Genomic DNA, 288358 nt, shown 5'->3' with positions numbered 1-288358 from the left:
TATAAATTTCATTTAAAAAATTTGAAGATTTCATGCGTAAATTGATGGTCAAACTTAAAATGTTTGACTTTCAAAAAATATAAAGTGTCACATAAATTGGGATAGATGAAGTATATAAGATATGAGCAAAAAGTAAAATTTATAAATATACAATAATTTTCTTAATATTTATATAAGATATGAGCAAAAAGTACTAAATTTTGAGTGAATCTATATATATATATATATACACAATTAAACTTGAACTATTTCTAATAGGTTAAAAGCATTTTTAATCCAATAGATGGAAGATGAGTTAATCTGATCCAATACGCAAAAAGAGGATATTTTGAATCATTTATAATATCGAGGACATTTAAATATACCACGTTGCAAAAGAATGATTCAAAATTCGAAGTTTTGTAATGCTAACTTAATATACAATGAAATTTTTTATAACAATCAGTATCTTTTAAAAATATTTATATAAGATCAGCAAGTATACATACTTAGATTTTAAAAGTTCGTAATTTTTTCCGTCTCAATTTATGTAAAAGTGTCTGATTGAGTACGAAGTTTAAGAGAAAATGAAATGTTTTTATATTTATGATTTAAATTAATTCATAGAACTTTATGTGTCAATACATCGAGCCCTGATTATGGAGAAAATCCTGTTGAGAGCGCTACCCCCGAATGAGCCCTGCAGAGCGCAATCCGGATTTAGTCAGAGCTCCAATGTGGGCTCCGGACACTGGATGGAAAACCAAAAAAAAATGCATTATTCCATGGTTAAACGAAAAGTTTAAAGTCAAAATGTTACTAAATATGAAAAGATGTCATTCTTTGTTAATTGATCAAAAAAAGAATATTACATAAATGGTGACAGATCAGAATACTAAAGATAAAACATGATTATTTTGTTTGCAAACAGACTAAGAAAAAGACACATAAATTGAACAAAATACAAACATAAATATTGAAAAAAAAGACACATAAAATGATTATTTTAAATTTTGTTCATATTATGTACTATCATTTTTATTATTATTTGTACAACTTTTAATTAAAAATAGGAACAAAATTTATAATGTGACCTAAAAAGAGAACATTTCCATAAATCAGACATTATTTTTGCACTAAAGTCAACTGACTATGAACAAGATACTCACTAGCTAGTCACTTCATTCAATCTTCAAAGCAAAAAACTACATATGCACAAATGCCAACCAGTTAAAAGTCATTACCATATGGTGAGGATTTCAATATTTTTTCAAACTTTTGGGCTGCACTTGTTTCCCACCTGGTGGTCGATATCATATTAGAGCTCGATTAAATTTGGATTTGAGCTGGAAAGTCCCTCATTGAGGAGTAAAGCGCTTCTTAACAAATGTGACTCTGTACCAGAAGAACTCGAACTTGAAACATCTAGTTAAGGATGAAAGAGTACTTATTATTCCAAGCAAAACTATTTGCCTACTTTTTCTAGTGATTGCGATTTGCCACTATAATTTGAAGATATGACTTTGGTGGGAAGACTAGTCCACTAGAGAAAACCACTAATCTCATCCATTTATATTGTCAAAATTGAAGTTGTTGACTTTGTGTTTTGAATTCTGGTGGATTTGAATCGCGGTCCGACCTTTAAAAGATCGCGATGGGACCTATATGAAAAAATAAAAAAAGATAGCATGATTTGAGCGCGATCATAGAAGAGCTTCTAAGGGTTAACGCGATCATAATGTGATCAGAGCACGCTAGCTCTGATCACATTGACCTAAATTCGAATCATGTTATGTTCTCATCTATGTAAAGCAAATTATTGATCATGCAAGATTGGGAAAAACACTTGGGAGTAAAGGGATTATAATTAGGGATCTAACATATGTTGTATTCTTTGTTTTATGCTTTTGACCCGAGGACGTAGGCTTGACTGAATCTCGTTAAATTTTTATTTTATTTCTTCTTCTCTATTTATTTTGTATGTGTTTGTGTGCTAGTTAATCATATGCATTCCCCAATAGAAGTTGAAAATTCAGTAAATTTCAGAAACAAAACAGTTACTCCCTCCGTTTCAATTAGTTTAATTTATCCTACTTTCCTTTTTAGTCTGTTTAAAAAAAATGTCTCACTTTCCGTTTCTTGCAACTCTTTCTCATTCTAACTTTCTATCTGACATGTTTAAGACCAGAAGATAATCGAAGAAAATCATCAACAACAAGTCTTCACTATTGTTCATATTATCTTATATGATCATGTCAACAATATGCATGAAATTACAAGAAGTATGGGTATATATACAATCTCGACGTTGATATACATCCATTTTTTGGTTTTTGGTTTTTCATATACACCAAAATACAGATACGTGAAACAATATTCAATGGTTCCTCAACTGTTTACGAATTACGAGTAGTCAATGTACAGGGGAAAGAGCAGTCTACCGCGTTCCTGCAAATCAATTGAAGTTCTTGATTCAGGGAAACGTCATCTGAAACGCCAAAAACATTTGAATGAATCATGTCCTGTTCTTACTGTGATAAGAAAATAAGGAATTCAGAAGGAACTTAGGACATATGAAGGTTAAGTGAGAAAAGAAATCGACATTTTTACACTATCAGGTCAGCTAAAACATAACTACTGACTAAAACAAGTTAAATTAGAGTGATTGTTTAAAGAACGACAGGTCAAAAACACATCTAAAGCATCCTGATCTTTTGAGTTTCATGCCTGAACTATTAGATGTGCGAGTTTTCTAAACTATCACCAAATGTTTATTGAAAGATACCTCAACTATCAGTTGTTCACTTTTTCTACCTGAACGACAATTATATTTCAGGTAGGAAGGGAACAACTGATAGTTGAGGTGTGTTTTGATAAATAGTTCAGATAGGAAAAGTGAACACCTAATAGTTTAGGTGGGAAACTCGCAAAAATGTGATACTTCAAATGTGTTTTTGACTATAAACTCTTGTGTTCAAGATGGTCTTCTAACCTCATAATCAAAAGCTGAAGTGACCGATATCCTCTGCTATAACGTCGAAACAATAAAATGCACCTCCATTTTTCATTATGATGTTCCGCAATCCCCATCTCTATATATCTAGTTTTAAAATGTAATAGCCATGTTGTCATAGCTTCGATTTCGTGAACTGACAGTAAACTCTTCTGTTGATGGAGGCGGTATGTGCTTGCCAGATTGTGAACCACCTCTATGTGTACCTGAGTGTTGTGCTTGAAGTAGAAGATAGTCAAGCGCGGTAACAATATCAGTAATGCTGGGGCGAAAACTGGCTTGTTCTTGAAGACACATTGCAGTAACAGCAACTGCATGGTGCAAACAACGAGAAGAGAACTGACCATCCAACATCGGGTCTACCAAATGAATGTATTTCCTCCGGTCCTTGAGGAAAGGATTAGACTGCAACCAAGTCGAAGAGTTTCTCAGATAAAAAGAAATTCTAGACATAGTACATAAACAGAAACCATGTCTTGTATTCAGGTCGGGTTCAGGATATAAGTTGCACTACTTCATAGTTTTTTTGGATAAAAAACTATTACCAAGGGTCCGGGGAAGGGACAAACCACAAGGATCTATTTTACGCAGTCTTACCCTGCATTTCTGCAAGAGGCTGTTTCCACAACTCTAACCTATGACGTCCTAGTCACATGACAACAACTTTATCAGTTACGTCAAGGCTGCTTCCCACTCCCCTTCATTATCTGTTCTTTACTAGCAGCAAATAATGGGCAAAATTTTGCAATAATATGACTAGTAATAGTTTCTTTTTCAGTATGTGTTCTTATAGAATTGGTTCAAAACACTGAGTGGACTTCAGTTTCGTATTGGAACCAGGTAATGATCCAATTGACTGAAAGACTATGTTGCCCGACTCTTCAAAAATATCCATGGGTGTATGTCAGATCCTCCAAAAGCAGTGCATTTTTGGAGCATCTTGTGAATTGAATAACTCTCTAAATCTGAGGTTGCATTAGAGGTTATCGGTTGTATAATATCAGAATCGAACAGAAATGGAGAATTGAGCTGGTCCGGAAACGAGACCAGTAGTTAGTATTCAGATTTAAGATAGTATAAGTTATAACTCACCCAAACAACAAGGTTCTGTTCTCCTTGTTTTTTAGAGGTGTCATAAGCTTTTCGTCCCGTTATTAGCTCCAATAGAACAACACCGAAGCTATAGATATCAGATTTCAGAGTCAACTTCCCTGTCATGGCATACTCGGGGGCACAATATCCGTAGGTGCCCATCACTCTTGTCGAAACATGAGTGTTGTCACCTACAGGTCCCAGCTTTGCGAGTCCAAAATCCGACAGCTTTGGATTGAAATCATTGTCCAATAATATATTTGAAGATTTCAAATCACGGTAAATGACGGGTGGATTTGCTTTGTGTAGATACTCGAGTCCATGAGCTGCGCCTGCAGCTACCTGTAGCCTTGTCTTCCAACTCAGTGGCATCGTTCCTGGTTCTAAATCTTTCAACATCAACGATAACAGAAAGTTAGTATACATCCCAACAAATCGAAAATAAGGATAACTATAGTGATAGTACAAAAGCGAGTTGATTTCTCAAACGGTCACTCAACTAACACTCACTATCTCAGAAAGTCACATTTCTTCTTGATTCCAATTTCTTTCTACAAAAAAGTAACTTTCCGAAATAACAACTACACTATCAGTTGAGTAACCATCAGAGAAATCAACCTTACAAAAGCTAAAGGGCGGCTAGGAGGACATCAAACAATTACTCTCACTGTTTCAATATACGTGTCCTAATTCGTAGTACGAGGGTCAAACTAACTAATTTTCAATGTGAATCTGGAAATAAATCTTAAAATTCTTTCTTTTTTTAAACAAAACTTCCTCATTTTGAAACTACATAGAATGTACTATTAAGTCACAATAGTTAACAATTCAAAATATTCAAAAAGTATTTGAAAAAATCCTGGCATCCTCTAACTCTCCAAATAGTAATTACAACATATAAATTAAAACAGATGAAGTATGTGTTATCCTTAACAGCGCGTAACAACAGAGAAACGCTAATGAGACATGAGCTTAACTTGTCTATGCAATTACTAAAGCCATTAAAGGCAACTCAGAAGTTAGAGAACAGTCTCTTGTTTTCACTTATATTGCTCGGACTCTACCAAAATATTGTCACAGAGGTGACAGATCATCCAAAAATGCACTACTTTCAAAGGATCGGCACTAGGTAAGTTTGCATATCTAACTTACAAAACGTGTAAAGTTTAAAGGACTATCTAGGTATTTAGCCTTCAATATACGAGCAAGAAGAGTTCGAGGAGATGTAACAAAAATTACCGAAAAGATGGTTTTCCAGGCTGCCTAGTGGCATGAACTCGTAAACCAACAACCTCTGTTCTCCGTGAGTGCAGTATCCGATCAGGTTGACAAGATTGTTATGATGCATTAAACTCAACATCAGTACCTCCACAACAAATTCTTGGTTCCCTTGAAGGCCTTCGAGATTAAGTTGTTTGATCGCGACTATCTGCTCGTAACATCAAAACACAACTAATCATCAACTGTCACACACACTAAAAATTAAAAGACAAGTTCTGTTCCAACATTCCCCTGTTTTCAATCATTTAGGCTAGTCGCAGAGCTACATAGACCAAAGGGTAGTCAGTTGAACACCTTTCGTTAGACAATTATAATACATAATATAATGAGAATCAAACCATCAAAATTTCGAAAACAAAAAACTTGCCTGGCCTGAATCTATACGGCCTTTATAGACGCTTCCAAAGCCGCCTTCTCCAATAAGATTCGTTTCCCTAAAACTCTGAGTTGCGATGGCTAGTTCCTTGAACGCGAAACTGCGGGCTACATTATTGTTCTTATTGTTACTTTCCCCACTTCTTTTACTTTTCAAAAAGCCCTCCTTTCTCCCATTTCCTATACATGAATAACATCGAAAATTCCACAAAAATGAAAAAAAAATAAAAATCCGTCTCTCCCAAATGCAATTTGAATCTCATACTCAACTTATGTTGCTCAAACTCTTCAAAAATACTGTCACGTGTGTGTCTAGTCCTTCAAAAGATAAACAATTTTGGAGGATCCGACATAGATGCAACAACATTTCGAAGGGTCAAAGCATCATACTAGTTCTTAAACAATACGATTTAATAAAATCCTTACCACTTCCAGAATCACTAGAATTCCCCCTTGCGTGCACTGCAAAAAAACTCAAAACATTTACATATTGTAACAAATACATAAGCACATTGTATATATAACATCTAACACATCATAATTTCACAATTGATAGTAATTATAACCACATTACATCATATATTACATTCTAAGATTGCTTGAATCCTTCAAAATGTCATTGCGGGTGTACCTAATTCCTTCAAAAAGTTATTCCATTTTGGAGGATCTAACATACGTGCAACAACATTTTTTCAGGACACGAGCAACATAGTGCATAAAGCATCCCGCATTCAAACAGGAAACAGGGGAAGGGCCACACTCCAAGAGGTGCAACGAACATGTGATAACACGGAGACAACTATACCGTTGCTCCAAAGCTATAAAACTTAATAACATTTAAAGGAAAAAATAATGTAAAATTAAATAAAATAAAAATAAAACCTGCAGAATTGTTGGATCTTGAGATCATGTCTTCATCATAATCTTCAATATTCTTAGGACGAGAGCTCATGCAAGAAAAGCAACTCATTTTATTATTTTTTTTCGACATTGAAATCTTTGACCAATTATTTCCAAAACAAATGCAAAATTTTCAAGAAATTAGAATAATAACACCTCAAATTTCAGCTAGAAAATCATTTGTTGATTACATAATTACAAAAAATAAAAATAAAAATAGCACAATAATGATATATATGGGAGGAATCAATAAAAAAAAACAAATGCAAGATATAAATGGAGCTAAGGAGAGAGAGAGAGAGATAGTTTATTATTCCCTCTCCCTTTTGAAATGTGTAGAAAAAGATTGAAACTTTCACATTCATAGATCTTCAAATACCAAAAATATATATATATATATATATATATAAGTAAAGGACAAATGTAAAATTAAAAAAAAAGTACAGGTAATTATTTTTTTGTAATTGTGACAAAAAATTCCAAAATTAGACAAAGTGGGGGGGGGGAGGGGGGGAGGAGGGGGGTATTGAACCAAAAATGGGTCCTAATTATTGGGGTCTAATAGTTATAATTAGTAATGTGACAAAAATTGACCCAAAAAATAAAATAAAATACCCGAGTTAGTTGAACAGGTGATCTTCCGAGTGAGGAGTCTCAGGTTTGAGAATCCTAGCATATTTTATTGGTCGAGTTTGTCGCATGAGGTTTGTCCAGTGGCGTTGACTCATGCAGTGAAGGGTGGTTAGTTGAACATAATTCATGGAAAAATTATATTATGTATATAGAAAATTGTATGAAGTAGGTTAAAAATTACTTTTCACATGTACTACGTATATTATTAAATCTTGAATACTTTTAACAAAATTTCTTACTTTGTCACTGAGCTTGTCTAATATGATTTACTTTTCATGTGTGATTTGCGGACTATTTTAGTGAGGCGAAATTACAGAAAGTGAGGAAAAAATTGAACCAAAAATGGGTCCTATATATTATTTTTTTTGGTCTGATATGACCATATGAACAAAAAAAAGAAATAATACGTTGAATGTCCCATGATTTCTACGTTTAGCAAAATTGTTCCAGCTCCTCATTTAGCGGCAGCTCTTATTTCAAGAATTTTTTTAAAAAATAAAGTTTGGTTATACATTGAATTGTTTTTTAAAAACACAAAAAAATTGAAGATAAGTTTCAAATTTGAAAAGGTAATTTTGATTAATTTTTAAAAAATACTTATAATGTATTTTCTTCAAAGTTAAATTGATGTTCAGACATAATTTTAACTTCTGAATATCATTTTTAACTTTTATTAAAATATTCAATAAAACTATACGCAAGGTACTATAAGTAACAATTCTTATTATATCAAAATATATATGATAGAAAAAATATATGTTAAAAAGTTGATAAAAATTCATACAAATATTTGATTTTCGAAAAGTGAAACATGACAAGTATTTTGCCATATTTACCTTGAAATATATTCCTCTTCATTATTTATTCTCATTAATTAGTTTGCATTCAATTCTTTGTTTATTAATCATTGGCAATAATTAATTTTTAAAGAATTTAACAATAGTCTAGAGAGTGTAATTTTTATCGAGTCAGAAAAAAAATGAGTAATAGATCGGAGAATTAGGTGTCAAATCTCTCCTGGATCTAGTAGGAGCGAAAGTAGGTAACTTAGATAAAGAATAGTTGATAGAGACGTTAGATCTGAAAAACACATGGTCAAATATCCTATCCTCTATTCCATTTGATGGTGATGTTAATTCAATATTACCTAAAAAACTAATGTCATTTTCTTATTTTTACTTTTAATGGTATAGTATGCTTTTCTAATCACATAAATTTCATTAATTGTGCATTTTTTTAAACTACAAACTATAGAAGTATTTTTGTAAGCCACCATGCAAACTACAGCAGAACAATTCCAAAAGAAATAAGATTAGCTACTTGAGTTTGGGGAGGATTAATTAGCACAAAACAAGAACTAATAATGAAACCTCAGTTTTCATTTGTTTGTCTGATTTCAATTTGATACGAAGCTTAAGAGTAAAACAAAAACTTTTGAATCTTTTTGTCTTAAACTAAAAACATAATTAATGTATCAGAATATCTTTTAATCATATGGTTTTAATCATGTCACTTGAAAAGTTGAAATCAAAGAGTTGTTAGAAAAAGGAAAGAGTCATCATTCCTTTTTAAACAAAATAAAAATGAAAGTAAAACAAACAAATTAAAACGACAGAGTAATGAACATTGAATGAACCAAAACAAAGAGTTCAATGAGGAAATCAAATTAATTATTAATAAAACAACAATCAAATGCCTATACAAAAAAAAAAGGTTTCCTCTAAGTTTCTTAGTGATCACAATTTAGGCTGTAAATTTGCAGCTGGTGCTCAATCAATACTAGCAAAAAATCAATATGTCATAATATACATGAGTAATATATAACTCTTAAAGAAAAATTTCGACCTATATGTTGCTCGAATCCTTCAAAATGATCTTCAAAATTATGTATTCTTGAAGGACCTGACACGAGTGTCATACCATCTTTTAAGGGTCTGAGCAACATAGACGCTAACTAGTCATCTTTGCCATTCCATACGGTAATCATGTAACGGAGTTGGAGACTTTAGTGCAAACCATCTCCGTGTTAAATCTTTTAAACCATTATCATATACCTCGCAAAACTTCAATGGCCAACCTTTAGGCTCAACCGGACTAAATCCTAGTCCTGGGGTTCGATCCTTTGAACGTGGGTTCAATTCTTTAGTCCAATCAATAACATAAGTCGATACCCTTCTCCTAAATTTAGCCTTAAATTCAGGCCAAGCTTGAAACTTGTAGTGATTCACCGCCATAGCATGAACACTCATTTTCTTTCCCCTATACCTTTTATTCAATATGAAATGATGAATCATATTGAGCAAAGAGTGATGAACCGCGTCCAAGAATACAATAGACTTGTGTCTATTCTCAAACTTTCTTCTGCAGTTGTATCCTTGTGTCACTCCTGTTATAGGATGAGTGTTCATATTCGATGGTCCAAATTCATAACATGGGATACTAATTTCCCCGACTTGTCTCTTGTCGAGCAATGGATCTTGTATATTCTTAGGATTTGGTAACAAAGAATGCAATAGAGATTCAGATGGACGCGATAGATTAGCCCATAAAGGTGAATACACAAATTCGTCCACATCAATGTACATCATCCAAGAACAAGAATCCTTAGCATAAATTGTACTATGCGAAAAACCGGCTTCTTGAGTTTTAGGCCATATCCAAAAATAAGTTTTCACATCATAGCCATCATGAACAAGCTCGTCGACAACTTTGTCTAAATCATCATCACTAGCATTGTCGTATAACATGAATTTTTCAACACCTATTTTTGAATGATACAATACCCATTCTTTTAAGAATTTACCAACATTGTACACCATGGTACATGCACAAAGACGAGATTTCTCTGACTTCTTGTTAGTTGCCAATTTTCGTGGTGCATTGTAATAAGCCACAGAAGGTACAACCATTGGAACAGGAAGTAAAATTTCAAGAGAGATTGATACTCCCTCTCCTTCCAAAACAGTTGGATCAGGGCGATTACATCGAAAAACTTCTTGTATTGAACTCGTTACGTTGGTTCTAATTACCTTATTGCCCTCGTACCCAAAAATACAGTTAAATTCATTGGATTCTCTGTTAATTCCTTGACGATTATTCACTCCTTTAACAAACAAAACAATGTCCTCATCTGTTGTTAGAGAATCGTAAACGAGAAACGTCCACCTTAACAGCTCCGGCATTGTTGATATCATGGTAACATTTTGATTTTCGGTTGATTTCATCAATACGGGTGGTTTAAATGGCAATCTCCGGCGAGCTCTCTTTGGAAACTCGCACTTGAACATAGACCGAATCGGAAAATGGAGCTCCCCTGCAGGAAAAGCAGGGGAAATCTCCCCTGTTCCGTATAAACAAATGTAAGGATCGTGATGAGAAATTACATGAGTATAATCCGGAGAAACAATAACGAAAATTTCCCAATCAGGCATTAGAATCGATACAGATGAAATTTGACCATGTAACGGAGAAATTTGAAATGGAGTTATAGGTGAAGAGATATTTTCATGAATAACGAGGTTATCAGGTTTTTTTGAGGATATAGTAATGGCGATTTTCGGGGGTGGGGGTGGGGGTGGGGGTGGGGAGGAGATAGTAATGGTGGTGATTTTCGGTGGTGGTGGTGGTGATGGTGGAGGATCAGAAAGTCGGAGATAATTGTTATCAACGGAGGAGGAGGAGACGGAGGAGATAGAATCACGAAGGTAAAGGTGATACAGAGTAGCAAAGAAGAAAATCGAAGTGGTAATGAAAAAGAAAATCGTAAGGATTTTTCCGGCCATAATAACTCAAAAGATGAGAATTTGGAAGATGATAATACTGGAAGATCCAGTAGGAGCAAAAGTAGGTAAAGTTAGGTAAAGAAAAGATAATTTTGCTGATACAAACATAGATGAGGATAGAAGGGCGTAATAATAATAAGAGGCCTTAAATATATACACATACACATCATCATAATAGTGTAAAGTATTGTATTCTTAAAAGATAGTAGAAGTTTAACTTTACATATTAATTGATATTAATAACATTTATAAAAGAAAGAAAATGCATTGTAGATAGTAAAATGTTATTCATTTGCTTACCTAGATTTAGTTTGGATGTTGTTGTAAGAATTTCATTTATTAGTACGAAGATTTGAATTATTTAATTCAGAGTTACAAAATATTTCTAATAAAAGTAGATAGATTTTTTCTTTCTTTTTCTATTTAAAATATGTTCCTTTCTTTTAATTCGTTATTAAAATTTTTTGGTGGCTCAAATTTTAGGGGCCTAAATCAAACATTTTACTTGCCTCACCCTAAGTCACACATGTTCGTAGAAAGCACATGTTCGAATATTATTTGATGTGTTACTAACCTTCCTTATTAGTCAATATATAAAAAAAATTAATGTCTTTTGTTTTTAATATCTAATAACGATTATACTTAAAAATCAAATGTTTAGATTGTTATATATAGGAAGATGCATACGGGAGGGGGCTTGGCCTTGCCACCGAATATAACACAAGGATAAAGTAATAATGAACCCTCTATTTAAATTTATTTGCTTGACTTTGATCTAACACAAAAAGTTAAAAAATAAAAAGACTTTCGAATCATTGATCTTAAACTAAAAACTTGTTGAAATGTACAAATATATTTTTTCATATTGTATTCTATACATAATCAATTCTAACTCGTCATCTTTGCCATACCATACGGTAATGTATCCGATTTGGAGACTTTAGTCCGAACCATCTCCGTGTCAAATCTTTTAGACCATTAACATATACCTCGCAAAACTTCGATGGCCAATCTTTAGGCTCAATCGCACTAAATCCTAGTCCTGGGGTTCGATCATTTGAACGTGGATTCAATTCTTTAGTCCAATCGACAACATAAGCTGATACCCTTCTCCTAAATTTAGCCTTAAATTCAGACCAAGCTTGGAACTTGTAATGATTCAATACCATATCACGGACATTCACTTTCTTTATCTTGTATCCTTGTTTCAGTATGAAATGATGAATAACATTGCGCAAAGAGTGATCAATAGCATCCAATAATACTATAGACTTATGTCTGTTCTCTACCTTTCTTCTACAGTTATATCCTTGGGTCACTCCCATTATAGGATGAGACTTCTTATTTGATGGTCCAAATTCATAACACGAGATGGTAATTTCCCCAATTTGTCTCTTATCAAGTGACGAATCTTGTACATTCTTGAGATTTGGTAACAGAGAAGGTAATAGAGATTTCAATGGACGCGATAATTTAGACCATAGAGGTGAATACACAAATTCATCCACATCAATGTACGTCATCCAAGAACAAGAATCCTTAGCATAAATTGCACTATGAGAAAAACCAGCTTCTTGAGTTTTAGGCCATACCCAAGAATAAGTTTTAACATCATATCCATCTCGAACAAGTTCATCGACAACATTGTTTAAATCATCATCACTAGCATTGTCGTATAATACGAATTTTTCAACACCAATTTTCGAATGATGTAATACCCATTATTTTAAGAACTTACCAACATTATACACCATGGTACATGCACAAATACGAGCTTTCTCTGACTTCTCGTTACTTTCCAATTTCCTTGGTCTAGTGTAATACGCTACAGAAGGTACAACCACTGGAACATTTAGTATAATTTCGAGAGAGACTGATATCCTCTCTCCCTCAAAAACAGTTGGATCAGGACGATTACATCGAAAAACTTCTTGTATCGAACTCGTTACGTTGGTTCTAATTACCTTATTACCCCCATACCCAAAAATACAGTTAAATTCACTACATTCTCTATTAATCCCTTGACGATTATTCAATCCTTTAACAAACAAAACGACGTCGTCGTCCGTCGTCAATGAATCATAAATGAGAAAAGTCCACTGTACATCTCCGGCGATGTCGCCGGCGCCTGCGTAATATTCCTATTTTCTGACGATTTCATCAATTTAGGTTGTTTAAACGGAAATTACCGGCGAGCTCTCTTCGGAACCTCACGCTTGAACAAAGACCGGACCGAAAATTGAAGCTCAATCGCCGATGAAATCTCCCCTGTTTCGAATACGCAAATATAAGGATCGTGAGGAGAAATTAGATGAGTATAATCGGGAGAGACAATAACAAATACTTCCCAATCTGGCATTAGAATCGATACAGATGAAATTGAATCGGGTAATAGTGAATTCACCGGAGATACAGGTGAATAGATATTTTCATGAACTGCAAAATTTTTGATATTTTTCGAAGACATAGTAATGGTGATTTTCGGTTCATCGTTAATGCCGGAGATAAAATCATAACGGTAAAGATGATACTGAGTAGCGAAGAAGAAAATTGAAGTGATAATGAAAAGTGAAGTGATCATACGAACTTTTTGAGTCATATCGAAACGTTACTCAACTTTATTTTATAATTCAGAAGTAGTTAAACTATGAGTATGCGACGGAATGATAGGTTTAAAGTATGTGTATATATAAGAAAGAGAAAGATTCCTAATTAGAATTTAAGTTGGAAATTGAAATCCTTGAGGGAAATGGAATTGGAATTATTGTTGATTAATGATTTGTTTATTATTTTCTAATCATTGTTTGAGACTAATTATGATTTTGACTGGACATTTGGTGAGAAATAATAGAGCTGGGAACCTAAATAAGCCACAAAAACATAAAAGTGATCAAAATAAGCCACTATTTTAGTAAGTAACTAAAATAGGCTTAGTGGAAGAAAAAATTTCACTTTATCTAATATTCTAAACGTTTTCCGTTAGTCTCATAACGTGTATATTTTAATATATAACCGGAATTATTTTTTACACTTTATAAAATGGAACTATTTCTTACACTTTATAAAGTGGAACTTTATCTTACACTTTATAAAGTGGAAGAAAATCTTACACTTTACAAAGTGGAAGAGAAAATTCCACTTTACAAAGAGGAATATTTTCACGTTTTTATCTCTTTTGCAGTGTTTGTCATACAATTATATTGATTTGACATATCATAAAAACGGAAAAAATTATTACACTATGTATTTTTATTTTTTTATTCTGAAAAATCCTCCAATCTCTATTTAAGGAGGACGTTCAAACATTAATTGATAGCACCTACAACATACTTTCTATATTTGTTCATTTCAATCTCAGAAAAAAAATGTCTTCTAAATCAAAAGTTAGAGTTTCGATTTATTGGGATGGCGAAATTATACATGATGGAAATACCATTTATTATAATTGTCCTCCCAAACACAATGTTAAATATTCAATTAATGTCCGATATCATAAATTTCTTTCATCAATTTATAAAAGAATGGGTATAAACAGTACTGTTTATAATTTGATTATAGTCAGAAAATACCCTACTTCATTTTTATCCCAAGGACAAGTAAATTTTGGAGAGTGGATTATCTATAATGACGAATCGTTGACCGACTTTTTGAGGGTTCCAGATGACTACATAGATCAAATCAAGTTAACAATACTTGAAATCTATGTTAGGAAGGAGCCTAAGACTAGTCAACAACGTTCTCCTTTATTGGTCGATGTCCATCCCCGATTAGAAAATCATAATAGCGTTGATGGATTTCCGATAACTCAATCTACTGATTTTCCTAACATGACTCATTATCAAAATATTCTTATCGGTCGATATGATTTTGATTTGAACGAAACTATCAATGAAAGTGATTGGTAGTGCTCAATAATTATATTTCGATTATTATTTGTTGATTTTGTCAATTATTTATTAATTTATATGATTTATTATTATTATTATATATTTTGTAGCGGTTTACCTCAGCAAGATAGGAATATTGCTCCAAGTTATGGACTAGATAATTATTTTGGTCAGTCCTCACACTTTGAAATTACGAAAAATGTTGGAACATCCTCAAATTTTCATGTCTCGCCTACTTTTGATGCAGATGATTATCGGTATGTCCAACACTTGATTTTTTATTTAAGTAAGTTAATTGCATGAGATAAATATTTATAATTTTTTACATATATAGGGAAAATATCACACAAGATGAGCCCATTGATCCTGTGAATATCGATGATCGTGACCTTCCAAATTACGGCTCACCTTCAGCTAGTGATAGTGATGATTTGCCTAATGTCGAGGAATCAGGAGATAATGTTCCATTTGAGGCATTATCTAGTGATGATGATTTTTTAATGCCCAATCGGTCGTCAAGACCAATGTCCATGAGTCCGTTTCGTAATCATGAAATTCCTTATCTTGATCATCTCCCAGATGGTCCAAATATCTTTGGCGATACACATGATGAATATTCATCACAATGTACGTGGCGTGAACCGAAAGATTTCATGAATAGTGCTATTTATATTGAAAAAAGCATGTTATTCAATTCAAAGAAGTTGTTGCAAAGAGCAGTTAAGCTTCTACATTTAAAGATAGCGAGGGAGTACTTTGTTATTAAATCGACAAAGAAATCATGGCGACTTGTTTGCAGGCATGTTGAACAAGGATGTCGATTTAGGCTAACTTCTTTTAATGAAAAACATACTAACATGTGGAAAGTTGGAAGATACATTAAAGAACATACATGTGATATGGGTACGTGCCGCGATGGACATTTCAACTTGGATGTTGAGATGATTGCTAACATCCTTCGTGTTGATATAGAAAAAATGCCAAGGTATTATTTTATCCTTAGATGATTTTTCTTTAGTAAGAAAATATTCATTTTTTATTTGATAATTAATATTATTTTTACTTTTCAGGTTTCCCATCAAAAATTGTCAAACAGCCGTTCTTAAAGCATATGGCATTTCGATAAGCAAAAGAAAAGTCTATCTTGGTCGCAAGCGTGCTTTTGAAAAAGTCTATGGTACTTGGGAGGGTTCTTTTGCCGAGTTGCCGAGGTTCATGGAAGCTTTGAAACACTTCAATCCCGGAACAATAGTTGAATGGAAAACAGAGCGGCATGTCGATGTCATTGAAGATGTATTCAATTATGTGTTCTGGACTTTTAAACCATGCATTGATGGGTTTGTGTTTTGTCGTCCTGTTATATCGATTGACGGAACACATGTCTATGGAAAATATGATATCAAGTTATTGATTGCGATTCCAACGGATGGTAACGGCTCAATATTACCTTTGTCATTTGCAATAGTTGCGAATGAGAGCATGAAGACATGGAGTTTATTTTTGGATCATTTGCACTTGCACGTTGTCAAGGGTCATAGAGATGTAGCATTGATTTTAGATAGGCATCACGGAATACTCTCATCCGTGTATAATTCTCCCAATTGGCAGGCCCCATTTGGGTTCCATCGTTTTTGTTTAAGACATTTGAAGGCCAATTTTTTTTTAAAAAATCAAAAATGTCACTTTGAACAACCTTTTATGGGTAGCTGCAAATCATTGTCAAGAGAAAAAGTTTTTGGAAAAAATGGAGATGATCAAGGAGATTAACCCGGAAACGTATGTGTGGTTAATGAAGAACGATCTTGACAAATGGACATTGCACAGGGATGGAGGTAAGAGATAGGGAATGCTGACAACAAATAGTTCTGAGTCATTCAATGGTCTTCTTAAGTCAGCCAGGGGCCTGCCAGTTACTGCAATGGTAAGTCTCACTTACAATCAGATTGTGAATCGATTTGTTACAAAATCAAAATTTGTCAATCAGCTAGTACAACAAAAGCAACAATGGATGCCTAAACCATTCAAGATTTTTGAGGATAATCGAAAAAAGTCACAGCGTCACATATTTATCAACTATCACCAACAAAGGAAAAACATATTTGAGGTACAAGTAGGCCAACACTGCACTGCCCCAACTGTACTTACCTACGTCGTGGATGGGATCTAGGAATGCCCAGTATTGTAAGCTAATAAGGTTCCCCGACGTGTTCGAAAATAATATGCCCCCCAATATAACAAGCATGTAAAGTCTAGAAATTTTCTCAACCCGCTCCATTGGATTAGCGTCTCCTATCGGATCTACTTGTAACTGATCTCGCAAGTAGCCGGTAATGCTATGTATCCTCACCCGGCTGGCACCATCCATATCAGCAGGTGCTATGACGCATCCTGTGAGTGTCTCTAATAAAGTGCGCCATGGATGAATCCTCTGTGCAGCATCCTGCATGTACACAAGATCACCATCGATGCGCAAACCAAACAAAACCTGCACATCCTGTAATGTAATCGTGACCTCACCAAAAGGTAAGTGGAAGCAATAAGTCTCTGTCCTCCAACACTCAACCATAGGTGTAACAAGGACACGGTCATACTGCATCCTGCCCACACAAACTACATCATACAGTCCTGACCTACGTAAGATCTCCTCAACACGTTCATGAGGTCGATGCAAACGAAATAAACTTCAAGCATCATTCATGTGCACCGTCCTCATAAGGCTACTAAATGATATCTCACCTTTCCATAACAATTCTGATTTATGCTCATGCTGAGAGAGAAGAAGTGTACGATCAATCGGTCCAGGATTCACAACACGCTCCATTATATTCTGTAAGAAAAATTCTATTAATTCGTTTAATATAATTATCTATTGACAAATTAAAAAGTGAACTGTCTTCAAACGAATAATTGTACGAGAACTAAAGAATCTCTAACTTCAGCAAGTCAATTCAATGTGTTATTTGTCGAGTCAACCACAAGAAAATAAAATAGAAAAAAAAAAACCAAAAGGAACATATACCGGAAGAGAAACTGATGGAACCATCTATTACATATTTAGCGGATTTTTTAACACACCTACAGAGTCTGAGCCAAATCAATTGTGTCAAAATGGACCATACATCCTGAACTACATCCACAGCTGTTATCCTCAATCATTAAACTAATGAAATAGATCTTAGTAACATTTCCAATGTAGCATGACATATCCATTGAACAATCCTAATTTACATACGTCATAACTCATCTGAGAGGTGTATTTATGCACATTGACAATTTTACACAGCACATAGTCTCTACAGTCTACATATATTTAAGCTTTAACTCTTTCTGTGAACACCTATGCACTTATATGAGTTATACAAGTATATATGCTACAATCGAAAAAGCGTTTTATCATGGCAAAGATCATAAGCATGACCAGCCCAAAGACCTCCAGGAGTATCAGATGGCTAAGTAACCACATACGCAGACATGGACTCAAAAAAGTGACAACAAACTGAAAAGGTCATCAACATAAAAGGCTTCTAGCATTTGAGTATCATTATGTTTGTTCCATATTAAGGAAAATAGTGCAGAAGGAATTAGTACGTTTCAACGATTGACTTTTATCTTTCCCTTGCAAACAAGATCAAATGGGCACTTACTAGTTATAAGTAAAATTAAACAATTTGTGTTTAAGGAAACCAGCAAATGAAATCTTCTCCACCAAACCTTATTTTGCAATACCAATTCAACAGTGTAATTCCTTTTGTTTATTTCGAATTAAAGACTTTTTTTCTAACACAATATTTAGTAATTGAATGCACATTGTATAAGACTAGCTGAAATTTTGAACAAATTACAACATCATTTTAAAATAATGAAAATATGAGATGAAAAAAATACCTAATTTATATAATTTGTAGGGTCGGATTGTTATGTTGTCGGGTTGTGCTATTCCAATCTTTCAAGATTTTTATTTTTTAGTGGAGGACCGCTTCAATTTTCGAATTGGGATCATCAACATTTAATCTTCAAAGTGAAAAGTTTGGAAGCCATGAAAGTGAAAGGGGAGAAGAAGAAAGTGAAAAGGTAAAGTAATTTTTTATGAAGTGTAATATTTTCTTCCACTTTAGTAAGAAATAGTTCAATTTTATAAAGTGTAGAAAATAATTCCGTTATATATTAAAATATACACGTTATGAGACTAACGGAAAACGTTTAAAATATTAGATAAAGTGAAATTTTTTCTTCCACTAAACCTATTTTAGTTACTTTCTAAAGCAGTGGCTTATTTTAGTTACTTTTATATTTTTGTGACTTATTTAGGTTCCCAGCTCGAAATAATACTAGTATGTAATATGTTTATCAATTTCAATTTTAAAATGAGTAGTTAATTGTGTCATTCAACTAAATGATAGACATGAAGAATTTATTTTAATTTGTTATTAAAATAAACAAATAATCAGAGACAGAGTTATGATTTTAATTTTATGAGTTCTGAATTTTAAAATAATGACTTCAAGTAGTACTAAATGAGTTCTAACTTTAATATTTGTTCATATTAAGTAAATTTCTTAAAATAAATCTATGATTTAAATAAAAGCCATCAAATTCAAAACTAATATTTGGTTATAAATTTCCAAATTGAACTTGAAGGTGGATTTAAAATTTGGAGAAGTACTCAGAACTTATTTTCCAACCATCTTCATAAATAGAAAATAAAAAACTGAAGGTGGATTTAAAATTTGGAAAAGTACTCAAAACTTATTTTCCAGCCATCTTTATAAATAGAAAATAAAAAACTATCTTCTATTTTTTATAAAAGGATATAATTAAACGTAACTTTATCTTCATAAATTTTAAATAAATAAAATATATCTAAAATATATGAACAAACGCATACCAAGAATAATTCTTCAAAAAAGAATTATTAATCCTAGTTTTGTTTGTATTTATAGCAGCCTTTTACGAAGGATTTGGTCAAGTATGCTGTCTGCTAGAGGCGGACTTTATGGTGGCGTTGGAAAAAAAAATATAATTTTCAAAATTAAAAAATATATATTTTGGAAAATTATTAAAAAAATAATATTTGAAAATTAACCTCATGTTTAAACCTAAATACAATTAGTAAATATTTTTTTTTTTTAGAGTGGAGTGAAAATACAATTCAAGCACACATTGAAGCTTCGACTAAATTTGAATTCCTCACTGTAGGACCATTTGAAGGTGACGCTCTCAACATAATTTTTTTCATATTCAGGGCTCGAATCTGATACATCTGATTAAGGGTAAAGCAGTGTCATAATTGTACAAAAATATTAGTGAAACAAAAAATATAAAGATAAAAGTCAAAATAGATATCCTACTAAGAGAAGGAAAATCATTTTTTTTTTATTTTTGAGAAAAATAACTTTCGTTGTTATATTTATTATTTTTATAGTTAAATGCCAAAATATCATGGAATAAAAACATTTTTCTTAAAAGTCATTTTCCTTCTTAGAACACAAACTTTTCTACGTCTCTTTTCTTGGAAAGTTGGTTGGTGGAAACTTCTTAATTTGTGGTTATTAAATTTGTTATTTTAGAAAATTAAGATATGAATTCATTTTAATAATTTTAATCTATCGTGTTTTCATATTTTATCATTCATCAATTTTTGATATTCAGGTCAATTTATGCACACTTTGATCACATTTTTAAATGTGCGCTAAATACAATATTATGTTATTAATATTATATTTTATGCATAGAAGGAAAACTAAAATCAAACATTGTATAGCTTATCACATGACTTTTAAGGAAAAAAAAAAATTATGCGGTTAAACAAATTTATATTATTTAATTAGTCATCATAGTTATAGTTTATAATAATTATTACGAGCGACTTACATTAACCATTAATTACGTGGGCTGACTTCGAGTTTGTATAATTAGTTACGTTTATATAATTTACCATATTTGTATAATTCGCAACTAACAATTCTTCATTTGATTTGTATTTGTATACGATGGTTTGTATTTGTATATGAAGATAATTTCCTTTGGTTTTTCAGTTTTATTACAAATATACCTTCAATCTTTTTTTGTATAACTTTTTAAAGTTTATATAAACGTGTAATTTTCGAATTTTGTATAATATAACTTATATAATGTAATTTTTATAATATAATTTGTACAACTGTTTAAAGTTCATATGTTTGTGTTTGTATCAATTCGTTATTTGAGTTTTATCATATTTGTATAATTCCAAACTTTGTATTACTCAATTATACAAATACACGTGAATTATACAAATGTACTGCTAATTATACAAATTATTGTCTTCTCTCGTTCGCCTCTCTCCTCCCTCTCCCAATCTCGCTCATCAGATATACAAATACATATGTATATCAATTACATATATACAATTATTTTGACAGATATACATATACAATTCGTCTCTCTCCACTTTCTGCCTCTCTCCTCCATCTCCCAATATCGCTCGTCAAATATACAAATACATATGTATATCAGTTACATATATACAATTATTTTGACAAATAATACATATACAATTCGCATCTTTGTCCTCTTTCCTCCCTCTCTCAATCTCGCTCGTCACTTTTCTCTCTAGAACATGTAACTACGAATTATATTAAGTAAGCTATAACTATAAAACATAATTAATTTATTTTTGAGTGGATATATGCGAAAGTTATCCTTTACAAAAGTCATTGCTTTCTGGATCTCTTTCAATGAATCTAAAGGACAGGTTCTTTTTTCGATAAAGCTGTCTTTCAAGTAAATCCAAAAAAAAATATTAAAGTTAAGCTTTTAACTACATTCATAAATTTTAGAAGAAATTAAAAAGATTTAATATTGTCCACTATTATACTTTAGATTAAAGGCATCTTTGACCAAGTCAATCCAAATATCACTTTTTGAATAAGTATTACTGTCATTTCTTAGTAAGTACTAATTTAGGAGTGTGTTTAATATTCAAATTTGTCCTAATGTGAACTGGGGACCAAATATAAGTTAGGATTTTATTGAGCTTTTGAAAAGTTAAAAGTGCTTATTTTAAAAAAAATGAAGACCTTAGTATATATATATTCAAAAATATATCAGAACAAAACATGATAAATAAAAAGTGTTATAGTTAAAATTTAAACTCAAACTCATAAATCTTGTGTATTTACACAACTACTTCATTGCAAGGGCGAAATCAGCCTTAAAGTTACAAATTCGACTCAAATCATGAATTTATATTTAAAAAATTATTTTAATATGTATAAATAATCAATCCATAATTTAACTAAACAGTAAAATGGTAATACACAAGTGATAAACTAATTAATTGTCATCTAGGTTGATGTGTTCGATACAGAGGAAATTAAATATTTTTAATTTTTTCATGTTCAACTGGATAAAAAAAATTGAAAAATTATTTTTCACCCCTACCCCACAACCTCCATCCCCACCCATGCCTCTTGTAATATTAATCTAAATTATATACAAATATTATTTTAAAAAAATACTTTTTATTACTTAAAAGAACATTTTAAAAAAAAACTCAATTATTTGCATGGAATTCCAATAAAACTTGTACAGAACACTTGCACCTAATCTGCTTGACTTTTGACTTCATTTTCGTGGCGAAATTACTATTACAATTTCCCATAATCTTCGTAACGAGTTCATTATCCATCGAATTTCGAATAATGTATTATTACTAGTCTTTGGAAAATTATTGCTACTATTCTTTTGAATTGTGTGTCACTGGCCCTCGAAATTTCTCGATTATAAAAAAAAAAGATTGGTAGTCTTTGTGGTCCACTTCTCTTTAGACAATTCTCAAAGAGTGTTTTCTTGCAGAGCTCTTTTTCAGGTATTTTTTTTTCTCAAAAAATTATAATGTTGATTTGTTCATAATTTTTTTTCTTATTTTGCTACTATATTGTTAGAGGTAAATTTAGAATTTAAGTTTTATGAGTTTAATTTTTAAAGAATTTTTAGTATTCAACTCATTGGAATTTTAAAAGTTATGGGTTCGGATCTACTATTTGTTACAATTTTTTTTGAATTTTTACACGTAAATTTATAGTACTGTGCTCATATAAAACTTTGGCTCTTTGACGAAAATGATACCGTTTATATATGGTTAAAATTATTGTAGATTGCTGATTTACATTGTTTATGGGTACTGATTCCATAATTATAGCCAAATTTTTGCTGATATGGTGAAGGGCTTAGGGTATTGACTTGTTGTCCATTCTAGTAGTTGTAGTATTACTCTTGTTTCTTCTTCTTTGATTTCTGTTTATAATATGTTGTTTCGTGTAGTTTGATTATAGTATTATTTTGTTGTAGTATTGTTCTGCTACTATATGTTGCTTTATTACTGTCTGTTGTTTTCTTTATTTCCATTACTTTTTTTTTCTAGACTAATTTTGTCTTGAGCCGAGGGTCTATCGGAAATAACTATTTTACCTAGAGGTCAGATCAGCGTATACTCTACCCTTTTCAGATCCCACTTTCTGAGACTATATTGGGTATGTTGTTGTTGTTGTTGTTGTTGTTGTTGTATGGTGAAGGGATTAGTATTGAATTCTGAGTTTCATGATGCAAATGTGACTTAATCTGTAGATGGGTTTGGTTAATGTTTTAGATTTGCTTAGATCTATGTCTTGGATAATTGGCATTTAGAGCAGCACGATGCGTAAAACATCCCATGTTTACAAAGGGTCCCCGGAAGGGCCACGTACCAAGGGGTGTGATGTAGACCTATATGTTGCTTGGACTCTTCAAAATATCGACGGATTCGTGTTGGATCCTCTAAAAGTAGTGCATTTTTGAAGGATCTGACATGGGTGCAACAATATTTTTGGAGTGTCCAAGGAACATATGTAGATGTAGACAACCTACCCTAATGCAAGCATTAGTGGCTGCTTCCATGGCTCGTACCTCCGACTTATAGGCCACACGGAGACAACTTTATTGGGATTTAAAGTTATGGATTTAGTTGCTGCTATGAGTTCAAATATGCAACTGGAAATGAACTAGTAGTAGCCAAAAGAGATTTGAACTAGATTATCGTTATCCCGTGTATAACTCCCAGCCTTGGTAAAGGGAAATTTGCTCATATTGTGTCGAATATTTACACTTATTTTTGGTGAATTCCATCCTCTTGATCCGACTAAACCCATTTAACCTTCAATTAATACAATGCACTATTAAATTGTTTGATATTTGTAGGTACTAGGTAGTATTTTTTAACATTTCATCCTTAATTTGTTTATATCTGAGTGTGAGTTCAACACGACAATCGTGGTTACAATAACACGAGAAGAAGAAGAACAGAAAAAATGTCTATTTTAGCTCACTGCTTTAATTAAACTAGTCTTAAGTGAATTTCAGGTCCCTTGTCTTATAACAATTTTGACTGTTTTTCTTGAGCCGAGGGTTAGGTCTGTGTACACTCTACCTTCGCCAGTTGTTGTGGTTTTTTAAAAAATTTCACCGGATCAACTTGTAGGTTTGGATCTTCTAATATTCGCTGTTGCTCTTGCCAATTGCATCCTTGTGGACAAATGGAGCTGGCGGCAGTAGCTTCTGTGGTGATAGAGAAACTCAAGGATATGCTGTCTGAAGAGATAACGGACAAAACGGTGATAGAGGAAGCCTTAAAAAAAATGCAAGGTGTCATTGCTGAAACAAACGAGGAGCAAAGAAATAGTAAAGAATTCCAGGAGTGGGCTGAAAAGTGTCTGCATAGTCTGTACCATGTTGAGGACACTGTTGAGTCTTTTGCCCTTGGCATCGCCCGTCAGAACAAGAAACGGAGCTTCCTTATGAATCACTCTGTGGCTCTCAAGAACTTCATGGCTTGCCAAAAGCTGAGAAGGAAGATGAAGAGAATCCCTTCAGACATTAAACGGGTGATCAATAAAAATCACAAAGGTACTGGTGAACAGAACGCGTGTAGCAATGGGACAACTACCTATATGGGTGATCAGAATGGTGGGGAAGCTGAAGATGGAGATGTTGAAGATCACAACGATGAGGATTCTGCAAAAGTCAGACCAACAAGTCCAGTGGCACGATGTAGTTATCTTGCGATCCCAGAGAGTGATGAAGAGGAACTAGTACGGGAGGTAGATGCAAAACCTCAGAGGTGCACCAGCGACATGTCTTTGACGTTCGACCATGAAAAACAAGCAAAGCTCATGTCTACAAAAAAACCTCTGAGGTGCAGCAGTGAAAGGTCTTTGTTGTTAGACCGTGAATCACAAGCCAGACTCATGTATACAAATTCTTATGATGACGAAGAACTGGAGATGTTTGGCATACCTCAGAGGTGTATCAGCGACATGTCTTTGACGTTAGACCATGAAAAACAAGCAAAACTCATGTCTACAAATATACCTCTGAGGTGCATCAGCGACAAGTCTTTGTGGTTAGACCGTGAAACACAAGCCAGACTCATGTACACAAATTCTTATGATGACGAAGAACTGGAGATGTTTGGCATTAGACAAGAAGTGTATGACTTAGTGAAAAGACTAACCATGACAGCTGATGATGGAAGGGCCCCGATCTTTCAAATTGCTGGTGAGATGGGTTCAGGCAAGACTACTTTGGCTCGTGCTGTATACAGAAGTAGGAAAATAAAAAATCATTTTGAGTCTCGATGTGCATGGGTCACCATTTCAAAAGAGTTTAATAAATCAGATGTATTGCAGAACTTGCTAAAACAGGTGGGGGATTCCAAGGACTCTGTGGATCTAACTACCAATGAGCTGGAAACTAGACTTTTGGAGTGCTTAAATGGAAAAAACTACTTGATTGTGTTGGATGACGTACAGAGTGAGCAGATGTGGGAAGGGCTGAGATCTGTTTTCTTAGACAGTCGAAATGGAACTACACTACTTCTCATCACCACCAGTGTTAGTCCGATGTGGTATGTATCTCCTCCGAATTGTATCCATAAGGTGAAAAAGCTGAGTGATAAATATAGCTGGAACTTGTTCATGAAGAAAGCTGGTTGGGATACTTGGGAGGAAGGAAAGGAACATCAAGATTTGAAGCAGCGAGTTCTTAAGGTCTGCTGTGGTCTCCCCTTGAATACTGTCCTTCTTGGCAGCATGTTGTCGACCGAGGGAGATACCAATCGCTTTGATTATCTTCAAAAGATACTGCGCAGAAACTGGAAAACGAAGGACATTGTATCCGTTAGCTATACGAATCTGCCTGACCATTTGAAACTGTGTGTACTCTACCTGGTGCTATTCCCTAAAGAGTACGACATTCCGGTAAGGAGGCTGTTTCGTTTGTGGCTTTCAGAGGGTTTTGTAAACCACAAACCAGGTAAATTCCCGGAGGATGTGGTACAAGAAAACTTTGATTATCTAGTCAAGCGGAGCTTGATTCAGATATCCAAATTTAGGTCTGATGGCAGTCCCAGAAGATGTCGGTTACTAGGCGTTCTCCATGATTATCTGTTGCCTAAGGCCCAGAACATCAGGCTTTTCCATGTTCACTGCAGTACATGTAGCACAGAAGATTCATTTCCCTTGAATGTTAGAAGGCTTGTTGAGCATGCAAGCAGTAAGAATATTTATAGTGATGCTTCCCGGTTTAAACATCTTCGCTCTTACTTATCATTCAATTTCCAGAGGAAAGACACCCCAGCCAAGGAAGTAGGCATCCTTCTAAGCCGTGTAATTACTAAGGGTTTCGGATTGCTGAGGGTGCTTGATCTGGAAGGAGTGTATAAGCCAAGTTTACCTGAGAATCTTGGTGATTTATTTCACTTGAGATACTTAGGATTAAGATGGACTTTCTTGGATGCTCTTCCCTCGTCCGTTGGTGACTTGCCATATCTTGAGACATTAGATGTGAAGCACACTAACATAAATAACTTACCCACCTCCATCTGGAAATCAAAGAAATTGCGGCATCTCAATCTCAGTCACATCCGTCTTGACATGCCAAAGCATTCAGATACCGATTCTTTGCCTACACTCCTTACACTGTGGGGATTGTCCGTAGATGATGATAGCCCAGTGAAGAATGGACTGGATCGGTTGTGTAATCTTAGAGAGGCAGGCATTACTTTCTGTTTGAACAATTGTGAACACCTTCTCAATTGGATTTCAAATTTAACTTCTCTTCAATCTTTGAGGTTACGATCCATAAATGATATAGGATTTGGTAACGAGCCGTTGTATCTGTCAAGTCTGAACAATCTTTCCCACCTAAACTTGTTAGGTGTATTACCAAATCTGCCTGAAAAGTTACCTCAAGGGCTTAAAGTAGTCACATTATCTCTTTCAAAGCTGACAGAGGATCCTATGCCGATTCTTGGGATGCTTGAACATCTTAATGTCCTCAGGCTTCTAGCTGATTCCTATATGGGGAAGGAAATGGTGTGCCCTCACGGAGGATTCAAAGAGCTTCGGGTTCTAAAGCTTTGGAAACTTAAGAGCTTGGAAAAGTGGAATGTGGAGGAAGCGGCAATGGCGAAGCTCAAAGAGATAAATATCCGATGCTGTAATAAACTGATGAGCATTCCCGAAAGACTGAGGAAAAAACAAAGTCTCAGGGAATTGATCATAACCAACATGCCAAAAGAGTTCAAACAGAATGTCAATAAGTTCATGAGGCGTCGAGATTTGATTCTCACTTTCAAAGATTATGATTTTACCCCCTGACCGGTAAGTTTCTCCCTTAAACTCTCTATGTTATTGTCGAGACAAATAACTAGTTTACGAGCACCATTCCTTCCATAATATACAAGGTTTGAATATTTATGCTTCTTGCTCGAGATTTTGTTGATCAATGGACTTACTAAAACACATTTTTCTTCGTGGCAGTAGGAGCATGCTGATCATACTTCTGATGAAAGTCACACCAACGAGTAGCTTGCTAAGATTCTGAACAGTGTATCTCCAAGGCTTCTTCAATCAGAGCTGTGTTACCATTCATCATCGGTTATCAGATTCAAACTTTTGATGCTAACCAGTAGTTAGCTACTGGGTAAGCAATGCTTCAATAATTTGCACTTCAGTTTCACCTGATGCATTAGTTATGTATTTTAAGTCCACTCAGTGAGGCCCTTATTATCCTCTGTAACAATTTTAAATTTTGCAATGATTACGTGTGATTCGCCGGTAATTTCTAATATATACAGAACTTTCTCGTGCTTGATATCCATGAACAACAACATACCCAGTGAAATCCCACAAAGTGGGGTCTGGAGAGGGTAGAGTGTACACAAACCTTACCACTGCCTCGTGGAGGTAGAGGGATTGTTTCCAAAAGATCCTTGGCTCATATCCATGAAACATTGTATTCGTTTGCTTAAATGTCTTTCTTTAGAGAGAAAAAGCAATTTGCTTCTCCTACTAATATTGATTAGTTCACTCGTTGTGCAATGCCTCTAGGAAAGACATTATACAACAACATATCCAGTGTAGTCCCACAAAGTGGGGTTTGGAGAAGGTAGAACGTACGCATCCCTTACCCCTATTTTAGAGGTAGAGAGGCTGTTTCAATAGACCCTTGGCTCAAGAAATTTTCACCTATTATACATGGAAAAATAATAATTTCACTGGTTAATACTTGAAAAAAATATGTAAATGATATGTGTTACTGAACCAATTCAACATAACATTTTATTGCTTCACTTAGGTTAGTAATATAAGGGGCGGTTTGGTTACTGTATAAGTTGCATTTTATTCATGTATAAATAGTTGCATTAGTTTTTACTATGTTTGGTAGAAGTTTTGTATTAGGTGGAAAAGTCAATATAACTTATATCATGTTTGGTTGGTAGGATTTCAAATATTATATAAAAGTTATTCATGTATTAATTTTATGCAGTGTTTGGTTGTGTTTTTTGTAGTCCTACATAATTAATACCAACATAACTTATGAGGGAATCTATGTATAAGTTATGCAGGGTATAAGGTGAAATAAGTTATGCAGGTATTAGCTATACATGTATTAAAATAGTTAATTACACATTTACCCCTATTGATTTATTTTTACTCTTTTTTATTGAAAACTTTACCTAACTATACTTTTTTTTTAATTCACGATCAACCATTTTTTTTCCTGTTTTCATTTGAAATCCAAATGTAATATTTTATTAATATTACAAATTGAATTGTATATATTTTGCTGACACATATGTTAATCATATATTAAGGTTATATATTATTAAATATATTCCACTTATGCATCCAAGTGCTCCGGTGTTGTCTTTTCGAACTGCACCATAAAATTGTGAAGAGTTCTAGATGCGATAAGTGTTCCCTTACGCGTAACTGGTTCCAAAGGTATAGTATCATCTTCAACTTCATCATTAACATTGCTTTTTCCGATGGTGTCCACAATTTCTTCTAAGCTCTGGACCTCTAAACATGCATCACTTTCACCCGCATAATCCAACAGGTTATTGACATCCATTTTATTGTGGTAACCAAGATCATTAATTATGACCTCAAGTTCAAGAATGACGTTTCCACAAGTAGGTTCATTCAAATTCTCTGAGATTGCATCCCGCGAATGAATTTTACAATGTCGAAAACAATTTGTTATTGCCTCTTCCTGAACATTTATTGTCCAAACAGGGATTGCAAAATTTATAGCATCCAAAACATTGATCTTTGTTGGATTTGTTTGTCCCACTTCATAGCCTTCTAATATCCTACGATAAAATTTGTTCGATAATACATTTTGAAAGCTCTTATTATCACAACATCACAAGGTTGAAATTACTAAGATACAATGATTTTGATGTATTCGTTGTACTTTATGTAAAATATTTTTTTTATGTGAAATCAATAACTATGATACATAAATTAGTAAGATACAATGATTTTGATATAATTAAAATTATCCTTCATCAAATCTCAAACCATTCTTTAAATTAATAAATTTTAATTTATCGATTAAATAATATCTCTATAAAATAATAAATCTTCATGGTCCTACCTATATTAATTTATAGAGGTTTTACTGTATATATATAAAAAAAATTACAATAAATTCAATATTTAATAGTTAATAATTTATGTATTGTGATCTCTACATAACTAAATAATACCTGCATAACTAATACGCATAACTAAAACCTACATAACTAAACCCTGCATAACTAATACTTGCATAACTAAACTCTACATAATTAATACCTGCATAACTAAACCCTGCATAATTAATACATGCATAACTAAATTTTGCATAACTAATACCTACATAACTAAACCCTGCATAACTAATACATATATAACTCTAATCAGTAATCAAACGGCCCCTAAATGTATTAGTTAGTATCTTAAATATTACAAGAAGATACTTCAAAATGCAAGGTAAATATTCATGGTCAAAAATTATTATTTTTTAAATGCAATGAGCTATTAATCAATATCATGTAAAAAGGAATGTCAAACCATAAATAATTTGAACTTTATAGGTTATGGATTCTAGGATAACAAACTCAACTGCTCGTTTAGGTTTCTAAATTCAGCTTTTGTACATATTTAATAAATTTCTTCGCGCATATACATGATTTTCACCCAAGCTAATGGGTTCTACCGAACCCATATCCTGAAGACTACCTCCTTCCCCTGTGTGAGTCCGAGTCAACTTTATATAATAGTCAAGTCTTGTTATGTTCCTAGCTTGTGGTCCCCCCACCCACACACTCACACTAAGTTGACTCAATAAGTCTTCTAATGGTACTTCCAAGTTGTTTCCTTTTTCTTTCTTTTCCAAATACCTGTGATTTTAAGTAGTAGTAACATTTTCATCCATTGCTGTAACTAGCTGCCGGGAAGCAATTTATCGATAAGCCATGCTTTTACTAGGTACTGTTTATTTCTGCTTATTGCTCTTGCTTCATCTAATTTTGTTTCAAAGTCAGTGTTGGAAATGTGAACTTAAAGTTTTAAGTGTCTGCTACTCAATCTAGGTGTGTTGTTAGAGTCATTCGAGAATGTTTAGTAATTATGGTTCGTGAAATTGAACGTTTAATGGTTAATATTGTAGCTTTATATATATGGGAGGATAGTGTGTTGTTTTGTAAGAGTGGAGTTTTTCTAATGATATAGGTTTGCTTTACATTTATTTCCCTTTTCCATACTCATTGTGCCTTATATTATGAAGATCCCACCTTATATTTGTTAGAGCGGATTAGAGTCTCATATTGATTGGGGAATAAACTGATTTTTTGTTTATATGGACTTGGGCAATTCTCCCCTCATGAGCTAGTTTTTTTGGTTGAGTTAGGCTCGGATGTCATATCTTTACATGATATATCAGAGCCAGATCTATTTCCTTCCGATTGGGCTCATGCTCCATGGTCTAGTTGGGTCTGGGCGTGAAGGGGTTGGGGGGGGGGGGTGTTAAAGTGGGTTAGAGTCCCATGTAGATTGGGAAATGGGCTGATGGTTTGTTTATATGGATTTGGGAAATGTTCCCCTCATGAGCTAGCTTTTGGGGTTGAGTTAGGCTCGGGTGTCATATTCTTACAATATTCCGACTTAGTTTTCTAATTTTTATCTTTGTTTTGGCAGCTGCAAGTGTAATATTTGTTAATCATGTAGATTGGGAAATGGGCTGATGGTTTGTTTATATGAATTTGGGAAATGTTCCCCTCATGAGCTAGCTTTTGGGGTTGAGTTAGGCTCGGGTGTCATATTCTTACAATATTCCGACTTAGTTTTCTAATTTTTATCTTTGTTTTGGCAGCTGCAAGTGTAATATTTGTTAATGCTGAGAGGAGAAGGCTAATTGAAGTTATTCCAGACAGCTTGAAGAAAGCATGGAAAGATTGGGAAGTAGAAGTGCTGATTCTAGGAAGCCTCATCTTTCAGATTGTGCTTATTCTTTTTGGCAAACGCAGGCAGTGTGTGGCGAAATTATGGATCAGAATGACTCTATGGACATCTTACTTACTAGCAGATTGGATTGCTATTGTTGCATTAGGTATCATCTCTCAGAATACGTTGGATAAATGCAAACAAACAAGTGTTGATGACAACTTAAAGGATGAATTGATGTCGTTCTGGGCGCCATTTATGCTGCTGCATCTTGGCGGTCCTGATACTATCACGGCTTATTCATTGGAGGATAACGAGCTGTGGTTAAGGCATTTAGTCGGTCTGATAATCCAGAGTGGACTAACATTCTATATCTTGCTTGTGTCCTTGCCAGGCTCTTCTTGGCTTCCATTTCTAAGCTTATTCATCTTCATATCTGGTCTTATCAAGTTCTCTGAGCGGACATGTGCTCTCCGATCAGCAAAAATCGAGAATCTCAGGGACTCAATGCTGACATCCCCTGATCCTGGACCAAATTATGCTAAATTCATGGAGGAATATACTTTGAAGAAAGCTGAGGGCTTCTACGTGATGGCGGATGAGGTTAAAGAAATCTCACTTCCAATTGATCATTCTTACCATACTGGTAGAGATAAATTGCTGCTGATATCTGAAGCTTTTGATCAGTTCCAGACTTTTAAACGTCTATTTGTGGATCTCATCCTTAGCTTCCAGGACAGAGACAACAGTCGATTTTACTTCAAGGAACTTCCTCCAAAAGAAGCTTTTGATGTGATTGAGGCAGAGTTAGGATTTGCATATGATACCTTCTATACCAAAGCACCCGTTATTTTTACTCCTCTAGGCTGCATTCTTCGTGTGGTTACTTTTTCTTGCATTTTTTTTAGCTTGATTTCATTTTCTTTATGTAAGGAAAGATTGAAATACCACAAACTTGACTTGATTCTCACTTACCTTCTGCTGGTGGTGGCCTTACTCCTGGAAATATATGCATTGATCGTTTTGCTGAACTCAGACTGGACAAAGAATTTGCTGAGCAAAGGGAAACAGGACGGAAAGTTTTACCAGTCGTTCCTCCTCAACAAGCTGTGTCTGCGAAGATCAAATAAAATGAGGTGGTCCAATTGCACACCCCAATACAATTTGTTGAGCTACTGTGTTGACTTCAAGCCCCCCCGGTGCTACAGGTTCCAAAAACTCTTTCAAATCAATGAGCTCTTGGAAAAACACATGTACAAGAAGTATGAACTAGTCTCCCCGGAGTTAAAAGAGCTGATCTTTAACCATTTCCAAAAGTTTGCTGGAGAAAGTAATAACGAGCCTGATCATCCAGTCTTATGCACAAGTAGAGGCACTACAGCACTTACCAAAAATGACTGTTCTTCCCTAGTTTGGTCTACCGAGGTAGAATTTGATCAAAGCTTCCTTATTTGGCACATTGCTACTGATCTATGCTATTACACTGACGATGGAAGTACTCCTTGTTCCATCAAATCCAAGCAAATTAGCAAGCAGTTATCAGATTATATGTTGTATCTTTTAGTAGTATGCCCCTTTATGCTGCCAATAGGACTTGGGATGATCAGATTTAGAGACACATGTGCTGAAGCCAAAGAGTTTTTTACAGAGAGGAAACTAGGAAAAGACTTAACTATAGCTAGTCGCAAGTTGCTAACAGTGAATACTGAAGTTAGACCTGCAAAAGTGAAAGGGGATAGGAGCAAGAGCGTGTTGTTTGATGCGTGCATACTTGCCAAATCATTGAAAGAAAAGGGAAATCAGAGAAAATGGGAAATCATCAGTGAAGTATGGGTGGAAATGCTTGCTTATGCTGCTACACATTGCAGAGGGAACCATCACGCTCAACAACTTCGTAAAGGAGGAGAGCTTCTTACTCATGTCTGGCTTCTCATGGCACATCTTGGCATCACAGAGCAATTCCAGATAAACAGAGGTCATGCTAGGGCCAAGCTCATTGTCAAGTAATAAACTCGGATTCTCGTGCTGATCAAGACTTAGTTAGGTAAATAAATGTGTGTTCTCTCTAATCGTTTAAGTTTTTTAGCGTGATATTATAGTACAGACAGGCTCAGAAAACAAAGTTAACTTTTAGCATGTACCTGTACTTGTTGTAACTAGTTTCTGGTAACTTACATTGCATGCTTGTTCTTTATTATTATGATAATAAATTTTTTATCTATAATAGTTTTGAGTTATAAAATGGAAATATTGATGGAGTCAGGAGTGATTTTTTATTTTTTTTTGAGAATTGGTAACATGTTAGGAGTGAAAATTGTTAATCACTAACTAATAATCTCGTTTACAGCTTATATGTTATATTCAAATTCAATTTCTATTATATGTATTTCTCTTTAAGATTGTTATTCCTTTTTCATATTTAGAAGGGATAAGGGTCTGAAAAATACCCCAACTTTGGTCGAATTTATTGTTGCGATACTAAACTTTCATGAGGACCTATTACCTCCCTAGACTATTTAATACCGTATTTTAAACATATATATATTTGTCCACGTGGACATAAAAAATAATGCAAAATTATAAATAGTAATGTATCCACGTGGGCACATATATACCTTTAAAATACACTATTAAATAGTTCAGGGGGTAAAAAATACACTATTAAATAGTCTAGAGAGGTAATAAGTCCTCATGAAAGTTTAGTATCGCAACAACAAATTCGACCAAAGTTGGGGTATTTTTCAGACCCTTATCCCTTCTAATTCGAACATGTGCTTTCTACGAACATGTGTGACTTAGGGTGAGGCTAGTAAAACGTTTGGTTTAGGCCCCTAAAATTCTGAGCCACCAAAAAAATTTAATAATGAAATAAAAGAAAGGTAAATATTTTAAATTTTAAATATAAAAAGAAAGAAAACAAATCCATCTACTTTTTATTAGAAATATTTTGTAACTCTCAACTAAACCATTCAAATCTTCGTATTAATAAATGAAGTTCTTACAACAACATCCGAGCTAAATATATGTAAGCAAATGAATAACATTTTATTATCTATAATGTATTCTTTCATTCATAAATATTAATATCAATTATTATGTAAAGTTAAACTTTTAATATCTTTTAAGAATACAATACTTTACACTATAATGATGATGTGTATGTGTATATATTTAAGGGCCTCTTATTATTTTTACGCCCTTCTATCCTCATCTGTCATATGTATCAGCAAAATTCTCTTTTCTTCACCTAACTTACCTACATTTGCTCCTACTGGATCCTCCCGTATTATCATCTTCCAAATTCTCATCTTTTGAGTTATTATGGCCGGAAAAATCCTTACGATTTTCTTTTTCAGTAACACTTCGATTTTCTTCTTTGCTACTCTGTATCACCTTTACCTTCGTGATTCTATCTCCTCCGTCTCCTCCTCCTCCGTTGATAACAATTATCTCCGACTTTCTGATCCCCCACCATCACCACTACCACCACCGAAAATCACCACCATTACTATCTCCTCCCCACCCCCACCCCCGAAAATCGCCATTACTATATCCTCAAAAAAAAACCTGATAACCTCGTTATTCATGAAAATATCTATTCACCTATAACTCCATTTCAAATTTCTCCGTTACGTGGTCAAATTTCATCTGTATCGATTCTAATGCCTGAGTGGGAAATTTTCGTTATTGTTTCTCCGGATTATACTCATGTAATTTCTCATCACGATCCTTACATTTGTGTATTCGGAACAGGGGAGATTTCCCCTGCTATTCCTGCAGGGGAGCTCCATTTTCCGGTCCGGTCTATGTTCAAGTGTGAGTTTCCAAAGAGAGCTCGCCGGAGATTGCCGTTTAAACCACCCATATTGATGAAATCAACCGAAAATCGAAATGTTACCATGATATCAACAATGCCCGAGCTGTTAAGGTGGACATTTCTCGTTTACGATTCTCTAACAACAGATGAGGACATTGTTTTGTTTGTTAAAGGGGTGAATAATCGTCAAGGAATTAACAGAGAACCCAATGAATTTAACTGTATTTTCGGTTACGAGGGCAATAAGGTAATTAGAACTAACGTAACGAGTTCAATACAAGAGGTTTTTCGATGTAATCGCCCTGATCCAACTGTTATGGAAGGAGAGGGAGTATCAATCTCTCTCGAAATTTTACTTCTTGTTCCAATGGTTGTACCTTTTGTGGCTTATTACAATGCACCACGAAAACTGACAACTAACAAGAAGTCAAAGAAAGCTCGTCTTTGTGCATGTACCATGGTGTACAATGTTGGTAAATTCTTAAAAGAATGGGTATTGTATCATTTCCAACACTGACTTTGAAACAAAATTAGATGAAGCAAGAACAATAAGCAGAAACAAACGGTACCTAGTAAAAGCATGACTTATCGATAAATTGCTTCCCGGCAGCTGGTTACAGCAATGGATGAAAATGTTACTACCACTTATAATCACAGGTATTTGGAAAAAAAAGAAAAAGGAAACAACTTGGAAGTACCATTAGAAGACTTGTTGAGTCAACTTAGTGTCGGGAGGGGGGGGGGGGGGGGGGACCACAAACTAGGAACATAACAAGACTTGACTATTATATAAAGTTGACTCGGACTTACGCAGGGACGGAGGTAGACTTCAGGATATGTGAAATTATGTATATGCGCGAAGAAATTTATTAAATATGTACAAAAGTTGAATTTAGAAACCTAAACGAGCAGTTGAGTTTGTTATACTAGAATCCATAACCTATAAAGTTCAAATTATTTATGGTTTGACATTCCTTTTAACAGGATATTGATTAATAGCTCATTGATTTTTATTTTATTTTTAAATCTTGACCATGAATATTTACCTTGCATTTTGAAGTATCTTCTTGTAATATTTAAGATACTAACTAATACATTTATATTACTAACCTAAGTGAAGCAATAAAATGTTATGTTGAATTGGTTGAGTAACACATATCATTTACATATTTTTTTCAAGTATCAACCGGTGAAATTATTATTTTTACAATGTATTATAGGTGAAAATTTCTTGAGACGAGGGTCTATCGAAACAACATCTCTACCTTTTGAGATAGGGTAAGGTATACATACGTTCTACCCTCCCCAGACCCCACTTTGTGGGACTACATGTTGTGTTTTATTAGGAAAATATAATTTTAGACTGGTTTTAAGAGTCGCCACTTAATTTTAAGAAAAATCAAGAAAACTGAGTTTTAATAGATTAAAACAGGAAATCAATCGAAAATACTTAAAGAGGGTTCGGGGTTCCTATTAATATTCTAGGAAGGTTTTTAAAGCACCTAAAATATCCGCTAATGCAGTTATCCGACAACTAATTTATTGGCTAAAAATACTTTAACTTAATTTGAATAGAACGATTGAACTATTTTATAGTTGAGACGGTTTTAAAAGGAGAAATGGGAAATATTATAGGGGCATTTACTTAAGTGAAATATACTAAATATTTCGAAGGTCAATTTAAAAATGAGTTTGTTTAATTTCAACTCAAAATGGCTTTCTTTTTGGGGAGTTGAATTAAGAACCTTAAAATTAATTAGCAAATAAGTATGTACTAACTGTAAAATTAACACGAAACATATAGTAAGGAGAGAGGGGAATTTGGGCCCAAGTCTGGTTTTCTGTCCGCCTGAGCCAACACTTGGGCCTAATTTCATCTTGGACCGAAGGGTCCAATTTTTGCCACCTGTCCTAAATTCTAACAAGAGTAATAATAAATAAAATGACGAGGGCTTAGGCCCAAAATAACAAAATACATCTCTTTGGAATTAAAAGTGGGCCTTTGGCCCAATCATTTTAACTTCTTGATCTATTTCGTATTTTTTTCTTTTTTTGACTCCGAGACCTGTACGTCATTTTTTACAGCTGGCCGACTCGAGATGAAATAGAATTGGGCCTCCATGGCCTCTTTCCGGGTACCTGAACTAAGACAACACGAGCAGAGGAGGCAGCGACTTCTTCCACACGAGTTCCGGTTTGAGCCCTCCAAACAAAACCCAGACCAAGAGCTTTTCGAAAATTTAGAAGTAGAGAGTTTTTTCGAGAATCTTTCGACTGTAAAAGCGATTAACCACAAGAAAATCTCTTTGTAAACTATTTCTTTTTGTGTCTTAGTTCCCTCCTATACTTTCTGATATTCTCTCCAATAATTTCTCTAACACCAAATTTTCAACTAAAAAAAAAATCCCCCCCACACCAGTGGAAGAACATGGTATTTATGGTGAAAATCCGGGTTCGAATTGGGGGGAAACTGATAAAAATTTCCATAGGGCCAGGGACCATTTCAAAATTTGAAATCCAAATCCTTTCACCATTTAGGGGATACAACTTTTTCTCCAAAAAAACGTCTCATTCCGGAAGAGGAAAAAGGGGACAAGCGCGTGCTGGCTGCTCACACCGTCTATGCTGATGTACTTCCGTCATTTGGTTGCTGTGGTGTTTAACATTATGAAAGCTGGAATTGTTGTCGTTTACTGGGAATGGTACGTTGTCTCTGGGTTCCTCTTTGGAATAAGGGAAAAGGAGTATTGGAGTGGGCTGGGTCGGGTTGATGTTGTTGTAATATGCTGATGGGGACAATTGAGGTGGGCTGGGAATTGGACTGGGCTGCTGAAACGCTACTGAAAGAGGGCCCAAAATTTGGCATAAATTGATCTAAAAAAACAAAAAAAAGAGGTTTAAGGTGAGGAGAGAAAATTGGTAAGATTTGTAATGGCCACATAAATTGCAATAATGGCCAAGGGAAATTAAGAAGTTAGCCGACTTGAGTTAATTTAGTGAATTCGACTAGAGTTTAAATAGGATGAATTAATATAATTAATTCACGAGTTTCTTGATCTTAACGAGATAAAATAATTAACTTAATTACAAATTAATCGATTTTCATATAAACTAATTAATTAAATTAAAACTACGATTCGAACTAACACTAAATTAATGAAATATTTATTTCAACAAAGCAAAAAATCTTTTGATATGATTTTCAAACATTTATAAAATATACTAATTACGTATACAATTATATAAAACATATATGTTACTTAAAAATTATAAAAATGATTGCATTAATTTAAAAGTAACTTAAAAAATATTTTTGAATTTTTTGTAAAAACTAAATATGTCAAATCGTTTGGAATTTAAGAAACTCGAAAACTAATTATTGTCGGGGAGGGTCAAAATTGGGTGTCAACATGTTGTTGTACAATCTCTTTCCAAGAGGCATTGCACAACGAGCAAACTAATCAATATTAGTAGGAGAAGCAAATTACTGCTTTCTCTCTAAAGACATACATTTAAGCAAATGAATACAATGTTTCATGGATATGAGCCGAGGATATTTTGGAAACAATCTCTCTACCTCCACGAGGCAATGGTAAGGTTTATGTACACTCTACCCTTCCCAAACCCCACTTGTGGGATTTCACTGGGTATGTTGTTGTTGTTTCATGGATATCAAGCACGAGAAAGTTCTGTTTATATTAGAAATTACAGGAGAATCACACGTAATCATTGCAAAATTTAAAATTGTTACAGAGGATAATAAGGGCCTCACTGAGTAGACTTAAAATACATAACTAATGCATCAGGTGAAACTGAAGTGCAAATTATTGAAGCATTGCTTACCCAGTAACTAACTACTGGTTAGCATCAAAAGTTTGAATCTGATAACCAATGATGAATGTAACGCAGCATTGATTGAAGTAGCCTTGGAGATTCACTGTTCAGAATCTTAGCAAGCTACTCGTTGGTGTGACTTTCATCAGAAGTATGATCAGCATGCTCCCACTGCCACGAAGAAAAATGTGTTTTTGTAAGTCCATTGATCAACAAAATCTCGAGCAAGAAGCATAAATATTCAAACCTTGTATATTATGGAAGGAATGGTGCTCGTAAACTAGTTATTTGTCTCGACATTAACATAGAGAGTTGAAGGGAGAAACTTACCGACAAGGGGGTTAAATCATAATCTTTGAAAGTGAGAATCAAATCCCGACCCCTCATGAACTGATGGACATTCTGTTTGAACTCCTCTGGCATGTTGGTTATGATCAATTCCCTGAGACTTTGTTTTTTCCTCAGTCTTTCGGGAATGCTCATCAGTTTATTACAGCATCGGATATTTATCTCGTTGAGCTTCTCCATTGCCGCTTCCTCCACATTCCACTTTTCCAAGTTCTTCAGTTTCCAAAGCTTTAGAACCCGAAGCTCTTTGAATCCTCCGTGAGGGCACACCAATTCCTTCCCCATATAGGAATCTGATAGAAGCCTGAGGACATTAAGATGTTCAAGCATCCCAAGAATCGGCATAGGATCCTCTGTCAGCTTTGAAAGAGATAATGTGACTACTTTAAGCCCTTGAGGTAACTTTTCAGGCAGATTTGGTAATACACCTAACAAGTTTAGGTGGGAAAGATTGTTCAGACTTGACAGAGACAACGGCTCGTTACCAAATCCTACATCATTTATGGATCGTAACCTCAAAGATTGAAGAGAAGTTAAATTTGAAATCCAATTGAGAAGGTGTTCACAATTGTTCAAACAGAAAGTAATGCCTGCCTCTCTAAGATTACACAACCGATCCAGTCCATTCTTCACTGGGCTATCATCATCTACGGACAATCCCCACAGTGTAAGGAGTGTAGGCAAAGAATCGGTATCTGAATGCTTTGGCATGTCAAGACGAATGTGACTGAGATTGAGATGCCGCAATTTCTTTGATTTCCACATGGAGGTGGGTAAGTTATTTATGTTAGTGTGCTTCACATCTAATGTCTCAAGATATGGCAAGTCACCAACGGACGAGGGAAGAGCATCCAAGAAAGTCCATCTTAATCCTAAGTATCTCAAGTGAAATAAATCACCAAGATTCTCAGGTAAACTTGGCTTATACACTCCTTCCAGATCAAGCACCCTCAGCAATCCGAAACCCTTAGTAATTACGCGACTTAGAAGGATGCCTACTTCCTTGGCTGGGATGTCTTTCATCTGGAAATTGAATGATAAGTAAGAGCGAAGATGTTCAAACCGGGAAGCATCACTATAAATATTCTTACTGCTTGCATGCTCAACAAGCCTTCTAACATTCAAGGGAAATGAATCTTCTGTGCTTGTACTGCTGTGAACATGGAAAAGCCTGATGTTCTGGGCCTTAGCAACAGATAGTCATGGAGAATGCCTAGTAACCGACATCTTCTGGGACTGCCATCAGACCTAAATTTGGATATCTGAATCAAGCTCCGCTTGACTAGATCATCAAAGTTTTCTTGTACCACATCCTCTGGGAATTTATCTGGTTTGGGGTTTACAAAACCCTCTGAAAGCCACAAACGAAACAGCCTCCTTACCGGAATGTCGTACTCTTTAGGGAATAGCACCAGGTAGAGTACACACAGTTTCAAATGGTCAGGCAGATTCATATAGATAACGGATACAATGTCCTTCGTTTTCCAGTTTATGCGCAGTATGTTTTGAAGATAATCAAAGCGATTTGTATCTCCCTCGGTCGACAACATGCTGCCAAGAAGGACAGTATTCAGGGGGAGACCACAGCAGACCTTAAGAACTCGCTCCTTCAAAACTTGATGTTCCTTTCCTTCCTCCCAAGTATCCCAACCAGCTTTCTTCAGGAACAAGTTCCAGCTATATTCTTCACTTAGCGTTTTCTTTTGGATATAATTCGGAGGAGAGACACAATACATCGGATTAAAAGTGGTGGTGATGAGAAGTAGTATACTTCCATTTCGATTGTCTAAGAAAACAGATTTCAGTCCTTCCCACATTTGATCACTCTGTATATCATCCAACACAATCAAGTAGTTTTTTCCAATTAACCACTTCAAAAGTCTAGTTTCCAGCTCATTGGTAGCTAGATCCAGAGCGTCCTTGGATTCCCCCAGCTGTTTTAGCAAGTTCTGCAATACATCTGATTTATTAGACTCTTTTGAAATGGTGACCCATGCACATCCAGACTTAAAATGTTTTTTGATTTCCCTCCTTCCATATACTGCACGAGCCAAGGTAGTCTTGCCTGAACCCAACTCACCAGCAATTTCAACGATCCGGGCCCTTCCTTTATCAGCTGTCTTGATTAGTCTTTTCACTAAGTCATGCACTTCTTGTCTAATGTCAAACATCTCCAGTTCTTCATCAGCATAAGAATTTGTATACATGAGTCTGGCTTCTGTTTCACGGTCTAACCTCACAGACCTGTCGCTGCTGCACCTCAGAGGTTTATTTGTAGACATGAGTTTTGCTTGTTTTTCACGGTCTGACCTCAGAGGTTTTCTATCTACCTCCAGTACTAGTTCCTCTTCATCACTCTCTGGGATCGTAGCATAACTACATTGTGCCATTGCACGATTCTGATCATCCATATAGGTAGTTGTCCCATAGCTACACGCATGCTGTTTGCCAGTACCTTTGGGCTTTTCATCGATCACCCGTTTAATGTCTGAAGGGATTCTTTTAATCTTCCTTCTCAGCTTTTGACAAGCCATTAAGTTCTTGGGAACCAGAGAGTGATTCATAAGGAAGCCCCATTTCCTGTTCTGACGGGCGATACCAAGGGTAAAAGACTCAACAGTGTCCTCAACATAGTACAGACTATGCAGACACTTTTCAGCCCAACTCTTAAATGCATCACTATTTCTTTCCTCCTCAGTTGTGTCAGCAATGACGCGTTGCATTTTTATTAAGGCTTCCTCTATCACCGTTTTGTCTGTTATCTCGTCAGACATCTTTAGTTTCTCTACCACCACAGAAGCTACTGCTGCCAGCTCCATTTGTCCACAAGGATGCAATAGGCAAGAACAACAGCGAATATTATGAAGATCCAAACCTACAAGTTGATCCGGAGAAAATTGTCAAAAAACCACAACAACAACTGGTGAAGGTACAGTATACACATGCCTTACCCCTACCTCAGAGAGCTAGAGAGGCTGTTTCCGATAGACCCTTGCCTCAAGAAAAACAGCCAAAATTGTTACAAGATCAAGGACCTGATATTCACTTAAGACTAGTTTAATTAAAACAGTGAACTAAAATAGACACTTCTTCTCCTCATGTTATTGTAACCAGGATTGTCGTGTTGAACTCACACTCAGATATAAACAAATTAAGGATGAACCGTTAAAAAATACTAGCTAGCATCAAACAATTTATCAATATATTGTATTAATTTATCAAAAATTCACTACTTTTTGAAGGATCCAACACGAACCCATCGATATTTTTGAAGAGTCTAAGAGCCCGTTTGGATTGGCTTAAAAGTTGATCAAATCTACTTTTAAGTCAGTTTTTTACTTCTGGAAGTGTTTGACAAATATAAAAAATAACTTAAAATAAGTCAAAAATGACTCAAAATAATATATATGAAGTGTTTGACAAGGTAAAAAATGACTTAAAATAAGTTAGAAATCAAAAGTAGATCTCCCCCTACTTTTTATATTTTGACTTAAAAGTCATTTCTGTTTGACTTTGTATTTTTTATTTAAAAACTATTTTTTTTAAGCTAATCCAAACGGGCTCTAAGCAACATAGGTCTACATCACACCCCTTGGTATGCGGACCTCCCCGTGACCCTTTGTAAACATGGGATGTTTTACGCATCGTGCTTCCCTAAATGCCAATTATCCAAGACATAGATCTAAGCAACTCTAGAACATTAACCAAACCCATCTACAGATTAAGTCACATTTACATCAAATTTTATCATGAAACTCAGAATTCAAAACTAAGCCCTTCACCATACAACAACATACCCAGTCCCAGAAAATGGGATCTTGAAAGGATAGACTGTATGCAGATCTGATCTCTAGGTAGAACAGTTGTTTCTGATAGACCCTCAACTCAAGATAAAAATTGTCTAGGAAAAAAAAGTAATGGAAATAAAGGAAACAACAAATAATAAACAGCGCAATACTACTCCGTACAATAAAATAGTACTATAATCAAACTATACGAAACAACATATAATAAACAGAAATCAAAGAATAAGAAACAAGAGTAATACTACCCCTACTCGAATGGACAACAAGTCAATACCCTAAACCCTTCACCACATATTAACAGAAAATTGACTATAATTATGAAATAAGTACCCATAAACAGTAAATCAACATCTACGCAACATATACATCAAAAATAATTTTAACCATATATAAATAAAAAATGAGTACAGTACTTTTGAGGCAAAACATACTCTTTTAAAAATCCAATGAATTGAATACTAAAAATATTTAAAAAATTAAACTCATAAAACTTAAATTCTGAATTTACCTTTAACAATATAGTAGCAAAACAAGAAACAATTTTATGAACAAACCAACATTAGATTTTTTTGAGAAAAAAAAAATACCTGAAAAAAGAGCTCTGGTAAAAACACTCTTTGAGAATGTCTATTGAAATGTGTACCACAAAGACTACCAATTTTTTTTTATGATTCAGAAATCTCTAAGGATTAGTGACGCACAATTCGAAAAATAGTAGTAATATTTTAAAATGAAAAAAATACTGAAGACAGTAATACATTATTTGTAACTCGATGAATAATGAACTCGTAACGAAGAATATGGGAAGTTGCAATAGAATGTCTCTCACCTCTCATTGAATGCTGTCATGAAAATAGTCAAAAGTCTAGCAGATAAGGTGTAAGTGTTCCGTACAAATTTTATTGGAAAATATCTTTCATGCAAATAATTGAGTTTTTTTTTTTTTTTTTTTTTTTATGTTAGTTAAGTAAGTAAAAGAAATCTTTTAAATAAATATTACGACAGGTATAGGTGGAGATGAAAGTTGTGGGGATAAAGGTGAATTTATATTGGGTTTAATTCTTTTTCTATACTCAAATAATATATTTTTTTTAGGGAAAATGCATAAGTACCCCCAGCCTATGCCCAAAATCCCTGAGACACACCTAACCTTTACTAAGGTCCTATTACCCCCCTGAACTTATTTTTTTAATTAATTTTCTACCTCTTTTCGGCCTACGTGGCACTATCCTTGAAAAAATTGTCAACACGCGCTGGACCCACAATATAGTGTCATGTAGGCCCAAAAGGGGTAAAAATTATATATAAAATAAGTTTGGGGGTAATAAGACATTAGTAAAGGTTAGGTGTGTCTCATTTTGGGCATAGGCTGGGAGGTACTTATGCATTTTCCCATTTATTTTATACAAGAATTTATATTGGGTTTAATTCTTTTTCTATACTCAAATCAAACGACTCCTAAGAAGGGAGGAAGAAACAATCTCCACATAACATTTAGCATATCATTCAAGTAAGAAAATGGCGGATTCAAGTTTTTTATTGGGGTTCAAAAAATAAAATATAAACGTGTGAATAAGTCAATAAAATCCAATTCCAAGGAAGTAATATATAGTACATAGTTTATAGATACAAAAAGTTAGTTCCATTACAAGAGACTTCTTATCTTAGCATGTTTGAATTTTTTTAGGTTTAAATCCACTCTTATAACCCCTTTTTTTTAAAAAAAAAAAACAAAAAAAAAAAGTGAAAGATTTATCTTGAAACTAAATGAAGAGAAGCTAAAAAAATAAAATGTTCACAATGGTTTTGAACCACAAAAGCAAGAGTCAATTTAAAAGGAGATCTACCACTACACTACAACTTGCTTCTTATTCATAAAAAAGTTCAAAATTAATATATCTACATAAATTTTACTATACAATATAATTTTTACAGAAGAAACTCAGGTAAACCCCCTCCTGAAACCCACGTGGATCCACCCCTCGCAGACGGAAAGAAAGAGAATTGTTAGAACTCTCACTTGCCCCTCTCTTTAGGTCAAGAGGCTTTAGCTTGAACAATAAAGTTAAAGGCTTGACTTTAATGCTTTTTGGACTTACTTAAAAGACTCAGCTTTACTAAAAAAAAGAGTTTATTTCATTGTTTTTCGGGGAAAACCAAACTCAAGTGTTCGATTTGCATGTGTTAAGCATATAGCTAGCGTTTCTTCGTAGATTCTCCGTTGCAGCCTTAGATTCATGGAAAAAAATTCAGAAAGCAATAACTTTTCTAAAAGGCCCCACGATAAGTTATACAATATTTGATTTTAGTTCTCCTTCTCTGCATAAAATATATATAACATTGTTAAAATAATATCTGATTTAGAACACATATAAAGATATGATCAAAGCGCATAAATTGACCTGGACATCAAAGTTTAATGAATGATAAGAATATGAAAACACAATAGACTAAAATAATTAAGATGAATTTATATCTTTATTTATTTTTAAAGTACAAATTTAATAACCATATATTATGAAGTTGACAGGACATATAACGACTTTTGAATCTAAATTTCCACCTACCAACTTTCCAACAAAAGAGACGTAGAAAAAGTTTGTGTTCTAAGAGGGAAAATGGCTTTTAGAAAAATGTTTGATTCTTATTTCATATTTTTTCGTCTCAATTTATGTGACACTTTTTAGATTTCAAGATTTAAATAGTATATTCTTGTAATTTTTCCTTAAAAGGGTGAAAATATTGATTCATGTACTTATTTAAAATTCTAGAAATCCTAATTGACTCTTGTTCTTCCACAATCCCTTTCTAATAAAAAACTTACAATTCAAAAAATAATTAAAATAATATCATTTAATTAATTAGATGTTTAATTTAGTCTAGGCTGGGTAAATTAAAAGGTGGGAAATCTTGGTTCATGTACTTATTTAAAATTCTAGAAATCCTAATTGACTCTTGTTCTTTCACATTCCCTTTCTAATAAATAACTTACAATTCAAAAAATAATTAAAATAATATTATTTAATTAATTAGATGTTTAATTTAGTTCAGGGGTAAAATGGTAAGCCAACTTTTCATCTTTGGAGCTTCCCACTTATAATAATATATATGATATGATATGATGATTCACGATCCGTAAGGGTGATCAAGTTGAACACTCTACATTGAAAAATTATAACTTTTGATTGTTTCCAGGGAATAACATCCACAACGTAGTAATTAAACAATCTTGATCTCTCCATAGTTTATTGATTTATTGTCATTCAAGGTTTGCAGTTGTTAGCTTTCGCATGACACCATGTTGTTTTGATCTCAACATTGCAAGTTGCAACCTAACATAAATAAATATTTTCTCTCTAGCAGTTTATAACTTTTTACATAAAGTGATCATACAATTAGGTGCTTATCCATGTAAAAGAATCAAAAGTAACTGTAAGGGTGTGTTCAGTATGAAGAAAAAATGCAGATGCTTGCCAAAAACTTTATGAGCATGCATAGAACACACAAGTTCTTCTATGGTCATGGTGTCCATATACTTCGACTCTTCAATAGAGACGATAGCATAACTAAATATTGAATCAATGGATCATAGAAGTTTTATTTCCGCGTTCATCCTTCAAGTTTTCACCATATTTCCTCCTCTATGTTACCCCCGGCTTCATGACCGATGCATTGAGGCAAAATATCCTAATCGAATGTCATTAGTTTAGCTAACGAGGTGAAATTAAGCAGAGATCTTGAAATGTAAAACAGAATTCCTTGTTGAAATATATCCTGGTTAGTGGTGAAACTAGTCTATATGACTGTACACATGATTTCGAAACTGTGTGATTTTACTGTCATTCGTTCATTTATAAATTTTTGAACAAGGGAAACAATTTAGCTTCAAAAATCATCCATGCGGAATTTCAAAAAGGAAAAGAAAGCAGAGAGATTATTCGTAGACTTTGCATTCCTTGTCTGCAGGATTTGTCTTGCAGTAGTCCTCTAAGGCGTCTCCGCTCCCTTCTGCAGCTGAACCAGGCCATTTGCTTGCTACCAGATGAGCTAAGTCGACCACACGTTGGCTGCAATTTTACCAAGTATGATCACAAGTGAATCAACGGTATATGTGTGCTTATGCATGTGTATTTTTAATGTAAATGAGTTTTCAGGTTGGTTGTATAAGTAGGTGAAATGATTGTGTTCAGTTTACCTGTATCCCCATTCGTTGTCATACCAAGCGACAATCTTGACCATGTCGTCTCCCATAACCATGGTTAAAGAGGAGTCAATGGTGGTGGAAACATCACTGCATCGGAAGTCAACTGACACAAGAGGCTCATCACAAACAGCCAATATGCCATTCAACGGACCGTCAGCTGCCTTTCTGAAAGCTGCATTGACATCTTCAGCTGAAAGTCCTTTCTTTTCAACATTGATAACAAGGTCAACAACTGAAACATTAGGTGTTGGCACTCGGAGAGCAATTCCATTGAGCTTTCCCTTGAGCTGAGGTAGCACTAGAGACACAGCCTTTGCTGCACCAGTGCTGGTCGGGACTATGTTCAATGCTGCAGCTCTCGCTCTCCTCAAGTCACGGTGTGATGCATCCAGAAGCCTCTGCATACAACATAATCAAATCTATTCAGTGTCATTATAAGGTGCACGTTTCACAAATTCCCCTTTTGTATCGTATATCATGATTACCTGATCTCCGGTGTAAGAGTGAGTTGTTGTCATGGTTCCCTTAACAATACCTTCAAAGTGAATGGAAATAGTCAAACAACATACTCAGCGTAATCCTACAAGTGAGGTCTGGGAGGGTGGTGTGTACACAGTCTTACCCCTACCTTGTGAAGGTAGAGAGTCTGTTTCCAATGATATAAATAGTCGAACACTTAAAACCACATAAATTTGAACAATGTTTTCAACAGTATTGATCTGCTGCTTACCAAATTCTTCATCCAGGATTTTTGCAAAAGGGGCCAAGCAGTTGGTGGTGCACGAGGCATTGCTGCATTTATAAAGGTAGAACATTAATTCGATGTCTTCTTGAACATTAAATATACTCCCTCCGTCCAAATTTATATGACACTCTTTCATTTTTAGTCAGTCCCAAAAAGAATGATCCTTTTCTCAAAAGTCTCACTTTATTTCTTGAACTATGTGTTCAGTCAAACACGTTCACATAAATTGCACTGACCTTACGATATTGGCAACCTCATGAGAGTAGTCTTGTTCATTCACTCCAACAACATAGGTAGGAATATCAGCACCTTTTGCTGGAGCAGTGATGATAACTTTCTTGGCACCAGCTTGGATGTGCTTCCCAGCACCCGGACCATCAACGAACACACCGGTTCCCTGTGAGTTTTCAAACAACATTATTAGGTATCTTTTCTCAGGATTCATCATGTTGAAGTGCTGGACCTGTTATCGATCAATCTCAACAAGTTTAATCTTGGTTGATTTTATCTCGTTAAGCAAATAATGAGTAACTTTTGGAGGATCAGGCACACATCTGACAACATTTTTGAAGGGTTCAAGCAACATATGTATGCATCAGTCAAATGTTATGATGGGATGAATTATGACATTCGCTACATTAATTATGTATATTAGCATGAAATCGAGAGCTATTAGATGTGTTAATGATTCCTAAACTAGCATAAAATCCGACTAGTTGAGTAATCGTACAAGTTTAGCTTAACACATCGGTAATAGGAATGGTTAATAATTCTGCTATAACTTGTGTGTCTGATCAGATATTACAACAAGACAACAAAAACTTGTGAAGGTAGAGAGACTATTTCTGATAGACCCTCGGCTCAGATACTACAAGTACTAAAAGTAGAATCTACCAATAACCGAGGGATCAAAAATGCTATTAACGTGTCGTTTATCAGAATTTGGTACAAGTAGTTTACCTCAATAACAATGTCAATACCAAGTTCAGCCCATGGAAGCTTAAGAGGATCCCTGCTAGAGACAACCTTAATGTTCTTTCCATCAACACTAATGGTTTCATTATCCACTATTTTCACATCAGCCTTGAATGTTCCCAACATGGAATCATACTTAAGCAAGTGAGATGCCTGCATTAACATAATATTTGCAATACATTTAGCATTGGACCGCGAAAAATTTGATAGTAAAACCAACAATTGCTATAAATGTGCTGATCTTTTGTAGGTAAAGCTCACATTCTTGACACCACCACTGTCATTGACGACAACGACATCCAATGGTGAGTCCTTGCGTCCATGCCAACAACGGAGGAAGTTCCTGCCAATTCGTCCGAAACCATTGATGGCAACCTTCAATTTGGCAACAGTTTCTCCTTTCACAGGTCCTGCTGATCCTGTGGTCTAATTTGGGATAAAAGTAAATGAGTTTCAGGAAAAAAGGTACAAAACACTACTATTTTTCCGTTAAATTTTTCTATGATAGATGGTCAGAACTTCATTTAGGCCCTAAATTGATGAATGATGATCCTACATTTATTTCGTACCCTTGTGAATTGACTTAAGTCATTGGTTTGGTTCTGGCTGTTTTAACTACATCTTTTAACGTAACTGGTTATTCCTTGCCTCGAGACCAAATTGGTTATTAGCAGTGAAAACAGTACACACCTTGAATTGGAGACTACTATTTGATATCTTAGTGATGAAACACTGGATTTCTCATCTCATGTTTCACTCTATATGACAATGTTTGAGTATGTACTAAGTGTAGGTGAAAAAATAAAAAACTTAATAGAGCTTGTTACGTTTAAACATGACATGATATTTCTACGGCTATAAGAACATGCCAATAACAGTAAAACGAGACGTTATGGTGAAAAAGTTCCAACTATAGAAATATGTCATTCTTCTCAGAATAGACTAATGAGGAAAGAGTGTATAGTCATAAGTATTGAAAAGATCAATATTCTGTTATGTTTAGTGTTTTGATTCGCGGTCTAAAGCAGATGTTTTACTGAGTAGAGTAAAGATGCTTACCTTGGGAGTGAGTTGGGCAGACACAACATCAAAGAAGGAAGACTCCTTGTTACAAAATGTCACACATCCACTCGATCGAAGACCAGAGAACTCTGCTACTTCAAATTTCTACAAAAAAAAACAACAGATAAATTAACAACAACACATTTACTAGAAGAAAGAATCTTCTTTCTTTTCGAATTTTATTTGGAGAAAAAGTAAAGACCTTAGAGAAGCATTGAGTAGGGAAAGAGTAAGAGTTCTTAGATAGAAGCCTTGTGCTTGTAGGAATTCTTGAAGGAGCCAAAGCTGCATGAGAAGCCATGGTTTTGTATATTTGACAAAAACTACTTGAATCCTTTGATATATATATATACTTTTCAAGTTTACTTTTTTTTAAAATTGTTGAAATTAAGTTTTGGTTACAAATTGAGGTTCAAATGAGTGGTGCATCATCAAGATTTGATAAGAGATAAGATGATCTATGTCCTCATGTATATATGTATGTATTTTTTTTTCCACCTTGATCATCATCAACAATCTCAACCACAAATTATTGGAAAATTTCATGTTATCCTTATTTACTTACCATAATTGTGGAAACAAATTAAAACATCCTTCCCATCATTTTACATTAAGAAAATGCATCACAAAGAGCAAAGTGATAGCAACGCATGTGACACTCTTTCTTTTTTAGTTTACTTCAACCAGAACGACTTCACCTTATATTGACATGTTTGTTACCACAAATATCTATCACGAAGTCGTCTCAGGTTCAAATCTTCAGAGATTAAAAAAACTAGATGATTTCGTTTCATTTGTTCAAAACCTTGATAGATAGAGTTACCTAATACTTATATTGATGAAAGATAGCAAGAACCTGGTGGAGTTAGCCAACTTGCGAACAAATTGACTCAAACACCACAATTATAATTCTTTTTAAAAGAATCACAAATTTCAAAAACAAAAATCCTTTTTAATTTTATTTTTTTACATGTTTAGTGAAAAACCATCACCAAAAATGAAAAGGAGGGAATATTTAATTATTTTGTTTGGCATTATTCTGGGCAACTGGAGAAGTAGTACAAGAATAATACCACTATCCATTCATTAGAGGACAGGACAATTTAGAGATGGTCTTGCAGAAGGATAATATTTTTTTTGGTATAGAAAAGAACTCTATCCACAAAACACCAGTGGTCCTCTGTGATTCAATAACCAATCACTTGCAAGTTACTCGATACTTGTGCTCGTGGAAGGTAACAGATACTTGGTAAACCAATGGAATTTGCTGGTGAATGATAGCAAATTCACCAAACGTTTCGACTGTTCTCCCACTTAATTATCCGTGTGTTATGTTAAACTTGTATTTTCACTTCATATTTAATGGTAATGTAGTTTTCAAATAGTCCAGATACAATGCTCTTGGAATTTGATCAATGTCTTCAGAAAGTTTATCCATTTACATGAAAACCAATTGAAGTGTTGTTTATACAACACTTTCAACTTCATCTAGGTTCACTGCAGCTCCATTTTCTGCATCCCCGGACCTCAACTGGTTGGAGATGTCGTCAATAGCATCATTCAATTGGACAATCTTCTCCGTTAGTATCTTGCGTTGTTTCTGCAGACGAAACAGCATGCATACATTAGAAAAACGTAAAACAGGAATAAGAATATTGTTCTCAAACTTAGTTCTTTAGTCCTTCGGCAGCTTTTTTTGTAACCTCCGGAAGCTATATGATTCAAGCAAAGTAACAAACTCAGATAAAGGTGATAGGTTTGATGCAACAAGCCTGCTCCTCTTTCTTGCAATAGACAAAGAGAGAGAAACTGTGGAGAAGAAAGCACGACATACTAGTATAGATCACCTAACTAGGTTCATTTAAAGACCAAGAAAAACATCGTCTTTTGGTTAGCTCCCCGAGATTGAATAGAGTCACATTATAATGGAGCTAACATTTGCTACTGTTGTATGTTTTGCATCTCCTAGATGCCAGTAATGAAACATCTTACTTAACAAAAATAAAAAATAAGAAGACCAATTGAGTAGCATCTATGTATAGATAAACGAAAGCTTTCTAAAAAGGGAGTGTCAAAGCATCGTTTAAGTAGTAATCAAATAACACTTTAGTTCTAAAACCGTAGAACATCTTCACCCAAAGGTGTGGCCCAATAGTCAATGAAGTGGGGTAAGAACCACGAGGTCTCAAGTTCAAATCCAAGGGAGACAAAAAACACAAGGTGATTTCTTCTCATTTATCCTAACTTTAGTGGACAAAGTTACATGGTACTTGCTAGTGGGAAGTGAAAAGTATCCCGTGGACTTAATCGAGGTGCGTGTAAGCTAGACGGGACACCAAGGTTATCAAAAACTTAGCAGTGACTGGTCCCAGAGTATTTTCTCTAGCCTTTGTCTTTACATCTCTTGCAAGGTACTTCGTCTCATAAGTTCATGACTACATAACGGAACTCACATAAACTAACAAATAACTCTATCATCACCCTTTTGTCCAACTAAAATACTACTTAGGAGAACCAATTGAAGCGGATAGCGGTAGCTAGTTATACAGAAGTAGCGAAGCACCAAATCTCAGCAATCAGGATTCAGGACCATTGCCCATCACCTTAAATCTTTATAGGTGAAGATCGAGGAAGGAAGACTCAAAAGCAACAGATAGCTACAACTAAGAGTATTACACTTAAAAGGAGAGATTTATTCAGCCAGAATGGAGGATTCTGATATATAATATGTGGGTTGTTGTGTGTGTCTACACTCACACGAAGTGCGTGCATGCACCACAAAATAAAAGACACTATTTCTCTCTCTTACTGCTTCCTAATAAAAGACGTACATAATATTAACTTACCTCCAATGCTTTTTCTTCATCATATATAAACTTGGGCAATTTTCTCATGAGGTCCTTCCTATCTGTTTCGGCTAATGCCTTGCTTATCTGTAGAAGAGAAATTAAAAGGCAGTCAGATTACTGCTCCCAGGTACACCGCAAGAGAAGAAATGCAGAGAAGGCATTTATCAATGAGTGATGTCGCAAATTCACAAGTATTTAACGAGCAAAGACGACCAAAGGCAGTGACTAATACAAGTGCTACTGCACTTTACCCGAAAATAAGCTAGTTTTAACTTAGAATGATTACCTCTGGTGCGAAGATACAACCAAGTGCACCAACGATTACTCCTCCTAAAAGAAAGCCACCTACAAAGATGCTTGAATTGCTTGGCCTTCCACCATCACTGCCAATTGACAAGAAAGACAAACAACCCATAAAGTATGTTCTCCTATCGGTGGATCACCAATGTATGAAAGAAACAAAACTACAACAATCTTTTTCCTATTTAATGGAAAGAGCCAGGTTTGTTTCTGTCACTCAGGAATCAATTGGATTTATAGTTTTGCAGAACAACGGTCAGACCAAACTAAATAATTGAAGGACCAGGAAGGTTCTTTTGAGTTGATTTGGTTTAATTATAGCTCACATTAACTTATTCAGATGAAAATATCATCTACCTGAAAGACAAGTGAGTGTGACAACCAAACAAAAAGAAGTGTGATATATCATCAATGTATAAGTTGCATACGAGTAGAGAACGTAAGAAGAGGAGAAGCAATACCTATATTCTGCTTGCACGGTTAATGATCTTCTAGATGAGGATGATTTTCCTCCATGCCTACGACTGAAGGCCAATTTGGTGGTGCCCCTGACACTTTTATCTGCCGACTTCAAACTAGATCCTAGCACATTGATAAAGTTACTGGACTTATACCACATCACTCATGTAGGTTTGGGTGAAAGAGGGAGCCATCAATGCAACATATGATCATGTACTACTAAAACCAATCATATTCATGTGTTAGTTCAACCAGACACAAAATTTAAGAATGTTTGGAAAACTGTTGAATCTTGTGGACTTAAATTAGAGATGTTAACATACTAAAACTATCCTTTGGATCTTGTATCTTAAACTTGTCATTCCTATAAGAGTGTCATTAAGGATAAAATAAGAATGTTGAAACGAAGGTAGTGCAATCTAAGGATAGTGTTTCTCTATTTCTTAAATTTCGTATCCAGCAAAACACTACCATATAATATGGAGGACATGAATATTTTTTTCATGATAGTGACAACTTGTGCACCTTGACTAATTCCACCTAATACCTGCTATCTCCCACCAACTCAGGTACCTAGAGTTGTACCCAACAACTCTGACTACAAGACTATCAAAAGAAATCACCTAGTTTTTAAAGCAAATTGGTGTTCCTTAAAACTGGATGTTCCATATATGTCACACTTATCACATACAAGTCTCTGATCAGAGCGAAAAAACAACTTAACGGAGGTATAACAACAACAGAGATCCTCTATCCCAACTAACCTATAGCTATTGAGGCAATTTCACTTTGTTCTTAGCTAAGTTCTCAAGTTCTTTCGAGACACAAAATACTCTATGCAGCAGTTAGGTTACTACTTTAACAGTTAATATCAGTAAACAACAACAAAAACATACACAACGTAATCCCGCAAGTGGGGTTTGGGAAGGGTGGTGTGTACGCAGACATTACCCTACCAATGCTAAAATCAGTAGGTAACAACATACCTAGTGTAATCACAGAAGTGGTGTCCGGGGAGGATGATGTGTACACATACCTTACACGTACCTTATGCTTGTGAAGGTAGAGAGGCTAGACTCTCGGCTCAAGTAAAGCATTTCAAACCTAAAATCAGTAGAGAACAACAACAACACAGTGTAATCCCACAAGTAAGGTCAGAGTAGGGTGGTGCGTAGGCCTACGGCCTACCTTACCCCTACTTTGTACTCGTGAAGGTAGAGAGACAGACTTTGAAAGACCCTCGACTCAAGTAAAGCATATCAAAACTAAAATCAGTAGAGAACAAAACACAAATCTTGAAATAATCATTCAATTATGCTATTACGAAGCTCGATTAGTGAATACACAGGGTAAATTAAGCTCAAATACCAACTAATCAACACACCATATTCTAAATTACCATAAAGGGTGCATCAAAAACAGCAAATTACAACAAATAATCCAAACCCCATGAATAAAAATGTAAAATTTACAAGATTTAAAGAATTACCAGAAGTGAAATGCAGAGAAGGGGTTGTTGATAAAAGCAAAGAATTCGAAATAGCTATCATCCTGTAAGATTAGGGGAAGTGGGTAAAAATGAGGTGGAAGACTGTCACCGGAAAATGAATTAACGGCGGAGGATGGTGGCCGGCCGGCGCAGGGAAGAGTGACAGTTGGAGAGCAGAGAAGAAAAGATAATAATATCAAGAATAGTGATAATTTGTTTCTTCAGTTTGGAAGATGATGATCAACATAGTTAACAACTGACACGTGGATATTTGGAAAGCAAAGTCTCGTAATAATCCATAAAAATCAACAAATCGTGACATCTGGTTAAAGATGGAAAAATACTTATCACTCTAGCATAACTCTCGTTAGTGTTGCATCGTGTTATTTATGTTAAGAAAAAGACTCAAATATATCATAGAACTTTGATAAAAAGGTTATTTACGTCACTGTTAAAAGTTTGGGTCATTTATGTCATTTGTGTGGATGAGTGTTTTTTCAAACAGAAATGACATAAATGAGTCAAGCTTTTAATGGATAGTGTAGATAAACCTTTTATCAAAATCCAATGGTATATTAAAGCTTCTTGCTAGACTTCACTCGATTGAGAATATCATTAATTAATAAAAATGTGTTCTCTCTAACCGCTTAAATTTTTAAATGAGATGATTACACACTTCAACATGTTATCAGAGCAGGTAAAGGTCCTACAATCGGATCTCATCGCCACCCAAAATAAAAAGAATTTAATTTAAGCTTTTAAATGAAATGGTCACACACTTGGTGATAGTATTTGCTTTTTTAAGTAAATCACTCAGGTGAATGTTCCAAGTGATTCTCATGAAAAAAAAATTGTGTGCGTAAAATCTTAATGGTTAATCTAATAATCGTATCAATAACTATCAACAATCGATAAATGGATATCTTAATGAGTCTGCAACGATTTAACATGTCTACAAACTGATAATCAAGTAACAGTAATCACTTTGTATTGCTGGAGATTGGTATGGGCCTCCGGGTACGTCATTGGAGCGGCCCAATGAGGAACAAAATATAGTGGACTGGGCCAAACTGTTACTACCTAACAAGAAGAAGCAAAGGAAACTAATGGACCCAAGCCTTGAGGGATAATGAACTTTTAAATGGAGAAACTACGTAATTAGCCATACTCCATTATCATATATACTATTATTATTTATATTTTTAAAATATTGTCTATGTTATCATTAATTAAGAGTTTTCTATCATATATTGAGGAAGATACACCTAGATACATGTAATTTTGCTACCAGATACATTAAAATAGGGAAAGAGACGAGTGATATAGGGGAGAGAGGAAAGCGAGATACTCACGTATCCCAAATACATGTGAGTCACACTAGATACATGTATTTGTATGGATCTGGTGGGATTCACATGTATCTGGGATACCAGATATAGAGAAAAGTGGCAAGCGAGATGGGAGGGAGACTAGCGAGATTTGTTATGTATCACATATATGCGAATTCACTTGTATACAATGTATCTAAAATAAATTACACCTAATTTTGACGTCGTGTATCTCGAGATATATGTATTTGGACGCACCAAAATATGGCAAGATTCGTAATATTGCAAACTAGAGTGTATCTAAGTAATTAGCTCATAAACTAGTAGGATATATGTAAGTTTCCCAACTTAAAACTGCATTTCAAACCGCACACAACTCATACTACAACAACATCTCTCACAAGTGGTCTAAAGGAATGGCATATACGAACTCTTACCCCAAACTTGTGAAGATAGAGATGTCTGAAGAATGGCATATACTAACTCTTACCCCAAACTTGTGAAGATAGAGATGTTATTTCAGATAGATTCTCTACCCAAGCAAAACAACAGAACTCATACTCTGCACCATCAAAGCTTATAGTCTAGTCGTATCAGTGAAATTCTCCCGTACAATAGGTGTCAATTACATTCTTAATGACCTATTTCACCTTCCTTGATCTTCTTATGTAATGAAAAAGGGAAAAAGAACAAAAATTGCTCAAACATAATCAATCAAGCTGAGATATATACTGAAATGAAAGTGATATTACTGAAATTGAGAGTGTGTTCTTCAAGCACCAAAGTGAACAAGAACTCAACATAATTACATAACTTTAGAAAGTGAAACATTGAACATACAACTGTGAACTTATTCAGGTTCTACATCATCATAGTAAAAACAGAAGACAACGAAATTTGATACAAATACAACATTACGATTGAAAAAGAAGTACAGTTTATAGCACAACGCAGACATTTTCTTGTATTAGTCCTTCAACATTTGCAGCTTGAAACCATTCCAATTACTTTCATCATCTTCACATTGTAGGCTTCACAGTGAGACGAGAAGCGACCTTCTGACCACAAGACTTGTCTGCCTGCAATGTATCCACGCGAAGAAAAGATTGGTTTTGTTTAATTACCGCGTTTTATTAGGCTAAATTGAATCATGGAAATGAAGAAAAGAACTCAAACCTGAGACAAGTATGATATCCATATGCTGCGAATCTCATGAGTGACTCGTGGATCGGATAGAGACTCAACCCATTTGGTGATGTATCTGTCTTGCCTGAAATAACAAGGATAATCAGTTATCATCGTGTGTTTACAAGGGGGGAAATTGGCGATAAATTATATGATAGATGAACCAAATTAGTACCTGTCAGAATCCCAGGATCTGTACCTCTCCCCTGCCTGTTTGAAGTTGTTCTCTTTCGGAATGACACACTAAAAAAAAAACAATGTATATATGTAAGTGAAAGTTAAACTCATTCATAGATCGAACAATAACAAAGATTTGCCTCACATTTGTACGCCTTCCATTCAAGACACAAGCAGGAATTGGGTACTGCTCAGCAGGACGACAAGGATCAAACCTCGAGGGCAAATAATCCACCTGAAACATTTAGTTATACATCAGAAAAATGAAATGTTTCAACAAAGCAACATAAGGAGCACCAATTGTCGAGTGCATAGTACCTCTTCATCGCGATGTGTCATGTTCATGGCACCATCGCGATGATTGTTGTGATGACCACACTTGGGAGCATTAACTGGGAGCTGCATATAGTTTGGTCCAATACGGTGTCTCTGAGTATCAGCATACGCGAATATCCTAGTCTGGAGAAGCTTATCCTCGGAATAGTAAATACCAGGGACGATATGTCCAGGGTTAAACGCGAGCTGCTCATTCTCAGCAAAGAAGTTATCAATGTTCCTGTTCAATACCAATCGACCAACTGGGATCAACGGCAAGAGATCCTCAGGCCATGTCTTGGTTACATCCAGAGGATCAAAATCGAACTTGTCTACATCCTCAGGGTCCATTGTTTGGATGAAAAGTTTCCACTCAGGATAGTTTCCAGCAGCAATTGAATCGTAAAGATCCTTGGTCGCGTGGCTATGATTAGTACCTCCGACTCTAATAGCTTCTTCCTCAGACATACATTTCACACCACAAGTTGGCTTCCAGTGGAACTTCACATAATGTGCTTTCCCCTCTTTGTTGATCAATTGATACGCGTGAACGCCAAAACCTTCCATGTGTCTGTAATCAGTCGGGAGACAAACATCATCGTAGAAGAAGGCGAATGTATGCAAACTCTCAGGAAGGAACGAGAAGAAATCAAGGATCCTCCAGTTCTCCTGAATGTGTGACTTTGGATTTGGTTTCAATGCACGAATCGTGTCAGGGAACGACTTAGCATCACGATTAAAGAACACAGGGACATTGTTTCCAACAAGATCAAAGTTACCCTGAAGCAATTAATAATTCAATACATTACAATAGAACAAAACACAATCCAAGATTCCAGTACCTAAGTTCATGTTTCAAGTAACACGAAATTACCTCTCTGGTGTAAAACTTGACAGCAAAACCGCGAATGTCCCTGATTGACTCGGGGCTTCCACGTTCATGGACAACAGTAGAGAATCGACAAATAACAGGCGTTTGAGCACCAGGAGCTCGGAGAAAATCAGCACAAGAAAGATGAGAAATGTCATGAGTAACTTCAAAGAATCCCTTAGCACTAGCACCTCTAGCATGAACAACACGCTCAGGTATCTTCTCGCGATCAAAGGTCGCAAGCTTCTCAATTAGATAATAATCCTCAAGCAGAACAGGCCCTGCCAAAAACATAACGATCCATAAAAATTGATCACTTGAACTAATACTGAAAAATGTTCGAAATCTTATACAAAAAGTGCTATTCAGACTTAAAAACACTTAAAATAAATCGATCCAAACAAGCTCAAAGTTTAATATCAAAATACCTCTAGGTCCAACAGTCAAGGAGGAAACATTGTTGTACACAGGACCACCAGCATTTGTTGTCAAGAAAGGGGTGTCGTATGCGCTTGATGGGCGATACTGCGTCACAATCAAATCCAACAAAAATAAATATACATTGCATATGCAATAAATTGAGCCTATGAAGTTTATGAGTTCTTACAACGATCTCAAGCTAGTATATATATATATATAACTGAGTTCACAGTTAAATATGCAAATACAGGATTTGGGCAAAAACTACTGAAATCACGTGAACCCATAGCTTTAAGGCTAGATCTGCCTCCTAATGCACAACCAAATATAATAAAAAGAGTGATCTCAACTATAGCTTTGTCAATTCTCAATAAAATCCACTTGATATTCAACGGATCTGAAGATTATAGGTTCCTATGGCGATGTCAAGTTAATATACAATAATAACTGAGTTCACTGTTTATAAATATTTAGTAGATTTCTTAATACGAAGGCAAAAACTACTGAGATCACGTGAACCCAAAGCTTAAAAGCTAGATCCGTCTCGTAATAAACAATTACGCAAGGAGTGCTCACAATTTGTGTTCGATCGCCGGCGATGCCGATCAGATGTCGGAGAATATTCCGGCATCTACAGGACAGTTTTTTTAGTAGTTATTTTTAAAAAAAATATTTTCTATTTTTAGAAGGGCGTTAGAACACGTGACAATTTTTTTGTTGAGAAAATAATTTTTGATATGCTAGTTTTGTTTGCTTATGAAAAGCTTTTTTTGAATCTTCCTAAATTGTTTGGAAGGAATTTGAGGGTATTTTTTCATTTAAAATCTTTTTAAAATATGCATAATTTTTTTATTCTTTTTTACAATTACAAAATATTTATTTTGCAGATTTTTTTTTGAGAGTTTTAAGTTCGTAATTTGGTGAAAATGATACATAAATAATTTGTGTGCAAAATTATCCGTATATATAACTTAACTCACTATTCAGATGACTTAACTTTTTCCAAGGTTGGCCACTTGTGATCTGAAGCTATTATTCGTAAGTTGAAGCTTGATCTTCATTCGATCACTTGATTTTCACTCATAAAACTTAAACATGAAATTCATGTTCAAACACAATTTCATATGACTAGTGCCTTATTTTTCTTTACTTGAAACTCGAAGGATCGTTCATTATATGCATGAGAGACTATTTTAAACGTATCAATAAAGACAAAAGACACCTTAATAAGGCGATTTCAAAAAAAATAAAATTATAACTATATCGAGGATACTTCTGATATAATAAATAAGATCTCTTTATCCTTAACAAAAAAAATTAATTCGAACTTTAAGTGAGAATTTTTTCTGACAAAAATGTGTTTTTACTTTATCAGTGTTATACGATACGAATCTTAATTGACGTACCTGAATATTACCAATTATATAGCACAAGAACTAAGAAAAAAAGAGATCACAAAGCTTTGTATTCAAAAAAAAATATTGATATACCTTAGAGGGATCCATAGTGATGGAAATGAAAGGAGAATTGAAGAGAGAGCCTTTTGATCAATAAACAGTTTATGTTTGGTGCGTTGAGAGTGAGAAAGAGCAACTTATTTATAACCTGTGGAGGGCACTTATGTAAAATTATAATACACATAAAAATCTCATAATGTTGAGGATGAAATTCTATCTTATATTATTTTAAGTTATATATATATATTGTTAATATACTAATAATTATCAGTGGCGGATTCAGAATTTCATTAAGGGGTTCAAAATGTGAAAAAATACAACTTCTACTATATATACATAAAAAAAAATAAGTTTAACCATGTATTAACAATGTTATTTTCTGTTAAATAGGGCTCTGCCCCTCATAATAATATATTCAGTGTGTTTTCACAAGTGAGATTTGAAGAAGGTGGAGAGCATTTACGCAGATTTAACCCCTATCATTGAGGATTAAATTAAAGAGTTTATTTCAGATACTCTCGATTCGGGAAAAATGTTTTACAGATCGAGTAGGTTTGAAAAAGATAAAAGAATAAAGAAACTAAGCTAAAAATATCAAGGAAAAGAAAAATATTGACAAAAAAAAAAATAGAAATAACCAAATGTAAGAGAAAACAAAAGTAATACGAGTGCTATATTAAAGAATAAGGTAATGGTAAAATAGTACTCTTATAATACCGAAAGGGGAACATAATTTTCTACCTTAATTCTCGACATTTAAAAATGAGAAATATTTAACTTTTTATCATAATCTTCGACGTTTATCACAAATTGTTAATGTAAGAACAATTACATTATCTAGTCCCCCAAGCAATGGCAAAGTCGAACATTTTTACTGAAATCTTAAAATATAAAGAAGTAAATACATAAATAAGTCAAACATATTCAATATTAAATAAAAGATATTATATATTAAACTTGTATGAAAAATATAACTTTTTGATAAAAGATGTTTAATTGAACCCTTTGTGTCTCTAGTTCATCCTTGTGCCAAAGTATATTGTAAAAAAAATTAAAATGTGAAATTCATAATCATGAGAAATAAAATTGATTTTTTTAGTATATAAGTAATAATTTTAGAATAAATAAGTTATGCTGTTCAAATGGATAAGATTTAGTGCATAATAGCTGTAAGATGATAAAAATGAAAGCACTATATATGTTGCATTTTTTTCATATATATTCATTGTATTTCTTGATCCAAATATAATACTTAAATAAAGAAACTTTAGTCAATTATGGCGACCAGCATCAACATCTATCTAATTAAATATTATAATAATGTTTTTAGTTACTTGATTATTATTTTTTATAATGCCTTTATATTCCTCTCACAAATCATCAACTTGCATAATTATTATTTTTTGGGTTAAAAAATTTCTTATCTTTAAAGAAATTCACAAAAAAATAAAATTGACTTCAACATTTCAATTTTGAAAATTGTCCACACATGAACACCATCTTTGATTTTTCTAGAAAGTATATAATTCATAGTAATAAAAGTGCTAACATGTCTAGAAGATAGGTTAACAGATAAGTATCGTGTTATATAGATCTTTTTATCGTTATATATAAAAATAGATTTTTTTCTTTCATTATATCATATTTTCGCTAAGTTTGTATGAGGGTCTTTCGTTAGAGACACACAAACTTGCATGTGATTCAGGTCTCTTATCTCTTTTTTTTTTAACACCTGAACTATCTAGAGATCGATACAGGGCATAATTAAACCATCTCAAATGACATTTTCGTATTTTATCTTCAATGTGTGATACGTTGTAGCTTGTATCTTCTCACAAATGTAATCATTTCTACCCTGATCTAATTTTATATGATCGCACATTTATTTTATCATTATACATTTGTATACGACATTCATCTCGTGAATATGTTGAACTTGGATATTGGATAATTTTTTATTTAAAAAAAATGTTTAAGGATATATTTACGGATTTTCCGAACTATTTGACGTATATTGGTGATAATATATTTTATTACTATGTATTATTGTAACGACCATACTATATATAGCACTAATAATTCACATAGGACCTTATGACTCTTGTGTGTAAGAAAATATCTGATTTATGAAGGGGCCCTTTGCCATTGCCCTTTCTTGTTTCATTAGGATATAGCTCGACTCGATCATCGATGAAAGAACGTTATGAAATGTGATATTTGACATAAATTATAAAATTTAGTGAATTATTAAGTCTTTTTATGTAAGTTGTGTCTAAAGTTATTAGGTTGAGTGCATATCTATTTGAGTGTTACGGATCACGTTAAGCGAATGGTAGGCACTCCACATTTTCAATTTTCAATTACCAAAAGGACTTTACAAATTCATTGTTCAACTTTATACGAATATTTTTGCCCTTCTAATTTTATTAACAAGGCGCATGAATTCAAAATTTTAAATTTATTATAATATAAATATATAATTTTAATTAAAATTATTGAATTTCGTCAAATCCACGAGACTATAAGTTAAAAAAAAAAAAGTTAGCCTCCATGGATGTTTTTGGAGTTTTTTGTTTTAAGTTAGAAAATGAAATTTCCCTGATTCAATTACACAATAGGATATTCTAAACCCACAACTCTTCGATGTGATTTGGCAGTACTGTTTGCCTTCCCAAATCTACGGGCGTATCGGTAAGATTTTAAATTTATGAATTTTAATTTTTTATTAAAAAAAAAATCTTATTAGATTTTAAATGAATTGTTTATATGCATCAATAAATTTTTAATCGAATTTAAATATAATCGACTTTTGATATCGAGCGAAAAATTAATAAAAGAAGGTCATTTGTCCCCTTTGCTTTATGCCTTTATCCTTGACGTTAAGAGTAAAAAGGAAAAGAGAAAATTGCTTTTTTTCCCTTCTTTTTTCTTTAACCATTAAAAGTACCAATTATATTTTCTTTAGTTATTATCATTATAGGCGCGGTTAAAATTCAATTTTATAAATTTTAATTTTATAATAATAATTTTAAATAATAATAATTAAATTTTAAATTTGATATTTATATATATTTAATAAATATATTATTATAATAAAATTTATTAAATTTAACTGAATTCACGTACGGATTACTAGCTCCGCCCATAATTAATACCCTAATCATGTTAATTTGCAATAGGAGAATCCTTAAAGAAATGAAAGATAACTATAACTGAAAATATGACATTTTTTCCTTTCTTGGAGTCTAAACTTTGACTCTTTCAAAATAACGTACCTTATTATATTACTAATATAAATGGACCTAGAATATCAATTATGAATTTGGAAAAATGATTATAATTTTTATTTAAATCATATATTTATATTTTAAAATTATTAAAATATATAAATATTAAATTATGAATTCAATAGCGAAGACAACCGAATTACAAATTCATCAATGATAAATTTAAAAATTTATAAACTTCAAATTCAGAAATATACATGCATATGCACTTAATAATAATAATAAATAATAAAGGATGTAGCTACGTATGGTGAATTTCATACAACTCACCGCATTTATATCAGGTCCACTCTGACGGTGGATCGGACAATTTTTCGTCTTTTTTTATAATAGTGGTATTTGAGCTAAATTATTCGTATCTCAACTAGTTTCGAATAATATATGTCACCTCCAATCAGTATATATATCGAATAATTTTATTCACCAAAATTAGAATACATAGCAAAAAATCATTTAATATTTTGTTTCTGCGGAAGATTGAATTTGAGATTTCATGATGCCAACGTACTTCATAGATCACTAGACGATACACTTGGATGCTAATCAAGTGAATTTAAAATTTATGTTTTATGAATTTAATACTTACACATTTTCATATAAAATTTTTGTAGGAATTTTCATGAATTTTCTTTTATAAATTTATTTTTTATGTTAAAATTATTGAATTCAAATAAACATGATTTTTATACTTTTCATTCGCCTCATACAAGTATGGAGACCCATCACTTTTCTTGATAGAAACTTATGACATTTATTTGTATTAAAAACTCAATAAATATATGACATGTGTATGTATAAACACTCCAATTCCTAAATTACAACTAATTACTACGATTAAAATATTATCACTTTAAGTTATGACTTAATCATGATAAATTAATATACAAATTGAATATGAATTTTTATTTATTTTTTATTGTCAAGTTGCTTAAGATTTTTTATATAATATATTATTTTATTTTAGCAACCATTTGTGACTCCATAAACTGTTGACCCACCAAAAGAAACATGGCGTGTGGTAGTAGCAAGTTCTTCGTCCCAACTCCCAACAAGTTGTAATTGTCCAAAAATAAAAGAATCTTAATTGAAAAACGACAAAGAAAAGAATACATTATACTTTTTTTATATTGAATTAATTATATTATTATAATAACACTCAGATATAGGTGGACAGAAAAATCTGTCGTTATTTTATTAATATAAAAATAATAATAATTAATGATAATAATAGTGTTATGAAAACTCACAAAGAAAATGATAGAGAGGAAAATGGAAATAAGTATTAAGTATTTGTGTATAACATGGAAAAATAATATGGGAAGTGGGTCGAAGAAATTTAGTTAAGGATATTCAAAATTTAATTTTTTATATATATATATCTAAAAAAATTAATTCTTGACCTATATATATTTTGTACAATATTTATATATAGTATAATTTTTCGATGAATGATGTGTGATTGGCCACCCTAAACTATATGAGGCTACTCCACTCAGAGGCGAAGAGTTTGAAATTCTAAATTTTAGGACAGATGAGAAAAATATTGCATAATAGTGGGGTTCGAACTCACAACACTAGTGTGAAAAACATTTTCACCTTTCTTTTTTACTATCGAGCTATCAATCAATTTTTTTAAGGAGTTCACAAGCTAATATATATATATATATATATATTTTATTTTATTTTCTAATACAAATATAAGATCTACGGAAAATCTAGCTAGTGGGTTCGTCCGAACCCATGAACCCCACCTAGCTGCGCCTGTGAAGCCACTGGTGGGGTGGGAGTAGGAGCAAAACCGCTTGGTCTAGGGGTTTTATTTGAATCTCTTTTTTTTTAAAGTATATTATTTACATATGATTAAAATTATTTATATATATAGTAGATGTTAAACTCCTTTGATTAGTCGTGTGTTTCTTTTAATATTTTGAATTTCCTTAATGAAAATTATGACTCTACCGCGAAATAAAGAATAGGGAATAGGGAGTATGGGTTGGTGGAGACGAGGGCCACTAGGTGAAGGTAAATATAAGGCATGTTGATGGATGAAAAAGACGCAATTAATATGAAATATCACTCGTAATCGTATAATTTTTTTATTTTTTTTTAAAGAACTTGTTTCTCAGAAAAATATTTTTGTAAAAAAATCTTATATACTCCTAATATGAATTGTTGACTATTAAAATATGTTTCATTGTCATGTCACTTCAAATAAATTTCCTCTCGTGTACGACACTGCGAATGAAATAATTTTATTTTTTGTCATACTATAAAAGTGAAAATACTTAAATTTATCTGATACAATAATAAAATCATAAAATTATTTTATCGTATTAAAATAATTACAGTTTACCCTCTATAAGTTACTAAACATTATTAACCATTACACTAAACATATTCACCAAGATGATTTTATTTGTAATTTTGATCGTGAAATATTATCTTTTAAAAAGTACTATATATTATAATAATCTGAGTAATAATTTAAAATCATAAAAAGTAGCAATCATAAAATAACTTATGACTCTCAAAATTTAAATATTATCACATAAATTGAGCCGAAAAAAAGGTAATAAAATTTAATTTTGACCATCCATAACAAGATCTAAAGGAATTAATTTTTTTAATATTTCTTTCGTTTTGTTTTATCTTAGGACTCATCTATGTCCTACATATTATATATATATAATAAAGATACAAGGCAAAACACAATCTTTTCATTCCGTTTCCACTATATGTTTGTCGATTTAACTATCTTTATTCGAAATTTACTCATCTGAGTAATTTATATTCATATTATATTCATATAGTATCTATTTTTTAAAAGAAAATTTAGATTTTAATTTGAGATTTCTAATTAAAATTTCATTGTATTCTTCCTTCCTTCATTTTTTAAAATCAAATTACAAATAATAGAATTTAAAATTTACATACCATCAACATTATTTGTTATATTATTAAATCATTTAAATAATATCTATAAAATACGCCTTCTTAAAATAATGCTTTAAAATTTTAGAAATAAAATATATTACCTATTATAAGATAAAATTAACCTAATAGTACAATTTTCTTTTTATTTAATTCAAAAGGATATCCTTTTGTTTATCCCTCATAATAATAATTGAAGGTACAAATGTTAAAAGCATATGTAATTGACTGTCTACATCACTATGTCCCAATATTTTTGAAACAATAAAACAAGAAAAAACAGACAAATCAAAAGTGGAAAATAACTTTAATAACTCTAAAGGGTAAAAATGTAAAAAAATAATAATTTTTTTAAATAAAACTTTATGTTAAAACTAGCCGACAAGGTCCATTATTAGTTGAAGCTATTATCACGTGAAAATTGACTACTCAAAAAAGAGGTCCTTATTATATTAGTGCCCACAAATTATTGTCATTAATCTTATCTTTATTTAACATTCTTATAATGCTATGAGTTTATAGGTTCCTTGGATTTCCACAAGCTAATTTTTGAAAATCATGATAAGGATTTAAGGTTTTTTTCTAGTGCTCGAAAATAATATTCTAAAGTTTTCGTACGTTTTTTAATATTTATATTTATATGCAAATCCTATATTATATATAGAGTATATAACTTTTATCACTACTGTGATTAATTTTTAATTGTATAGCTTCATCATCTATTACGATCATTATTCAATTTGAAGATTTCTCCCTTACGTGCATAATGTGAATAGTACATAAAATCAAACAAACTTCAATGATGAAAATATTATCATTATGAACTTATTAAGACTACTAATTTTACAAGAAATCTCTAGTCAATCTTCTTAAGAAGATTTTTTCTTAGCATCAAACCTATTAAAATTAGATAAAAATGATAAAATTAATAACTCTAATAATTATTTTTTAAATTGCTTGATTATACAATTATCCCAAGTTGAACGAGATAAATATTTATTGTCCATTCTTTTAGTCCCTAACCCTCTTTATATATTGGTAGGTTGTCTTACATTTGTTATATGGTATATAGAATAATTGATTTCCTTACATAATTGTGAACAATCATCATATTTCGAGCTAATTTTGGAATTGAAACTAGATTAAAAATTTATTTGCCCTATTTGATATTTATATCAAGTCAACAGACACCTAACATGTTTGTTAAAAAAGCTTTTAGCCCTTGACAATGATTAGTTGACAACATATATTACCTAACTAAATTATTTAACTATAATAAATTTACATTATTAATTTGGTGTAAATATCAAATACGGATAAACATGTATCATTGAATTGAGAACTAAGGTTCATCTAATTTAATCTCAACAATTAAATTATGTGAAATTTTCTTTAAAATTAATTTTATCTTTATTAGTTTGGTATAAATACATAATCTTTTACTCAACCTTGTTTCAATGACATTTTTCTTATACATCTATAAATCTTTAAATTCATTAGTAAATTTTATTTAGATAATCAATTTATGATCTGTTTCGATTGAGCATCTAAACACATTATTATAATAATGTGTTTATATTAGAGACTTCTGACTCATATTTTGAAAAAGATCTTGAGTGTGTTCACAAGCTGGCGTTCATTATGTAAATAAATTAATCACATTTTATAAAAATAAAAGTATAATAAATTAATCACATAAAATATGTTTCATCTTTTAACTATACATATTAGCATTAATTGAAAGGCATAATACATAAACATGACCCTTAACTAATTGGCTTCAACGGACAACTATGCCCTCCAACTTTGAGTGTACACAAATAAGCCCTTAAACTTGTATAAAATTGAACAAGTAGACACACATGTCCTACATGGCATAATTACACGTAGGACGCCACGTAGGACACAAAAGTTCCATGTAGGGTGCCATGTAGGACGAATGTGTTTATTTGTTCAACTTTATGCAAGTTTAAGTGTCTACTTGTGCACAACTAAAGTTAAAGGTCATAGTTGCCAACTGACGTCAAGTTAAGGGTCATGTTTATGTATTATGCCTAATTGAAACATGTATGTATGCTATTTTGCCATTTATCGAGGCTAATACATATAATTAAAGAATATAACATATTTTAAGTGGTTAACTTCTACATAATCAGTAATTGAGAATACACACATATTTTTTTTTAAAAAAAAATTGAGTTTGAAAAATTTAATAAAAACACTTTATCATATGCTTAAATACACAATTTAAATAAATTCTATAATTTAAGTGTATAAATAAAATTTAATGAAAAATTTAACTTTTTCCATGACAAGGTGGGCACATGTTGCATCGTTCAGCCTACAAAATAATTATACATCCCTACCTTACCCCATATTTAACAATTCTATTATAATCTTTATCCATAAGTTTTACTAATTTAATTTAAGGATAAGTCTTTAATTCTTGTGGATTTTGGTATTGCGTTTTACATCCTCATCAGTATTGACATGACTTATAGTGGAAAATTCAAAGTTCAAATTGACCATTCAATCAACTTGGGACATGCAATCATTTTTGGAAAAATTACTGAAATACACATCTTATGTTTTTCTTATTTCTAATATTTCCTTCTATTTCTAAAAATTTCTAAAATTCCTTATTTCTCTCCTAATTCTAAATTATTTTATAATGTATCCGAGCTACATATTATGTATCCGATTTATTGTATAATATATCCGAGCTACATATTATGTGTCCGGTTTGTTTTACTTTTTCAGGGATTAATGTAATTACAAACTAAATAGGGATAGATTGTAATTTCATATTAAAACGATGTGATTCCTAAAATTTATACATTATTTTTTACGCGCAAATAAATTCAAAATTTAAATTTTATGAGTTTAATATATTCGAGTATTGTTTATTACAAAGTTCAATGAATTTTTACACATAAATATGTGTTTCGAGTTGAAATTATTAAGTTAAGATGAATGATTATGATCGTCATATTGTATTTATTTCAATTTGTTTGACCTACTTATTTTTAGTATGTTTCAAAAAAAAAATGATTCATATCTTTTTTAGAAACTCTTTGATTTTAGTTTTCCAAATAACATGTTTAAAACTTCAAGATTAAAGGACATTTTAGTACATTTGACATAACTTTATTTTTTTTAGAACCCCAGAATAACCCGCAGCCGCTACTACCTTTGTCCTTCCGGTGAACACTTTGTGTACACTGCATAAACTCTCCACTGTGTAATAACTTGCAAAATACATCGAAGATGTAAACCGTACTAGGCAAGCCCTAGTTATGCAACAAGTTTGACTCAGAAGACATTGATGAAGGGATCGATCTTGGATTATCCGTGTGGATGACCATCCTCCAAACCAACATAACTTTACTTTTAGACTACTGAATTCAAAAGTCTTCTTTAATTTATTAAACTTCGTATTAAATTAAAATAAGTCAAACAAATTAAAAGAGAAGAAGTAACGCACAAACGTGACATGTAAAAATATCTTTTGTGTATTATTTCGTGGTGGAATTAAATAGCAACCTAACATGTCTCAATCACAAGAAAAAAAAGTGTGGTGATGAATAAATTCAACTTGATACTTGTTTTTTAATTAAAATTTTCAAGCACATGTATGAGAAGTCATTGGATGATATAGAGGGTGGACCAATTAATTCCATTACTAAATTGGTCGAAATATGTACGTTGGAGTTGTGATATGTTTCATTCAATTCATACATTTATCTCTTTCAATATGTTTTCATGGTATGGTTAGGGCAAGACAGGGCAAAATCTACGAAGAAATCAGTTTAATAGAACTTTTTTCATCGAAAAAAATATATGTGAAAGCAAATAATAATAACCTAACTAGGAATTTATAAGTGCAAAGAATGTCATACTTAATAATTTGAATCTATGATCCATTTAATTAGAATGTTGCCTTTTTTGACAAGTGGATTCAAAGTGTCAGAGTAATTTTCCAATGGAAGATTACTGGTGTTTAACTTTCAAATGCGGTATTTTTATAGTTTCTTGAATTAAAAATTAAAATATCTGGCTCTGTCACTGCCTCAAGGGTTTGCACTTTTGCTAATTATAACAAATTTCAAAGAAGAGTTATCAACATTTTTCAAAAACATTTAAAGAACTTATTTGCCTAGTTGATTAGTTAGCTGTAACAACTTTAGTGATTAATTAAATTGATTAATTATTGATGACCAACAAAGAACATATCATGTTGCATGGTAGAAGGTCACTTCTCCCTTTTCTTTGTTTTTTTGTCATTTTATTTTAGAATCATTACTTTTTTTTCTATTTCAATTTATGTAACGATATTTGATTTTTTTCGTTGTAAAACTTTCAAGCACATGTAACATTCCAATACAACTATATTGGGTCTCAAATAAGGATTTAGAGCTATGGTTGTTTCCTTACTTAATTCGTACATCTGTCTCCTTCATCCTATTGATGCCACGTGTCAATTAGAGAATAAATATAAATTTTGAATTAATCGTACCAATGAATATTAAATATGGGATATGTGTTATGATAAACCAAAGAAAAAGGTATTCGAGGCAGGCTAATTAGACGGATTACCTAAGCTTCACAAGGAGAAAAGAATTTTTTTTTTCAATCCAGTGTGAGATCACACACCACACATGCACTCATGTTCGGATCAGGATATTCTTTATCTGATATTTCATTATTTGATACAGAGCGTGACATTCAAAGATTGCAAGTATATTCATAACCCTTTATGGTTTGGGAGCGGACATTAGATCCAATGATCCTAGCTCTGATGTCATATTAGATTAGGTTATGAGTTTAACTCACATATCAAAAGTACATTTAACTCAAATAAAGGAGAATTATCTAAATCTTATAAAATGTGAGATTATTCTCATCAACACCCCTCGGTCCTCTCACGCTCGATACAAATATTCTTTATTCGAGGTTATACTGTTGGATTAAAAATGCGTGAAATTCAAAGACTGTGTATTCACACCCCGCATAGCATGGGGCAAACATTTTATATATATATATATATAATAAGCTGTTGGATCTTTTACTTTTAAAATTATTGTTGGTTGGTTAAAAAGGGAGAAAAGTTCAAATATGTCATCGAACTTTGAGAAAAGACTCATCTATGTTATTCGGTAAAAGTTTGATTTATCTATGTCATTTTCATTCAAGAAAAAACTCATTCATGTCATTATTTGTTAACTGAAAATAGTTCCAATTTTGTAAAGCTACTTTTTACACGTGACCAATCATGATTCGACCACTTCATTAGTTAAATCATTTTCTTAAAAGGGAAAAGACTCAAATATGACATTGAACTTTGAGAAAAGGTTCATCTATATCATTCGTTAAAAATATTAATTGGTTCATGTAAGCCATTTCAATTAACAAATAATGGCATGGATATTGAGCCTTTCTCAAACAGAAATAGCATAGATAAACCAAACTTTTAACCAATAACATAAATAAGTCTTTTCTCAAAATTTGATAAGCATATTTAAGTCTTTTCCCATTAAAAAAAACTCAAAAGGAAAATTGCAAAACCTTTTTGAGGTTTGCCTTTAATCTAGCAATTCATGTTGTGTTTGTACTTTCTTGGTCGTGGATCCAGTTGGTTTGTTTATTGTAAAGTCATGCTCCTACTCTTCTTCTTTGGAATTACTAATTCGATCTATCTATTTTTAATTTATGTGATAATATTTGATTTAACATAAAATTAAAAATAATATTTTTGAGACTTATAAAAATACGCATAGAAATTTTTATGTTTATCGAAACATATCATAAAGATAAAATATGATCTTTAAAATTCAATTATTTTTAAATATCGAAAAATATCATTCTTATTGAAACAGATAAAAAAGGTATTAATAGTAAAATGTGCCAGAAACCAGAGGGAGTACTAATAAACAAAGGATAATTTACAGAAATTTCACTAGTTTAGGAGTTCATTAAGATATACGTTAGTTTGTAATATTACGAATCTTACCATATTTTGGTGCATCCAGATATGTCCTGAAACATGTATCTCAAGATATATATATATGGTCAAAATTATGTGTAATTTATTCTAGATATACTATATCCAAGTGGATTTACATGTATTTGAATACATAAACAAATCTTGTTTGTCTTGCTTGCCTCCCTCTCATCTCGCTCGCCACTCTCATATCTCGCTTGCGTATCTGATATGTCAGATACATGCGAATAACACCAGATACATATATACACACATATGCATATATTTAATGAGTATCTAATGTGATTCATATGTATTTGGGATACACGCAGACAATATAATAATTAAATAAAATATAATTATTTCAAACTATAAAAAAAATATATAATAAAAATATTTATTTAATTGAATAGTTTCTGCATAAGCAAATGGTCACCGAAGCTCACAAACCATAGAATTTCCATGGTATATGTTAGGGATATAGATTTCTTTTCTTAAAATTTATATATATATCTAAAATTGAGTGGTATTTTACATGTGTTTAATGATAATTTTATGATATATCTCAAAGAAAATGGTGGAGAGAATAAAAGAAATAATTAATGGTGAATGAGAGATAAATAAATCAATTTTAATTTGGAGATCAAGGTCCAACAATCTGTTTCTTGTAGCTGCATAATTATTTTTAATTTATCACAAAATATTTGATATCTGTCTTGAGATTCTATTAAATTTGAATTCGTTATTACAAAATTTATTTCTAAGAACAATACTTTCAAAAAGACTTTTTCTATAATTAATAATAAAAGTTACATATAAATTAATACTCAATCCATCTTAAATTATCAAATATATTTTTATTTTCCACGTCTCTTAAAAAATATATTAATTAGAAGAAGTTTTAACTTTTTTTGTCTTTATTTGCGTCCTAAGATGTAATTTTTCTTCATTTAATATTTACTTTATTTATGTGTCATCAATATGTAATTAAGGTGTTCGTAGTCTTCAAAAATACATATTACTAAGGATAAAATGGGGATAAAATAATTAATTTTACGTTGAATTTTTATAATATCAAATACTTTCTACATCCATTTTTTACTTTTCAAGTATTGATTTAGCATATTAATAGCAATAAATAGGATGGCAATTTTACTATATCACCTTTTTGAATATAATAAATTCAATATTTTTTAAAAAAGTATTGTGAAATGACAATAACTAATAAAAAATTAATTATAAACTAAGTGATCAATTATTTCTTAATTTTTAAAATTAAATAAATAAAATAAATATTTTGAAAGCAGACATTCTAGGAACTATTTTTAGTAGGAAAACTAAACGTATGTAATATTAATAATACAGGTCATTTCGAAACGATTCACCTTTGCCATGTTAGTTTGATATAATATATAGAGAATGGAAGGTAAATTTAAAATTTATGTATTCTTATTAAAAACGTTTGTAGCTTTGAGGTTTGAATGCTAATATAATTTTATGTATAAACGTTGATCAAAATTGCAATTGATTATAGATATGATCAATCCAAAATTTTGATAATGTAATAATTCAAACCTAACAAATTTAAAGTTTGAACCATATAAAGTTTAATATGAATTTGCTTATGATTTTTACAATTACTATTTCAAGTTAATTTAAAATAATTAAATAACTAAATATTTAATATATTTTTTATGATACATACAAGGTCGAATCAAGTAAAAACTACGGAATTTCAACTCATATATTTCGTATTTTAATTTATCACTGAATTCATACGTAGAAAAGAATTGAAAATTGATGTCTACTTAATAAAAATCTAATTTGATTAGTTTGAATTTGCACCGTATAAAGTATATATAAAGCAAGTTATTACGAAAGAATTTTTTATTTACACGACTCAAATTCAAGATATATAATTAGAAGCTATTTTTTTTACTCTCCCACCACAATTATTAATGTAAACTGGACCATGTTAAATCAATTGGAGGTTGATATCATACCTTTAGGAAGACTTTGTGGAAGGATGAAGTGGAAAGTGATGTTACATTTTTGGAATCTTATCATTATTTTCAAAAATGGTGGACCAAGGAAACAAACAAATTAACACCATGAGTCCATGACAAATCATGAATAATTAGTTGGATTTTGGTGATCATGCTTGATGGTCAATTAGTTTCTATGCTAAAATTGGATTTTTTGCAATAATAATAATAATAATAATAATAATAATAATAATAATAATAATAATATATCTTTACACTATACAATAGCTCAGCAAAATCTAGAATAAATAATAATTTTAGTGGGTATACAATACAACAATCGCTGTAAAGATAGAGGTAAAGATTGCCTATAATTTATCCATTTATGATCGAATATATTGAGTATGTTATAATAATAACATATTTATTAGAAAAAATTACCTAAATACACAACTTATTTACTATTTTCTCTAAAATTACCTACCATTTGAAAAAATTACAAAAATCCTACTTTATGCGATGTATTAATCGGATACATCACTTTAAGTGATGTATCGGTCGGATACATCACTTTACACAATGTATCGATCAGATACATTACTTTAAGTTGTATCGGGACATACCCGATGTATAGAGACGTTACTTTACGCGATGTATCAGTCGGATACATCACTTTATGCGATGTATCGGTGGAATACATCACTTTACGCGATGTATTAGTCGAATATATACATCACTTTACGTAATGTATCGGGACGTACGCGATGTATTAGAGCATTGAGTGATGTATTCGAAACTGAGACACGATGTATCAGGAAGTTTAGGGATGTATCTGAAACTGAGACGCAATGTATCAGGACATTTTGGGATAAATTCGAATTTCACCAAATTTAAGGAATTTTTGTAATTTAGAAAGAGTAGGAATATGATGTAATTAGCTCTTAACACTATGAAATTTATGCAAAATCTACTATTTATTATCCAAGTATAATCTTACAAGTAAAGTTTGAGGAGGGTGGAGTGTACACACAAACCATACCCTACCTTTGTGAGATAAATATAAGTACTATTTTTGATAGACCTCAACATTTTTTTTGAAATATGGTTTAAAAAATGTAAGAGTAAAAACCTATGATGATGCAAGTATTGAAGAAAAATATATGGACGATAAAAATATTAGAGACAACCTATCTATATAGATATATACATTAATCATCACTTTTTATATAATTAATTTTCTGTTGTTTTCATTTTTTCTTTTTTCAATTACGTGCAAGAAATAACCTTTGGAAAGACGATGACACTTAACTAGCCAAATTGAAAAACGAAATAAAAAGATTACACTTTTAATATTATTTAATATATGAATAATAAAATATTAATTATCCTAAGAGCTAACATATAATAAGATAAGAGGGAAATATCTTTTTAACAAAGTTATTCGGCGCATACCTACGTTGATGGAGAAGACATATATCTTATAAAATTAGACGATTAGTCAAGACACATCTAAATACAAATTGACTCGAATATCATAATTCAAGCAGGATGAAAATATTACTAACTATTGAAAAAAGAGCAAACGTGAAAACTTAAACTTGATAATTAGACTTGCTATCTAAATCACATTCTTAAAAACATTAATTAGGATAAAGTTTTCAAACTTTCCTAAAGTGTAGACTGCAATACTCCTTCCGTCTCATATTAGTGGTCCATTTTTTTCGACTTTTAAGAAATTATAAAAAAAAGAAGAAGATAATTTTACTAATTTACATCTGTATTTGGTTCACCCAACATGAAATGTTAGGGGTGAAAGGCGAATGACCATACATAATATTGCCTAAGCATTAGGTATGCAACACAGGAAATCGCGTTGAGTACCTTTACGCTTTAAATTATATATCCTATACTATACTTTAAGGCATTTTAACTTTTTATTAATTTTATGTTTAAGTATTTCATTCTAACTTATATATATCATTAGAATTCCTTGATTACTTACCTTCATGATTAAAAATTTCCATCCAAGTTCTATGTGGCAAGTCATGATAAAGAGACTCCATTGATGCACATACCAAAATTGCATAATATATCTCTTCATCTCCATGATATCCATATTAACTCTTTTTTCTACTTGCTTGGTATCTCGTTCGTACAAATCTTCTTTTTATTTATTGGATGGCTCTATTGAGGGGTCGTTTGATAGCTGGTTTGGAGGTAAGGTAAGTCACGCAAATATTTAGTTCTGCATGGTTATGAGGTAAGTTATTCATATATATATATATAAAATTAATACATGTGTTACTAATACCTGCATAGCTCTAACTAGTCACCAAACGAGAAACATCTTTTTTCCTAGTGAAATCCCTTAAACCTATGAATTAAAGAGTACAAAAAAATGTTGTCAATGTTGTGTATAAGATGATTATTTAAGCTTCATTCTCTTCTGGTAATTTTGATTTTTCTCTGTTTTTCCTAATCAACATGCAATTAATTAAGCTAATTCCTTCTTCTACTACTTGAGTGGAACTCGTACCTAACCTTCTAGCTCCGCCCCTGTAATCTGTACACACCTACTTATGAGTAAAACAAAGCAGATATTCTAATTAGTACATATTAGATGTATACTAATTGCATACTTTTGGAAGAACATAATTCATATTTGCGTCCAACTAATTAATCATATGGACTTACATCAACATACAATTTTCTACCAGTCAACGCAACAAAGGGCATTGACCGGGCTAAATTCCTCGAAGAAGATGTGATTTTCCAACATGAACTAAGATTTTTCGTGTTGAGTTTGAGCAAATTCCTTGTGTTTTTTTCCATCATATGTCCGTTTTTCTGAAAAATTAGTACCACCAACGTTGTAGATAATATTCACCACCAATCGTCCAAAGGGAGTAGGTACCGCCAACATAGAATGCTGACACATGAGTTTATTTGTTGAACTTTATACAACACTAGTATTATTACTTCAATAGTCCCCTGCTAACTCTTTGCTTTTCCACTGGCATACCCTCTAAACAAATTCTTAAAGATTGTGTAAAAGCAAGACGTGTAGGTGGATCAACACCTATACAAAGGGCATCAAAGCTCCTTGTTGGTTGAATTGGAATTAATATATGAAATTTCATTTTTGCTTGGTAAAGATCATAGTATTCAAGAGCAAATGAATACATTGAAATTAGAGAAAATGAATACATGAATTATTCCGTGTTTTTTTTTCCTGTGTTATTTGTATTTTTTTTATAAATGTGCCCTTTAATTTTGCCTCATTTCACATTTATATGCTTCAACTTTGGTTGCGCACAAATAGACACTTAAACTTGTATAGAGTTGAACAAGTAGACACATAAGTACTACGTGACATAATACATGTAGGACACAAATTGACACATGTAGGATGCCGCATAGGGCATGTGTGCCTATTTGGTCAATTTTTTACAAGTTTAAGTGCCTACTTGTGCACATGCACCCTAAGTTGAAGGACATAAATATGACGTAAAACCAAGTTAAAAGACATATTTATGTATTATGCCCACAAATTATATTTGATATATATGGATACAACAAATAGAATCGCCTTATAGAGAGGCGAGCCAAATTTTTTTTTCTGGCCTTACATCTCAAACAATTGTTATGAATGTTAAATATCCAAACTACATTTATAAATTGTTACTCCCTCTATCCCAATTTATGTGACACTTTTCGTTTTTCGATAGTCAAACCGTTTATCTTTGACTGGGAATTTGTGTATGGAATCTTCAAATTTTTTTGAACTGAAATTTATATATTTGTAAACTACGTAAAAAGTACTATAAGTCATAATAATTGATAATTCAAAATGTTTAAAAGATCTATGAAAAACATACAGTCAAAGATAAACTTGTTTGAATTTCAAAATCCGAAAAATGTCACATTAAATGGAACGTACGGAGTACTAGTTTTATACTACAAAAATAATAAAAAACACACATAATGAGTAATGACTTATATAAACATTGAAACCCTAAAAACTTTTTAGTCATGGTATTATATTTCTTGGCACCCACGTTTCACTACCTATTTAAACTTAATTACACAAAATTATTAATTCCAATCAACCCTAAACCTAAAAACATATTATTAGATCTCTAATTTCAATGGACAAAAATTCAACCTCCACCAAAAAAATCTCCAATTGTTTAATTATTTGCGAGGTGAAGGTTCTGAAAAACAAGTGTGGTATCGCATTGACATTGAATCGTTACATTTACGTTCCGTTATCGATACCGCTAAACCAAAAACCGAATGCCACCATGTGTTACGCTATGACAATACTGCCCCACCCGGAGCCCATGAAACTTTCTCCTTTCACTCACTTGGGAAATCCATCTCGAGATCAGATATGGATGTGGGAAGAAAGTTGAACTATTGATGGTGAAAATATTTACTACATTGGGAAAACCACAAATTCTCGTCATAATAATGATTCAAATTCCGATTTAGACAATCCACCACCACGAATTTCTAGGGATTTGCTTACTCTCAATTTGAAAAATCCGAGTTCTGGCTGGAAAATCGCATCTTCCTCCAGCAATTTTTTACTGCTAGGGAATTTTTGTCGATCATCGCACTTTGTTGCTATGATTAGTAGAGAATTGTTTGTTCTCGGATGGGATTACGATATAGAGAATTACAATATAGAGAGGCAATTCGATAATAATAATTACAGGGTATTCGAGGATGATACTTACAATAGAAAGAGGGAATCGGAGAATTACTGGGGCGAAAGTTTTGACCTGGATTCGAAAAAATGGGAAGTGATTGAATTGGATATGAAGAGTAGTTTTGGTGATCATTCTATTAGATTCAGTTACTCTGTTTTGGAAAAAAGAAGGTGAAGATTCGCGAATTGTATTGTTTCCTCGACATAATAAGGGTTTTGTGCATGCGTGAATTTGTTAACGAGGATCATCCCTGTTTGGATTTAAACGGGGCTGCTGAGTCTCACCCAAAAGGGCTAGAGGATTGTGAAGATATTCGGTATATACAAAGAGAATTTGCTAGGAAAGTAGAACTAGTTGTGAATGACTCTATGTTTTATTGGTTTACGGATGATCTGTATTTGTATGGATATGATTTTGTTGAAAAAAGATGGTACCAATCGAAATGTCTGAAGACGGAACTATGGACATTTCCATGGAGTAGAAGGTGGGTTGATGAAAATTATAATTGGAATGAAAATTTTGTACATTTTACTCAACTGGTTGATCTCGGTAAGGGAAAGTTTCTTCTGATCTTTCGTAGAGACGGTGTAGAATTTGCATTGGCAATCGTTGACGTTGTGAAAGAGAGAGATTCGTTAAATGTGTCTGTAGAGTCACTTCATACTTTACTTGTTGACGATACTTGTTTTTTACCCATAGATGTGATGGTCGTGAGGTAAGTTTTAACATTAGAACTTATTGCAGTGTTTGGTTGGTTGAATTGGAATTAATATATGAAATTTCATTTTTACTTTGTGGTACCTCTCATTCACATTCATTTTGTTTTGTGGATATGGTGTTTATCATTGATATAGTTCACTCTTTTTGCATATAGCTTATCACACTAAGAAGTCGACATTTTCTCCAGGATTTGAAGTTTATGAGTTCCATCAAGGATCTCAAAGTTAATATATAGGAAACTTGAATTCTAACGAATAACTCACATTGTATTGGTTTACCTACTACTTGTATTTGACGGATATGATTTTGTTAAAAAAAGATGGTTCCAATCGAGATAGTCTCAAAGGGAACTATATATGTAGAATTTCAGCAAGAGTTGATGGGACTAACGACTGATTGTTCGTAGTGGAGAATGAGAGGACGAATAAAATCAAGCAGTGAAATATTCGCGTCCAACTAATTAATCATATGGACTTACATGAACATACAATTTTCTACCAATCAACGTCCTCGAAGATGTGATTTTCCAACCTGAACTAGGATTTTTCGCGTTGAGTTTAAGCAAATTCCTTGTGTTTCTTTCATCATATGTCCGATTTTCTGAAAAATTGGTACCACCAACGTAGTAGATAGTATTCACCACCAATCGTTCAAAGGGAGTTAGTACTGCCAACATAGAATGCAACGTATGACGCATGAGTTTATTTGTTCAACTTTATACGATGCCAGTATTATTACTTCAATAGTCCCCTGCTAACTCTTTGTTGTTCCACTGGCATTCACCTCTAGTTTACCCTCTAAACAAGTTCTTAAAGATTGTGTAAAAGCAAGACGTGTAGGTGGATCGACACCTATATAAAGGGCATCAAAGCTCCCTTGTTGGTTGAATTGGAATTAATATATGAAATTTCATTTTTGCTTGGCAATGATCAAATGAATACATTGAAATTAGAGTGAATGAATAAATGAATCCCTTGCCTTTTCCCCCCTTTTTTGTGTTATTTGTATTTTTATACACACAAATTATATTCGATATATATGGATACAACAAATAGATTATAAAGAGGCGAGCCAATTTCTTTTTTGGCCTAACATCTCAAACAATTGCTATGATGTTAAATATCCAAACTACATCTATACAATACATAAACATAATCCTTAACTTGCCTTCAGCTAGCAATTATGACCTTTAACTTTGGGTGTGCACAAGTAGACACTTAAATTTGTATGAAATTGAACAAGTAGACACACATGTCATATGTAACATAATATACGTAGAACGCCACGTAGCACACAAAATTGACATGTAGGATGAATGTGTCTATTTGTTCAATTTTACACAAGTTTAAGTGTCTACTTGTCCACAACAAAAGTTAAAGATCATAGTTGTCAACCGAAGTCAAGTTAACGGTCATGTTTATATATTATGTCAATTGCTAATAAGGCCTAAACTATAGTCATTTTTGAAAAGGATAAACTACATAAATCCCACTAGTTTAAGATTCCAGATAGTTTCAAATATTACTTTCTCTACCATATTTTGTGCTTAGGATACAAGAGTCTGAATACGTGAGATACATGTATCTGCTGACTTTTAAAATCGAGATACGTATTTCATTATTTAGATTAATTAGTTGTACCTAATTTCCTTAATTAGAGAAGTAATTGAGATACATATATCATTACTCGCGAGATACATGTATCCATCGATTTTAAAAGTCCAGATACACGATTTATAACTTTGAATTAAAGAGGTATAACTTATTTCCTTGATTAAAGGATTAATGGATTAATAATTAACAATCAAAACTGATTTACATGATCCTTGCTTAACAACTTTAACAAGTTTTCCTAAAATAATGAAATCATAAATTATACTAGTAATTTTGTAATTGTAAACTTAATCTTCTTTATTAATTCCTTCTTTTGTATCTTAAATTTTCGAACATTCCTCAAATTTATACTACAAAAATATAAAAACACACATAAATCATACTCCCTCTGTCCCAATTTATATGACTCACTTTCCTTTTTAGTCAGTCCCAAAAAGAATGACACATTTCTATATAAAGTAACAATCTAACTATAAAATATCTATTTTATCCTTAATGAAATGATTTATAGCCACACAAATTTCTATCATTCATTTTGGACCACAAATTTTAAAAGTCTTCCTTTCTTTCTTAAACTTCGTGCCGAGTCAAAGTACCTCAAATAAAATGGGACGGAGGGAGTAACAACTTATTGAAACCCTAAAAACTCTCAACTACTCTATTTAGTCATGATATCATATTTCTTGCCACCCACGTATCACTATCTATTTAAACTCAATTATTATACTTAATTACTAAATTATTCCAATCAACCCTAAACCTAAACCTAAACCTAAACCTAAAAACATATTATTAGAGCTCTAATTCCAATGGAGAAGAATTCAACAAAATCTCCAATTGTTTATTTGCGAGGTGTAGGTTCTGAAAATCAAGCGTGGTATCGCATTGACATTGAATCGTTACGTTTATGTTCCGTTATCGATACCGCTAAACCAAAAACCGAATGCACCAAGTGTTACGCTATGACAATACGGCCCCACCCGGAGCCCATGAAACTTTCTCCTTTCACTCACTTGGAAAATCCATCTCGAGATCAGATATGGATGTGGGAAGAAAGTTGGACTATTGATGGTGAAGATATTTACTACATTGGGAATAAAATTCGTCAAATGATTCAAACAAATTCCGATTTAGATAATCCACCACGAAGAATTTCTAGGGATTTGCTTAAACTCAATTTGAAAAATCCGAGTTCTGGCTGGAAAATCATATCTTCCTCCAGCAATTTTTTACTGCCAGGACATTTTTCTCGATCATCGCACTTTGTTGCTTTGATTGGTAGAAAATTGTATGTTCTCGGATGGAATTACGATAGAGTGAATTACCCGAGGGAATTCAAGGAGGATGATAATTACAATGAAGAGAGGGAATTCGAGGATGATAACAATGGGGAGAATTACTGGGGTGAAATTTTTGACCTGGATTTGAAAAAATGGGAAGTGATTGAATTGGATATGAAGAGTAGTTTTGGTGATCATCCTATTAGATTCAGTTACTCTGTTTTGGAAAAAGAAGGTGAAGATTCGCGAATTGTATTGTTTCCTCGACATAATAAGGGTCGATTGATGTTTTACAATGTGTGCACGCGTGAATTTGTTATCGAGGATCATCCCTGTTTGGATTTAAACGGGGCTGCTGAGTCTCACCCAAAAGGGCTAGAGGATTGTGAAGATATTCGGTATATACAAAGTGAATTTGACAGAAAAGTAGAACTAGTTGTGAATGACTCTACGTTTTATTGGTTTACGGATGATTTATATTTGTATGGATATGATTTTGTTGAAAAAAGATGGTACCAATCGAAATGTCTGAAGACAGAACTATGGACAATTCCACAGAGTAGATGGTGGGTTAATGAAAGTTATAATTGGAATGGAAGTTTTGTACATTTTACTCAACTGGTTGATCTCGGTAAGGGAAAGTTTCTTCTGATCTTTCGTAGAGACGGTGTAGAATTTGCATTGGCAATCGTTGACGTTGTGAAAGAGAGAGATTCGTTAAATGTGTCTGTAGAGTCACTTCATACTTTACTTGTTGACGATACTTGTTTTTTCCCCATAGATGTGATGGTCATGAAGTAAGTTTTAACATAAAAACTTATTGCAGTGTTTGGTTGGTTGAATTGGAATCAATATATGAAAATTTTAACTTTGTGGTACCTCTCATTCACATTCATTTTGTTTTGTGGATATGGTGTTTATCATTGATATAGTTCACTCTTTTTGCATATAACTTATCACACTAACAAGTTGACATTTTCTCCAGGATTTGAAGTTTATGGTTCCGTCAAGGATCTTTAAGTTAATATACAGGAAACTTGAATTCTAACGTTGATATTTCCTACGGCTAGAGGTGAATAACTCACATTGTATTGGTTTACCTACGACTTGTATTTGACCGATATGATCTTGTTGAAAAAAGATGGTTCCAATTGAGATAGTCTCAAAGGAAACTATATATGTAGAATTTCACCAACTCACTATAAATAACGGACTGATTGTTCGTAGAGGTGGTGTAGAATGAGAGAACGTAGAAAATCAAACAGTGAAATTCTCGTTGTCACCACTTTCATGTCTGTGAATATCATAATGCAAATTAACAGAATCGAAATAGACAACAAGACGAGATGAAATGGAAAAAGCTATGTTCTTACGTCATTCTTCTGTTCTGTTGTTTTACAAACTAAACATAATGCACTATCCTAAACTATCCAAGAAGGTGAAAAGAAAAAAAACTCGAATTCTTACATGAATATACAAGTACAGCTAATTCGACTTGCGTTATAGACAAGGAATCTGTTCTGTTTTACTCATATGCTGCAATATAGATTTAGCTTTTCGTTGTCCCCTATCAGTCCCACTCTCACCAATCTCTACTAAATACTCATACACACCATACTGAAGTGCCGCGAGCATATGATTTGAATTGTGTATGCTTAACCTATGAAGCACCGCCACTGAACATTCCTTGTTCTTTGGAGTGCCATCTCTCATCAGATTAACGAGTGTTTCAATGAATGTAAGTTTTCCCATTTCTTGCCTTCCGTCTTGATGTGTTGCAAGAAGTAACAATAGAGATAACGCCTCATCAACCATCTCTAAGTTTTTCTTCTCGAGTAACTGAAACAACTGTGCTACAATCCCAGCTTCATTTGCCAAACGAACGTTCTGCTCATTTAAACAAAGGTTGAATAATGCAGTTATTGCATCCTTCTTACCTCGGATTGTACCATTTTTTAACAATTCTATCAATGGTGGGATACCGTTTAACAAACCTATAGCTTCTTTGTTTTCATCCAGCATAGATAAGCTAAACAATGCTGCTGCAGAGTTCTCTTTAGCACCAACATTTCCATTCTGCAATATCTCAATTATGGCTAAAATAGGTTCTTCTTTCGATATAAGTTTTTTATTTGTTTCATCAATCGATAGGTTCAAAAGAGCCGTCACAGCATGTTCCTGAATTATTGAATCTGGATAGGATAGTAGATGCACGAGTGGTGGGATTCCTCCGCGATTCACTACTAATGTCCTATTTTCAGGATTTTCTTTCGAAAGCATCCTGATCTCTTTCACAGCCTTTCTCTGCACTTCTAAATGACTAGAGGATAAATCTTGAATCAAGGACAAAACTTGTTCACCACTTTCATCCGAGAGGCTCTCGGGTTTTGGAGGTTCTTGCTTTTGAGGAAGCTGAAAATTGTTCTTCTCACACCATTGTTGGATCAAATTCTTCAGAGCAAAGTTTGGGGCTAAGGACAAGTGCTCCAAATTTTTCCCGGTTTTCGGACATGTATGGCAACCGGAATCCAACAAATGTTGTGTGTTCTCTCTTTCATATGTCTACAATAGATGCAATATGGAAAGGAAATCAGTCATACAAAGCAAATCTATTGCTACTACACATGTCTAACAAATGAGTGTGATAAAAAAACACCTAAAGTATTCCGTTTTTTTTCGAGTTTTCATACCTGAACTATCATGTGTTCACTATTCCTACCTAAGCTATCATCACCTATTTATCGCAAAACACACCTCAACTTATAGTTGAAGTGTGTTATTCGATAAATATTTAGTGATAGTTCAGGTAAGAAACTCACGCATGTAATAGTTCAGGTAAGAAACTCGAAAAAACAAAATACTTACCCTTCACTCTTTGAGAATCGATCATTCTTCATATAAAGTAGGAAAATGCATCATCATGGAGCATCATAGCAACTAAAAATGACTACATGAAAGCAATTTCTTATCACATCTTATCTTTTTTCGCCTTTTTTTTATGGTATGGTAGCTCGAAGAGAAAAATCTTATCGTAGAAGTAGTGAACGCACCTGACCGGTTGAGACAGTAACAGGATCCACCATAATCTCTAATGTGATCGGACAGAGAAATTCATTTGGAATTGCTAAAGAAGTGGATTTCTCATGAACTTTAATCATCAACGGTTCAATTTCTTCAAGTCCTGCAAAACTTCTGAATTTGTTTAGAAGACCTACTATTTTTTGCGTCTCTTCTGCATGACGACCTTTTCTTTCTTTAACTACTCTTCGTACTGATATTGTTTCTACCTTTAGGTCCTCGAGAGTACGCAAACCTAGCTTGTTTCCTAGTCTATCTATGCTAGCACTATCTGCATTCCTATCATCATTTGTAGATAGTGCAACCATCAAATCCATGGTGAGTTCCATGTCTTGACTATCATTTCGCTTCTTAGCTCTTCGAAATTGCCCTCTCAGTAACTCCACCTGAAAACGGTAAACGATCAACATCAACAACAAACACAGTGTAATCCCACAAGTGGGGTTTGAGGAGGATAAAATGTACGCAGACCTTACCCCTACCTTTGAGAAGGTAGAAAGTTTGTTTCCGAAAGACCCTTAGCTGAACAAACAGTGAAAAAGACGCAGATTGGACTAACATCATAAATCTATACTTAAGCATTAGTTGATGTATTCCAAAGGTAACAAAAAATGTTAAATTGGATAAACCTTTCGGAACATTTGAGCACGCTATATAGACAGAGAAATACAACGATCTCTGAGAATTGGCTAAAACAATTAAAATTAAACCTCAACAATTTGGGCGACAAACGTCAACTTGTAGCTTTCTTACTATACCAAGAAGATATACGCGTGTAATACAACAACTATGACTCAATCCCAAAGTACTCAAGAAGTTGGAGTCTACTATATGAATCCGCCATGACCATGTAGCTCCATTTAAGCTTATTTCATGCCAATATTACATCTTCATCGTGTGTCACGTTACACACAATTTGCTTACCAATTTTGGTGCAAAAAAGGTGTTCGGAAAATCTAATGAGAGAGGACAAAACTCTAGTCCTCCATCAACACTCTTTTAACAACAATACCTCAGTTGTGATCCCATTAGCTCGAGTATCTATCAGCAACATCGAAAAAAAATGATAAATGAAATAAATCGTACCTGTTCTTTCTCTTCATCTGAAATTCCAAAATCATCATAAGGTATGTTTTCCAGAGCTTGACTTAATCTTTCATACACAGAATAGAATCTTCCCATAACAGCCTCACTTTCTATGGCCTGCATATTCGTAAGTAAAATAAACATATTCAACCAACCCAAAATCGATGAAAATGTACATTTATTAACAATATTTAGGTGACAAAAGAGTGTGAAGAACACACACGTCATACTATCATTGGTTTGGTGTAAACAACAGGTGCAGATAAGTATAATGATGACATAATCAACAACAACAACATAACCAGTGTAATCTCACAAGTGCGGTCTGAGGAGGGTAGAGTGTATGCAGACCTTAATCTTACCTCGTAGAGATAGAGAGGTTGTTTACACGTCAAATAGTTTGAAAAAGGGATATAGATACGGGAGCAATAACAACAACGAAATAAAGCAAAATGGAGAGCATTACATAAGAGTAATGACAACGAAATAATGCAATATTTCGAGCACAAAAAACACCATACGATAGACGAAATGATGATATACTCAATCAATTAAAAAAGAGAAGGTTACTAACCAGATAAATTTTACTTCCACAATGACAAGTTTTTAACAATTTCTTCGCAGACGAAAATGCCTTTTTCAATTTCATCAAACATTCGATACTCGATTCAGGGATCTGTCCTTCGAAATCTCTAATCTCTTCGAAAAGAGGTAATAAAAGCTTCAATCTTTCAGAGAGATTATGACATTCCTCTCTCTGTGATCTCCTATACTCTTCATACGATCCAACGGTGTGAATCACACCAATAAGTTCGCGTATCACTTCTCGTTTGTCTTGTGGACTCGTTTGACAGCTTGATCCAAATTCCTCCTCTACAGTTACCCCTTCTTCAAGCTCGTGATCTCGATCCATCGCCATTTGATTTCCTCGAAAATGAAATAGAGGATTCTCTGTTTGAATGTTGAAAAAAAATGAAACGAAATCAAAACCATAACCTAATCTTTTTTAAGAAAAAGTTAAGGCTTTGATTTCGATTGCGATTTCGATAAACTAATTGGAAAAAAAAGGGAAAAAATAGTTACAGTGGAAAATTCTGTTGAAAGTTGGAGGAGAAGAAAGACACTAAACGCTTTTTGCGGGTTTCGAAGTGTTGAGATTTTGAAAGTTAGTTAATTCGGTACTTTTCACAAGTTCCCCCCTTTTTCGTTTTCGTAAAACAAAAGTTACTAAGTTCACGTGATCTGTGTGATCCAAAATTATAATTTTTTGATAATCTATTTGATTTGGTGGGTTCAAAATTTATTATTCTAACACATAATACATAAATGTGTCATTTAATTTATCTTTGTCTTATATTGATGTTCAATTAAGAGTGTGTACAAATAGACACTTAAACTTATATAAAATTGAATAAACAGACATAGACGTCCTAAGTGACATAATACACGTAGAACACTATGTAGGTTGAAATTTTCACATAGGATACCACGCAGGACGTATGTGTTTACTTGTTCAACTTTATATGAGTTTAAGTGACTATTTGTACTCACTTAGAGTTGAAAGACATATATATCAGTTGAGATAAAATTAAAAGACAAGTTTATATATTAGGCATAATATATAAATATGCCTTTCACTTGGTCTGAGATCACATTTATGCCCTCCAACTTTGATTGTGCACAAGTAGACACTTAAACTTGTATAAAATTGAACAAATAGACACACACGTCCTACGTGATATCCTACATGACAATGTGTGTCCTACGTGGCGTCCTACATGTGTTATACCACGTAGGACTCATGTGTCTACTTATTCAACTTTATACAAGTTTAAGTGTCTACATGTGTACACCCAAAGTTGGAGGATATAAATATAAAATGAGGTCAAGTTAAATGCCACATTTATGTATTATGCTCTTTAACTTGACTTCAAATGATATCTAGGACGCCACGTATGACACATATGCCTGTTTATTTAATTTTATACAAATTTAACTATCTATTATCATACCAAAAAATGAAGGACATAAATATCAAATAAAATCAAATTAAAATATATATTTATATATTATGCTAAAAAGAATTAACATCTCAATTCAATAAATTGCATACAAACAAACATTTTTTACCATTGACTGTACTAGTATGGAAACAAGGTAATGATACAGCTGTAGCAAATCCAAAAAAATTATAAGAAAATTTAAAATAATATAAAAATATCATGCCTAAAATGTGAATCGATATCAAGGGATTTGAACAAATATCACTTCCTCCATTACAATTTGTTTATTTTATTTTTTAGTCCATTTTAATTTTTTTCAATAACTCTTATAACATGTTTAATATAACAAAATCAAATGTTACATATTTAATTTAAAATCACAAAATTCAAAAAAAAAAATTAATTTTCTTAAAGACATAATACATAAATATGCTATTTAACTTGGTCTCAATTTATATTTATGCGCTCCAACTTTTGATTTGCACAAATATGCACTTAAACTTTTATAAAGAACAAATAGACACACACGTCCTACGTGACATCCTACATGACAATTTGGGTCTTATGTGGTGTCCTATGTGTATTATGTCACATACGACTCATGTGTCTACATGTTCAACTTTATATAAGTTAAAGTGTTTATTGGTGCATACCCAATATTGGAGGACATAAATGTGAAATGAAGTCAAGTTAAATGACATATTTATGTATTATACCTTTCTTAAATTTAGTATAGAGAGCTCTGCCATTCATGTTTTGTACCTATATTAAAATTCGACTAAATTCGATTTTGCATTGAAAAGTTCTACGTTAAGGAGTAAAACGCTTCCTAACTAAGATGACTATGTACTAAGGAAACTCAAATCCAATACCTCCGATTAAGTGAAATCATGTCATATTAAACTTACTCCCTCTGTCCAACAATAGTTGCCTACTATTGACTTGACACACCCCTTAAGAAACTATAAATAGAAGGATAATTTTACTATATCACCCTTTATATATAATAAATATAATGTCTTGAAAAATGTAATAGGAAAATTATTACAATTAATGATAAGGGTAAATTACGAACTAAGTGTAAAATTATCCATGAATTTCATAAAGTGGACAAGTATTGTTGAACATCTATTTTTAGTATAGCGCACAATATTGTTGGATGGAGGGAGTAGTATAGAGAGCTCCGCTTTTGACTTTCTGTACCTATATTGAAATCCGACTAAATACACGAATTTATTGGAAAGATGTCTAGACTGATTTCTTTAAAAGTGAAAAAAGGGAAAAAAAAGCCAAGGCAACACATCATTAAATGCCTTTAATAAGAAATTTTGAATGAGTAATTGGGAAAATACAAGACTTTTCATCTTAAGCCCATATATATACTAGCCGTTGTTTTCAAAATAATGAAGAAAAAAATACAAACAAAAACAAAAAAAAAAACACAATTATTTTGCCTTTAGATTCTCTTTATATTCAATGAAACAATCTCAAAATTAATTTGTAGATAAAGAAATAGAGAGAGTGAGACATTTTTTTTTATTAAATAGTTGAATTGTTTTATGGGGTTCTGTTCATAGTTTCTGTGTTTTCATTTTTTGAATCATTTTGGGTAATTTTTACTGAAAGATTGGATCTTTTTGAGAATCTGTGTAAAGGGTTCTTGATTTTTGAAGGTTGATGTTTGTCGTCTTTCGATTTAATTTTTGAATTGTTGATTCATTTAGGTTAGTTTCACTGAAAGATTAGATCTTTTTGATAATCTATATAAAGAGTTCTTGTCTTAGAAACAGCCTCTTGTAGAAATGCAGGATAAAACTGCGTATAATTGATTGGGCTTCCCGTTTAGTAGAAAGGGTTCTTGATTTTGCAGGTTTATGTTCATTGTTTGTATTTTTTTGAATTATTTTGGGGATTTCAATGAAAGATTAGATCTTTTTGAGAATCAGTATAAAAGGGTTCTTGCCGTGGAAACAGTCTCTTGTAGAAATGCAGGGTAAGACTGTACAATAGACTGGCCCCGTGCATAGCAAAAACTTAGTGCACCAGGCTGCCTTTTTAGTATAAATGGTTCTTAATTTTGCAGGTTTCTGTTCATTGTCTGTTTTTTGCTTTTTGAATCATTTTTGGACTAAAAGATTAGATCTTTTTGAGAATTAGTATAAAGAGTTCTTGATTTTGCAGGTTGATGTTTTCGGTTTGTGATCTGGGATTTTTTTTAGCTTGATTCTTGATTGTCCCTATAAAGATTGACCCTTTTTAAAAAAAAATAAAGTTTGTGTGTTTAATATTGTTTGTTGTTCAATCTTTAATTAGGTTCAAGATGGTTGGATCAGATGAGAATTGCCAAGGTGTTGCAAGGCCTTCAATTCTTCGAGGTATAATTTGAATTTTGAATTGTTAAAATCATGTATAGACTATTGTATCTAATTTGTATTAAGGTCTATTATAAACATGAAATTTATGAGATGGAAAATCTTTCGTTTTTTCGCTACTAGGGGTAATGGGGAATAATAGAAGGGCTCTAAGCACAATAAATGGGAACATAGTTGAAGCTCCACAGTACCCTTGCAAGCTACGCAAGAAAAATGGCGTCACCGAGTAAGAAATGATCAAATTCTTTAATTTATTGAGTCCCAAGATGTCTTATTAATCGCAATTTCAATGATCTTTCCAATTCTTTGTAGCAAGAATGTGGATGGTGATACGAATCCAATTCATCGACCAATCATGAGGTCTGACTCTAATTCTTGGTTGAGATAGTTCTTATTGTTAAATACTTTTATCATTTGGTCTGCTTTTCTTTTAATAGTATGGTGGATTCTTGCTGCCTCAGGAAGTATGCTGCACAAGTGGTTGGCAAGCCTCAACAACCAACACTCGAGGTACATTTTTCAACGAGTACCATCTTGGATTATACTAGTTATGTTGGAGGTGTTGATGGTGTTATCTTCCACAGGTAACAAAGCCAGTGGTCGAAACAGCGCCTAACAGAAATGAACTAGAAGGTGCCATCATTATCGATGTAAAAGATTACAAGGCCACAAGTGACTATGTTGTGCCAATGTCTGTCCAACACACAGAAGCAATGATGGAGGAAATTGATCGGATGGTATAATTGATTTGATCTGTACTTTTATTCAGGGTGATCTATGGATCATTTATTTTGTGTGTTTTTTTCATGTAGGATGAAGAGATAGAGATGGAAGAAATAGAAAAGACGTTAATTGTGGACATAGATAGTGCTGATAAAAAGAACATACTAGCTGCTGTGGAGTACATTGATGATATTCAGGCTTACTACAAGAAGATTGAGGTGAGAAACTATTTCAACACGACTGTAGCTTTTGTAGAAGCTCAATAGATTTTTTAAAACTTATGTATGGAGATGGTATTTAAATATAGTTTGCATTTGCGTACATCCTACCTTTCCCAGACCCCACTTGTGGGACTACACTGGATATGTTGCTGTTGTTAAGTTTTTATATAGGTTCTCTACCTGACCACCGTATTTAAGATGATTGGTTCTTAGAAGTATGTTTGAGCATTTACATAAACAGGATTAGGCTTTAAATATAAAACTGACTGATCTATAGTGAAACAAAAAGCTATCATTAGACGTTCACTTATGCTTGTCATCTGCTCGTGAATACCCTTAAGTCTAGTCTTTGTTCTTTCATTCTTAAATATGGATGCTAACTAGATTCCCCGTATTATATGCGAGTAATAAGATTCTCGAGAGTGAGTTCTTGATCATAATGACCAACTTGTAGTTTTTGTACCAATAGTAGCATAGTTGGTTACTTGTCCTTCTCTTTACGTATTACAATATAGGCGGCAGGTGCTATTCATGTTGCCTTTAGCGGAAAATGAAGTTATAATGCAAAGCCTTGAACGGGGACCTACTTAAGTTAACTTTCTCCTTGAATGAGGACCTACTTTAGTTAACCTTCCAGTAGTAGTTTTTGTGCCAATAGTAGCATCGTTGCTTATTTTACTTGTTCAAGTTCTCTCTGTCGTTCACTCTGTACACCCCAAGAATAACCGGATGAGATGAAATTTGTACAACTTTCTGGATATCTGTTTGACGGAGTCACTTTTATAAATTTACTTTTCATTTCAGAGTTCTGCTTGTGCCCCTCCAAACTATATGGAACACCAATTTGATATCAATGATAGGATGAGAGCTATTCTCATTGACTGGCTGATTGAGGTATAAAAACAATGACTCGCAGCCTCTCCGAATTCCATGAAGCAACAACAATGACTTCTGGCCTCACTAATGTTCAATCAAATATGTGTAGGTACATTACAAGTTTGAACTGATGGAGGAGACTTTGTACTTGACCGTTAATCTTATCGATAGATTCTTGGCAGTCCAGCCAGTGGTTAGGAAAAAACTCCAGCTTGTTGGGGTAACAGCTTTGTTTCTCGCCTGCAAGTACGAAGAAGTTTCTATTCCTGTCGTTCAGGATCTAATTTTGATCTCTGACAAGGCTTACACTGGGATAGAAGTGCTTGAAATGGTAACTAAAATTTCATTATATTTTGCTAAAGTCCTCCTAGCCTGCCATATGACTTTGATTGAGTACTTTCTGCAGGAGAAGTTGATGATCAATACCTTACAGTTCAAACTATCTGTGCCTACGACATATGTGTTTATGAAGCGATTTCTTAAAGCTGCTCAGTCCGATAAGAAGGTTACTATAAACTTACTAGTACTAAATTAGCTTAGAGAAATGACAACATTTGTGAATCATGACTAAGTACTGACAATTTTCGGGTATTTCTTGAATCAGGTGGAGCTTCTGTCTTTCTTCATGACCGAACTATGCCTTGTTGAGTATGAGACACTTAAGTTTCCACCTTCAATGCTAGCAGCTGCAGCGATATTTACTGCTCAATGTACTCTAGGTGTGGCTAAGGAGTGGACTAAAACTTGCGAGAAATATAGCAATTATACTCGAGATCAGCTTTTGTAAGTATCTTATCTATCTATCTGTCTACTTTTCTTCCTTTGCAAAGATGGTTTATTCTTACCGAATGCACGAAGAAAAAACCCCTCTGAGTGTTTTGTTTTCTATATATAACAGGGAGTGCTCAAAACTGATGGTTACTTTCCATCAGAAGGCTGCAACTGGGAGGCTTAATGCTGTACACAGGAAGTATAGCATCTCTAAATATGGCTTCGTTGCAAAGTTGTTCCCACCGGCTTCTTTTCTTTTAGAGGAAAGCTTTATTTAGCACATGATGTTACTTGCAGCTTCTTGACGAAACGTTATAGTTGGAGTACTGGAGAGCAACTGATCAACATAAGTTGCCTCAGACAAAATGTGTGTGTTTGCCTTTTTGTTTTGGTTACATGGCTCTATGTACCAAGATCCAAGTACTTTTTACAAATTGTTGCTACTATTTTGTGAATCTAAAATCTGTTTAGATCCTTTTCTATGCTATCCTTTGGTTTACATGATGCTCCTTAGTCAGATATCATCATCATATCATATATCATATATTACTAAAAGGGAAAAACTCTGAAGTGTAAAGTTGAATTACCATTTTATCCAAACACTAAATAATAATGTTATAAAAATATTAAATATTATCATATCACTATTATTAAATTTATATTACTTAATGTCAGCATACTATTAAATGTAAAAGAATTTTTCACTTTCTGCAATCTCATTTTATAAGACGGAAAGGGAATGTGAAAAGTATTGATGATCGTGGTTCAATACTTCAATTATGGACGTCTTAAATGTAGGATATACACTAATATTCATTTTTTCTCAATGATCTGTATATAATAAATATTAGAAGAGGTATATGATTTCATAGACAAATATTAAATGATTTCATAGAAGTTGGAAAGAACATTTTATCGTAGTTTAAGGCTTTTCGTCTCCAACACTAGAACTTTTGATTTTCTTTAGTTACCTAACTTAATTGATAATGAATGATTTATTCTACCATTGCTTTGTCTACCCAAACCACTATATAGGATACCAATCCAGCCTCTCCATTTTCATGCTCAATTTCGATTTCATCCCCCCTCTAATATGAACTTCTTGTACAATCTTAAGAATTAGAGTGGCACAACTTCTAGTCTTCTTCTAAAAGATCCTATGGTCCCTCTCCTGCCAGATATAATAAACACTGGCTGCAAGTGTGGTTCGAAATATTCCAGCTTCTGGTGAATGAAACTACTCTAACCGTTGAAATCGGTAATCAAAACAATAAAGTGGAATACGCATTAAGAACATTACTTATGGAAGAGTATCATGTAATATATGAATACATTAAATGTTGCTCAAAATATAATTCATTATACATTATACCTACCTAGCTAAATTTAGATGTTGAATTTTGTAGTTTCAAATAATATTTAATCATCTATTGTTCAACGAAGAAGTCATTCGAATATAAGTTTACTATTCATCTATTTCAGCTTGTACTTTTTTACTTTATTCTATTGTTCATTACAATGTATTTTTAACATGATTTATTTTGTATGAACTACTTGTATGGGACACACGTGCAACACAAGTGTCTAGAGACTAGTATTATAAAAAGTAGGAAGCTTTAAAATGCAAAATTGGATTACCATTTTTCCCCTATACTAAATTATAATATTATAAATCATTTAATTAATCATTAAATAATAAATAATTTAATTAATCATTAAATAATAAATCATGTATCATATTACAAGTGGAAAGACCTTAAATGACAAGTTACATTACAATGAATCATAATATCATATTTTTACATTTTTTTCACCATTTTTATAAATTTTTACTGCTTTAATGACTTAATAAAATCTTCACACCATAAATGTTGAAGTAAATTCCACGTAGCAATATCTCTTGAATAACCACTTATTACCACATATAATACTAATTAAATGGGTTTACAATTAGGAGTTTTATTATCTTTTTCAGGTGGAGAAACATGTTAATTATTATAGGTAGACAAATATATCTCAAATCTAATATAAAAATTGTGTGGAATGTTCTATAAAAAAACATATTTTAAAGAAATATTGTATTCTTTTACATCATAGAGTAACATGTTGCATGTTTAATATAAAATAACTATTATAAATAGTATCAAAATTACCTTAATTTATATTTCAACTTTGTAAATATTAAATTCATTTTGTATGCAAGTGTAAGGAGATTAAAATATAAGATTAATATTCATTATCCTTAGAAACTTGTATTTTTCGATATACTTTAATATCTATTTTTATCATCTAACATATCATTTGAAATTGTATAGAAAATTTTGATACCAACTAATAGCAATATACGTGCAACGTACGTAACCAAAACTAGTAGAGTAAATAGTGCCTATAACCACATGAAAACCACGAAAAGTTGTCAGGAAAAAGGTAGAACATAAATACTATCCGATATAGTGAAGGGTGTTTGATAGTAATATTCCATTCCTTGAAAGCCTGTGAATACTAGAGCTAGTAGATATGCCATGTTTAGCTAGTAATGACATGTTCTTTGAGCTTCAAAATGCCTTCAGAGCTAACATGATGATATCTTGGTCAGATAACCAAGATAATCGATGAATATCACATGTGATCGAGAAAATAATACCTACAATCACATAAAAACCACGAAAGCTAGTTGTTAAGTAATAGGTAGAAAGAGTAGTTACTAAACTGTAAACTGATTGTTTTTCAGTCCCTATAGCAAGTTCACTAGTTTACCTTGTATGAAGAAGATAGTTTCTTTGTCTAAACCTACTAGATAATTCAAATCTCTCTATAATGGCGTCTCTCCTTTGCACCGCATTAGCTCCCTTGTATGTCACTCGTGTAAAAAAAATAAGCTTTCATTCAATTTCCTCGTGAGCACTGTCTCTTTGACATTGGCTCGCAGCTCTAAAGGTACAATATTGATATTCTAGCATAGTATATTCAGTACAATCTAGAGGGCACCGCGGACATCAGCAGTTTTGCTTAGTATCACGTAGGAATTGATAAAGTTCCGTAGAGTTCATAAATGCATACGTAGTCGGTACAATGAGATCTTGAATTTGTTAGAAAATGACTTCAAAGTAGTGGAGCTAGTAAACTTTCATTAGTTTAATCACAAGTCCAATCTACAAATTGCAATTAAATTTATTAGAAAGTGACTTTAAGTGGGAAACTATAGTTGATGAGCTTTCAATAATTTAATCATAGATCCAATCTACAAATAACAAAACAATGAATTACTAGCTATTACACTTTGACATCCGAAATTTACTAGCTCGATTTATCTGATTCACATCAAATAAGCTCATTATAGGAAAAAAACGTTTTCTACCAAGAAATTCTTCATTCATACTACTCGAATACGAGACCTTCTCCGCACACCCCTTGATGTTATATGACATGTTAATACAAAAACATTATGTGATTCTTTCCATCAATTCTAGCCTTAGTGAACAAGGTTCTGTGTCACCTGTTATTAATGGCATGTGACAACTATCTCATGAAATTAGTCGCGGACACGATGGTCATTAAAAATGTACATCTAATGGTCAGTTAAACCTACTTTTCTAGTCAAACATTTTTTCAACCCCAAATCTTACCTAATCCTCAAGTAACCAACAATTCAAAGATCTAAATCACAAACACACTCCCCTTTTTGCTTTTTTTTTTGTTCCTTCCCTTTTCTTTAATTACTCCTAATATATTAATTTACATAAACTAATATTTCTTCTTTTGTTGTCTTTTTGTCATTTTCAATAATTTATTACAACTTGCCTGGTAAATAATTGATCTATCATCCGATGATCATGGTAAAATGAATAAGATTTCTTCGTTTAGAATACAAATATGAAAAAATTCTTATAATCATCCCTTTACTTAACATTAACAATACGAATTCGAATTAATCATTAATTCAAAATTTAATAATTAATTTCTTACAAATTTGTGTGGTAAATAATTGATTTGTTATCCGAAGATCATGATGATATGAATAAGATTTCTTCATTTAGAAACGTAAATATGATTTTTTAAAATAATGAGCCATTCACCTTAATGACACATACGAATTCAAATTAATCATTCATTCAAAATTCAATCATTTCCAATAATTTATTACTACTTGTATGGTAATAATTGATCTGTGTCATCTGAAAATTATGGTGAGATGAATAAGATCTGTTGTCGAGAAGGGAAGATAAATATGAAAAAAAATGTGTAATGAGTCCCTCACTTTAACATTCGAAATCTAATGTGAGAATCGAACACCAAACGGATCGAACAAAATTTGATCTTTCCAAAAGCTAAAAACAGAAAAGGAGTTTCCTACAATGCAAATCGTTGTCGTTATGGGGCCTAAAACCCCAAAATCTTCTCTCCTTGAAGAAGAAAGAATAACAAATCTGTATTTCCAATAATACCCCTAAACCCTCTCCTCCGCGACACCACCGGAGGAGGAGTCAAAACCAGCAAAAACGCTTCCGACCACCAATCATCGCCGCCGTATGGCTATTCCACGGCGGCGCCACCAGCATCATCACAGCCGTGTGCGGTTTCTGTTCCCGGCAATTTTTGCTGTTTCCGGCATTATCCTCTTCCTATTCCTCTTCCTATCAATCCTCGCGCCGTCTCCTAATGATGATAATCACCTCCGCCACCTCCGTCGTGATGATTCATCGGTACATTATATTAATCAATCACGCTCACGAGAAAATGCTAAAATGTTTAATTTAATTATGATGTGTTAATTGATTGATTAATAATATGATAAAGTATTAATTTAATTACATAATTTGTTATTTGTAGGGAGGAAAAGGCGGTGGTAATGAGATTAAAGTTCCTTCATCTCGTGTTAAGGTTAGGATTTAATCTGAATCTTATTGGTTTTATTTGTGATTTGATTTGGATCTAAGGTTGCTAAATGTGGTGTGGTTGATTGTTGAGTTCTAGATCAGTGCAGGAGTTCATAATCGTGATCTCTGGAGTTCGAAAAATTCGAAGTTTTTCTATGGATGCAGTAATGCCAGCAGTAAATTTGCAAGTGCGTAAGCTCGAAAATGAGCTCAATAGCTCAGCTTCTTTTATACTATTTGTATTTGAAAAAAAAGTAATCATTTTGTTTTAGTATGTTTATGTAGCAGCAATGATGGAGTTATTATTCAGGTTGAATTTGATCATTGAAATCTGATTGCGTATTTGTACTGTTTCAAATTGCAGAAGCCAAAACTATCACACATCCGAATCGATACTTGTTGATTGTGACCAGTGGAGGTCTTAACCAACAGAGAACTGGGGTAAGAAAATATTACCAGATTGTAGAGGGACGGGCCCATTATCCACCGAGTTTAGAAGGCTATGATTGGTCCAAAGGGCGGGTCACAGTCGGATTTCTCGGTTATAAAAAAAAATTAAAAAATACTACCAGATTGGTTTTTTAGAATTGAATATGATTTCTGTTTTAATTTGTTGACTAACTAGAAATGAGATTCTGATCGAGAAACTGTTTTTTCCAACACTTAAATAAGGTAGTTGATTCAGTGATTGTCATATTTTGTAGGGTAGTTCAAATGACCTTGTCTTTTCTAATTTTAGATAGTTAATGCACAAACAAGCCCGAATAAAGGTATCAGGTTGCTTTTGGTTCACAATTGTTAAAGCTAGTCTATTTATGAGGAATATCATTATAAAAATGTCTTGGGATGTGCTTTTCTAGATACGGCTACATCAGAACATGGATTGAAAAATCGGCACCCTTAATGTCTTAAAAGACAAATTACTGTGTATTGTAACAAAGAGGTCCAAATGAAGCTGAACGGATGTAGAAAACTGTTTTAGGCTTTTAGCCAACTCAACTAGTTTGGTATTGAGACAGTTGTTGGTATTGTTGTAAGCACATGCACATAGTGAAAATTAAGGCATTAGATTTCACAGTGAACAATGCCCATTAATTAAGAGGTTCTCTATACCAGCAAGTGGAGAAGCTTTATGCAACTGGTGGGACACAACATCTAATGGGTGTTCAAGTGTTGCAGAATTGTGTGTTCAGTTTGTGGCGTTCTATCATATCAATGTTGTTGATTTTTGCGAGATATTCTTGATCGGTAAACGAGTGCAACTAAATGGGGACTGAGTTATAGTTGATTGATTGATCATTGATTCATTAGCACCTCAAGATGCACCTAATTTGATTGGACAGAGAAGTAATGATTACAAAATCTCCAGAACAAATTTCATATCTAGTGATAGCCAATATGTCTGCATAATCATGCTCTTGGATTTGATGATTGCACTATAGTTATTTGCACTTTTAAGTTAAATTGGCCTATAGTTAACAGTGTAAGCTGGCCCATCTTTATGGCAGATAACTGATGCTGTTGTTGCTGCTCGCATTTTAAATGCTACTCTTGTTGTTCCAAAGTTGGACAAGACGTCTTTCTGGAAAGATTCTAGGTGAGTGAGTAGTATCAGAAGAATGATTTAGTATTTTCTTGCATGTTGGTTTCTCCAACCATCACCGAACTTATTGTATAGGTACATTTAAAATGCTAATAATCCTGCTTGTAACTGTGAAAGTGAAATGATCTCCTTTTCTCTTGCAGTGACTTCTCTGATATATTTGATGTTGATTGGTTTATAAAACATCTAACAACAGATGTTACAATTATAAAAGACCTTCCGCTTAGAAGAGGGCAGTTATGGACGCCACATAGAATGCGTGTTCCTAGAAAGTGCAGTGACAGATGTTATATAAATCGTGTATTGCCTGTACTCATGAAAAGACATGTGAGTTTTCAAGACACTTGTATTTCTTAGCAATTTGTGAATGAATGGAAACATATCTGAGAATCACACTTTTATTAATTATTTACTGCACTGCGAGTTACTTTTTTTGGAGTATTTACATTCAATCTCAGGGGTCTGGGCTATGGAACCTATAAGATTCTGTAAATTTTGCATCCTTTTCAGTTGTTGTAACTGAACTTCCTAAACTTACTAGATTAAGGAGTCGAGGCACTAATACTTGGGTACTTCCTGGAACGTCTTGCCAACTTTAGATTTTTGTTGATGCTTCGGGAAAGTGATCACTGATTCAAATGGAAGCAAACTGCTATAAGTTTTTGAAGAATCATGAATTAGCTTTGTTATGAGTAGTAAAATCTCATTTATTTTCAACGCTCAAAGGAAGGATTTCTTTTATAAGATAATGATATTCCATCAGAAAACATCTTTAAGTATCCTTGTTCTAACTCTTTTAGGTTGGAGGTTGAGGAGATTATTGTTGTCTCATTGCCTCAAGTTTATCAGTCTTAAATGTTTGAAAATTGGTTTTCAAGAGAACTAGGCCCTGAGGCTTCACTAACTCTAATATGTTACTTTTGGGAACTCTTTTTTTTGAGATTTATTTTTTTGGGAACTCTTAACCCAAAAAAAATACAATTGCCTGGTACAGTAAGTGGAAAACCAGTTCTCTGTTTCAATTAACAGAAAGTATCTAGCTTATTCCTGGTTGCAGGGAACAGGGGATTGTTCCTTTCTGTATGCTGTCTATTAGTATTGTGTATTATTGATATCTCAGACCTGTATTAGCAGTCTACTTCTTGTGACAGGCTGTACAGATCAGCAAGTTTGACTATCGACTTGCAAATAAGCTGGATACAGATTTGCAAAAGCTTAGATGCAGAGTTAATTATCATGCCCTGAAGTTTGCGGACCCTATACTCAAAATGGGTGAGAAATTGGTCCAGCGAATGAGAATGAGTAGCAAGCATTATATTGCCCTTCACCTAAGGTTAGTCATAAGATCTGACTTGATTTTATGATTTCTATTTCTTATTTTATTTCTTTGTCTTTTCCTTCTGTCTTCCATTTCCTTATGACTGCTGCTAGTTATGTCCTTCAAGTGCAGAACCAAATGTCATGTGCTGGATATTTTTCTTAGTGTGTTTATTGCATGTTTCCCTTCAGTAAGCTGAAGAGTTTGTCTACTACAATCACTGTTCACGGATGCTTCTATTCTGAAATGAAATGTCATGTTTCATTTGTAACATATGATGATTTTGTAGGACTTTGGTCCTTGAACAAATTGCATATGAGATGACTGGTTCAGAATTCATGATAATCTACTTGATGTATTCTTTTTTTTAGATGACATGTTCACTTTGGATGGGGAGAAATGCTTTGCTGCAGTTTTGGGAATTCTAGAGAAGAATAAGTTTGCTTATAGTGTATTGTTTACAGGTTTGAACCTGATATGCTTGCATTCTCTGGATGCTATTATGGTGGAGGGGATAAGGAGAGGACAGAACTGGGAAAGATACGGCGGAGGTGGAAAACTTTACATGTGAGATCCCGAAAATTTCAGATTTTGGTCATTTCCTAATGTATCATCAGGACAATGTAGTTTAAAGATTTGACTGTTTGCTCCACTTAAGCATTTTTTCTCTATTTATATCTCTCACTTCTGTTCAGATTTTCAATTTTTTACAATACAATGTAAAAGATCTATCGAAAAAGAGAAGTAGTGTGACACTGGATAATCTGGGAAATAAACTGGATTTCTGTCATCCTTGTGAGGCCCAGGTCTCTCTCTCAGCAGTATTAGGAGAAAGAAGTGTGTGTGTGAGAGAGAGAGAGAGAGAAAATTGTTTTTATGAGATATTTTTAGGTTAATGGAGGCAATTTCCCTGTCTTCCACACCATATGATAGAATAGTCCAAGGACTGAAGTGTGTGTAAACTCTTTTTTAATACATGTGCAGAACAGCAACCCGGAAAAGGCGAGGAGGCAAGGAAGATGCCCTCTTACTCCTGAAGAAGTTGGCTTGATGCTAAGAGCACTTGGATATGGAGAAGACGTTCATATTTACGTAGCATCTGGTGAAGTGTATGGAGGTGAAGAGACATTGGCTCCATTAAAGGCCCTCTTTCCAAACTTTTACTCGAAGGACACTATTGCCAGCAAGGAAGAGTTAGAACCATTTTCTACATATTCTTCTAGAATGGCTGCTCTTGACTTCATAGTTTGTGATGAAAGTGATGTATTTGTCACTAATAACAACGGAAACATGGCAAAAATTTTAGCAGGACGAAGGTATACTGCTTCCCTTTCCGGCCTTTCGAATTGTTCTGCAAATTTTATTTAGATTCTGGCTAATATATCTTTTCTTTTGATGTAGGAGATATTTCGGTCATAAACCTACCATTCGCCCAAATGCTAAGAAACTGAATCGTGTGTTCCTAAATAGAAATAACATGACAACGGAGGAATTTTCTTCTAGAGTTCATACGTTTCAAAGAGGATTCATGGGGGATCCCAAGGAGGTGAGGCCAGGGAGGGGTGAGTTTCACGAAAATCCATCAACATGCATCTGTGAGGATGCCGAGGCTGAAAAAAAAATGGATTGGGATCATCGAAAAAGTGGTAAAGACAATGTAGCTAAGAAGAAAGATGGTGATGATAGGAAGAAAGATATTGAGGCAGTTGTTCATGATGAAAATGTAGACTATGAGCCAGAAATGACTGATCCTGAGGATGAAGAAGAAGATGAAGATAACCCTCTGGGCGAAGTTTCACTTGGTAGCTCCAAATCTGAAGCTTTGTCCAATGGAACAAGTACCGATTATGACTCTTCCATGTCTGAGGATACTGAGTTGGACGAGTTGCTTTCAGATTGAGAAAGGATCAAAGATTACCTTTCGAGAGGTTTTGCCTGTATATAAACCAGCCTTCCTTAAAAGAGTTCTTCCGGCATTAACCTATTTTCAACGTGTTCAATTGTGAATGCCCGTGGCTGAAGCCTTGACCACACAGTAACGCGGATCCACTTCTCCTTGAGATATTCAGTTAAGAGTTATCGGGCACGAGCTTGAACTCATAGTAGCTTGGAGGCCTATGATCCACAATGCTTGAACTCGTGAAGTGTAGCCGCTTAGATGGAGCTCCCCGAGGGAAATTTTTTACTGGTATAGTGTTCAAACATTGTTGTATACATAGACGAGAATGTTAATTGCTAATTTACTTGCTAACTTTGTTGGGTAAACATTTGTTGAGAGTTTAAATATAACCTGCTTTAGTTGTTCTTTGAATGTTTCTGGATTTGTATTTTTGTAGATACTTAGGTTTGACGATGACATGAGTTGAGCTCGGAGTAGTGATGATTTATGTAGCGGATTTAACTTGTTGAGGATTGAGGCATAGTTATCGATGTCGTAGATACATGAGTTTGAACCAAATTGTGTTTAGTCTTAGAGAGGCATCAAGAAAAGGTTCAAACATCAAAATATGACATACTTGGTAAAAAGTTATTTAGATATTACGCCAAATAAATAAATATAAGATGCTATTATTTTTTATAAACATATTTATCATTTAATCATTGTTAGGTGTTATTATTCTTATTTTAATTGTTAAAATTACATTATTTTGTCCAAAATAAACAACACGTGTGAGTTTTCTACCTAATGTACTTGTAGGCATAGGCAGAGCTAGGGATTTGGAAGGGGTTCATCCGGACCCTTTATAGAAAATTTAAAATATATATCGAATTTCTTTTAACATCTTCCTATATTTATTTATTACAATAGTTTAAATCTTTCTTGTTCTTCGATTTTGGTTATTGCTTGTATTTTTTGTGCTTCTACCATTATATTATTTCGTTGTTACTACTATTTTTTCTCCTATATGTTCTGTAATACTCTCCATTTTTGTATTTATTGCATAGTTGTTACTGCTCTCATAATTGTATTTTTTTTCAAACAGTCTGACATGCTTTATTTAAGATGAGCGTCTAAACAATTCTTTTTTTTATTTCTACAAGGTAGGAGTAAGATTTACTTCCGCTCTATTCTTCCCAAACCCCTATAAAATTACATTGAATATATTATTGTTATATATATTTTAAATTTTTATAGTAAAAATTTTGACTCCGCTACCCGTTATTTGTGGGGTAAGGCTATGGTTGGTTGTGACTTGTGAGTAAGTTTAGTATAGGCCAATTGTTAGATTTCCCCAACCACATGATTTTGTGCCCCCTACTTGTGTGGGGTTTGAAATTTTGTTCACCCCTTAACTCAGCCTAATATTTTGTAAACAAAGCCTTTTTTTTCTCTTCTTGTTGAGCTTATCCAAATAGACACGACATATATAATACTTCTTCCGTCTCAATTTATGTGACATTTTTTATTTTTTGAGAGTCAAACAGTTTAAGTTTGAATGAAAATTTTGCGCGTGAAATCTTCAAATTTTTTAAAATGAAATTTATATATTTGTAAACTACGTAAAAAGTACTATAAGTCACAATAATTGCCAATTCAAAATAATTAAAAGCTATACGAAAATATTTACGATAAAAATAGACTTGTTTAAATTTTGAAATTCAAAAAATACCACATAAATTGAGACGGAGAGAGTACTATATTTGATTATCCACTTCTTGTACTTCAAACAACATTTTACTCTTTGTCCTATTCTCTTATGTTACAAAAATCATGTGGCCTTGCTTTCACCATGAAAAATGTGTGTCCCAGAGTCATGTGGGAGAGTTAGGAGTTTCTAACGTCAACATGTACCTTATGCCATATCACCATAACACTTTTTGTTGATGTTTCATGTCACACGTGTGTATTGACCACTAATAAAGCGGTAACGGTAGCTTAGTTACCGATTAGAGTTATGTAGTTATTAATAAGGTAAAAATTAGAAACGTAGAAATTAGTTGTGTACTAGATAGTAATCATATGAGTATTTAGTTATCTATGTATTAGTTATAATACGTAAATACAATTCTTTTCTAACTAGCAACCAAACGATCCCTTTGTTTTGGAAATATTTTATCCAAAACGGGCTATGCTGAGCCATGACTACCTGGCAAATCTTGTGTGGCAAAATGATTTACAAAGCCCATTGAACCACTCTTATAAATTCCTTAAATTAAAAATATTTCATTTTACATAATTTTACAAATCATATAATTTTTTAATTTTTTTTTTTTGCTGATTTTTTGAGTCCTCAGTTCAGTGTAATTCTTGCTCGATTTTCCACTTCCCATTTTCAATTAAACTTCGAACTCTTCAATCCCATAAAATTCAATTTTCAGTGGCATTTTCGTAAATAATTGCAATGGCGGCGGCAGCGACGGGTTCTAATGGGTTAACGGGTCCATTGGGAGGTAAGCTCAAAAGGGTCGATGTAGGAATTGGATTTGTGGAGTTACAGAGGAAGAGAAGAAGGGTTTTTGGTGTGAAGTGTTGTTGTTCGGGTTCTGTGGTACCAATTAGAGGGATTAATGGGTGTGTTGAGAAATGCGAGAACTGTAGATTTGATAGTAAGAAGAGTAGTCATAGTTATCGGGTTAAAGTGCAGGCTTCTTCTTCTTCTACTATGCCGTTTGCATCTCCAAAGTGAGCTATTTCTCCCTTCAAAGTTTCCTCTTTTGCTTTTGCTTTTGCTTTTAGTATTTATATGATAAGGGTAACTTAGTAAGTGAATTCATGTAAAAAATTGTTGATCTTTCATTATGAGATAATTCGTGATGATTACTCGACTAATATTAATGATGATAGTTCGACTAATAGTTTTTATCTCAGAAAGTCACTTTCTTTGTTGGAGAAAATTTAAATCAAGAAGAAAGGTGACTTTCTTATATATGAGTTGACTGACCAACTGAGAAATCAATTTAATTTATGTCAAGTCACCTCATTATAGGAGTAGATGACAATCCATGTTGAAGGAGGTAGCTTTACCATGTATATACTCTATATGTTAGAGAAACTTTGTCATAGAAAATGAATACACGATAACGAGCAACAAAGCAATTACTCCATCTGGTTTAATTTGTTTGTATGGTTTTGACTTGGCATGGAGTTTAGAAAATTAAAGAAGACTTTTGAATTGAACTAAGGATTGTACCAAAATGTTGTTTAATCTTGTGGACATAAACATGTTAGGTGGAAAGTTGAAATTAAAGAGTTGAAAATAATAAGGAAAGATGCATTCTTTCTTAAACGGACGTAAAAAGAAAGTAAGACAATCAAATTAAAATGGAGGGAGAACTACCTAAGGTGCGACTAGCCTTGGCATAAAATCTGTAGACTCGTATGTGCTTTGGATACTTACAAAATCTCATTGTCGTCCGAAGTTGAAGAAGGGTGTTATTTATTTAAATACAAGAAGAGAAAGTAAGTTGAGCAAAGGTGTTATCTTTTGTTAAAGGTCTTTCTTTTCTTTCTTTGCTTTCCAAATGCACCACATTGTAGCTTTACAAACATTTATTTAATGATTTAGCATTTGATTCATGTTCTCTTAGCTTCTAGCTGTCTTTGACTGTCTTATGCGTGAATATTTTCAGAACTTATGTAGCATGTCATTCCTTGAATTCTCCATTTTGTGATGGACAAGAGATGATTCATATCCTCTACTAAAGCTCCTTGTAATACGTTTTGCTAAAACCTCAATAGCAGGTGATTTGGGGGGTTTTCCATTTATATTTTATAACTTTGCCATGTCTTCAACCCCATTGTGAACATCCTAATTGATTCACTGTGAACGATACATCTGTTATCAAAATCGACATTGATAATCTGTGAAATTTTCGCACGATTCATCTTTTGTACACTATATTCATCTTACCGGTGCACTTTTCTATCTGTGATCACCAAATAAACAATTAGTAGAAGTATCCTAACACCTCACACTTCTTTTGGATTGTAAAACAAAATAAAATGCTTGTTTGTTGCCTATAAAGGAATATATTTGTGTTGCTTGGTATCACTATTGGGTTTGAACTATTGAAATGGTCGCACTTAGCAACGTCTGAGAATGGTAAAGGTCCATAACCTGTCTTGAAGGCCAATCACCAACCTATTTATTGTATGCTTGGTAGCCTTGATATGAAATCTTAAAAGAGTCTTTGAGTTTCTGGGATACTAGAAGATGTTCACCTCAACTTTTCTCTTTCCCTCCTTTGCTATGATTGGTTGGAAAGGGATGTTTGTTTGTTTGTTTGCTTGTAATAGTTTTTTATTTTGTAGATCCCGATTTGCTTCAAAGCAAGAACAGTTCTTCCCACGCTGCACTCCAAGAAATTCAGGCCCTCAATCTCATGACTCTCCACCAAAACGAGGTACTATAATGGTTCCAGCCTCCTTGGCTATCAGAAACTTTTCCTTCACTCTAGATTTAATCAATATCCTCTAATATTTTAAGGGCCTTAGTGGTACTTGATGATAAATTTTCTGCTTTCTTTTTAGACACTGGTATTGCTAACGAGAAAGAGTGGGGTATCGATATGCTAAACGAGAATGTCAATGAATCTGGGACTAACGAAGATGGTAGTACTTGGTATCGAAAGAGCGGAGAAAACAGTGGTGAAAATGGATACCGATGCCGATGGACCAAAATGGGTGGGAAGAGCCATGATGGTGCTTCAGAATGGAAAGAAATGGTACACATGTTATTAAGGTTGTATTGCTATGGATGTCAAAAGATTGTATGTAAGAAACATAGACAACCAGCATGCTATGTTTAGAACACTCATGCATATTATTGAGCTTCCTCTCAAGCTAAAGTTTGCGCTGGTTTTCACTTTCTAAGGAACTAACATGTAGTTGGAAAAAAGTTAGTGGTTCGCATCTAGGAATATCCGTTGTGGATTTTCCAGTTAGTCCTAGTTACAAGTTAGTAAGCCAGATTGATCAATCTTTTGCTTATAAATTATGTGCATACTATATTAGCCTGAGATCAAATATGCAACTAGATAAGCATACACTGGGAGGTTCTTGTTAATTGCTGATCTGCAATATTAATTTGTTGGCATTTCTTTATAACCTTATCAAGTATCATCCCAGGTGGATTCATTTAATTGGATTTCTTGATCTCCTTGACAGTGGTGGGAAAAAAGTGACTGGACTGGTTACAAAGAATTAGGTAATACTAATTTTTGTCTTACAGTTATATGTTGTAGCCATGTTACTCATTGATCGGAGTATTGCTTTTAGTCAAGCAATGTTACTTGTACTTCTGGGATTCATAATTTATTCACATTTTTGTTTGTTTAATGATTGTAGGCGTAGAAAAATCCGGGAGAAATGCTGAAGGAGACTCATGGTTGGAAACGTGGCAGGAAGTTCTTCATCAAGATGAGTGGAGGTTGTATCCAACTTTTTTTGATATTATATGCTGCTGAATCCTCCTGCTTACTTTGGTGTTTTAATATCACTGTATTTAATGCTTTGACAAAACCATTACACATATATAACACTGCATTTTCTTACTGCAGCAATTTAGCTAGGATAGAGAGGAGTGCACAAAAACAAGCAAAATCGGGTACAGAAAATGCTGGGTGGTATGAGAATTGGTAAGACTTGTGAAATGGAAGATTCATAATCATGTTGTCATGAACAATGAAATAAACTGCAAATATGGTGTTAAATCGCATTATTTTGATGCAGGTCAGAAAAGTATGATGCAAAGGGTTGGACAGAGAAAGGAGCCCACAAGTACGGTAGACTGAATGAACAGTCGTGGTGGGAAAAATGGGGAGAGGAATATGATGGAAGAGGATCTGTCCTTAAATGGTATGTTGTTTTTCCGTTATCCAAAATAAAAAGGTACCTTATTTAACTTGTTTTCTTAAAGACGAAAAGGAGTTGCTTCAAGTTGTCAGATACGCTGGACTTGTTGGAAATTTTTAATATGGAAGTTGGAATATTAAACCTTTTGTACTTGTTGCAGTGCCTCCTTGTTACTGATTTTCAACAAAAACCTTTACTTCATAAAAAGAAATATTTGAATGAGAAAGCTAAGATATATGCCTTCACTAATAGTATAATTGAGGTCGATAATTTGCTTTATAAGATAATAGAGTGCTTAACTTCTTATGTATGACCTATTTGTGGCTAACAAAACGATTCACCTCCGCATTTTGTTGCTTATAGAATTATATACTCTCTTTCTCAGGACAGATAAGTGGGCAGAAAGTGAATTGGGAACAAAATGGGGAGATAAATGGGAGGAGAAATTTTTCGCTGGCATTGGTTCACGGCAAGGGGAGACTTGGCATGCATCACTCAGCAGCGAAAGTAAGTCCTATCTTGTTTTTCCCATTGTTGTCAACAGTTGCATAATATATTTTATGCATACTAACCTTTTATGAAATGTCTTACACATTTTAATTCCTATAAAATAAGTGATTATTCAAGCTAGAACGGAATCCATCAAACATGTATCACTTGCTATGCTCGTAAGATCTGAGTTTATAATTTTAAAAGTAATACATTCAAGTTTAGGGGAAAGTTAACTGTTCTTTTCTTGAACATTGATGTGATATTAATCCCGAATTTTTTCGTTGTAATTATCCAGGGTGGTCAAGGACATGGGGAGAGGAGCACTTTGGAAATGGGTAATTTTATGACTATACATTCAATGTTTCATCGCGTTCTATGATATCTTGCAAGTTGCATATTGATTTCCTCGATACATTTTCCTCTTTGAAACCCAAATGATAATATAAAAAAGACTCAAGGTATGCCCCTTTAATCTCAATCAGCAAGGTACACAAATATGGCAAAAGCACAACTGGTGAAAGCTGGGACATGGTTGTGGATGAAAAAACGTACTACGAGTAAGTGAGAGTCATCTATATTTGCATGTTTTCCTTTATGTTCTGGTGGTATACATTGAAGTAAAACGTCTTACTTGTGATTTAAGGGCTGAGCCTCACTACGGGTGGGCAGACGTGGTAGGTGATTCAAGTCAGTTATTCTCTATACAACCTCGAGAACAACCTCCTGGTGTGTATCCAAACATTGATTTTGGGTCATCTGTGCCTCCAGACGATGAATCCCCTCCAACTAGATGATTTCTTCCCAGCAATACTGGAGAGAGATAGTAGGTATGTTGGTATAGTCGTGACATATGTGCAATTTGGCATGAACACCATCGTAAGTCTCCTCCAACTTCTTCACAGTGACAACGCGTCATCTCATTCATCAAGATTGATTCTCAAGATAGCTAGCTAGTTTACATTTTTTTTCGAAATTTAGTTGTAATCTTTAGCTAGTTGCTACTGTTAGTTTATTTCATTCTTTCAGCATTGTGGTATTTGCATTGTTTTTTTGTATGTTTGACATGTTCTAGAGGTCCTTTTGGATCTCTCAAGTCAAAATTTTGACACTTCTTCGTTCAACTCTCTCAGTGGCTTTTCCATTCTCAAAGAATCTTGCATTATCGATTTCAATAATTCTCGAATTATGATTTGAATAGTAAAACCTATATTCTTTAAATTTCTTTGGATAATGAATTAATCACTTACTATTCGAATTTTACGTTTAAGATTGTCTTTCTTATAATATCCTTTCCTTTATTAAATAAAATATACCTATCTTAAATTCATTCACAAACATATTATTTGATGCTTTCTTCCTCTTATACTTGTTGATTTAGCTTTAAATATTTAATTACCAACTACTTCAACTTATAAGGTTGATCAAATTAACTATTCAGAATTTCGAAAAAAAAAAGGTGGATCTAAGATATAACCTAAATTTAACCTACTAACTTTTATCATTGAAACCGTTTAACTTTTAAAACTATAGGTCCAACTATAGATACACTTTGAGACATCTATATTTAAGTATCTTTTTAAAGAATATATAACACTAATATATACGATTCAGGAAGAAAAACTTAGATTTATGCGAACTCCGTGAACTCCATCTAGATACACCCTGATCAAATAACTCTTTTAAGTGTAGAGAAACAAGTGTGAGATGAAATACATGAAGAACGAACCATGCATAATCATTCTTAATGAATTTGAATAACTAATCATCATTACAATATATCATAGTTTTTCTTTGAGTAGATAGTATATTATTATTATTATTATTCCTTTTAATCTTCAATAGACAATTAAAAGTTCTCAATCAAATATATTTTTTAACATACAAATATATACGTTTGACGACAAATTATTTTAAAAAAAAATAACTTGCTCATTATGTTCACTATTTATGAAGTAATTGATTCACTTTAGACAATAAGCTCTAACAATTATGACAGTCAATTATTCATTTATTTTCATGTAATATGTACTTATCTCATTATATCAAATACAAATAACAAAATTTAATGATGTATACTATTCATAAATACATTAATTTGACCACTTTGATGACAAATTACATCACTTTATGCATTTGTATTCTTTTTCAACAAACTAGTTTAATCACTTTAATAACTAATAAATGTTTCTCATTAAGATAAACTCATCATTAAATTTAATTACCCCAAAAACAACTTACAAAAAGAAAAAATTAGACCATTAATTTTATGGGAAAATCTAATAAATAACATTTTGACTATTTGAGAAAAATCTAAGAAATAAGACTTTATTCACAATTTGTTATCTATAGATTTATTATCTTTTGACCAATTTCTCATTTTTTTCCTATAAAGAGATTGCTTAAGTTTTAAACTAAGCCACACCACCATTTTCATTACAGCTTTTCACTTCACTTTTCTGATATGATTAACAGTGATAACAACTGCGGTATCACTGGAAAACGAAAGAGAACTGATCAAACTCCGATTCAGTTCTTCGTTCGTTCTTTATCCAAAACAGAAACCTTAGTTATTCGAGGTTATTCTAATGACTCCATAGAAGTAACTAAAAATAAAATCAGAATGATCACTGGTATACCCGAAGATCACCAGCGACTAATCTATAACGGAAAACAACTCTCCTGTCAATCGGAGACATTGGCATTTTACAACGTGCAGAATGATACCACTATTCATTTAGTTGGTAAAATGCCAAGAACATATCATCTGCAGACATGGAAAATCACTAATGAGATAATTTCAAAAATCTCCATGATTTTGAAAAGTGATTATATTTGTCATTCCTCGGATTTGAAGAATATGGCAATGTTGATGAAAGAGTTCACATTTATGATTCTAAACAAAAATGCTGAAGAAGCATGTAACAACATACAGTTCTTTATTTCGTCGTCTGCTCCTGCAGATTTGGTAATACTCTATATGTCTCGGGATAATACTAAAAAATCAATTGCTGATAAATTTATTCATAGATTCATCAATTCGATGATGAGTACTGATTTGCCTAAGAAGAGATACAGTGGATGTGCTCGATTGATATTGGAGTTTTGTAAGCTACTGAGAAGAGTTGTTGGGCTTGAGGATCCCTTGTATAGATTTTGTCGGAGTATTATAATGGATATAGTAGAGGCCATTGAAATTGCAAGGTGCAAGAAGAATGTTGCTGATGAATTGTTAGAATTGAATGATGTTTTTATGATTGTTCGTGAGGTTGTAGTTGCTGATTTATCCCGTGAGTTAGAACTGAGTATGGGATCAATTGAGTCTACGGGGTTATCACTGATAAGCATTGTGCGTGATTTCACTGAGTACATGTGCTTGGTGAGGGCATTGTTGCAACAACCTTTCGACTCTTTAAATGGTGAAGCAGTGTATAACAGAGAGTACATTGAGAGCTTGCATCGTATTTTATCTGACTTGCATATTATGTTATATGATTTGCTAGATAAAATAGAGCGGTGTTTAAGGAAATTGGAAGATCAGCTGAGATCTATCAATGAAGCTGGCATGCTTATCGTATCGTGGTGGTCTCACTATCTTGTAATATTGAAAGAGTTAAACAACATTAATTCTGAGTTGTTTAACAACTCAGAGGTTTTTTGGCAGAAGTTGAATCAACAAAAAAATTCACTGTGCTTTCTAATCGCGATGTTTGCAAACAGTTTTGATGATTATCGGTGGATCATTGAGCACAAGGAGGTAACAAATTTCGAAGTACGTAGACATCTCACAATGATGATGCTTGAAGAAGCTAGATTCGGAAACAAGGAGAAGTCATATGAGATGCTCATCGATAGGTCTGTGCTGTTGGATGAAACTTTCGAATATATTGTAGATCAGGATCCTGCATTGCTGCGAGGAGATCTGTTAATTCAATTCAAACATGAAGAAGCTGCTGGGCCTGGAGTGTTGAGAGAGTGCTTTTTCTTGGTATTTCGAGAGATGTTCAATCCTCACAAGGCCCTCTTTGTTGCTTGTCCCAATGATCGAAGAAGGTTTTTTCCAAATTCAGGTAAGCTTTTATCGCCTTTATGCACAAATTTGCATCAAACTAGAATTAACTTTAGTCATTAATATATATTTTTGGTCGCAGCATCTAAGGTGGATCCATTACACCTCGAGTATTTCACCTTCTGTGGTAGAATGATTGCATTGGCATTAATGCATAAAATACAAATCGGAGTTGTATTTGACCGTGTATTCTTCTTGCAATTGGCTGGAGAGGATATTTCATTGGAGGATATTCGGGATGCAGATCCCACCTTATACAGTAGCTGCAAGCAGATACTCGAGATGGATCCTGAGACGGTGGATCAAGATATACTTAGCTTGACCTTCGCTTATGATGTTGAAGAATTGGGGCCCAGAACAACAATCGAGCTTTGTCCCGATGGGAAAGATATTGTCGTGAACAGTAAGAATAGAAAGGAGTATGTTAATCTCCTTATTCAACATCGTTTTGTCACATCAATTGCTTCGCAGATAGCTCATTTTTCTCAAGGTTTTTCAGATATAACTACCTCAAATATCAAAACTTCCTTGTTTCGGAGTTTATATCTTGAAGATCTTGACAAAATGCTTGATGGGAGTGGAACTGCTATTTCTGTTGAAGATTGGAAAGCACATACAGATTACAATGGATACGAAGAAAATGATCAACAAATATCCTGGTTCTGGAAGGTAATCATATATCATCACATTATTTACAACTTCACACTTTAACCCGCTCTTTCTAACACATATTTATTTATTTTCTTTCCTTGCGTGCAGATAGTTAAGTGTATGTCTGTTGAGCAAAGAAGAGTGCTTCTTTTCTTCTGGACTTCTATAAGGTATCTACCTCTAGAGGGTTTTCGAGGTTTAGATTCTAGACTTTGCATCTCTAGAACCTCAGAGTCTTGTGAACAATTGCCTTCTACACAAACATGTCTCTACCTGTTGCGTGTTCCTCCTTATTTTAACAGGGTTATGATGCAAAATCGACTCGAAATGATTACCAAAGAACATATTGGTTGCAGCTTTGGTAACCTGTGATTGAACTTGCACACTTAGTCAGTTTATACTGTTGTACTCAAGTGTAGAATATGCTTACCTGTATAAAACTCTGACTTTTTTAATATAGAAGCAATGAATGTCATTCAATTTTAATTTCACCAAGCTTCAATATGTTTAACTTTTTTTCGTAACACAACTTTCTATGTAATAAAAGATTGATAACTGCATTTCCTTGTAATCATTCAAAAGTCAAATTAAACATGAGAAATCATGGGGGGTAAATTAATTTCTAGAGTTTCACTTTTAATGATAGAAAAATTTAATAATATGAATATACTTCAATTATACTATGGTCAAAGCTTTCATAAAGTTACACAATTGAAAATAGCCTAAAATCGCAATTGTTAGCAATCTGCAACATTTACATTACGTTGTTTGATTTAAATTAAGATATTTTCTTATTACCATATAGTGTATATATATATAAGAACAAGAGGAGGGTTCTGTCTTACCTCAAAATACAACACAACGATAAAAATTTATCCTTCGCAAAATTTACCATATAGGAGATTACTCATCATACACACCTAATCATATTCATAGGCATCCGATTAAATCTTTTTGCGATATTTTAGCTAAATTTGATTTGAAACATACAAAAATATTAATATACATTTTTTTTTAAATCAAATTTTACGCTTTAGACAATCTTTCTGATAATATTCTTTCCTTTACATAATAAAACATATCTACCTTAAATTCTTTTCTTTTAAAATAAAAATCGAAGTTGTACAGTTACACTGTGAAGAGGGATTGACATTAGAACCTGCAGCCTCGACACCCCTAGCCATCTCATCACCCTGCAGTTTAAATCCTATTGGAATTTGGAACAGTTTGATACAACATTCACTTGCCCTGCTGGGAGATGAGAAGGCCGGGGTGTCGAGGTTGCGGTCCTAATGTCAACCATGTCTTTGAAAAGGGGGTGTCGAGGCTAGTTTGGTCTTTTTTATTCTTTTTTCTTTTTAATAAATTATAAATATTATCATTAAACAAATAAATACACGCATTCTAGGGATTCAGACCACCTTCCATAAAGGGAGCCCAATCCCTAAGGCCTTAAAAAAAAACTTATTACAATTTTCTGTTGTCAGTAATTAATCTTGTTTTAATTATAAAATTGTTGGATCATGGTACCCCAAATAGCAATTGAAACTCTTCTTTTACTTGTTTCTAGTGTCTCTCATTGATCAAGAATAAGTACTATTGTTCAACATTACCTCTTTTAATTTGTAGAATAATTCTTTTGATAAATTTTCAATATCATTTTTATATTTGTTCATATTATGTGAACGAGCAGTAATATAAAATAATGTTAAGTATTAAATTGTCAAATTATCAATTATGAAAACAAAAAACTGTGATATTATGTTTGTAGTCACTATTCACGCATTATGACCGTAGAATTTTATCTGATGACTTAAATTGTCGACGCCAATATCAAGTTACTACATATAATTCATGATGGTTATTCTATAGTAGTATTATTTTTCTAAAAATGATAAATACTTTAAAGGTATCAAAATTATGAAATAAAAGTATTTTGTCATTAAAGAGGAGATTTAGAGACAATAGGTGTCAATTAAAATGATCTCAAATTGTAGATCTATTAATGAAAGTTTAATTACAATCGTAGACATACATTTAAAGAATATGTACATATAATGAGTCTTAATTATATTTATGATTGATTTGTTTATGATGTTTTGACACTTTAAACTTAATTATGATTTTCTGATATACATTAATAGTTTTCTATTTTTCACATAGATATACGCATTTTTGTTTTGAGCTATTATAGAATAAGTCTTAATGAAATATTATCGTGGACTATAATATTAAATGTCCTATAGCTTATGAGCATGGTTGCTAGGTTGCTGATGTTGTAGTATATAGAAGTAATTATGTAGCACAAAATTATGTATAACCGTCATAATTCACATTATAATTTGTCATATTATGGTATGTATGATGGACATAATAGAAAATGAATGTGTCATCAAATATTGGTGTTATGTGGTCATTATGTCAAGTGAGGAAATGTTAAAAGACTTTTTATTAATCTGTGTGTAGCCTAAATAATAGAAAACACATTACTAATATTTAATGAAGAATAAATTGTGTATGTTAGATCGATTATTTGATAGACGTACTTAAATAATAAATTTTAACTTTTATATATTGGTCCTCCCTCCACTAATTAAGGTTACCATATGCTTTATATGTTTTCAATCACAGATCGTTGTGGTAAGTAAGACTAATACAATAACGTAGAAATCAATTTTATTACGCTTTCACTTTGTGGATAATGTATTTCACTTCAGATAAACACTTTATAGCGTTTTTGTATAAAATTATCATAATCAATTAAAAAAATCCTGATGTGGATTAAATTTAAGTTTACATATTCAATCAAAGAAATAAGCGGTCATATTAAAAGACGTTTTGACTAAGATCAATCAATTTTAAAATGTTCTTCTTATCATTTAATTAAATCCATTTTTTCCAACATCCTAAATTGAAAATCTAGATATTAATCTTGAAAGATTAAGAGGCATTTATATATATTAACACAATTTGTAGATTATAAATATCCTTATGTTGGGAAAATGATGACTAATTAAGTAGCCTCTTTTAAATAATCATGAGTTTGCTGTATATTAACACCCTCATGTTGGAAAAAATGATGATTAATTTTTTAATTCCTTTCATCTCAAGCATACATGTGATTTCAGCAATTTATTATTTTTGGTAATCATGTGATTTCAACTAACATTAAAGTAATTTGCATTTTTGTAAATGTAATAGCGTAACATTAAATCAGAACTTTTTTTGGATATAATTTACAACTTTTGTTTTACCCTTTTTTTTTCCGGATATTTCATTCACGTTGATAATTCTATTTAAATACATATTTTATCAGAAAATTGTAATATTGTTTTAGAGGGAGTTTTGAGGTCTATACACTGACAACGTAATCAATATTTTTAAATTTTTTATAATATACTCAATTTCTTAGTATAATGTATACAATCAATATATCTTATTTTTTGTGAAAAAGAAACCCCCAAGAGAAATCGAGTTCATCATTAATGAGTCTCGAATTTGACTTTTGAATATTAAAAATATTATGGCGGAAAGTGTTCTCCTTTAATTGAGCTTTGCGTGATGCACATTCAAATTAGTTAAATCATCAAATATCGTATGAAAATCGTCTCTATTAGAAATAAAGATTTTCTCTAATAGAGACGATTTTCTATTGTTAATGAAAGATTTATTTTATAAAACATAATTCTTTTTTTTTATTAACTTTTCGTCAAATCGCCTCATTAAAAAAACACATGGTGGAAATGAAATATTGAAAGCTTTTGAATTTATCTGTGTGACAAAACTATTACTGTTATTTTTCTAATGAAATTTTTTTGAATGAAAAATAGTAATTTTTTAGTAGCGCGTAAATGGTTCCTTTTTGGGGAAAAAAATCATCAAATATCTAACGTTCACGTAGGAGCTCGACTAATCCGATACGCAAATGATAATACTTGATTTAATGCAAGCTCTTCAATAATTTAGTGTCCATAATTGAAACGTCTAACAATTAGCATCCCTATTAGGGAAATAGTGTGTAATTATAATAATGTAGACGTGGCAATATTCCTATACCATATTTATTATTTTATAATTTTTTGGTCAAATAATTAATTGTTGTAGTCCTACATTATATGATTAATTAGTACATACTTGCCTTGGAAAATTAATTAATTTTAAGTCATAGGTGAGCAGTGCACCACTGTCGTATTATTATAAAAATAAAAATAGCAACTATATACTATATTAGATTACTGTAAAATATTAGTTGTTCACGTGATTTCATATTTTTCTCCCCTATATTCACTGAAACAGTAATTGTAATTAGTGCAATTAAAAATTCTTTAAGAAAGTATTTATTTTATTCGTAAATTATTGATATACTTGAGTTGGAGATTTTTCGAAAAGAATATTTCTACTTTCACAATATAATAGTAAGGTATGCTTACATTGTATCATCTTCAGATTCTACTTAGTAAAATTTCACTGTATATGTTGTTATTATTGTTGTCCAAGTGGTCGAGTTTATCGAAGATAATTTCTCTACTTTATATAAGGTAAAGATAAGATTTGTGAATATCTATGTTTTTTTATATCTATTAATAAAATTATACCGATATATTATTGTTATTGTTGCGGTAAGTATCTAGGAATATTTGCTAAATTGATTTTTTATTTATTCTATAGTCTACATTGAAGAAAAAATCAAAGTGGACAATAGGCTATGAGATCACTAGATTGAAATTGTTCTAGTCTATTGGCCATTGATGAGACATTAATTGGTTATTTGGTTGGTGAAATAATAATTAATAATTTTAAATATATATATATATATATATTTTAATTTCGTGTTTTTGGTTATATGTATTAGTTAATTTAAAATAATTATATTTCATTTCACTATTTATTATTTTATTTATTTATAAAAATAGGATAATTAATCACAATCATAATATATACTTTGTTTATTCTATTCTGCATATCAAACGAATAATATTTTTTATTGATTTGAACTAAAAATAATTATTTTTAATATTAAAAGGTCTTATGGTAGATGTTAAAAGTATGAATTTTTTTTTATGCGATCATATTATTTATCAAGATAACATGTGGAAGAAAATACTCTTATAAAAAGTTTTTTGGATCATCTCTTTAAAATACTTTCCCAATTAATCGATGTCGACAAAAAAATTCCACGAGACAAAATTCAAAGATTTTGAATATTTTGAGTTTTTAGGTAACTTATCAATATTTCAAACTTTTGTTACAATAATTGTATTTTTAAAATAAAAAGTCATTTTTTTTCATTCACCCTTTTATACTTGTATTAGATTAATGAAGAGCTCTCGAGTTTCGACTTTTGGGTATGAAGTCATCTTTGTTAGAAAATGTTTTATTTTTTAATGTGAGATTTTCTAGTGCGAATTTAAATTTAGTTAGGCTTCAATGTGGGTATCGGATGGGAAACAAAAAATAAAGTAGAGTTTTGATTGTTGGAATAATAATACAAAGTCCGAATAGAAATTCTAAGTTGTTTAAGATTTGTTATTTGATACTTATTTATTTAATTTATGTCTAGAGTTTATATTCATTTGTTCTAGTTTATATTATAATATACATTTTCTAGTTCTGGCTATTTTCAATAGAGAAAAACAGAAAAAAACTTACAGTGAGATTCAAAGAGTTTCGCGCTCTTATCTAAACGATAAAAATATCTTATTCATCCTGCTACGACTCTTCCGATAAAAATGCTTCATCAACAAGTTATATATTTTTGCATTAACTAAAATTAAAAGAGAGATAGATTGATATTTACTATATTTATACTTTCCTAATTGCTTTGTGGAACACATTTTATATTTGAATTTAACTTCTCAAAAAATATCCTACACACAATTTACTAAAAAAAAAATTATAAATATTTTATTTTTTTGCTATAATTATTATCACCATCCTTATCATATTCACATTTTATTTAAAACCAGTCAGAAAAAAAAAAGTTAGAAGCATTCAACGTTTACTTCATGATTCAACAATATGGAAAAAGCAAAGGAAATATCTTTCATCAATAGTAGTTGAAAAGTCACCATTATTTCGTTGTTAAATTCAATTTTCTGCGAAGAAATTTCTGGTTAAAGATGAACGAAACTCGAAATATGACGAATATTTGGAGAAATCCTTCAAAATTTCTTCATCGGTGTAGTAAATGGATTTCAGATCTCAATTTGAAGAAGTTATTGTTGATATTACCACCAATTTTGTTCATTGTTTATGTGTTTTACTCTTCTGCTGGTGGAGGAACTGTTGCTGTATTCAATCCTTTCTCAAATTCAAAATCAACTATCAGTTACGTTCCCGGAGGAGAATATGATTATCCGGCGAGATTTGCAGATGAATCGGAGAAGAAACGGAAGAAGGAGGAGCTGGATCGATCGAGAATAGCTGTGTGTTTAGTAGGTGGGGCCCGTAGGTTTGAACTTACTGGGCCTTCAATTATCCAGAAAATTTTGAAAGTTTATCCGAATTCTGATCTGTTTCTTCATAGTCCATTGGATTCTAAAGCTTATAAGCTTTCATTGTTGAAATCTGTTCGGAGAATCGCCGGCGTTAGGATTTTCCGGCCACAGAATATACCGGAAACTGAGTCACAACTCCGAGTTCTTACAGCTCAAAACTCACCTAATGGAATACAGGTATTTGTTCTTCGTTTTTTTTTTAATTTATTAATTTTTTAAAAAATAATTAACAAAATATTTTGAATTAGAAAAAGAGTATTTGTTTGTTAGGATGGAAACAAAGAGATAATGGTGGAGTTTTCGTTGCTTCTAACGCAATTCTAAAAAAAGCTTTTTAATGGAAGTTGAGAGGTGGTTTTAGCTGGCTGCTGTCATGTTATTAGTTGGTACTCGACAATTTTTTTTAGGTGATTATCGAGGCGAAAACTTCTCTCTCGATTGATGAGTTCACGTGAATTTGTAATCAACGTCATAGATTATAGCTCATGCTTTTGAAAGTCGCTTCAGATAAATCATCGACTCAAAAGTACGAATTTTTCGATTCTCTTTTTTAGGGGATAATCGTTCTAAGACTAGTTTTCATGTAGATTTATGACTTTGCATTAAAGGTTTGACCTATGGATTAATGATTTTGGTGGAAATTTTAGTGGTAGAGTACGAAAAAGCTAGGTGATTTTTCTTTATTTATTTAAGTTTTGATGGGGGGAAATTATTTTAATATTATGAAGGGGAAAGTTGAAAAGTGTTTATAAGTTTGATTGGAACATTGCTATTATAAAACAAAGATGACTTTTCAAAGGGAGGTTTTGGGGTTAGTTGAGAATCAATGTATCTAATGTTTAATTATGTGAATTAAAACATTAATAATTATATTAAATTATTAAAGTAGCTTTTTATGGCTTAAAAAAAACATTTGCTTTTTTCATACTAAAAGTTAGGTTGGAAATATTTTTGTATGATTTCACTATAAAGATGAAAGATTCTAGAGTTAGGTTGAAGATAAATGCATAAATATGTAACTTTTAAAATAATATTGATGTTGCTACTTAGGGAGAAGCATGAAGTATTTGCTTGTAAAATTTGGTTTGGTGTAAATTTGGCAACCAATAGAAGTACAACACCAAAGACCAAATGGTCTTTGACAAATTAAATATACAATAGGTGGGTCTAGATTAGGTAAAAGTGACACTTTCAACTAAAATATTTTCTTAGGATTAGGTGATATTGATGATGAAGAAAATAACTTTTTCACGATTTCGGTACTTGTATTAGGATTCTGATTAACCAGGATTCGTTATGGGTGTTGCCTATTAAAGCGGAAAACGCTCCATACTAAGATCTTTTCCGTGTGTCATATCTCTCATATTGTTGTCTTAACATGTATTAATTTGATTTGACGTAAACTACCAGTGATTTGAATCCAACATGTTACCAATTGCAGGGGTTGCTGCAATATTTCAATTTGGTAGAGGGTTGTTTGACAATGATCCAAGACTATCAAAAGCAGAACAACTTCACATACGACTGGATAGTCCGAGCTCGAGTTGATGGCTACTGGTCAGCACCACTAGGCCCCGAAAACTTCATCCCCAGGCACTACCTCGTCCCTCCAGGTTCCTCCTACGGAGGCCTGAACGATCGTTTTGGCATTGGTGACTACAACACGTCGGTGATCGCTCTTTCGAGGCTCTCCATGATACCCCAGCTTGATTTAGCAGGGCGTATTCAGCTCAACTCAGAAAGTGCATTCAAAGCCCAACTAACAACTCAACAAGTTCCTTACCTAACTATGCGCCTTCCATTTTGTGTGGTAACGGATCGTCAGTACGAATTTCCACCATCCCATTATGGTGTACCGGTTGCAGCGCTTTCTAGTCGAGGTCCCTTGAGTGGGGCCAAATGCCGGCCGTGCACGACCGCGTGCACCGGGTCGTGCGTTGAGGTTGCCATGAATAGACTAGATAAAGGATGGAGTTGGACGGATTGGACTAATAACTCGCTCGAGCTATGTGATGCTCGCGCTGAATGGGAGAGCGGGTGGGAGAGAGTTTTCGACAGAGTGGCGGGGAAAAAACTTGCTGCAGCTAGAAGAAGAATTGATGGAATGAAATTGGATCAATGTGTGAGGGAATTTGCTGAGATGAAGAATAAAACTTCACATTGGGAGGCTCCATCAGGGACAGAAATTTGTAGTTTAGGTTTGTTGGATTCTCCCTGAAGGTAAAAAAAGGAACCGGTCCATTCGAGCTTGTAGTTCTTCTGGATTGCAGCCCACGAGGGCACTCTGAAGGTAAAAGAAATAACCGGTCTTCGAGCTTCTAGTTCTTCTGAATTGCAGCCCACGAGGGCACTCTGAAGGTAAAAGAAGGAATCGGTCTTCGAGCTTTTAGTTCTTCTGGGTTGCAGCCCACGAGGGCACTCTGGATCAACCTTTAAACGCGCTCGGCCTTAGTATATTAGTATTAAGTTACTATATATTGTTTGATTTCTTGAAAAAAGTCCTTTTACACGTAGTAGGATTTTGAATAGTTCTTATAACTGATAGAAGTGTTAGATCAACTTAATGAAATATATAGTAAATGGGAGAAAGCTGATGTCCTTAATTTGGTACTTGTATTTATTTTGATATTTGATTTTTGATATGTCTACTTAAGTCGAGAGTCTATCAAACAACATACTACATACACACATAACCTCTTCAAATTCTACTAGGTATGTTGTTGTAAACTACTATAGTATTATAAAAGTATAGATCACATTTATTTATTATTTAATAATCTTATTTTATTACTATCTTTATATATATATATATATATATATATATATATATATATATATCCATTTATCCTTCAAATAAGTTTATACGTGACATTAATATCATACCTTGAAAAATAAAATACGCAACAATTCTAAAATAAGGTGTAAATAAGTACGCTTTAAATCCATTTAACAACATTAGACTAAAACTTCACTCATGTTTTTTCCCTCTCTACTATCCAATAACCAGAAATTCGAAATAGACGGATTCTAATATCTTCGTAAGAAGAACCCAGAAGAAAGTTTTAGGACCCAGAAGCAGCAGCAGCACCAGCAGCACCAACATTCAAGTGCCTAGCAATTTCAGAAGAAACAAAAGCATCAAGACAAGCATACTGAATTTGATTCAAACTCAACCATTCACTATCCCATCTACCCATAGTAACAGATTTAGGCTTAACAATCTCCTTCCCCAGAACAACATTGCACAGTTTCTTCAATCCAGCATTCTTCAAATTCTCCATACCATAAGCATCAGCAGCAATTCCTCTCAAATCCACCGCATTCTTCACATTCAGCTCATAATCCTCCAACAATTTCTCCACATCGCTATCAATTCCAATTCCAACGAAATCATACTCCCGATTCCCGAGGAAATTGAACAGAGATTCCGGGATTGATCCACAGTAGAGGAGTTGGATGATGAGGCAACGCCGATCAACGCAGATCTGGAGAACGGCGACCGGGTTTTGCTGGTTGCGGTTGAAGTTAGGACGCCATTCCACGTCAAGTCCGGCGATGAGACGGCGATTGCCGGAGTGAGAAGATTCAGTTTCGGAGATCCATTGAGTGATGATATCGGGATCGGGAGTTACCATCGTTTTGATTACATCGCTGTGGAAGTGAACGTCGAAGAGGTCATAGCGATTGTCTTGCACCTCTTTGTCTACGATACGGAGATTCATGGCGGAGATTCACCGGAACAGAGCTGAGAGAAATCGCCGGCGAGGGTTTTGACTAAAGAGAAATTGAGTGGACTTGATGTGAAAGTATTGTTAACCGTAGGGATTAAATACTAATTTTCATACTTTAGCTAAAATTGTCCCTCATTTATGATTGCAAATCTATTTTGATCTTTTAAATATAACTATGAGTCTCTTTAATCCCTAAAGTTTTTTAAAACTCATAATTTTACCATCATGTTTTAGAGATGTTTATTTTGCGAACAAACAAGTTTGAAGATATGAGTTTTGACTCATTATTTTCAATCTTGATGAAGATATAATAAAATGTTAACCACATTTTGTATTTATATTTATCAATGAATATATAATATATGTTTTATTGTATAAAGTAATATTAATAGTGTTATAAAAAAATTATTATCATTTGACTTCACCAGTTAAACATTAATATGAGTATATAAATGAAGAATACATATAATATTATATAAAGCTGTCACGATAAGTTGGATTGCGCTAATCAAAGGCAGAGCTATAATAATACCAGGTTGGTTCGTTGAATACCCTTCGTTAATAAATTACATTATATATATAGCTGATCAAATTTTTGTTATGCAGCCACTGGCCCCAACCCACAAAGGCTTTCGAGTTTGACAAGTCAGATTGGGCATATGTACCCCAATTGAGTGAGCCTTAAATAATTAACTCAATCCAACCCTAAGAAGGTTGAGGTCAGGTCTCACCGAATCACATGCATGTAGAGATACTGATAACACACATACAGGGTCGAACCTAGAGGTTGCCGAGGGGGTCCTGAACCTCCTCGGTAAAAAATTAAGTTGTATATTTAAGATATTTTAAAGAATTTGTATGTCTATATATTGATTTTGAACCTTCTGAACGTAAGATTAGAGATTGACTTAGTGGTTGAGGGGTTCAAAACTTACCTTGAGATTCCAAGATAAAATCTTAGGTACGACTCTTTTTTAAAACCCCCTTACTGAAATCATGAATCCGTCACTGCATACACATAGCTAAAGGTATTTCATAACTGATTGATTCAGCATTTGTCCATAGATGTGACAAGTTGATTAGAATGTGTCCATTATTTTTTAAAATTGTTCTTTCAATCCAAATTCTAACATGCACGCACTTGCACAACATAATTTTTTGAAAGATAACACTACATTATATTGATAATCTAGTCTCAAGTTCGCAACTAAATTATTCAAATAATTTTTACAAAGTAACAAATTCAAATTGAACACACAAAAAATATAAAATTTCATTTCTTAAAAGTCAAAATAAGATCCTCAAAATAACTTCAACTACACTAATTATACCATATATATCAACACCAATACTTCATCTTCGTCAAGCACACTTAGATTTAACTATGGTAAAGTTAAGAAATAATTCAAATATGGCATTGGTTATGTCTTATGTGGAATAAGATTATTTTTGGCTCAATAAAATAACGATAGAAACATATGTTTTTATTTTGTTTATCGTATCGGAGGTTATGTTCGTTTTTGCTCTTTTTCGGGCTTCTTCTCATTCTTCTTTGGCACCTACGATAGAGATCGGAAGTATTTGGCCCCCAAAAGAGATTGCGATTTTAGATCCTTGGGAAATCCCTTTTCTTAATACCCTAATTCCCCTTTGAACCAAATTCAGAGCTTGTCTCTGTATGGCAGGAAGCTCTCAATTTATTTCATACATTACTTCTTCTCAAGGTTTGGTGCGACTCCGTATGAGGACCTCCTTCTCTTCTGCCCACTCTACGTTCACATGATTCTCAAAGCAGAGGAGGAAGGGTGGGCAGCAGGTACCACAAGCCCTCTGTCCCACACATCTATCCAGAAGCAAGTGTGGTTCACCGATTCTACCGAGCACATCTTGACTATGAAAAACAGAGAGATAGATCACGCTACTAACAAAGAATAAATATGATTAATTTCTCATACTTAATGACATTTTCTACACTTATTCATCTTTCCTTTTAAGCAAACATTGAATTTTTTAAGGAAAAAAAACATGAATAATAAATCTTGGGAGATTTTTTTTTCTTTTTTAAATTTTCATGAAATTATTTATTTGGGTTGCTTTGCTTGAAGAAACAAGATAACGTGCTATTATTAAAATTGTTTGCATCATCTTCATTTTTAAATCTTTTTTTCGGAGCACCCACCACATGGTTAAGAACACATGGGTTCATAATTATGTACAATTTTTAATCATCAAAGAAATTAGATGAAAAATAAGAGTACATTCAAGTACTTATCCTCAATTTTCATTAAATAAAAAAATTCTTTGTTTCAAGAATTTTCTTGGAAGTTTTCTACACGCTTTGTCGATCCAATTTTAATTAACTGTCTCTTTAACTCAAAAAATATATTTTAAAATAACTTTTGTTTCAAAATTTTAAGACCAAAATTGATTGTTGTTTACCAAGTAAACTATACACGTCTTATATTTAATATTTTTCTTAATCACCATGAAAAAAAAGCTAAAACAATAATTAGAATGTTGATTACTGACTTAATGCTCCTCAATTAGCAAACATTTTGTCTGCATGGCGACAAATTAAATATCGGCTATGGCATCTTTTTCTCTACATGCATGTATTTGCATGCTACCAACTATTATATTGTGTATTTTAATTTTATACATAAAAATAATATAAAAATATTACTTCCTAAACTAAAACATTAGTACTATACCATAACAATATATTCAGTATAGTCATACAAATATAATCTTGGGGGCTAGAATATGTAAAATGTATGCAGATCTAAATAACTCTATCTTTGTAGGATAGAGAAGTTGTTTCTAATAAATCCTCAACGCGAAATTAAAATAATCAAAACATGACAGAAAGAAAAATTCAACAACAAAATGTCACGATTAAACAGAAGAAATAAAACAACAAGTACTAATGAAAATTAGAAGAATATGATACTACTCATATACTAACTAATTGTATATATAGTATAATATAATTAAATGAAATCCTACAAATAAACTAACACTAATCCACAAACAAGAATATCTTAACAGCTAGTCAACTATCAATTATTAGGGTTGTGGTGAAGTAGTAAGTACTTATTTATTCTTAATTATAAGTCTCACATTCAAGTTTCTTCAGCTGTGAAGTCGCCCTTGTTAGGGAGCGATTTACGATCAATGTGTGACTTTTCAGCGGAATTCAAATTTAATCAAACTCTAATATAGATATCAAACACTGAATGAATTTTTTTTAAAAACTAGTCAACTACTATACTATATCAACTAATCAATCAATGTATCAATTACTCATATTTTTCACCATTTCTCATTTCCAATGAAGTTTCCTAAGGGAACAAATTTTGGTACCTTAGCTATTGCCAATTATAGGACAACAAATCCGTACAAAAAAAGGATCCTTCTGTCCTTTTTCCTAAGAGATCTCAGATCTCAATTAATAATAATAATCCATCTTTAATTATTTTTGTCTATTTAACTTTAAATACATTACAACATTTTAGATGTAACAAAGTGTATTAATCTCAAATCTCAACAATATTTTCAACAATCCTTAATTTTCTCCAAGAAAAACTTCCATGGCACTCCCAAATTTTGATGCTCTAAGAGACTTGCACGAATCGGCTAACGACATGCTTCACTCCCCGGTAATCAAACGCGAAATCGCTCATCAGGGTCAGGAGAAATGGACACACGAGGTTTCAGAAACATCGTTAAGGATGTTGGACGTTTGTGGTACCACCAAAGATGTTCTTTTGCTTGTTAAGGATCATGTTCATGATCTTAAGTGCACGTTCAGAAGAATCAGTGTTGGGGAAAACGCGATAACAGAGAACAAGTTCGCTCCTTTTCATTGCCATAGGAAGAAGTTGAAGAAAGAGATGTTAAAGCGCTTGCATTCCTTGAAAGGAATGAAAAATAACACTAAGTGTATCGATTTATCGTCATCGTCGATAGATAATGAAAATAATCTTATGGTGGTTGTTAATGTATTAAGAGAAGTTAGAGTGGCAACAATGTCAATATTGGAATCTTTGATGGCACTTATGTCAATGCCAAGTCCAAATGCGACACGGAAAACGAGTAAAGGGTATTTTGGTTCGAAATTATTGATGAGAGTAAATAGCTTAAGTTCGTGGGAAAAATGTGATGCGATGACATTACAATGTGCTAATAAAAGATTGGAAGCCGTGGAATTAGCCATTGAAAATCTTGAAGGAGAACTTGAATGTATTATTCGAAGATTGATTCGAACAAGAGTTTCACTTTTAAATTTACTTACTTACTAGTAAATTAAAAAAGAAATAATTTTGTAGGAGCTAATTAATTAACTACGTACACCTACTAATTATTTGAAGGGCTTTAATCAGTGGCCTAATATTTTTTTAGTTCAGTGCACAACTAGATATTCATATCTCAGATTAATAATTTCTATGTGTTAATTTACCATTATATTCTTTCATTAATTATTGTTCGATGTAAAATCAAGGGAGATCTCCTTTTAATTTATGTCAACTACATCTAAGGTTACTCGCAAAAAAAAAGTTCACAAATCTCTATGATGATTAGGCTCCGTTATTCTTACATGTGTAATATATGAATCAAAGTATTTAATGAAATTATTTTATCATATATTCAAATACTTAATTAAAATAAATCATAATTCATGTGATTGTCTAAATGAAATTTAATACAAATTTAAGACGTTATCGATATATTAAGACAAAAAAGAAGAAGGAAAAGATATCTATTCACCCTCCACTTTCACTAACAAACAAAGAGACAATATAAACTCTAAATAGTACCACTTAGGGGTCGTTTGGTGTGAAGGATAATACCAAATAGTCTTGAGATTAAATTATAGTACCACTTAATTTGTTGTTTGGTTGGCAAATCCGGGGTAACTTATCCCGAAATTAATAATTAGTACCGGGATAAATTATCCGTCCCTTTGGATGGTATAGTAATCCCGGAATAACTTATCCCGGGATAAAATAAGTAAATGACAAAAATGTCTCTTTCAACTCTTTTGTTACATCACTTTTTACATTCATGAAGGGTATTTTTGTAAACAAATAAATTATTCTTAAAATTTATTATTTTGAATACAACAAGCCAAACACTCAATAAAAAATAATTCAATCATAACTTATCTCATCATAACTAATCTCATCATAATTTATCCCATCATAATTAATCTCATCATAACTTGAATTCAAACCAAACGACAAAGAATTATGGTAGAGTAATAAATAATTCTTCATTTGTAATCAGAGGTGTCTCGAATTTAAATTTTTCTAATTAGTACTAAATTTCTTTAGTCAGGGAGCGAGTTGTACCCTCAATCCCAATATTAGATTGCTCGATGTAAATTTTAAAAAAAATCATCGAATTTTAATATGAATATCGATTTTATTTTATTTTTTGAGATTTTCTAGGACTCAACCGACCACCAGCTAGCATAGTGTGAACATTATGAACATTTATAAGTTTTTTTTTTTAAAAAAAAAAATCTGCTGATTATACTGACTCAATTTAATGCTTCTTTTTTAGTCATCAACAATTAATAATGTCCGCATGGCAACAAATTTTGATATTTGTCCTTCTAATTAACCTAATTTTCAAACAACGACATCTTAACAACTAATGTTAGTATTACTTCCGTCTACTTTTAATTATCATAATTTTTTTTTAGAATCAAACGGTAGTAACTTTGACTAATATTTTACGATTATTTTTTATCATATTGATATGTAAAGAATTGGAATTTATAGTACTTAATTTCGTATAGTTTTTGAATATCTAATTTTTTTTGTTTAAAATATCGAATTAATGTAATCTAATTAATTTTAAAAATTAGTCAAATTAATTTTTGAAAAACGCAACATAACAATTAAAAATGGACAAAAAAAATACTGAAAAATATCAACTAATTATCAATCAATGTATTTATAATTCTTTTTGTATTTTCCATTGGGAGGAAGTTTCCTTAGAGACAAAATTTGATGTCATACACAAAAAATAAATCATTTCTCTTCTCTCTTCTTCCCCACTTTTATTTTATTCGAGTTTGATATCTTTATTAATGTTCGATTAATCTGAATTCGCATCGCATAGAGCTCCATTCGAGAGAAAGCAAAAAAAGTGTTTTCATGTTTTGTTTGAATGGTCAACTATTCTTGGAAGTTTCTTACTGCTATGTCTTTTTCTTATAATTATTATGAGTCTAGTTTTAATATCACTTTAACGAATATAATTATCTCATCTAAGAATTTAAACATATTTTTATTAATTAATTATATTTAACTCAACTATCACAAGTTATAAGTAGTTTCTTGTTTATTGACTAGATATAGGACCCCGTGCCAGCACGGGGCCCAATATATATATATTTTTATTTTAATTTATGTCATATTATGGAATTTGAGAAGTTATTGAAAATTTTATATGATTTTAAAAATATTTTAAATTTTTAGCTATTGTGATTTGTAGTACTTTTTTTTAACATAATTTTGGAAAAAAATTTATTACTCTGTTTGTTGTAATTTATGTGGCACACGCAGAATTTCAAATATTAAGCATTTTTTATATGTCTCTTTAATATATTAAGTTGTTAATTATTGTATTTTATTGTATATTTTGAACCTAATTTTTTAATAATATATGTTATTTGCCATGTCCCAATTTATGTGGCATTAATTGATAGATTTGTTGGAGTCGAGAGATTTATTTTGTTAATTATTGTAATTTATAAAAAAAAATTCCGTCAATTTCAAACAATATATGTTGTTAATTGATAGAATACTTTTAATGTAATTTTTTTTTTAAAATATGTGTGACTCTCCATGTCCCAATTTATGTGGCACATGTAAAGTTTTGACAATTAACCAAATTTTAATACATTTAAAAAAATATTTTTAAGTCGTTAAATTTTAAGTAATAAGTAATTTAAATTGTTGTATTATTTATTACAATTTATAATACTTTTAAAGTAGTTAAAATATTGTACTATTTATTATGATTTATAACACTTTTTTTTTAAATTTATGTCATATTATGGAATTTGAGAAGTTATTGAATTTTTTATATGATTTTAAAAATATTTTAAATTGTTAGCTATTGTGATTTGTAGTACTTTTTTTAACATATTTTTGAAAATAATATTTATTAATCTATTTGTTCTAATTTATGTGGCAGATGCAGAATTTCAAATATTAACCCTTTTTTATATGTCTCTTTAATATATTAAGTTGTTAATTATTGTATTTTATAGTACATTTTGAACCTAATTTTTTAATAATATATATTTGCCATGTCCCAATTTATGTGGCATTAATTGATAGATTTGTTGGAGTCGAGAGATTTATTTTGTTAATTATTGTAATTTATAATTTGTTTTTCGTCAATTTTGTGGACTATTTTTTTTATTAATTATTGTAATTTATTGTTTCTTTTTCGTCAATTTTAAACAATATATGTTTATCATATAATCCATTTTATGTGGTACCAATAGAATTTAGAGAGTCAATTAAATTTTGTATATAAGTTTTAAATAATTAAGCTGTTAATTATTGTAATGTATAGTATTACTTATAGTATTTTTAAATATATTTAAATATTATATGTTAGGTTTTTTATCCTAATTTATATGGCATTGATAGAATTTAAAGTGTCAAATAATTGTTAATTATTGTAATAGATAATATGGAGTGTTTAAGTCATTTATAGTATAGTATAATTAATATATAATATGTAGTATTTAAGTGTTATATTATGGAATTTGAGAAGTTATTAAAATTTTTATATGATTTTAAAAATATTTTAAATTGTTAGCTATTGTGATTTGTAATACTTTTTTTTACATAATTTTGAAAATAATATTTATTACTCTATTTGTTCTAATTTATGTGGGACATGCAGAATTTCAAATATTAACCATTTTTTATATGTCTCTTTAATATATTAAGTTGTTAATTATTGTATTTTATAGTACATTTTGAACCTAATTTTTTAATAATATCTGTTATTTGCCATGTCCCAATTTATGTGGCATTAATTGATAGATTTTTTGGAGTCGAGAGATTTATTTTGTTAATTATTGTAATTTATAGTTTCTTTTTCGTCAATTTCAAACATATATGTTGTTAATTGATAGAATACTTTTAATGTAAATTTTAAAAAAAAATATGTGTGACTGTCCATGTCCCAATTTATGTGGCACATGTAAAGTTTTGACAATTGACCAAAATTTTAATACATTTAAAAAAATATTTTTAAGTCGTTAAATTTTAAGTAATTTAAATTGTTGTATTATTTATTACAATTTATAATGCTTTTAAAGTAGTTTAAATATTGTACTATTTATTATGATTTATAACACTTTTTTTTAAAATTTATGTAATATTATGGAATTTGAGAAGTTATTGAAATTTTTATATGATTTTAAAAATATTTTAAATTGTTAGCTATTGTGATTTGTAGTACTTTTTTTTAACATAATTTTGAAAGTAATATTTATTACTCTATTTGTTCTAATTTATGTGGCACATGCAGAATTTTAAATATTAACCCTTTTTTATGTCTCTTTAATATATTAAGTTGTTAATTATTGTATTTTTTAGTACATTTTGAACCTAATTTTTTAATACTATATGTTATTTGCCATGTCCCAATTTATGTGGCATTAATTGATAGATTTGTTGGAGTCGAGAGATTTATTTTGTTAATTATTGTAATTTATAGTTTCTTTTTCGTCAATTTCAAACAATATATATTGTTAATTGATAGATTTTTTGGAGTGGACTATTTTTTTATTAATTATTGTAATTTATTGTTTCTTTTTCGTCAATTTCAAACAATATATGTTTATTATATAATCTATTTTATGTGGTACCAATAGAATTTAGAGAGTCAATTAAATTTTTTATATAAGTTTTAAATAATTAAGCTGTTAATTATTGTAATGTATAGTATTACTTATATTATTTTTAAATATATTTAAATATTATATGTTAGGTTTTTTATCCTAATTTATATGGCATTGATAGAATTTAAAGTGTCAAATAATTGTTAATTATTGTAATAGATAATATGGAGTATTTAAGTCATTTATAGTATAGTAATTAATATATAATATGTAGTATTTAAGTGTTATATTCTAGAATTTGAGAAGTTATTGAAATTTTTATATGATTTTAAAAATATTTTAAATTCATAACTATATATTTCAATGTACAAGATTTTGATAAAATAAAATCTTTAAAGTTAAATTATAATGTTTTTGAAATTTAAATTATTAAAACATATATAATGATTTTATAGAAAAATAATATCATATAAAATTAAATGAAAAGGATAATAAATTCAACTTTTACCATGATAAGGTTGAAAAATATTATTTAAGTGGAAGGAGGTGGGGCCCATTTATATATTTTATATAGTAAGTATTGGACATTTGTAATGATTTAATTGGAACAATGATAGTAAATCTTAGACTCTTCTAATATATAGTAATATACGAATCATTTTTGTACCTACCATATAACATATTAATTAAATATTAAATTGTCATTTATAGTATAATAAAGTTAATTTACTTTATCAATGTAAATAAGGTAAATTAAAATAGAGTGATTTAGCCCTCGCCGTCCAAATTGCCTACCTCCTAAACAGTATCTAAGGGTCCTATATATATCATGATTGACCAATTATAATATGTAACTTTTCATAACAAATTCAATAAAATTAATATAAGAAATAGTATAAAAACATATTATAATCAATTAAATTGCATTAATACCATAAAATTGATTTACGTTATCTGTGTATATACATAAAATCACAACTAATTAATCTTATGGTTTTCCAATAATACTGGTCTTAGGTTCGACTTTCAAGTCCTGGATATGAATAAAATAATATTAAGTTGTTGGGGAACAATTAAAATTTCACAATAATAAAATATAATATAAGTTATTATTTAACAAAATAGTAATCCTGAAAATTAGATATTCCCTTTGTCTCAATTTATGTGACACATTTCACTTTTCGAGAGTCAAATAGTTTAAGCTTGATCGAGAATTTGCTCATTGAATCTTCAAATTATTTAAACTGAAATTTATATATTTGTAAACTACATAAAAAGTACTATAAGTCCCAATAATTTATATTCAAAATATTTAAAAGATATATGAAAAATTTACGATCGAAAATAGATTTATTTGAATCTCAAAATTCAAAATGTATCACATAAATTAGAACAGAGGAACTAAATATTACTACGCTAATATTTTAAATAGTTGACAATTAATACTTGAATTGTGTTGGGCATGGTCATAAGAAACTATCTCAGGGAATGAGAATGATAGTTTTTGTTACTGCCTCATCATTTCATAAATGCAAGATGCCAATTTATAGGCCAATAAGAAACCATGCAAAAAACCATTATAAGACAAGTGTCAAGATTTGGACAAGTGGCAAGGAGGGTGAAAAAAGAATGGTATACACAGCCAAGTTTACCATTTCTCCAAGTTTTTTTTTTCAATACAGTTTAATTATTTTGGCTTTATAATTACACTTTTAAATAACTTTATTTGAAATAAATACTTACTTACAAGTGCCACCTCCAAATAACCTTTACGTGATTCAAATTTAGTGAAGCTTTAATACGGTTGGCAGACACAAAAACCAAAAAATAATAATACTATTCTCATTATCCACGTTTTGGTCGTGTTGAAATTGGTCTAAGTAAACAAAAGTAGGCATATGGTTCCAAAAGTTTTAGAGTGGTCGATATTTGGTCCCAAATGATTAATTAATTGTACCAATTATATATATATATATATATATATATATATATAAAATCCCTATTTACCCTAACATTTTATTTGAGTTATCTCTATATTTTGTTTAGCTGTAAAAATGTTTATACTTGGGTAAATAATATTTTCAGTTTATTTGACCAAAAATAAAAATAAAAATGTGATGAACCTAAGCAGAAAAAAATTGAAAAAGAGAGTTTATAAACCAATAAAAAGAAAAGAATGACATAAGTATCAATTGCCTACCAAAAATGAAGAGTTTTTTCTCTCTCTTTGTGATTCAAGAGATAGCAATAGTCAATGATAGACGGAACATGCACATTCAGCTTATCGAGGACATGAATAAGGATGTGAAGGATATAAATTACGATAGAAGATTCATAAATAGCAGTATGTTTAAAATGTTGCTCGTTTGTAATAAACTATTAATAGTCGTAGTATTGCTTTTGTAATTTTTTGTATATCAATTTTTGCTACTATATATTGTTTCTAATACTTTGACTATTATATTGTTTTGTTGAGTTAATGCATTATGTTATTATTTGTTATTGCTTGTTTTAATATGGAGTACATTATTACCTATTTATCTTTTTAAATAAACCATTTTTAGAAGTTGAACAAAGAAAATGATCTTAAATCTCCAAAAAAAAATGGGTCGGATCAATTCAGATTCAAACTAGACCAACCCAAGTAAAAGGGATCGGACTAGCTAATGTTCCGCTAGGAGGCTACGTTGGATCGATCTTACACACTTCAAATTTCCCAATCAATGGCTTTAAATCGATAATGTCACGTCAATTATGAATCGATCCCGTCAAATTTTTCATGACCCAAATAGTCCGACCCGAATAGCAAATTCTAGAAGTTAGAACTTTATTCATCTTTGGAAATGAACACAATTCCTGGCACAATTAAAGTGACAATTGGGAACTGATCCACAATTTTCTTTATCCTATAATTAATGAACACGTAATCTGCATGCAAAACATTACTCCAAAAAAAATAATCAATAAAGCAACAGTCAACTTTGGTGATCTACAAATATTCTACACACTATATATTATAGTTTCTCAGATCCAAAATCTGTTATAAAATTCCTATTTTTTCAGTTCAAAAGCATATTTCTAACTACTTTTCTAGCGTGGTGTAATAGATAGACGTTCAATTGTGCGGCCATAATGGCACAGTATACCAATAATTTAACCGTCGATCCAAAATCCGGCTATTCTCCGGCGAACTCAACTTTCTACAGCAAACGTAAACCGATTCCGTTTCCGGCGAATGAATCTCTTGATGTAACCACTTTCATTTCTTCACGAGCACATAGTGGGAAAATCGCTTTCATCGACGCTACGACTGGTCGGAAACTCACTTTCTCCGACGTCTGGAACGCCGTTGAATCCTTAGCTACCAGTCTATCCGTTGATATGAGTATTCGTAAAGGTGACGTTGTTCTTCTCCTTTCTCCTAATTCCATCTTCTTCCCCATTATTTGCCTCGCCGTAATGTCACTCGGAGCTATAATCACTACAACAAATCCACTCAACACGAACAACGAAATCGCTAAACAGATCAAGGATTCAAACCCTGTTCTCGCCTTAACAATTCCTCAACTCCTCCCGAAACTCACCGGATCTAATCTCCCGGTGATTCTAATCGACGGAGTGAATGATTCAAATTCAAATCTCAAAATCGTTGGGGATTTACAAAAATTGATTCAGAGAAAACCCAGTGAAAGCAGATTGAAAGAGCGAGTTACACAAAACGACATAGCTACTCTGCTTTACTCATCTGGTACTACCGGAGCAAGCAAAGGAGTTATTTCGTCTCACAAAAACCTAATCGCCATGGTTCAAACTATAGTCGGTCGATTCAATCTAGACGAAGGTGTACGAACCTTCATTTGTACTGTACCTATGTTTCACATTTACGGATTAGCAGCGTTTGCAGCTGGGTTATTAGCATCTGGATCTACTGTTGTTGTACTATCAAAATTCGAAATGGATGAAATGCTCTCATCGATTCACAAATACAAAGCAACTTCTCTACCATTAGTGCCTCCAATTCTCGTTGCGCTTGTTAACAACGCTGATTTGATTAAGAAAAAATATGATTTGAGCAGCTTGGAGAGTGTTCTCTCCGGCGGTGCGCCGTTGAGTAAGGAAGTAATTGAAGGATTTGTAGAGAAGTATCCATCTGTGAGGATTTTGCAAGGGTATGGGTTGACGGAGTCGACTGGAATTGGGGCGTCGACGGATTCTTTGGAGGAGAGCCGGAGATATGGAACGGCGGGAATGTTGTCGCCGAGCATGGAAGGGAAAATTGTTGATCCGGAGAGTGGGAAGGCTTTGCCGGTGAATAAGACCGGTGAGCTTTGGCTAAGAGGGCCTACCATTATGAAAGGTATGAATCTTTACTATCATAATATATAAATGTGTCATTTAAGTTACGTATTTTAACTGGTAGATACACATATTTTATGTGAAGTAATAATATCGTGTAGGAGGCAAATTACTATATAAAATGTGTATATCTAATTGTTTAACTTTATACTATCCTTGTATATATCCAAAGTTAGAGTTAAATAACATGTTTAAATATTATGTTTTTGCTTATAGATGATTTTTTTTTTTTTGGACTTATATGTTTGTTGTTAGCAATAATTCAGTTATATATGGTAGGGGTGTACACATATCGGTTTGGTTTGGTTTGGTTTTTCATTAAATAAAATCTAAACCAATTATGTCGATTTATTAAATCTAAAAACCAAATCAAACCACATAAAGTTGGTTTTTTTGATTTTGGGTTTAGTCGGTTCTTTTGTTTTTTTTGGTTTTTTTGGTTTTTCGGTTTTTTACAACTATACGATTTTTGAAAAAGAGATCAAATATATTTTCACTTACCTGTGTGATAAGCTAAACTTAAAAAATATTGAATGAATAGAAATTTTTGAAAAGACGGTAAAATTCACATGAGTACAAAATATTTTTTTTGAAATATCAACGCTCATTATGTTAAATTAATAAGATTAAAGGCTACATGCAAACTGAATACAAAACAAATATTTACAAAGTAAATTGTTAACTTTGAATTTGAAAAACTATAACAATATAATTGTAACTTCGAATTTTAATACAAAATAAAGTATTTACAAATTTTATAAGCCCAAATTTGAAATAAAATATGTAAACATTGAAAACTATAAACTAACTAAAAATATATTAACAAAGTAGATTATAAATAATATTTTTTTATCTATAATTATATATATATAATATTTACAAAATTTTCCAAGCTCAAATTTGAAATAAAATATATAAACATTGAAAACTATAAACTAACTAAAAATATATATTAACAAAGTAGATTATAAATAATATTTTTTATCTCAATATATATATATATATTATGTCGGTTTGGTTTGGGTTCGATTTGACTTTTTTTTCTTTTAATACCAAACCAAATCAAGAGTGGTCGTTTTTTTTTTCAACCGCCAAACCAACCAAACCAAATCACAAATTGATTTTTTTTTCTGATTTAATTTGGTTCATTGATTCGGTTTGACTTTACAGTTTGACTTATACACCCCTAATATATGGTACATGTTTGGACTAGACGGGAATACTAAAGAAATAATTGAAAGAGATGGTCAAATTTTTTATTTTATTTTTATAACAATGACGTCAGGGCTAGTTTGCATACATATAACTAATTTTATGGGTTAGTTGTTAATTTCCGCACCACTCGGCTAACTCCATTCACCAAAACATGGATAAATTAAAAGAAAACATCTTATATTTTTTGTTTTAGAGTTTGAATTTGAGATATCATAGTTCTCTATTCACTTGAGAAACTCTTTCCTTTTTGATGTGTCAAAAATGGTTTAACTTGAACTTCAACATGCATGCTTTTATTGCCATAAAGATAATCATGCTATGTGTAAGCTAAATAAAAAAGGAAATTATGCTAAGTTTATGTTACAAGTTTCAAAACACTTTTTTTTTTTTGAATTTTATGGTCAATTATGCACTATCATATACTCTCTTTGTCCCTAATTACTTGTCCACTTTTCCATTTTTGGTTCCTAATTACTTGTCCATTTTAACAAATCAAGAAATGATAATCTTTTTTTACCTATTATACCCTCAATTAATGACTTGAAAAAGATAGAACTTTTTGAAAATCTTAATATTTTAATTCATTCACTTCATAATTAATAGAGCTAAATGATAATCTCACTATAACATTAATTGTTTTATATTAATGTGTCAATTCAAAAGTGGATAAGTAATTAGGGACAAAGGGAGTAAATGAGAACTGTTGGGGTATTTTTCTTCTTTTAAAAATATTTTTAATTTACATAACATTTAATTTGATAAAAATGCCTCGGCACTTATTGCTTTGAAAAAATCTTCTTCTCTGGCTAGTGAGCTTTTGTTCCAGTCCATACATTATGAAAGTGTAATTATTTATATCAACTTTGCATTATGTTTTGTCTGTCCCACTGCTTTTTCATAGTGCTTTGATGGTCCCATAAACTAATGGGGGACTGAAGAAATATTCAGCACTTCCTCCATTTCTTGTTTTTTTACACCAATTGCGGTAGGTCCTTCAGAAATAGTTTCTCTATCTTCACGAGATAGGGATAACGACTATGGTATATTATACATCAACTGAATAGTCACTTGCACAACATAGGATCAAATTAGAAGTAAGTTCAATATCACCTTAAAAGATTTATTTTCACATGTTAGAAATTGTTTGTCATATTTAGGTATTTGGAAATTGGTTTGATGTTTTGATCCAAGCGAGCCTTGGAGCAATGATTAAGTTATCCCCGTATGATCTTATAGATCACAGGTTCTTGCAAAGGAAGCAGCCAATAATGCTTGCATTATGGTAGATTGTCTACATCACACACCTAGGGGTGCGGCCCTTCCCCAAACCCTGCTAAGCTAGATGCTTTGTGCACCTGGTTGCCCTTTTCTTTTCGTATCTATGCTTAGTTCATTGATAATTCACAAGTTTGTGAGAGTGATATCCATTGACCTATTGTTATAGCCTTCATTCATGATTATGTTGCTGCGAAAAACAGGTTATTTCAGTAATGAAGAAGCTACTGCTTCCACTCTAGACTCTGATGGATGGTTAAGAACTGGAGATCTATGCTATATAGATGAAGATGGTTTCATTTTTGTGGTTGATAGATTAAAGGAGCTCATCAAATATAAAGGATATCAGGTAAATGAAAACAAACTCTCTCATTCTTCCAATATATAGTTGGCTTTTCGCCAAATGCCCTAAAACGTATTTTGCATATAGTGTTATCTAAAGTGAAAAATGAAAAAAAGCTCTTAGGTCTGTTGGGGCTAAAAGCGTAAAGCACAAAAAAATTTATTGAAAGGTGCAAAGGGAGAACATAATACAAATATGTATGTGTAGTCCAAAAGTAATTTGAATAGCATATAAAGAGAAATATCAACTGTTTAGTGTTGCATTTCACTTTTGGTAAGGAAAAATATGTGTTTAGAGTCTTGATGACTACATTGAAGTGGATAAGTGAGGCGAAAGATTCAACATGTCTTGCTCCTTGCTTCAGAGCTTAAGTGCGCTTTATACATGATCTGACACTTTTCTTTATAGTTAAAACTTACAACAGTACTCTCTTAACAACTTTTCATATCATCTTCTAGGTTCCTCCAGCAGAGTTAGAGGCTTTGTTGCTCACTCATCCAGACATTTCTGATGCTGCTGTTATACCGTGAGTATTACTTCAAATCGCGCTTCCTCTTATGCTTTACTTTTTCAGTATGAATCTCTGATGATCGTTTCATCAATCTCGTTGTGTTCAAGGTTTCCGGATAAGGAGGTTGGACAGTTTCCTATGGCATATGTAGTACGAAAAACTGGAAGTACCATATCAGAGAGTGCAGTCATGGATTTCATTGCGAAACAGGTAATTTTTGAAGTCACATTTACTAGATCAATTTGTATGATAAGAACTCAGACTTGAAACTGGTTTTCGATTTCTGGAAATAGAATCTGTAGTGATGCTCAAATTTATCGCGTTTGTTTGTGTAGGTTGCTCCATACAAGAGAATTCGGAGAGTTGCATTTGTGGCTTCCATACCGAAGAATCCTTCTGGCAAGATACTTAGGAAGGATTTGATAAAGCTAGCAACATCAAAACTCTGAGAACAAAAATTATGATTTTTGCATTTTAGCAAGTGTAGCAGCCATAGTGTTGTTCTTGTGCTAAATAATGAGTGTATACTGAAACTTATTCTTGTTGATTATAAGTAATTTGAAGAGTTCTATCTTCTCAATGAATGTGTGAGCTTCTGTTAACTTGGTATGATTGTGAAGGAGTATGAAGGGAATGATTCGCAATTACGCATTTATTAACTCAACTCATTTTGAACTGTCTAAATTTAACTCCACCGCCCATTGGACACCCCAAATGTTATGCAACAAGTAAACAAATGAAACAGTTATTAACAGTAGCAAATTGCAAGTGGAAAACATTTCTCATCAACGTATGAAAATGTGGCTTTTGGTAACAGCTAAAGTTGTTGTCATGTGATCATGAGGTCACAGGTTTGAGCTATGGAAACAACCTCTAGTAGATTCCTAAAATGCAGGGTAAAGCTATAAACAATAGACCCATATGGTACGACCCTTCCCTGGACCTTGCACATAGCAAGAGCTTAGTGCACAAGACTACCCTTCAAACGAAAATGTGGCTTCTATGATCTCCATTTTTATCATTCTACAACTTCAACTAGATCACTGCACAACAGGTTGCAGCCATTTTTATTTTGCTTGCTAAGCATTATTTTAGGGTCATTCTATTCCTGTAAGCATCTAACGAAAGATAATCGGTGAGCAAATAGATTGCACATAAGCAAAAAGAAAGAGATTACTCGATCTATTTCCATATCGCTCATGATATATATCAAAACTCTGACATCCATTGCAACTGTATATTGCACTATTGCCCAGCAGGATAATGAAAATCCACAAAATAAAAGCAAGGTATATGAAATTTCATAATATGATGAAGGATAAAACCAACAAGACCAAATATCACCAGCAGAAACATCTGCTGTAATAGGAGTGGGAGAGATAGCTCTATTGTTAAATTATATCCCAAAACATTTGATCAGCTTGCCTCTAATTCCATTGCGTATTAAGGAAACAAAAAAAGCACCAAAGGAACATCAAACTAGCAGTAAGATATTTCTCTTAATTTACAGGAAAAAGAGTTTGTCCCCCGTTGTAAAATAGTTCTTGCATCCTACACCTCTCTACATGGATAATGGGAGAAGCATCCTTCGCTTCTTTTTCCGCGCTGATCTTACTTGCTTTGCTATTTTCATGCATAAAAGCAATAGCAAGGTCACACATACTAAAATAAAAGCAAGCTTTAGATGCCTGAAGTACAGTGATACGGCAGAGAAAACCAGGAAAGCTAAAATAACTAGTTCCCATATCACAAAGATGACAACATCCACCCTGCATCAACGAAGAGAAGAAATAAGAGAAGGCACAGGAGAAAGTATATTCTAAGTTACAGCATGAAGTGGTAATGACACATAGACAATGATAATCCTCCACAGCAGGAATTTGCAAAAGGTTTTATTTAAGAGACCTATACAGCTCTAGGACCAAGCAGCAAGGATCCACTCACTGAAGTCTTCATCCGGTCCATTATTAAAGGTCCGGCCTAAACATTTTCACTCGATCCAGCATTTGCTGCATCCACATGTACTAGCATATTCAATGTTTTTGAATAAATCTCTCAAAACAAATGACTAATAAATCATCTCTGCCTTTGAGATTTTAATTTGCTAATTTCTTGTTATTACCAATAACTCATCTGACTCTCAACACTATCGAATAAAGAGGAAGAACATGCACATCAACCTATGCCATAGCTCATATCAACTCCTAAAATGTGTTAAACATACCAAATTTTTCTTTCTGAAGGTTTAGCTAATAGTAGATAATTATTTGGTAAAAGTAAGAAGAGGTGACTTATCAACAATATAAAAATACAAAAAGAGGTAGAGAAGCCTCAAAATGTTAGGAGCCGCTTTTAATAATCCATGGAAATATGACATTTCAAAAGAACTTAGATATGATTGTATAGTATATAATGATTAGACTCAACAAGAGTGGGATGACACCTACCATGTAGTACGTAATATTCGTAAGTAAATATTCTGTCATTTGAAGTGGAGAAAGTCCCTTATACCGTAGTCTACTTCTCAATGCATCTAGTGGAAAGGTTTTGAGGAAAGACTAGCAAGGTGGAAGATGCATTGTTTAGAAACAGGGGCAAGTTTAACCGAATAATACATATATTGCCTTTTCTTATTTCATATTAGAAAAACATCCTCATACTAGAAAGCACCAATGCAATGTAAACGGTATAAAAGTATTCCAGCTTACATTCCATACAGATTCAGTAACCATTGAATGTAATTATTTTTTCTTATTCACTATTGCAGCTTTAGTAGCCAAAATAGTCTAGCAAATCTAGAAGAACTTATGAGGATGAAATAAGGGGCAAAAGAAGGCATGTAATAACAGATGCAAAGGCTTTTGATGTGGTTATATTTCACCACAGGTCATCTATCCTGAGTTTGCAGAAATTCAATAAATTAAGGTGGGGATCATGTCAAAAGGTTTGTGGGTGGAAGACAATACTAACAAAAGTGGGCAAACCTAGACTGCTGAGTGAGATATCCTCCTAGGTTGAGCATTATTGATGAAATTATAACTAGAAAGAGGGAAATAGGAGAAGTTCAAAAGCTGTATAGCAGTCACTCCTTAAAGTTTTATGGATACTCCAGAATTATCGAATAAATATCGGCTGCTGAGTGAGATGATATCTATAATAATGAGGGATTTATGTGAGAGGGTTTTCAACATTTAGGATTTAGGAGAGAAGTGAAGGAACGGAAGCTTGTTAGTTCCAAGGAGCTGTTGAAGGACTTGACAAACTACAACAAGGAGGATGATAAATGTTCATTGAGAACTGAGCATCAAATGAACAGCACATTCAGTCTCAAATGCTTCTGCGTGTTATTATTGCAACAAGGACAAACTCAAGCGACTCCATGGAGAAAGAGGAACCCGATGAAGATGATTCAAAGAAGGGTAGGAAATGGCCAACTGCACTTAAGAGCAGTTTAGTGACCTTTGTGTATAAATAACCCATTGTAATCAGTTTACCCTTGTCTAATACAAAACTACTGCTGTTACCTTTGTCAAAAAAAAATACAAAACTACTTCATCTTCTGTATTTTTCTTCTTTTAGAGCCATTCTATCAGAATTCCTTGGTACCCTGAATTGTGAAACTTCGAATTCTTCTTGAAGTCCTAGCTTTTCATGTAACACATTCATTGCATAAATGGCCTAATCTCTTTAGACTAATTAGTGAAACAGGATTGTCAATCAATCGAGCCACATCAGAAAAACTTTTCTGGCAAACAAATACTTGGAGTATATCTAATATCTTCACAATGTTCCTCTATTCAAAAGACCCAATCTTTAACCATCCAAAGAACTTTGACGAGGCAAAATCATCAACTAACAACAACATACCAAATGTAATCCTACAAAGTGCGGTCTGGGGAAGGTAGGTGTATCCAGACCTTACCCCTACCCTGAAGGTAGAGACATTGTTCCCTATAGACCCTCGGCTTGATGAAAACAACAGCAACAGCAATATACCCAGTCTAATCCCACACGTGAGATCTGGGGAAGGTAGTGTATACCCCCTACCTTGGGAGGTAGAGAGGTTGTTTCCCCTCTGCTCACAGGGGTCAATAAACAAAGGCAAAATACTACACAAGCAAAACAAAGGAGTCCGAAAAAAGAACACTATACGATAATCGAAGTATCCTATATTATAATCCCGAGTATAATCACAAAAATTAACCTCCAAATGCTGGAATTTACCAAATCAAATCCAATTCTCACAAGTATCAATTCAACAACAATTTCATAGAACATAAATATGCTTTAAGGAGTGCAATTCCATAGGATAAGCAAAAACATGAGAGATATCAATTTAAAAGGTAAAACAAAAAAAAACCTAATCGGAAATGAATGATACCTTGAGGATGTTAAGTTAGAGGTAGAAGAGAAGAAAGAGACGGATGCCCAATCGTGCTTCGATCTAATCTGATACTCTCTCAGCTGCTCTGCTAGCTTCGATCTCGTAATCATCGTTCCGTTCCACCTTCCGATTCCTCCCCCGCGCTTCCTCTCTCTCTCTATAGCTCTCAATCGATTCAAATGTTGATTCTGTGCGTAAACCTACAGCTCTCCTATGCGCGCATCGATAGAGAGGAGATCCCGGAGAGACGAACGTGCCGGCGGCAATGCGGCGACCCGGCGGCCGGCGATCGGAAGGGATTTTGAATTATTTTATTACTAACAGAAAAACTTATGTTCGTTTGTGTTGTTTTCCTATTTCTCTGTACAATATTGTGACTCTTTTCTAATATTTCAACTAAATCTTTTTATTTTTATATATTAGACGTAAATAAAAAAAAAAAAAAACTTTTTTATTTTCTTCTATAGTATATATATGTCCCTAGTTATCAATTTCTAGCAATCGTAGCCAATTTTAATTTTTATAGCAATTCATCGTAATGTCGAGATTTAGTAGCTAAATTCTTTCAACTCGTCTTTAACTTCAAAAACGAAGGTTGTAATAACAAAAACGATATATGATAATTTGGTATTAGCTAGTAAAAACAAAAAAGACATGGCTCTGTATTTAATACGATATACGATCAACGAATTTCTCCCTTAAAAGGAAAAGAATTAACCTCGTTTTCTTTTCGTATCGACACTCGTTGCTCGAGGAGCGGATACCATAAAAAAAAAAAAAAATCTTAGAGTAAGTTATTATTTAAATTGTGCCCTTAAAATGTGAATGCTTGCGAGTGCATTAAGTAATATTCACTCCTTTTAACTTCTGATTATGCTTCAAATGAAAGCAGAAAACAGAAAAATTCAACAAAAATATGCAAAAGAGTAATAACATTACTCTGAAATATTCTTGATCTTGTATAATCCTAGTTACATATCGAATTAACGTCACGATTCATATGGATTATGAAGCAATCCTTTTTCAAGAACACGAGACAAGTATAACAGGGATCGATCACTTATCCATCCAAATAACACATCGTAGACTCTTTCCTTCAACGAGTAAATCAAAAGCCTTGTTGATGTCTTGAAAACTCACTTCGTGTGTTACAAACTTGTCTAGTTCCAATTCCTAAAGCAACACGAAAAAGTAATGACTAGTAAAGATGCAAATGATAAACGACACACACAAGAATCAGACCAAAATTGCATTTACCTTGTCAAGGTAACGTTTGACAAGAAGAGGAATGTCAGATTTGGGTTTGAGACCTCCAAACAGTGATCCCATGATGGTTTTCCCCATATGTAGAATGTCGAAAGATTTAAATGTCAGAATTGCTCCCGGTTTATCAACTCCTACGACAATTGTCTTTCCCCAACCCTGATATAACAGCCAAAGTTGGAACTATAACGAAATATATACGTATGAAGAGTAGTTCTAAGGAAGTTATTTTGATGGTTATGAATGGAAATGCTATGTGGGAAAACCTTTCGACAGCAGGCATATGCTTCCTGCACGAGTGTTCCCATACCAACACACTCGAAGCAGTAGTCAGCACCTCCGTTAGTCATCTCATTTATCACCTGGTCAAAAAATGGCCAAAAGGAAATGTGATCATCATCGGCATGAGAGGATCTAATATTACGTACATTTGTCATCTCATTTATCATCAGCACAAGAAGGATAGGTGATAGCTTAGTGATTTGTCTAATGCACTCATTTCATCAAACGATAACAATAATCTTCTTTTATTATGCATCCACAAAATCGGATCAATGAAGAAGGTAAATCAGTGGTTGGCTTTATAAACTTTGGAGCATCGAATATCAAGCTGAGCAATAAAAAACCGACCTGGCTAATAGGTTTATCCTCATGGCTATTTGAATTGACAAAATCAGTCACTCCAAATTGCTTTCCTGAGTCAAATGAGAAAAGTAAAGAGCATGGAGGACACGAGAAACGCGGAAGAGTATTATTATTCAATCTTCTCCTCGGATAAATAGCTCAAGTTTCTAGTAGCAAACAAACAGAGAACGAAACAAATTGGGAAGAATGAAGAAGAAAGTTCACCTATTTCGAACTTGTCAGTGTTTATATCTACGCCAATAATTCTTGAAGCACCACATATCCTTGATCCCTCTGCGACCTATAAGACGTACCGTAAGCATATAAATCCACCAACACCAACTCGACTACCAATATGAGCAAGAAGAAGCAGAAGAGAAACATACTGCTAATCCAATTCCGCCCAAACCAAATATTACAACAGTTGATCCTTGTTCCACATTTGCAGTTTTCAGGGCAGCACCTACTCCTGAGCTCATCTTACATAATATCAGACTTGAACTTATTCAAAATTTTAAAGAGAGTTAGATAAATTTGTATTCGTCTATAGATTTCCTTTTAGACATCTGATGAATAAGATTACAGAAAACAATTTCGTATGATGATTTAAGCACGGTGGCTATTAAGAAGTTGAAACTGAAATGACATTAAGTCTAAGAAATGATCATGCTGGAAAAGGAAATTTAGATGGGGTCAGAAACTAACCTGTTGATACTCCACAACTAAAGAGGCATGCCCTGTTAGGTGGAACACGAGGATCAATCTTTGTTACATTAGCAATGTCTACAACAGTGTACTCGGCGAAACTTGATACAAACAGACAATGGTATAAAGTTTCTCCATCAACGGTAGTGAATCTACTTGTACCATCTCTAAGAATCCATGGAGATACCTTAAATTGGAATTTTGAACAATTGTTGCTCTTCTTGGATGTGCAATCTATACATTCAGTACAGTCGGGCAAAAATATCGGGATAACTGAATCTCCTTCTTTTAAATCCTGGACATTTTCTCCAACACTCTCCACAATCCTTCAGTGAATAACATGCAATAAGGAAAGAGTGTTTTCACGCACTGGTCAATTGACGGTAAAGGTCTTAAGGATAACAAAAGGAACGCCTTTACATATTACACTAAAAGTACCAGAGGAAAATGAACTTTCAGAGAGAAAAATCTTAATCTCACAAGAACACAAGCTTAAGAATAACCACGCCATCATCAATGCACAGTTGTCTCTTTAAAGCATGCATGTTTGACTTAAAGACATAGCCTAGTGGCTTTACGATAAGTGGCTAGCGCTAAATGAAATTCGTAAGGAGTTACATACTAAAGCCCAATTATTCAAAACATGAGCTAAAATAAAATCTGCGTTGAAATTACAGACTGGTGAAAAGGGGTCTGCAGTGACTTCCAACAATAGAACAAATATTGAGCTGACCCTCCATTTCAATTTAGGTGTCTTAGTTTGACTAGGCACGGAGTTTCAGAATACAAAGGAGACTTTTGAATCCCATGGTCTTAAACTAAAGGTGTGTCAAGTACTAAATGTGCTTTTGAATCTTTGTCTTAGACATGCTATGCGGAATATAGCATAAAAAATCTACCAAATATAGATAGATACATCCTTTTTTTTAGCAGATGGAAAGTATGATACTTGAATTGAAACAAAGGGAATAACATTTACAAACACTCAAGTATTCTTTAAAACCCTTACAACAGATAATAAACGAATTTGATAGGAGAATATACTAAAAGTACCCGAAAGCTTCATGGCCCAATATTCTTGGAAAGCATCCAGGAAAGTCCTAAAGGAAAACCAAGAATCAGATGATTCAAAAACAAGTTAAGCAAACACTTTCTACAGTAAAAAGATTAAATTTTTGCAACTTTAATTAGCACAAAATTACATACTTTCAACTTCCAGAAGGTAACATCACTGTGACAGAGAGAGGTACAAATGATCTTTATACGAACTTCACAGGATTTAGGAGGAGCCACAATCACCTCCTCTATCACCAGAGGTTCTCCTGCTTTTCTTGCCACTGCAGCTGCAAATGTCACTCACAATTAAGCGATTTTTTTCACTAAATAAAACAAAACTGACAAAATTCCTCCTACCCCTTTTCAAGATTCCTCAAAAGATTCAACCTTTGATCCATATAAAGAACACAGAACTTTTCCATAGGCTGACACCAACTAAAATTACTCAAATTTACTCATATTCCTTCGCCTTTTAAGTGGACCTAACTTAACCCCACAAGCTAACTCGAGAGAGACGCTTACCAAAGGCACCAATGTGGGACTCAACAACAATTACCTCTTACTATACTTCATATTAGAGCCAATGGGCATGTTAGGGGGCACAAGGGGTTCATTCGTAACCACTTCGTCATAAAATTACATTATATATATAAGGTCATTATTTAGGAGGCACAAGGGGTTCATTCGTAACCACTTCGTAATAAAATTACACTGTCTATATAAGCTCATTATTTTAAGTATATATCTCAACTTCTTTACCCCCATTTCAAGATTCCTTAAAGATTCAACCTTTGCTTGCAAAACATAGGCAATCCTTAGATCCACATAAAGAAACAAGATTGTTTCCATAGCTAACAACATCAACTAAAATTATAATCAAAGATTCTTTAAAGATTTGATTTTGAAAAGATGGGGACAAAACTTGTGGTGGTGGTGGGGGGGGGGGGGGGGGTTGAAGGGAGTTTCTGAAGAGTACCTCTGCAATGAATTGGCTTTCCAGCAGTTTTGCTCAATTTAGCTTGTGTGGCAGCCATTGTTAAAAGCTTAAAAAAAAAAAAACTAAACACTCTTGGAGGGTGTGTGGTGTGTTTGTATTTTCAATTTTTAGTGTTGGTCAATTTTTATGGTGTCATTATCATCTATCTTTGTCATAATAGGAATACAAAATTTATGATACAAGTAGATTTTAACTTATGTGTTTATAAATGGATAGTGGTAGTGTGTTAGGTGTGGAGGAAAAGAAAATGTTTTTTTTTAAAAAAATAAAAATTATAATGTTTGGTTATTAAGATATTTTAGAAAATATATTTTTAGAAAAATGAGTTCTTTAAAAATTATGAAAATGGTATTTATGTCCTCTAACTTTAGGTGTATAGAAGTAGACACACACTTAAACTTGTACAAATAGACACATTCGTCCTATATGACTTCTTAAATCTTACATGACAATTTTTTGTTCTATGTGACGTCCTATGCGTATTATGTCACATAAGACATGTGTGTCTACTTGTTTAATTTTATACAATTTAAAATGTCTACTTATACAAATCAAAAATTAAAAGACATAGATATCAGCTGAAACCAAATTAAATAACATATTTATGTATTATGTCTATTTTTAAAGTATATCGATAATATAATTTAAGGGAAGGAAACATCGTGACACACATTTTGACCAACTATGCAAGGATATATAGCGTTTTCCACTAACTTACCTATTATTAATAGGTAAGTTTGAGAATATATATTAGTATCCCAAATGTAATAGTTTTTTTTTTGTAGAAAAGGATATATATTATATATAGTTAAAACAGTACATGAAATATAAAATTTCCTTTCTCTAAAAATAATAATAAGTTTTTCAAGAACATGTGTCCTATTATTTTCTTATTTTTAGGCTGATATATTTATTTGAAAATACATATATTTTTCTGAAAATAAAATTTGCTATGAAAAGAACTAACCCGTTGTGTTTCAATTGCTATAGCCTATATCTATAGATGGCCCCCAATCCTTTTTCACTCAATCTGAGGTAGAATTTTAAAATCTTCAAGATTTTTTTTGAAAAAAAAAAGTATTTCCACTTTAAATTATTTATAAAAAGTTAAAAACAACTTCAACTTATATTCATAACCAATTTTCTGAATGAAACATAGTGAAATATCCGCTAAAAATATAACAACAAAATAATTGATTTAACTAGATTAAAAGTGTCGAATTCGAACCCTGGGTATAGAAAAGTCCTCGGTAGAGAGCACTTCCCCCGAATGGAGCCCTACAATGCGAATTTGAAATAGTTAGACTCCAATGCGGATACCAAACATCAGATCGGATGGATATTTAAAAATAAAATAAAATAAAATAAATAAGATTTAACTTTTTTTGATTGAATTTTCTATTGCTTATTTTGCAGGGTATATATTAGGGGTGTGCATCCGGTTTTTCGGTTTGATTTGCATTATTTGGTTTGGATTTTTTTGATTTTTGGTTTTGTAAAAGTGTAACCCAATCCGATTCAAAATAAATTTGGTTTGATTTTCCTCTATTCGGTTCATCTTTTTTCGATTGGGTTATTTGGTTATGTCAATAATTAATAACATAACGAAAGTAATAATATTGAATATCTTAAATATACTTTCTAATATAACTCATAAATAAACTTAAAACACAATATTTATAGATATATCTATTATAGATGTTCAAACATAAAATATAAACTTAATCATAATGAAAAACACTAACAAAAAGGGACAAAAGTGGTTAACTCCAACTTAATTCTAACCCTAAACATTTTATTTATAAATGTATATGTATATATATATAAAATAATTCGATTTTTCCAATTTTTATATTTTAAAATTCAAAATCAACCAAAAAATCAAACAAAGTAAATTATTAATCCAAAATCAATCAAAAAACCAAACAAGTAAATTATTAAATCCAAATAAAATTTTGATTTGATTTGATTATTCTATTTAATCCAAATAGCGCACCTACAGAGAGAGAAATAAAGCATAGATACTTGTAAAAGAAGTTATTGTCAATCGTTCCAACGAAGAAATGGCTGATACCAAATCGAACCCAAATTCCGACGAACAACTCCTTGTTTGGCAGAGGGAACTGCCCCGCCGGTTCTTGGCCGGTGAGGTTCTCTGGGACGACGACGTATTCATCCCTGCAGGCGTTTCGAAGGAGCATAGCGCTATATTACAGAAAGTTTACACGAAATACTTCTCTCAGATTTGTGAAACTGATGTCAGTGTTCTTCCCCTGCTTTATCTATCGAGTATCTGTATTCATACATTGTTTACTACCTGTAAATCTGTTCATAATCTGATTTGTGAAAAAATTGTTTTGAGGAATTGTTGTTTCAGTTAGTTGCGATCAGTTTTATGATCAATGAGAGTACCAATTATTAAGAGAAGCTTTCGTTGGCTGAGGGTGATCTTAATATTAGTAGTATATTTCTAGATGTTGATTAGGTATTTAGCCTGTTTATCTAGAGTATTCTCAATCCTAGGATTTTTAGATGTTGATTAGTATCCCCTGCTTTATCTATCGAATATCTGTATTCATACATTGTTTACTACCTGTAAATCTGTTCATAAACTTATATTGTCAATTTGCAAGCCAATGCAAAAGTGTTTTGAGGAATCGTTGTTTCAGTTAGTTGTGATCAGTTTTAAGATCAATTAGAGTACCAATTATTAAGAGAATATTTCCTTGGATCAGTAGTATATTTTTTTAGATGTTGAAGTTGTTTAGCCTGTTTTTTTTTTATCACATAAGTTGTTTAGCCTGTTTATCCAGAGTATTCTCAACACTAGGGTTTTTAGATGTTGATTAGTTGTTTAGCCTGTTTATCTTAATACAATTCCTGCTGCGATCACCTCCCTCTAATTTGAGCCTAGCTAACCTGTAATGTCCCAAGCTCTGCCCAGAGGCGTATCTAGAGGGGGTGCCATGGGTTCACGTGAACCCATGCTCCCCTCTCTAGATCATATATAGCAGTGTTATATTTTTTTTTAAATATTTAAATATAGATGTGTGAACCCATGTTCAAAGTATCATATAATAATGCGATGATGATTGGGTGCACTTCCCTAAGTGAGAGATAGAAATTTAAATCTTATATCTATCTTGTCTCTTTGAGTAACACTTTTCCAAGTGGTCATCAGTTACACTTTTGTCGTTTCAACTAATTTTTCTTTTGTTTTTTTTCTTTATTCTTTCAAAATTTTCAAGTGTGTTACATTGAGAATTCCTAAAAAATTTAGCATTGTAAATTTTTTATATAATTAAATCAAATGTGTATATTAAAATTTAAAACTAGTAGTATTATATATTTTGGACCTACAATTTTTAAACTTTAATGGTTCATATTACAAACTAAAAGTCAAATTGATCAAATTTATATTTAAGATACATTTTTTTTGTAATCGTGCACCCATCTAGCCGAAATCCTGGATACGCCTCTGGGCCTCTGCCCAGTCTGATCTCCCCATGCTTTTAGAGGCTCAAGTGTGGCAGATAAGATTGTGTAACTTACTTACAAGTTACAAGTCATTATTGTTTTGGTGTTACATGTTAATATATATATATATATATATATATAAGAGAATTCATGGTGCTGTTAGCGGTGGTGTTCAAGTGATTTGATTAGCACTACTTAATAGAACAAATACTGAAAGAGCATGTTAGCTCCAAAAACTTATATTGTCAATTTGCATGCCAATGAAAAAGTATTTTTGAGGAATCATTATTTCAGTTAGTTGCAATCAGTTTTAAGATCAATGAGAGTATCAATTATTAAGAGAAACTTTGGTGAGGGTGTTCTTAATATTAGTAGTATATGTTTAGATGTTGATAAGTTGTTTAGCCTGTTTATCTAGAGTATTCTCAACTCTAGGATTTTTTTTTAAATTATTATTCCGGATATTAAATCTACTCTGATCACCTCCCATGCATGTACGATTCCTGCCGCGATCACATCCTCTTATTTGAGCCTAGCTAACCTGTAATATCCCAAGCTCTGCCCAGTCTGATCTCCCAAAATTTTTAGAGGCTCAAGTGTAGCAGATAAGATTATGGGGCTTACTTATAAGTTACAAGTCATTTTTTTTTTTTGTGTTACATGTTAAAATAAATACATAAGAGAATTCATGGTTCTGTTGGCTGAGGGTGTTCTTAATATTAGTAGTATATTTGTAGATGTTGATTAGATGTTTGGCCTGTTTATCTAGAGTATACTCAACACGAGGAGTTTTCTTTCTCTTCTTCCGGATATTAAATCTACTTTGAGACGTGCTTGAGGAGGTTGTGCAATCTAATTGATCAAATAAAATAGACAGAACAAATTGACTGATTGTATTTATACTCCAATTCGTCATAGTCTCCGTTGTGTATCTTTTTCTTTTTTGGATGATACATATGACATGCTTCTTGTTCATCTATATTATCTGTAACATGTCAGACTCTCATGAGCCGAAGTTCTGCAAAAAAGATAACTGATACTTAAGACTTACATCCACATGTTCTCAATTCTTCCCAATTCCTGCCACGATCACCTCACTCTTATTTGAGCCTAGCTAACCTGTAATATCCCAAGCTCTGCCCGGTCTGATCTCCCGAAGTTTTTAGAGGCTCAAGTGTGGCAGATAAGATTATGGGCTTACTTAAAAGTTACAAGTCACTATTGTTTTGGTGTTACATGTTAAAAGAAAATGCATGGTGCTGTTAGCCGTGGTGTTCAAGTGATTTGATTAGCACTGCTTCTCTTTATTAAACAAAAAGACCAAATACTGAAAGAGCATGTTAACTACAAATATTAAATTTATGTACTTGATTGAATATCTGCTTCTTTGACTTTCACTTCCTTTAACTTTGTCTCTGCATGACTAAAATTCTGAACCGATCTGTGCAATAGAACTTGAAAATGAAATCATGTCTGATTGGCTAATATGACAGGGTTTCGACATTGACATCTATCCGGGTAAATCCCAGGCAGCTATGTATATTCCTTATCTGGATTTTGAGAACGAGAATGACTTGTTGATGGATCTGGCTAACCATGCTATTCAGGACTATAATGATAACAAAATTGATGTATGCCTCTATTCATCTAATCGTTCTCTGTTTGAACAATCACCCTGAATGTTCTTACAGTATTTTCTTCATGTCCTTGCAGGGTTTTGAGTATAAGGCCGAGTATGTTGAAAAAGTGAACTTTATTATGGCTGAATGCCGTGAATTCTTTATCACTGTTAAAGTCATAAATCTCACTCTGCGTACACCTTTAGTAACTTTTCAAATCCATGCATATAAGGGGCCAAATGAGGAGAATGTTGTTCGTCTTTGCCGGAGAAAATGAGGTGAGGTATACAGATTCCCTCCCCTTTTTAGGGGTTGGGAAAGAAATGTGTCATTTTGAGTGAATCTTAGTGCTATATATCTTTTGTTGTTTCTTTGGCTTTGGTTACTCTTTTGGGATGGAGGCGTAGTTTTTCTTGTTCGCTTTGGTTACTCAAATCTATGTGGATATGGGTATTATAAGATGATAGATAACCCATGAAAAATAATATATGTGCAACGTCTTTTGGGGTAAGCTTTGAAAAATATTTTTACCGAGACAATTTTATTGCCACTGCATAACAAAGGACATACATTTTGTAGGAGCGCCAGACTAACCTTCTTGTACATGGTGAGAACTAGTTGAACCAAGTTGATGAAACTCAAAATGTTATCTTAACTATCACCAATTCGAAATGTTATCTTAACTATCTTAACTTTTCTTTATCTCATTTACAGTACCTTCAAGCTTATATGCCTGCACATTCCCTATCTCATTCACCTTGTTTTTGGATTTGTTTCACTTCCTTCAGCAGTAGATGCATCATTGGAAATGCTAATGCTATTACCTTTACCCTTCCTTCTCTTAACTGTTTGTCATGCTTCCCCCTTTGCTGCCTCTCCCATTTTCCCCTCAGTAATCACATCATTAGTATTCTGATTTGTCGCATATGTTGTCCTGAACTTCATCTTGAGACACATATTCTCAGGGAGTTGAGAATTCGATAGGACACACAGATATGAAAGTATGTGTTGCTGGACCTTCTTGTCTTTAGGGAAAAGACAAATATGATTAACATGATGACTTGCACTGGATTAGTGGTAGTTTAGTTGTCAGTTCAATATTGACCTATACTTAATAGTTAATTTGCCTTGGTTTTCATCTATACTTAAGGGCTAATTTAGTTTAGTTTTTTTTTTTTTTTGGTGCAGTTCAGATGAATTGAGAAGAAGCTTGACTGGAGGCAGTTGAACTATTGTTTTCTAAATCTTTTTGTAACAGTCAGATGCTGTGGAGGAAGGGTCAAATGGATACATAAATAGTTTCTCTGGCTTTGGTTACTCTTTTGGGACGGAGATGTAGTTTTGTTATAGGCTTAGATCTTACTAGACATCGTTGGCAAAAGAGATTGGCCTTCAATGGAAGTTTTTGAAGTGAGACATTGAATCATTGTTGCAGGGTTATAGTGTATTGATGTTTGATTTTGTGTTTAGTGTTTAGTTTAACATGATTGACGCTTTCAACAGCATATTTTGGTTAATCTCCAATGTTGCTTTAGAATGATTTGTCTGTTAACCCCATTCCTTTGTTAGTGATTTGCTAAGTTTAGCTGTCTAGTTGGAAGGACTCATCCAATTTCTTGATTTGAATTGTCTGGAGAGTATCTTATATTGTATTATAGATGGAAAAGCAAGCCTGTTTTTCGATGGTTGAGCTCAGATGCTAAATCTGGAATCAACAATGAGGGCATCTAGTTTAGAAGTTCCGGTCCCTGAGCAAAAAGGCAAATGGCTTGGAAGCTCACAGTGGTAATGTAGGCAGCAGGTCTAATGTATCTGTAGCAACAGCAACAACGTGGGGAAGAAGGGAATCGAAATATGTATGGGTGGTAAATGCAAGCAATCAGGTAGTGGAGCTAGCGATATCAATTAGAATTCCAACGCGTTAGAAGAAGAAGAACAACAACAAGAAGCTCAACCTTTGTACCCTACCCTGGTGAGTTCCATCAATAGGGAAAATTAGCATGTCTAATCATATCTTCTTTGGTAATTCATCATTAATATTGTTGTTCAACCATACTCGATCGCCTATTTATGACCAATAAGAAGTGATTGCATCATTACCATTCTGAAAATGAGAGGTTTACCGTCACATTATTATTTGCGAATTAAAGAGAGCTTGCTCAGTTCGTAGATTGGTCGATTTGTAATTCACTTCATCATGTGATCGATAGCCCAATTATAATGATGTTAATGGTTTACCTTCGTATTAACTAGTAGTAGTATTTTCCTTGGGTTCCTCCCAGATCTACGTAATGTAAAACACATGACATTTTTCTTTGTCTAGTATTGACTTTGCACATCCTTTAAGAAGTAATGTAAAATAAAGTGTTGTTTGTTATTATTAGCACTACGTTTTTACGATTTTACTGATTCACAAAGTACTTATCACTCTTTGTATGGAAGAATTGAAACCTTAAATAGAAATGTTTGGCTAATCATCTATATTTGGGGACATTGCTCAAACATGTCCTTAAGCAATGGTGGTGCACTACCTCTTGTTCCGACGGAAGGGGTGTCGGTCGACACCCCTCAATTGTATGTGGCTCTGCCACTTGTAGATGAACATGTCCTTACGATATGTGAAAGAGTGAAACAAAGAGGGTTAGAATTAGGTTGAGCGGAGTCAACAACACATGATAAGGAATGAAATAATATAAGTGTAGCTGATAAGTACATCTTCGTACCGAGCTACAAAAATCTCCTAGACAATATTTTTGTACTCAAGAGACTGGTGGTGAACATGTTTTGATATTAAATTATCACAACCCAAAAATTCTTAGTCGTAATGAAACCTACCCAAACCCCGTAGGCAAACCAATAGCACAACTAAATCCAGTTTGAAAGCAGAAGTAAGATAACACCAACTGTAAAGTAAAAACATGGAACTCTCCATGTGGAGTTGGGGGAGCAGTATGAGAAGCCTCACCATTTTTTGCACATATTTTGGGCATTTAAGAGCTATTTTACAGAAATTAAGTGTTTTTCTAAGTTTTTCGTGTGTGTTAGCCCATGAATATTTTGGTGGTATTTCATGATTGTTTTGCAAAACCTTTACAAAACCCTCTATAGGGAGTTGGGGGAGCAGTACACGAAGACTCGTCATCTTTTTACACATATTTTAGCTATTTAGGAGTAATTTTACGAGAATTAGTGATTTTTTCAGTTTTTTGTTTGTGTTAGTTAGCCCACAAATATTTTTGTGTGATATGACTTCTCAATGGTGTTTTTGCAAAATCTTTACGGAACCCTCCGTAGGGAGTTGGGGGAGCAGTACATAAAGTCTCACCATTTTTTGCACATATATTGGGCAATTCAGAGCCATTTCAGAGGAATTAGGCGATTTTCTCAGTTTTTTTTTTTTGTGTGTTAGTTAACCCATGAATATTTTGGTGATATGACTCCTAGACTTTTTTTGCAAAACCTTTACGGAACCCACCGTAGGAAGTTGGGGGAGCAATATGTGAAGCCTCACCATTTTTTGCACATATTTTAGGCATTTAGGAGACATTTTACAGTAATTAGGAAATTTTCTCTGTTTTTTCGTGTGTTTTAGTCAATGGATATTTTGTGATATGACTTCCGAATGATTGTTTTTGCAAAACCTTTACAGAACACTCTGTAGGTAGTTGTGGAGCAGTACATGAAGCCTCACAATTTTTTTTGCACATATTTTGGACATTTAGGAGCCATTTTTCACGAGTTAGGCTATTTTCTCAATTTTACGATTGTGTTAACCCATAAATATTTTGGTGATATGGCTTTCAGACGATTTTCTAGCAAAAACCTTTACAGAACCCTCCTTAGGGGTTGGGGAAGCAGTATGTGAAGCCTCACCATTTTTTGCGTATATTTGGGCATTTATGAGCAATTTTACAGGAATTCTATGATTTTCTCAGTATTTTGTGTGTTACCCAATTAATATTTAGGTGATATGACTTCCACATGATATTCTTGCAAAATGTTTACGGAACCTTCCGTAGGGAGTTAGGGGAGCAGTATGTGAAGGCTCACCATGTTTGCACATATTTTGGACATTTAACAGTCTTATTACAAGAATTAAGTGGTTTTCTTAATTTTTTGTGTGTGTTAACCCATGAATATTTTGCTGATATGGCTTACAAATAAATTTTTTTGCAAAACCTTTATGAAAACCTCCGTAGAGTGTTTGGGAGCAGTACGTGAAGTCTCGCCATTTTTTACATATATTTTGGGCATTTAGGAGTCATTTTAAAGGAATTAGACATTTTTCTTAGTTTTTCGTGTGTGTTAGCCAATAAATCTGGTGCCTTAGGGCACTTGTAAATCTTTTATGAAAAAACTGTATTAGGACCTTTGTAATGAGTTGAGAAACCATCATTATGAAAAAACTTTATTAGTATATCCACGTATACTCACACCATTTTTAACGCCTATTTCCACATTTATGGTCCTTTTTTAGGAATTATGCAAATTTCTCAATTTTTTGTGTGTATTAGTCCATGGATCTGCCGCCTCAGAGCACCCCAAAAAATATTTGCAAAATTTTTTATGAGGATCTCTGTAATGATTTGGAGAACCATCACGTATATGCGAACCATTTTTTCAATGCTCATTTCCACATTTACATGCCTTTTTAGGAATCGCGCAAATTCCTCAATCTTCATGTGTATTAGCCCATGGATCTGGCGCCTTGGAGTATTTAATTTTTTTTTCTCAAAAGACTTTATAAGGACCTCCATAATGAGTTGGAGAACCATCATGTATACTCGCACCGTTTTTAACTCCTATTTCCGCATTTACAACCTTATTTTAGGAATCACGCAAATTCCTCAATTTTGCGTGTGTATTAGCCCATTGATCTGACGCCTCAGAGCACCAATTTTTTTCTCTAAAAAAACTTTATGAGGACCTCCATAATGAGTTGGGGAACCATCACATATACTCAAACCATTTTTTTAACGTCTATTTCCGCATTTACATGCATTTTTTTTAAGGAATAATGCAAATTCCTCAATTTTTCTTGTGTATTAGCCCATGGATCTGATGGTTCGGAGCACCCAATTTTTTTTCTCAAAAAACTTTATGAAGACCTGCGTAATGAATTAGAGAACCATCAAGTATACTCATACCATTTTTATAACCCCTATTTCCGCATTTACATGTCTTTTTTAGTAATCGCACAAATTTCTCAATTTTTCGTGTGTATTAGCCCATGGATCTGGGACCTCGGAGCACCCAAAAAAAAATTCAAGAAAAAATTTATGAGGACCTCCTTAATGAGTTGGGTAACCATCATGTATACTCGAACAATTTTTTAGCGTCCATTTAAGCATTTTCAAGCCTTTTTTTAGGAGTCGCGCAAATTTCTCAATTTTTCATTTGCATTAATCCATGGATATGGTGCCTCGAAGCACCCAATTTTTTTTCTCAAAAAATTTAATGATGACATTCGTAATGAGTTAGGGAACCATTACGTATATTTTTAATGCCTATTTTCATATTTAAAGGCCTTTTTTTTATAAATCGCGTAAATTTCTCAATTTTTCATGTATATTATCCCATGGATATGGCGCTTCAGAGCATCCAAAATATTTTTCTCAAAAAACATTATGAGGACCTCCGTAATGAGTCAGAGAACCATCACGTATACTCAAACTATTTTCTAAACACCCATTTTCGCATTTATAGGTCTTATTTAGGAATCACGCAAACTCCTTAATTTTTCGTGATTATTATCGTATAGATCTGGCGCCTCAGAGCACCCAATTTTTTTTCTCAAAGAACATTATGAGGACCTCCGTAATAAGTTGGGGAACCATCACGCATACTCACACCATTTTTTGAATACTTATTTCCGCATTTACATGCCTTTTTTTAGGAATTGCGCAAATTTCTCAATTTTTCATGTGTATTAGCACATGGATCTGGCGCCTTAGAGCACCTAAAATATTTATCTAAAAAAACTTTATGAGGACCTCTGTAATTACTTGAGGACCATCATGTATACTTGAACCATTTTTAACGTCCATTTCCGTATTTACAAGCATTTTTTTAGGAATTGCGCAAATTTCTTAATTTTTCGTCTGTATTAGCCCATGGATCTGACGCATCGGAGCAACCAATTTTTTTTCTCAAAAACCTTTATGAGAACCTATGTAATGAGTTAGGGAACCATCTCGTATACTCTAACCATTTTTTAACTCCCATTTCAGCATTTACATGCCATTTTTTAGGAATTGCACAAATTACTTAATCTTTCATGTGTATTAGTCATGGATCTGACGCTTCGATGCACCCAATTTTTGTTTTAGTACAAAATTTTATGAGGACTTTCATAATACGTTTGGGAACCATCACATATACTCGCACCATTTTTAATGCCTATTTCCACATTTAGTGGCCTTTTTTAGGTATCACTCAAATTCTTCATTTTTTTTGTGTATTATTCCATGGATTTGGAGCCTCGGAGAACCTCCGTAATGAGTTGGGGACCTTTCACGTATACTCACACCTTTTTTTTAACGCTCATTTCCGCATATACAAGCCATTTTTAAAGAATTGGCCAAATTCTCTGATTTTTCGTGTGTATTAGCCCATTGATCTGGCATCCGGAGCACCCAAATTTTTTTTCTCAAATAAATTTATGAGGACCTCCGTAATGAGTTGGAGAACCTTCACGTATACTCACACTATTTTTTAACACTCATTTCAATATTTACAAGCTCTTTTTTAAGAATCACCCAAATCTCAATTTTTCATATGTATTAGTCCACAGATCTGGCATCAGGATCACTTGAACAAATTTTCTCAAAAAACTTTATGAGATCTCCACAATGAGTTGGGGAACCTTTACGTATACTCACACCATTTTTAACGTCTATTTTCGCATTTACAAGCCTTTTCTTAATAAATCGCTCAAATTCCTGATTTTTCGTATGTATTAACCATGGATATAGCACCAAGAGCACCAAAAAAAAATTTCTGAAAAAACTTTATGAGGACCTCCGTAATGAGTTAGGGAACCTTCACGTATACTCACACCATTTTCTTAACGTCCATTTATGCATTTAAAAGAATTTTTAAAAAAATCACTCAAATTCTCCGATTTAGTATGTATTAGCCCATAGATCTGGCACCTAGAGCACTTAAATTTTTTTCTCAAAAAACTTAATGAGGGCCTCCGTAATGAGTTGGGGAACCTTCACGTATACTCAGACCATTTTTTTAATACCCATGTCTGCATTTACAAGCCTTTTTTTGAGCAAGCCCAAATTCATTGATTTTTTGTGTGTAAATGCCCATGGATCTGACGCCCAGAGCACCAAAAAATATTTTTCTCAAAAATCTTTATTAGAACCTCTATAATGAGTTGGGGAACTCTCTCGTATACTCACACAATTTTTTTAATGCTCATTTTCGCATTTACACTCCCTTTTTAAGAATCACCCAAATTTCCCAATTTTTAGTGTATATTAGCCCATGGACCTAGCGCCCGGAGCACCCAAAAAAAATTTCTCAAAAAGTTTTACGAGGACTTTCGTAATGATTTGGGGAACCTTCACGTATACTCACACCATTTTTAACGCCCATTTTGCATTTACAATCCTTTTTTTTAAGAATCGCCCAAATTCAAGATTTTTCGTGTGTATTATTAGCCTATGGATAAGGCGCCCAGAGCCATCCAAATTGTTTTTCAAAAAAACTTTATGAGGATCTCCATAATGAGTTGGGGAACCTTTACGTATACTCACATCATTTTTAATGCCCATTTCTGCATTTACAAACCCTTTTTAAGAATCACCCAAATTCCTCAATTTTTCTTGTGTATTAGCCCATAGATCTGGTGCCTTGAGCAACCAAATTTTTTTTCTCAAAAAACTTTATGAGGACATTCGTAATGAGTTGGAGAACCTTCACGTACACTAACACCAAACAATTTTTCTCAAAAAACTTAATGAGGACCTTCGTAATGAGTTGGGTAACTTCACGTATACTAACAATATTTTTTTAACGCTCATTTCTGCATATACAAGCCCTCTTTTAAGAATCATCCAAATTCTTTGATTTTTTGTGTTTATTAGCACATGGATCTGACGCCCACAGAACCCAAATTGTTTTCCTCAAAAAAATTTATGAGGACATCCGAAAAGAGTTGGGAATCTTCACGTATACTCACACCATTTTTTAACGCTCATATCCATTTACAAGCCCTTTTTTAAGAACGCCCAAATCCATAATTTTTTATGTGAATTAGCTCATAGATCTGGCGCCCGGAGCACCCAATTTTTTTTTCTCAAAAAACTTTATTTGGCCTTCTGTAATGAGTTGGGGTACTTTCACGTATACTCACACCACATTTTTAACCCCTATTTTTGAATTTACAAGCACTTTTTTAAGAATCGCCAAAAATTTCTAATTTTTCGTGTGTATTAGCCCATGGTTTTGGAACCCGAAACACCCAATTTTTTTTCTCAAAAAACTTATAAGGACCTCCGTAATGAGTTGGGAAACCTTCACGTATACTCACACCATTTTTTAACACCCATTTTCGTATTTACAATACATTTTTAAGAATCGCCCAAATTTCTCAATTTTCGTGTGTATTAGCCCATTGATCTGGTGCCCGGAGAACCCAAAAGTATTTTTCTCAAAAAACTTCATGGGGACTTTCGTAATGAGTTAGGGAACCTTCACGTATACTCACACCACATTTTTAACCCCTATTTTTGAATTTACAAGCACTTTTTTAAGAATCGCCAAAAATTTCTAATTTTTCGTGTGTATTAGCCCATGGATTTGGCGCCCGGAGCACCCAAAGTCTTTTTCTCAAAAAACTATAAGGAACTCTGTAATGTGTTGGAGAACCTTCACGTATACTCCTACCATTTTTTTAATTCTCATTTTCGTATTTACGATCCCCTTTTTAATAATTGCTCAAATTCCCAATTTTTCATGTGTATTAACCCATGGATGTGGTGCCCGGAGCACCCAATTTTTCTTTATCAGAAAACTTTATGAGGACTTCCGTAATGAGTTGGGGAACCTTCACATATACTCACACCATTTTTTAATGCTCATTTCCACATTTACAAGCCTTTTTCAGAATTGCCCAAAATCCCAATTTTTAATATGTATTAACCCATTGATGTTGCGCCCGGAGCAGCCAAATGTTTTTTATCAAAAAGCTTTATGAGGACCTCCATAATGAGTTGGGAACTTTCACGTATACTTACACCCTCTTTTTAACGCCTATTACCATTTTACAAGCCCTTATTTAAAAAATCACACAAATTTCCTGATTTTTCGTTTGTATTAGCCCATAGATATGGCTCCTGGAGCACCCTAATTTTTTTTTTCTCAAAAAACTTTATAAGGACCTCGATAATGAGTTATGGAACCTTCACGTATACTGACACCATTTTTTTAACGTCCATTTCCGCATTTAAAAGTTTTTTTTAAAAAATCACTCAAATTCTCTAATTTTTCGTGTGTATTTCCCCATGGATCTAGCGCCCAAAGCACCTAAAAATTTTTCACAAAAAACTTTATGAGGGCCTACGCAATGAGCTAAGGAACCTTCACGTATACTCAGACCATTTTTTTAACACCAATTTCCGCATTTACAAGCCCTTTTTTACAATAGCCCAAATTCCTTGATTTTTCGTGTGTATTAACCCATGGATTTGAAACTTAGAGGATAAAAAATTATTTTTCTCTAAAACCTTTATTAGAACCTCTGTAATGAGTTAGGGAACCTTCACATATACTCACACCATTTTTTAACGCTCATTTCCACATTTACACCCCGTTTTTAAGAATCTCCCAAATTTCTCAATTTTTCGTGTTGTATTAGCTCATGGATCTAGCGCCCAGAGCATCAATTTTTTTTTCTCAAAAAGTTTTATAAGGACCTCCGTAATGAATTGGGAACCTTCATGCATACTCAGATAATTTTTTAGCGCCCATTTCTGCATTTACAACCCCTTTTTTAATAATCGCCTAAATTTCTAATTTTTCGTGTGTATTAGCCCATATATATGACGCCCAGTTCCCCAAAATTGTTTTTCTCAAAAAAACTTTTTGAGGACCTCCGTAATGAGTTGGGAAACCTTCACGTATACTCACACCATTTTTAACTCCCATTTCCATATTTACAAGTTCTTTTCAAGAATTGCACAAATTTTCCAATTTTTCGTGTTTATTAGCCCATAGATCTAGTGCCCGGAGAACCAAAAAAAAATTTTCAAAAAATTTTTTAACGTCCATTTTCGCATTTACAAGCCCTTTTTAAGAATCGCTAAATTCTCCGATTTTTCGTGTGTATTAGCCCATAGATCTGGTTCTCGGAGCACCCTAACTTTTTTTCTCAAAATATTTTATGATGACCTCCGTAATGAGTTGAGAAACCTTCACATATACTCACACCAATTTTTTTACGTCCATTTCCACATTTACAAGCTTTTTTTAAGAATCACCCAAATTTTCCAATTTTTCTTGTGTTAATGCCCATGGATTTGGCTCCCGAAGCACCCAATTTTTTTTCTCAAAAACTTTATTAGGACCTCCGTAATTAGTTGGGGAACCTTCAAGTATACTTACACCATTTTTTTAACGTTCATTTCTGCATTTGTAAGCCCTTTTCTAAGAATCTCCCAAATTTCTTGATTTTTCGTGTGTATTATTTAGTCTATAGATCTGCCGTCCGGGGCACCCAAAATTTCATTCTCAAAAAACATTATGAGGACCTCTGTGATGAGTTGGGGAACCTTCACATATATTCACATCTTTTTTAACGTCCATTTTCGCATTTACAAGCCCTTTTTAAGAATCGCTAAATTCCCCGATTTTTCGTGTGTATTAGCCCATAGATCTGGTTCTCGGAGCACCGTAACTTTTTTTCTCAAAATCTTTTATGATGACCTCCGTAATGAGTTTAGGTACCTTCACGTATACTCACACCATTTTTTAACGCTCATTTCTGTATTTACAAGCCTTTTTTAAGAATTGTCCAAATTTTCCAATTTTTCATTTGTATTAGCCTATTGATCTAACGCCCGGAGCACCCAATTTTTACCTCTAAAAACATTGTAAGGACCTCCGTAATGAGTTGAGGAACCTTGACGTGTACTAACATTATTTTTAATGCCATTTCCCTATTTACAAGCCCTTTTTTAAGAATCGCGTGAATTTCTCAATTTTTTGTGTGTATTGGCCCATGGATCTGGCATCGGGAGCATCCAAAAAAAATTTCTCAAAAAACTTTACGAGGACCGCCATAATGAGTTGGAGAACTTACACGTATAGTCACACCATTTTTAAATACCCATTTTCGTATTTACAAGCCGTTTTTTTAAGAATCGCCTAGAATCCCTGATTTTTCATGTGTTAATGGATCTGACGCTCGGACAACCCAAAAAAAAATTCTCTAAAAACTTTATGAGGACCTCCGTAATGAGTTGGGGAACCTTCATGTATACACTACAAAAAAAGTGTAAATTACATGAGGATTTTCCTCGAGATTAGTATCAAAATCCGTAGGAAACTTATTTTCCTGCAAATTTTCATACTAATCCTCAGAAAAATCCCCATGTTATTCACATTTTTCTTGTAGTGATACTCACACCATTTTTTAACGTCCATTTCCGCATTTACAAGATTTTTTTAAGAATTGCCCAAATTCTCAATTTTTTGTGTGTATTAGCTCATGGGTCTGGCATCCGAAGCACCTAAAACTTGTTTCTTAAAATACTTTATGAGGACCTCCGTAATGAGTTGGAGAACCTTCACGTATACTCACACCATTTTATTAATGCCCATTTCCGCATTTACAAGTTTTTTTTTAAGAATCGTCCAAATTTCCCAATTTTTCATACGTCTTAGCCCATGATCTGGCGCACGGAGTACCCAATTATTTTTTTCAAAAACTTTATAAGGACATCTGTAATGAGTTGGGGAACCTTCACGTATACTCACGCCATTTTTTGAACGCTCATTTTCGCATCTACAAACCTTTTTTTATGAATCGCCCAAATTTTCCAATTTTTCCTGTGTATTAGCACATGGATCTGGTAGCTGAAGCACCCAAATTTTGTTTTTCAAAAAACATTATAAAGATCTCCGTAATGAGTTGAGGAACCTTCAGATATACTCACACCACTGTTTTACGCCCATTTCTGCATTTACATGCCCTATTTTAAGAATCGCCTAATTTCCCCAATTTTTCGTGTGTATTAACCCATGGATCTGGCTCTCGGAGCACCATAATATTTTTTCTCAAAAAAACATTATGAGGATCTTCATAATGAGTTGGGGAAACTTCATGTATACTCACCATTTTTAATGCTCATTTCCGTATTTACAAGCCCTTTTTAAGAATCGCCCAAATTCTCTGATTTTTCGTTTGTATTGGCCCATGGATCTGACGTCCGGAGCATCCAAAATTGTTTTTTCTCTAAAAACATTATGAGGACCTCCATTTTGAGTTGGGAAACGTTCATGTATACTCACACCATTTTTTTGACTTCCATTTCCGCATTTACAAGCATTTTTCTAAGAATCACCCAAATTTCTCGATTTTTCGTGTGTATTAGCCAATGGATCTGGCTCCCGGAACCCCCTAAATATTTTTCTAAAAAATCTTTTTGAGGACTTCTGTAATGATTTGGAGAACCTTCACATATACTCGCATCATTTTTTTAACGCTCAGTTCCATATTTACAAGCGCTTATTTAAGAATCACCCAAAGTTCCCGATTTTTCGTTTGTATAATCCCATGGAATGGCTCCCGGAGCACCCAATTTTTTTTCTCTAAAAACATTATAAGGACCTCCGTAATGAATTTTGAACCTTCACTTAAACTCACACCATTTTTTAACGCTCACCCGAATTTCTCAATTTTTCTTGTGTATTAGTCCTTGGATCTGGTGCCCGGAGCACCCAACATTTTTTTTCTTCAAAAACTTTATGAGGACCGCCATAATAAGTTGGAAAACCTTCACGTATACTCACACTATTTTTTTAACCCTCATTTCCGCATATACAAGCCATTTTTTAAGAATTGCCAAATTCCCTAATTTTTCGTGTATATTAGCCCATGGATCTGGCTCCCGGAGAACCTAAACATTTTTTCTCATAAAACTCTATGAGGACCTTTGTAATGAGTTGGGTAACCTTCACATATACTCACACCATTTTTTTACGTCCATTTGCGCATATACATGCCTTTGTTTAAGAATTGCTCAAATTCTCCAATTTTTCGTGTATGAATGCCCATGGATCTGACGCCCGGAGCACCCAATTTTTTTTCTTAAAAACTTTATTAGGACCTGTGTAATGAGTTTGGGAACCTCCAAGTATACTCACACTATTTTTTTAAAGGTCATTTTCGTATTTATATGCCTTTTTTTAAGAATCGCTCAAATTCCTGATTTTTCGTATGTATTAGCCCATAGATATGGCTCCAGGAGAACCCTAAATTTTTTTCTCAAAAAATATTATGAGGACCTCCGTAATGACTTCGAGAACCTTCACGTATACTCACACCATTGTTAATGGCCATTTCTGTATTTACAATCCCTTTTTTAAGAATCGCCCAAATTTCTCAATTTTTCGTTTGTAAATGCCCATGGATTTGGCGTCCGAAGCACCCTAAATTGTTTTCTCTAAAAACATTATAAAGACCTCCATAATGACTTGGGAACCTTCAGGTATACTCACACCACTTTTTTGACGTCCATTCCAGATTTTTCGTGTGTATTTGCCCATGGATCTGGCTCCCGAAGCACCCTAAATTTTTTTCTAAAAAAACTTTATGAATACCTGCTTAATGAGTTGGGGAAACTTTATGTATACTCACACCATTGTTGTCACGACCCGGGAGCACCCCCAAGTCGTAACAAGGCGTATTCGACCCCGAAGGGGTCTTATACAAGTCACATAGTCATTCATTGCATTCAATAATGATAATAGTGCGGAATTAAAAACTTATTTACATCCAAACATTCAAGCTTCATTAAAACAACTTTAAAAACACACAGCGGAAGTCTAAGTCTCACATGGTCATCTTAGACACAATCACAAAACATAAGTAGGGACACGACCCTTTACAATCAAAAGAAGTCTATTAAGTCTATTACAAGAACCTTATCATAAAATTAGAATAGAAAAGTCTTGTCCTAGACATATGAGGACATACCACAAGATCTTGGAAGAACTTCAAGTTCCAAGCTTACTATAGAACCCGCTCACTTTCCGGAACCTACACTAGTAGAAAATAGAGAAATATGGAATTAGCACAATTAAGTACTAAGTACGATGACCATGCAAAACATGCTTTAAAAGGGACATTTTTGGCTAGAAACCATGCATTATGCCACTTTTTGAAGTATCATGAACAGTTGCATAAAAGACATACAAGACAAGCATAAACATCAAGTAAATTATAATATCACCTTTAAACAATATCAACATGAAAACCTTTACCTTGGACCTTCACCTCAAGCAACCCTTATGCTATACCTCGTGAAATGTATGAATGGCGTCCCATACCACCATCCATACTAAGGCACCACATTTAGGTCACTTAAAGTAACTTATCATTCCTTTCTTTCACCTTTGCACAATATTCATACATAAGAGGTATATTATTAATTAAGACATGACAAGGGAAAATAACTCATAATATAACCCAAGTATAGCATGCATCTCATATTAAGCATTTGAGAGCCAACATTCTTTAATAACCTTATTTAGGCCACAATTGTGTCACATACATTAGGATTTAGAGAAACTCACTATGACCCTCTCCAAGCCTACTCGTGCAATGTATAGGTAGCATCCCATACTACTACCTACACTTTGTAGAGCCTATCAAGAAACCATAATGAAATCTCACATGATGGGAAGTAAGCATTTAACCGACATAGACCATGAGAGCTTGTCATGAAATCCGGTGTCATAAGTCCCCACACCGTAAAAAGGTGGTCTACTTGCCTAAGGAAGACCGGTATATATAGCTTAATGGATCCACTAGCTACCTATGCGGGCACATAGTTTATGGGATAAGGTAGACGATCATTGAAACTCATGCTTAACCATTGGGGGAGTTTCCATCTAACCAAATCCACTCGGTGCTTAGCCTACATTCCCATAGAATAGTTCGTTACCTTGACATTATCACATATGAGAGGTGCCATTGGCCTACCAACTCCAAATTACATTCATTAACACGTGAAAGGGTGCTTTAAGCCTACCGTTTCAAGGTTCATTTAGGAAAGCTCATTAACTCCTCTTGAAAGGGTGCCATGGGCCTACCGGTTCAAGTCTCATCATTAACCTTCATGGAAAGGTGTCATAGGCCTACCGACTCCAAGGTTCATTACTATCATTAATGGAATGGTGCGATAAGCCTACCGATTCCAAGGTTCATTATTATCATGAGTGGAATGGTGCTACTAGCCTACCGATCCGAGGATTCAACAACCAATAATATAATCATTTAAACAAGAAAATGATGCATAAGCTCTACCAATTCGAGATATGCAATAAATTGGAGAATCCTTCATATTCTATTATCAACATTCATGAGTGTCAAATTGAGAAAAATCCTTTCAATAATAACACATTTACGTTCATGACATGATCACATTAGCTCCATTAAATGCCCATTCATAAAAATGTCATGTAACACTTATATTTCTCATACTATGCCTTCAAGGCCATGGTCACAATACATTCCATAATTAAACACCTCCACCATAAGTGGATCAAACCAAGCAAGAACAATTTTTTTATCCATAATATGAGATTAAGCCAACTTACCATCCTCCAAAGCCATAATCAACATCACTCAAGTCCCAACCATTTTTCTTACCTCAAGAGAATTCTTCCATAACTTGCCCATAAGGCGCAATCCTCAATTATCCATATACCAACAATTCATCATAAATAGGTATAGAAAACCATATAAATCAACAATACAATCCAATCTAAACACAATTTCATCAACATTAAATCATAGGCATTAAACCCACTTCGTTAGCAAATTCTAGGCTTTTAATGAAAACATGGGTTCTTGAAGAAGTTTCATATAAAAATCATCTTAAAATCATAAATAGAACTTCAATTCACCAATATAATGACTTTGAAAACATTTTACCCATGAACCCATACCTAGAATAGAAAATAGAAGTTTTGTTCTTTGAAGACTTTTGAAACCCTTTTGAATGGACTCCTTGAAGGAAATATAATCAAGGATCAAGGGTCACCATACCTTTGTTAAGATTCCCCAAGAAAATTGATGAAGAAACCACCTTCAATCCAAGCCCTAGCTCCAAGTTCTTGACCTTCTTAAAATGGAGGATTGTAGAGAGAAAAGTATTTGAGAAGAGGTGAGTTCTTTTTAATTCTAATTGGAGTGACTTAAAATGGGAGAATTTGGTCTAGAAGGGTTTTATAATTGCTAGGAAAGGCATATAATAAAAGGGGCTCAACTTAGGAAAATAAATAAGGACCCACTTAAAAGTTTTCACTAAACCCGTCTAAGCTCGTCTTTGCTGACAGTGCTTCACTATTTTGGACATAACTTTTTACTCCGAGATTGGAAAAGGGAAAACTCGGTGGCGTTGGAAAGAGGACTCAGATACCTTTAATTGGATAGGTAATGGTCCACCTAATTCATTTTGAGCTAAAAGATATGACCATTTAAAGTTGACCCTCACTCCTAACTTAAAACTAAAAACTGTTTTAGGGGACTGTTTTGAGGGTCTCGGTTCTAAATGATTTCATGACCTAGCTTAAGGTCTTGCTAGCTTATAAAGGTGATTAATCAACTAGCTAATCAACCCCTTAAGCCCTTAAACAACACTCCAAACTTCAACGACAAGACCCTTACAACTTACTAGTTCAAACGACTAGTTTCCGGACGTCACTGTCATTTCTCATCATTTCATCAAGTTCTCAACTCCAAACTCACATGTGAGGCTCTAGTTTCACTAGTTCGTTTTTTTTTTGGGTCGTTACAATTGTTTTAACGCTCATTTTCGTATTTACAGGCCTTTAATTAAGAATCGCCCAATTTTTTTTTCTCTAAAAACATTATGAGGACCTCCGTAATGAGTTGGGGAACCTTTAACTAAACTCACACGATTTTTTAACGCTCATTTCCGCATTTAGAATCCCTTTTTTAAGATCCCGAATTCTCCAATTTTTCATGTGTATTAGCCCATGGATTTGGAGCCCTGTGCACCCAAAAAAAATTTCTTCTAAAACTTTATGAGGACCTCCTTAAAGAGGTGGGAAACATTCACGTATACTCACACCATTTTTTTAACCTTCATTTTCGCTTTTACAAGCCATTTTTTTGGAATCGCCCAAATTTTCCAATTTTTCTTGTGTATTAGCCCATGGATCTGGCGCCCACATAATCTAAAAAAAATTTCTCAAAAATCTTATGACGACCTCCTTAATAAGTTGGGATACCTTCACATATACTCACACAATTTTTTTATGTCTATTTCCACATTTACAAACCCCTTTTTAGAATCACCCAAATTCTCTGATTTTTCGTGTGTTAATGCTCATAGATCTCGCACCCAGAGCATTCAAATTTTTTTCTCAAAAAAATTATTAGAACCTCCGTAATGAGTTTGAGAATTTTCAAATATACTCACACCATTTTTTTAAAGCTCATTTCCGCATTTACAAGCCCATTTTTAAGAATCGCCCAAATTTCTCAACTTTTCATGTGTATTATCCCATGGATATGACTCCTGTAGCACCCTAAATTGTTTTCTAAAAAAACATTATGAGGACCTCCATAATGAGTTGGGGAACCTTCATGTATACTCACACAATTTTTAACGTTCATTTTCGTATTTGCAAGCCCTTTTTTAAGAATGATCAAAATTTCTCAATTTTTCGTTTGTATTAGCCCTTGAATCTGGTGCTGGAGCACCCAATTTTTTTTTCTCTAAACACATTATGAGGACCTCCGTAATGAGTTGGGGAACCTTCACGTATACTCACACCATTATTTTATGCCCCTTTCTGCATTTAGAAGCCTTTTTTTAAGAACCACCCAAATTCCCCGATTTTTCGTATGTATTAGCCTATGGATCTGACTCCCTGAGCACCCTAAATTTTTTTCTAAAAAAACTTTATGAGGACCACCTTAGTGAATTGGGGAACCTTCACGTATACGAACACCTTTTTTTTAACTCTCATTTATGTATTTACAAGTTCTTATTTAAGAATCGCCCAAATTTCTCGATTTTTCGTTTGTATTATCCCATAGATCTTGCTCTTGGAGCACCCAAAAAAATTTACCCTAAAAATATTTTGAGAACCTCCGTAATGAGTTGGGGAACCTTCACTTAGCTCACACCATTTTTTAACGCCCATTTACGCATTTAGAAGCCCTTTTTTAAGATTCGTTCAAATTTCTCGATTTTTCGTCTGTATTCGCCCATGGATCTGGCGCCCGGAACACCAAAAGAAAAATATTCTAAAACTGACCTCCGTAATGAGTTGGGAAACCTTCACGTATACCCTCACCATTTTTTTAACCTTCATTTTCGCATTTACAAGCCTTTTTTTAAGAAACAACCAAATTTCCCGATTTTTCGTGTGTATTAGCCCATGGATCTGGCTCCCGGAGTACCTAAACTTTTTTCTCATAAAGTTTTATGAAGACCTCCGTAATGAGTTGGGGAACCTTCACATATACTCACACCATTTTTTTTACGTCCATTTCTACATTTACAAGCGTTTTTTTAAGAATCACCGAAATTCCCCAATTTTTTCTTGTGTTAATGCCCATGGATCTGGCGCCCGGAGCACCTAAATTTTTTTCTCAAAAACTTTATTAGGACCTCTGTAATGAGTTGGGGAACCTTTCAAGTATACTCACACCATTTTTTAATGTTCATTTCCGCATTTACAAGCCTTTTTTTAAGAATCGCCCAAATTTCCCTATTTTTGTGTGTGTATTAGCCCATGGATCTAGCGCCCGGAGCACCCAAATTTTTTTTCTCAAAAAACATTATGAGGACCTTTGTAATGAGTTGGGGAACCTTCAGATATACTCATACCATTTTTTTTACGCCCATTTCCGCATTTACATGCCCTTTTTTAAGAATCGTCCAAGTTTCCCGATTTTTCGGGTATAGCCCATGGATCTGGTTCCCGGAGCACCCTTAATTTTTTTTTTCAAAAAAATTTATGAGGACCTCCGTAATTAGTTTGGGAACCTTCACGTATACTCACACCATTTTTTTAACGGCCATTTCCGTATTTACATTCCCTTTTTTATGAATCGTCCAAATTCCCCAATTTTTCGTTTGTATTAGCCTATGCATCTGGCGCCCGGAGCACCCAAATTTTTTTTCTTTAAAAATATTATGAGGACCTCTGTAATGAGTTGGGAACCTTGACGTATACTCGCACCATTTTTAATGTCCATTTCCGCATTTACAAGCTCCTTTTTAAGAATTGCCTGAATTCCTCAATTTTTCGTGTGTATTAGCCCATGGATCTGTCGTCGGGAGCACCCAAAAATTTTTTCTCAAAAAACTTTATGAGAACCTCTGTAATGACTTGGGAAACTTTCAGGTATACTCACACCATTTTTTAACGCCCGTTTCCACATTTACAAACTGTTTTTTGAGAATCGCCCAGAATGCCCGATTTTACATGTGTATTAGCCCATGGATCTGATGCCCGGAGGATCCAAAAAAATTTTCTCAAAAAAATTTATAAGGATTTCCGTAATGAGTTAGGGAACCTTCATGTATACTCACACCATTCTTTTAACGCCCATTTCTGCATTTACAAGCCCATTTTTAAAAACCGCTCAAGTTTCTTGAAGTGTGTATTAACCCATGGATCTGGCGTCCGGAGGACCTAAACTTTTTTTCTCAAAAAACTTTATGAGGACCTACTAATGAGTTGGAGATTTTTCACGTATACTCACACCATTTTTTTAACGCCCATTTCTGCATTTACAATCCCAATTTTAAAAATCACCCAAATTCCTCGACGTGCGTATTAGCCCATGGATCTGGCGCCCGGAGGACCTACGTAATGAGTTGGGGAACTTTCACGTATACTCACACCATTTTTTTAACATCCATTTCCGCATTTACAAGCCTTTTTTTAAGAATTGCCCAAATTCCCAATTTTTCGTGTGTATTAGCCTATGAATCTGGCGCTCGAAGCACCCAAATTTTTTTTTCTCAAAAGACTTTATGAGGACCTCCGTAATGAGTTGGGAAACACCATATTTTACACATATTTTAGATATTTAGAAGTCATTTTACAAGAGTTAGGAAATTTAACGTAGAAATACTCTGTCCTTTCAATTTCCCTTTGCTCCTTTCCGTATTTTTGATTTCTATCATTCAAAATTTACAGATAGAGCAAACGGAGGCAAACATGTCTGGCGACAACATAATATTCTTAGTTAAATTGCTCATAACATACTCAAAGAAAATCTTCATTCTAATAAACAAATCTTGAAAAGTCAAAGACTTTGAGAATCTTGCTTTGAATCAAATATTAGTGTCTGAATGAAACTCCACAAAGTATAAGGACCGAAATGACAAACGGAAACAAATATAATGATTTCTCAAGTCATTTCGTCTTTAAATAAAGAGGAGCCAAGAAAAATGATCCAAGCCATTAAGTTTGCTCTTAAAGTGGGTCCAACAATAATTGTCTAATTTGTTCTCCTTCCGTCTCCGTGATTTATAAACATAGTTGTGTTAAATTATTTTTGTTTTAGAATTAAGTTCATCCCATTTTTATCTTTACAGGTAATTATTTTTAAAGACTACAAACACTTTAATTACCGTGATATTATGATTGTTGTGTGTTCAAATACTAATGAAGGATAAAATAGGTTTAAACACTTTTAATTAATGTTTATTAAGCGGCATGTAAAAAAGATCACAAACAAATAATTTGAGACGAAAGAGGTAACTCAAAAACAAGACATATTTTCCTTTTTGACCATGTGAACGTGTTTAATACTATATAAATGGAAATAAAATTGACATGAGAAGATAAAAAAGAGACTACCAAGGTGCGGTGATAGAACTGCTCTACCCTTAACCACAAGTCTTAAGTTCGAACTTTGGATATGGAGAAAACTTTATTGGAAGCGTCACTCCCAGATAGACCCTGCAGTACGTGATTCAAATTTAGAGTCGGAACTCCAACACAGACTCTGGACTGCATACTACAGTTGTAAATTGGCTTTTTTCCTCTATACAGAAGAATTAATCCGAATAGCTGCCCACTCAACTGCATAAACATAAAACAGACAGCAAATGTATATATATGATTAATGCATAATCTATCGATACTGAAGAAGAAAAGTAAACAGTAAATCCGACCAGATATTTGCATAAAGATCCCCGACAGACGAATAGTATTAACTGTTTAAAAAGAACTACTAGTATTAGACTTCTCTGTCTCAAGCACATAACAAATGCCAACATGTTTCATTGAAGCAGATGAGTAATTCAACACAGAGAAGCACTAGATATCATATCGAAACAGCTCGAACATCGAAATGTATACGCCTAGTAAATTTAGACGGAAAATTTTCATATTTTATACATCTGATAAGACTAGAAGGATATCCTAATTGCACCTACGGTAGATTTATTCTGTCCTGACAGAGCACGAGCTTGAAGAAGATCATCGAAGCATTCCCTGCATATCCTCCTGCAGAAACCTCTATGTGAAAGGAGAAAAAAATGGATTAAACCCACAAATGTTTTCACACTCGAAGGATACGAAAAGCACCTGGCTGGTCGTGCCACTCAAAAAGTGAACAGGAAAAGAAAACAGATGAAAGAAGATCCGAAATGGAAACGAAAATAGAGAAAGTCAGGATAAAAATGCTCCCAAGACTGTATGAAACCTTTTTCTGACAAGAAGCTTTGATGTTACAACTCCTGTACATGTACATGATTCTGGCATGGTACCTAGAAATAATCTAAAGCTCAATGCTATCATGGAGAAATCTCAAGATAAAGTTACAATGCACCTAGAAGCTGATTTAATGAAGCTAACTTCGCATTCGTTTCCTTTGACTTCCATCTTCCTGACCCTACAGAATAGACAAATTCCAAACATAAAAAACAAATTAGAAACCATAAACAGTAACCCTGGATCGACAAGCACATTCCCTGCATCTGGGAAAAGTAAATAGTACAAAAAGTCTCGAACTTTTAACAGTTTTGAGATTACAAACAGACAGCAATTTATGATAATCACTAGACACTAGAGACTCTAAGGAGTGGCAATTCTTGTGTCTCCTCAACTTGCACCTAATTATACACAATCAGGCACTCAAATTCGCAGGTAAACTTGCTTTTTGAATTATTATATTCAGAAAAGTATGCACTATGTCATTAAGGGGTCGTTTGGTAGGACGCACTAAAAAATAATGCATGCATTCGCTCTACGTATTACTAATACCTTGTTTGGTACACTTTTTCAACCTATGTATAATAACTAATGCAAGAATAGAGCATGCATTAGAAAAAGTATGCATGCATGAAAAACACAGGGGGGGGGGGGGGGGGGGGGTTAATGAATGCATTAGCATGGGTAAAGACACAATTTCCCTCAAAACCTTTTCCACATTCTTTCCACTATTTGTGGAGGCTATTTTTGAATACAAATGACTTTTTTTAGAAATATGCAATGCATGTTATTTTTAATACACCAAATCAAACAATGCATAAGAAATAAATTCAGCACAACTACACCCTATCCAACACTTTTCTTATACACCCCACCAAACGAACCCCAAGTACCGAACAACTTCAAGAACAAACTATAGAGATTCAAGCATTGAGCTATGACCAACCTCATGTCCTCAACCACCCAAAAGTTGCTAGGAATACGACTACAGGGAAAAATAGAGGCACTACTGATTAAATTCCATGTTAGGTGTTTCACCACTAAGAGAATGATACCCCAGTCATGGGTCCATATTGGCATTTGGCATCATGTGCATCACCATCAGGTTATGATATTCAGTAATAACTAACACAATAATATTTAAAATGCAATCAAATAATCTAACCTAAGAAAAAGGAAAAGAGAGGGCCGACCTCATCCACTTTTCTGGAGTCCTCATGTGGAGTTGCACTAGATTCAGATCTGCATTTTGCATGAATAATTGGACCCAACTGAGACCTTTCCATTCCAACAGTTGACCCACTTGGTGCATTCATGTAGACAGCCCCCCTATACATCCATTCTTCAGTCTCATCGCTGTAAAAATCATCAAAAGGCTCTCCACACAGTGCACAAGCATTCTGCTCATCGTCAGCAGGGACGGCCAATTCTTCATCATCCTTCGTTTCGACAACTTGCTCAGTCGGTAGAAATCCAGGAACTGCATCAGATCCCAAAGCCTCTGTACCACTAAGCCACATGTTGACGCTTACAAACCACTTACGAGAAGATTTCTGCTTGCGATTTTTTGATACTCGATTCTTGGTTACATGCCAATCCATATGACTGCTGTGAGCCTCTTGGCATTTAAATCGTAGGCCACAAGTTGTGCACTGTCTTGGAAGATCAGTATATAAAGCAGTTACTGCAGAATCGTGACGAACCTTAAGAAGATCCGGATTAAAATCAAGGCCCACAGGATCCTACAAATTGTATCACATGGCTGAGAAAAATCTTCACAAGAAAATTGACAGTAGAGAAAGCTTGACATAGGAAAAAAAACAAGTACCTGTGCTGGAGCTTGATTTGTCAATGAAATCAAACCTTGTGCCATGAGTGAGTTAATCAAGCTTGAAAAGCCTGCTGCTGGAGGGTTAGGAGTAACCTGACCTAGATTTTGGGATGCTGGCATGAATTTAGAAGGCATAGGAAGTGGGCCTCTGGGAAAAGGTGGCAAGGCTCCTGAGGAAAATTGTGATGACGTATTTGGGACATTAACCAATGGCATAGACACCTGTGGACCTGAAACTGGACGGGGGAAGTGAGTACCTATAGAAGAACCAGGACCCTGTAAAGGGTATCTATAAATTGGCGGTAGCAAATGGTTTGAGGCTGGAAGTGAGGCACTTGGAGGCATAGTCTGATGAATACGCTGAGAAAGCAATAGCTGAGGTTCTGCTGACGCCACTTGCTCAGGGTTTTGATGACTTGCAGAAAATGACGTGGGGTGTTGACTAGGAAATTGTGGATACTTGATATGTGAGCTGCTCTTCAAATTATCAATATGTTGCTCAGGAAGAACTGGCCTGTCCAAAGAATGATTGACAACTGAATTGCTTGCATTATTTACTTCAAAAGGACTTCTGACATGATTATGAGGCAGAACAACAGGTTTTGAAGTCAAAGATTGGGGAGCATGCACATTTTGGGGAGGCCATGGTACACCAGGGCCACGTCCAGTAACCACCCGAATATCCTGAACTGAAGAGTCAAAAGTAGGATTCATTCTTGGCGGAACATATGGTGGCCTCCAAGTATGTCCATCAGCAGCCAAATTGCCAATCAAAGGGTGCTTTGATTCACCGGTCGCTGATGAGATTCCACTTCCTTCACCCTTTAAATGTCTTAGAGGCAACTGTGGCACATTTTCTGGAAGCTTGTGAAGATAATGTGAACCTGAAAGCAGAGATGTCTCATCGCAATATCCAGTAATTTTATTTCTCGCCCCTCGACCAGACTGCCAAAAGAACTGACATAATTTCAATATGAAAAAAAAAAAATCTCAAGTGATAAAACAAAAAAAGATGCCCCCTTATATACAAGACAAAGAGCAAATGAATTTACTCATGGTGTATTATGATGCTATCTTGATCGCGAAATAAATGTAAGAATTACGAGTTTGGTCCACTTCCATCAAATAACTGAGATAATAAATACAACCAAATAAAGCCACTGGCTCCAATTAGGTTTGTTTTAGCCAAGGGGAAGCAGATATAGAATTCCAATCTGAACAATCAGCTGAAGATAAGATTAAAAAATATGCTGCTAAGGCTATTTTTTATTGCTCTCCAAACAAGTTGAAGATATCAGAGACATCAAAAAAGTTTGAATAGCATTAATAAGCAAAAAACTAAATTGAATAACATTAATAAGCACAAAACTAAGGAAAATAACTGCATGCAATAGTACATCAATACTAACCGAGTGAACATCATCCAAGGAAGAATCATGAACTAAAGAATATTGTCCTCGATTAGCCCAGCTCCTTCTAGGGTCAGTCACCAAAGGCACAGCATGTTGTGAATCAACACCAGGTCTCATTCTAATGCTCTGAGGATGGCGAACAGATGTTGACAAATCATTAAAAGGACTCTGATCTGCTAAAGTTGGACTCATATCTTCCCAGTTGAACTCTTCCTCTTCGGTGTTTTGCCATGTCTTAACTGCTAACCTATTGCCTAAGCCATTAATAGTGGCATTCGCGAACTTTTGTTGCCTCAGATTGGCTACTTTTTCCCTTTCATCAATTCCATAAGCATCAATCAAAGCTCTAGGTCCTTGAAGATCAATTCCCTTGTTCATGCGATATTTAGAAGGAATGTCTGGTTGCTGATTGGCACCATCAGGCAAAATTCTCTGCCACTCACTCCTCTCAACATCTCTACCTCTTACTCTGCTAAGCCCATAATCAAATGCAGTATGAGATGGTGAGGCCCTTTCTCTGAGTCCTATGGCAGGATTATCCAAGGCAAACTCGTTGAGGGTGGGTGACAATGACCTCGGAGGCCCCACTCTATAAGGAGAGGATGATCTCGCATTCTTTGAAGATGTAGACAGAACTTGCTTGGCCTCCAGATCTGAAGATATATGCGCTGTAGAATTTTCAGCTCTTACCTGCAACAGTCAAACTTCACTCTAAGAAATTCTACTCATCATCCCTTTTTGCAGTTTAAAACCCTTTCACATGTTTGGCATCTAAATGAAAACATATTAATAAGTACAACAAAGCAAGTCGGTCGGTGTAACTCGACTATGAAGCCTATCACATTTACTTCAAAATAATACCCTTATAACTACCTAACTAGTAAGTATACAGAAGTTACAGGAGTCAGCAGATTTATAAAATGCTATTTCATTCTACCCCATTCATCTAGATTGCGTGAAAGAAAAAAAAACATGTGGATTGATAACTAGACTACGATATCTGTAGGGTGACTCCCTGAAAATATGCTAAGCCAAATTGCGCGAACAGTTCTAACTTCACAAATCAATGTCGAGTGATCATCTGTATCTGGACTAAAAAATAACTAACCACATTTGACACCTAATGAGAAATGCCAACATGACATCCTCAAGCAAGTTTGTTCTACACTAACCCCCTATCTCTCAATAGAATTACTTTAATTACAGGCCCAGGTACTTCCAAAGGACCAAATTCTCAAAACCTCATAAAGTACCAGTAAAGGGATGAAAAATGAGATGAAAAGGAAAACTAGAATCAAGTGGTTCAATTATGTCTATCACAACTACCTATAGAAGATCCAACCATAAGACTCAACAATGTTGATGATATGTGTCAACGATGTGTCTTACCTGTACTACTAGTAAAGTTGGAGGCAGAAGGCTTTAAACTTCTGTTATGCCGTGATTAAAGCCTTTTACCTACTTTCAAGCTTAGTCTCCTTGAATGACATTTCTGCCTCAATTTGATACTTCAAAAAGTAACATTTTTAACAATTATTTCAGTTTTAAGCCCTAGAACTTGTTGGTGTTAAACATATTCTCCTCCCATTGGAATAAGCAACTCCAATGGTGTTGCTATTGCACTTACCCAAAAGAAAGAAGCCAATTAAGGGTATTTTTTTCACCTCATTGGTAGTGTATAGGAACCAAAGGAAGCTTAAAAGGCATAAATTAATAGAAAAAAATTCACATAACAAAAAATTTTGACCAAAATTTTGTTTCATGCCTACACTAATTAGATCCTCAGTGTTAGAGAGCCCCTAATTCGTCTTTTTTTGTACATAAGGTTTCCAGTTATGTGTACTACCTTAGTGCTAAGTTATTCTGCTTTTGAATATATAACATACTTACCTTTTTTTAAAAAAAAATGCATTTCAGATTATATTAATTAGTACAATATTTTGCTGAAGACTTTTTCATAAATTTGGCCACATCCTTAAAGTTAATTCAACGATTTCGAATATTAGGTATGGATATGAGAACCAAGGGGGAACACCGGCACAGATGATAAATTAAAATAAATACTTAATACAGCACCAGAAAACATAAACCCATCTGCAAATAGAGATAATTTAGAAAACAAAGAACTTGAGAAGGGAATAGATGTCAAGGGGAGAATGGGGATTCACTAAAAGCTTACTGAATCAATAGTGGAGTGCCCAAGCTGACGCCTTGCTTCCAAATATTTTGGATTTACATGAATGCCATGAGTTGGTCGGGGTGATTCAGATGCTCTTGACGAAGTCAAGCCAGAAGATTGTTGGACCCCCGGCTGTGAAAACTGAAGACGAGTTTCAATTTTCTGGAGAACAGGTGCTGGGAACACAGTCGACCATGTTCCAAAGAGGTGGCGCATTGCAGGATGCATGCTAGGGTGCACTTGCCTATATGCCTCACAGAAAACCTTGGAAAAGAAAAACAAAATCATATAAAGTGGTATAACATCATAGCAGTCATGCAAATACCATATAAAACAACTCACCTCAGGTAAATGGGAAGAGAAATGCTTGATGTAGTCTTTGCCAATATTTTTTACAACACTATCCAGAAGGTATAATGCAGGTAGTTTCTGCTCAACTGGGACCTAAAAAAGAGTAATGTGAGAATGCAGAAAAATATGGGTATAAATACATCAAAATGGCATGCTAAGAACAAAAAATTACCAGTTCCCCGGACAAAAAAAAAAGCAAGAAAGGCAGAGACTCTACTTGTAAATATAAAAATCTGAATAAGCATTGGTCAGATTTAGCTTAACCTAAACAGTTAATACAAGTGATCAATAGTTTCACTATCAAGTGGTTTTTAGCTATACTGGGCGGCACCTCATACAGCTCTCAGAAAGTAGTTAGTTCCTACATTTTGTCCTGCTTATGTTGCAGGTGATGTGTGGTCGAAAGCACTTGAACAGTAATCCTTAAAAAACAAACCCCTGTAAATAAAATAATTATCAAAACGAATAAAGAGACGGCTATCTTTTCAGCCATAATGTGAACTAGAAAATTTTCAAACTAAGTAGGGGAGTAGTTACATGCTGATTTTCTCTAAATCTCATGAAGTTTTCATTATTTCTTTGATTCTTTCCAGTCCATTCTAAGAGGAATAGCACTTAGCATGCAATCCCAAGAGTTCCTTTTTCTTCATACAACTCACCTATTGAAAAAGCATCAACTGTAAACCAAACTACTCTTCCATGATATATTTTCTCTTAACCTCTTCTATGTAAGAATATATCAAATCTATGCACCACAGCCAAACAAAGGACAAACTTCCCCACCATCTATTGTGCAAGTATTCTGTTCATTTACACAGGGAAGGAATTGATCAAGCAAAAGGAGCACGACTACAAACTTTTCTACATCTGCTGCCCAGTTTGTAAGAATCAGTAAGCTTCAAAGACTAATTTGCATCACAGCAATATTAATCATAAAAATAAATATATTCCGTTCATATTGTAACATCAACCACATGACGCTAGAACTATTGGATATCAGAAGCACCTTTCATCATTCTATTATTTTAGAAGGAGAAGTACCCTAATCTTTAACTTCATCTAAAAGCACATGGAGATGATGAATCCAACGCTAATACTCAACCACAAACTACCACACCAAATCTTAGCCACCAGCAGCCCAAACAAAGAAAAATAAATAGATGAAACAATTTAAGGAGACCTAAGCAAGAGGACTGGAATATTAAGAATGTATTACTTTAACTCGTTAATTTGAATTAATATTTGTCCATGCCTGATATAATCTATAATTTTGAGTGTCAGTCGCTATCAGTATACTTCTTCTAACTTTTCCTTTCGGGTTCAGAAGAAATGAGTGTAAGAGTTTTCACAAGCTCCATACAACATAAAAATCTGCAAGAACAGCTAAGTCATGACAAGTATAAGATCCCAGACTTTGGAACTGCTTCATTCAGCTCTAACGTATATGTCATGGAGAGTAGCTTAAAGCATCTAAGTTCATTTCAATTGCTTAATGCTTATTGCCAAGGACTCCCATACCATAAAATGTCACATTTTCATACCAGAATTCACAGAATACTTGGACTTAAAATCTAGCATTCAACTTTTGATATCTAGATGACAATACTCTTGGCAATGCAATAAACCAAACTAAAAAAACAGCATTCCCACGGAAACTTTTAACAGTTACAAGATTAACAATTCACCACTACAGTAATCAACAGAATGCACAAGAATCCAACACTCCTGAAACAATACAGTTCATCAAGAAACTTCAATACAGTTCAAAAGGATAGAATTCGACATAGAAAAAGCAAAGGCAATACCATTTTTACATCAGAACAAAAGAAATCGCTTTATTAAGATAATCAGATTGAAAATGGGAATTGAAACGGCTAGGATTAACTGTTGTTGTAAGCAGCATTTCAAAACCGTAAGAAAACAGAATACTGTAACACACTACCTCTAGAATCCGATTACAAATCGCATGAGCAATGCCTTCACCATGTTCTCTCTGTTCGCCAGCAATGATGGTAAGGTCAGTAATGATAGGCTTAGAATTAAAAGCCAGTTCGGACAACAACAATTCATAAAGCCTAACAATCTCATTCATAGACGGAGGCAACACGATAACATCATCATCGCCGTTCGGCATAGAAGCCCTAATTTCCATTTCCCTCTCCTTCAACGCCGCCTTATATCGTTCGATTACAGAAGATGACAAGGGTTTTGGTGGCGCCACGGCAGCGTCGTTTTGGATTAACTTGGAGTTTGCATAGCCGCCGGCTAAAGCCATCGGAGTAGAGTTAGGGTTTAAACCTCCGGTGGTGTGGGGTGGGTGGAGAAAGGGGGGTGGGGGGTTAGAAGAAGAAAGAGAGAGTGATGAATGAGAGTCCCCAGAAGAAAAATGATAATTCATGTCCTAAAAAGGCACACTATTTTAACCAAATTACTGTAATAAGAATAAAAATAAAATATGAAAAAATTGACTCCTAATTAGGCAAAAAGATTAAATAGATTACTAGCCAATATTTTTATGGAAAAAAAAACTAAATAGATTTCTAGTAAACATTTTACTAAAGATGTATATGGTTCTGTTTGACTAGATTTTTTCTTATATAAATAGATTTAAAAAATTAAGTTTGAATTTTAAAATTTTAAAATTAAATTAAATTAATGAATTTTTTATTGGTTTTGATTTATCTAATTTTTTTGCAATTCTTATAATTATTTCTTGGTTTTTTTTTTTTTTTTTTTTTTTTTTTATTATTATTATTATATGTCATTAATTGTCAACAGATTTTTTTATTATTATTTTGATGACAAGGAAAATCCGCAGCCGCTACCCTTTGGGTGCGCATAGGGTAAAACTCCCGCTCCTATGCAATAGCTCGCAAACCACATAGGAGAGATAATCCACACTATGCAAGCCTGATGCGACGAGCTCGACCCAGAAGGTAAACCCCAACAGATTTTTTTATTATTATATTCTACAATATAAACTACAGAGTAAAATAGTGTTTGGTATGAGTATTTTATCATAATATTTATATTAATTAAAAGTTTAATATTAGACTCGAGAATAAATTATTGTTATTAAGGGTAAAACAAGTAAAAGAAAAATCTTAATACGTAAAATATGACAAGTAAAAATAAATTTATTTTAAAACAATGAACAATTTTCATTATTTTGGAAAAAAAATAATTAGAATATAAATAATAATAATTAAAAAATAGGACAAAGTACAAATCACACAAAATAGGAGTGCAAAAAGCAATGAACTAAAAAAAAGTGTCATTAGACTGCTGCAATTCCTTAGAGATCATTTGCCCGCCGGCGACTATTTTTCCGGCATTTTCAGGAATCTTAATGGCTTCCTCTATTCCACCACCGAGATCGGTCGCTTCCGGCGGCTTCCAGAACCCTAATAAGTCATTAGGCTTCTTTGCAAACGCAATGAAGAGAAAAGACAGTTTCATACAGTTCTTCGCCATGACAGGAATACTTCTATTGAGTGTTAGATCGCTTGGGCAAAAGTATCGTATTCATAATCTCATGGAGGATAATGCTGCGCTCGAGGAAGAACAACAAGGACTTGTTCAACGAATGGATCATATTAGGCAAAGCTTGCTTGCTGAAGCTGCTGCTGAGCCTACTGGTCGCTTTGCTTCCCGTCTTCGTCGCCTCTTCGGTGAAGACTGTTGAAAAGTAAGATTGTATTGTTCTATGTGAGTTATTCCTGCAATTTATATTTAGTGTTAATGAATTAAGCAATTTAGGAGTTTTCAATTATTTGTTGATGTGATATTTTGAAATGAAATAGGATGAATGCTGCAGAATGGAAAAAGATGATTGTTTTTTTGTTTAATGTCGTCCGATTACATCACCATCGGCTACAACCTAGCTTTAACTAAGCTTGCTTGAGGCTTTAACAACAGTTGGACATCCTTAGAGACCAGTTATAGATGATTTCATTGTATTACCAGTTCGCTTAGTGATCGAGTCTAAGTTGATTTATTGTTTGATTAATAGACCTGTCTTCAGAAACAGCATGTGAAGGTCAAATGAGTGGAAAGTTTGGCTTATAATAACTACTATGGAAACTATATGAACATTCCTTACCAAAGGGAAGTGAAGAAAAGAAAAGAAAATCAGTGTTTCAATACTGCATAGTTGTTTGGTCCGTCCCCTCCCATGCGATGCATTAAGAGTTAAGTTCTTAGATGGTCATCCAAGATACAGAAATGGCTTAGTGAAATCACTTTTGTTTGCTTTATACCAATAAAATGACTCATGTTTTACCCATTATCCCACAAAATAACTGCCACATGAAAATCACTAGAAAATGACATTACTGGTACCTTAGGTTTGAGAGTCCGTAGGTATAAAGTCGTCCTATAAATATACCTTTATGCGTATAAGAACTTCTGAAAAATTATCAAAACTAAGCATGTTTGCCCCCTTCACACCGATAGTTAAAATTAACGGGGACAATCACCTGATGAAAAACCTCATGAGACCAGAGGCACTGCCTTCAAGAATTAGTATTTGGTAGCAGATAAGTAATTTATGGCCTGAATTTCAGGGATTCACGAATTGAAAGTTGGAAACGGTAGAAGAACCTGTTTCTGGAATGATAGATGGTTGGATGAAGAGAAATTGAGGGTCGAATTTCCTGTTCTGTGCAACTTAGCTAGAAATAAACAATGTTCAGTTGCTGAATGTTACACAAAATAGTCATGCTGTAGTAAAAAGAGTTCCTTTTATCAGTTTATGTATATCGTGAAGATTGGAGACGTTTAGAAATATGTCCTCTCTGAGCAGCTCAACTGTAAGCTTTACGACTGTCCTGGATACATGGCGTACAGTCTTTCTATACAATAATTGAATGAAAATGTTGTTGCCTTTTGGATTATTATGGATGCATGGCATCATTTGTTTTTCTGCACAAATGAAGTATGCTCCAGAAAGTAAAGAAACTACTCCTCCATTCCAATTATATGGCATACTTTTGTTTTTAGTCTGTTGAAAAAGAATACCATACTAACTTATTTTAAAATAATTTAATTTTAAACTTTTTATTTTACGTTTAATGAGAATAATTATAGTCAGACAAATGTCTATGGTATATTCTATAACACTAGTTTCAAAAGTCAGTCTTTCTTTCTTAGACTTTGTGCCTCGTCAAACATTGCTACATAAATTGGGACGGGGGGAGTACTTGACTTTGGATTTGAAGTTTCTATGGTTTGTTCAATAATGTCTCCTTAATAGTTTAAAGACTGTGATACCCATATCTCTGTTTGAAACATAGATCAGGCTCGATTTGTTTTGGAAAAAGCTGGAAGTAACATACTCTGTGGACTGGATTAATCATCGATAGTTTGGAGGCATTTTTCTTTGTGAATGAGTGAAATGAAGTTGCTGGAGTCATGCCAGTTAAGCTAAGGCCTGAAGAACCACTTACACCTACTTTGAAAAATGATATGGGGCTATGTAACTCGGACTCTTCAAAAATGTTGCGGCGCCCATGTGAGATCCTCCAACAATGCACCACCTTTGGAGGATCCAACACGCACCCGTCAACATTTTTTAAGTGTCTGAACAACATGGAGCCGGGCATTCTCTGAAGGAAGTGAATTCTAGATGTGGGTTGAGCATTCTAGAAATGGAGTTGGTTCTCTTTGGAGGAGTTCTTAATAAAGGACGAGTGAATGAGTGTTAGGGATCCATAATATTTGTCATTTGCCATGCTTTATTTATGTTGCAACTCTTTTGAAGGACATTGACAAAATTGTGTTTCTTTTTAAAAAAAAAATTGAACTAAACATTTAGGGGTCATTTGGTAGGGTATATAAGAATAGTACTAAATAGGGTGTATTAGTAATGCTGGGATTAATTATGCGGACATTATTTCTTTATTGACTGTTTGGTTTGTTGTATTAAATGAATAGGGTGTATTAGAACTGGAATAGTACTAAATGAGGTGTATTTGAATAGGAATAGTACCTGTATTGTTAATGTGATGGTTTACTACTAATTCATAGGTTGAGAACACTACCAAGCAAGGGATTAAATATTACCAAGGCTATTACATGTATTATTTTCTCTAATACCTCCTACAAAACGTTCCCTTAGAGTCTATACCTGAATAGAGAGGATGCAGATGATACTTTGCTTCAAGTTGTTCTTTCATTTTACAAGTTTGTCTTACTTCATAGAGGCTGAACGAGATTGATAAACAACTGCAGAAGCTGGCTGTGTAGTTACTCTTCTACCACTTCGGTATTAAGAGATGAAATTTTGTTGTACAGTTTTCATATATTTTTCTAAGTGGGAAGGGAAAGGGAGTGCGGAAGGGCAAACAAAATGGAAATTCGAACTTCCACCTGTATGTGTAAGGTGGGTAAGCTCATTTCACCAAGTGAGACATACCTATTCCCTTTTAGTTGTTTTTACTTTTTGCTTCTTTACGGATTTCATTTCGTGTCCCTATTTTTCTTTGTCTTGAAGTTGCTTCCTACTGTGAATTATGGCAGATTTTAATAACAATTAGTATGACACCAAACTTGGTTTGACTGTTTTCAGGCATCATGGATTCAAACTGTCTGGAACGAATGTTCAATCTCGTCAAACTGAAGCAGAATTGACCTTCGATTCCCTAATCTCTAGATCACGATATGCAGTTCAATTACTTGACAGTTGACAATAACCTGCCGCTTTGTTGCTTCAAAGGATGGCGATTTACTTGCCAGTTTTTTTATGCCAGATTTATCTTTGGTGTTTGAATCTTGTAATTTTGTGAACCACGTTGTGCTTCTTTCTTCGAGTGCTGTTATATATATACAACCTCAGAGCGCAATGTAACGATTAAGTAGTAGTACTGGCTTATTAATGCTCCTATTAGTTTACACAACTTCTAGTTCTGTTTACACATAACATTGCATTGTCTTGAATCATAACAAATGAATCGTTGTTTTCTATCTATTTGTGGAAAAATCAGCACTGTTGCAATAGAACAGATACGTCTCTTTGTTGGTAGAAACACACTATTATCGAGTTTTAAGAAATGATCGTCCCTAAAAAAGAAGATTGGTGACCTAGATGGTCAGGGTCATTCCTTGCGTTAGTTGAGCTTTATGTCCTTTCAACATTCCTATTCATCTTGCCTTATCTTGGACATCGCAATGGTTTGAGTATCTTATATATAATATTTACTCTAAAGATTAAGAGGATAGAGAGTCTCCCTTTTATAAATCCAATTAGGATTGATTCTCAGGATCGACCCCTAACCATAGGCGTGTCTACCGATACTTAACAAAGTCTTCAGCTTGCTCAACATCTCCTTCCATTTGCTCCAGCTATAAAAGAAAAGAATGAGAGTTGAATTTCATCTTGTGATTGATTCTCAGGATCGACCCCTAACCATAGGCGTGTCTACTGATACTTAACAAAGTCTTCAGCTTGCTCAACATCTCCTTCCATTTGCTCCAGCTATAAAAGAAAAGAATGAGAGTTGAATTTCATCTTGTAAATAAAAGACGTCTCTTTCCATTTGCTCCAACTATGAAAGAAAAGAATGAGAGTTGAATTTCATCTTGTAAAAAAAAGAAAGGAGTCCCGAAAAGTGTGGTTAATTTGTTCTTTTACTACATAGTCATACTCTCATTTAGTTGATCTAAATAGTCCAAATACAAACTTATTGAGCCCTTCGTGGACATCCAATAAAATTAGACACTTGTAGTATTTTAGATTTTTAAGTTCTCTACAACGCTTTTGGTGGTGGTACATTATGCTTAGACGAAGGATCATAACCATTGGAAGGACTTCTCATAATTAACATCCTTTCTTTTGTGTAACAATTCTAGAACTTACAAGAGTAAACAATATTAAAAGTATCTTTGGGTTGTTTTAATCCAACAGAATTAAACATAACAAAACGTGAATTTCTAATCATAGATAGAAAAACAACCATTCTTAAATTATAAATTTCAAGACAACTAAAACAATAAGAATAGAACCAAATGCATTTTTTTTAGGGTAAACAAATAATGTACATTATGTTAATGTTCATAAAACTTATACCTAAATTATCTCTAATAATATAAAAAAATAATAATGAAGACATAGCAAATAATAAGGAAATACCTCTGCTACTATACTATTCACAACTAGAAGTGACACAAAAAAAAACTACTTTAACAATTTTTTAGTAACATATTTTTTTTTCTTCATCTGGACTTTATCTTAATAGAGTATTTGAATTAACGTCTCATAGTTAAAGTTAAAAAAAGTTGCATAGAGTCCTAAAAGCTAAAGACTCTACAACTACTTCTTCAAACTTTTAACTTAGAGAAAATTGTTCCATTCCCTTACTATTTTACCTACACTGTAACGGTAGTTTTCAACAAAAAAGAAAAAAAAAGTAAAAAGAATAAACATAAATAAAAATGTCACGTTTTAGAAATTTTAATACCAGCGTTGATAATTATTTTTCAATTATCTCCTTAATATCAGTCATGTTGTTGTTGTTATTTGAAGAAGGTTTAATAAATAAGATAATGAGTATAGTAAATGATGCTTAAGTTTTGGATTTATTATTTTTTCTTAATGAACATTAAAAAAAAAAAAAAAACTACAACGTAGAGAGTAATTAACAACACAAATCAAAGGGTATCCTTTTAGTTTTTGGGACCTTTATTTAAAAGTAGAAATAATTAGTGTTGGGATTTGAAAATAATATCAGAGAAAAGGGTAAATTTTGGAAAAATAAAATAACGAATAGTAACATTTTTGGGCTTTGAAAAATTTGTTTTTGAAGGGAGTATAAGCTATAATAATTTGTTACTCTCCAATTTCAATTTAAATGGCTTAATTTAACTAGGCACAAATTTTTTAAAAATAATATAAATTTTTTAATATTATTGTGATTTAGATTAAAAATGTATATAATGTACTAAAATGCATTTTACATATTAGGTCTTAAAGAATCTACGGTAGAGCATTGAAATTATATAGAGAGTTGAAATTATATAGAGAGTTAGTAAATATAGAGACATTTTAAAAAGAAAAAAAATTGCACCTAAAGAAAATGTCAACATTTTTTTTCCTCCTTATTCTATGCAACTAACTAAAATGTCAAAAAAAAAATTCTTCTTTCTTTTTCTTAACAGAGTATTTGAATTAACATCTCATATTTAAAGTGAAAAAAAAGTTGCATAGAGTCCTAAATGCCAAAGACTCTACAACTACTTTTTCAATGTTTAACTTATTTAGAAAAAAATCCTCTCTCAGTCCTACTATTTTACCAATACTTTGTAACGATAGCTAAGTTGATTATTATTTTAAGTATATCCTTAATATTAATTGGTATGTTGTTGTTGTTATAAATATACTAAAAGAAAATGTCAAATATTGAAATGGAGCTATGCAAATACTAAAATCCATGCATTACCTGATTCATTTTTTAGAGATGATACTGCCAATAGAATTTTCTTCATTCCTATAAGCTTGAACTCGAGACATGTGATTAAAGGTAGAGAAATATCAAGTATCCCTCCACAGTTCATATTGATAAATAAGTTGAATTAGCGTTGAGATAGGTTCGATTCGATTGGGCTGAAGAATGGGCTCAATTTAGCTCAACTCAATGCCAAAGACTTACTAAGTATAAATTTATTTTCGGAAAATGGTATAATGTTGTGCCTAAGTCGTGAAAATGATTTCAGATTATGTTTCTTTCACTTATTAAACTACAATCATTCTGTAACGTTATATTTAAGCCTAAAATTGTTGCATTAGTTTACTCAACTTCTAGTTGTTTTCACACTTCTAATAAATGATCGTCTCCAACTCCCTAAAAAAGAAGATTGGTGACCTAGATGGTCAGTGTCTTTCCTTACCTTATCTGAGTCTTATGTCCCTTCAACATTCTTATTCATCTTGTCTTGTCTTGGGCACCGCAGTGAATTGATTATCCTATATATAATATCTACTATAAGGATTAAGAGGATAGATGATCTCCCTTCAATATATTCGATTAGGATTGATTCTGAAGATCGACCCATTATCATAGGTGAGTTTATCGACACTTGACAAAGTCTTCGGCTTGCACGACATCTCCTTCCATTTGCGAAAAGAATGAGAGTTGAGTTTCATCTTGTGAAGAAAAAAAAAGGTCCCGAAAAGTGTGGTTGATTTGTTCTTTTACCACTCAGTCATTAGGCCTTATTTGTTTTCATTAAGATTAAAACATAAAGCCTGAATCTGAATGCACATCTAAATGATTAAGATGTTATTGTAGATCTGAACATTGAATTATTAAGTCTGTTTGTTTTCTCAACATCTAAATATATTAAATTAAAAGAATATTAAATATAAAAAAGTACAATAATACTAATATACTTTTTTTTGAGCAAATTTATACCAGTAGACAGTGTTCTAGTGTTTTTTTTTAATTAATAATAAACATAAAAAAAAAATCTCAATAGGAATACGTACAAGCAAGGGAGGTTGGTCCTTACCTTACCAATCCTAATGAGATACCTATCCTCTACTAACTAACAACCATGAAGAAAATACGAGCTAGAGATAACTAGATATTCTATGATCATTACAAAGTTTATAATACACTCTATGATGATATTACAAGTGAGGATTCTTAAGTAATAAAAAATCATAAAAGCCAAGGAGAAAGTTGAGTTACCAACCTCAAACTTCCTTTTAAAATGTATGAACTAAAAAAGATAGTTTGAATTTCTAAAGGAACTTAAAGTATGTTTCTCTTGTCTGCTTCTTCAAATCTGTCCAATAACACTTGATTGTCCATCATTTTTTTGTTTTATTGGATCTTGTTGAAGCTGTTGACACTATCATATGATTCTGTTTCGCCAGTTGCATCAGTAGGGTGCCTTGGAACAAACTCCTCAGTCACTTTACCATTTCAACTATGCTTTCTTCCATGCTTCGTTTTGTTGTTGCATTGTTGCCTAGGAGAAATATCAGCATTCCTAGCTGCATTTGCAAAACAATAATCCAGCATTTCCTCTTCCTTGTCCTCAGAGATGTCCTCATCATCTAGGTTAGCAAATCTACTTGGGGACAAAGTACTACTACTACAATAATACTAATATACTCAATATAATTCATAACATACAATTTAAACAATATTGTAATTAAATATTACATCTTTAATATATTTGAGAAAATATTAATATAACATAATAAGAACACTAAACTAATAATGAAATTCCATAATATCATCCAATGTATCAAATTAATCAAATGCTTTTTAAATTCGTAAATTTTAAAAATTATTGAGATTTTTAAACTGAATATATGGACTGTATTTATTTTTTATGGCCACAACATTAGTTAATTTATTATCCTCCAATAACAATATAAGCAAAATATATGGATGTGTAGAAAGACTGCTATGAAACACACTACCTATTAAGATTACAATATATTCAATTCCATGTAGCTCTTTTGGTGGTGGTACATTGGGCTTAAATAGAGGATCATAACCATTGGAAGGACTTTTCATATTTAACATTCTTTCTTTTATGTGTAAAAATTCTAGAACTTACAAGTCTAAGCAATATTAAAAGTATTTTTGGGTTGTTTTAATCCAACAGAAGCAAACATAACAGAATGTGAATTTCTAATCGTAGATAGGAAAACAACAATTCTTAAATTATAAATTTCAAGACAACTAAAACCATGAGAATTGAACCGAATGCAATTTTTTTAAGGTTAAAAAGATAATGAACCTTACATTAATGTTAGTAGAACTGATCCACATAGTAACACAAAAAGTAAGGAAGATATTAACTTAAGTAACACAAAAAGTGGGAAAGATATTACAAATAATAAGGGAAACATTCTAGAACATACAGAAAAAAGAAACTTACAATAGTTAAAGCACAATAAACAATATAAGCAGGAATTGAGAGACCATAAACTACGAGAACAGTGCTAATACTAATAATATGCAAAGAGAAACTTATCTCGCTGGACAACGAGACGACACACAATTACCTATCTTAACACCCTAATCCGTGAAAATCATATGTCAATCAAATTTATCATATTTATTTGGCCCTTAGTTTAATATGGTCTTGTTGTGGAATCCAGCCACCTTGCCACATAAAAGAGCATTATTTGGAATCAGATATTCATCTTGTAAGGAGGTTGATGTTGTGTATACCCTCATGTATAGTTGTTGTCCGAGATACCGTCGCGCCCAAAACTCTGATCTTATGTTCCAAATTCCCACATTGTCTAATGCAATGTATATTGCTGTCCATGACCTTGGATACACCTACATTTTCCAATATTTTCTCATGTTAGTCTTTTTTTCTCAGGAAAGAAATTATTTCATATTATATAAACTAATCTGATCACCTGAGTTGTGCTACGTGAAACTGCATCACGAAGATTGTATTGGTCCCTGCTTGCAGAAGTCCAGTGTCCGCCGTCCATGCTAATATTTAACATCAGGAATAATTCACAGTCAAAATTAAACATAACTCAATAGCACTCCCTTCTTTACATAAATTGGGACGGAGGGAGTAATAACTAGAAATTGGAATGAATGACGAGTGTTCTTACCCTACTACCCAAAAGGCGTAACCAGCAATATGCCAACTTTGAACGATACTCTCCTTGTTCTCGAATACAATCTCAATGAATGTCCTATAGTCAGTTTGCAAAACAGATGTGTTGAGGTGAATTCTTCCACCGATGGGGACATCATGTATGTTTCCGGGGTAGAATCCTCCTATTTTGAAGTAGTCAGCGAGCTTCAATGGAGTATCATCAGTGGGCACAAACGACACACTATTGACAGCATATTTCTGCTCACCATTCACCTGGCCAGCAGAAGTTGCAAGTCTGATAGTTCTAGTTGTATTGATCATACCATAATGGTACGCGCCTTGTGGGTTAGGCCTTGGTCCATTAGCTGTCAAGTTAGTCCTAATCAAGACACAAAAAAAAAAGAGTACCAAGTTACATTAGAAAAGCGAAATATGATAAGTAAAGTGGTGAAAACAAGTCCACACCTGATAGAACGGGCCTGGTGAAGAGACCAACCAACTTCAATGGTTGGTCCACTAGGGATCGGGCCAGAGACCATGTTGTTAGAGGTGCTGTAGTGAAGTACACCTGTGGTAGTCAGAACCTTAGACGTGAAACGAGATGAAACAACAATGTAGTAGTCCTTAGGAGCTTGATCAGCTGTGATGAGGACAGAGTATGATTGTCCAACATGAACGTCAAGTGAGGTATATGTCTCTTGCATTGTGTGTGTACCCTCTACTTCCACCAACGTCATGTTGTGTCCTTCAATACGAAAGTTCAGTGAATTTTCCAATCCAACATTCGATATCCTTAGTCTATACGTTTGCACTGCACTCATACATAGAGATACTCATTGTTAGATTATTTCTTTTCTAACTTTGTTATACAAGAAGAATTACGACATCTGCAGTTGTATTTACCTTGATCAACTGTGTAGGAAGCGCCATTAGGGCCACGACCATTGATAAGAATACCATCAGGAAAAGGCAACTTGTGGCCTCTGTCAAGAATTGCTTTAAGGTTCTGTATAAATGTATATTTTAAATAGTAAAACCAAGTAAGTATCAGAACAAATCGTCAACAAATATAATGACATCTAGCATGAAAAATTCATTTATAAGTACCGTGTGATTTCTCTTGTACCAATCTCCAATAAGGGCGATGAAATCGCCAGAATAAGCAGGGAGAGGAACAGTTACAAAAGGTCCACTAAAGATCCTGATGGAACCAAAACCACCAGCAGCTTTGTGAAATGCAGTTGAAGGGAAATAGTAAAAGCTTCCTATTTGATCCTTCATTTGCAAACGATATGTGAAATTCTTCCCTGGTGGTATGGGGCACGTCGTGCCCCATACTCCGTCTTGGAATGAATTTCTCCTATTTTGCACTCCATGCCTATATAGATTTCACAAATAATAGACATGTAACGAGTGATAAAAGAACGATATAAGGAGCTCAAGAGCATGTGTGACCATTTCATCTATAGATATTTTTATTCATTTAATAATATCGACGATAACAAATGAAGTAAGTGAGGCAAAATTACCATGAAATAAGAAAATCATCATCTAAATTGTTGAAGACATTGATAATAATATTGTCATTTGTGACAGAAATAATATCAGGTCCAGGAAACTGCCCATTGATCAAAATTCCCTATACACAAGAAAAAAAAAAAAAAAAAAAAAAAACACAAAAAATTACAACAAAATCATCACAAATATAAAATCAAATCTCCAAAACGTTATCTGCACGTAGAGTAGACTGTCTATATCACATCCGTTCCAAAACATGAAAATTAAACAAACAAACCTGTTGTGGAACACCAAGAGGAGAAATAGTACCATAAGTAACATTCCATTCGTAGAATCTATAAGGATTCTCAGCCACTATACTATTAACAACGAGAAATGAGACCAAAAAAACTACTATCAATTTGTTTAGCAGCATATTTTTTTTCTTCTTGATTTTATCTTAATAGAGATGCTGAATTAACTCTCATATTTAAAGTAAAAAAAAAGTTGCATAGAATCCTAAAAGCTAAAGACTCTACAACTACTTTTTCAAACTTTAACTTACCTAGAGAAAATTGCTCCATTCCCTTACTATTTTATCTACACAGTAGTTTTCACTAAAAAGTAAAAAGAATAAATATAAATAAAAATATCACGTTTTAGAAATTTTAATACCAGCGTTGATAATTATTTTTCAACCATCTCCTTAATATTAGCCATGTTGTTGCTGTTGTTATTTGAAGAAGGTCTAATAAATAAGATAATGAGTATAGAAAATAGTTCAGTTTTGGATTTATTATTTTTTCTAAATGAACATAAATAAAAAAAAAAACTACAACGTAGAGAGTAATTAACTACACAAATCAAAGGTATCCTTTTTATTTTTTGGAAACTTTATTTAATTAAAAGTAGAAATAATTAGTGTTGGGATTTGAAAAAAATATCAGAGAAAAGGGTAAATTTTGGAAAAATAAAATAATGAATAGTAACATTTTTGGGCGTTGAAAATTTTATTTTTGAAGGGATAATAATTTGTTACTCTCCAATTCCAATTTAAGTGGCTTAATTCAACTAGGCACAAAATTTTAAAAAGTAATATAAATCCCTAAATATTGTGATTTAGATTTAAAATGTATATAATGTTAAAATGCATTTTACATAATAGGTCTTAAAGAATCTAGGTAGAACATTGAAATTATATGGAGAGTTAGTAAATATAGAGACATTTTAAAAAGAAAAGAAAAACTACCAAAAGAAAATATCAAATATTTAAACCGTGGAAACATTTGTTTTTCTTCCTTATTATATGCAACTAATTAAAATTCATGCATTATAGAGGGGATATTCCTAACAAAATTTTATCCATTCTAAGGAGCTTGAACTTTAGACTTTTAATTAAAAATGGAAGAATCATAACATAATCATTCCTCCATAATTTATATTTTTTGTTGATAAATGAATAAGAGTTGGCATGTTAAATTAAAAATGTGACATGATTTTATTGGTCCATGTATAATTTTTGTTGAACTTATAACTGTCACACAAAGTTCAAAGCTCAATGTTGACTTCTTAATTATCAGATCCAAACCCTATTGTGTGAGGAAATCTATGAAAAAATAAAACTTGAAGTGCACTTCATGCTGAGTTGATGCACAAATAATTGTTTATACCAAGTGTTAATATAATAATATAATAAGACAATTTTGACTTAATAATATTAAGATAAGTTGTTTTAATGCCATAATAAGTCAACTCTACTAATTAAGATCAAGCATAGGGAAGGAGGCAAAGCATTTTTTTTTAAATATTCCCATAAATTTACTTGGGTTAGTTATCAACCTAAACTTTGATGAGCTATAATATGGAGCTATGAAATACTGAGTTAATAATTAAATAAATCAATAATCAATTTAAACTTGGACGAATTAAAATATCATCAATTAACCAAACCGTTAAAACCACCTCCCCTATCTACATGCAACAACAATAACAACTCTACAAAGTCATAATAGAATCTTTCTGTTGAATAAAATGTGACCGATTAACCAAATTCCACTATCTACAAGCAACAACAATAACAACTCTACAAAGTCATAATCGAATCTTTCTGTTGAATAAAATGTGACCGATTAACCAAACCAATAAAACCACTTCCCCTATCCACATTTAACGACAATAACAACACTAAAAAGTCATAATCGAATCTTTTTGTGGAATAATAATTCAAGGATGTGGATAAAAAATCCAACGTGTGACATGTTATAAACAAAATACTAATGTAACTCAAAAACATATATGAAACTTATGTCTCAACAAATACATAATGTATTATTTACAAGAAACTCAAATGTCAATCAAAATATATTACAACATTCCTCTTGAAACCATGATGTTACACCAACACTAAGAACTAAATGTATATTCAACATGAACCAGAGATAGTCGAAAAATTGTTGCATAACACTACTTGGAAACAAAGGGTTTTCCCACCTCCGAATCATTTGGGAAATTCGTATGAAAACTTAGTTTTCAGTACACTTCTGCTTTACCAGAAAGACTTTACATAACTCGTGAAATCCTTCTTGATCGATCTCCCAACTTTATTCTCATACTCCAATCGAATTCCCCAACATAGTTCCCTGTAAAATGAAGATACCTTCAAAAGGTAATAATCATTTGGGTTCTTCCCTTCTTTATTGTCAAATGCACGCCACAATGTTTCAAATGGTATGTAGATGAAATACATGGAAGAAGGAAGCTTAGGACAATATTCACGGACGACATACTTCAAGGAATGTCTTCTTCTTCTTTCAGGGTCCGATTTGCAGACCAACGTAGCTATTAAAGCTAGTACAGGACAATAACACAGTGAAAACCCCATGAACTTATCGGTATACTAAGATGGTTTCTGATCAATTGAGATCACTTTTTGATTTATGAACTGATAATCGAACAACTCTGGAATTCTGACTTCAGGAAAACAAATGAGAAAAGAAATCCTTTGGCAGAAGTCACACTGCAATAGAAACTACTATTAGTATAAATCAATTTGACGAAAATATTCAACATTCATATGTGTATGGATAGCTAAAAAACCTGGATGCATGTCTGGAGAAAATGTCGTAGCAACTTCAACGCATTAACTTGTTCACTTGAGACAGTTTGGCATTCGGATTTCTCATGACCACGCCATGATATTGACAAGATACGCAGCTTAAGACACTTATTTACTAGATCTCTGAGGCTCTTCAAGGCTAAATGATAGTCTGCAAAGATCAACATATCTCCGAGGAGGTTAAACATGATACTTGATGCAAGACGAAACATGAGGAATGTTGATACTCGTATCAAGTGTCTCAAACTCTTGCAGATCACCAACGTTTCCTGGAAGCTTTTTGCAGCCACAAAGAATAAGCCGTTGAAGATTCTTCAACTTACAGAGACTGTTTGGTAGACTTACAAGATCTTCACAACTTTTCAGATTGAGATATTCGAGGCCGCTCAGATTCCCAATGGACAAAGGCAGTTCTCTAATCCCAGTAGACTCCAGAGTCAAACTTTTCAAGCAATGCATATCTCCGATTATTTCTGGAAATGTAGTTAATTTTGGGCAATTAGATATCTTGAGCTCGGTAAGGGATTCCATCTGAATAGAGCTTGGAAGCTTCGTTAAGTTCTCACATTCTTCTACGGATAAAAAACCAAGCTTCTTTTGAACTCCAAGAGATACGGGGAGCTCTACCAATCCAGAACATCGGTATATATAAAGAAATATCCATTGTTGTGATTCAAAGAGGCTGTTTGGCAAAGTTGTAAGTTTATTGCAACCTGAAATGTGAAGTCTTTTAAGATTTAGAATAGAGTCTGGAATACTTTCAAGAACTTCACAACCTTTCAGTTTCAAACGACTAAGGCCGCTGAGAGATGGGGGTAAGTTTCTTATCCAGGGGGATTCTACATACAGTATTGATAAGCGCAGCATATCTCCACAGATTTTTGGAAATCTTTTTAAGCGCGTGCATTCATCAAGGAGAAGAATCTCGAGAGATTCCATACAGACAAATTTTGGAAGCTTCTTAAGTTTGACACAACCCGTCAAACTCAAATAAGTAAGCATTTTGCAATGTCCAAGAGAGGGATGAACCACTTCCAAATTCTCACACCTCCGTAAACTTAGTGTCTCCAAGTTTGGCATATCACCAAAATTAGGGGTCTTCGTTAACCCAAGGCTCTCGCTTAGATTCAAATACTTCAAGTTGCACAGTTTCTGTTTTCATAAAAATAACAAAATATTAAAACATAACGTACCTGCGAATTACCAGTTAGCTCAAGTAGTACTCCTAATAGACATATGCTATTCTATTTATGTTACATGATGTAAATTGCTTATACAAAAGCATTTATTTGGTATAGCATTTGAACCATAGCGCGTGATAAACTGGAGCTATTGTTTTGGAGAGAAAGAAATCACTATACCTTTGGTATTGGCCAAAGTTCAACAAGACAACTTCCACGTAAACAAAGCCCAACTAGTTGTGATGGTTCAAACCCCTCTGGCAATGAACTTGAAGGATAGTTCGGCCATTCAATCCACCGCAGGTTAGAAGGCAAACAAGTGACAGTGTTTTCCGAGCAAATAGTTCTACGATGAAGTATCAACACCTGTAAGCATTGCATTCTCTTGAATACCTTGTTATAATTGATATGATCATCTTCAAACCGGTAACCATTTGGGATCTGTAGGCTTTCAACCTTTTTTGTTTTCTGTAAGGAAAGGAACATATATCTATTTGTCAAAAAAACTCAACATAACGAAGTCACAAAATACTAAGAGCTTCTTAAATTATCAATTTTTTTGATAAAATATTTCTTACCAACTTTCCAGCAAAAAGGTCATGAACTTCCTCAATAAGCCATACTCTGCTGTTTGCGTATTCTTCCCTTGACACATTTTGACCCGTTTGACTTATCAAACTATGCATCTCAAACGAGTGATATCTGATGCATAAGAGAGATTTTTCGATGAGGTAACTTATTCCTATCAAGTGAATACCACAACTCTTAAGTATTCGTTCAACGTAATAGCTATATTCATGATTGTACAAGCATGCTATATCAAGGAATGTTCTCCTCTCATCGTTATTCAACTCATCGAGACCAATCTTAAGTTTTCCTAGAATGTCATCATTAGGGATTTTTTTCAATCTATCAATTATATCTCTACATTGCTCTTTGTTTCGTCCATAAAGAGAAGAACCCAAAACTTTAAGAGCTAAAGGGAGTCCATCAGCATACTTCACTACTTCATTTGAAAGTACCTTAAAATCTCTCTCCGGAGATTTTCTTTTGAAAGCATGCATGCAAAACAGTTCAAGAGCTTTGTTCTCAGATAATAGTAAGACTTCGTATACTTTATCCTCCTTCACATGACTGACTATCAGGTGTTTGTCTCTCGTAGAAATCAAAATTCTACTACCCCTGCCAAACCACTCTGTCCCTCCAACTATAAGTTCTAGTTGACTTAGATGGTCTACGTTGTCAAGAACGAGTAAAACTTTCTTCCACCGAAGCCCATTCTTTATAATTATGGTTCCATCATGTTCACTAGTTACAATGATCTTTTTTCCAAATAGTTTGCAGATAAGAGTTTTCTGTAGCCATCTAAGTCCCTTTTTCCGGTACATTTCTCCAACATCACCAAGAAAACAATAAGCTTCAAATTGATGACGGTATCTCTCATATATAACACTCGCGATTTCTGTCTTACCAATACCACTCATTCCCCATAATCCAACGAAGTAAACATCATCAGATTTCATATGTAATAATGAGATTACTTTTTCAATTTGAGTACCCACTAAGCTTTCCGAAACGGTTGAAATAACGTTTGGTAATATGTGATCAACCACCTTCTTGATGCAATTTGCCTCATCCCTAAACGACAATGAAACGAACAACTACTTAGAGATCAAATAAGATTATAGAGTTCTTTACATTTAGCACCCAAGTGTGTGTGTGCTCTCTTTTATGATTTATATCTTATTTTATTAATTCTAATGATTCTTTCACAACAACAACATATCCAGTGTAATCCCACAAGGGGCGATCTGGGGAGGTTAGAGTGTACTCACACCTTACCCCTACCTCAGAGAGGTAAAGAGGTTGTTTCCGAAAGACCCTCAACATAAGTGCAGCAAACCAAAGCACATTTACGAAAAAAGGGAAGGGAATATGACAGAAAATCAACGTATTTACGAAAAAAGGATATGGTGCAAAAGAAAGAAATCTTACTTGCATTCTTGTAAATGGTATCCTGATATTTTCCCAGCTTCCTTACAAGCTTCTCTCCATCTTTGAACCTTCTCCAACTCATCATCTTTGTATTTTGAAAACGACTCAGCGAATGGTGAGTTTTGATGGTTTACATCAGATGGACTTACATCATAAAAAATTGGAATCACTATCTGATCTAATTCATTTCGACACTTTATAATATGTGCAAGCTCCTCCAAACACCATCTTGATGATGCATAGCTTTCGGAAAATATTACAATAGCAAATCTAGACTCTTCTATGGCTTTCATTAGTTCATTAGGAATTGATTTTCCCGTTTCCAACCGCTCATCGTCTTTAAAAACATCAATTCCTTTTTGTTCTAAAGCATTATAGAGATGACTCACAAAGGTTCTACGTGTATCTATACCTCTAAAACTCAAAAAAACACTATATTTGCAAACTTTTGAAGAAGAAGCATGAGACATTGTCGAAAAATATTGCTAAAAACTACAACAACAACAACAACTAGAAACACACATAATAAAGAGCAAGACTTTAACATTTTTCACAATTCATAGTCTTTTATAGGAAACTTCTTATCATCTTCCTTATTAGAAGACTTATAACTTGGTCCTTGACCAAAAACTAAAAGTCATTACATGTTTACAACTTAAAAGACTATATTGTAGTATCTTTATTGCCTTATGGTTTTCCACGCGTTATCCGGTATCCCGCATTGGGACCTGACTAAATCCAAATTCGTGTCAGGAAGTCTTACATAGTGTACACATCTTTCTAATAAAAGAACTTTGTACTTGGGGGACTCGAACCCTCTGTCACAATTTATGTACACATTTCGTTTTCCAAGAGTCAAACAATCTAAGTTTGATCCAGAATTTACTTAAAATGACATTTATATATTTGTAAACTACTTAAAAATTACTATAAGTCATAATAATTGACAATTCAAATTATTTAAAAAATTTATTAAAAAAAATTATGGTCAAAGATACTGGTTTGAATCTCGAAATTCGAAAGGTGTTATGTGTCGCATAAATTGAGACAAAAGGACACTCCACTACATTCCTTGTTGTATGTATATTTAAAAGCTTGAAAATTGGGGGAAAATTTTAAGTTTTCCCCATTATAACTTAATCATGCCTTTCTGTAAAATCATATAAATTAGATATTTCCCAGAAATTGAAGAAAAATTAAACAAAAATTTTGTAAGAGAACACAAAAGACTGACCTCAAAGATATTTATTGTTCCAAAAGAGTGTGAATTAGCATAAATATATATTGAAGAAACTTCTCCATTCAGCAGATTGAATTTTTGGGGTAGGTGAGTAGAAAGAACAATTTTTTAAAAATATGTCCTCTATTAAAAAATTATATAAATTTGTTATTTGTCCATCTTTGTTAGGCTAGTTTGGTACGGTTAGAATCATCCGAATGAGGGTTAGAACCGTCAATATAAACTAAGCTTGTTTGGTGACCTGATCTAACCCATGATTTAATAAAATTAGGCTAAAAAAAAATTGGAGCACATTTAAGAAGTTTAAGGGGAAATTAGATAAAATGTTTATTGGGCTAAATTTCTTATAAAAAAAAGTTAATTTAAAAAATAAGTCACTTATTATTGAATAAACAACACAAATTTCACTAATTTGATAGTTAATTATGGATAATGCTAAATGGCCAGAATTTGGCCAGAAAATTAAAAAATCTATAATAATTTTTTTATTTTAAAAAAAATTGATCTTTTTTCCATTTTTTAGTTAAAAAGTATTAAAGTTAAAAGGGTAAAAATGTTCAAAAGGGGTAAAATAACATAGGAAAAATACCATTTTGACCAAATTTTCTGACCAAAAGAATATTTTCGTTAATTATTTTCTCCCTTTATAATTTACATAATTATGGATTGTACCAATTTTCCACCTCGAATGTAGGTATTTGTCACTTCCATATACATGTAAATGAAAGTCATATGTTAAAAAGGAAATCATGTTTACAACATTTTTGCAATATTTAGGCACATCACAATTTGTAAAACTATCAAAACAATCAAAATTCTTCCATTTTTTTTGGAGAGATTCAACAAACTTTTAACTTCTTTTTCTACTTAATTCTTCTTCAATAATTTTGAGTTCTGTTCATTCCCCAATGGACAATATCACTATTTTGTTGATATACTTCGGAACGTTAATTTCTGATGATATTTATGATGGATATAAAATTGATGGAATCATTCTCAAGTATACTGCTACTTAGAGCGATATCGTTGAAGCCATTTTCAACACAACAACAAATCAATCAATGTAAAATATATCAAAAAGTTATAAAGATATGTATCATTAATAAGCTAAAATTCATTCATATACATGTCTAGATACAAACAATCATGTATATAGTATCTAATGGCAAATACATGTATACGATCAGATACCCTGTTCTTAATGGACATAACTCAAAAATCAGACCAAAAATTATTATCTACATGTAGATATTTGACGGATACATGAAGACTTACTATAGATACAGTGGAAAAAAAGAAAGATACATTAACATGTTCAGATATATTGAAACTTGAGGGATATAACTCAGATACATAATTGAAGCTATATGAAGACTTACCCTAGATACAATAATAAAAGTTTAAGAAAATTCAATTTTTTTTCTTTTTTTTCGAGCATCAAAAATCTTTTCTCATAGATACATATAATCTTAACCAAATGCATATACACTTTATCAAATATATGAATTCACCTTCTCTCCTCCTCCCCTCTTCGTCTCTGTCCTCTCCGATCAGAGACTAAATTTTACTCCACCAAATCAGCGAAGAGGCGTATTGCTGGCCGTGACATTGACGAACTGTAACTTTGGTGGACCTTGTTGTTTGCAGTGGCGGAGCCAGAAAATTTAACAAGGGGGTTCAAAATCTGAAAAGTAAACACACGAACTAGTGGAAGGGGGTTCGACATCTATTATACATATCTAAAAAATAATTTTAACCATAGATAAATAGTAATATTTTTCGCCGAGGGGGGTCGGATCATTACATGCTGCCTCCGCCACTGGACTCGTTTGGGCTATTTAATTTTATCGGCCATGGTTGTAAAAATACGTGGGAGGAAAGGATTAGGAGAGAGAGTGAGCTGATTTGGAGTGAAGGATTAGGAAAGGTAATTTACCATTGACATGTTGATCCCAACTTTTTCTTTTATTGTAGCACTACCGTCAACATGTTTGATCCATCCTCCTCCTTTTCCTTCTCCTTCTTCATCTTCGTTGTTTAATCTATTTTTAACAAAAAATTGGCGGACAACAAATGTGGATCGTTTCAAGCAACTTATTTATGATCAAAAGAATTAAAACAACTAGAGGATTTCATATCTAATAGTTGAGACTATTTAGAGGACATTTTGAGTTGGTGGAGATTGAATAATCAATATATACTTCATGTATTACTAAGTTATATTCAAAAAAAAATTTGAGTATATCATAATGTATATGCAGTGTTTAGTTTCTATTACTTTTGGCTATGTTTTATGCAAATAAAAACATGACTATATATATATATAGAAAGTTTAATTAGGCCCGAGTAAGTCCGTTGGCCCGTAGGTCTGGAGCAATGTGGCTTGGGCCGACCCTTGAGCTAAATAATAAAAAAGTAGAATGGGATAAGGCACAAGTACCCCCTAGACTATGACCGAAATCCCAGAGACACACCTTAACTAATCTAAGGTCCTATTACCCCCCTAAACTCATTTAATTTTGTACACCTTTTGGCTTACGTGGCACACTCCGTGAATCCACTTAAGTGAGGCGCGTGGGAGATGTTTGGAGGCCACGTGTTATGAACCAACTTCGGCTTAATATCGATACCTATACGGATGCCACACAACTAGTTATTGGGCCGAAAAGAAGCAGCAAAATTAGAAGGCCTTCACAAGGATTGATTTTGGACCCAGGCCCAATTAACAACTAATTAAAAGGACGACGGATGGGAAAGAACGTTTTATGCAAATTATGTGAAGCTTTGGCTTTCTGATCCTCTCATCTCCTTTCTATGGTCTAGAATCCCATCCCCTTCTAGTTACCCTCTTCTATGTTATCTATCTATAATTAGTATGTTGTTACTTTGTTGTGGGTATTATACGTCGTAACTTGTATTCCGTAATAACAATATATATATCAGTGTTTGTGTTGAAAATTGAGTTTGTTACACCACGTAGGCCAAAAAGGTGTACAAAATTATTAAAAAAAAATAAGTTCAGTGGATAATAGGACCTTAGTTTAGTTAAGGCGTGTCTCTGAGATTTCGGTCATAGTCTAGGGGGTACTAATGCCTTATCCCAAAGTAGAATACTAAAAATAAGTGAATAACAAGAGGAATCCAATTAAATGACCGCACATATATATAATGTATCAATATTGTATAATGTATACTAATGCCTTATCCCAAAGTAGAATACTAAAAATAAGTGAATAACAAGAGGAATCCAATTAAATGACCGCACATATATATAATGTATCAATATTGTATAACTGTATACATAATGAATAATTATGTATCAAAGATATATACACATCTATATACACTGTTATACAATATTTATCCATAGCAACAATTCATCTTTCTCACAAGTTTTTTTTTTCAATTCAAACTAACTCAAATCTCCTCCAAACAATTTCAAAATTTAGAATGGAAATCTAACAAAACAAATTGTCTTCCTTTTTTTATGCAATTGAGACCCGGATCTATCAATGGATGCCCATATGTTGGTTTGAATCATAGATGGGCTTAAGTTTGTTTTGAAAAGTGACGGGCTTTGACATTCTCAATGGCTAGACAGTAACTTTGACATATGTGTGTCAGATCCTTAAAAAATAATGTATTTTTTTAGGATTCAATATAGGTGCGATGTTTGGAGAATCCTAGCAATATAGTTTTTTACCAGATGGAATGTTTTATGTATCACAGATACAGAACGTGAGTTTCAAGATAGTTTTTGTCTAAAAATTCAATTGAAGTTCGATATCATTACATTTCTACTAGTCAATCAGATATTTACTATCTCTCATCAACATAAGTACTGATTAACTCTGACGTCTATCAAGACTTAGAGATATAAAATAATAATACAACATATCATATTTCAACCTCTAAATAGAAAAACTTAGTGAAATTCAAATTTAAATTTCTGATATGTTACAAGTTTCTTTTACTCCCTTAGCTTTTGCTTTTTACCAAGAAATTATTACTATTGTACAATCCTTTTTAAGGTTTTTTTTTTATTTTTAACTATATGAACTTATTACAGCTGTATTAATTATAACTAATTTGAACTCGAACTTTGTTTGACTTCCTGTCTAGATGCACGTTCTATATATCTTATCAATACTAAAGAAGAATTGACCATAAATTCCCAATCACAAGATTTGGACATATATGTAGCACTTCTTTTGGTTGCTGGTTAGGAAGTGAATCACTCATATATTAAAATTAACATAATGTGGTAGCATTTTAGTTGTTATGTGTAAAATTCAGTTCACCAAGTACGATATTTGATTATCAACTTAAATCCCGCAAAACTAAAAGTACATGTATAATTATGAAAGAATCTATATAATATTATTTTAGATATGATAAATGATAAAATAACTGAATAATTAAACGTTATGCATAACTAATCTACAATAACTCTAACATTCAATTAAATGACCCTTTAGAGCTTTGGTCTAATAATAAGACCGTGAGTTTTGGACATGTCACAAGTTTGAATCTAGTCATAGATAAAAACCGAATATTTAAACGAATTCAATAGCTGCTGATAAAAATTTGATATTTAATTGGGAAATAAAATAAAATATGGGGGTGGGGGGTCTAATCAAGTTTCGAACTTTGTGCCACTTGTCCATTACTCCTTGCAGAATTTATTTGTGGTCAAGTGTCAAACGATTTAGATCTTGGCTTTGAAGTAGTTAAAGAGAAAAAAGTCAATTCTAAGAATGTAAATTTTAACATTTGAATTCATGCTGAAAATCAGGTGTTGAAACTATATAGTATAATTTTCTTTTTTAAAAAATGGTTGTTATTTTGGAATGGTGTAAGTACAAAAATAATGATTTGTAGATAAGAAAAACATAGTATATATCACTTTCCAGTTCATTTTTATACGCGTGATACATTAAATTGCCACTGATTGCGCCATGTTGATGTTGTAATACTTTCAACATTCAATCAAAGACTTGATAGTTGTGGCCATAATGCGAAGCCAAGTGGGTGCAACGGGGTTTATTAAAAAAAAATTATCGAAGTTACATTGAATATAAAAATTAAAAATATTTTTTAGTTATTGAATTTCCTTGATTTCTTCGTATATTTACATCTTCATATTTTAAATTGTATTAATCAGTGAAAATATTTTCGAAAAAAACGGGTGCACTACCAAATGAGCACCACTTTGCATACTCTAAAGATGTCAAATGAGCGAGTTGCACTGAATTTGAGCGAATTGAATTTTGATTTATCATGTCACCCTTATTTTAGGTTGCTTGTTCAAAACTTGTCACCTAAGAATCGTGAGTAAGCGCTCAAGGGCCTAAAGGACACAATTACCAAATGACCCAATCCAACAAATATATATATTTGAGGGACATATATTATACATCGATTTTTTTCAAAGTTAATGAGTATACGTGTATCTCAAACCCCCTATGTCCTACTTGCAAAGTGTTCAATGTTTCAATCCTAGCTTGAAGCGCGTAAACACAATAATATATAGTACAATTTTAAAACTTATTTTTGGAATTATTTGCAGTGTTGTTGAAGTTATTTTCTGGATCATCGATGTAATTGTAGCAAAGTCTAAGTATCCAGATGGCACAATAATAAATTAATATATGATAGTCTATACAATTTATTTCACATGTAATTTGCAATTTGTAATTTGGGGACAATGCACTACGTAGTCTTGAGATCCATGTTAGATGCTTCCTTACCTAGGACGTTATTATCAAATCGGAACGATCGGAGAAATGATTTTTTATAATCAGTTACGTACATTTAAACAGAAAGAAAGTAATTTACAAATATATCACGTATTCTATTCATCAAATAAAGAAACTTAGACACCCTCTTTTCTTGAATGCCTTTGGTTATTTAAATCATGGGCGATTAGAGTGTAATTTAACATTGATTCGATCGAAAAAAAAAAATTGGTTAAAATTTTGTGTTTGTCTTATAAGTTTAATAAATATATACAAATTATATTATTAGAAAAAATAAAGAAGAAAAGGGATGAATACTCTTCCCTACCACTAAAAGAAAATTAATTATTAAAGAAATTAAAGAGAAAAAACAAAGTACCGCCTTTAATTTAAATTCAAAATTATTAACTAATTTCCCACTATGTATGCTAAAATTAGTGACAAATGATGTGGATTATGATCTTCACATCTCTTTAGATGATTTTGTTGGTTAGTGTATATCATAAAGCAAATGATTTTTTTTCTTCTTTTTTTATGTGATAAAAAAATAACACCACCACCCTAAGCTTAATTCCCTTCCTATAATTAGTATTGGTTAGTGTATATCATAAAGCAAATGATTTTTTTTCTTCTTTTTTTATGTGATAAAAAAATAACACCACCACCCTAAGCTTAATTCCCTTCCTATAATTAGTAAAACTTGAACTCAAGCGCAGAGTTAGAAATTCAGATACATACTCAATTGAATTTATTAATTGCTCCTTAACAAAGACGATTATGTATTCAGAGAGACGCAGACTCACGACCTCTAATTAAGGGTAAAGAAATATTTATCACTCTCTCACGACCCTGGTTAATCCAATTGTCTTGTTATTTTACTAAGACTTTGTTTAAGCAAAATATTTGTGCAGTAAGATATGCATTTCCGAGTTGATTTTTTAAAATATATTTATTTAAGATATGCATAGAGATCTGCATTTTGGCTGAATAAATATAGAAAGATAAATCCATTTTCATGTGATTTTTAGATATATACATCCATCACGTGAATGGAATTACTATCAAATTCCTCTTTCAGGCTCTTACACTTTAGTGTACTAATATATTACCCACTCCGTTTCAATTTATGTGACGTAAATTTAATAATTATTATTTTAAAAAAAATATTTCAAAACTATCCTTACAATAAATGAATATTTAAATAAAAGATCAGTACTACACTTTAATTTGTAGATCTTTTACCAAATAAGTGTAACCCAAAACATGAGTAAAATATTGATGTTGTCATTACATATTTGTTGAATAAAAGAATGTCAATTTTTTCTAAACAGATTAAAAAGAAAAGTGTGTCACATAAGAAATTAATAACCATTAGCACAAGTGCACAACTATTACGACCCATATATTAAGAATAAGAAATGAGTTTAAGTTTGACATTGTAAAAAATAATAATTACGTAAACTACGTTACTTAAATGATAATTAATTATGTGTAACTTCATTTAATAGTAACACAAATCACAATGGGAATGCAGATCAGATCACAGTTGGAAGACTTTTCAAGAATTTAAAATTTTAAAATCCAATTTGGTCATTCCCTCCTCATACAGGTTGGCTTGGAGTTTGATGTATAATTAATTGTTGACTCAAATTCTAAAGCTTTTGAACTTTATGATTATTAATTTATCACCAATCAAGGAAAAAAGATATTTAGAAAACATAGAATTAGCTTAGAATTTTGTTGACACTTCCTAGTTTAAAATGAGTAGATAATCAAATTTTCTTGTAATACATAGCTAAATGATATTAGCATGATGTTTCTGTCGTTTAGCTATGAAATTTTGTCTATTGTTGATTCCTCATTTTATAGTAGTGACATGTTATATTCTATTTCATGTGACATACTTTTTTCAGTTTGTTCCAATAATTTAATATTAACCATCACATAAATCGAAAAATAGAGGTAATTAATTTGCAATATTAGTATCATAGTGATATTCTTCGTAAAATTTCTAACTCCGCCACTGCGTTTACCGCTCGTGTGTAAGCTAGTGCGCCAAAGATTAAAACCAAGCAGAAGAAAACAGCAGGCATGTGATTAGGGCCACATGATTGAGTGAACAATTTTGCTACTCTTTTTAGTGATGAACAAAGTCAAGATTTAGACGTTTTATTAATAATTAAGTTGAAACTATGTATGAATTGTGAAATATATAACTAACTTTATTTAGTTAAATGTTAATAGTAACAAATTAAGTTGTTATACTTTCTTTTTCTTTGATATTGATAAAGATAAAAAATACTAAATTTGAATTAATCAAACTAATATATTTTTGATGTTTTTTCCTCCGAAGTTAAAAGTGAATTTTGTTTGGTATGAACACTCAGGTGTCGAAGTTAAAATTTCAATTTTATAAGTTTTGAGTTTATAATATCAATATTTTGTGATAATAACTAGATTTTAAGTTTAATATTTATACATATTTAATATATTTATTAACACAAATACATTCATTAAACAAAAATTTTGTACTCTATCGAAACAGCATGCAGGCTACTAGCTCCGTCTCTGTTAGTACCACATTTGAATAATCTTTTTTTTTCTTTCTAGATCCACTATGTACTCCTCACCGACAATCCAATCCTTTTTCTTTATTCTTTTTGCCCCTTCTATTTCTCCATTTTAAAATTCAATCCCTCTCTCAAAAATATTTCCCTCCTTTAATTTTTTTACATTTTTTTTAATATCTATAAATAATTTATAGTCCACTTGCTCACTAGTTACCCACTTAACTTTTAACTATTTGTACACCACTTATAAATATACACATATGTCTTCATCTTCATGTCCACTTTAATTCCCTCCTAATCTTTAACAACTTCTAATATCATTTTCGCAGTTCAAACTCTAAAAACTTTTTTTATAGTATTAACATACAAAGAAAAAAATGCCGCTAAAAGGAGAGTTAGCGGTGTTTTTGGTGACGCTACTTGTTGTGAACACAATAGCAGAGAGTCCTTATAGATTTTTCGAATGGAATGTTACTTATGGAACGATTTGGCCTCTAGGTCTTCCTCAGAAGGTCGGTTTCTTTAATAAAAAAAATATGTTATTTTCAGTAATATATGAAAAAAATTGTCATTTTAGTTATTTTGAGATTATTTTTTTTTGTGTGTGTAGGGAATTCTGATTAATGGGCAATTTCCTGGTCCTGATATTCATTCTGTCACAAATGACAATGTTATTATCAATGTCTTCAACAATTTGGATGAGGATTTTCTTATTTCCTGGTAATTTTCCTCCTTTATTTGTTCATCGTTTGTTCCTGACATCATTAATGTCATGATGCCTCGCGAAAACATGAACATGAATTGTTGTTGTTCATGTTTTGGTTTGGCTTCGCGAGGCTGAGACATTGATATGTCACGACCAACATAAATATGTTGGAATTGATACTATGTTGAATACTAGTTTTCTCGAAGCTTCCTCTTCATATCTCGTTTAAAGATGTTATTTGATAATGTTTGTCTAACAAACTCCCTTGCTAATTATAATGAACATTTAAATATATGTCTTACATTCATTGATTTCATTACGTGTTTAAGTTTACTTATCTAGTTCATTTTTCACTAGTTTTGAGCCATCCATCAAATTATTTTCGAATTACTAGCATCGATATCGATGTAATCAAGATTCAAAGAATATTGTATTGATCCAATGTAGGAAAAGTTGAACAATATTTTGAATTATTTGTAGTTTGTGCAAGTCACATGTTGTACGAGTGTTTAAATTTTTGAAAAACTAGACAAAGAGTAGGTAATCATGTGAAGTGCATGTGAATAACATAAGTAAAAGCAAAATATGTCCACATTTTCACTACACCAATATTTTTAGTTTTGAATTTAAATAATAGCACTAACAATGTTTATAATATTATTTGAGAATATTGAAGTCTTTGTCCAAACTTTTTCGAAAAAAATAAGTGTTTTTGTATAGTAGCAGAAACTATTTTTCTAAAAGCTAAAAAAAAGTAGCTTCTCCCAAGAAATACTTTAAGAAACCTTGGTTCATGAGCACAAATCACAAAGCGACTCATTCCTTCCTTGTGGAGAATGAATCGAGGCCTGAAGTTAGTTCGTCAAGCAAGAATGCAAAAACATCATATATTATTAAGTCTCCATCTATTCTGTCGTGACAATATTTATAATTGTGAGATTAATTAGTCTAACACAAACTGTTACTTAATACGTTTCGAAATTATATATAGGAATGGAATACAAAATAGGAGAAACTCATTTGAAGATGGAGTATGGGGAACAACATGTCCAATTCCACCAGGGAAGAATTTCACATACATTTTGCAAGTAAAGGATCAAATTGGCAGCTTTTACTATTTCCCTTCAACTGCATTCCACAAAGCTTCTGGTGGTTTTGGAGGGTTCAGGATCCTCAGCAGGCCTGGGATTCCTGTTCCTTTCGATGAACCTGCTGGCGATTTCACCGTCCTTATTGGTGATTGGTACAAGAGCAATCACACGGTATGATTACTAGACTCGTTCTCGTTATATATATAAACTGTTGAATCCCCTCGTAAAAGTTTAGTGTTAAAAGGTCAAGTAATGGATAGTAATCATAGGTCCTATATAATGTATTGTATCGTGTCAAAGTCTTGGTGGACAGACTTACCTAATACCTGCGTTGGTGAGAGGTGTCGAGGTTTCTAAGCTCACCCTTACACCACGGTTACAAGAAGAGATATTTGATATGTATACTTCCATTTTTTATGCAGTACTTGAAATCAATACTTGATAGAAACCACAAGTTGCCTTTTGTTGATGCTCTTCATATCAATGGTCATGGTCCTCAAGGCCCTAATCGCGCTGCCTTTACAGTTGATCAAGGTAAAAACAATTGCGATTTTTCTTATTTATATGAAGAATATCAAATGTTGTGATCTAACAATGAGTATTATAACTCTGTATATATACAGGGAAAACTTATAGACTGAGAATATCAAATGTTGGATTGGAACATTCACTCAACTTTCGTATCGAAGGACATAAAATGAAATTGGTGGAGGTAGAAGGAACACATACAATGCAAGAGACATATTCCTCACTCGACGTTCATGTTGGACAATCCTACTCTGTCCTCATCACAGCTGATCAAACTCCTAAGGACTACTACATTGTTGTTTCAAATCGTTTCTCGTCTATTCTCCTTACTACCACCGGTGTACTTCACTACAGCAACTCTAACCAGGAATTCACTGGCCCGCCCCCTGGTGGTCCAACCATCGAAATTGGTTGGTCTCTCACCCAGGCCCGTTCTATTAGGTGAGACTTGAGAGTCATCATTTTTTGAGAATGTCAATCATGTTGTGTGCTTTCTTAACTTTGGTACTTGTTTTAGGACCAACTTGACCGCGAGTGGACCAAGGCCAAACCCACAAGGATCATACCATTATGGTATGATCAACACAACTAGAACTATCAGGCTCGCGAATTCTGCTGGACAAGTCAATGGCAAGCAAAGATATGCTGTCAACAGTGTGTCCTTTGTGCCAACTAAAAGTGGTACTCCCCTCAAGCTTGCTGACTACTTCAACATTGGTGGATTTACCCCCGGAAACATACCTGATGCCCCCACCGGTAAAGGAATTTACCTCGACACATCTGTTTTGCAAACTGATTACAGGACATTCATTGAAATTGTATTCGAGAACAAGGAAGGGATCGTTCAGAGTTGGCATCTTAACGGCTATGCCTTTTGGGTAGTAGGGTAAGTATACGAAGAAAAAAATACACGACTCGTTTCTTATGTTATGCAGTTGTATGGATTCATTCTTAATTAGGTTCTATCGATATTGTTAATGCAGCATGGACGGAGGAAAATGGAGTCCAGCTAGTAGGGACCAATACAATCTTCGCGATGCAGTTTCAAGAATCACAACTCAGGTAAGATTGAAAAAAAGAAGAAGATAAAACAGAACTGATATGTTACTCTGCCCTGATATAATGAGAACGAGAAATTGTTGCAAAATGCAGGTGTATCCCAAGTCATGGACAGCAATATACATTGCATTAGACAATGTGGGAATGTGGAACCTAAGATCAGAGTTTTGGGCGCGACAGTATCTAGGACAACAGTTATACATGAGGGTATACACAACATCAACTTCTTTGCGCGATGAATATCCCATTCCAATTAATGCTCTTTTATGTGGCGATGTGGCTGGTCGACCTAAAAGACCACTCTAAGACAAGCTGCAACACTCATGAAAATCATAGGCCAAAGTGAAAATTAAGAGAAGAAATTGACTTACATACACAAAACAACCTCAGAGAACAAAGATTATTAGGATTGAAGTAAAAGCTTATTACTTGTCCTGTTTAGTTTACCACAAACTAGTTTGAATGACCTTAACTCAAGGTCCTATTCTTTCTTTCTTCGTTTCGTTGTATCGAGTTCCATCTTCATTGTTTTAATTGTCTTAAAAAACAATAATTGAATTGTTCGTTTTCATATCAATGATCATAACTATGAGCTGAAATTCATGCTATTTTACGTTTACCTCCTTTATTTTTACGACTAGAAGTTATGCTAACATATCGTTGGAAATAAAACATACTAGGAGAGATACAGAGAGGGGTTCACAAATTAGTTTCTACTTCCTAAACTAAGAGATACAAATAGCGTGGAGCATAATAGTCTATAGTTTCGTTTTTGCTGAGCCTGATTTTCTATGGCATGAATGTCTTTGATTGAATGGAGACAAATATATAAAATGCATGAAATAAAAATGTTTGTATATCACTAAATAGCCATATACTTGACTCATCTCGCAAATTTCCTTCTGATCCGATAACTGATTAGGCGGGAACAAGATTTGAACCTGCAACTTTTAGGTCATGGGGCTAATGAGTCAACCAATTCCTCTACCCCGTTGTTCTACTAAATTCCAACTTTAAAACTGCTTCTACTCTAAACTACTATACACTTGTTCAAGTTGTGGATCTCCTTCATTAGCTTTGAAATAATGTTGCTATTAGTATCTTAGAAGCCCTAGTGCTTGTAAGGAATAATACTTAAAAGCAAACATTCAAATTTGATTTCGGTCGGCAAGCAAGCACTTCAACTTTGAAGCTGTACATTTAGACACCTCAACTGATGACTAAACACTACAACTCGTCCTCACTATGTTTCATAGATACCTGACACCGATGTAAATTTGCTAATTTTTTTTTTTTTTTATATACGTAAATCATGAACATATTTTAATTAAGCACTTGAACCCACAATAATATATTGTTATTAGACACTCTTTGATAAAAAAAAAAATTATGTGTGTTTACAGGGATCCACCACATAAATAAGATAATCACTATCTAAACGTGTTATTTAACTTGATTTCAGTTGACATATATGCCCAATACTTCTTATTTAGTTGAGACAAATTATCTCCGAATTAGTTATTACAAGATTATTATTTCACTTTAGTATGAGATAAAAATAAAACTATAATCTGAGATAACTAATTTCAACATAATATATCTCATGTTTTATCTCATCCCCAAACTAATTATTCTTTATAACTCTTATCAAACAATTCTTAAATTTATATAAAATTAAACAAGCAGTAATCTGATTTAGCTAAAAGTCAAATCTTGATTTTACTTGGACAAGTTAATGTCGCTATCTGCTAGAAATCTGAGAAAGCTGTAAGCATTATCTATCAACCTCGATCGTCGTTCCAAATCCATGACCAATTTTTTGTTCTGCTAAAAAAAAGCAACTAAAAAAAGTTCGTCTTGTTCGAAATTGGGGATTTTTTTTCCCTCAAAAGATTCAATGGCAGGCTCTGGAAATTCTGGAATTGATCCTGAATTAGTCATTTCCCACAAATTTCCTGAGGTTTTTGATCCTTTTTCCTTTCTGGGTTCTCAATTTTTTTGATTAATTTCGCTTAATCTCGTTACTAATCTTGGTTTATTTGGTATTTGCAGAGCTTACATACTTACACTGAAAGGTACTGTTACGTTAATTTTAATTTCTTCAGTTTACTTTTTCATTAAATGATTAACTTTTGGGATTAGCTAAAGATTATCATTAATCGGGATAAACTGTATGATGCATTTATCGAGTTTAAATTCTGAATCCGCCTATGTAATTTGCACTTTTCGTGTTTAATTTTATTGATTCGAGTAAATGGGTGTGCTTGAATGCAGGTTGTGTAGTTAAATTTTGGATTTTTATTTGGTTTTGTGATGTTGTTGTTTTATGATATTAGGGATGCTGCTATTTATGCTCTTGGTGTAGGAGCATGTACAAAGGATGCTATTGATGATAAAGAACTTAAATATGTTTATCATCAAGATGGGCAGGAATTTATTCAGGTATTTTTTATGGTAGGAACTGATGAATTTTTGTGTAGTTGGACATGGTTTACGTCGAACTATAGACTAGTGATGGGTAGGTGAATTTTTTTATCTTCGGAAAGGTTTAGGTACATTTTACTGGGACGTACTTGTTGCTAATGATTTACTATGTCTAGTAAATATCGAAAGGTCATACTTTGAGTAATTGTTCATCCTTAACGGCTTTGCTGTACTTGCACATAAAAGAAGGGAGTGTATGCACTTTATTGGCGTAATAGTTAATGACTAAGTTATACTATCCAGGACTGCAAAGGTTTAAGAGATGAAATGTAATTCGTTTCTGTAATTGATTTGCATTTTTTTTGCTTGTGGCCTTTTATCTTTGTAGGTCTTGCCAACTTTTTCGACTTTGTTCACTGTTGGAATTCCTTCTCAAATGGAGCAGCTTCCAGGCTTGCTGTAAGTAGAACACATCCTATTTTAGTTTTGGTTGGGGGCAGGATCCTTTTGTATGGTATCTAATTTTCTTTAAAGATGCATTATTATTGCTTCTGTTTCTCCATGTATTTAATGAAATGATAAAGAAAGAAAAGTTGTGTGTTCTTCTGATTAGAATAGAGATGTAATCTGCTTAATATTAGCTAAAGAACATTGTTTCTGCTTTCGTTTTGCTAGATTTGATCCACGTCTTCTACTGCACGGCCAACAATACATTGAAGTCTATAAGCCACTTCCTTCCCATGGCTGCGTAAGTGTCTGGCTAAATGCCTTAAATTATCTAGCAACACCATGATTTCTCTCTTAAATTTACATGCAAAAGGTATTCCACGAAGATTGAAGATCGACAGTAGTATGGGAGTGATTTTTCTTCGATAACTATTTGAAGCAATTTTTCTTTCACAGATGTTTTCTTGTGAAAAGATTTTTCCCCGCGCAATTAGTTATAACTTTCTTGCACAGATGTTCTATCCATATAATAGCACCATTCTATCTACAAACCTCAGCTTTCATTCCCAAAGCTCATATATTTACATGTATTAAGCTTATACATATCTTATATCCTTGGCTTTCATCCAACTTTTGGATAGTGACATTTGGTTAACTTCTTGTATATGTATATCCGCACCAAAGCTTATGTGTTTTCACTGTTATTTCAACAAATCCTAGTACCTGGACACAATGAAACATAGTTGAGGGCAGTGGAGCCTTCTCTTGGCAGCACTTGAAACATGACTCTGTTTAAATTATCATTATAGTTTTGTGTTGAAAGAATACATCTTGGTCTTTATTATTAACCTTAATTATCTTTATCATTCCCCCCTTTCTTTTATTAGTCCAGATGAGTTATTTCCTTGATCTTCTTGTTGTGGCAGATACTAAATAAAACGAGTATTGCTGGATTGCATGATAAAGGTATGATTATAATTAGTAAACATAAATAACTATGCAGGAACTTAAATAAGTTCATGTAATATTAAATTTGGAGAATTGAAGAAAAATATAGACTGTTGTATGAGAGGCATTTAAGTTTGAGGTAAATGGTCTATAAAGTGTATATAATTTTGAAACTTTACCTTTTTTCTAGCTAAGGCATTTTGGAAATAGATTGACAGAAATCAAAATGATATTCTTTCATTGCTTCTGTGAGATATAGCAATGAAAAGACGAGATATGTGAGTTTCAAATTGTTGATTTGCAACAGGTAAAGCAGCCGTTCTTGAAGTAGAAATTGTGAGTTACGAGAAAGAATCTGGTGAACGGCTATGCATGAACCGGTGAGTTTTAGTTTAACTGATATGCCTAGAGCTATTATGTTAAAGTTAACAGTAAACACCACAATACTACTTGCAGCTTGTCTATCTACTTGAGGGGTGCTGGTGGGTTCTCAAAGTCATCTCAGCCTTACTCGTACTCCAGCAATCGTAGTAATCAGTCTGCCTTTCCTAAAATTCCCAAAAGCCAACCCTTTGCTGTATATGAAGAATGTACGCATGCATCACAGGTAGGTCACATGAGTTGCCTATTGTCTTCTATGGTTAATTATTACACAAATGTAAATGTCAGTATCGGTACCTTGAATGCTATGCTTATATTTACTTGAGATGTGTAGGACTATACCTGTCAAAGGCATGTTAATTAGTTCTGATAATTACATTGTCTTTGAGGGTTCGAAAATTCTTTAGTTGTACTTGTTTTCATTGATTTTTTTTGACTTCTCTATTGCGGTGATGCAGGCTTTGCTGTATAGGCTATCTGGTGATTACAATCCATTGCATTCAGATCCAAAGTTTGCAGAAAGTGCAGGGTAATCTACTATGAGCAACTCTATTGAACTCTATATACAACTATTATTATAATTTATGAACAACACATTCTGATCTTTGCCATTAACTTTCATGTTCTTTCATCCTTGAGATACTTAGTAGTTAGTAGCAATGTTTGCTAGTTATTGATGCTTATTAAAGTTGTGTGATATTAGACATGGACCACCCGTTGTTTGCACTAAATATAAAGAAAATTCATTTGTCGAACTAGAGATGCTGCTTCCTTGAGTGTGAAGCATATCATGTGGGAACTTGCAAGTTTTGCTATTTTTCCCGACTTCTAGAACGAAATATCACCAAACTTAAACAAGTTTTCTTAACTGGAAGTATGATTAAGGTTTACAGCTATTAAGTTGTTAAGAGAGGTAATCTTTTTGTCCCTTCAGCTTTGCCCATATTAAATGCTGATGCAGTGAGCCTAGCCTGTGGACTAGGTGAACAGAAAATAAAAGGGAAAAGATTTAAAGAGTTTCCCAGTGCAATATTTTGTGATAGTGTTGTTCCCCAGTGTCTTAGGCCTAACTCCCCTGCCCCAAAATAATTTCTTCCAACAACTGTAGTAAGTAAAAAGAACGCACTCCCAACCTAAGTTGGTCGGACTCTCCAAAAATGATGCCGCACCTGTGTCGGATCCTTCAAAAATACACTATTTTTGGAGGATCCAACATTGGTGCGGCATCATTTTTGGAGAGTCCGACCAACTTAGCTCCTAACCATCTTTAGACTTCAGTTTTCTTCTGGGGCATACCCCTGAAAGATGAGTCCTTTGGTGGAAATGCATGTTGGAATGTAAGTGGAAAAACTAAAAACTTCAAATATTTGAAATCTAAACTTGGATATGGTGCTTAGACCTAACTATACACGGCTTGGTAATTTCAACAACCATATTACTGTCCATCTCATAATATTCATGGTTTTAACAAGTGGAGCTCGACAACGCCCTTGGTTGGAATATTTGTAACTCTAAGGACATACCCTGATCCATAAAAGTGTTTCTTTTATTTAAAGATTTATGTTCTTTTTGAAGTGTCAATTAGCTCTCTTTTTCGCAAGTACATCAGCTGATGGATTTATTTTTTCTTCTGCAATGCTGAAGTTGAATTTGTCACCCTTATTATATTTCTAGTTCTAGTGGATCAATATCATGTTACTATCTTTTCTTTCATCTGTTTTCTTGCATGTACCAATATTAGTCTCTGCAATCTTATTTCTTTCGATATATTTGCCTAGATTTTCTCGTCCAATACTGCATGGGTTGTGCACACTTGGATTTGCAGTTAGGACTATCATTAAATGTATTTGCGGTGGTGATCAGAACACGATAAAGAGTGTATCTGGCAGATTTCTACTACATGTCTATCCAGGAGAAACTTTAATCACCGAAATGTGGTTGGAAGGATTGAGGTATGTGAAATTAGTACGTCGTTTACTATATGATTCGTTCTATCTATTGGTGTTTAACAGACTAAAAAGGCCAGTTGCAATGTGCAGAGTTATCTATCAAGTGAAGGTTAAGGAACGTAACCGGGCAGTGCTTTTTGGATTTGTGGATCTTGATCGTTTAAGTTCATCTCTGTGAGTGATTGTGGCGCGCTCATGAAGGAAATAATGCGTTGTATAATAATTTTAATTCGTATTTTAAGCTATTTATAGACTCTGGATCATATTAAGTTTCATTTCTGAGTTCTCATGGTACATTCCTATGGAGAAAGCTTCATTATGCAGTAATCTAAACTACCATTCCTTTTGCTAAAGTTTAAATTTTTACTATACCTATTTGTCACTATCTATTATGACAGTGTAATGTTCTTCTTTCTGATTGATTTTTGGCCTTCAATATCATTTGCTGAATGTGATGGTTGAAGATTAGGGTCGAATGTTAGTAGCAGGGATGGACTCTAACAGGGACAGACCTACATAGAGTTCGCCAGGTGCTCGAGCACCCATTAACCTCGTCTCGAAATATATATATTTATGTAAAAATTAAGAGGTATTTGTATAAAATTAGCATAGAGCACCATGAACAAATGATCTGATTGGTCCATTGACTCTTGGGTGGGTAGTTAAGACTCTTTTAGTGTTGTTGAACTTGAGTTTGAATCTCATTGTTAACATGTCTTTTTATATTCTTCCTTCTACCACTTTCAGAGCACCCACAACCTTAAAATCTTAGATCCGCCACAGGTTAGTAGGTAGCCCAGTGTAGTCTCCCGTTAGGTGAGAGAGGCAAGAGACTAGCCCCATATTAGTAGTAGACTAGTAGTACTTAATAATTACATAGTTTCTATCGGAAGTGTCTTATCATATCCACATTTCACTTGTGGGATTACTCGGAATAGGTTGATGATGTTGGTAGAAGCTCCCTTGGGGGCATATATAGCTCTAGATTATCAAATTCATATGAACCTAATACTTTTGATGCAAAGTATAAATTTGTGTAATTTTTTCTTAATTGTATATATGAACTTGTAACTTTAATAATGTAAGAATTGTTATGTGGTAATTAATAATAAGTGATTATTTATGCAGTGATTTAGTACAATATAAGGATATATAGTAATGAATGATGAAAGAATTGTTAAGTGGTGATTAATGATGAAGGGATTATTGTAATACAACACTAATTACTTTAAGAGCATTTTCGTCTCTGATAATTCAATCTCAGAGTTAATACACGTATTCTTATTTCATATTATCCCACATAAGATAATACATCAAATCATGTGATTATTACTTTATTATAAGCAGGCCGAAGCCATAATAGTAATTATAAATACAGTAAAATTCAATAACCTTAGTTTAAACTCTGTGATGATATTATAAATTCAACTAATATATACAAATAACTTATTTAAAACTCTATAAACAAAAAAAATAATTATGGTCCAGAATCCACACACAAAATGGTTTGTGTTATGGTGGGCTTAAACGATCACCAAACACTCGAACATGAGAACAAGAAGTCACCCAACAAATGAAAAAGCTGAAAAGGGGAAGGGAAGCCAAGAGCCAAACTTTCAAAAACCTAACTAACTCAGCCTCGTCTGAATCTTATTTAAACTATGAACATACTTCTATTTATAAGATATAAATTCTAACCAAACGATATAAAAGTTATACCAAAATTTAATCTCCTTATTCAAGCAACCAAACATAAAATTACTTGCATCTAAATCTAATAAGGTGATAAATTCTCCAATTTTATCAACCAAACTAGCTCTATATACTAGAAATAGTTGCTACCAAACCAAAAATCAACAAGATAGGTACTCAAAGGGAGATATACCAACGTACTCAAAGGGAGATATACCAACCCATCCTCAAAAATTCAAAAAAATTCTTTATTTTTTAAAATTTCGCATCAAATTAAACTAAAACAAACAAATTAAAACGAAATATAAAATAATTTGGGTAGGTAGGGACTTAATTATACTCATCACATAGTATGACTACTACAACTAATATGTAAAGCATTTAATTTGGTCTGCTTTAATTAGAAAGTAGACTAAGAACCATAGCCAATATACTTTAATGGAAATGTCAGATATCAATCATGAGCCTACTCTTTTTTATTTTATTTTATTTTATTTTTCCTTGCACACTAAAATAATCTTCATAGTATAATGTAAAATGTGAAATCACTCACCTGCACCATGTGTGCTCAAAAGTCTGTTGCACCTTCCAAAAATGGTGCTCTACTACATTGTCACTAGTCGGTATTTGATTGAGCACAAAATTATTATTTTTAAAATTATGAAATAAAATATATTTAAAATATTTATGTAACTATATATTATATATTTCTATTCACATAGATTATAATTAAGTTGTTTGGACATTTTAAAAATATTGTCAAATTCGTATTAAATCCTTTAAAAATACACTATTTTGGAGGATTCAACATACACCCGTTGATATTTTTAAAGAGTACAGAGCAAATTATAGCAAATAGGAGCAGGTCATATGATGCCTTATTTTACTTGGGTCAATGTCAAATATTATGTTATATACCTCAAGTTTAAGCTTATAGTATACCATATATATAGTAATTTAAAAACTAGATATAACATTTCATGAGAAGAAGAATTAGTAATTTGAAAAAATAAAACATATATTAGAGTATCTATTATATTATAACATGTTAAAATACACCATTGATATAAAACTTGATAAATCATTTTGTATGAAATGCCATAAGAAAATAAACACAAACATAAAAAAACCAAAATTGAAAAGAAGAACAAGAAGAAAAATATTTTTTTTAACAGAAATAACTATTAGTTGAGTGACCTTTTGATAAATCAATCCGAACTTTGCCTCATAAGAAGCAAAAACATCAGATTTACTCATATATATATGAGTATGTAAAGGAGGTAACAGATATACCAAAAAGTAGGGTTTTTAGATTTTTTAGCGAGACATCGTGAAGGACGGTTGTTTTTGGACAACTCAGTGCATAAACCATCTCGAATTTATGAAGGTTTAAGGATTAATGCACATTAAGGTGGTGTGATGTAAATATATATATGCAAGTATCAATAACTCGAATCTATGACCTATAAATCGTACAACAACAATTATGTGGTCATTGCTCCAAACAAACACACATTAGTGAACTTGTTTTCTAGCTTCAAGGGAAAATATGTGTAAATTGGATTAAATGAACAAAAAATTACTGAATTAAAGAAAGAAAATATGAATTTAATAGTACAATAACAATATACTCAGTGAAATTATACCGATAAAATTTGATATAAAATGTAAACAAATCTTACCCTATACCTTGTAAAGATGGTTTACTTCAAGAAAAAAACAAAGAGAAAGTCATGAATCTAATAAGAAGATAATAATAAATTTCATCTTCAGATCCATGACCTTGACTCTGATACTACTTATTATTACAATTGAACACTTACCATCATATCAAAAGCTAGAGAGCGATTAATTCTCTCTATATTGCTTGATGCATCATGAGGGTTTTACAAAGAGAAACCAACACAGCTCTATTGGCAGTATGCCCACCTCCACACTAATCTTGCTTTCCTCCTCCTTTTTTCGAAAAAAGAACGAGGGAGGTGGACAGAATGCCAATGAACTCTGTAAGAAACCCTTTGTCAAACCTCCATGAAACTAATTAATCTTCATCATTTTTTTCTTCTTCTTCTCGAAAACGAAAAAAAAGGCCTTAAATATATACACACAACAACAACAAAAAAAAGTGTGGGGTAGATATGAAAGTAATTGAAAGTAGGGCAGTTGAGCACTATTTAAGATGCTGAGAGAGACTTGTGTTTTCACATAGCTGTAAAATAATAAATATTTCTTCATTTAGACAACATATTTATATATGTAAAAAAAGAGATTATTTTTTATGAAGGAAAAGAAAATTAATTATGTTTTGCTCCTCATATGAATTGTGACCTCTTGTATCATGAATAAGATCACTTTCATGTCTTTAATTCCCTCAAAACCCTCGTTTTTGATGATTGAAAAAAAAAAATCAATTATCTTTTCTCCTTCATGAGTATCTCGTGTAGTAGACATCAAAATTTTATCAGATTTAAAACAGGATTCAATGAAACAAGTCTAATTTGTCTTCAAATTCTAAGGCGGATTAGAATTTTTGGAGGCTACTTTATCTAAACTCTAACTAACGTTGTTTATAAAATGAGATATATTTCTTTGAAAAGTCATAGAGAGATTAAGATATCAAATATTGTCTTTCTCAAAACACGTGTTGTCCAATGTTCTTGGCGATTGATATATACCACAATGAGGTTCATATTATCTCACATTCAAGAAATTGCTACTAATGACTCTCAAATCAAAGAAAATATTTCGGGGAGAAATACATGATCCTCGAATCATTGGGAATATTTAAAAGAGAAAAAATCAGAGATAAACAAAATTATACACTTCTACTCACAAATATTCATCAATAATAAAAATTTTGCTTCATCATTTTTTATCTGTTATTATAATCAATTTCCATCACTTTAAAATTTATTACAAACAACTTGTTTGAATAACATCACTTTTATGTATTTTTCTTGTCTTTAATTCCCCAAAACCCTAGTAGCTGCGTCAAGCCTCTTTGAAGCTAATGAGAAAAGAGGGGGAGGGGATGCTAAACAAAAAGGGTTTAGATTTCTTCTGACCTAAATGACAAAAAAATAATTAAAAACTAAAGTATAGTTTAAGTTGCAAAATTATATTATTTTTTATTTTAAAATAATATTTTTTCACGCAGATTTGATACCTGCTTTAGAATCATACTAATTCAAATTCGATATTATAAGGCACATTATAAAAAAGTGAGCAAACCAAAACTTCTAGTTAAGATGGAAGGAACCTCACATAAAGTGGAACCTCATAGAGTCATATCTCATGTAAATATCATGAAACAATGTTTGATTTTATTCATGGAGATTTCGTAACTATTCTAAAAATGAATACCCATCCCACCCATGAAACATTAATTGGGAGGTAAAAAAAAAAACTTTCTATTGTAAAACGAAAATCTTTGTCTTTCATGACTGACGAAACTTATAATTAGCTGGTCAAACTAGTTTATCAATAACTAATAAGTATATTTTGGTTTACGCATTTAATATACCTCCAAATTAATGTGTAGAGGCCAAATCAACCAAAATTCGTAAGTTGGTCACTCTCAGGTTATGATTTTTACTTATCTCATATAAAAGGTGTTAGATAAGTAATTCCTTGAAATATTCATAGTCTCAACTCATGAAATATCCTTATCTATCCCATCCCGACAGCACCTATACAATATATTCTAGAAAAGAAGGACAATAATAGGTCATGGAATTGGAAGAAAGTTTCATAAATCAAATAAATAAAGTTTTGACCTCTTTAAAAAGAAAAAAAAAAGAAAAAAAGAAAAGGTTAAAAAGGTAGTTGGAGATGGACAACATAGCAATTATACTGTGTGTGTGTGTGTTAAAGTTAAAGCAATGGTCAAATGGATTGAATAATGTTGTTCACTTATTTCATCAGTGTTATCTCATGTCAAAACTCATTTTCCAAGACCAATTTTTTCTGATTTCAGAGTAAATGCTTCTTCCCTATATACCCTTTTGTCCATTGATATGTCTCACTCATCATACCCACCTCTCAACTATAAATTAATTACTCTTTTTCGTTTTAATTTATGTAATAGTTTTTTTTTTAATATAGTAATAGCGGAATGGTTTCATTATCGATGGTTAGAATAGAACGAAAGATGAAGAACCATTCGATTCACTAATATAATTTGATACGATTATAATTAATTTATGTGATTATTTTCTATAGTAATATTGGATTAGTCTCATGAGATTTTATCGATAATCGGAATCAAAATGAAAGTTGAAGAACCATTCAATTTGTTAATATAATTTGATTTGATTAATTTATGTGATGCTTTTCTATAGTAATAGTGTGTTGGTCTGATGAAATTTTATCGATGGTCGGAATCAAAACGAAAGTCGAAGAACCATTTGTTTCGTTAATATAATTTGATTCGATTAATTTATGGGATGATTTTCTATCGTAATAGTGGGTCAGTCTCATGAGATTTTATTGATGGTCGAAATCAAAACGAAAGTTGAAGAACCATTAGATTCGTTAATATAATTTGATGGATTAATTTATGGGATGATTTTCTATAATAATAGTGGGTCAGTCTCATGAGATTTTATCGATGGCTGGAATTCAAACGAAAGTCAAAGAACCATTTGATGTATTAATATAATTTTATTCAATTAATTTGTCTGATGATTTTCTATAGTAATAGTGGGTCGGTCTCATGAGATTTTGTTGATGGTTGGAATTAAAACGAAAGTTAAAGAACCATTCGATTCATTAGTATGATTCGATTAATTTATGCAATGATGATTTTCTCTAGTGATAATGAGTCGGTCTCAGGAGATTTAATCGATGTCGGAATCAAAACAAAGTCAAAGAACCATTCAATTCATATTAAACCGTTGTATATATACATATGAGAAATGATTCGTGTCTAAATTAGCTTGTTCAAAAATCGTATAATCAAAATTAAAAGACTATAGTGTGTCCTTATCACATATAATGTCGTATAAATTTAAATTAATTGAATCAATGTGTTCCAATAATATCACAAGGGCAATTTTTAGAGCATTCACAATGATCTTATGCTGTTCAAACGTCATGCTTACCATAATTGAAACATAAAAAAAAAATACTCGAAGTGCCAAAAACATAGTAAATTAATTGAACTTTTGGAAAAAGTAATATTTTATTAGTCATTAGTGTAGGTAATTTGAAGACATAAACTCCACCACTTTTAATTAAAATATGGATTTGCTTCGTATATAGTTCAATAGATGTTGTCCACTCTTCCACTCTATGTGATTATGGAAAGGCCTCAACAATATAATTAGCATGCATCCTCTTTTTACTACATGTCCACTAGAAACAGATTCAGAACATAAAGTTTAAATATTATTATAGTAATCGATCTTACATTGATATGACATAGTAATAATAATAGTATAGGGTGCATAGTGAAATATGTTACGTGCTTAATTCGCCCAAATACATAAATTATATCGTAGATCAACCTATGATATGTCGATGGAATAATTATTTCGAATACATCAAAATAAAAGGGTAAAGTGGACATTTAAATTTATGCAATCAGAATTAAAATAGATAATTAGAGGATAGTTAAACATCAAATCTAATTAAGGGCCAAGAAAATTAATTATACTGACTTTCGAAACATCCATTGCATGTTACATTTGATTCCTCAAACTTTAGTACGCGTTTGATAATAGATTTTAAATATTTTTCATTTTGTTTGAAATTTGTGATTCAGAATTGAAGATAAAGTTATGTTTATTTATATTTTTTGCAAATTATATTTAATATAAAGTAAACAATTTATTTCAATATTAATAAATAATTTTTTTATGGTCAAAACGGTCCTTATTTTTCATGATTGTGAGCTATGTCTAATATTGGTGCGACCAAAATTAGTCAAAGTTCAACCCTATGTTTTACAATTTGACTTTTGACCCCTATATTATGACTAGAAAGTAAAAGATGGGTTATATAATTTTTTGTACTTTTTATTAATTCCTTTTTTATGGTCTTAACTCTTACCTCCTTCTTCTTCTTCTTTTTTATTTTTTTTATTTTTAGAATAAGCCATGATAAAGCTAAGCTACGCCAATATTAGGGTAAATAATCATAGGATTAAATACAAATGATGGTGACATGTATCAGGGCAGAGCGAGACTGTCAGCTATGAATTTTGCTAAACAGAATAACTTTAGTTGAAATCATGTCAGCTATGAATATATACATATGATTATTAATTTAGTACTTAATAACTTAAAAGAATAAGAATTCAGAACATTTAACATGTCACTGAATTTATATATATTCAAATATCACGTGAGTATAGAAGAGAAGGAAATTAATGAAAGATTTGACGTATTGTTGTCATATTAAAGAGAAGAAAAGGTAGAGATGGGCTTTTGAGTTTTCAAGAAATAAATCATTGAAGCATATGACAATTGCTAGTTGCCATGTGATATTCTTCCATCTCGTCCACACTATAATGATTTCTTTTTTAGCATATTATTGTGTACAAAATATTATCAACTACACTTACTTGGAATTTAGCTCGAATCGACATTATGAATCTTCATTATTAGCGATATTATTAAATTATTAATGTAATTAAAAGAATAGTACCAAATTGATCCGTCCATAGAAAGATCAGAAAAATATAATATCTATAAAGAACTCAAACATGACAACAAGATAGTAATACGATATAATGACATAATTCTATACAGTTATAATCACATGGCAATTGAAATCTCCACAAGAACTAATTTGCTCAAATTATCAATTTTCCATGTAATTTACTTCGAGTGGCAAGTGTACAAGGGCGGATATGGAAAGGGGCGATGGTGTTCACTCAAATTTCGCTCGGCAAACGATTAGACACTGCAAGACTAGAGGATGACTTAGTGAATAGTGGATTAGGTGGTTTAAAATTCACCCTGAAGTTCCAAGTTCAAATCTTAGACACTATTTTTTTTATTTTTTTCAACCCTCTTAATAATAATCCTAAATCCGTCACTACAAATTTGTTTTTAGAGGATTGAAAAATAAAGGCTCAATAAAGACCACAAAAAGAGTACATATCTAATGTTATAATTTTGGGCCTTCGTATATGCAACTAATGGGCTTATTTACTTTGGGCTCTAATTCCAAACTTGATGAAAAATCTGGATTTGCAAAAGGAATATTGGGCCTCTCCATTTCATAGTCCATAGTTGAAGGCATAATTTGAGTTATATATGTTCTTTCCACCAAAGTGACTACTGCTGACTCATTTGGTACGTGGGATAAGGATAATAATTTCGAAATAAAATTTGAGATTAACTTTTTCCCATTTTTTATCTAAGATTTTAGCTAATCTCGTTTTTAGAAACGTCCAAATGATGAATTATTTGGAGCTCATGAAACTAAACTCGAAGAGCTACAAATTTCAATCTCAAGTTTAATCCAAATTCTTTGTATGTGTTATTTTGGACATTCCTTTCCTAATACCTCTTTCACCTCGATTATCCAAATTTTTGTAACATACTTTTTTAAAGAAATAATTCAGAAAGAACGTCATCTTTCTATAATCAGAAATAATTTAACTTTAAATTTTATTTTGTTTTAGCAATAATAAATCATTTATAGACATACAAATGTTTAAGGTTTGTTTTAGACGATAAATTTTAAAAATATTCCTTTCTTTCTTAAATTTTGTGCCTAGTCAAACGATGCTTATATAAATTGGGAAAGAGAAAGTATTCATTAGCACATTTTTAAAGTTTAAACTTTTACGATATTTTCATGATCGTTACAAACCTACTACCTTCAAATTTAAATCCACCTCTGTCTAAAAGATAACAATAAGTAAACTACACTCTAACAACAATAACAACATAGAAGATAGCAATCCATACTAAAGTGCAATTAGTATCCTAAAATACAAAAAGTTAAACTACACTCAGCAATAATAGCAAAACATAAAGTTCATCTAAATTAAAACGCACTAACATAAGTTTTGTTTTGTGTCATCAGTATATATATGTTTTGTTTTTTAATTTCCTATTCGGTATTTGAAGCCTCATCAGTATATTATTACAATTTGACACAAAACATAAAATGAAAAATTGCATACTTGTAGTAAAACGACAGAGGTTTTCATACTACAATTAATTTACCAAAATAGAATATATTTTTTATAATAAGAATTAATCTAAAGGTGTGGTGTATCATAACTTATATCATATAGTTGAAAGGCTGCAAATTAATCACAAAATGTACATATTTTGATAAAACCATATATAAGACAATAAAAATGAGTGATATAGGAACATTATCCCAAAAAAAATGTTAACCACCCAAACTTGCTCACAATTGAAAGGCTCAACGAATTTTATATATTTATGATTTTCATTAATTAATTAATGTCATTTCCTACCTCAAGAATAATAACAAAAAATAAGAAAAAGACTTACGAAAATTAATGCAATTTAATAAAATAAAAATTTACATTATTTAGTCATGATCAATGTATATTAATTCGATTTCACTTGTCCTTTTTTTCTTTTTTATTTTCCTTCCTCTTTATATTGTCCGTATAATAGAAAATTTAATAGCTTAGGCTAATAAAATTAGAGTTTAAAATTTGATGTATTGACTGATAAAAAATATTTATATGATCAAGATATTTATTATTATTTTTTTTGTCTTTATTTACGTAATGTACTTTTCTTTTTGATTTCTTAAAACTATGTATTTTCTTATTTGGAATCAACTTAATTTTAAATTTCATATTTAATTCTTATTGAGATAATTTGTAACGGCACAAATATTTATAATTGTCTAAAACTTTCAAGTTTAAAAAAACCTTTTTCTCTTTTTAAAATAAATCTTCATGTCTAGTTAAAAATTTAGGTCTGATGAAGTAGAAACAATATATTTAGTGTAATCTTACAAGTGGAATTTTAGAAAGAGTGCACACGGACCTTACTCCTACCTTGTGCAGGTAAACATGTTTTTACCAGACTCTCGACTCAAGTAAAGTATTTCAAAGCACGCAAGAGAAGAGGTTGTGCACGTCACAGAACTTGCAATGCAAGTACTCTTTCTTAGTCCTACTTAACCCAAACCCTCTAGGCCCTAGGATCTATCTTCGGACGTTCAACCTTTCATTAACTCCGACACATGTATTATCAATTAATATTATTTCATATGAAAAATGTCAAATAAACTAAAGTTCTTGATAAATATTTTGATGACTTGATAACAATGATAATTGACGTCACGAGAGAGACAAAAAAGAAAAGAATAAAATGAAAAACGTAATTACTGTCTATTGACCAACAGTTATGACAGAGTGATATATATTCTTTCATTCATGTTTAAAAGTCTAGTGTTCACACTCGAGTCAAGCGCATAGAAAAGAAGATCTTTATTAGCAAGCAATATTCAACTCTCAATATGAAAACTTTACAATGCTAGCTAATCTATATTTAATACAATACGACTTTATTACGAATATCGAACCCCAAATTAAAAAAAGCAAAACCCCCCACCAATTGAAGGTGATTGGATTAATTGAAGCATGCTTTAGTTATTTATAGGTACGTAAGCAACCCAAAAAGAACCTGCAGAATATATTCACCTATATTGTACCATAAAGATTTTATCAGAACCTATTATTAATGCTTTTAACATAGCATATAGCATAGCATCACATTGGACTTAGAGAGAATTGTACAGACACTTTCAAGTACACTTTGGACAATACATAGCTTTTAATTAATGAAAAGAGTTAAATGATCAAAACTAAACATACTTAAATATCTAGATTTTCGAGTTTCATATCTGAACTTGTACGTACGTTTTCTATCAGAACTATCACCAAATGTCATTTATTAAAACACACTTCAACTATCATTTGTTTGTTTCTCCTGCTTGAATAATGGTGATATTTCAGAAAAAGAGTACAATTAATAATTGATGTATTTCTTCCGTTTAAAACAGAATGACTTTATTTGATTTGATACGAAGTTTAAGAAATACTCAAAAAAGATATTTCGATCTTGTGGTGCTAAATTTAAATCATGCTAAATGTACCAAAATGCCATTTAAAAAAGAGACTCAAAAAAAGACATTTCGATCTTGTGGTGCTAAATTTAAATTATGTTAAATGTACCAAATGCCCTTTAAAAAAATACCCAAAAAAGACATTTCGATCTTGTGGTGCTAAATTTATATCATCTTAAATGTACCAAAATGCTCTTTAAAATATTGTGGTGCTACATTTCGATCTTTAAATGAACCAAACTTAAACATATCATGCGAAAAATTAAAATTAAAATATTGCGAAATAAAATGCTTCATATATATACATTTTTAAATAAACTAAAACGAAAAGTAGGTCTTCTTTTTTAAACGAATGAAATATTTTTGTTTCTGTGTTTTCACTCTATATTAGGTATCCATATTGAAACATCAACTAAATATACTCGAGGGTAACACTTCTAACAAGATTTTCTCTTCATATCTAGAACTTAAATCCAAAAACTCCGCTTATGAACGGAACAACCTCATTACTAGTCTACTACACCACTGCACCATAACTCATGAAACTCAAAAAACCTAGGTAATTATCTTATTATGAAAATTTAATGTAGTTTTCCTTCACCCACTGATATTCAACAACTTTTGAAAGTTTTTTTTTTTTTCCCTCTGTTTTGCTATGAAGAAGAAGCCAAAAGTTATAAACTCTCTGTACATAACCGCTGCTTCAACACTTGTCTCAATAACTTTGATTTTTTCAATTTTCTTCTTCTTAAATAACCCCAAATTATCCCATTTTTATTCATTACATCTTTTCCATTTTGGTTCTAAGTTTTTTTACCAACTCCATTGCTCTGTTTTTCTGGTTTCTTGATTTTCCGGCGAGTTTTTACCGGTCTCCGGTGGTACCATGATGTCTCAGACAGGTTTAATTCCTCCCAATACCCTAAAAAGAGAGATGAATCCTCAACCAATGGCATCTCATGAGAAGATTGTGAATGATCCGACTCTGTTTAGGGAGTGTCTCAAGAATTTTCACTCTGTTGTTGGCGCAAAGGACTCGTAAGAATGATCCAACCTTTTCTTTTTACCTCTCGGAGTTCTCACCCTTTTTTTTTACTTTCGTGGTAAATCGAGGTGTTGAATGCTTATCACACGAGCAATCAGTTTAATTTTACCTTTGTGTTTCTTCTTTCTTTTACAAAAAAAATACTCCCTCCGTCCCATTTTATGTGGCAACATTTGACCGGGCACGGAGTTTAAGAAATAAATGAAGACTTTGAAATGTTTACCAAATTGACCTTTAAAAAGTAGACTCACTTTTCTCTCTCCTCATAAATGTATTGGAGTATTATTTTAAGATTAAGTGGGACCAATAAGGGTAAAAAAGGAATTGTACATTTAAATACTTTCCATATAAGGAAATGTGACATTCTTTTTGGGACTGACCAAAAAGGAAATGTTGCCACATAAAAAGGGACGGAGGGAGTAATATTTTTTTTCCTTACATTCTTGGTGTTATGGATATTTTTTGAATTTTCACTAAGAGAGTTTAAAAATTCACAAATAAATAGACAAAAGGATTAAAGGGGTAAAAAAAAGATATACAAATAATTTTGATTTTTTATATATTCAATTTTTCGTCAAAGAAAATTTAGATGAATCCACAATGACATCTCATAAGAAGATTGTTAATGACATGACTTTTAAGAATTTTCACTCTTTTTTGGGCAGAAAGTGTATGTAAGTAGTTCGAACCTATAACCTTTGAAGTTAGAGGTGGAATGCTTACCGCTTGAACAAGCCGTCACATAAGTGAACTTTAATTTTACTTTTGTGTTTATTCTATTTTTAATTTTTTTCCATACATTCTTACATATATGTTTGGATTTTCACTAAAAAAAAAAAAATTATAACAAATAAATAGACAAAAGGATCAAAGGGGTAAAGAAACATATATAAATTATTTTGATTTTTTTATACATATGATTTTTTGTTGAGAAAGTTTTAGATGAATCCACCAATGTAGTCTCATGAGAAGATTTTGAATGACACAACTTTATTTAGGGAGTTTCTCAAGAATTTTGACTTTGTTTTGCACACAAAGTGCACGTAAAAAGCTCGAACCCACAATCTTAAAGTTGGAGGTGGAATGTTTGATGCTCGAGTAATCTCTCACATATAAAACCTTTAATTTTACTTTTGTAGTTCTTTTTTCAATTTTTTTCCTTACATTTTTCCTCTTATAGACACTTCTTGGATCTTACTTTTTTTTTTTAAAGAAAAAATAAATACACAAAAAGATCAAAGGAATAAAAAAAACATATACAAATAATTTGATTTTTTATATGGTATGATTTTTTATTTGAAGAAGATTCAGATGGATCCTTCCTATTGAATTCAGATGGTAAGTACGTAGCTCGAATCTACCACCTTAAAGTTAAAGGTGGAATGGCTACTGCCTGTGAGCAATCCGTTACATAAAAAACCTTTAGTTTTATTGTGTAGTTCTTTTTTCAATTTTTTCCTTGCATTTTTCCTCTTATGACACCTTTTGGATTTTTAGTCAATTTTTTTTTTAAAAAAAAATACACAAAAATATTATAGGGATTAAAAAAAACATATACAAATAATTTTGATTTTTTGTATGGTATGATTTTTTATTTGAAGAAGATTCAGATGAATCTATCCTCTCGAGTTCCGTTAGAAACGAGTGGAGACAAAAGGTGACAATATTCACGAGGATTTTTTTTTTAATACATACAATTTTTCGTCAAAGAAGATTTAGATGAATTCACCAATAGTGTCTCATGAGAAGATTGTGAACTCTATTCAGTGAGTGTGTCAAGAATTTTCACTTTATTTTGGGCACAAAGTGGACGTAATTGTAGCTCGAACCTACAATCTTAAAGTAGGAGATGGGATGTTTACGCCCGAATAATGTGTCACATAAAAACCCTTTAATTTTACTTTTGTCATTCTTGATTCAATTTTTCCCTTACATATTTCCTCTTATAGACATCTTTAAGATTTTCATTAAAATAATTTAAAATTAAAAAATAAATACACGAAAAGATCAAAGGAATAAAACAAAACATACACAAATAATATTGATTTTTTATAGTATATTTCTTTTAATTTTAAGAATATTCAGATGAATTCATCCTCTCGAATTCCACCCGTAACGAGTGGAGACAAGGGGCGATGTATATTCATGAGGAATTATTTTTCTTCATTTGTTGATTCAATCATAAGTTAAAACTATATATATAAAATTAATGTTTGTTTAATGTTTGATTTGGTTTAATTAAGGGTTCCTGTGATTGGAGGGAAGGATCTTGATTTGCATGTTCTCTATGTTGAGGTGACTAAAAGGGGTGGCTTTAACAAGGTTAAATTTTTTCTACTTTTTTTCATATTATAGTAATTTATTTGATTTTATGATATAGTTATTAATTTTATTTTTTTTTGAAGAAAATTAATAAGAAGATATACAAATATTATTTTGTTATTTAGGTAGTGGCAGATAAGAAATGGAGAGAAGTGAGTTTAGTTTTCAAGTTTTCTCCAACAACAACAAGTGCTTCATATGCATTGAGGAAACATTATTTCACTTTGCTTCATCACTTTGAACAAGTTTACTTTTTCAAACATGAAGTTCCTATGTTTGATAAATCTCCAGGTTAGCAAAATTTCATATTATATATATACTTTATTTTCTAAATCAATGTTTTATTTGTTTCGATATGCGCTAATATTTGTGTGCGATTACTGTGCTAGAAATATTCTATTTTCACCTTGATTTTGTCGAGTCTGTTCTTTCTCTTTCTTATCGAGGTAACGGGAGGAGTTATTTCGTGTCGTATTGTATGGCGTTGAGATATATTTAAAAGATATGTCACAATATATAACTGCTTAAGTTTTGATGCACAAAGATGTTATTTAAATTGCATTTTATTAGGTACTGACTAGTTCAAGGATTTTGATATTTATCTTTTGCAACTAGGTTAGATTTGTTTTCTATTTATTTCAATATTCGATAATATTTGTGTGTTATTACTGGGCTAGAAATATTCTATTTTCACATCGATCTTCCCGAGTCTCCTCTTTCGTTGTTCTCATCGAGTAGCTACTTTATGCCACATGTGATCATATGACATGATATCGACATATTTTTTTAAAAGACGTTTCAATATATAACAACTTAAGTTTTGACGCACCAAAGTGTAATTTGACTAAATTTCACTTTATATATACTAACTAGTTCATGGATTTTGATCTTTTACTACTAGCTAGGTTATACTATTTTTTCTTTTTATTTTGATATACGAATACATTTATGTGTTAAAAACCAAACTAGGCATATTTAATTTCCACTTTGATCTATCTTAGCCTCTTGTTTCTTTGTTCTCATTGAGGATCTACTTTTTGCCACGTGTTATATGATATGGTATTGAGATATATTTAAAAGACGTGCTAATATATAATTTTTTAAAATTTTGACGCACGAAAGTGTTATTTGACTAAATTACACTTTATAAGTACTAATTAGTTCAAGAATTTTGATATTTTACTAAAGGATTTAAGTTATACACATTAATAACGTAATTTTTTTTAATAGTGTTAGTGAACTTTAACCTACAATAGTAAGTTATAGTTACCAATTTTATCATCTGAACTTGTGTGCGTGAATGTAAAATGCTTCGTGCATCTAACTATTATTTTTGTTGCTCACATTCTCTATTTGAAATTCTCTTGTATATTTAGGTTCATGCTTCCAAGCTGAAGGGAAAATTGATGCCAAATTTGACTGTGGCTACTTTGTGTCCCTCAAAATGGGAAGTGAAGTTCTCAATGGTGTACTTTACCATCCAAACCAACAAGCTCAACCATCTTCTTCCAAATTTGTTGCACAAAGTTGCAACGCGATTGTGCCTTACTACTCAACACCTCTCAACAATTCAGGACGGAGGAACAGGAGGAGGAGGAACGGGGATCCTAATCGCCCAAAACCTAATAGGAGTGGGTATAACTTCTTCTTTGCTGAAAAGCATTCAATGCTCAAATCTCTTCATCCACATAGAGAGAGGGAGTTCACTAAGATGATTGGAGAGTCTTGGAACAATCTACCTCCTGAAGAAAAAATGGTAAGCATGTTTAAACTCGATCATATAGTGCTATTCTGTATTATGAAGATTCATCATAAATTGAGAATGTGGGCTTTAGATGTGACATGGAAGATAAAGATTCATGTAGGTTGCCCAAACTTTCTTGTGATTGAAGCATACTTGCAATATATTCATATAGGGACATTAAGTGCGCATTCGGTATGGAAAAATAAGAAAAATGACTTCTCTACTGGAAGTAGGGCAAACAAGTGCTACAAGTGATATCCACATTGATTGCAATCCCCTTACCCCTCCCCTCCACCAACACACCACATTTGCACGCACCCCCATGACTTCATCCCGACTATTGCACCTCCTATAGTATTTATTTAGATTATATACAAATGCTTTTATAATAATTTTTTTGTTTACATACTGAACACAAGAAAATAGGTAAGAAACTCGTTTTTTTTTTTCCTTCGTACCGAACACACCTTGAGAGATTTTGATACTGATTGTTAGTGTATACTATACAGGTTTATCAAGAGTATGGGGTGAAGGACAAGGAAAGGTACCAGAGGGAACTGAAGGAGTACAAAGAAAACATGATGACCACATCATCTTGCTACTAAAGGTAACTGATGAATGGTAGAGAAGAAGAAGAGCATGAGATAAACAATGTAAATGTTTGTGTGGATCAAAACTTTGTTATAGCTTATGTAAGATAGTCTTAAACTATTTCCAAAACTGTAGTTTAATTTCTCAAAACATTTGTTTACCTAAACTAATTCTCATGCTTATAAGATGGTCTTGCTTGCTTATCAAACTTTAGACTGGTGATTACTTGATAAACTCCACCATAGTACTTCTACAAATCATAGCTAAAATAATTATAATTTTTACACCTCTTAGGAGTTTTCGCCCTTTTTTGCTTCTTTGATGACTTGAACGTACAATCTTAGGGTTGGAGGTGAGAAATTCTTAGGGTAACTCCCTATTGTCTAGCAAAATTAATCTATTTTTGGCATTAGGATGTAATTGGAGGGTCGAGCATTGGCGGAGTTGATGTAACGTAGTCCACAATATTACTGGTTAGAGTTATGTAGGTATTAGTAATGTATAAATTAGTTATGTAGAGTTCAATTATTCATGCATTAATTTTAATGAAGACCTCGAGGAGGAAGCTTATGTAGACCAACCAGAGGGTTTTGAAATTAAAGAAAAAGGTCAAATGGTGCATAAGCTAAAAAAGTTCATTTATGAACTTAAACAATCCTCACGATAATGGTATAAAAAATTTAATGATAGCATAACATTTTTTTGGACTTAAGAAGATTACGGTTGATCGATGTATAAACCAAAATATGAGTGGGAGAAAGTTTATATTTTTAGTCTTGTATGTTGATGAACTTTTATGGTGATGCTAATGCGTTAGGCATATTGTGTGAGATGAAAGACTTCTCTATGAATTTTGAAAGAAAAGATATAGGGATACAAATATTTTGTGATAGATCATATGGATTATTAGGACTATCTTAAACAGCTACATGGAAACAGTTCTAGAAAGACTTGACAGGAAATTAGTTCAACAAGAATTGTTCTTATTTAAGAAGGGGGATAAATTTTGTCTCATGCAATATCCGAAAAATGATGTAGAAAGAAATAATTGAAGTCAATTCCTTACTCTTCTATTGTTGGAAGTTTGATGTATGTTCAAACTTGCACAAAATCGGATATTAATTTTGTGCTTAAAATGCTAGGTGATATATCAGAGTAATCTTGAAATTGACCACTAGAGAGCCGTAATGAAAGTCTTGAGGTCCCTGAAAAGAACATAGGATTAGATGCTCTTCTATAGGAGGCCCAACCACTTGGAAGTTATTAGATACTAGAATTCGAATTATGCTGGATATGTTGTCACTAGAAAATTTCCGTTTGGTTAATGTTCCTATTAGTTGAAGGAACAATGACATGAAAGAATGCTAAACAATCTGTCATTGCTACATCCATAATGAAAGCAGAATTTGTGGCATGTTTTTAAGCCATGATTCATGCATTATGATTGCGAAACTTTATTTCATGACCAAGGATTGTCGACACCATTACCAAGCCATTAAAAATTTATTGTGACAATACTAAAATAATATTCTTTTCCAAGAATGATAAGTTTACCAAATGTGTCAAATGTATGGAATTAAAGTAATTTACCATCAAAGAAGAAGCTCATAAACAAAGAGTTTCACTTGGGAGGGTTAACAACCAAAGACATTTAAAGAACATGTTCAAAGAATGCGTCTTGATTGTATTAATGAATGATACATTTATGATGTTTTGATACTCTGAGCTCAATTATGTGTTTTAGATATATATTAATGATTCTTTTTGTTTCTCATAATGGTGTACACACTTTTATTTTGAAATATTACAGGATACGTCTCAATGAGATATCATTGCTAATGTAATGGTATATGGGAGGGAGTATGTATCACAAACATTATGTATATTAATTTTTCATATTGTGATATGCATGATGTACATTATAGAGGAGATTTATTGTATGCACAACTAATATTTATGTCGTTATACTAATATTATTTGGTCATTGAGCCAAGTGGGAGAATTTAAAACTTATTTTGTATTTGGACCAAGTACACAAATGACCTCTAGGCCGAAACATTTGACATGAAGCTAGCCCTAAAATTTCAATTGATGATAGACCAAATCTATTTTTTTTTTGTTATGATTATTTTTATTTTGTGAAATGCACCTGCTGGGAATGTATGTTATACATTATATATACATTTATTATACATTTCATAAACACACTATTTATTAGTAGACATTTCATACACACTTTATACTCATATAATACATTATATATACATCTATATACATTTTTATACAATATATACAAAATATTCATTGTATACATTTTGATCAATAGATTTTTCACACACTTTTTATACTTCAAACATTATTCTTTACCTAAAAAAATTAAAATTTGAATCGAAATCTGAAATGAAAAGGAAAAAGAGAAGATAACTTGTCATTATTTGGGGCGTAAAGTGTATTTATGGACATATAGTTCAAAATTGTGCCATTTATATTTTTGAATTTTGATGATCATGCCATGACATTTTATTTTATTTTATTTGTGGCTCAATTAATATAAATTTCATAACTAGTATATTATACATAATAGATCGTGTCCGTACATCGATTATATGATAGACGTACCAGATTAATTTTTAACCTCTATAAATTGATTCTTTCTTCGCTCATTAGGGTTACCTCATATTCTCTATACAATTTCATCGTTGACAGCGGCCGCTCTTCTCAACAATAATGTCTTCCCAATCAAGTATGGTTTTATGGATTTTGATATTTCCTACTAGGCTTGATTTATTTCTATTTATTTCAATATGCGATAACATTTATATTTTATTACTAGGCTAGAGAAATATTCAATTTTAGCCTCGATCTTTTCGAGTCTCGGCTCTATTCATCGAGGAGAAACTAGAGAACTACTTTTTTCCATGTATCATTAATCATGACTTCGAGATATTTCACTTTAAATCATTGTGTCATACTCTTGTGCTTAGATAATGCTAAAATTGTGTTGAAATGGTGCTGAAAATGGTCTTAAATGGTGCTTAATTAGTGTTGAAAATGATTTGAAATGGTTCTGAAAATAATGAAATTTCTCTCTGTGTGATGTGTGACCTATAAATGACTGTTAGAATAAGTCCCAAGCATATACACTTCTTTAAGGTGTGATCCATCCAACCTCGAGTGAATATTAAATACTTTGTGTACCTGACTATTCTTTTTACATTATTCCATGGTTGTTTGAATACTCTTGTGTATTTAGGATCATTGTGTTTCCAAGTAGAAGGGACATTTGATGCCAAGTTTGACTCTAATTATTTCATGTCTATCAAAATGAATTTTGATATTTACTATTAGGCTTGATTTTTTCTATTTATTCCAATATATAACATTATGTGTTATTACTAGGTTAGAGATATATTTAATTTTCATCTTGCTTTTTCTGAGTCTCCTCTTTTTTCTATTCTCGTCCACAATTAATTTAAAAAGCTATTATAACATTTATGTGTTATTACTAGGTTAGAGGTATATTTAATTTTCATCTTGCTTTTTCTGAGTCTCCTCTTTTTCATCTTTCATGACTTCGAGATATTTTATTTTTAAATACCTGTGTTAATACTTGGTCCATGAAAAAGAATCAGACATGTACATGAGGGAGCGTGTTGAGAATACAATTAACTAATAAAAGTGTACTCATTCTAACATATTAAACTTTTAGATGAGATGGTCACACACTTTAATATGATTTCAGAGCAGACAATAGTTCTGAGATCAAATCTCATCGCCACTCATATATATATAAAAAAACATGTGCTTGGCCTTGAAAAAGATCACTCATTACTTAATTTTTGACACATCTATTAAAATACTATATAATAGTAGGATTTTTCTTCCTTTTATATATTGATTAAAAAAATTAATTATCTTTTTGATTGTTTTTTTGAAGCTCTTCACTCTTCTGGCAGCAATGATGAGGAAAATAGTAAGCCAATTTTCATTTGCCCCTTTTTTCTTTTCAAAATATTATTATATGAATTATTCTCACTAAATTATGTTGCATAATATGAATGTTTATAGATTTGAATACTGAATGCTTTAAATTTGTAAATGTGATTCAAAAGAATTATGATGTTCATAAATCTTTTTAATTTATATATTCCGTTTAACATATTACTTTACCTTTTTTTATGGTTTGCAAAAAAATCAAATGTGTTAATTCTTTTGTGCTATAAGGTGCACTTTCATTTAATTTTTTCCCTACTTGATATTCACGATTTTTTTTTTTAATTTCTATTTTTCTGATTGATTTTTTTTTTTGAAGCTTTTCACTCTTCCAGCAACAATGATGAGGAAAATGGTAGGTCAAATTCTCATTTTTCTTTTGAAATTATAATATATGAATTATTCTAGCTAAATAATATTGCATAATAATATGAATGTAGAATGCATTTTGCAAAAGAATTGTGAGGTTCTTAAATCTATTTTAGTTTATATAGATTGTCAAAACATATTTTGTCAACGAAAAATGATCTTATTCGGTATTCAAAATTTTAAAATTATTTTCATTTTTTTGGATATGTTTGCATCTAATAATATCAAAATGTAACTCATTAACCAGCCAATCAATTTATTTAGGCATAATACATATATTGGCCCCTAAACTTGACTTCAAATTTTAACTTTGACCTCCAACTTTCATAATGCACAAATAGGCACTTTAACTATCCTACCTTTAAATAAATAAACACACGATTTTCGGAGTCAAAGAGCGTGAAATGCAACCGCTCCCACTGTGTATTAGTGAGCCACTCAATGGCTGTCAACTAATTAAATATTTTACACGTCATTTTAGAACTAAAAAAAATTTAAATTAATTTTAATTTATATACGAGAATCAAAATTAATTCCTCCTAATGGTTTTGCTAGCTTGGAGCTCATTGGGTCTGTTTTCATGGGGTTTGGGGGGTCATTTGGTTGCTGTTTTGTGTCTGGTTCGAGCTGCTGGTTGCAGCAGTGTTGTTTCGTGATGATTCTCGCCGGAGATGGCGGATCTGATGGGTTTGGGGTCGAGTATTTGGTGGGTTTAGCGAGCTCGAAGCTAATTCGCTTCATGGGTTGTGCTCCGGTGTGAGGAAGAAGGAGAACGGCTGGGTTGGAGGTACTTGTTTGGGGGTCATTTGGTGGTGGCGTTTTGCCTGAAAAAGAAGAAAATGAACGGGGGTTTTGGGTTGCCGGAGATTGGCCGAAATTCGGGGGGTAGAGTTATCATTTTAGCATTTTTTTACTATTGTTTTTGTTGCAAATTATTTCAGAGCAGCCCATAAATATAAGAAGACATGAGAATCAATGAACTTCTCCTTCTTTTCTTTAGTTAAAGTGTATTTGTGCTTTTAAGTTGTCAAATACTTGATGGAAAAAACAGGGTGTTTTGTGTATTGTGATTGTCATAGTGAATAGCAAATTACAATTATGAATTTTTGGAGGCCAAAAAACTCCAAAAATTGAACATATAGTGCTAAAAATTATCAAGTAAAATGGTGCACTTAAAGTGTTTGATAAATTGTCTGAATGAATTTTTTAGAGATTTTTGTCAAATTTGAGTAGCAATCTGATACCTAATCAAAATGTAAGGAGTCCCTTAAGTGTGGATCGGATTCATTGATCGAGAACCTTCGAACTTAAATTGCATTCGACTTTTACAAGTGTATACTCACCCATCTTGCCAAAAAAAAACTTCATTATAATTTTTTTTCGCAATAACAAAAAATTTTATTAAATGTCACTTGCATTTTGCAGTGAACGGCAAATAATGCAAAAAAGAGGGGAAAATTGTTGAAAAAAATATAAAAAGGGTTTAATTGTCCTTTCAATGCTTTTTTTACTGTTGGGCCCCTCGATTTTTACATCTGACGCGTCTAATTTGTGTTTATTTCACGCATTTTGCCAGGTAGGATCCGAGTGTTTTTTTGTTTAAATTTTGGATAGTTAAAGTGTCTATTTGTGCACTCACAAAGTTAAAGATCAAAGTTATAATTTGAAGCCAAGTTAAGGGCCCAATGTATGTATTATGCCATTTATTTAATTTGTATTATTTGATGGACACACATGCAATATATGTGTCTAAAAATTTATTACACTTTATAAGTATTTATAACTAGTTCAAGGATTTTGAGTTTATAAGATTTTTATTTTGAAAATGACGAATCATTTTATGTAATTTATAATTACAAAATTTTACTCCTTGTATTTCAAACTTCATGGGAGTAGATAGTTTTGGAGCCCAAATATAATCCAATTTTACTTTTAAAAGTTTGTTCATTGCCATTTGATTCTTCATGATATTTACTTTAGAATAAGTTGCATGCTTCGTGCACCTGACTGTTCTTTTTATTTTATTCAAAGGTTGTTTACATTGTTTGTTCTAAATTCTCTTTGTTTATTTAGAATCAAAGGGTCTCCAAGTAGAAGGGATAATTTATGGCAAAATTGACTCTGGATATTTGGTGTCTGTCAAAGTGGGATCTGAAGTTTGCAATGGAGTAATCTACCATCCAAAAGAACAAGCCTCATCTTGCAACACGATTGTACTTGACAATCTACAACCTCACCACTATTCAGGACGGAGGATGAGGAGGAAGGAGAGAGACCTTAGGCTCCCGAAACCTAGATGGAACGACTACAACTTCTTCTATGCTGAAAAAAAAGCCATCCTCAAATCTCTTCATCCAACAAGGAAACGTTGGGAATTCACAAAGATGATTGCAAAATCTTGGAACGATCTTCCTCCTGAAGAAAAAATGGTAAATACACTCAAATCCAATCGTTCTGTATTTTGTATTGTGAGGATTCATCATAAATTAAGAATGATAAACTAATTCACTTAATATTGGACCATGAGCTTTAAATGAGCGATAGTGAAGAATCATATAGTCAGCTCAACTTCCTTGGGATACTCAAACTTGAGCATTACAACAAAAAAAAAAGATTATAAAGGGACATTGAGCTGAGGGTCTATCGGAAAACAACCTCTACCTCCCAAGATAGGGGGTAAAGGTCTGTGTACACTCTATCCTTCCCATATCCTACTTATGAGATCAGTGTGTTGTTCTTGTTGTTGTATTGAGAGAGTTCGATATTGATTTTTAGTGACATACAGGTCTATAAAAACTATGCAAAGAAAGACAAGGAAAGGCACCAGAAGGAATGGAAGGAGTATAATGAAATAAGGATGACTGCATCGTCTTGCAACTGAAGGGGACTGACTGGGAGAAGAGAAGGAGCAGAGATATAGTTCATTTTGCATTGTAATGTAGTTCCAAAACTGCAGCTCTTTCTGTGGATCAAAACATTGCTTATGTAAGATAGTCGCAAACTATTTCTAAAAGTGTTGTTTCTCAAACTATTGTTTTCGTAGATCAATTCTCATGCTTATAAGATGGTCTGTGTTATAAATACATCATATTGTGGATGCTCATTACACAATTTCCTGGATAATCACCTTGATGTATTGTTGGGAATCTGTCTTTATTCAACCCGTAGGTGAGGGTGTAGCTAGTCTACGACAACAACATAGTAATCCCACGAGTGGGGTCTGGGGAAAAGAAAACTGCAATGTCACAAACAACACAATGATACAATAAACGATTTCAACAAGTCCTAGGAAGGAGGGGGTGAGGTCTGCATTTCAACTACCTTCTTCCATGACTCTCGGTTGGATATGTCACCCCACCACCTTCCCACGTTCTCTCTTGAAGTGAAGAGCTCTGCTCTGTCTGTTCCGTTCACCAAGTATTGAATGTTTGGAAGGTGAGAGAGATCGGCCAATGTGAACTCATCTCCAGCCAAGTACTGACTATCTCCGAGCCTCTTTTCATACACATCAAGTACTTTTTTGAGCTTCTCTTCGTTCTGTCTGATCAAGTTCTCGTCTTGTTTGAGCTTCATTCGCGGTGCAAAAGCCAGCTGGAATACAAGAACTGAACTTGGTGGATTGAAGCTTTGTCCTTCTGCCTCTATCCATTGATCTATAGACGCTTTCTCTAACGGGTTTGTTCCATATAATCCCTTGTTACCTTGACTTCCGTATTTGTCACATATGTACCTATTTATAGATCTGGATTCTGGATTTACCAAAAGCACAGACAGACAACAATGTAAACCCAAATTTTAGTTAGTATAAGCACTATGAAACAGTGTAAGCCGCAAATTCCATATTAGTATGAGCATCATGAACACATACTAGACGTATAAGCATCATCAACAAGAACACCGCATAATAAGTAACAGCATAGGGCCCAAATTCCACACTAGTATCAGTGGCGGAGCCACTGGAAAATCACATTGTTTAGCTAGGCCCAAATTTTAGTTTCATTTATATAAACTATATGTTGATGACTCCCGTTATTTTCTAGTTGTCATTGTGACTAGTATAGGCATCATCAACAACGTCACATCATAAGTTACAGTGTGAGCCCCGAATTCCATACTAGTATAAGCATCATGAACAGTAAGGTAAGACCTAATTTCCATACTAATATAAGCCTCATTAACAACAATGTACAATCCAAATTGCATACTAGTATAAGCATCATGAACAATACTGTAAGACCCAATTTACATACTAGTTATCTGGGAGGATAAGATGTACGCAGACCTTATCTATACCTATTTGAGGTAGAGAGGTTGTTTCGGATAGACCTTGGGTTCAGAGGAAGCATAATCAAAGCAGAATTGAAAGGAAAATAACGATAGCAAAATGACAAGAGAAACAAAGCAAACGTAGCAACAAGTATTAACAAGAATTGAAGAATAAGATACTACGCAAATACTAAAAGTTACTACCAGATACAAAGAAGAGGAGACTAGCCCCTGCCTCTCCCACATAAAAGTACGACAACACTTGGCTTACCTACTACCTTAATCCTCCAAACCTTCCTATCTAGGGTCATGTTTTCAGTAAGCTGAATTGCGTTAAAAAAACAAGATCCCAATTTGTGCACTACTATAAACATCATCTATTCTTGGCAAATGCAGTTTAAAAATCCAATCTTTAGACTGGCCCATTACTTCCAGGGCTATCTATCTGCTGCAAGATTAAGAGGACTGAGCAGGGGGGATTTCAGATAATGGGGAAGATGAGACTAGGCCTCTGCCTCTCCCACTGAAAAGTACGACAACACTCGACTACCTTCAAACCTTCCTATCTAGGGTCATGTCATCAGTAAGCTAAATTGCATTAAACAACAAGATCCCAAATTGTGCACCACTATAAACATCAGCTATTCTTAGCAAATGCAGTTTAAAAATCCAATCTTTAGACTGACCCAATACTTCTAGAGCTATCTGCTGCAAGATAAAGAGGACAAAAAGTGTAATTACCAAACAGAGTGATGTCCTCATCTTGATAAGCTGGAACTTGACCAAAAGGCTGATGAAAATGAGAACATAGAAATCAGTAAAAGAAACTTGGCCCCTTTTTCTAAATTTGGGGGTAGGAGGGAAAATCGAACACTCGCAAATAAAGAGTCAATCAACTGAGCTACAAAGATTTCCGAAAAAAAAAACTTGCCTGAATTTTGAGATAGTCAGGTTTTTTGTGTTCCCCTTTTGCCATGTTAACTGGGATGAGCTGAAATTGGACATTTTTTCAAGAAGACAAGCTAGAACTCTTGACACTGCTGTTGATAAAGTTGGTCCGTACACTTTCACCGGAGTAGCCATCGGAAAATCAAGAAAGTAAACTAGTGTTGTTCCTTTCTTTGTGGAATTTATATTTGCTTTTTATAATCTTTATTCAGCATATTACACATTATCCATTTCTTCATCAACTGGTTAAAGTGGGTCCACCAATTTTAATTATTTTATTTATTTATTTTTAAAAAAGTGTTATTAGTGGATAGGTGTGGTAGGCAAAATTATTAAAATGATTTAAATATTCAACTAACTTTTTTTAATGCTAATATTCCCTGTATCATTTCAATTCCTTCGATGTCTAAAAGGGAGATTATTCAACTAACCTCATAATCATAAATATTTTGATTGAATTAGTATTATTTCAATTCTTTCGATGTCTAAAAGGGTGATTATTCAACTAACCTCATGATCATAGATATTTTGATTGAATTAGTAAAAACTTTTGTTTCTAACAGTGACATATTTTGGCAAAGAAAGAGGATTTCCTTTTAAATCAAGTCTGTGTGAATTTGAATTAGTTGAGGATCGATATAATAAGCTTGGAATATCATATCATTTAGAAAAGAACTTTTGTGAGATTTGTTAAGAGTTTCACTATAGTATGAGTCCTTTCTTTATATTGGCTTGCACAATTTTTTCATTATGACCAAAATTGTGAGTAATTAGTTAAGTTCAAGATCCAATTAAGCAAGTTAAACCTTGTTACAATGAACATTTGGCCTAATAACATCTTATTACAATAGTTTTATAACATCTAATTAGTAATTACAATCTATGTATGGACTCTGTGACATCTAATAACAATGAACAAAAAACCACCTCAACCATCTTTAGATCATCTTTAGTGATCGTCTTTTCGATCAATTAAGCACACGTTGTCCAGTTAGAAGGAGCTCTCGTTGACGATAATGGTGGGAGGTTATGAATGTTGACATCGAGAGGTAGCATACGATATTGGATATCGAGCTCCCTGAATGTTTTCACCATTTCTTCAATAAGAAGAGCTCTTCTCGCCCACCTCTCTCCCATGTCTTGGTGATTCATCGTGTGTGAGAGCCACACTGACCACTTTATCCCGTTCATGTCTTCCACGTCTCTCATTACAATCATTGGAGCCGGATACCAATGATCACTCCTGTTTTCGATATACCTGCCAGTACAGAAGACATAACCATAACTAATCGAAAAAAGGATGGAAGAATATCAAGAACTTATCATGATCAAGCTAAGACACAAGTCAAAAGTACTCTTCCTTCGCACATTTTTATATTACATGCCAAGCCAATTATACTATTAGATCTTCAATTGAACCACTGTATAATGTCTTTGTTCCAATATCTTTAGGCTGTTATAACGAAATGTTGTTATATTGAACATAATATGAAAATCAGTTCCAAAGAGATATGGTCGTTATAGAGAGGTCTGTCTATAACAACGGTCTTTTTTTCCATATATCCAGTAATAAGAATAAGAATTCTGCGAGTGAATAAGAGCACATTTTTGTAATGCTTAATGCCAGTAAAAAGCAAGAGAGATCATTATAGCTCAAAAGTCCAAAGTTAAAACAGCTCGAACTTATAAAATGAACATAGATATCGTAGATATATATACCTCGTTATTTTCTCTTTCATCATAGCAATCTTTTCCATGGGAGTTGAGATATGAATGGAGAAATCGACTGAATCTCCCATGTCTGGACTGCGGTAGTAATTACTGATGGGCTTCGTCGATAGGACACTATTTGGATATATGATCTTCTGGTTATCATATCTTAGGAAAACTGTAGTCAGTATATTCATCTCTTCAACTACCATCTGAAGCACAATCATCAAATAAATGCTTTAGTATATACGAGTTCAAACACACACAAAAACATATGCTTTGAAACGGAAGAATTTCTTGCCTGAACTCCATCAACTTCAACACGATCGCCTACATCAAACGGGTGCATCACAAATAAAAAGATGATTGCCTCAAATGTCGTCTTGGCTGAGTTTCCGAAGATGAATACTACTAGAAGAATCTGAGAACTCAAAAAGACCAAGAAATGCATAGTAGCAACTCTGAGTATAAGGAGCCAGATGACCAATATGATTATTGCCACAAGGACATTTAACATTTGATGAAGCTTGTTTACAGCAGTCTTAGTGTCATTTAACGACAGAGCAAGCGCCCTTCGCTCTCTAAATGCATTCACCTGGAAGAAAAATACAACGTTAAACGTTCAAATCTCATCATACTAGTGCTAAATTATGCTCGGACTCTTCAAATATTGTCAATGGGTGCATGTTGGATTCTCCAAAAGTAGTGTATTTTTGAAGAATCACACGGTTGTGGCATCGAAAGTGAAGAGTCCGTGCAACTTAGACTAAAAAACAATACTTTTCTTTAAAAACATGATCTTCATTTTGTGGCGATGACTTGAAATGAATACCAAAATCGTCATTTTGAGATGAATTCGGACTGATCTAACCAAGAAAAGAACTGGACTTTCTTTCTTAAAGAAGATTGGCAAAGTTGCATACTCACCGCCCAACTTTTCAGAGCACATTTACTTATGCCTTTGGTTTCAGTTCCACTTTCAATAAGGCACATTGTTTTTGAAGCCTCATCTTCTCTCATAAAACGCATCAAGTCCTCCAAATAGATGAACCTAATGGTAGTCACACATAGTATGAGCATAGATATATAAAGATTTCAACTTCAGTATTATAACATAAGAATTTAAGGCAATAACTAATTGTTGTTAACACCGACAGTACGAAGAGATAGGTGAGTTACAATAAGGGATGTAAACTTTTCTTTTTAAGGAAATAACTTACTTGGACCCAGGCTTAGCTACATTGTTAAATATCTGCTTGGCTGCAGCTTTCGCCTTTTTTTCACTAGTGATCTGCACAGCAGTTTCATCCTCGAAATTCGACTGTGGTAACTTCTCATCCAAAGTTGACAGCACACCATTTCGAACCATATTCATCAGCCTTTTCATATTCCAAGCAGAAATGTTCTTCTGATTCAGTCTATGCAGATGATCTATAGTAATTCCACCCTCCTTTTCTTTTTCCTTCTCGGAAATAGCCCTCGAAAATGCAGAACTCCTCGGAGTAGAACCCGTAGGAGTCTTCCGTGGTGTTCCAATCAGTCTCTTTGCAAATATGCTTGCCTTTAGATCAGCAGGCAATGTAGCCCCAGCACTCTGAAGCTTCTCCACTTCAGCCATAACTTTCTCCTCCTCCTCCTCGTGATCTCGCTGATCAATCTCAACCAATGCAGGCCCAGACAACGTCTCAATCACATACTGATTAAACAAAGATTCTTGAATTCGATCGAAGAATGTACTAACATGAAATGACATAGCTAGTACCTTCACAAGAAGTGTTTTCAACAACCAAATGTATGCACCAACCAAAAGACAAATCCAAATGCTTGACACATAAGGCAAAACCTTCCCACCAGTCATTTTATCAACTTTTTTATCAAAAATACACAGCCAAGCAATCAAAACCAAACTCAACCAAATGCAATTCTGCACTGAATTCCTCAATCCATACACGAAATACAAAACGCGTTTTCGCAACAAAAAATTACTCTCAATGAAGAACACAACCAACCTTATAACCCAACCAGAAAACAATCTTCCACAAATCAACACCAAAATCATTACTTCCCATTTCCACAATTCAAGCCCAAAAGCCCTCTTTTCCCTCAATACACTAAACACAAAACTACAACTTAAAACAGCAATAATCACAACTAAACTCACCAGCTGAAGAACAGTTAATAAACTAAACTTCACTTTCTTGAATTCCTCAGGTAAATCCTCATCTGAAAAGGGGTCCTCTTCTTCAATTTCACTATCTTTTAACAAAACCCCAGACCTCTGATCTTGCTCAGGTGGTTCCATTAGCCTTGATTTTGTCCTGTTAACCAAAAGATTAGATTTTTTCCTAAAAGAAGAGGTGGAACTGCAAACCAAAACTTCTTGTTGTGAACATGGTGATTCTGTGATAAAGTTGAAATCTTTATCATTACTGTCATTCTTGGTGAAATGGGGTTCTGGAGAAATGGACAATTCAGTTTCTTTTAGGGGTTTTGGGGTTTCTCTAAACATGGAAAGATTAGATTTTTCAGTTTGGTTTAAGAGATTTTGATGTTCTTCTATTTCAGATTTGAAAGATTTTTTAAGTTTTTCCATTTCAAGAAGATAAAAAGTTGAAAAAAGGGGAAGGTGATTCTTGGCTTGTTCTTGAATGAATCACTATTATCAAGAAAGAACAAAGTAACATGGAATAAAGTGGGATTTGTAGTGTCTGAAAAGATGTATTACAACTATTATTCCTCATTTTTTCTTTTGTGGTTTTTGAAGATGGAGGAAGAAGATTCTGGAGAAAAATGAAAGAAAGAAGAGATGATGATGGAAGATTCATGCATTTTCTTTCTTAAAGCAACTGAAAGTGTCTATCCATCCGTCCACTTTTACTTGTTTACTTCTCAAGGGATAAGGTATATGTAGCCTAGATTATGATCAAAATTGCAGAGTCACATTTTTAACTAAACTAAGGTTCTATTACCCCTGAACCAATTTATTTTGTAATTTTGTAAACCTTTTTGACTTATGTGGCATCAAAATATCTCAAATGCGTCTCAACTGCGTGGAGTCACGGAGTCTGCCATGTAAGCCAAAAGGCGTACAAAATTACAAAAAAGAAATGAGTTCAGGGGATAATAGGACCTTAGATTAGTTAATGTGTGTCTCTGAGATTTCGATTATAGTTTAGGGGATACTTGTGTCTTATCCCTAATTAAAATAAATATTCTTAATAGTTTTATTCTTAATGTCCAGATTGATTTTGATCACTTAACTATATATTTCTTCTTGATTCTAGTTTTAAAAAAAGTAATTTCTGAGTTAATAACTATTAGTTGAGTGTTTATATATGAACAAACAGGGTGAGTGTAGACTTCTATTAACAGCTAACAAATCTGCAGTCCAGACTAAATATTTATACAATATGATCATGTCAGTTACAAAGTACTTACATGTAAATCCCAATGATAAAACATTAACCTAGTAAAAGTTGTAAGCTAATCTACTACCACAGATCATAGTTATACAACACTGATAGTTTAAAAAAAACGAAAATTACACTGTCAGTATATATAACTTAATGTGTGTTATGCATTCTGCTTCCTCAATGGTTATCCAAGGCTTCTTCTTTTGCTACTTTTCTCTTCTTCAATCATCTGTGTTTAAGCAGAGCAATGCTACTTCAATTCAAGTTTTTACAAACACAAAGCAAATGCAGAAATCACATTGAAATTGATTCTGCTACCACGACGAGTACCTTTTTGGTCATGTGTTGCAGGATGTCAAGTATCTCGGAGAACTCAGGTCTTAAGAGCGGTTCTTGCTGCCAACATTTCTCGAGCAATTCCACCAACATTGGATGAGTGTTTGCGGGAATTGTTGGCCTTAGACCCTATAGTTTGTATGTTAGGAAATTCGACTAATGTAGAGAGCACAACCTCATCTATACAAAATCTGTTTTTACTGCTAAGTTTTCTGTGATTGCATACGAGTTATTAAGTAGAATCGTTCAAAATTCAAGAGGGCGAATGAGAAATGTAATACCTTCTGAACCACAGCCACTGCAGCTTGTAATGGGGTCAAGAACTCGTAAGGAAGCTGATATGTTAACATCGATAAAAACGATTATTGACACTGAAAATTTTTGAAGCCAAGAAAATGCTCATGAGGAAACAAAAATGATGTACTACTGAGTTAGTAAAATATGTAACAAGAATCCATTTGCCTTATAATAAACTTGTCAATATGAAAGTTTTAAGCAAAATGCTAATAAAACACACATGAAGAAGCTATGTTAATGATTGAAATGGATGAATCAACGAACGAAACATTATTACCTTTCCTGTTAACAGCTCCCACAGTACAATCCCGAAGCTGAAAACATCAGCTTTTCGATCATAAGGTCTATGTCCAATAACCTTTGTAATATCAAACAAACGAAATAAAACTCAGGAGGTTGATGTGAAGAACTTGAGACTAATGTTATGTTATGGAAGCAAGATAACTGTTATAACTCCCTCCGTTTCAATTTGTTTGTCTGGTTTTGACTTGTCATGAAGTTTAAGAAAGTGAAGAAGAGGGAGGGAGGGTCGACCTCAGGAGCCATCCATCGATATGTTCCTGTTTCTGCAGTCATTATACCAGACTGAACTTGCACACAAGCAACACCAAAGTCAGCAACCTTCACAACCTATAAAGCACAATATGTAAGCAGTCTGTATAGAGTCTTTTTACATATAAGGATCGATCACCAAGAAATCGACTTCATTTCTTACTTGATTTTCATTCATTAAGAGATTGGCAGTCTTTAAGTCTCTATGGATTATATTATTTTGGTGCAGATAGCTCATCCCCTTTGAAACATCAATAGCAACCTTGACTAACACCGGAAGCCTGAAAAAACCTTTCGTTTTATGCAGAAAATCGTAGAGACTTCCACCGGACATAAATTCTGCATTGAAGGTAACATTTGAAGATAGATGAGAGAAGTCTATTCCGGTACTGAAAGAGTAAAACTGGACAATTAATCTTTTCTAGTGATTACCTGTGATTATACATAATCGTGGAGGTTTCGTGCATGCACCAATAAATTGCACAACATTCTTGTGGCGGACTTTCCTGTAAGTACCAGGAAGAGGTGATCAGGTAGTGCACACACACACATAGAAGTTGATAGTAGTAAATTTGCAGCAACCAAACAGGACATAATGCTATCGTTCGAACCTTAATATATAAATTTCTTGTGCAAAATCTCTTTTCATATCTTCATTTAGGCACTCAGACTTGAGAACCTTAATAGCCACTTCCTGATTATGGAATAAGCCTTTATACCTGCAAATACGATAAATCGTTAGGCCACAGTCAGTGACTATATTGTATTCTTGATTCAAAGTTGACATTTTTACTGACAAATCACCAGTTGAGCCAGTTGCAATTTTATATTCATAATTCAGCAGTGCATTGTCGATTTCCCATGCTTCACTCCCATTGCTTGATGTATCTACATGGTTCGCGGTGATGTTGATACCAGTTTGTACAAACTTCATTTTGGGGAACAAAAGGTCTTGATTTAACCCCGGCTGTTTCATCGTTACATTGAGTCTGTCAATGACTTTTACCTCCATATTTGATATTTCCTTCAACAGGACACTTCTTAGCTGGTCAGTTTCCTAAGAATGACAAAAGAGACAAAACGTAGAGACTTATAAGAAGATATATCGAGATGAAGTACCTCAATTTATATGTTCATCTAAATAAGTACCTCATTTTCCCAACCATCAACCACAAAGACATCCAAGGAGTAACCGTCTTTCGTTGAGAAAGCATGAGCTTCTTGAATGTTCAATCCAATCTCCGAAAGTAAAGAAGTCAACTGAAATAAATGTGCATTAACCTTAATCGATATATCATGTAAAGAACTTAATAGAGAATGTTAGGAGAGGGAAAATGTCTGAACAAATGGCTATAAGTGACACATTAGTTTGGCAACATAGTGGTAAACTACTTACGAAGACACAGAACTACTAATATAAGACTGCAAGAAGAACTCGAAAATATGACAAAAAATTTTAATCCTGACAGCAGCATCAGAAGGGGATGTTTTTATGTATTGACAAACTGGAGCTGGTCACTGCACGAAATGAAAAGCAAATTTTCTTCTTAACTTGAAAATAGTAAAATTCCGGAGAACCAGGGTATGTAACATCATTCTATGAGAGTACATAGAGATTCTTGAAAGAGGTATAATGTTGACATAGAAAAGGCTTACCCGAAAGAGGAGTTTGGGCTTGTCAAGTGTTGAAATCGTTATTTCATACAAAGTCCTGCGAAACACAAGTAAAGAAGATAGAATTAATAAATTCTCCCTGATTATAACAGCATCATAAATTTGCAAAATTTTGACACACGACGATTAAGGAAAAGAACAAAGTGAAAGCTAAATCAGGAGAAATGTATCAGAATATTACTGAAATGACAGTGAATTTCCACACACAGCACTATTTCCATCTTGAACATATAATTTATTAGTTCCTAACGCGAGCTCTGTGCTTGGCGACAAACCAAAGGCAGGTGGAGGATGCATGCTGTAAATTTGAAAATGAAAAGTAAAAAAGTTGAAGATTTCATCACTATACTGAACATAGTAAAGAGAGTTCAGATATATTTAAATTTGAATCGTCGTATCTCTACCTGCCATGGTGATCAATACGTTGTGCATCTCCCCTTCTCGAGAAAGTGGAATGAACTGAATCCCCGGGATTTCCATCAGATATTTGATGAATCTGGATAGCGGAAATATCAAATGAACAAGCTTTTATTCAATTTGCTTCAATCATATATGCTAATCAAAAAATGAAAAACGTAAAAGAAAATCAAGAGAAATTGTAAATGTCACAGTTCAAGTCCATGGCACGTATTTGACAATTTCCGTTGAAGTGACAATTTAATCAAATATTACTACGTCCATGATTGAGTTCAAATAATTACATAAGACATGTATATTGACATAATTTGGTCATCATAGAAAGAATGAAGAGCGAAAGTTGGACAATAGTACTACCTGCACTAGGCGGACTTCAACTGCTGGCGCGGGATTCTGATAGTGTGCCATTTGCAGCAAGTTCTTGTGCATAACAACATCTTGTGCCCTCTCAATATTCACATCCACTGCATACCTATATTAGCCATCTTTGAACTTATGATAACTCGGAAAATAGAGTAACAACCCATTAAACTACTCACCACAAACAAACTCTTGGCACCGGTATAATAGACTTATAACTTAGCTCCCATTTTGGTCATAGATTTTGAAGTTGAAACTTGAAATTTTGAGGGGTCTGGGGAGGGTAGAGTATACAGAGATCTTACCCTTACCTCAGAGGTAGATAGGTTGTTTCTAATAGACCCTCGGCAGAAAGACAAACAGTCCAAAACAGTCCCAAGAATAAAAGAAATAACGGAAGTACAGGAAACAACATATAATAACAAAAACAGCAAATAGTAACAGAACAGAAACTACAGCAAAACAATACGAGAATCTAGTAACAAGAAACAACAGATAGTAACAGAAATCAAAGGACAAGAAACTACAAGAAAAAGACCCTCGGCTCAAACACAAACAGTCCCAAAAAGAAAAAGAAGTAACGGAAGTACAAGAAACAACAGATAATAACAAAAACAGCAAATAGTAACAGAACAGAAACTATAACAAAACAATATGAGAATCAAGTTACAAGAAACAACAGATAGTAACAGAAATCAAAGAACAAGAAATTACTGAAAGAGTAATATCACAACTTCTGATATGAACGGACAACAAGACTACTAGACATCATACATGGTCTGATCCCGTTTGAAGATAAATTTACAAAATATATGGTCAAACGCTATCTTAAACTTGAAAAAGAAAGATTACCTTAGAGGAAGTTTAGTGAAATGAGCCCACAATTCATCCTCAAAACCAGGTTGATTCACTTCTTCATCATTCGACTCTCTTAATCTTCGAATCACTTCTTGAAACACTTCAACTTTCTCTCTTCTCTTTCGAGTACGATTCTGAGACAACTCCAATAATCCTTTACTACTGCAACTCACAGAATCTTCCATCATCCGAAAAACAGAATCAGTTTAAGAAAATATTAAAAAAAATGAATGTGAATATACTCCTCTTATTCAAATTCTAATTAATTTATCACAAGAAAAAAGGAGGGTACAGAGAAAACTAGTTAAAAATTTTAAAAAAATGGAGTAGTTGAAGACCTACTACAATGTACATATATTCTTTATATCAGTTGCTTACATCATGAAACAGATATATAAAACAAAACAAACAAAAAAGCAAGTAAGAACACAGTTTATAGTCTCTTATTCTTCAATGTGTATTACTATCAGTTGTTTTGCGGGGTAGAGGTAAGGTATGGTTACAACCTATCCTTCTCAGACTCCACTTTGAAATTACATTAGGTATATTATTGTTATTATTTGTAACTAACTTTTGTTCGAATTCTATAAATCAAACGGGAAAAGGGTACAAAATGCTCTTATGTGAAATTGAACTAAAATGATTTCCGTTAATACTTAGATCCATAAATACCGTTATTGAAGGATGTGGATTCAAACAAGGTTTGTAAGCTTTGTTTTTATCACCAAATTGTCTTATAGCTCTTTTTTAATTCTTAATTTAACTTTGTTTAAGAATTATATCCATTTCATGAATATTTTATTGGATTTTAAAATTGGAATATATAGAGCTTGATAGTTACTCACAACCACAACCTTGTTTCTTCTTGTCCAATAAGATTATAAACTTGTCTCATTTTCCACTAAAGAGATTCTATATATGATGACACCATCAAAAACTTTTTAAAAAACAAATATGCATTATTTTTTCTTCATGTTGATAATTAAGAATTTTATGTTGGTGCAATTAGATTCATTTAATAATTAATTGGATTGATTACCTCATTGCTTGAATCACTTGTATAGTATCTTATTGGTTGGAAAAATACTGATGTTAATGGAAGTTAGAAATAGTCTGCAACATTTAAATGAGCTACTTTAATTCGTTGTATTGATTCAAAATCTAAAGAAATGAAAATATAGTATATATAAATAAATTACTTGTCCATTTTTTAAGAAAGGGAAAAGGCTCAAATACTTTATCGAATTTTGAGAAAAAGGTTCATTTATGCTATTTATTAAAATATTGGTTAATTTATGTCATTTCTGTTTGAGAAAAGGCTAATTCATACCATTATTTGTTGATCGATATGGCATAGATGAGCCAAATTAACTTTTAACGGATGACATAGATGAGCCTTTTCTCAAAGTTTGATGGCATATTTGAACTTTTTTTATTTAAAAAATGATTTAATTAATGATGTGCCGGAATCATAATTGACCACGTGTAAAAAATTGTTTTGCAAAATCGAAATTGTTATCCGTTAACAAATAATGACATGGATGAACCTTTTTTCTCAAATAAAAATGGCATAAATGAGCCAACTTTTAATGGATGGTATAGATGAGCATTTTCTCAAAATTCGATGACATATTTGAGTTGTTTCCTTTTAATAGATACGGGACTCTAACTTATTATAATGTCCTTTCATGTCCGGGTGCAAACTGGAGCGTAGATCGGGAGTTCAAACAAGGATAAAGTTCACTATACAACACTTGGACTTAACTCAAAGGTAGCTCAGGAGAAGAGAATTAATGTCTAAGTCGATATAAACAATCATTAGTTTATTTCCCAATCAATATGTAACTCTAACCCGCTCTAACATCAAACATAAACCTCTTATCGTGATTGTGGGATCATCCCAATTCAATATTTTCAATCTCAAATATCGATATATCTATCTAAATTTACCAAAATTTAAGCAATGAAGATTAAAATCAAACGTTTTAATTTTGAATCCGCCTATGTAATCGGGGTTGGATGTGGGTGGGAAGGGGACCATGTGGATATCCCTCCATCCACTAATCTAGAAGGTTGAAAAAAAAATTATTTGTTTTTTTTTCTTTCGTCACACTGCTTTTTCTCCAAAGTTAGTGGTACTACACTTTTAATACTTGTTCCCCATTAGCCCTTTTTCCCCTCTTGTTCTTATGTTACAAACAATATAATATCCCTTTTTTTCAAAATGAATTTTTAATCTATTTTGAAACAGATAAGTGAGGATTGCTTCAGTGGTTGATCACATTTATCATCAATTAGTAGATTGACGGTTCAAGTCAACTAGTTAGAATGTAAGTAGAAACACTACCGATCCTTCTGATTGATGGAATGCAAAACTAAATTTTAAATTCTATTTTTAAATTTGAGGTTGAAATAATGAATCATATGGTAAAACATACTATATCGTGTCTAAAAAGGTAGCCCTTAGAAAATCCATCGAAAATTATTTGAATAAATAAGATATTACGATAACTTATGACTTTTGGCTTATTATGATTTCAAAAGGAAAAGAAATTTGGTGTTTGGATTCACTTCTAAAGATATCAAATAACAGCAAAAAATGAAAGGAACACTTCCTAGTGTTGGGGTTTTGTCTTGATTTTCTTACCTTATTTTAAGTTTATTTTTTCCTAAAAGAAAAGACAAAACATTAACATAAATGTTTTTACTTTTCCTGAAAGGAAAATATAATATTCTTTCATATTTGGTTTATTCTCTCCTTTTAGGACTCTTTTTCTAGTAAGAAAAGGTTTTAGGACTCTATAAATATAGGTTTGTTTCTTCTAACACAATAACAATAACATCCACAATGTAGACGTTTAAGAATTTAGTTTATGGGGAGATTTATTCTTTCTAAAGTTTATAATATTTTTCTTTTATATTAGTTTTCATATAATAATATTATGTTTTTAGTATAAGTTTTTGTTATCTGATTTATCAACTATATGATTTGCAAATTGTAAGCTTCCGCATGACGCTCAATCACCCTTCAGAACCCAACACCTAGTACATGTTCATTGTCATACATATGTACATATTTTAAATTCCTATTGACAAACTACACTTCTATATAGTTACATTACAAGCAAATCTAAACAATTTTTCTTTGAGACTGCAGTAATTCGAGTTTTTTCCTGTAAGACGGGAGCCAAGCTCAACGATATTGACAACATAAACGTACTCCATGTCGAATTTAAGGCTCTTCGAAGTCTGAATTGCTTAGGCTGCAATCGATTACAGGACAAGCTGAACTTATCATGAAGCTTTCAATGAAGGCTATCATCTGCATAAGCATTGATAATATTAAATTTGAAATTCATTAGAACCAACATTTCATAAGTATCCAATACTCGAATGTTTATTCAACATGCTTGAGATAGTATATGAACACAAGAAAAGAGGAATGGAGACTCTAAATTGAAACGAAAACGTTCACATTGCAGTGTAGGCCTCAGCAATGCAATTCTACTAATGTCATGTAACATGTTCAGGTTTAATCTGTTTTATACGTGTGTTTCCCCGTTCTCTCCTGATACGAGGACTCGAGGAGGGAGGAGGGAATAGGAAAGGAAATCGAAGATGCAATTTCAGAAGCCAAAATCACTTACTAAAGCAAATGCAGCACAGGCTAGTCCGAATCCTGGGAAATGGAAAGGTGCATGATCTGATAGAAATAAAGCTGGAAAAAAATTGACACCTTATTAACAATCAGATTAAATGGACTTTGTATATCGCGAACACGAGGGGAGAAAAACAAAATCCCAGTTTAGATACCTGTTAAAGGACTGAAAATTAATGGGGAAACTACACTCGCGAAAGAACATATGCCTGTTATGCATCCTTGAACCTTTCCCTGAAAACAGGAAATAATAAAACAGATTTTGAAACAATGAAAACATGCTATATATAGCTCTACAACGACAACATATCCAGTGTAATCTCACAAGTTGAGTCTGGATAGGATAGAGTGTACAAAGACGTTATTCCAACTTGGGAGGTACAGAGACTGTTTCCAATAGACACTCAGCTCAAGTACAAGCATATCAAAGCAGATCGAAAAAGAAATAACAGTCATGGCAAAATACTGTAATCATTTTGATAGTAACTACAACAAAATAAGTGTGATAATCGAAGTACAAGAGACAATAGATAGTAACAGAAATCGACAGACAAGAAACTACACGAGAAATACATTAACAAAAGCATTTACAAGACAGAATACAACAAGGGAGAAAAAAGAAAACAGAGTTTTAACAAATATTGATAACAAACCTGTTCATTTGGACCAACTTGCTTGGATGCAATGCTCTTCAACTGAAATCAGGTACAACATTTAGTGATTTCTAACGTTAAAACTATCGAAAAACAAATGATTATAGATACGAGACTTACACAAGGCATCACGAAAATAGACATAACGGAGATCAAAGCGCTAGCATAAGGAACCTGCATTGGTAAAGTAGAGAATTAGCCATATCACGAAGAACATACAAGCTAGTCCCTCCTATCACTTCTCATTTTACCCTTAATGACATGATTTTACAGTTACTTAAAACGTCATGACATGTTCATTATTACAAGTTTCAAAAGCCTTTCTTGAGTACTCAAAAACGTTCATGTAAAATGAAATGGAGGGAGTAATAGATCACAAAAAGGGCTAAAAACATATAAAATAAATCAGTAAGGATGGAAGAAATTACCCATGAAGACCAAGCAATGCTGTAAAGTAATATCTGCATAATTGAATTTTTGAGTCAACATTAGTTAAATAAAATCTTTGAATGCTTTAAATTGATTATTTTTCTTAGAAGAATTATCCTAAATAGCTATCCACTCAACTGATTAAACTAAAAATAGCCATCGGGTGTATAATAAGTATATAATTCATGTATAACATGTGTATCATCATGTATAATCCTAAGTTGCGCGGACTCTTCACTTTCGATGCTGCACCCTTGTCGGAATCTCCAAAAATACATCAGTTTTGGAGAATTCGACACGCACCCATTGATATTTTTGAAGAGTCGGAGCAATGTAGGTATAATCTATGTATACCAACTAGAAAAAGTAAACAGTAAATCTGTCTGACTATTTGTGTGAAGATACCGTGAAAATATAGTCAAGGATAGAGTTAATACTGTACATGAACACAACTAAAAAAGAGTCCAACAGAGAGCAATTTCTCCTCTCCAAGAGCAGGAACTAATATGGGCATCAAAAGAAGCTGCAAGAATATTAAAACATTAAAGATATAATAAGTTCATTGAGAAGCAAAATGAAAAATAATATGAACATATAAAACAAAAAATAACCACCTGTGATATGGATCCTGCAATCCCAGAAATTATCAACAAATCAGCAAATTGGTTTTTGTTGAAGTGAAACTGAGCCTTCAAGAAATACTGCAAAAAAATGCACTTTCTCATGTATAATATATGTATAATCGATGTATACTGAAAAGTACGGACTGAATCCTACCGGCTAGTTGTGTAAAGATCCCAATATTATACTAGATAATTAGAGGTTTATTTAGACTAGAACCTACAAGTTCACGCGAACCAAGTAGCTTTTATCCATATTTCACTACATCAAAAACGATCTTTAGCGGCAATTAATTAACGGCAATAGCTTAACTGTCACTAATTATGTATTTTTAGCGCAATTAATACTTTTTATAAATGTCCCTAAATCCTATAGCGACATTGGATCCAATGTCAGTTAACTAATGTTGGTAAAGACTTTAGCACTCTTTGTTAATAAATATATTTATCACCACTAAAAGTTTGTTTTTATTGTAATGTCCTATACTACCGGCTAGTTATGTTAAGATCCCAATATTACACTAGACAATTAGAGGCGTATATATCTATAAATATTTAATTGTGAACTCATCTATTACTATATATTAACTTGAGGTTTCTACAGGAACTCATAAATTTCAAATCATGAATCCGCCTAAGTTAAATATTGAGGTTCCCACATTAATGGGAAGTAGTGAAACTTACAAGAAGAGAAGAATCAAGTCCAACATGTGCAACATTGGCAAAGAAAGAAACAATAGCTGCATGTAAGAATGTAGAGCTGCAATTTTTTTGCAATAACCATGATTAATAAGAAAGCCAAACAATATAAAAACTATAAAGCATGAACCGTTATGTTGCTTGAACTCTTCAAAAATATCGTCATATGTGTGTCAGATCCACCAAAACCAAAAGTAGCTCCATTTTGTATGATCTGACACAGATGCAACAATATTTTTAAAGAGTCTGAGCAATATCGAGTGAATTCACAATCTTACCTATTCCTTAATAAACATAACACATCATTGAAAGATGGCAATGTCTTGAATAATTGGAATTTATTCTTTGGAGCTTTTTCCAATAGACAAATTGTCTCAATTCCTTTAGTAGAAATTTGGTCTTTTATCAAAGGCTCAGGAAGAAACATTCTTGTGTATACAAGAGCTATTATTGCCACTATTGCAGCAACCTGTTGGTAACAATAGTTTAATTAAGTCGTATACAATATTATTATGAGTTTAGCTTCTATATACAGATAGTACGTATTCTGTATAAGAGGTAACTAACTAACTAACCTTTTGTAACATGTTCAATCGCGTTTCATTATAGTGTTAGTGAATATAAGTTAAATCGTAGTATTATTAGTACTAATATAGCATTAGACGTTTTTAAGACGTATCAGAATAAAACGAGTGTCACGTTCACATACTTGGAAAGTGGAAGCCGTGGAGAGAAAGCGAGTAGAGAGATTTCCACAGACAAAAGCAGAGGAGGCAATGCCTGATAGGACTCCAAAGACAGAGGCGCGACGACTCTCTGGAACAACATCAGCCTGAATTAAGTTATATATATCGTCAGTATATATATAAAAAAAGTTTATTGGATAATATATATATCGTTAGTATAAATAATTTTTACCACATAGGCAAGAGCAAGGCAATGAACATTTCCTTCACAAACTATAGCAACCAGAGTTTTTAGCACATAGTATGCATAGAAGAAGTATTTTGTCCTGCTGTATGCCAATATCACTGTCCACACAAAATTAGTCAATATATGATCAATATGTTTTACACAATTTGAGATTTAATCTCACTTTCATTTCATTTTTTTGAGTCGAGGGCCTATCGGTAACAATCTCTTCATCCCATAAAGATAAGGGTATAAGGCTTGCGTAAACCCCACCGCCTCCAAATCGCACTGGTGGAACTACAGTGAGTTATTTTTTGTATTGGTAAAATCACTATACTAAATTCATAAAACTAGTTTTTGTAACAGTAAACTATCATAACTTCGAAAACTTAAATTTACGTGTTTTAATTTCAAAATCTATAATCAAACGGGAGCGAAGATGGAGGGAATAGTAGTAGGTACCTAGAGGGAATATAGAAAGGGTCAAAGGGAGCATGAGCATTACTTTTCTTCCATGAGTGTCTGATAGATTCCCCAACACAGGCATTATAATTAGTGATCCCAAACCTATTATCTGCACCATCATCAAATAAAATTAAAATTTACCAACTCATCAATTTCACCAAAAATATTGTATTCATCATATCCAATAAAAAGTCTAAATTGTACCTGACAATGTGAAGAATTTTAGTATTATTTAAATATTGTTAAATGGATGCGCCGTTATATGATTTTGGGATTGAGTTAAAATCAATATCTATTTAACAATTATCACTCTATGAAAGTCGAAGTCAGGTAGGATTGAGGAGTTCATTTAAACTCTTTTTGGTAGAAAATTATATTCTTTATACATAGTTGAAATTATTTTTTTATTTTTATATATATATAGTAGATGTTAAACTTCCTTCTACTTTTTCATGTATTTACATCTTTATATGTTGAACCTGTTTAGTGAAAATCTTTGCTCTGCCACGAACTCCGTATAATCAAAATAAAAACAAAATAAGAGAGGAATATGGTAGCTAAAGTGGGGTAGGCATGTAAGATGAGACATTTGCATTACTTGACAAATTAACTATGATAATTTAAAGTTAAAACTAGCGGAAGTTTCCCTTTCTAAAGGCAATTTCATAGGAACTAGGGAAACTTCTCACTTAAAAACAAGATAACGTAGTCTTTTCTTATAATATAATCATCTCGTATTCGATATTTACTGATTCAATATATTAATTTTGAAGAAAGTACAAAACCAATAAACTCAATATTATAGCTCTCTCACCTTTATTTATAAAAAAAAAAAATTCATTCTCAAAATTTGAATTTCAAAATCTCGAGACAAAAATAAAGCGGTTGAGTAATGTATTATATGCATCATCATACCATGGGAGTGATGATTTTTTTTTTATCTGGCTATCTAGGATAGTGTCCACGTGTTTACATTTATTTATTTTTTTGTTTAAATATTCTTCAATTTAGGCACATACGTATAGAAATATAATTTTAGGATGGTTTATGACTAGATAAGGCACATGGGTAATTTAAAAAATGGTTTATTATAAACACTTCTATAGTTGTAACTTTAAGTATGTTCTTCTCTATTTATTTATTTGTTCTTTTCCACCTTTTTTGATTCCCTTCTAAACAAGTTCAACAAGTACTCTCCCTTTGAAGTGTATTAAGATTCACAATTAAACTTAACTCTAAATAATTAACTTGATGCATGACAGATATACAGTGATGGATTCAGAATTTAGAGTTAGTGATAATCGCAACTCATTATATGTATGTTTTCAAGTTATTCATTTTGCATATATCATAAGATTTGAGCAAAATGTGAGAGGCTAGAGGAAAAGTAGCTAGTGAGCCATTGATTTAAAGTGTATGGCTCTATTAAGTGGAAAGTATTAAAAGGGTGGAAAACATGTCACTTTGGAACAATAAGGAAATTAAAGTCCCTCACTTTTTTTAATTAAATTGAAAATACAACTTTATTATATGAGCATTATTCATATATAAGACGAAAAAAAAAGTAACAAGTCACCTTCTATGAATTCCAGCTAAGAAATAAAAAAACAAAAAAAAAAAACACAAAAACTTAAGACATAAGCAAAATTACAAGTATTAGTGCCATTAGCCGGTAGGTTCAGAATGAGTGTTATTTTATTAAACGTGTAGGTACATTCTAAATTGTTTGTACATGCATACATAATTCCAATTGAAAAACCCCTTGTTGCCACGATTCATTGTGATTCATCAACACTTAATATCAACAACAAAAAAAGGAAAATAATAAATTCAGTTGAACTCACAGAACTGTTAATTTATTTAGGGAAAGAATAAATACCGTGTGTTGAATTCCGGTGAGATATATAGCAATGGAGCATTCATCTTTTCCAGGACAAATGGCTGACATAGTAATATCAGTAATGGATGGAATCACCATGAATATAGAGAAACAATGGAGAAATACTGTCATGAAGAGATGGCTTAGACCATTATTAGACAAATTTTCCATATCTTCAAAATTATTATATTGAAACAAAGAACAAAAAATGAGAAACCCCTATAGAGTACAAGAAGAAGTTTAAACATATATATATAAAAAGAAAATTAGTTTTTTTTTTTTTTTGGTGATGTTTTATCTTAATTTTGTTGTGATTACTTTTGGATTATCTTTTTCTTGTCTTCATGCAAAGTTAGCATGACTCTTGGGGAAAGTGTTATTTGCTGGCTCTAGCTTTATTATATTAGTTAAAAATAAGGAAATAAGAGGGAGAAGAAAATGAAATATGTGTGATGACAAGAGAGTAAAATAAGGAAAAAAGAAAGAATAAGGTATATATTTGCTATATTTGATAATGAGACATGAGGGGTTTGGGGGTGAGGGTGTTAGAGGTATTTTTATCGTGGTTAGAAGTTATGATGGCAAAAATATAGTTTTTGAATGTTTATATGTAAATTTTGAGGATAAAGGTGAAAATAAGAAGTTTCATAGGTTAGTCAAAGTGAGAGAAAGGAAGGTTCGAGATTTGGATCAAGTGAAGTACATCAGGGACAAGGATGGTAAAGTGCTGGTGGTGAGATTTGGGACATTTCAAGAGGCATTGCGATTTTGAGTATTGTAGATGTATATATGGTAAGGAGGTTAAGGGTATTATTCATGGGGGGGGGGGGGGGGGGGGGGAGCGATCATATGATATTTCAATGGAATTTGAAAGAGTGCAGATAGGGCGGGTATAGAATGGTGGACTAAGTTGTTAATATGCGGACGGATAGAGATGGAGTATGATGATTCCTTTGTATAAGAAACAAGCGTGACATTCAGAATTGTAATAATTATAGAGATATCAAACTGCTAAGTCACACTATGAAAGTGTGGGAAAGAGTGGTGGAGCTAATAATTAAGGGTGAGGAGGGACATTTCTAGTTTCAAGAACCAATTCAGATTCATGTCGGATCGTTCAACTACTAGAAGTCATTTCTTTGATTAAGAGACGGGTGAAGTAGTATAGAGAAATCAAAGAAAAATAGATCACCTTCACATGGTATTCATCAACCTAGGAAAAACTTATAACAAGATTCCGAGAGAGGTTCTATTGAGGAGCCCATCCCAGAGGCTAAAGGTATTCCTATGGCCTTACGCTAAGGACAAGTGCGATGAAGCTAAGACCTAGTAAGAATTATATTTTTACTAATTTACCTTTTTAACTCTTTTTAACACACTATTTATATTCTTATCCATTAATTTCAAAATTAATAGTGAAGGAATTTTTTTGAAATTTTACAATATTTATATTTTGAAAAGGACTTAATTAAGAACAAAATTAAAAAAATTATATCTTTATTTTATAAATCAATAAATAATTTTGAATATATATATATATATATATATATATATTTAACAACGTGAACAATTAATACGGGGATGCAAGAAGCAATCATTAAAAACATAAAAACTCACTTCTGCTTACGCTTTGAGGCGTACAAGTTTTAACAATTTACAATCCACTCCACACACTTTGCTCTCCAACTACTTGGGACCCTCACTTTTCATACTACTATTAATTAACAAAATAAATTTTATATTTTCTCTGTCTCAATTTATGTGGCGTTGTTGAAATTTTGAGATTCAAATTTCTATACTTTGATAATGAATTCGGACATAGAAGCTCTAAGTTTTTTTTCTTTTGAAATAAAATCTATATATTTGAAAATTACGTAAAAGTAATATAAATTACAATAATTAACAACTTAAAATATTTGAAAGACATAATAAACTTAATTGACTCTTGAAGTTTGCCGCGTAATTAAATTGGGATCGACACTATTTGATGAATTTCTTACTCACAATTTTTATATTATATCACTCATAAGCAGGGGCAGAGCCAGCCTTCTGTTAGGGGGTTCATCCGAACCCCCTCGACGGAAATATTATTAACTATACATGATTAAAATTATTTTTTTATATATATAGTAAATGTCAAACTTCCATCAATTAATTCGTGTGTTTAGTTTTTCAGATTTTGAACTCCCTTGTGAAAAAATCTAGCTCTGCCACTCTCATAAGCATAAGTTGTTGTTTTGGTGTGTAGTGATCAATTAAGTATTTTATTCATGAATTATCAGTGAAGAAATCTTTATTATAGTAAATTACTTTACACTTCTTTTCCCATAAAAAAATTATCTTCTTCAAAAGGGTTTTATACTAAAATCTTGATATACTGTTATTTCTTTATATATCATATTGAAGTCTGATTAATTTGGACTTGTGCTGCATAGAGTCCAATCTGAAGTAAAAATATTTCCTACCAAGAATTTTTTTCATACTCAAAGTTCGAACCTCAAAATTTCTAATTAAAGAAGGAATAGTCTAATCCATTATAGGAATGATTTCATAGTATCACTGAATTTATAATATATAATTGTGGGTTACTTGCTATGGAGGTAGCCTGTTCCAGTTGTCTTGTTTGATGTGCATTAGTTTAATTGTGCATAGAATTTAAAAAAATTTAAAAAGACTTCTAAATCTTGTAACTTTAAATTAAAGGTATATACATCACTAATGTATCAAAATGTTTTATGAATCTCGTCATGTTAAGCATGTCATGTAAGATGCTCAAATTTAAAAAATTACTTTGTCGGTCTATAGAGAATATTAATAGTTTAGTTGGTTGGCTACCTGAACTCCTACCTTGTTGGCGAGGATCTGATTCCCCACATTGTAATCCCCTCCCCCATTTTAAAAAAAAGAAATACTCTATCGATCTAAGTAAACACTTTCTCAGGTAAGATATTCGAAAGAAAGAACATTCACATATTGGCCCATTAGTAAAATTGGATGCAGGAAATCGATACACATAAATCTCGATTGTTTTTAATTTAAACAGTTGGATAAATGGCTATATTGATTAATTCTTATTGTTGTTGGGTTGAATGTTGATTGTTGGTCCAAACTATAAGCAAGCCCAATTATCATTTACCAGTACATACACGAGCTAGTGGCCCATAATAAGGGCTAATTGTGAAACCAAATGAAAAGTTACATATTTAGCCAGTCGATTTAAATAATTATATTCGCTAATTCAATAACTAAAAATGTAAATTATTTTGTAAAAAAAAATGTATATATCTCATATATCATACATTAATGATTTTGTTTTATGAACGTTTATTTATGTTAACTTCTCTTTAAAGCATTGTATGCTTCGTTTATTCGTATATTTTACATGCTAATTCTAGTTTCAATTGCACTTGTAATTTATAATTGCATATCCTTTTCGATTAATCAAAAAATAATAATAACAATAACTTATGAAAATGTGTCATCGATCAATAGAATAAAATTTTCCTCAAAACATTTCTTTCGTGGAATTTTCTAAGAAGAATCCACGACACTACAATTGTACTACTATTCACATGGTTAAATTTTTGTCTACAAATTGCATCGCTTTAATGTGTTATCGTGATAAATAAGTAAATATATAGTATTACAAGAGCATTACATTATAATCAGAGCTATCTTAACCACTAGGCCACTAAAGCTATCGCTTGGAGCCTCATATTTTTTGGGGGCCCCAATTTAAAAAAATATACTTATACATATTACTTAAAATTATATGTATTTTTAAATTTAAAAAAAAGCATGTAAGGAGTATAGAAAAAAAACAAAATAGTGTTAGTTTTCTCCACTTTTCTAAGGGAATGAAACATTTTTTGAAAATAATTTTCTTAAGTGAGAAATTGTGTTTCCTTATTTATATATCTCCTAAAAATTTGACCTTATATTATTATTTATCTTATACTTATCTTTTTTATTCTCCATTTTATTATTTTTATTCTCAATATTGAACTCTCTCCTAAAAAAAATGATTTAATGTTGCTTACAAGTTAAAAAAGATCAAAATTTGCTTTTGAGTGTCTTCTTCAAAATTTTAAAAAGTGCAACAAGCAATTATTATATTGAAAGAACACAACACTATTTAAACATTATTATATCAACTTATCGAATTCGTGAGCCAGGTTTTATTATTCTGACTTTATTTTATAATTTTTCTTAAACGTTTGTTATTGTTGATATTCTTAGTTAGTAAGTATATATATTCTCGTTTTAGTTATTATTAAGAAAAATAATACAAGTAGAAGATTATGATTTAATGAAAATACTCAATCAAATAAAAAGACTTGATTCTTTTCCTAATGCGTATATTGGTTATAGAATAATGTTAACAATTCCTGTAACTATTACTTCAGCCGAAAGAAGTTTTTCGAAACTAAAATTGATAAAATCTTATATGAGATCAACAATGTGAGATTGAATGCATTAGCTATATTATCAATTGAAAAGGAATTACTAAAACAAATCGATTAGAAAACAGTAATTAATGATTTCACATCTAAGAAGACAAGAAAAATAGATTTTAAATAGATATATACATTATTATTATTATTATTTTTGAAAAAAAGAATTAAAAAAAATATTAGGGACCCTCTTTAAGGTTTGGCTTTAGGCCCCCAATCTTGTTGAGTCGGCCCTGATTATAATTGTACTATTTCATGGATAGGATTTTTTGTTTCCAAATCGCACCATTTTTAAATTCAGCTCAATAATTACGTTGGTGGATTAATTAATTATAAACTAACATTATTTACAACAAAAATAATGTATTATGACAGTTTATGATTTTTCCTGATATAGAAATCTTTTTTTAGCTTTGAAATTAGTGATATATACACAATTAAATACGAAAAAATTGGAATCTTATTGGTAAACACCTCAGTCATGGCTGCTATTAGTTTGTCAACAACTACATGTGTGTAATTAATATGTGTAGCTACCACCAAACAAAATTAAATTTTATTAGGTGAAAGGGAAAAATTATTCTTTCTGATTCCTTATCCTGTAAGATATCTCCCGCTTTCATCCCATCCTGTTTATGATTGATTGGTGGTAGGAGTATATGCTGCTTCTTTTGGGTTTTGGGGGCTAAGAATTCATTGTGTTTTTCTTAAATCAATTGCTCTAACCGAACACTAAACTAGTCAAATTATGATGTAACCGCATATTGTAGTTGCATGTGAATGTGATCATCATAATTATTTAGTTATATTTTCTAATATATTATTGCTCCAGTGTGATTTGATTTTACAAATTCCTGCTGTGATAAGCTAATGTTGCTCATTTGCAGTTTGTGTTTATGGAGATCATCGAGCTGGAGGAAGGATGGAACATCATGCAGACGGGAATCACAAAATTAAAGAACATCTTAGAAGGCCATCCAGATTCATTCAGCTCCAAAGAGTGTATGATTCTCTTCAAGTATCCATAACATTCTTTGTGCTTATAGTCACTTCTCCTTTTTTCTAAATTACTATGTTTTTTGCTTTCACCTTTTCCTTGGCATTCCTTTTTGAATTTTCCTTAATTTGAAGAATAGTACTATCTATAACATGTGTACACAGAGGTACCCTCACGATTACTCTCAGCAGCTATATGAGAAATACAAGGAAGCCTTTGAAGAATACATCAATTCTACAGTAAGAACCATTGGCTTGAAAATTCTCTTAGCTTCTCACAGGGTTGAAGGTTTGTTGATGACATCAGTGTGCCAGTTAAATTTTATCAACTTGTAACCCACTAAGTGGTTAAATGTTCCCATGACAAAATTCAGAATTTGTTAAACATATGAACAAAACATATGTATGGACTATGTTATTGAGGTGGTTTATTTAGTGATACTAACTTAATACTTCATTTACCAACTCAAACTCACATGTAGTGAGCAGGCTAAAGAGCATCCTCATTGCTCAACTTTTCCTATTCAAGTTTCCCATACGTGTTTGTATATTCTTTTTTAGGTTCTATCTTCTTTGAGAGAGAAGCACAATGAGTTTATGCTAAGGGAGCTCGTGAAAAGATGGGAAAATCATAAAGTTATGGTCAGGTGGCTTTCACGGTTCTTCCATTATCTTGATCGGTATTTTATTGCTCGAAAGTCACTCCCTTCACTTAATGAAGTTGGTCTGACGTGCTTCTGTGATTTGGTTAGTCTTTAGCATTTCTATGTGATATCATATTGGTTATATTATCTTGCATAACTTTTATAATTCAACCTATAGGAATAAATACTCTTTATGCTGTTGTTGTGTATGATATTTACATTTGTGATTGTTGATAATAGGTTTATCAAGAGTTGAAAAGTAAAGCTAGAGATGCAGTTATAGCACTGGCAAGTCTCATGCCTTCTTTATTTGACCCACTTTTGTATCATACTATGCGCCAAGAATAAGAGTCTCATTGATAATCCTTTTTTATCAGATTGATCAAGAACGTGAGGGTGAGCAGATTGATAGAGCGTTATTGAAGAACGTGCTAGGCATATTTGTTGAAATTGGAATGGGGGAGATGGAGTTCTATGAAAATGACTTTGAAGATGCAATGCTTAAAGATACAGCAGCTTATTATTCTCGAAAAGCATCAAACTGGATTGTGGAAGATTCTTGTCCAGATTATATGTTGAAGGTAAAGATCCTATCTGCAATTTTATTTAGTGCATAAGTTGGTTGTATCCTTATCCCAGAATGTATACTGATACCTGTTATTTCTAAAACAGGCAGAAGAGTGCTTGAAAAAAGAGAAGGATAGAGTTTCTCATTATTTGCACTCAAGCAGCGAGACAAAACTTCTGGAGGTCAGTATTGGAATGAGGCACTTGAAAATTGAAATATTAGTATTTTCTTGGCATCTTAACTACTGATGAAAAGCTATTTAGAACTTCAAAATAAACTGTTTTGTATTTATGATATGTTGCAGTAACTATTTAACCCTTCTCTAGATGTTTAATTCTGTTGGTTTCTTGGAGTTCCCATTAATTGGTGTCGGATACTTGACTGCATTCCCCTTGGATGATATCTTTGAATAAACTGAATACTTGTGAAATGAAAGCAAAATAGTCTTTCCAAACCTTTCAATTTAGTTTGTTCATTGTACTCGGAGGAGGAATAATGTATTCATCTTGTGTATTTACAACTATTCTTCAGTGAGATGCTGTGCTTTCTTTTGGTCGATATTCTGATCATCTTTTGGAGCAGATTCTACTGGAAATTGCAAAAACTTTCCACTTTAAGTTAGAGGTGTTTCTCCATGATTATGCATCATTAATGAATCTCCTTCTTCATTGTTCTTTTGCTTGAAGCACATTTTCTTCATTGAGCCTAATGTACAAAATAGGGCTGTTGGTCAGTGATGTTTTTATTTTTATTTGGAGAAATGAAAAACATTGATGCATATAAATTTGTCTCATGTTGGTTTTATCACGTCATTACTTTCTAAGTTTTTACTTGATTAAGTCTATTTAGTTTTGAAATGAGTTATGTTCAAAGTGCCTCTGGTTGCATTTATTTTTTCAATTGACACTACACTTGTGCTGCAGAAAGTGCAAAATGAATTACTGGTTGTATATACCAATCAATTGCTTGAGAAGGAGCAAGGATGCCGAGCTTTGCTTAGAGATGATAAAGTATTAATTCCTTGCATATTAGGTGTCTACTAGTCAATATGTATTTGACTTCTTATGTGAGGATCTTTTTTTTCCCCCCTCCTTTGATCCACCCCTTTTTCATGTCAGGTAGAGGATTTATCTCGAATGTATAGGCTATTCCACAGGATCCCTAAAGGTTTGGAACCAGTTGCAAATATGTTTAAGCAGGTATGGTCTTCTATTTAATTGTTGAGCAACTACAGGGTTTTCGTTGAGTGTTTTTTTTGGTGGTTAAATACTTTGTTATGGTACATATTTTGCAGCATGCCACTGAAGGCATGGTGTTGGTGCAACAGGCCGAAGACTCAGAAAGTAACAAGGTCTGTTGACTGAACATGTTGTGCTTCATTTGGCAATATGTTTTTTGGCCCCTTTTTCTTATTTTAATATCCATGCTTCTTGAACTAGTAGAGAAAAAGTTTAGGTGTATGGGTAGGAAAAATCAAGGGAAGTTGAAGGGGAGAATGCATAGAGCAACCTATCTTTGAGAACAATCAAGTAATCTAGAAAAAAAAGGAGTTCAAGACTTTGAGTAGATTAAATAGCATTATCAGAAATACAAAGATATATGTGAAGTTGCATCCACAGGCTGTTCTTATGATCTGCGAGCTATTGTTTTTCCTTTTGGTAGTAACTGATTTCAGTGCATTTTGAAGTTCTGATATTTAAGTAGTTCTACAGGCTGAAAGTTCCAGTGGTTCACAGGAGCAGGTAAATCCACTTATCTGAATTTCTACTCAAGTTGATTTTTCAAGTGTAATAGCTCAGGAGATGGTTCAACTTCAACTGTGTCCGATCTGTTTCCTCAGGTCTTTGTTAGGAAGGTTATTGAGCTGCTTGACAAATATATGGCATATGTGACCGACAGTTTTGCAAATAACTCTCTCTTTCACAAGGTATATCCAGCTGTTCACAGTTGCGTGGTTATACTTTTTACCTTGAATAATTTGAGATGTTATTTCTGATGTCTTAACTTCTGAACTTTTATAGGTTTTGAAAGAGGCATTTGAGGTCTTCTGTAACAATTTTTTTGCTGGCTGTTCTAGTGCAGAACTCCTTGCCTCTTATTGTGATAATATCCTTAAGAAGGGCGGGAGTGAGAAACTCAGTGATGATGCTATTGAGGAGACATTAGATAAGGTAGCACTAACCCTATATCCAGCTTCGCTTTCTGGTGGTCACTCGATTTTTCAGGATAACTTCATAATTGTTTATATTTCATATAGGTGGTCAAGTGTCTTGCGTTTATCAGTGACAAAGACCTTTTTGCTGCGTTCTACAGGTTGGAAGCTACATCAATTTTTTTTTTGACCCTGTAACTAGTTCCTTGTTACATCTCTAACCATTGAATATGCATTTGTCTTCATAATTTTATAGGAAGAAGCTTTCTCGGCGACTGCTTTTTGATAAAAGTGCCAATGATGACCATGAAAGGCTCATCTTAACAAAGTTAAAGCAGCAGTATGGTGGACAGTTTACGTCAAAGATGGAGGGAATGGTGAGGAGAGTGTATAGTACTACTAATTTTATCTTCCCCCCGTTCAAATTGTCTTGTCAACACTTATTGTTTGAAATAACAAAACAGGTGACGGACTTGACTTTGGCGAAGGAAAATCAGAGTCACTTTCAGGAATATCTCAGTAACAACTCGGCAGCTAATCCCGGAATTGATTTGACTGTCAGAGTTCTTACAACTGGCTTTTGGCCTAGTTATAAATCTTCTGATCTGAGTCTCCCTGTGGAAATGGTGAGATCTGCTTCTCATCTGATATAATGATTCAATTTCTGCTGCTGATTTGATCTTTCCTTTTTTTTTTTTTTTTTTTTTTTATGGGTGTTTTACTCCTCTGTTGGTATCTCAGGTGAAGTGTGTAGAAGTCTTCAAGGAATTTTATCAGACGAAAACGAAACACAGGAAATTGACCTGGATTTATTCACTGGATACATGCAATATCAATGGCAAGTTTGAATCAAAAACTATTGAACTTATTGTGGGAACTTACCAGGTGATCAGTTTGTGAAATAGTTCTGCTGCAGCATCGCTGTTCTGATACCAAATATGGTTACTGATTAATGATCTCATTTTCAGGCTGCTGCTCTATTACTGTTTAATGCTTCAGATAGATTGAGTTACTCAGATATCAAAAGTCAGTTAAATTTGGCTGACGATGACTTGATCAGATTGCTTCAATCCCTGTCATGTGCCAAGTATAAAATTCTGACCAAAGAACCTAGCAATAGAACTGTTTCGTCAACGGATCATTTTGAATTTAACTCCAAGTTCACTGACAGAATGAGGAGGATTAGGGTATAGATACTGTTTAGAGCTACTTGTATTTTGCTTTGATGCTTACTTTGTGTATGCTTTGTGGACACTTTTTCTCAATGATCTTATTGTATCGTTCAGATCCCTTTGCCTTTTGTGGATGAAAGGAAAAAAGTTGTTGAGGATGTTGATAAGGACAGACGTTATGCAATTGATGCTTGTATTGTGCGCATTATGAAGAGCCGGAAGGTGCTTCCTCATCAACAGCTCGTGTTGGAGTGTGTTGAGCAATTGAGCCGCATGTTTAAGGTATGCTGCATCTTCACCATTTGGATTTCCTCTGTTTAGGTATTCCATTTAGGAAAGTGGACATGATTTTGGTCTGCCTAATAAGCAATAATCATGACATTCAATTTGACATGGAGGAATGTTGTTGCTTCTATGCCAGACATTTCATTTTCTTTCTTGCTATCTAATTGCGTGTTACTTAAAACATCTTTTCATTTTTAAAAGTAAGTCATCAATGTCCTAGGGATTGCTTTGCTGATAGAATATCTTAGATGGTTATTGCTTGTTTTGCTTTTCCTAGTACTGACTATTCAAAATAAAATAAAAATGGAGAAGTGATGATGACGGTTGACCACAGGGGTAACAGGAGGATATTGACTCCTTTGTGTCCAGCTATCTTTTTTGTTGTATTTTGAACTTCCTCTGTCTTGGTCAAAATTTTAAATGAAGAGAGTTATTCAGTCCAAAATAAGTAACCATTCAACCACTTGTCCTTTATCATAGGTATCGGGAGGAACTACCTGAAATTTTTTTCTCACCTCCAGTATATTTCCTCTAGTTTGAGGAATGTGTGACCACCTCAAAACTAAGAGAGGTATCCATAGATATATAAAGTAGGATATGCAGAGTGCTGGAATTTCTGTTGAGGTGTCATCTTTGTAACCCAAACTTGCCAATGTATTTCATCGTATTCCCTTCTCAAGTTTCTTCTCTGCCTTCAAATGTTTTTTTCCTGAAAAATAGTTATAGGCTCTAGTTGGAGAGATGTGTTAGCTTGTCTATTCTAATTATTGAATTTTCTCTTGTACGTGCCGAAAAATAATGTAAAATTTCTGTGTAGCCTGATTTCAAAGCAATCAAAAAGAGGATTGAAGATCTTATCACTCGTGACTACTTGGAAAGAGACAAAGAGAACCCAAACTTGTTCAAGTACTTGGCCTGAGGCAACAAGCTGATACCTTGGTGATATTGACTTCTCTTGGCACTAGATGGAAGTGTGTACAGCTGGATTTGATTGTTAGCCAAGGAAATAGCAGCGATTTTTTTTTTACCTTTGCCTGAGTAGGCAACTTGTGCAGTTGTTAGTATATCACCACTTTTTTTTCAGAAGTTGGTGGCACGTGTTAGTATATGCTTTGGTGTTTCTATATAAATGGTTCAATGTGGACAATATTATCTTAACTTGTTCCATGGCACGAGTAGGTTTCCTTTTGAACAGAAAATATTACCATTTGTTCAATAGTATCATGGTTCAATGTACTATTTTAGGTGCGGTGTGAAATGTGGAATAACTAAATCTTACATAATTAATTACTACATTTCTAATTCCTGAACCAACACCATACCCTAATCTTTAATGTGTCAACAAAAAAAGGTCCAGACGTGAGAGATGTCAAATGTACAGTTGTGTTATCAGAAAAAATTAGTTAATAGTTACATATTAGTGGTTTGTTTGGTGTGGGGGGGAAAGGCTGTATTGCGAAGAGTAAAGAGCCAATTGCCAGCGCCAAATATGTAGAATTATTATTGGGTCATTGTCCCCACAACAATTGGCAATGTTGACTTGGACCACTCCATTACTACAATCTAGTATCGGATTATTATATATAAATAATCCGATATTAGAGACTTTAACCTATATCTATTGTCTAGTGTAGTGGCAAAGGTTTTTAGAGTGTAATGGCCCAGTGTTGAGAGGAATATTGAGAAATTCCTCCAACATTATATGTACATACATTGGTTGGTGATTATAAACATATATATAATCGGACGAGTGCACTGGAAATTAAGCTTAGTTTAGGATTACATTGTACAGTTTTGAGCAGGTCTTTTCGTGGCCACACCAATTGTTGACATGTTATAAGCTGATTGACTTGTTATTCTTTCTTATTATCGCATGTTTCTACAAAAGAGGCACAAATTAATTAATCCAATGATATTTCTTGTCTTGGAGTAGAGAATCAAATGAAAATCATATGATCACTTTCATTGTATGGCTCTACTTTCTCCATCTCAAACTTAACTTTCAAATGTCTTAGTATGTGTTGAAAAGTTACTTTTTGTGGAATATGATGTGCAGTAGCTAGCATGTATATATGGAGCTAGCTAAATAAAGCTGATTATTTTCTGGTTTTTTATAAATAGGGTCCAAGTAATTGAAGAATCATTTTTTCATGTATGAGAAAATTAAAGTGGAAAATGGAGTAATGATGGATGTTGAGCTTGCTCGGCTAGGGTGAATGTGTACGTTCATGAACTGGATCGTGATTCGGAGGGAAAGGAAAATGTATGCTATACGTTCATGAACTGGATCAAAATGGGTTGCAATCCATCCCTACCAGCTGTTGAAATCATGTCTCTCCACCCCATAGTTATATATATTTCAACCTAATTTATTACTCTATCTATCTATATATATAATAACAACAAACAAATTAAATGATATACTTATATCCTTGCCTATACTGCAAACAATGTAGTACAGTAACAGTTTCCTCAATTGCCATTTGCTTAATTCAACAACAAAAGAGAAATTTGGTGAATTTATTTAGTCTCCCTCTATGCTTACCTACTTTCCGAGTATTTTATCTTTATCTTCTTTTTTTATATACCATATATATTGCCATTGAGAAAGAAATTACATTTGAAGAAGCAGGGTTAGGCCATACCTTCTTGCGAGTTTGGTTACACAGTCAAACCAAACACATGAGTGCACAAAAGATCTAAGCTAAACAAGCACTAGTACACTTAGAGAGGTTCAAGGGGGATCATAGCTCAAAGTATTTGCTTTACGCTTTATGACTCTAAAGGAAGGGCATACCCACCTATCTATGTAGAGAATCCCTTTCACTATTCTAGGGATGGTGTTGAAGTGAGAGTTGATCTAGATTTGTACATGAGTAGGTGAGTGACTTAGGGAAGCTAATTTGTCAACACTTTATTAGTTTCCCTAAAGTAATGTTGAATAGGAATATCATATATGCCTACAAGATTCTTTATCTCTTTGACCGTGTCTTCGATTCTCTAGGGGATTGCCCAGACAACGATGGTGCAATTAAGCAACAATAAAGAGTCTGCCTCAGCAATGATAGAACTCAAACCATTAACTCTTCCTCGATAATCCCTAAAGTACACCTCCCCCACCATAAGTTCCATTAATGCAGGATTCATCGGTGTTTAATTTAAGAACAGGGGAAGAGGGTTTAATCCACTTGACCACTCTGACGATCTTCTCAGCCATATTTTTATCAAAATCAAACAAATGTCTCATCAACTTTCACTTTGGATGCTTTTGAATCTAGCTAGCTTTGATAAGTTGACAGATGTTGAAAGTGATTAGAATGTCGCATGTTGATAGAAAGCTTTTCTGAATCATATTTGGCGCAACACTTGGGTCTCCATAACTCCCATATCACTATAGGTGGCATAATTTTAAGGATATATGCAGCCACCAAATTTTCGGCCTTAGAAATTCCAACATTCGACTAATAAGCTTCTAAGAGTTCTGCTTCACTGATGCCTAACCATCCTGCAAACCTTTGCCACATTGTTTGTGCAAATTCTCCATTATAAAATAGATGTTCAACATTCAACGTGGTTGATGTCATACCTGCAATCATACAACAACTACCCTTTTAGGTATAAATACAAATAATTTTTTTATAAATTCATTATACAAGTTTTCTACAACCTATATGAACAAATATATTTTGCAATACGTACGGTTCATTTATGAATAGTCGGACAGATGAAATAAAATTCTTTCATTTTAATCCTTAGAGCTTAATGCGGGTTCAGAGTAAAATTTAATAAAATGTTATGACATGAATATGAAGAAGTCCTAATTATGATTAATTTCAATAGTTATAGTGTCATTAATGAATTTTAACAAACATAAATTTATACTGTAGTAAAGTTTTATGTTAAAAATGGGCCCAGTATGAATTTGAGCAGCCATCCATCCCTCAGTAGTGGATCTTGAACCCACTCACCCTTAAATACTTGATATATACTGCACCATTTGCCCACACGCAACCAAATTTCACCACATAGCTCTACTCTCGAACCTTCTACATGGAAGAAGACGGTGACGATTTTGTCGTTGATCAACCGCCGCCGCCGCCGCCGCCGGAGCTCGATAGACAAGATGTCGGAAAGTTGCTACATAATTATGCATACACCACTTTGTGTTAATTTTCCTGTCAAAATTGTATAATGATTCATATTTTCTGTAGATGTGATCATTATCGGCGACGCTGTAAACTCCGAGCCCCTTGTTGCAATGAAATTTTCACTTGCCACAACGAGGCCAAGGTGCTTGCTGCTTTCTTATAAAAATACTACAACAGCCACTGCTCCGGTGCCCTTTTATCACTTATTTTGAAGTAGAACATACTCCATCCTTATTTGGAAAACCTAAACAGTCGGTGGTTAGTCTTTACATATATGTCCTGCTGCTAATTAGCTGTGTAAAATTTAATTAACAAGTCGCAGGTCAAAATCCATCCATAATCAGAGGCGAATCTAGAATTTCAAAAAGACGGGTGCATCATTGTCAAGGAAGGCTCTGTCCCTTTAAGAAAAAAAGCAACTAATTTAGGCTTTCAAATTTGAGGGGCCTTATTTATTTTAGCAATAATAAATATAGGTTTTTCATAAGAAAAATATTAAATACATTTGCAAAATAAATAAATTTTATTATAAGAAAAAGTCATTAGAAGAATTTTAAAAAGGCTGAATGCAGAAACTCTTTTTGTGAATAAAATAAAATGCAAGGTTGTGAAAATGCAGCATCTGGGAATCGATCCCTCAACCTCAAAGTGGAAAACTGATACTCAAACCAGTGAACCATCTAGTTATTTGTGTTCATGGGTTCCTTCAGTTGCTATTTGATATATTTTAAAAATTATACAAGTAATACATCGAGTTTTGTCGGATGACCACGGGTTCAGGTGACCCATTTTTTAAGCTTAAATTCGCCCCTGTCCATAATATATCTATGAACAACCAATTTCCAGTTATCACATGCGAACACAAGTATTTTATTAGGAAATAGATGGACAAACACTCATTTTTTCTTTTGCCCTTAATGTGGGATTCTCTGGATCCAACATACATACTAACTAGTTTCCGCTTTCTGTAATGGTCTGGTGCTATTGCTTCATTATAATAGTAAGAGACCTTCCTTGCTTTATAAACTGTGTATGGTTTTTACTGAAGCTTGTGTTTGTTGGAATCGGAATGCTTTGACCAATCCCAAGGAAAGCAAGTACGAGTAAAGCTCATATTATTGATTTCCTCAGATGAGATAAGATTTTAGTTCATGAATACTCACAACTTTTATGGGGATTGATGTTGGATCTCATTTTTTGCTACAGGTTGTTTGTGCCACTGAACAACAACAGGTTTGTTAAGTTCTGTTGCTACACTTATCTATCATTTGAGTGTGTGTCTCAAGTTTATGGACTTTTCAGCTGTTATAGTCTGTGATAAAAAATTTTCTGGCTTGTGTTAAATAGGTTGCTGAGATCTGTTCAGAGTGTGGAGTCAAATTTGGGGAGTACTTTTGTGAAATTTGTAGATTTTACGATGACAATGTAATGCTACTATTTTATTTTTCTCTTAAATATTTTTGGATGCTAGAGTAACCAAATAAATATTTGTTTCACTGTGATGACTGGAATTTGCAGGTGAATATTGTATTCAGCCTCCATTCTGCCCTTACTCATTCCAACTATCTAAACAACATATATGTCACCTGTGGTACTTATATACGCAATTGGTGAAACAGGGTCGGTTACTGCCTACTGGGATTAGGATACTAATATAAGTATAGAACTTGGGTCTGTCATTCCAAACCTCACAAGAGTTTTTAACTCTTTTTATTTAAGCTGATGCAGTAAATTAGCTTAGCCAAGAGGTAATAGTTGATGGCATGTGAGGTCTTCGACTTAACACTTTATGGCTGCCACATCACAGCTTAACCAACACTACACAAAGGAGGATTAATAGCATGAGGGTGAATTTCCATTGCTAATGTGCAGCATCTTCTTTCATTATCCGAACAAAACCAGGCATGTCAAACCTTGGCACAGCCACTGTTCGGTATATGTAAAGTTTATCAACAGGGCAGCTTCTTGGCTGCGTGCGTGTCCAGAGGACCCATCTCATCTATAAGGCATCTTCTGACTTAGCAATTTACAGGCTCCAAAACTTACTGAACAAGAAGACATCCAAAGGGATCTGTCTCCAGTTTTGCAGCATTAGCCAAAAGAAGGCCAGAAAGAGAAAGTCGCCGCAACTCTTTGCATTGTTCCACAATTGCCCCAAAACCAGCATCAAAGCGGTTCAAGAGTCAAGTAATCAGGAGTTCGAGGTTCCAAAATATACAAGCGAAAACGAACCATGTTAGGACTGTTTCTAGCAATAGTAATTAAAGCGGCATTTGTCATTTGGCGGCAGAAGTATAAAACTGTTTGGAGCTTAGGGCAGCCATCTGAGACAGTTACAAGGCCGTGCTCTGTCAGGGAAACATTTGGTTCTGGATCAGAAGGAAACACCCTAAGTTCTTGCAGGTCTTTACAGGTAACGGCAAGCCCCTGGAGACCGGTATCTTCAATAAAGTCTAGTACCTGTAGTCACATTTATTCAAAGTGAAATGTCTTAAACACTAAGCAACTATTCCAAGCTTGTACTTTGATCGTGAATTCAAACATAGAAAAGCTCTAAGTTTTTTTTTAAAATAAAATAAAATCTATATATTTGAAAAATACGTAAAAGTGATATAAAATATCACAATAATTAAAAACTTAAAATATTTGAAAGACATAATTAAATTGGGATGGACACTATTTGATGAATTTCTTACTCACAATTTTCATATTATATCACTCATAAGTCATGTAAGATGCTCAAATTAAAAAAATTACTTTGTCGGTCTATAGAGAATCTTAGTAGTTTAGTTGATTGGTTACGTGAACTCCTACCTTATTGGCGAGAGTCTGATAGTCCACGTTGTAATCTCCTCTCCCATTTTTAAAAAAGAAATGCTCTTTCGATCTACGTGAAACACTTTTGCATGTAAGATATTCGAGAGAAAGAACCATTCACATGTTGGCCCATTAGTAAAATTGAATGCAGGGAATCTTTACCCAAATTAGATAATTGATTGAATATTTGAATTCACTGTTAACTTTTTTTAATCGATATGCATAGCCTTTACATCGTGTATACACACAAATCTGTTATTTTTAATTTAAACAGTTGGATAAACGGCTATATTGATTAATTCTTGTCATTGTTGGGTTGATTGTTGGTTCAAACTATAAGCAAGCCCAATTGTCATACACGAGCTAGTGGCCCATAATAAGGGCTAATTGTGAAACAGAATGAAAGTTACATATTTAGCCGGTTGATTTAAATAATTATATTCGCTAACTAAATGTATAAAAATATATATTATTTTGTAAAAAAAATTGTATATTTCATGTATATCATACATTAATGATTATTTTTTTGATGAACGTTTATTTATGTTAACTTCTCTTTAAAGCATTTTGTATGCTTCATTTATTTGTATATTTTACAGGCCAATTCTAGTTTCAATTGCACTTGTAATTTGTAATTGCATATCCTTTTCAATTAATCAAAAAATAAAAAAAAAGAACTTATGAAAATGTGTCATCGATCAATAGAATAAAATTTCTTGAAAACACGAAGGGTGAGCTCATTTCTTTCGTGGAATTTTCTAAGAAGAATCCATGACACTACAATTGTACTACTATTCATGTGGGTAAATTTTGTCTATAAATTAGATCGCTATAAAATGTTAGCGTGATAAATAAGTAAATAAATATTATTACATGAGCATTACATTATAATTGTACTATTCATAGATAGAATTTTTTGTTCCAAATCACACCATTTTAAATTCAGCTCAATAATTACGCCGGTGGATTAATTAATTATAAACTGACATTATTTACGACAAAAATCATGTATTATGATAATTTATGGATTTTTATGATCTAGAATTGTTATTTTTCAACTTTGAAAGTAGTGATATATACACAATTAAATACGAAAATTTGGAATCTTTTTGGTAAACACCTCAATCGTGGCTGCTATTAGTTTGTAAACAACTACATGTGTGTAATTAATATGTGAAGCTACCACCAAACAAAATTAAATTTTATTAGGTGAGTGTGAACTAGATT

General features: G+C 32.9%; 32 protein-coding genes, 1 long non-coding RNA gene and 2 pseudogenes across 40 annotated transcripts; 16 read left to right on the top strand and 19 right to left on the bottom strand.

Annotated features, from left to right (window-relative positions):
- Positions 1–3085: 3085 nt before the first annotated feature.
- LOC125820121 (probable serine/threonine-protein kinase PBL21) lies at positions 3086–6927 on the bottom strand. 2 transcript variants are annotated; one of them, XM_049499543.1, is made up of 6 exons: positions 6623–6927; positions 6167–6202; positions 5729–5920; positions 5324–5509; positions 4085–4473; positions 3086–3397 (listed from the first exon to the last, which is right to left on the bottom strand). In XM_049499543.1, exons 1-6 carry the CDS (start codon positions 6729–6731, stop codon positions 3086–3088), a joined length of 1224 nt encoding a protein of 407 aa, XP_049355500.1. In that variant the 5' UTR covers positions 6732–6927. The 2 variants fall into 2 exon arrangements, with proteins under 2 accessions (XP_049355500.1, XP_049355501.1); XM_049499544.1 differs by lacking the exon at positions 6167–6202 and having other exon boundaries at positions 6623–6730.
- A 2304-nt stretch (positions 6928–9231) lies between these two features.
- LOC125820368 (glycosyltransferase family 92 protein RCOM_0530710-like) lies at positions 9232–11055 on the bottom strand. Its single transcript, XM_049499801.1, has one exon. It carries the CDS (start codon positions 11053–11055, stop codon positions 9232–9234), a length of 1824 nt encoding a protein of 607 aa, XP_049355758.1.
- Positions 11056–16992: 5937 nt separating this feature from the next.
- Positions 16993–17763, bottom strand: LOC125820367 (serine/threonine-protein phosphatase 7 long form homolog). Its single transcript, XM_049499800.1, has 2 exons — positions 17690–17763; positions 16993–17539 (listed from the first exon to the last, which is right to left on the bottom strand). The coding sequence occupies exons 1-2, from the start codon at positions 17761–17763 to the stop codon at positions 16993–16995; spliced, it is 621 nt and encodes a 206-aa protein (XP_049355757.1).
- A 6693-nt stretch (positions 17764–24456) lies between these two features.
- LOC125820115 (putative inactive disease susceptibility protein LOV1) lies at positions 24457–28107 on the top strand. Its single transcript, XM_049499536.1, has 3 exons — positions 24457–25077; positions 25261–27619; positions 27779–28107. The coding sequence occupies exons 1-2, from the start codon at positions 24494–24496 to the stop codon at positions 27614–27616; spliced, it is 2940 nt and encodes a 979-aa protein (XP_049355493.1). The 5' UTR covers positions 24457–24493; the 3' UTR covers positions 27617–27619; positions 27779–28107.
- Positions 28108–29141: 1034 nt separating this feature from the next.
- Positions 29142–29674, bottom strand: LOC125820126 (uncharacterized; annotated as a pseudogene).
- A 1036-nt stretch (positions 29675–30710) lies between these two features.
- LOC125820118 (uncharacterized) lies at positions 30711–33990 on the top strand. Of its 2 annotated transcripts, none has more exons than XM_049499539.1 (2): positions 30711–30778; positions 31816–33990. In XM_049499539.1, the coding sequence occupies exon 2, from the start codon at positions 31844–31846 to the stop codon at positions 33737–33739; it is 1896 nt and encodes a 631-aa protein (XP_049355496.1). In that variant the 5' UTR covers positions 30711–30778; positions 31816–31843; the 3' UTR covers positions 33740–33990. The 2 variants fall into 2 exon arrangements, with proteins under 2 accessions (XP_049355496.1, XP_049355495.1); XM_049499538.1 differs by having other exon boundaries at positions 30734–30778; positions 31662–33990.
- A 5236-nt stretch (positions 33991–39226) lies between these two features.
- LOC125820117 (probable disease resistance protein RF45) lies at positions 39227–42612 on the bottom strand. The gene is given in 3 exon segments (XM_049499537.1): positions 39227–39554; positions 39714–40921; positions 40924–42612. Coding segments are annotated over 3 exon segments (2883 nt in total). The 5' UTR covers positions 42551–42612; the 3' UTR covers positions 39227–39506.
- Positions 42613–47352: 4740 nt separating this feature from the next.
- Positions 47353–50895, bottom strand: LOC125820119 (glyceraldehyde-3-phosphate dehydrogenase GAPB, chloroplastic). Its single transcript, XM_049499541.1, has 9 exons — positions 50726–50895; positions 50521–50628; positions 49723–49887; positions 49447–49614; positions 48723–48883; positions 48472–48533; positions 48227–48276; positions 47733–48139; positions 47353–47604 (listed from the first exon to the last, which is right to left on the bottom strand). Exons 1-9 carry the CDS (start codon positions 50822–50824, stop codon positions 47472–47474), a joined length of 1353 nt encoding a protein of 450 aa, XP_049355498.1. The 5' UTR covers positions 50825–50895; the 3' UTR covers positions 47353–47471.
- Positions 48785–50601, top strand: LOC125820127 (uncharacterized). Its single transcript, XR_007442508.1, has 4 exons — positions 48785–48910; positions 49004–49074; positions 49712–49926; positions 50490–50601. It is a non-coding gene; the product is annotated as an uncharacterized LOC125820127 (long non-coding RNA).
- Positions 50896–51852: 957 nt separating the features above from the next.
- Positions 51853–55911, bottom strand: LOC125820124 (uncharacterized). The gene is made up of 5 exons (XM_049499547.1): positions 55621–55911; positions 54134–54254; positions 53659–53755; positions 53370–53456; positions 51853–52123 (listed from the first exon to the last, which is right to left on the bottom strand). The coding sequence occupies exons 1-5, from the start codon at positions 55679–55681 to the stop codon at positions 51989–51991; spliced, it is 501 nt and encodes a 166-aa protein (XP_049355504.1). The 5' UTR covers positions 55682–55911; the 3' UTR covers positions 51853–51988.
- A 1766-nt stretch (positions 55912–57677) lies between these two features.
- Positions 57678–61605, bottom strand: LOC125820114 (catalase isozyme 2). The gene is made up of 8 exons (XM_049499535.1): positions 61407–61605; positions 59925–60021; positions 59500–59777; positions 58629–59405; positions 58456–58545; positions 58309–58376; positions 58125–58218; positions 57678–58027 (listed from the first exon to the last, which is right to left on the bottom strand). The coding sequence occupies exons 1-8, from the start codon at positions 61419–61421 to the stop codon at positions 57968–57970; spliced, it is 1479 nt and encodes a 492-aa protein (XP_049355492.1). The 5' UTR covers positions 61422–61605; the 3' UTR covers positions 57678–57967.
- Positions 61606–85362: 23757 nt separating this feature from the next.
- On the bottom strand, positions 85363–88977 carry LOC125820143 (U-box domain-containing protein 15-like). Its single transcript, XM_049499568.1, has 4 exons — positions 88623–88977; positions 88049–88165; positions 86935–87348; positions 85363–86446 (listed from the first exon to the last, which is right to left on the bottom strand). Exons 1-4 carry the CDS (start codon positions 88965–88967, stop codon positions 85385–85387), a joined length of 1938 nt encoding a protein of 645 aa, XP_049355525.1. The 5' UTR covers positions 88968–88977; the 3' UTR covers positions 85363–85384.
- A 3573-nt stretch (positions 88978–92550) lies between these two features.
- On the top strand, positions 92551–95307 carry LOC125820012 (G2/mitotic-specific cyclin-2-like). Its single transcript, XM_049499429.1, has 10 exons — positions 92551–92649; positions 92736–92783; positions 92885–92933; positions 93008–93160; positions 93236–93364; positions 94172–94261; positions 94353–94574; positions 94650–94748; positions 94848–95026; positions 95142–95307. Exons 1-10 carry the CDS (start codon positions 92552–92554, stop codon positions 95290–95292), a joined length of 1218 nt encoding a protein of 405 aa, XP_049355386.1. The 5' UTR covers position 92551; the 3' UTR covers positions 95293–95307.
- Positions 95308–99356: 4049 nt separating this feature from the next.
- On the top strand, positions 99357–105123 carry LOC125820013 (O-fucosyltransferase 16-like). The gene is made up of 10 exons (XM_049499430.1): positions 99357–99717; positions 99845–99895; positions 99989–100079; positions 100256–100332; positions 101400–101488; positions 101638–101821; positions 102646–102827; positions 103277–103379; positions 103797–104128; positions 104214–105123. Exons 1-10 carry the CDS (start codon positions 99544–99546, stop codon positions 104710–104712), a joined length of 1782 nt encoding a protein of 593 aa, XP_049355387.1. The 5' UTR covers positions 99357–99543; the 3' UTR covers positions 104713–105123.
- Positions 105124–107149: 2026 nt separating this feature from the next.
- LOC125820366 (uncharacterized) lies at positions 107150–112271 on the top strand (the record flags this gene model as incomplete). Its single annotated transcript, XM_049499799.1, has 11 exons — positions 107150–107436; positions 109066–109157; positions 109285–109478; positions 109921–109960; positions 110101–110182; positions 110313–110390; positions 110485–110610; positions 110993–111114; positions 111395–111434; positions 111582–111656; positions 111743–112271. Coding segments are annotated over 11 exons (1287 nt in total), but the record flags the coding sequence as incomplete, so codon positions are not given.
- Positions 112272–113560: 1289 nt separating this feature from the next.
- LOC125820365 (E3 ubiquitin-protein ligase UPL5-like) lies at positions 113561–116188 on the top strand. The gene is made up of 3 exons (XM_049499798.1): positions 113561–115166; positions 115248–115834; positions 115925–116188. The coding sequence occupies exons 1-3, from the start codon at positions 113561–113563 to the stop codon at positions 116186–116188; spliced, it is 2457 nt and encodes an 818-aa protein (XP_049355755.1).
- A 5636-nt stretch (positions 116189–121824) lies between these two features.
- Positions 121825–124927, top strand: LOC125820419 (uncharacterized). Its single transcript, XM_049499848.1, has 2 exons — positions 121825–122490; positions 123755–124927. Exons 1-2 carry the CDS (start codon positions 121936–121938, stop codon positions 124529–124531), a joined length of 1332 nt encoding a protein of 443 aa, XP_049355805.1. The 5' UTR covers positions 121825–121935; the 3' UTR covers positions 124532–124927.
- A 448-nt stretch (positions 124928–125375) lies between these two features.
- LOC125820364 (Werner Syndrome-like exonuclease) lies at positions 125376–126087 on the bottom strand. The gene has a single exon (XM_049499796.1). The coding sequence runs from the start codon at positions 126033–126035 to the stop codon at positions 125376–125378; it is 660 nt and encodes a 219-aa protein (XP_049355753.1). The 5' UTR covers positions 126036–126087.
- Positions 126088–129630: 3543 nt separating this feature from the next.
- On the top strand, positions 129631–130345 carry LOC125820423 (uncharacterized). Its single transcript, XM_049499853.1, has one exon. The coding sequence runs from the start codon at positions 129635–129637 to the stop codon at positions 130343–130345; it is 711 nt and encodes a 236-aa protein (XP_049355810.1). The 5' UTR covers positions 129631–129634.
- Positions 130346–137987: 7642 nt separating this feature from the next.
- LOC125820417 (probable CoA ligase CCL5) lies at positions 137988–143224 on the top strand. The gene is made up of 5 exons (XM_049499846.1): positions 137988–139279; positions 141972–142117; positions 142570–142637; positions 142730–142832; positions 142958–143224. Exons 1-5 carry the CDS (start codon positions 138055–138057, stop codon positions 143069–143071), a joined length of 1656 nt encoding a protein of 551 aa, XP_049355803.1. The 5' UTR covers positions 137988–138054; the 3' UTR covers positions 143072–143224.
- Positions 143225–143979: 755 nt separating this feature from the next.
- LOC125820425 (uncharacterized) lies at positions 143980–147381 on the bottom strand. The gene is made up of 2 exons (XM_049499856.1): positions 147004–147381; positions 143980–144391 (listed from the first exon to the last, which is right to left on the bottom strand). The coding sequence occupies exons 1-2, from the start codon at positions 147114–147116 to the stop codon at positions 144184–144186; spliced, it is 321 nt and encodes a 106-aa protein (XP_049355813.1). The 5' UTR covers positions 147117–147381; the 3' UTR covers positions 143980–144183.
- Positions 147382–147856: 475 nt separating this feature from the next.
- On the bottom strand, positions 147857–151830 carry LOC125820420 (alcohol dehydrogenase-like 7). Its single transcript, XM_049499849.1, has 10 exons — positions 151631–151830; positions 150805–150941; positions 150652–150698; positions 149599–149924; positions 149280–149362; positions 149119–149194; positions 148900–148964; positions 148536–148631; positions 148264–148428; positions 147857–148179 (listed from the first exon to the last, which is right to left on the bottom strand). The coding sequence occupies exons 1-10, from the start codon at positions 151686–151688 to the stop codon at positions 148063–148065; spliced, it is 1170 nt and encodes a 389-aa protein (XP_049355806.1). The 5' UTR covers positions 151689–151830; the 3' UTR covers positions 147857–148062.
- Positions 151831–175429: 23599 nt separating this feature from the next.
- On the top strand, positions 175430–224260 carry LOC125820422 (enoyl-CoA hydratase 2, peroxisomal). Of its 2 annotated transcripts, XM_049499851.1 has the most exons (12): positions 175430–175443; positions 219663–219730; positions 219823–219845; positions 220107–220212; positions 220583–220653; positions 220870–220942; positions 221568–221607; positions 221897–221969; positions 222046–222196; positions 222429–222499; positions 223749–223922; positions 224010–224260. In XM_049499851.1, the coding sequence occupies exons 2-12, from the start codon at positions 219668–219670 to the stop codon at positions 224095–224097; spliced, it is 933 nt and encodes a 310-aa protein (XP_049355808.1). In that variant the 5' UTR covers positions 175430–175443; positions 219663–219667; the 3' UTR covers positions 224098–224260. The 2 variants fall into 2 exon arrangements, with proteins under 2 accessions (XP_049355808.1, XP_049355809.1); XM_049499852.1 differs by lacking the exon at positions 175430–175443 and having other exon boundaries at positions 219472–219730.
- On the bottom strand, positions 178677–186837 carry LOC125820415 (polyadenylation and cleavage factor homolog 4). 2 transcript variants are annotated; one of them, XM_049499845.1, is made up of 8 exons: positions 186414–186837; positions 184463–184564; positions 184121–184384; positions 181939–182631; positions 180527–181474; positions 179892–180440; positions 178817–178879; positions 178677–178754 (listed from the first exon to the last, which is right to left on the bottom strand). In XM_049499845.1, the coding sequence occupies exons 1-7, from the start codon at positions 186744–186746 to the stop codon at positions 178838–178840; spliced, it is 2931 nt and encodes a 976-aa protein (XP_049355802.1). In that variant the 5' UTR covers positions 186747–186837; the 3' UTR covers positions 178677–178754; positions 178817–178837. The 2 variants fall into 2 exon arrangements, with proteins under 2 accessions (XP_049355802.1, XP_049355801.1); XM_049499844.1 differs by having other exon boundaries at positions 178677–178879.
- LOC125820424 (uncharacterized) lies at positions 187781–191170 on the top strand. Of its 2 annotated transcripts, none has more exons than XM_049499855.1 (2): positions 187781–188179; positions 191040–191170. In XM_049499855.1, exon 1 carries the CDS (start codon positions 187821–187823, stop codon positions 188154–188156), a length of 336 nt encoding a protein of 111 aa, XP_049355812.1. In that variant the 5' UTR covers positions 187781–187820; the 3' UTR covers positions 188157–188179; positions 191040–191170. The 2 variants fall into 2 exon arrangements, with proteins under 2 accessions (XP_049355812.1, XP_049355811.1); XM_049499854.1 differs by having other exon boundaries at positions 187782–188159.
- On the bottom strand, positions 196555–198989 carry LOC125820421 (L-ascorbate oxidase homolog). The gene is made up of 8 exons (XM_049499850.1): positions 198846–198989; positions 198580–198689; positions 198158–198428; positions 197954–198056; positions 197516–197861; positions 197064–197429; positions 196857–196935; positions 196555–196773 (listed from the first exon to the last, which is right to left on the bottom strand). The coding sequence occupies exons 1-8, from the start codon at positions 198981–198983 to the stop codon at positions 196555–196557; spliced, it is 1632 nt and encodes a 543-aa protein (XP_049355807.1). The 5' UTR covers positions 198984–198989.
- LOC125820363 (disease resistance protein Roq1-like) lies at positions 201843–205343 on the bottom strand. Its single transcript, XM_049499795.1, has 5 exons — positions 204839–205343; positions 203422–204481; positions 203024–203311; positions 202856–202906; positions 201843–202814 (listed from the first exon to the last, which is right to left on the bottom strand). Exons 1-5 carry the CDS (start codon positions 205306–205308, stop codon positions 201843–201845), a joined length of 2841 nt encoding a protein of 946 aa, XP_049355752.1. The 5' UTR covers positions 205309–205343.
- Positions 214691–218374, top strand: LOC125820418 (L-ascorbate oxidase homolog). The gene is made up of 8 exons (XM_049499847.1): positions 214691–214898; positions 214997–215106; positions 216084–216354; positions 216606–216717; positions 216807–217152; positions 217229–217597; positions 217695–217773; positions 217864–218374. Exons 1-8 carry the CDS (start codon positions 214764–214766, stop codon positions 218074–218076), a joined length of 1635 nt encoding a protein of 544 aa, XP_049355804.1. The 5' UTR covers positions 214691–214763; the 3' UTR covers positions 218077–218374.
- Positions 224261–236574: 12314 nt separating the features above from the next.
- LOC125820075 (high mobility group B protein 9-like) lies at positions 236575–241589 on the top strand. The gene is made up of 5 exons (XM_049499490.1): positions 236575–236723; positions 238974–239052; positions 239178–239343; positions 240429–240808; positions 241306–241589. The coding sequence occupies exons 1-5, from the start codon at positions 236575–236577 to the stop codon at positions 241399–241401; spliced, it is 870 nt and encodes a 289-aa protein (XP_049355447.1). The 3' UTR covers positions 241402–241589.
- Positions 241590–246329: 4740 nt separating this feature from the next.
- On the top strand, positions 246330–248630 carry LOC125820362 (high mobility group B protein 9-like). Its single transcript, XM_049499794.1, has 3 exons — positions 246330–246492; positions 247823–248178; positions 248535–248630. Exons 1-3 carry the CDS (start codon positions 246330–246332, stop codon positions 248628–248630), a joined length of 615 nt encoding a protein of 204 aa, XP_049355751.1.
- A 167-nt stretch (positions 248631–248797) lies between these two features.
- On the bottom strand, positions 248798–251136 carry LOC125820156 (glutathione S-transferase-like; annotated as a pseudogene). Its single transcript, XR_007442509.1, has 3 exons — positions 250947–251136; positions 250757–250805; positions 248798–249498 (listed from the first exon to the last, which is right to left on the bottom strand). The product of XR_007442509.1 is annotated as a glutathione S-transferase-like (transcript).
- Positions 251137–251730: 594 nt separating this feature from the next.
- LOC125820017 (mechanosensitive ion channel protein 8-like) lies at positions 251731–255266 on the bottom strand. Its single transcript, XM_049499435.1, has 5 exons — positions 253894–255266; positions 253601–253724; positions 252975–253268; positions 252683–252885; positions 251731–252221 (listed from the first exon to the last, which is right to left on the bottom strand). Exons 1-5 carry the CDS (start codon positions 255264–255266, stop codon positions 251936–251938), a joined length of 2280 nt encoding a protein of 759 aa, XP_049355392.1. The 3' UTR covers positions 251731–251935.
- An 888-nt stretch (positions 255267–256154) lies between these two features.
- On the bottom strand, positions 256155–260891 carry LOC125820016 (serine/threonine-protein kinase STY46-like). 2 transcript variants are annotated; one of them, XM_049499434.1, is made up of 15 exons: positions 260575–260891; positions 259720–259834; positions 259350–259441; positions 259127–259243; positions 258928–258982; positions 258421–258531; positions 258069–258328; positions 257883–257990; positions 257704–257777; positions 257435–257610; positions 257254–257349; positions 256997–257077; positions 256704–256757; positions 256417–256551; positions 256155–256315 (listed from the first exon to the last, which is right to left on the bottom strand). In XM_049499434.1, the coding sequence occupies exons 1-15, from the start codon at positions 260766–260768 to the stop codon at positions 256271–256273; spliced, it is 1713 nt and encodes a 570-aa protein (XP_049355391.1). In that variant the 5' UTR covers positions 260769–260891; the 3' UTR covers positions 256155–256270. The 2 variants fall into 2 exon arrangements, 1 of the variants encoding a protein (XP_049355391.1); XR_007442504.1 differs by lacking the exon at positions 256155–256315 and having other exon boundaries at positions 256704–256793; positions 260575–260770.
- A 2821-nt stretch (positions 260892–263712) lies between these two features.
- On the bottom strand, positions 263713–270096 carry LOC125820072 (uncharacterized). Its single transcript, XM_049499487.1, has 14 exons — positions 269896–270096; positions 268014–268125; positions 267558–267670; positions 267349–267471; positions 266918–267108; positions 266625–266700; positions 265935–266021; positions 265763–265843; positions 265320–265352; positions 265012–265065; positions 264892–264933; positions 264394–264472; positions 264228–264298; positions 263713–263902 (listed from the first exon to the last, which is right to left on the bottom strand). Exons 1-14 carry the CDS (start codon positions 270064–270066, stop codon positions 263813–263815), a joined length of 1323 nt encoding a protein of 440 aa, XP_049355444.1. The 5' UTR covers positions 270067–270096; the 3' UTR covers positions 263713–263812.
- Positions 270097–274270: 4174 nt separating this feature from the next.
- On the top strand, positions 274271–279902 carry LOC125820360 (cullin-1-like). The gene is made up of 18 exons (XM_049499793.1): positions 274271–274285; positions 275237–275367; positions 275486–275585; positions 275907–276092; positions 276230–276277; positions 276367–276570; positions 276662–276739; positions 277481–277567; positions 277676–277756; positions 277852–277908; positions 278270–278299; positions 278398–278484; positions 278579–278728; positions 278815–278870; positions 278966–279086; positions 279174–279335; positions 279451–279594; positions 279678–279902. Exons 1-18 carry the CDS (start codon positions 274271–274273, stop codon positions 279900–279902), a joined length of 1962 nt encoding a protein of 653 aa, XP_049355750.1.
- The last annotated feature ends 8456 nt before the right edge of the window (positions 279903–288358 follow it).

Source organism: Solanum verrucosum, unplaced genomic scaffold (assembly GCF_900185275.1).
Source record: "Solanum verrucosum unplaced genomic scaffold, falcon-dt-bn FXZP01000229.1, whole genome shotgun sequence".
Taxonomy (NCBI): Eukaryota; Viridiplantae; Streptophyta; class Magnoliopsida; order Solanales; family Solanaceae; genus Solanum; species Solanum verrucosum.
Note: the sequence above shows the minus strand (reverse complement) of the source record. Positions and strands in the feature narration are given on the sequence as shown.

Bases quoted from the DNA above. Each gene is read 5' to 3' on its own strand.
- LOC125820121 (XM_049499543.1), bottom strand. From the start codon at position 6,731: ATGTCGAAAAAAAATAATAAAATGAGTTGCTTTTCTTGCATGAGCTCT. The intron at 6,203-6,622 runs GTTTTATTTTTA...GTTTTTTTGCAG, and splicing joins AAGATCCAACAATTCTGCAG to TGCACGCAAGGGGGAATTCT. The intron at 5,510-5,728 runs GTTTTTTGTTTT...ACGAGCAGATAG, and splicing joins TATAGATTCAGGCCAGGCAA to TCGCGATCAAACAACTTAAT.
- LOC125820368 (XM_049499801.1), bottom strand. From the start codon at position 11,055: ATGGCCGGAAAAATCCTTACGATTTTCTTTTTCATTACCACTTCGATT.
- LOC125820367 (XM_049499800.1), bottom strand. From the start codon at position 17,763: ATGGAGCGTGTTGTGAATCCTGGACCGATTGATCGTACACTTCTTCTC. The intron at 17,540-17,689 runs GTTATGGAAAGG...TTGTGTGGGCAG, and splicing joins CATGAGCATAAATCAGAATT to GATGCAGTATGACCGTGTCC.
- LOC125820115 (XM_049499536.1), top strand. From the start codon at position 24,494: ATGGAGCTGGCGGCAGTAGCTTCTGTGGTGATAGAGAAACTCAAGGAT. The intron at 25,078-25,260 runs GTGCACCAGCGA...CATACCTCAGAG, and splicing joins GTAGATGCAAAACCTCAGAG to GTGTATCAGCGACATGTCTT.
- LOC125820119 (XM_049499541.1), bottom strand. From the start codon at position 50,824: ATGGCTTCTCATGCAGCTTTGGCTCCTTCAAGAATTCCTACAAGCACA. The intron at 48,884-49,446 runs GTAAACTACTTG...GAAAACTCACAG, and splicing joins GTATTGACATTGTTATTGAG to GGAACCGGTGTGTTCGTTGA. The intron at 48,277-48,471 runs GTAAGCAGCAGA...TTCACTTTGAAG, and splicing joins AATCCTGGATGAAGAATTTG to GTATTGTTAAGGGAACCATG.
- LOC125820124 (XM_049499547.1), bottom strand. From the start codon at position 55,681: ATGATAGCTATTTCGAATTCTTTGCTTTTATCAACAACCCCTTCTCTG. The intron at 54,255-55,620 runs GTAATTCTTTAA...TCAATGTGCTAG, and splicing joins TTCTCTGCATTTCACTTCTG to GATCTAGTTTGAAGTCGGCA. The intron at 53,457-53,658 runs GTAATCATTCTA...TCTCTTCTACAG, and splicing joins GTTGTATCTTCGCACCAGAG to ATAAGCAAGGCATTAGCCGA.
- LOC125820114 (XM_049499535.1), bottom strand. The intron at 58,377-58,455 runs GTGAGGCAAATC...TTTTTTTTTTAG, and splicing joins TGAATGGAAGGCGTACAAAT to TGTGTCATTCCGAAAGAGAA. The intron at 58,028-58,124 runs GTTTGAGTTCTT...GATACATTGCAG, and splicing joins GGATATCATACTTGTCTCAG to GCAGACAAGTCTTGTGGTCA.
- LOC125820143 (XM_049499568.1), bottom strand. From the start codon at position 88,967: ATGGCGATGGATCGAGATCACGAGCTTGAAGAAGGGGTAACTGTAGAG. The intron at 88,166-88,622 runs GTTAGTAACCTT...ACGAATATGCAG, and splicing joins GTGGAAGTAAAATTTATCTG to GCCATAGAAAGTGAGGCTGT. The intron at 86,447-86,934 runs GTGCGTTCACTA...CATCTATTGTAG, and splicing joins TTACTGTCTCAACCGGTCAG to ACATATGAAAGAGAGAACAC.
- LOC125820012 (XM_049499429.1), top strand. From the start codon at position 92,552: ATGGGGAATAATAGAAGGGCTCTAAGCACAATAAATGGGAACATAGTT. The intron at 92,650-92,735 runs GTAAGAAATGAT...AATTCTTTGTAG, and splicing joins AAGAAAAATGGCGTCACCGA to CAAGAATGTGGATGGTGATA. The intron at 92,784-92,884 runs GTCTGACTCTAA...TTGCTGCCTCAG, and splicing joins ATTCATCGACCAATCATGAG to GAAGTATGCTGCACAAGTGG.
- LOC125820013 (XM_049499430.1), top strand. From the start codon at position 99,544: ATGGCTATTCCACGGCGGCGCCACCAGCATCATCACAGCCGTGTGCGG. The intron at 100,080-100,255 runs GTGCGTAAGCTC...TTCAAATTGCAG, and splicing joins TGCCAGCAGTAAATTTGCAA to AAGCCAAAACTATCACACAT. The intron at 100,333-101,399 runs GTAAGAAAATAT...TCTTTATGGCAG, and splicing joins TTAACCAACAGAGAACTGGG to ATAACTGATGCTGTTGTTGC.
- LOC125820365 (XM_049499798.1), top strand. From the start codon at position 113,561: ATGATTAACAGTGATAACAACTGCGGTATCACTGGAAAACGAAAGAGA. The intron at 115,167-115,247 runs GTAAGCTTTTAT...TTTTGGTCGCAG, and splicing joins AAGGTTTTTTCCAAATTCAG to CATCTAAGGTGGATCCATTA. The intron at 115,835-115,924 runs GTAATCATATAT...CCTTGCGTGCAG, and splicing joins AAATATCCTGGTTCTGGAAG to ATAGTTAAGTGTATGTCTGT.
- LOC125820419 (XM_049499848.1), top strand. From the start codon at position 121,936: ATGAACGAAACTCGAAATATGACGAATATTTGGAGAAATCCTTCAAAA. The intron at 122,491-123,754 runs GTATTTGTTCTT...TACCAATTGCAG, and splicing joins ACTCACCTAATGGAATACAG to GGGTTGCTGCAATATTTCAA.
- LOC125820364 (XM_049499796.1), bottom strand. From the start codon at position 126,035: ATGAATCTCCGTATCGTAGACAAAGAGGTGCAAGACAATCGCTATGAC.
- LOC125820423 (XM_049499853.1), top strand. From the start codon at position 129,635: ATGGCACTCCCAAATTTTGATGCTCTAAGAGACTTGCACGAATCGGCT.
- LOC125820417 (XM_049499846.1), top strand. From the start codon at position 138,055: ATGGCACAGTATACCAATAATTTAACCGTCGATCCAAAATCCGGCTAT. The intron at 139,280-141,971 runs GTATGAATCTTT...TGCGAAAAACAG, and splicing joins AGGGCCTACCATTATGAAAG to GTTATTTCAGTAATGAAGAA. The intron at 142,638-142,729 runs GTGAGTATTACT...GTTGTGTTCAAG, and splicing joins TCTGATGCTGCTGTTATACC to GTTTCCGGATAAGGAGGTTG.
- LOC125820425 (XM_049499856.1), bottom strand. From the start codon at position 147,116: ATGATTACGAGATCGAAGCTAGCAGAGCAGCTGAGAGAGTATCAGATT. The intron at 144,392-147,003 runs GTATCATTCATT...TCGTTGATGCAG, and splicing joins TCTAACTTAACATCCTCAAG to GGTGGATGTTGTCATCTTTG.
- LOC125820420 (XM_049499849.1), bottom strand. From the start codon at position 151,688: ATGGCTGCCACACAAGCTAAATTGAGCAAAACTGCTGGAAAGCCAATT. The intron at 149,925-150,651 runs GTACTTTTAGTA...TATTCACTGAAG, and splicing joins TTGGGCCATGAAGCTTTCGG to GATTGTGGAGAGTGTTGGAG. The intron at 148,180-148,263 runs GTAAATGCAATT...GTGTTGCTTTAG, and splicing joins TCAAACGTTACCTTGACAAG to GAATTGGAACTAGACAAGTT.
- LOC125820415 (XM_049499844.1), bottom strand. From the start codon at position 186,746: ATGGCTTTAGCCGGCGGCTATGCAAACTCCAAGTTAATCCAAAACGAC. The intron at 184,385-184,462 runs GTGAGTTGTTTT...TTCTTTTCCAAG, and splicing joins TCTCTTCCCATTTACCTGAG to GTTTTCTGTGAGGCATATAG. The intron at 178,880-179,891 runs GTCGGCCCTCTC...TCTATTCTGTAG, and splicing joins ACTCCAGAAAAGTGGATGAG to GGTCAGGAAGATGGAAGTCA.
- LOC125820424 (XM_049499855.1), top strand. From the start codon at position 187,821: ATGGCTTCCTCTATTCCACCACCGAGATCGGTCGCTTCCGGCGGCTTC.
- LOC125820421 (XM_049499850.1), bottom strand. From the start codon at position 198,983: ATGCTGCTAAACAAATTGATAGTAGTTTTTTTGGTCTCATTTCTCGTT. The intron at 198,429-198,579 runs GTAATTTTGCCT...AAATCTATATAG, and splicing joins GATGATTTTCTTATTTCATG to GCATGGAGTGCAAAATAGGA. The intron at 198,057-198,157 runs GTACTTATAAAT...ACATTTATACAG, and splicing joins GGTACAAGAGAAATCACACG to AACCTTAAAGCAATTCTTGA.
- LOC125820363 (XM_049499795.1), bottom strand. From the start codon at position 205,308: ATGTCTCATGCTTCTTCTTCAAAAGTTTGCAAATATAGTGTTTTTTTG. The intron at 203,312-203,421 runs GTAAGAAATATT...CTTTCCTTACAG, and splicing joins ACCTTTTTGCTGGAAAGTTG to AAAACAAAAAAGGTTGAAAG. The intron at 202,815-202,855 runs GTACGTTATGTT...TTATGAAAACAG, and splicing joins AGCTAACTGGTAATTCGCAG to AAACTGTGCAACTTGAAGTA.
- LOC125820418 (XM_049499847.1), top strand. From the start codon at position 214,764: ATGCCGCTAAAAGGAGAGTTAGCGGTGTTTTTGGTGACGCTACTTGTT. The intron at 216,718-216,806 runs GTAAAAACAATT...GTATATATACAG, and splicing joins TGCCTTTACAGTTGATCAAG to GGAAAACTTATAGACTGAGA. The intron at 217,774-217,863 runs GTAAGATTGAAA...TGCAAAATGCAG, and splicing joins TTTCAAGAATCACAACTCAG to GTGTATCCCAAGTCATGGAC.
- LOC125820422 (XM_049499851.1), top strand. From the start codon at position 219,668: ATGGCAGGCTCTGGAAATTCTGGAATTGATCCTGAATTAGTCATTTCC. The intron at 221,970-222,045 runs GTGAGTTTTAGT...TACTACTTGCAG, and splicing joins GAACGGCTATGCATGAACCG to CTTGTCTATCTACTTGAGGG. The intron at 223,923-224,009 runs GTATGTGAAATT...TGCAATGTGCAG, and splicing joins ATGTGGTTGGAAGGATTGAG to AGTTATCTATCAAGTGAAGG.
- LOC125820075 (XM_049499490.1), top strand. From the start codon at position 236,575: ATGTCTCAGACAGGTTTAATTCCTCCCAATACCCTAAAAAGAGAGATG. The intron at 236,724-238,973 runs GTAAGAATGATC...GGTTTAATTAAG, and splicing joins GTTGTTGGCGCAAAGGACTC to GGTTCCTGTGATTGGAGGGA. The intron at 240,809-241,305 runs GTAAGCATGTTT...TATACTATACAG, and splicing joins TACCTCCTGAAGAAAAAATG to GTTTATCAAGAGTATGGGGT.
- LOC125820362 (XM_049499794.1), top strand. From the start codon at position 246,330: ATGGGGTTTGGGGGGTCATTTGGTTGCTGTTTTGTGTCTGGTTCGAGC. The intron at 246,493-247,822 runs GTTGTGCTCCGG...TTGTTTATTTAG, and splicing joins GAAGCTAATTCGCTTCATGG to AATCAAAGGGTCTCCAAGTA. The intron at 248,179-248,534 runs GTAAATACACTC...AGTGACATACAG, and splicing joins TTCCTCCTGAAGAAAAAATG to GTCTATAAAAACTATGCAAA.
- LOC125820017 (XM_049499435.1), bottom strand. From the start codon at position 255,266: ATGGAAAAACTTAAAAAATCTTTCAAATCTGAAATAGAAGAACATCAA. The intron at 253,725-253,893 runs GTAAGTTATTTC...GACTACCATTAG, and splicing joins GTAGCTAAGCCTGGGTCCAA to GTTCATCTATTTGGAGGACT. The intron at 253,269-253,600 runs GTGAGTATGCAA...TTTTTCTTCCAG, and splicing joins GTGCTCTGAAAAGTTGGGCG to GTGAATGCATTTAGAGAGCG.
- LOC125820016 (XM_049499434.1), bottom strand. From the start codon at position 260,768: ATGATGGAAGATTCTGTGAGTTGCAGTAGTAAAGGATTATTGGAGTTG. The intron at 258,532-258,927 runs GTAAGCCTTTTC...CATTTATTTCAG, and splicing joins AGCCCAAACTCCTCTTTCGG to TTGACTTCTTTACTTTCGGA. The intron at 257,778-257,882 runs GTTCGAACGATA...TGGTACTTACAG, and splicing joins CAAGAAATTTATATATTAAG to GAAAGTCCGCCACAAGAATG.
- LOC125820072 (XM_049499487.1), bottom strand. From the start codon at position 270,066: ATGGAAAATTTGTCTAATAATGGTCTAAGCCATCTCTTCATGACAGTA. The intron at 266,701-266,917 runs GTAAGATTGTGA...AAAAAATTGCAG, and splicing joins TTATGTTTATTAAGGAATAG to CTCTACATTCTTACATGCAG. The intron at 264,299-264,393 runs GTATCTAAACTG...ATTTTTTTCCAG, and splicing joins AATTTTCAGTCCTTTAACAG to CTTTATTTCTATCAGATCAT.
- LOC125820360 (XM_049499793.1), top strand. The intron at 275,586-275,906 runs GTAAGAACCATT...ATTCTTTTTTAG, and splicing joins AAGAATACATCAATTCTACA to GTTCTATCTTCTTTGAGAGA. The intron at 277,757-277,851 runs GTATGGTCTTCT...CATATTTTGCAG, and splicing joins TTGCAAATATGTTTAAGCAG to CATGCCACTGAAGGCATGGT.